The sequence below is a fragment of the Pinus tabuliformis genome, chromosome 5_1 (assembly GCF_031772625.1).
Source record: "Pinus tabuliformis cultivar Carrire ecotype Pingquan chromosome 5_1, CPIR1, whole genome shotgun sequence".
In the NCBI taxonomy this organism is placed as follows: Eukaryota; Viridiplantae; Streptophyta; class Pinopsida; order Pinales; family Pinaceae; genus Pinus; species Pinus tabuliformis.
In genome coordinates, this window is record NC_142305.1 from 481,614,569 (window position 1) to 481,902,926 (window position 288,358).

The 288,358-nt window shown below is 39.8% G+C and overlaps 1 pseudogene; it reads left to right on the forward strand.

Annotated features, from left to right (window-relative positions):
* The first annotated feature begins 18,804 nt into the window (after positions 1-18,804).
* LOC149165606 (alpha-amylase 1-like) lies at positions 18,805-199,373 on the forward strand (annotated as a pseudogene).
* The last annotated feature ends 88,985 nt before the right edge of the window (positions 199,374-288,358 follow it).

Consider the following 288,358-nt stretch of genomic DNA (forward strand, 5'->3'; position numbering starts at 1 on the left):
ATCAATTGGGACCAGCCCATATGAGTTGGTTTATGGATTAGAGGCCAAATTTCCTTCATCACTAGGAGTGCCTGTTATGAAAATTCTTCAAGAAAGCCAAGCTGAACCAAATGATATGCAAAGAAGAATCAATCAAATCATATGTTTACAGCAAACTAGAGACCAAGTTTTCAGCAGAGTTCAAGTTCTACAAGAAAAATTAAAGAAGGCTTTTGATAGAAGAACTAAGGCAGAAGATTTCAACATTGGTGACAAATTCCTCAAGTGGGATTCAAGAAGAGAGGATAAGGGAAAACATGGAAAATTTGATTACCTTTGGAGAGGACCATTTGTTGTCCAAGCAGTACAAGGAAACAATACTTATTTCCTTAAGAGTCTTAATGAAACTGATTTGGATGAAGGTCCTGTGAATGGCAGGATGCTTAAGCACTATTTTGAATATCACCCATAAATGCAGCCTGAGTTTTCCCTTGTACATATCCAGATGTATAGATTATTTTCTGTCAACATGTAAAAATGCAATTTCTCAAAGTTTTCTTAAACTGCCAGCACAAGGTGAATAGAATCAGAGGTCTACCAAGAAGAGAAGCACACAATTTTGGCATTTCAAAGCAGCAAACTTCAAGATTGGCAAGAGCAGTCAAGGAGCAAGGCAATCTGACCTGCTGTTCTTGGTCTTTCAAATGAAACACCATCCCCATGTGGAGCCACTGTTAGCTACCTATACCAATAGGTTTCATATTTCATGATTGGCACTGAAAAGGTCCAAATATGCTCTGCTTTGATGATGCAAAGATCACATATTTCCATGAGAATACAATCTGTGCTTATAGCTTGGTATGGACTCAAATTTTTATGGATGGTCCAACAGTCTAATCTGGATCATGTCATGTTTTAAATTTTCAGTTGTAGAATAGAGAAAGAAGTCTGTCCAAACTGTTTAATCTGGGCAGACAAGTAGTTCAGGTAGAGAAGAAAAGGCTCCCAACAGCTTAATCTGGGACCTTGGAAGAAATAAGGGTAGAAGTAGATAGAAAAACAAAAGAAAAAGCCAAAAAAAATAAAAGGCAAGTAAGGGTCTGCAAGCGTAAGTGCACCCCCCAAGAAGAAACAAAAAATGCTAGGCAAAGTAGCTGGGTAAGTAGATGGGGTTGCAGAAGTGGTATTTATTTCAGATCTAACCTTGATGGTCAAGGTGATAAAAGAAAAACAAAGAAGCATGTCTAAATTCCCAATTATCCCTTTTCCCCCTCATTCACATTTTCCCCCATATTAACTCTAACTCTATTATGTAAATCCCCTATGGCACCCTTTCCCTAGTATTATTAACACCATGGTGTATAAACCCCCAAGCACTCTATAAATATCCTCCTTTAGCATTATAGCTAAATATGTCTGTCTAAGGGAGACTTTAGTCCACCTGGGACTATGCTCAACCCTGTCAAGGGATTACTCTAACCCCTGGTTAAGAGCAATAACCTTTCCATAAGCTCAAACCTCACCTCTGCTAAAAACCCTCCATAAACCCTTTTTCACAAATTAACCCAAAAACCCCAAAAAACTCACGAAAACCCACAATCCTAAAGTTTTCCGCCGAAGGTATTTAATTGAATATTTAAATAAATCGGCGGGACCCCCCAACCTGCACGATCCGTCGGAAGGCCCGCCAGCCGTCAATCCTCTGCCACCCACGATCCAACGGTGGACGGGCATTTACAGATCTCGATCTGCCGCCCTTTAGCGTCCGGGGAACAGCGGTATTAGGGCCCGTACCCAAGACGCGTGTCAAGCACTGGGGTTGTTCGGAGCCCCCCTCCCCGATACCGCTTATCACCAAAGGCGGTGCGGGGAGACCGCTTACCGCCTCCCCGTTATCGCCCATCTGGTGCACGTCACCCTCACGCCATCCTGACGTCATATCCGCCTGCCACCTCGTCCAGGCACGCTGGCCTCTAGCTCAGCATCCACGTCACCCGTACCCGGGCCCTCCATGACGTCATGCTGACGTCATCGGCGGAAAGGCGCCAATTACTTATTTTTGCCAAATTGGTCGTTATAAACACCCAAAATAGCCGTTTTGTGTCATTTTCAAGCGAATTGCAAAGAACTCTTGTCGCTGCCTCACCACCAACTCGCTTCCGGACCTCCAAATTCGAAATTTCGACCGTGCCAACTCATCAAATCAACTACCACAAAGCCTTCACGATTCGGCCCGCAGGCTTGTCGAGTGTTTTATCCAGGTATTCACCATATTTCCCCATTTCGCCCATGCATTCCATTTCTCTGTAAATTCACCATTGAACACTTGTCAAAATCCTAAATTCAACTCTGTCTGCTACCTGAAAGTCAGCTAAAGTAACCTACATTGCCTCTGCATTATAATTCGGCATTGAAACAGTCGACCCACGCACCTAGAACCATAAAATTGTCCTCAAGGTGCTCGGCATTGTTCCCTTTTGCCGAGTACAGGCCAGCTGCAAATTAACCAAAATAAATCCTGCACACCCTCTGCAAATCATTCCTAACAATTCACAACCCCTGTGAATTTACTAAAACCTGCAGAAACAAGCCGGCCTCTTTCACTGTGAAGAAGAGTTCAAGCATTGTCAACATTAAGGCTATCACTGAACTCTGAGGAGCCTTGCAAACCACTGCAATTACATTATTCACAATCAGATTATACAATGGCTGCCCCTACACCCACAGCTCTCAATGTTACTCCTTTAAATGCACCAAACAAAGACCTGAAGGCCTTGCCTCTTGTTGACAGGGACTCCCTTATTGAAGACTTTGTGGGTAACAGGGACTTCATGCAGACCTTCAGGCAGTTGAGAGAAGACTATTTGAATGGCAAGGACACCTATGGGATATGGGAGTCAAACCTACCATACTACTGCCTCCCCTCTGTCAATGTTTTCCCTCAGATTGTGCGCCTATGTGCTGAAAACTATGATGTACAGCAGAGAGCCATTAAGTCTCCATTTGGGAGCATCCTCTTTCACATCAATCCTGAATCCATTAATAAAATGCTCCACTTTGACCAGACTGAGCTGCTATTTCCCTTTTCCATGAATTATCTGCTAGATGCTGCTGCCAAAATGACTAGTGAGGAGATTCAGAATGTCACCAGGACATTCATGAAACCTGAATGCCAGCCTGCAGGGCCACCTCCCTATCTGGATGTCTCCTTTACAGAAACAGGCAGACTACTACTAGATATGATCTCTTATGTGCTGGGGTACAGAACCAGTGAGCATGTGGATGGAACAATGCTGGTTTTGTTATCTGTTTATAGTCCAGGCCAGCCCCTGCCCGCAAGTTTAACTTTGCTAAGTTCATAGCTAACAAAATCCATGATCAGTTGAGCAAAGTGGACAGTCAGGGTGTCTTCAAGTACTCCTCTTACATCTACCATCTTTTCATGTATTATCAGTCCCAGGTTTTTTCATGCTACATCAAAAAGCTGGATTATAGAGGGGAAAGAAGATCTGTCATCTTCTGGACATCTGTCTATCACCTGGTCCAAAATTCACCCTATTCCTATTGTGAGTTTATTGACCGGTTTGTATACCCTGTCTCCTGCTTGTTGATGAGGGCTCCTCCTCCCAGAATATCAACTGAAATACAGAAAGCTTTGCAGCTTTCCAAGAAGTCCAAAATAGGTGATTGGCATCTATATGAGGATCATACAGTCATCAGAGTGTATGGCTGTGAGCTTTGTCCATTCAGGCTCCCAAAATATGTGCCTATGAGGATATTCGCCCTTGAGTATTATAGGCAGCTGATTCAGTCTGACCTTACCCACTTCCACAGCTCCAAAAAGAAAGCCCACCTCAAGTTCAAACATCAGCTGGGCCCTTTCATCATGAATAAAAAGGAAGGTTGGGAACAGGCTGACCAGATCCTCAAAGACAAATACCAGCTGTCATATAGTTTTCGGTGGGTCCATTATGACCCTGAAGGCTTCATTTCTACTAGGAGAGTCAAGTACAGGCTAGTAGGCATTAAGCATTGCAGTTATCCCCATATTGAAAAATATGCCAACCAGCAGGAATGGCTACAGGATTCTATATTTGACAAATTAACTGAAGAAGAAATGATGATAAAGAATGTCAAGGAATTAGAAAAGACTCTTGACCTAGACTCTGTGCAGCAGGTACCCTTCAAACGGCCTCATTCAGCAGGAGAAGGGACCTCGACCACAAGCACTGCACCAGCCACACAAGCATCTTCTACAGCAGCACCAGGCTTAGACAAAGGAAAAGGAATAATGGGTGCTGAAGAGGAAGCAGTGAAAGAGAAGGCTGCCCCTTCAACTGAGCAACAAACTGAACAGCAAAATGAGCTGCAGAGCAAACAGAATAGCAGCAAGAGAAAACTCCTCCTCCACAAACTGAGCCACTAATAGCACCAATTTTGCAAACCCCAGCACATGAGGAGAGGGGTACTAAAAGAGACAGAGAAGAGTCCACTCCTATTAGTGGATCCTCCCATCAGCCGGAGACCAAAAGGCAAAGGGCTGACTCCCCAGAAGTTGAAGACATCACTGAGGAATTCCTTGACAGTTCAAGGAAAGACAGGGAAGCAAGCCAGCACATAGGTACCAGCTCATTCCAACAGGAGCAAGGCTTGCAACTTGGTTTGGAGGTGTCATCCTCTTCTCAGCAAAGCAAGAAGCCTAAAAGCACTAAGGCTTCTTTTAAGAAAATCAAGGCAGAGAATGATTTGCTAAGAGTGGAGGTGTACAAACAATTTATGAATGCTACACCAGCCCAGCAAGAAAGATTAATGTCTGTATATGACATTAAAGAAGAAAAAATGATATTAAGTCATTTCAGGCCTACAGTACCGCAGCCGAGTTCAGCTGCAGATTTTGTGAAGACAAGGGTGGAGGTAAGGGCAAAGGACATCCACCCCATGGACCAAATTGAACTCCACAAACAGACTGGAGAAATGGTCTATGCGACCTTGGTGGAGAAGGCAACCATGGCCCATGAACTGAAGGAGTCACTCAAAAATACCAACACTCTGTTGGATTTTGAGAGAATGTCCTCCCTGGCCAAAGATAACAGAATAAAATCTTTGGAGGACATTATCATAGACCTAGGACATGATCCTAAGGATCCAAAGGGTGTAAGGGCCCTTATGAAGAAAAAGGAGGATGACCTCAATGCACTAAAGAAGAGGTTAAGACTGCTGCCCACAGAACACCCTCAGACAACAGAGCTACAAAAGGAAAAGCAGGTTGATGAACAACTGGACCTCATCATGCAGTTGAATCAGAAGGTCCTCAATCTGGAGAAAGAGCTAGAAGGAGAACTACAAGATAAACAGGGAGAATCCACATCCCAAGCTCCTTCAACAACTTCAACAACAACAACAACTACAGGGGCAGCAGTGGCCCCCACATCAGAAGCAGCAGGAACAACAACGGCCCCAGATGCCAGTGCAAGCATAGAAGAATTAACTAATGCCATCAAGGAAATGGAGCTCCAGGCAAATGAGATAAAGAAGGCCAAGGAAAAATTGGCAGAACTGGATGCCAAGTATGACAAATCAAAGGTAACTGTAGCAGAACAGGGCAGAGAAATAAAGGCCCTAAAGGACAAAATAAAGGCCCTGGAGAAGGAGATAAATCTGGAAAGTGCCATGGCCGACATAAAAAGAATTTAAGGGGTAAGATTGGCCAAACTATCACCAAACAATGGAAATCCATCAAAACAATCCATGAGCAAATGGATTTGATTGGCCAAGGACATACAGAAATCCAGAGGGCCAAAACAGTGCTGGGAAACAGACCTGAGCAGGCAAACAGACTGATAGATTTTTTGAACGGGCAAGACAAAGAGGAGCTGGCAGCCATTGGCATCAACAACAGAACAGAGGCCATCCTCACAGCTAAAAAGGTGCTAACTCTCAGAAATTATGTGCAAATTGTGGAGAGAAAATGCTATGAAATACAAGCTGAGGTGGAGGAGTATAAACTCAAAATGGGGATGATGCAAGCAAAGGGACTGCCCAGCCTACTAAGCAACACAGGAAGATTGATCACCAGAGACCAATTTACCAACAGGATGGCTACTTATATTGAAAATCAAATCACTGCATCTGGCAGTACTCCCTAGCAAACAGGGCCTCCAACAGGACAAAGCTTGTACACTAAACTTGAAGGCCTATTCTTCATTGAAAATGAGGCAAACCATCTGTTTGAAACTCCTCCTAACTTTTGGCGGTATACAGAGGCCGATGAGACCTTAATAAAAATTCGGAGACATCAAATGCCTAAGGAAGATTGGTGGCAGGCAATGCTCCAGATTTTGCCATGGTAGCTTCAGTCATTCGGCCAATGCCAACTCCAGGTCACTAGAAGACAAACAACAGAAAGGGTTAGCATTTAAAAGCAGCTAAAAAGTGACTCATCACATAGACAATGACAACTAGCCAAGTTTTGAACAGCGCATCTCCAACCGAATCTAACAGCCATAAAGTCCAAATATCTTCTGACTATTTTGACAGCTGAAGCATTAAGGAATTACTGCAGCATTCACTCCTTTAGCTACTGCATTCCGGAGATTAGCATATCATAAATGAGATATTAACTCATTCGTTGATATTTTTGATGTAAATTTTGTATATAAACTCCCCTGAGTAACTCATAAGGGGTTGGTAATTTTCTCTATGAGACAAATGTATCTGACACTTTCAGAATTATCTAAATACAAAGGGCTGGAAGAGCTCAGTGATTTCCTGAAACATCTGATGTCATATTGATGCCATGCGTACTGGTGCAGAATTCCTTTGTTGTCTGATGGAATAATAAGTCTTTCTCAAACTCTGTTTTGTCTTCTTATGTTTATCAATACACACTCATGTTTTACTGAACTAGCAGTATAGTAAAAGAATAGTACTGGACATGTTTTGATGACACCTAGTGCTCAATCTTTACTGTTGTATATGTTTTCTTCAGAATTAGCCATGAACATGAATTCTTAATTGCTCATGTTTCGCCGATTCCATAAATATGAATGTTATTTAGAAATTCTTTACTGCTTCTAGATTAACATTCTCACTGTTTTCTCCATGATCATTTAAGCGAAAGATTCTTAATTGCCTTTCCTTACCTGAAACACATCACATCTAATTACAGTATCACATCATTATTTCTCAAACACTAAACTGGCTCTGCAGCATTACCACTGTATCAAAGCAGCATATCAAAGAACTAAAGGACCACTGACTCCATTGCCCAATGGACTAGAACACCCTGGAAATTGCATAAGTATCTTGACTAAAATTATCATCCAACAAAGACCTTAAACAAACCTGAACTCATAGCTAGCCTAAAATTATTCCAAAACAGAGACAAATCATAAAGAGAGAGCCCTCTCTGATTACAGTTTGGCTAGAAACTGTGGTCCAAAGATTGGTTAGTGGTTACCCCGGCCGTATTCCCTTAGAGTCAAAGGGAACAACCTGGGTGTTAACATGTTGTATCTCTGAGATGATAATGGTTAGTTATCATGCCAAGGCATCTAAGATAATTGTTTTGGGGTTTTTTTTTTTAATTTGGAGGACCAATGTAGGAGACAGATTTAAAACAGTGAGACTTAACCTTTTGAATAATATTAATATCTAAACAGAGGGTTGCTATTAAAATTCACACAATGATTTTAGATTATAATATGGTGGTTAGAAGAAACAGAGAAATGATATGATTATCGCAGTCTTTAGATTGAAAATTAAATAATCATAAGTATGAAAACATTTAATCTATGTTTAGAAGCTTTAATAGAATATGCTTAAGCTTACAAAAGATGTTGATGATTTATTGATTTAGAGGGAATTAATTAAATAAACAGTTCATTAATTCATTCTCTTTACAGATTATCACTTCCAAAGATTATAGGAATATATTGAAACCCAATTATTCCTACCTAGTTATCTCTGTAAGACATAATAATTTGAAGAAAAACATAATAAATAATACTGGAAAGACTTACAGGAAACACAAAATTGTGTAAATCATAATTCATAATCCTTTGCTTTTATATTAATAATCCAGAAAATTGAAGTACATTTAAGGATTCAAAATGCTTCTTCGAGGTTGAAACCCTTAATATCTCGTAAAGAGAGTTATTTATACAACAGTGAACTAAGAAAATATCCTGAAATGTTTTTACAAAAATAGATTATTACAAAATCAAATACAAAAACTGCTAGTTGATTTGGCACTATTTTGGTGCTGAGGTGTTGATGATTGTCACTGGAAAAATTGAAAACTGTTGAAGCTAGCTGACTGTTCCTCCAAAAACTGAATGTTGTTAGATCACCCTTCAGTTAAGTAAATCTGTCAACTCTTCCCATCATTTATTTTCTGGGATATATATCTTAATTACTCTTCTATAGATTTCATCCATCTCTATATATTTAGTAAAAGTGGGTTTTACTAAAAATGTGTCTGATTTCATTCAAAATAAAGAAAGTATCCTTGAGCGTATTTACTATAAGTGTTGGTGTTGTTGAATCTCTGATGTTTGAAACTAAAGCTGCATGTTTCCCACCTCTGTCAGATTTTGAACATAATCCTCAATTGGCATCAATTTGTCATTGATCACAAGCATAGAGGGTAAACCCTTGTTGGTCAAGGGTTCTATCCCGCTGAAAAGCCTCTAAACTATGGTATTGACATTGCTGCACTTTTCCTGTAGCTGAAGGATGAGGTTTTTCTTGGTGATGATCTTCTTTACCTCCAATATAGTTGTTGTTCTGTCACTTACGCCTAATTCCTCAAGCTCATAGATATCTTTGGAATTTAGGAACCTGGTTATATCAGAGGTAATTTCTGGCATATCCTCAAGCTATTTGGTAATGGTTTCAACTGCTTCCTGGGCTTTCTCTAAGAGATCTTTCTGATCAAACATTATCTTGATATAGGGCCAAATATCCTTGATTGATTCTATAATTTCTTCCCACAGAATTTCCTTTTCTAAACCCAATTTGTTTCCAATGAAAGATTCATTGAGTTCCCTTTATAGTACTTCAATCTGACCTTTGACTCTGTTCAACTCAGTTGCATGTGAACTGTCTGTTATTGACCTCATAAGCCTTAACTCCTTGAGTTCATCCTTCAGTTTATTAATTTCTGCTGTTTGGATAGACAGGTTCTGAACAACTTCAGCAAGCTGTTCAGCTCCTTCTACTGCACCTGTAGTTGATGTTGTAGCTGAATTGGAAACTTTGGTGGTGGGAATTACTGTAAGGGGGACTATATCCATTGGAGTTTTAGCCTTGTTGATAGCTTCCTCTTTTTCCTTGACCAGTTTCTCCATCTGCTCCTCCATTTGTTTGATCTATAGATTTTTTTCTATGATGAGTTTCATCATATCAAACTTCTAAGTTTCTGTCTCCTCAATTTCTTTGACCATTGGGTCCTTCGAAGCTAGAAATTTTAGCTTCTTCTTTAATGCTACAAATTCAACATTCTTTTTCTTAATAAACTCTTCTACAACGTTTATGTTTGAGGGGTCATATCCCATTTTCAGCACTAGATTCTCCAAGGATTGAATCTTGGTATCCTTTGCCAATGAGGAGACTTTCTCGAACTTAAGCTATGACTAAGTGTTGGCCAAGGTAACTTGCATTTTTGACAAACTCATGGCAGTGTTTGTCAAAGTTGAAGAAATCATCTGCCTAGTTTGTTTATGCATCTCAATTTTATCAATTGGATGCACATCCTTCACATTGAACTCAAAAGAGGTTTGCTTTTGATATTGAGCAGCAGTCCTAGGCTATGGAACCTGAGTACGCATATAAGCCAACTGCATTTTAACCTTCTCAGAGTCAATTACTGAAAGAAGTCTGGCCTGAGAACTAGAGGAATGTTTCCAGAACTGTGTGTAGGTGTTCAAATTCAACTCTTCATTCTTCTTTTTGATCTCACTGAAAACATGAAAGATGTCTTCCTCCTTGTCCTTTGGAGTGCTTCCACTGGTCTGGGTTATCTGTTGTTCCTGAGAAGTAGTGGAATGAGTTGGGGACTATGTAGACTATGCACTCAACTGTGTATGGAGCATAGTCTCTCCATGTCCATCAAATGTGGTTTTCATAGACTCATGTGTTGCACATACAATCATAGAGATTCTATGTCTCTTCTTTCTATGCACAAACCTAAAACCCTGGCTTGATGCTTCAGTTGCGGGGTATGACTATTCTTCCCTCCCTCTCTTGGCTATCTTTTCTTGTGCAAGTGGAGTTCGCATGTTTGATGTAGAAATTGTCTGCTCTTCAGCCTCTTGGAGGGTGTTCTCTACCCATTCCAACTGATTTTTATATTGTTCTATCTCAGGCCTGGCTATGTGATGATATGTTGTAAATTTGTTCTCCATCCCGAACTTGGAAACTATTCCCATTGGGTCATAAGACCAAGTGAAGATCGGACCAAACTTCATATCCTTTAGTAATTTTTTTGCTTCCTCTCTTGCTGCCCTGGTATTACAGATGAATGGACCAACTTGGGCTTTCATCTTGAATTGTGATTTCTTCTGTGCAGCCACAAAGTGCACTTCATCTGCATTTAACCTTTGCCTTATATATTCCAGTGCAAAGATTTTGATAGGCGGGTACTTGGGTAATTTGTAGGGTGGAAGCTCACAACCATAAACCCTGATCTCTGTATAGTTTTGGATATAATACCAATCACCTGTTGCAGCTTGATCAACCAACTGTAATATTTTGATAATCTCCTCACTGATCCTTGGTACTAGAGTGCTACTCATAAGATTGATAGTTGGATGAATAAACAGTTGTATAAACTATTTATATGTAAATTCTTCTTTCTCCTTCATCCCCATTGAAGTCTAGAATATTAGCGATTTTTTATTTCCTTCCTCTTCTAGCTTCTGTAAAGAAAATGGGATTTTGTCTCCTTGAAAATATATAAAAAGGTAAACAAGTACTGAAGCATACTTGAATACTTCTTCAGTATTGAACTTGACAAATTGCTCATGTATTTCTTCAGCTAGGAATTGACTGAAATCATAAATGACAGTGGGTTTAGAATCAACAGAAAAGATTGATAAGAAACCAAGAATGGCTTCATTAACATTTTTATCAGAGTCGTAACCAAGCAAATAGGACAAAATAGAGGTGATTTTCTTAGTTCTATCAGGGAAAATGGATGAATCATAAGGAGGATTTCTTTTAGGTAGAGGACTATCAATAGATAGAAAGAGTTCAAGGGTCTGGGATATTTTAATAAAGTCTAGGTTTTGATAGGTTTCTATTAGGTTTTCATGGGAAAAAGGATGGGTTGGTGTAGTAGCAGGAGCCTGCAACATTTTTTCAATGGAATCAGAATTGATTAAGCAAAGGATTTCTCCTGTGGGTGGAATAATTGCTTTCTGACTCGAATCATAAGATTCATGGCATTTCCTCACAAATTCAGGTGCTCTATGTATCTGAGGAAAAATATAATGAGGGAGTTGGGAGTCCTAGAGCCCTATCTCATTTGTCTGGTCAATTAGCTAATCTTCCATCCAACAATAGATTTCATATATATCAAATTGAGAAGAAGTCTCAATGATTTTACAATCTATGTCAACTAATGGGGTATGATGGAAGTGGACCTGTGGATAAATTAGAGGATTTGGGACTTTTGCAAGTTCTCTTCCCATGGGAGGAATTTTGTCAAACAAATTGCATACTGAAGATGAGAGAAATAGGCCCGAAACAGAGTGATTACAATCAATATAGTATAACTGTAAAATGAGAAAGTGGGCCTGAATGTTAGTTTCCTGAACAGGAAAAATAATTGCTTAATGTCAAACAATGGTCGAGCTGTGGCGAAGAAACCTCCAATGATAAGCTTTGGTTACAAAAATGAATTGTGCAACCATTTTCATGAATTAATAGGGGTTATAATGGAAAAATTGGAGCATGGGTGGCAATGAATGTTTGAATTTTGCATTAATAACCCAACGAGATTAATTAACAGGTCTTTGAATCATAAATTCGTGGGAGCGACATTGAATGGATAATGGATAGGTAGTAATTGATTGGATGGTAGGCATGATGTGGAGTGTGGCGTGGAGTGTGATGTGGAGCAGCGGTAAACAATCACTTGATATACCGCGTTCGAGGGTAAGGTGAGGCGGTAAGTAGTTTCAGGATTTTAAGTCATGAAAAACTAAAAAACGGAAAAGGTTGTTTATGTCGGCAGTATTGGAAACTGCCCATTTCGAAGCCCCCCACCGATAAAGTTCGAATGATGAATGAGGGCTGAGGAGGGACGTGGGCCATAAAATATTGGGTGCATGCGAGATGAAAGGTGAGGTGGGGGGAATTTAACACATTAGCAGAAGTGATGGTGGGGTCATGATTTTGAGGGCAGATGTGATAGCTGCAGGTTATGGTGATAAATGGATGAATGGAAATATTTATGAAACAAAATTGCAAATTAAAACCCATCATCGAATGTATGTTTTTCCAATGTTATAGCTTAGGCTAAAAACATTTGATGCTCCAATTACATTTTACATGTCTACCTACCCCTTTTACTCCTAACATTTGCACTTATTTTTGAGAGTGCATTTAAGCTAGCAACTCAACATTTCCTTTTTATGCCTAATCTACCTCTATCCCTTATTTCCTCCATTGGCTCAGTTTAAACTATTGGGCCAATTTTATTTGCTACCTATTAACAAAAAATTAATACAAATCTAATCATGATTAAACTGTATAACTGGATTGTATAAACAAGTGTAGCATTTTAAACAAACTGCACACAAGTTTTATTTGCAGAAGTAAACTAGACTAAAATAGTGGCATTTAAACTTGCAACACTTTCAGAGTTTATTATTTTGGCTTTCCTTTCTAACCTAACATTTTATGTTTGCCTTCATTTTTTAGGGCATCTATTCTAACATTTTATTTGATATGGACCTATTTATCAAAATATTTCCTAACATTTTTTATTCAATATTCTTTTGTCCATATCCTAGCTTAACATCTTTTGAAGTATATTTTCATTTTTTGACTAATTGTTTCTAACTTACCAAAACCAAAAAATGCTACAACACCACCTACAGTAAACACATACCCTATGGTGCTCCTCTTGTTATCTCTATCACTCGCCATATCTACATAAACATACCCCTGTAGAGAAAAATTTGAACTACCAGAGCATAATGCTTGATTTGTGGTACCTCTGAAATACTTGAGAATCCACTTCACTACCATCCAATGTTCTTTTCCTAGATTGTTCATGTACCTTCTTACAACTCCCACTGCATGTGCAATATCAGGCCTTTTGCAGACCATTGCATACATTAAGCTTCCAATGGCTGATGCATATGGAACTTTAGATGTATAATCCATTTCTTCTTGAGTCTTGGGACACATTTCCTTACTTAGTTTGAAATGGCTAGCCAAAGGTATACTAACTAGTTTTTCATTCTGCATATTAAACCTTTTCAACACCTTTTGTATGTACTCACTCTGAGACAATGTTAATTTGTGATTCTTCATGTCTCTAGTTATTCTCATAACAAGGATTTGTTTTGCAGCACCCAAATCCTTCATTGCAAATGAGTTTGCCAATTTTATTTTGAGCACATATATTTCTTGCATGTTAGAACCTGCAACAAGCATGTCATCTACATACAATAACAATATAATATAGTTGCCATCATTTTACCTTTTGTGATAAACATAATGATCAGAGTGACATCTAGTATAACCTTGTTCAGACATAAACATGTCAAATTTTAGATACCACTATCTTGGAGCCTGTTCTAATCCATACAAGCTCTTCTTCAACCTGCACTCTAGTTTCTCCTTTCCTTTTACCTCATATCCTTGTGGTTGCTACATATATATCTCTTCCTCCAAATCCCCATGGAGAAAGTCTGCCTTTACATCTAACTGCTCAAGATGCAAATCTTCAGCTACTACTAGACTTAAAATAGTTTTGATTGAAGTCATTTTAAAAACAGGAGAAAATATCTCATCAAAGTCTATGCCATTTTCTGTGCAAACCCCTTCACCACAAGTCTAGCTTTATACCTTTCTTTACCTCCATATTCTTCCTTCAAACTGTAAACCCATTTATTCTGCAATGTTCTTTTACCTGCAAGCAACTTGACTAAGTCCCAAGTCTGGTTATGTGCTAAGGAGTCCATCTCTTCTTTCATGGCTTGCTCCCACTTCTTCCTAGTTTCTACCTGCACTGCTTCTTCATAACATTTTGGTTCACCAGAATCAGTCAACAATACATAATATAATGAAGGAGAGTATCATTCAGGGGGTCTACTTATCTTGGTAGATCTTCTAACACCACTTTCAGGCATTTGAGGTGCTTGTTGCTGTTGTTTTTCTGGTTGTTGATCATTATGATTTTTAGGCACCTTCCTTTTTTTTTCTTTTATCTCATCAAGAACTGTGTATTATTTGTTTTCTTTTTCCTGTTTTTTTCCTGCATCTGATCCTTATACAAAATCTTTTCATTGAATATGACATCTCTACTACTAATGATTTTGTGTTTTTCATAATCATAAAAGAGATAACCAAAATCATTAACAACATATCCAATAAAGTTAGATTTCTTTGATTTTGCCTCACGCTTTGTTCTATTTTATTTATTAATGTGGACAAAGGCTTCACAACCAAGAGTCTTTAAAAATGAGTAGTTTACTTTTTTACCTGTCCATGCCTCTTCTAGAATACCACCATCCAAGGAACTTGAACGTCCTCTATTCATTAGATAAACAACAGTATCTATAACATTTGCCCAAAATTGTAAAGGCAATCCTGCATGCAATCTCATGCACCTTGCATGCTCCATGATTGTCCTATTCATCCTCTCTGACACACCATTTTCTTGTGGTGTTCTTAGAACTATATTCTCTCTGTGAATTCCATTCTCTGAACAGTACCTATCAAACTCTTTGATCCAATATTCACCTCTATTGTCTAATCTGAGATACTTCAACCTTTTTCCTGTCTCATTTTCAGCCAAAGCTTTCCATTTCTTGAAAATATCAAATACATCAGATTAATTTCGAATACAATAAATCCAGGTTTTTATGGTTGCATCATCAATAAAAGTAACATAATAACGAGAGCCACCGAGAGATGATACTGAGAAGGTCCCCATACATATATATGCACAAACTCTAATTTTTTGCTCTTATTTTCTTTCCCAACTCTGAGGAATCTGACTCTATTCTATTTTCCATAAACACAATTCTCACAGAATTTTAAATCAACATGCTTCAAACTTGGCAAAAAATTTCTTGAGTGAAGAATCTACATCCCCTTCTCACTCATGTGCCCAAGCCTATGATGCCACAATGTCGTATCTTCTCCTGTAGAGGTTAAAGCATTAACAAAATTAGAAATACCATTTCATAAATACAATGTACCAACCTTTTCTCCTTTTGCTATTACCAGGGATCCTTTACCGACCTTCCAGGTTTTATCTGTAAAATTTGTTACACAACCTTCAGCTCCCAACTGCCCTATTGAAATCAGATTTTTCTTCAGATCTGGAACATGCCTTACCTCATTCAATAGCCATTGATTTCCATTCTGTTGTTTTATGAAAATTGCACCCATTTCAATGATTTTACAGGGTTTATCATCACCCAATCGAACCTATACAAAATCTCCTTGAACATAATCATGAAAATGTTTGCTATCAGGCGTGGTATGGAATGAGGCCCCTGAATCCACCACCCAAGAATCAATAATATTTTCTAATGAAAGAATCAAATCATCTTGCAACACATCACCTGTCACATTAGCTTCATGATTTTTTTCTTGCCGCGTGTCTCCTTCTTTTCCCTTCTGAGAATTGTATTCTTTCTTCAGTATCCTCTCTTCCCACATTTCCAGCACATTATCCTCGATCTGGACTTGGATCTACCTTTCCTTGACTTACTACGGTATCCTGGGCTCTTTCTTCTTTCCATTTTTCTTCCCCTAGTCTCTGTAATCAAAGCATTACCTGATGTCTCACTGGAGCTTTTCCGTTGCATTTCCTCGCTAAGGATTTGACTGATAACATCATCAAACTTTAAAGTACTAGATCTAGAGACATAGTTACTAATGGCCATAAATAAACCATTCCAACTTTCTGGAAATGAGCACAGAAATAATAGAGCCCTAACTTCATCATCAAAAGTTACCCCTAGAGAACTTAACTAACTAGTAACTGTATTAAATTCATTTAAATGATCAGAAGATCCACCTTATGACATCTTCATATTAAATAAATGCTTCATAAGAAATACCTTATTTGAGGCCACAGTTTTTCATATAGTTTGGCCAACGCCAACATTAAACCCTCTGTTGTCATTTCGTTTGAAATATTAAAGGCTACCGACACTGCTAGGAATAGACGTACTGTTCCAAGTGCTTTTCTGTCAAGAATATCCCATTTGTGTCTGTCATACTCGTCGACTTCGTTGTCTTTCCACTCAATGGTAGGTACATATCTTTCTAATACAGATAATATTCCTTCTACATTTTCCATAGTTGGTAGTTTTGGCCATTAAATTTTTCGACCCTAAACCTACCATCTTCCGCCATTGATCCCACTCGAACTAGGAACCATTCTCTCATGCGAGTTTATCAGCAAAATGGACCTTCAGATTTTATACTAGTTGTTAGCAACTTTTATATTACATAGCAATGGAACACATAAAATATTGCAGAAACGTAAACAAAAAACATGCATAAAACAAGAGAGACATAGATATACATGGTTCACCCAATTTGGGCTACATCCATGGAGAAATAGCCAATCCTTCCTTTTATATTATGTAGCAAATGAAGAGATACAACCTACATCAGATCCGCTGTAATTCCCTCTTCTCTCTCAATCTACTCTCTCTTCCTCGCTCAGAATACAGATCTACATAAATGCAATACAAATCCCTCATATATAGCGAGGGGTTGCCTTCTAAGGAAAAAATCCTAAATTAAACATAACTTCTATCGTCAAATCTCTGCCTAATGAACGACCCAGATTGACTATGAAATTACAACATTTTACAGGGAAATTTTACATCTATTTTTAGCTTCGAGGGCGCTACTCTCGATCCCCTGCTAGGGGGGTGGGCTCCCAAAGGTCATAGCTACCCTACCTGGAGCCCCCTTGCAGTGTGCTTTTTACGGGCGGCATTGCCACCACATTACAAACTGGGGTCCAATGTGGTGATACCTCTAAATAAAGAAGGTAATTGGGCTCCACACCCAACATCTCCAACGCTCATGAATATTATGAATGAATGATCAAATACCTTACTTGTATGGACACAATTTATGATTCCTTTTCTATTTTTATTGTGCCATTGTATGTATGCTTCACTAGCATCTCATGTTATATGGTTAATTGAGCAAGTTTTATCTTTCATTTTTCAAGTATAATTTTGTTGCATGAATAAGAACAGTTGTCAAACTAAAATCATTCAAATTTTGTTCATAATTCATGGTTTTTTTACTATTCTCATACTTATCCATGGCCCTTTTGAGAGTGAGTAGTGTCAAATGACTAGTCTTCGTTAAGGAACTTCCCTTCATTACTCAATGACCTAGCTTAGCTCAATCTTTAAGGATTCCCCCCTTGACAAGGATATCCTTTAGTGTAGTCTAAAGAGTGAGATAAGGCCACCAATATGACATTGGCTAGCTTGCTTGAGAGTTTCCTTCTAGGCATTCTGGGTGGGGTTAAGACATTTTTTTTCTATAAGAGTGTTTGAGTAGATACACAATTTAGAAAATTCTTACAAGAAAAATAGTTTCCCTTATTGCCATCACCTAAACTACCTCTAATAAAATCATGTGCTTTTAATAACATATAATTTTGATAATATTTAATTCAATAAAATTTAAAAAATAAGACTATTATTATTATAGTTATTTTTTTTAATCTGGAAGAATCGACAACTATATCGAGCTTGTACTTACGTGACATAGGATCGATTCTATCCACAACCAAATTCACCTCCAACTGTACCCACAATCCCTCACAAATGGCACACTCAGATAATTAGATAATAGACGAAAGAACGGAGGGTAAAAAAAAAGCTTGAGAGATTGAAAACCCTATTAGAGGGGGAAAAAGAATTAGAATAAACATTATTAAACAAACCTAAAGTCCAACAATTGACAAACTTATTATTATTGTTGCTGCTATTATTACTATTATTAATATTAAAAAGAGAACCATCATTTTTAATGTTCTTAGTATATTTATTATACCTCTTAATTCTATTATACTTATTAATAACTTGATTTTCATTATTAACCCCAATAATCCTATTATTCAAATAATAATAATAATAATAATAATAATAATAATAATAATATTATTAAAACTAATCATATTATTATTAAAACAAATCATATTAATATTATCAAGATTCTTATTACTATTATTACAACCCCTACATTGGGTTCTATGGTTAAACGATCCAACTAAAACCATACACGAATATGTAATAACAACTTTGGAGACAGCGCCAACAGAACCTTTGTCCACCTGAGGCCACGAGCAACAAAAATCTAATTCATCATTAGAAAACACAGACTGAGAAAGCACCAAAGAGGGGAGCATGCCTACCTGAGGGTTGACTGTCGAAGAGTCCAGCGGTGAGGCCCCCTACAGTGAATGAAGGTCGAAGCTGGACCTGGCCCTAGCATACCGAGGGGAAGGCGACATTAGGAACTTACAACTTCTTGAAATTATGAATGGAAGCATAAATTATGTGTCCATTTAGAGACTCGAAGAGCCCATAAAACATAATGGAAACATATGTAGATGAGAGTTTTGATGGAAATATGATAAAAGTTACAAATTCCAATCGAAATTTGTTTATGTTTTGTTGTGAATTAGGTTATTTTCTAGGGAAGATCTATGATTTAGACTCATCCAAGTATGGGAGCGAGAAACAGCTAAAGGATGTGGTAAATGCATTCCACCAAAAGGGAATTAGGACTATGGGCAACATCGTGATAAACCATCGGTGTGGGACGAAGCAGGATGATAACAAGTACTGGTGCATGTTCGAGGGTTGGAAGGGGGACGAGAGTATGGAATGGGGTGTTGGGCAGTCACTGTGAATTGCCAACCATATGTGTGTGGCTCTAGCTAGGCCCGTCAAGGACTTTGCAGGAGCATCAGACATGGACCACACCATTCCCAAGATAAAACAAGACTTATCAGAGTGTATGAACTGGATCAAGTCCAAGGTGGGGTTTGATAGGTGGAGGTTCGAATTTGTCAATGGCTATGTCAGAAATCTACTAAGCAGCTATATACAAAACATGACCCCTAATTTCGCAGTTGGGGAGATGTGGGACACTGATCGCCAAAAAGTAGTGGAATGGATGCACTCGACGGGTGACCAAGCCTCCGCCTTCTATTTCCCTACTAAAGGGATCCTACAGGACACACTCAATTCTAATGACCTCTCGTTTCTAAAATATTTCGTCGGCAAACCCACTGGCATGATCAACCTGTTGCCCCAAAAAGTGCCACCTTCATTGAGAATCACCACACTGATGAGCACCAGTATTGCAGCAAGGATGTTGCAACTCATGGGCTACCAACTTTACTTATCAACCCAGGGTTTATACAAGCTTGGAGGTGACAGTGCTATATGCGCAAGTAAAAGTGAAGGTCCTACCTGTTGTCACTGTTCATCTGGCGAGAGACCCCATGGGTTACAAGCTAGACTTCTATAGAGTTAGAAGAAGCTTGATTCTTTGATGGAAGAAGAGAAAATCTATTCTAAGAGAGCTACTCTAATGCAGTAATGAAGAAAACAACATGTAATGCTAAATCACACCATATCCTAATTAACCATTTAAACAGCTATGCTAAGAAGAATTGCTAAATCAACACTAACCTAATGCTGCTATCTAAGTTATAGAAGTAAAGAGCATCAAACCATACTAATGTGTAAGCAAGGAAACTAAACTAAATCTGTTTTCACTTTTTTGGTTTTTTTGGTAAAATCAAGCATGCAATTTAATTGTTCTTGTGGATGTGACAGGTGAATGGAAGGTGGTTGAGGATGGATAGAAGGTGTATGGAGTGTTTGGATGGTGCGGAAGGGTCCTAGGAGGCCTTTTGTGAAAGGAAAGACCACTGATATAGAAGATTATGCCGATAACGAACTCATTGTGTAAATATTTATTTATTAATACAAAAGTGCAATTTTTTAGTTTGTGTGGTGTGTATTGAGTAATTGAATTATGAACTGTGTGTGGATTAGAGTAATTCTGAAAAACATAAGTGTGCAGGGAATTAAAAAAGAATCTAAGAGAGAGGATAGTGCTTAGAGGAGTATTGTGATGATCGGACAGTGTTGGAGTATGATTGAGTAACCAAATCAAAGCTCAGGAGTGGCAGCGTTTATATAATACACAGAACAAAGTTCGGGAAGGAGTCAAGCGGAAGATAAATCGAATATCGAAATCATTGAAAGGAAGGAGTAATGAAGTAGTAGTGCACAGGAACCATTGGATCAGTTGGATCAACAAACAGGTTTAACAGAAGATGAGCGACAAAGATCTTATCATAGTAGATTAAGTTAATACATGGATGGATCGCATCAAGTCACGTGTCGATAGAAGGGTGGAAAATGTGCAGAATGATGGAGCGGTCTTTGTAGGTGGTAAGCAGTATCTCACGCGCCCTAAGAACTGTAAGCTGTATTCCTAAATTTCACACAATTGGCCTAAGTGGGTGACACATATCACGGGAAAACCACTTTTCTCGCGCACTCTCGATCATATATTGGTAGTGCAAGAATTCACACGAGATTGTGCGATAGCTATTGGATCAAGAAAGATAGATCGATGGTGGAGATCGACCCATCTAATTTGTGAGCGGGTGACACGATAGTCGTTGGATCAAGCGAGACAGATCACCAGTGGAGATTTGGAACGCCTAAAGTTAAATTTTGAAACAAATACATTAGCTATGTGACATGCGGTTGATGGCGATTGGTCAAGTTTGTCATGGATTGGATGGTAAGGAAATACATGGGTATAATCTGATTAAGATGTGATTTATTAGCTTCCGCTTAAGAATTTCAATGTGTCTATGGGAATTTCAATGAAAAAGGACAAAAAAAAACTAGTGAGGGTGAGGGTGGACCATGAGATGGTTGAGGTGGATGAGGTGAAAGATGGATGCTGGTTATGAAGTCTAGACCTCCTCTTGAAGTACCTACAATACTTAAAATGTGTGTGTCTTCCAAGAACTATGCAACAAGATACAAAAAGTATGAATTAGTTGCCCATATTATACATGAAGAAAGTGTTGAAGGAAATGAGAATATGAGTGAGATCTTATTACAGAAAGAGATTGATGGAAAAATACGACAATGAAATGAACCAAGTACTGAATCAAGACAACAAACTCCAAACCTCATGCAAGAACTAGAAATCTATGTTTTTTGGGTTGCTGAAGGGTCTCTTCCTCAATTCATGGTCCCAGAGGGAGGAGGTGAGGCCGAGACACCTACTGACAACCTTATGGTGATAGTTTTCTCCTTTCTAAGATGCTAATTGAAAGAAGGCACAAATGGAAGAAAACTAAAACAGAATCAATCTACTCTACACCGTTGTAATGGAAATGCAGCTACTTAAGCAAATGAACAGTTAAACCATGAATCTATGCTAGAATACATGTACAATAAGGAGGAGCCTTGGCTTCTAGGGTTGGGCTCTAACCCAAGAGCTTTAGCCCTCTGAGTTAACTCAGTGCTGGCTCACAACAAAACTCATTCTTATTATCAAAACCATGGATTACATCAAAAATATCACAAGTCTTGCAGCTCGAAAATAGAGTAGAGTTTTACAATAAAAAAACTAAATTTTACTGAGGTCCTAAGCCTCTATACTTATACATTTGAAGTCTCCAAAAACTTCCTTAAAATTAGGGAGGCTCGGCTCCCAAACTCGAGATAAACAGGTGCTTTGACTTTCACTTGTTAGACTGCCTTCTAGTCCTCATAATTTCGCTGTTTTCACTCCGAGCTGATGGAGGAATATTCGAATGGGGGGGTAGTAAATGAGGAGGATTTACCTCCTATAATTCCTCTCCATTGTCCCATTCGAGTTTTGACCAAGGTCTTTGCCAAAATTCCTTGCTTTTATCTTTTAATCCTACATTAAATGCACATTAGACCACAAAGCAAAATATCCAACTCTAACTCATCTCATAAAAAAAATATAATCAAAATTATGCAACAAGTTGTGAGAATAGTTGGTCTGACTAAGCTAGGAGGTGAATTAAGGCCCATATAATTACCCAATGATGAGGCTCATCATCACCCCCCTACTGAAAGTGTTGCTCATCCTTTGAGCAACTTAGTCAATATCCATGTCCTTCGTGGCTCTGGTAGCCTTTCTGACGTCCCATGCCTCTACTGTGATCTCTTCTTCTTGTTCATAGAATCTTGCTTTCCTTTCTACTTCTTCCCATTGCCTCTTTTCCTCTTCTTATTTTATCGCTTCTAGTATCCCTAGGAGTAGTGGTGGACTGAGTTTTAGGTCTATCCAATTGACCTTCAACCTTTACATTGATTTATTATACATAGGTGTCCTATTGAGTGCCTCTTTCAACCTTTGAGGGGAGTGATATTCTCTAATCTTCAAGCTATATGGCAGTGTGTTCCATCTCCTTAAGTAGGCTTCTATACTATCATCTCCTAGTAGCCTAAACATATCCTCAAAATGTGAAATTGCTTGCTCTTGGGCAGCAAGATATCTAGGTGCCAACTGAGGATCATTTGCAATTAGATTATGGGTGCTGATTAGGGCCATGGTATTTGATTGTTCAGCTCTGATGAAAAGAGGTTCATTTTTCTCTCTGGCCCAATATCCTTTTCATCTCTGCAGCCTGTTATGCCCCTATACCAATAGGTGTCATATGTCATGATTGACTTGGTTTAACTCTGAAATATGTTCATACCTTTGCTTGTTGCACATGTTTTCCATATTTGTGAAAAACTAAAAATTAAAAATTGTAAAGAGGGTATGCCCTAAAAGAAAAATCAAAGGGCAAAAAGAATAGAGACAAGCTCAAAAAAATGAAAGAAAATGAACCCCGACAAAAATAAAAAGACCATGAAAGTGTGCAAGCCCAAATGCCACTACTATTTAATTTATGTATAATAAAGATTGTGTGTAGCCTATAACCTATGCCACAATCCATGGCAACCAAACAATTTAATCTTGGTTATTCCATGTTTTCAATTTCATGTTTTAGAAATAGAGAATAAAGATTTGATCAAATAGTTTAATATTGACAGGTAAGTAGATAGGTAGAGTGAATAAAAGGAGCTCAACAGCTTAATTTGAGCCCTTGGATGTAATAAGGCTAGAATTAGATAGATATCTACATGTAAAATAAAAGAAAGTGTGATAAGGGTTTGCCAGTTTAAGTGCACCCTAATAAAGAAGTAAAAATGCTAGGATAAAATAGGTAGGGTAAGTAGATGATGGTTGTAGAATAAATGTGTGGTGAATGGTTAAGTTTAATGCCTAAACCTTTTGCTTTCATCACTTGGACAAAAGCGCAACTCGCATTGGAGACAACACATCAAAGAAACAAAGTCAAATTAATTAATTTCCCTATCCATTTTCCCCTTAAGTTTCACTTCCCATAAGTACTAAAGGCACTTACAAAGTTAGAGGGGCTCAGAGCATTTCTTTGACTTTTGGAAGGACCGGACCCTCAGCCCAATAATTTGGAATACCTAAAGTACTTAAATCCTCTTCCTCAACAATTACCCCTTCATAAAATCATGCATTCCCTTTATAAAGCTTTTCCTCAGTAAAATCCTATTTTACTTGGGAAAATTTAAAAAATTCTTTCTACATGAAACCCTCATATATTATTAGCCTAAGTAATGTTATATGATGAATTGCTTTCGGAAACATTTACTTAGCGCACTTCGTATTCCATAGTCATATTAACCACTAATGTTATTATTATGTAATTCCCAAATAAAACAACATTACCCACGCCCATATTATTATATTATACAAAACCCCAAATTTTTACATATCCCGCCCCGATGGTTAAATATAACTGTAAATCAAATAATAAATGGGATTAATTAGCTAATCTGTAGTTAATTAAGAACCCGACCTCCCTGCCATGCTAATGAGAATTAATTAAGTCATCAAGACTAATTAATAACTCAGCAACCAATCAAATCGCCCCCGATATGATTAAGTCTTTTAATTAATATCGGGCCCGCCCCTGTTATACATCAGTCATGTCATTGCCCTGACTACTGTCTGATCAGACCCTTTAGATCCGACGACCCTCGCTCATATCACACGGGCCTTTTGGTCGACCTTTAGTGCATGATGTGAATGGTTTTGTGAACAGTGCCGATGCTACGTGTCGAGCAACATATGGAATCGTGCGGCTCCCCCCAAATACCACTTACCCTCCATAAGTGGTGCGATGAAACCCACTTACCACCTCCTGCTAATGACAAAATGTCAAGTCACCCCCACTGACATAACCCATCCGTGTCACGAAACCTGCCAAGAACTTTAACTTTGCATGAAAACAAAGTTAACCCATTTTTCATCCTTATTATGAAAAACTCATGCATGTAACCAGTATGTAGAAAATGACCAACTCATACCCAAAACCATCAACCACCCTGAAAGTTGCTGCCCGATGCCGCTCTAGTCCACGGTGTGCTTCCAAGTCAACCAATACACCATTACTAGTCACTCCATAACAGGTAATCAAAAGACCGCGGCCTTGGATAAACAATCTTAATACTAGTCATAAGACCTGTTTACTCCGAAATTGTTATCAAATTTATTCAAATAGAGATGGAAGGTAAAAGGACATAGTAAAGAATAGTAAAAGTGTATCAAGGTTAAAGAGTATCAGATTGAAGACCAAGTCAAGTAAATCAGCGAGCATGAAGATAAACAACAGGGAAGACAATTACAAAACAGAGCATATAAATTCATGTCAAAGTGAAGATAGATGAAAAACAGAGTGGTAAAAGTAAAAAGTAAACAGTAAAAATAAACATGAAGACATTAAGGGTTAAAAAAATATGAAAACACTTTCACCAGATACAATTAAGTTTATCCAAAGTAAAAGTGCAAAAATTTGAAAGGAATTTAAGGTTAAAAGATGAAATCAGAGCAGAAATGGTACATTCTTAAGAAATTTCTTGTTTAAGTCATAGTGTTGTAGAAGCTATTGTGGCCAAGCCAAGAAGTATTTCGAACACTGGAGGAGGTTTTTGTTCCTAACAAGCTAATTTACAAAAACCTATCTCACTTTTTACACAAGTATTACCAAAAGGGAGATAAGTGCATGTCTTCACAGCCTATTTTTCAGTTTGTGCAAAGTCCTGTTTTTGACATCTTTTTGCAGAGAATACTGTGAATAGTTGGAGCTGAATTTTGGGAATTGAGAGAGGTTTATCTCAATAACATACTTATCTACAATAACCTCTTTCATGTTTTACATAACTATCTCGGATTGAGATATACAAGCGTATCATTGGACCCTATGTTTGCGGAATTTCTGGGGCAGAATGCACAAAGGAAGGATGCAGTTAGTGACTGTGATGCCTCATCATCAACTAAGAGTTGCTACCAAATTCAAATTTCTCTTCTTTGTCACCATAAATCCATAGAAATAGTGCCAAATAGATTCATTAGTTTTGAATGTCCTTTATTTAAGTTCTATTAATGTAAACAGTTAGAGATATTTGTAAACCAATATTGATATTTTTTCAAGATATTTCAGTTTACAATTAGTATAAATACTTCTTCATTTGAAGTATTTTGGGGTGGATTCTTAGACATTTCTATAGGCACTTTATTTTGGATTAGAAGAGCTATTGAACAACTATTGTATGGTTGGCTGGACAAGGTAATAAAGCAAAGGAATTTTACAGGATACTTGTGTCAAACAAGAAACAAATAAGTATTCTATATCTTATGTTTTTATAGTTTTCTTGTTTAAATATTCATATGTGTTTCATATCTGAATGATAAACGAAAAATTATATTTTAGAAAGAGATTTACTGCATTCTGTCTTTAAAATCGTTTATATTCTTAATGTTTTCTTCTAAGCTATCATAGGTAGGGAATTCTTAATTGCTCTTCCTCTCTTTCAAGACCATTTCACCCTTTTAAGCTATCATTTGTCTCTTGTTTAGCTATCTTGCCCTGTGAAGCCCTCCTTTGTTGAATCAACCTGATCCAGTTAAGCCATCCTCAGTTGACTCCATAGCCCAATGGCCTGAAATACCTTGTTCTATCCATCTGCTCTTGAATTCCACCAACAAACAAAATCAAAACCCCCCAAGCTTTCATAACTAGCCTAATATCTCACAAAACAAAGCTAAATCATAAAGAGAGAGCCCTCTCTGAGTACAGATTGGCTAGATTCTGTACTTAAAAGATTGGTTTGTGGTTACCTCGGAAATTTCTTTCTTTAACCTTGAGAAAATTCTGAGTGATAACATAGTGGCGACTCCACTAGGGAGAACTAACATTTTTTTTAGAATTGTTTTACAGGGTTAGATCTGATCTATGATGGTGGACAGTGATCAGACACACAAAGGTTAAAATCATCCACCTGGTGACTCCAAATCAATTTCACAATCAAGACTCCACTGGAGAAATGAACCTGAAAGAACTATGTGAAAAGATCAAGCTTTTAACTTGGATTGTTATCCAAGACATTATGTTCTTTCTCATTGATAAATTTTTTCAATGTATATTATATTTTAGAGAAGATTTTAGATTAAATTTTATTATTTCCCTTTGAAAAATGTAGATATAAAATCTCCTCACACATTTGAGCAACATTCTTCTAATCCTTATGAAGATCATTTTCCAATTGAGGAGAATAAAAAAATTAAGACTGATCATACAATCCCTGTGCATATTCTAGTACCTCATAAAGTTCCTGATAGATATAAACCACTCATGTTGCTACACTCCATGTTTTCCCTAATGATTATCCTAAGCACCTCCCTAGGTTTGATGGAGAGAATGGTATCACTGCCCAAAAACATATTCAAGCTTTTGAAGATTATCTTAACTTATTTGAAGTAGATGAAGAGGATGTCAGTATTAGGCTTTTTGCTCTTTCTTTGCAAGACAAAGTCAAGAGTTGGTTCAAAACCCTGCCTGAGGCAAGTATCTCAAATCTCGAGTAGTTTCTAAAACTCTTCCTTGATAGATGGATAATTAAAGTCAATCTTCTTGTGATCATAGAAGAATATAATCAGTTAAAAAGATATCCAGATGAAACAATACAACAATTTTCAGACATATTTAATCAAGACTATTATTCAATATTGTTAAATATAAGACCTCCCCCTGGTTTAGCTCTTTTGCATTACCCAAGAGAATTTGATTCAGAGATAGAATTTCATCTAAGAGAAAGAAACCCATGAACAATGGAACAGATGCAGAACATGGTAGTAGATGTAGAAGTTAATCTGCAAATTAGAAGAGAAAAGTTGAAAGCAGAGAAAGAGGAAAAACTCGACATTTTGATAAATAAAACAGAGGAAATGATGCAAAATATCACCATGAAAGTTGAATTTTTTGTTCAAAATCACCATGAAACATTTGTTTCACAAAAAGAAGAGGTTGACATCCATGAACAAATTCCTGTTAATTCCAACTACCATAAATTTGAAGATAGAGTTATAGAACCATATGTGGAGAGCTAATCTGTTGATCTAATATGTACATTTGGTGACATTAATTCTTATGATGATGTGCCTAAGCTTGATCACTATAATAATGATTATGTTTCTCAAATCCAAATTAACCTTGCAGAGGAATCAGAAGCTAATTTGAGGAATAAGGAAGTTTAGGTTCAGCAGCTTGAAAATAGTGATCAGCTTGTTCATTTCAGCTATGAGAATGAGGAGGAAAGTGCAGAAAATTTTTAAATCAGTGAAGGAACTTTACCATTTTGTTTTGCTTCATTTCAGTTTATTAGAGATAACTATCATGCAATTAGAAATCAAATGTCAACAAGTTTTGATATTAACTATCTAGAGGGCAATAAAATCCTTGTTCAAGACTTCTCATATCTAGATTTGCAGCCCAAAATTCCATTGAATGTCAGGTTGGAGAAGAAGACTTGGAAGACGGAACATATGATCAAATGATCCAAGATGATTCCCTACCTCTTTGTTTTGAGTCATTTCAATTTTTAAAGGAAATGTGGTATAAAATTTTAAAAGAAAAGGAGCAGCTTGTAGAAATCCATGAAGTTCCATTTGAACCTATATGTAGTAAGTTGCAACAATCCTTCCAGGTTATTTATGATCCAATAGTTGATAGGTTGGATGATGAATGCAATCATAATTTCTCTCCATTAACAAACTATAAGATTCAAAATCAAGATGATAATGGTTTCACTAGACAGACATTACAACCAGTAGAAATATCATCACAAAGATCAGTTGAAAACATGCAGGGTGATAAAGATAAAAGTGATATTTCAGTTTCATGGCATGCAGGCCATACACAACAGATGTGCATTTGTTTGAATCAGTTCAAGAAAAGCGTATATATTTTACAAGATCCTCTTGTACAGTTTCTAGATTCAACAAAGGATATTGGGAATTTCCTTATCTTCTCAAAGGTTAACAAAGCTATATTTGATTTTAAGATCTCAATTTTAACCACCAACAAGCACAAGCAACAAAAGTCACCAATGTATATGATGCTTGAGTGGTTGCATTGGTTGTTTCATTTTACCTAACCAGCAACCAGATAGCTGATTAGAGTAAGTAGGTAGTGTTATCGGGAAATATAGTGTCCATTCAGAGCTGCTAGTCCCACTAAGACGGGTAACTATCTTAGAAACAAACAAACTAAATTTACTTTCGTTTTCCTTTATGAGAAGTAGATGAGAGAGAAGTAAAGAGTACCAACCTCAGTCTTTCACTTGGCTCCTTTCTTGTTTCCTCTCTCCTCTGACAGATCTTTGCCACTTCTCCCTTGCTTACCCCACTTCAAAGAGCACCTGTAAAGTCAAAGCAGCATAATACCATCAAAGCACCGAGATCTACGATCATGAACAATATAGGACCAGATATATATTGACCACACAAATGCATATATCAACTCAAACATACAAGAATGTGGAGGAAAACTCAAATAGATTTATTGATAGAAAGAGTAGAAGAGAGGATTACAACCCATTGATCTGACCCAGCGTCATCCTCCCAGCATGAAAGCCCTTCTTCACCTCATGAAAAGCTTAGATCACCCAACACTATGATGTTCCACAAAGAAACCAACAACACTTCCTTACAAAATACAAGATTCCAGCCTCTAGATCTCTGGGATGAGGGATCCATATATAGATGTTTGCAGGTGGGTGAGTCAGCTTCTGGGATTGTGATTAGTGTCATTTCTCTAATAGTTCTCAATTCCACTTGGAGATTTCATGATCTCTTACTCATCCCTGGGTGAATTCAGAGAGGCAAGTGTCATAGGAGAAGTTTCTGGAAGATTCCATGATCATCCACCTTGCAAACTGTCTCTGCCATTTGTCTACTCTCGCTCATTGCACCCTACAGAAGGGCTTTCCAGTATGCATCACACTTTTTTCATGTGGCAGGTGAGATGCATTGCACCCTTAGCACTGAGCAGTCTGTATGGTCTAGTTTTGACCAGTTTTGAGCAATTTTTCATGGAGAACTTCTGGGAGATGATGTAATCAGCTGACCTTGCTCTTTTAGGGTATTGATGGCTTGGGTGCAGGCGTTAAAGACAATCTCCCTAATCTACCTGCAAGTTCTTCTATATCTTGATCAATTTCCCTTTCTTTAGTTCTTGGCGCATAAGTCATTAAACTGATATTTCATTTCTTTAAAAAAAACACCACGGTCATGTTTTATTTTCAAACAGTGTATTTCGGGAATTCTTAAAAGAAATATCCCTTTTTGTGGACTTACGAATACAACAAATATATATTCACGTTATATATTCCTCTTGCATCGGAAACGTTTATAGACAGAATTTTACCATGGGCAAAGGCTTGTGTATATGTATCACATCGGTGATAGTTATGTATCGCCGCCCTCTATGCTAGTTTCGCTGATTTATATATAAGTCGCAATCGCCAAAGCGATGGTCTTCTTCCCTTCGAATCAGCGGATCCGATGCACTAATACACGGCCTTTAATAAATCGGTGGTTCTGCTTTTCGGCAGTCGACTCACTTAACAACTCTTCTACCTCCGAGATAACGGACCTAGCGATACATATATGTTGCAATTTATATTAATTCGGCTCCAAATTCGGAACTCGGCCCTTTGTCACGCTATGGCTCCTTTCGGACCAGAAGGCTTTGTAAATCGGGCATTCAACTATCAGTTCCAACGAACCTCTTGACACCGATATGGTCTCAGATCAACGTGGGTAAGAAATTACAGTTATAAGATTTCAAATATACCACGGCCACTTAATGAAATTATGCAAGAGTTCTTGCTATAAGCAGAGACATATGCGCTATTATAAAATCGAGCCTGTATAAACCATAAAATGAAAAGGGAAATGATTCAATGATTAACATACGACATTTGCAGTGTGAGGAAATAAGAACCTTTCAACACCATCGCACTATCCAATAATCGACAAGTACATATTACTCTACACATGCATATCACAGAGTCGTTTAATAAGAGACACCGAGAGAACACATTTTTCCAAAATAATACTATGGCGCTCACCCCTCTCTTCTGTCTCATGAGAGCTTTGCTGCCTCTTTATTTATAACTAAGGATAGGCCCTCTTGGTCCTTATCCGATACAAAGAAAAGCATGCTTTACAGGATGATTTAAAGCTTGATAAGCTCTGTTACAAATAGCATGATTTATTGCTAGAATTTATTCTATTTTTAACTAAGAAAGCATAGAAATTGCAGGCTAAAGGACCCCACTCCCTTGCCTGTAGATTTTTTTGGATTTTTGGAATAATTTGGAAGATTTTTCCCCTCTGAGTCACATGCTCCCACATCAGACTCCTAAGGACAAAATTCTTCATGGGCTCTTGTCCATGAGCTCATCTACAGATTTGCCTAATGTCTGTAGAATGTCTTCTGTAACCCAAGTAGCTTCAGCGATCGGCTGTCCCTTCCATTTCACCAGATACTGGAAATATTCTTGTCTCCTTGTCTTTTTATACACTTTCTTATCCAGAATTCTTTCTGGTTGCAAATCCTTGGCTGTGGGTAACTGTTTTACCCAGTCAATCTCTGGAGTCTCTTGATCCTGTGCTGTATCATCTGCAGCTTCATCCTCATACTTGTACAAGTCTGCAATATTAAAAATTGGTGATATTCCCACACCAGGTGGTAATTCAATTTCATAAGCATTTGCAGAGAATTTCCTCAGTATCCTGCATGGTCCAATTTTCTTGGATTTTAACTTATTATACTTTCCCTTTGGAAATATCTCTTTTTTGAGGTGTGCTAAAACCAAGTCTCCAACTTCAAAGTTCATTTCTCTTCTCCTCATGTCTGATCTGGTTTTATATTGAATGTTGCTGTCCTGTAGCTGCTATTTCACCTGTTCATGTAGCGTTTGCATTCTTGAGGCAAATTCTTCACCTTCTGCACTTCTCATTTCTTCTTTTCCCAAATTCCTTAATTCAGATATTCCCCTTGGGTGCATTCCATAAACAATATAGAATGGGCTCTGTCCTGTGCTCCTGTTCGGTGGATCATTATATGCATATTCAACTTGTGGTAACACTTGATCCCATTGCTTTGGATGCTCTGCAGTAGAGCTCCTCAAAAGATTGCCTAAACTTCTATTCACAATTTCAGTTTTTCCATCGGTTTGTGGATGATAGGCAGAACTAAAACTTAATTTAGTTCCCAGCTTCTTCCATAGTGTTCTCCAGAAACGTCCAACGAACTTTGAATCCCTGTCTGAAACAATACTTTTGGGAAATCCATGTAATCTTACAATTTCTTTAAAAAACAAGTTAGCAATATGAGAAGCATCACTAGTTTTATAACATGGAATAAAGTGTGCCATTTTTGAAAATCTGTCCACTACCACAAAAATTGAATCATAGCCTCTTTGAGTCTTTGGCAATCCTAGCACAAAATCCATACTTACCATATCCCAAGGCCTATCTGGAATTGGCAATGGATTATACAACCGTGTTCTGGCTCCTTCCCTTTGCATACTGGCAGACTTTACAATTCCTTACATATTTCTCTACTTCAGATTTCATTTTCAGCCAGAAGTAAAATCTGTTGAGCTATTCAAAGGTCTTCTCTCTACCAAAATGTCCTGCAAGTCCTCCACTATGCTTCTCTTTGATTAAATTCTCTCTCATTGAACAGTTGGGTATGCATAGCTGATTTTTCTTAAATAACAGTCCATCTTGTATAAAATAATCCAACCACTTGCTCCTGTCCGCCAAAACAAGATTCTTACAAGCTTCAAATGCCTCCTTAAAATCTGAATCGGTCTCATATAATTCCTTAAGAAAATCAAAACCCAACACTTGGATTTGACTTTCTTGGAGCAATACACTTCTCCTACTTAAGGCATCTGCGACTTTGTTTGACTGTCCAGTTATATGCTTCAACACAAAATGAAAGCCTTGAAGATATTCTACCCATTTAGCATGTCTCTGGCTGAGTTTGGGCTGCTGCATTATAAACTGCAATGCATGGTTATCTGAATAAAGAATAAATTCTTTCGACATTAAATAATGCCTCCACTTCTTTAGTGCCTGCACAACTGCATAAAACTCCTTATCATAAGAAGAATACTTCCTTTTTGCATCATTTAGCTTTTCACTGAAATAAGCTATTGGTCTATCTTCTTGGCTTAAAACTCCTCCAATTGCTTCTGCGTTGGCATCACACTTAACTTGAAAAGTTTTGTTAAAATCAGGAAGAACCAAAACATGCTTTTCAGTTATTTTCCTCTTTAACAGCTGAAAATTTCTCTCTGCTTCAACAGTCCACTTAAATGGCTGTTTATCTTTCTTTATGGTCTCAAGAATAGGTGCATTAATCTTACTAAAATTCTTAATGAATTTTCTGTAAAAACTAGCAAGACGATGAAAACTCCTTACCTCAAAAATACTCTTGGGTGAAGGCCACTCCACAATTTCTTTGATCTTTTCTAGATCCATCTTCAATCCTTCAGTTGAGATAACAAATCCCAAGTACACCAGCTCCTCTTTCATAAATAAACACTTCTTCAGATTCAACAATAATCTTTCTTGCTGCAGCTTCTGTAGAACATAATTTAAATGCCTCAAGTGTTCCTCCTTGGATCTGCTATAAACTAATATGTTGTCCATATATACTATTACAAATTTACCAATGAATTCTTTAAGAACTTCATTCATAAACCTCATGAATGTACTTGGTGCATTGGAAAACTCAAAAGGCATCACTCTCCACTCATATAATCCTTCATTGGTCTTAAAAGCAGTTTTCCATTCATCCCCTTCTCTTACCCTTATCTGATGATAGCCACTTTTAAGATCTAACTTTGAAAAATATTTTGCGCCAGACAAGCAATCCATTAAATCTTCAATTCTGGGTAATGGAAATCTGTACCTGATTGTAATCTTATTGATGGCTCTTGAATCTGTACACATTCTCCAGCCTCCATCTTTCTTCAGGCTCAACACTGTTGGCACTGCATAAGGACTCAGGCTTTCTTTGATTAACCCCTTGTCAAGCAATTCTTGCACCTGTTTCTTAACTTCTTCATTTTCTGCAGGAGTCATTCTATACGCTGCTTTGTTAGGTAGACTTGCTCCAGGAATCAAGTCTATATGATGACTGATTTTTCGAATTGGCGGTAATTCATTAGGCAAATCATCAACAATAATATCATAATAATTCTCCAGCATTTCTTGAATTTCAATGGGTAATTCAGAAATTTTAGTAGAAGTCAATATTACCTTGGGCTTGCAAATTACGGCAAAATTTACCTCATTTTCTTCAATCTACTTCAAGTATTCCTTCCCTCCAAGTAACAGAGTTTTTGGATCAGTCTTCTGTCCCGGTACATCTTCTTCTTGCAAAGGCAACAATGTATGATTAACACCATCTTTTCCAAACTTGTAGGTGTTTCTCTTCCCATCATGTATGGCTCCTCTATCATATTGCCAAGGCCTCCCAAACAATATGTGACACACGTCCATAGGCATCACATCACAAACAATTTTATCTTTATATTTGCCCACTTGAAAATCCACTTCACACTGTTCACTTACCAACATTTGATGTCCCTTCTGTAACCATGACACCTTATAAGGTGTTGGGTGCTTCATTGTCTTCAGCTTCAATTTCTCCACTACTTCTGTAGAGACCAAATTATCAATGCTGCCACTATCAATGATCATCTGGCAACATTTTCCTTGGACTTTGCACATTGTCCTGAATAAAGTTTTTCTTTGTGGTGGTTCAGCAGCCACCTCCTTCATTGGCTTAAGTAAGACTTTATTAACCACCAGAGATTCTCCTCTTTCTGGCGTATTTTCTTCTTCTGCTACTGCTGCCGCTGGTGCTTCTTCTTCAGTTGGAGCAACAATTGCATTCCTCTGCTTTATGTATGCATTCTTTGGGCAATCAAAAGCTCTGTGTCCCAGCTTGTTACATCTGTAACATCTTATTTCTCTGCCTCTTCCTTTGCCTCCTCTTCCTCTGGAAAAACTCCCTCTGCCTCTTGCATCACCTTCTCTGGGTGCATGCTGGGTTGAGCTACTGCTAGCTCGATCTCTAGGTGCTGTAGATCTTCCTCTACCACCTTGACTTCCTTTTCCTCTGAAAGTCCCTCTCCCTTTGGCAGACTGCTTCCTTATGAGTTTTTCCTCAGCTTTCAGCGCTATCTAATAAGCTTCCTCTACTGTTTTAGGAGACAACAGACTTATCTCATCCTGAATTTCCATCCTGAGGCCATTCATATATCTAGCTACCTTCTCATCTGTGTCTTGGGCTTCTCCAACTCTTATGCTTACTTTATAAAACTCTTATGTATATTATTTTACTGTTAAAGCTCTCTGTCTAAGATTTTGCATTTGTCTAAATAATGTTTGCTGATAATTACTTGGCAAGAACTTACCTCTTAACTTTGCTACCATTCGGCTCCAGTTCTTGATAGGCTGTTTACCAAGTCTCTTCCTTTCTGCCTGCACACCATCCCACCAGAGTGCTGCATGGCCTTTTAACTTGGTGACAGCAAACTTTACTTTCTTCTCATCCTCTGTTTCCTCGTAATCGAAGAATTTCTCCATGCTGTTAATCCAGTCGATCAATTCTTCTGGATTCAGTCCTCCTTGATATATCGGTACTAATTGGTTCCATGGCCTGGCTGTGGATTTCAACACTGACTGAAAGAATCTCATCTCAGGAGTAACCTGTACAACTTCCTCCTCTTCAGCAGCTTCAATTTTGGGCTCACTGACATCTCCATCATCTATATTTCTATCCGAAGTTAATGCATCCACTCTAGCTCGCAGCTCTTCTACTGTTTCCATTAGTTCAGCATTTGCAGCAGGTCGTCCTCTTCCACCACATCCTCGTCCTCTTCCAACTCTGAAAGCCATCCTTCTTCTACTCCTGAGACTCAATTCAATGTCAGTTGTTGGCTCTGATACCACTAATGATGGATTGGGTGCAGGCGTTAAAGACAATCTCCCTAATCTACCTGCAAGTTCTTCTATATCTTGATCAATTTCCCTTTCTTCAGTTCTTGGCGCATCAGTCATTAAACTGATATTTCATTTCTTTTAAAAAAAACACCATGGTCATGTTTTATTATCAAACAGTGGCTTTCGGGAATTCTTAAAAGAAATATCCCTTTTTGTGGACTTACGAATACAACAAATATATATTCACATTATATATTCCTCTTGCATCGGCGACATTTATAGACAAAATTTTACCATGGGCAAAGGCTTGTGTATATGTATCGCATCGGTGATAGTTATGTATCTCCGCCCTCTATGCTAGTTTCGCCGATATATATATAAGTCGCAATTGCCAAAGCAATGGTCTTCTTCCTTTCCAATCAACGGATCCGATGCACTAATACATGGCCTTTAATAAATCGGTGGTTCCGCTTTTCGGCAGTCGACTCACTTAACAACTCTTCTACCTCCGAGATAACGGACCTAGCGATACATATATGTTGCAATTTATATTAATTCGGCTCCAAATTCAGAACTCGGCCCTTTGTCACGCTATGGCTCCTTTCGGACCAGAAGGCTTTGTAAATCGGGCATTCAACTATCAGTTCCAACGAACCTCTTGACACCGATATGGTCTCGGATCAACGTGGGTAAGAAATTACAGTTATAAGATTTCAAATATACCACGGCCACTTAATGAAATTATGCAAGAGTTCTTGCTATAAGCAGAGACATATGCGCTATTATAAAATCGATCCTGTATAAACCATAAAATGTAAAGGGAAACGATTCAATGATTAACATACAACATTTGCAGTGTGAGGAAATAGGAACCTTTCAACACCGTCGCACTATCCAATAATCGACAAGTACATATTACTCTACACATGCATATCACAGAGTCGTTTAATAAGAGACATCGAGAGAACAAATTTTTCCAAAATAATACTATGGCGCTCGCCCCTCTCTTCTGTCTCATGAGAGCTTTGCTGCCTCTTTATTTATAACTAAGGATAGGCCCTCTCGATCCTTATCCGATACAAAGAAAAGCATGCTTTACAAGATGATTTAAAGCTTGATAAGCTCTGTTACAAATAGCATGATTTATTGCTAGAATTTATTCTATTTTTAACTAAGAAAGCATAGAAATTGCAGGCTAAAGGACCCCACTCCCTTGCCTGTAGATTTTTTTGGATTTTTGGAATAATTTGGAAGATTTTTCCCCTCTGAGTCACATGCTCCCGCATCAGGTATGAAGAAACACTTTTAGAGACTTAGAAGCCCTTGGTTTATGGACATATGTGATTGGGGTTGCAGTGCCCAAATATGTCTATAACAGTTGCCCCCTAAACGAGGTCATAAATTTTTTTGATGTCGGGTGAAATGATTTATCTTGAGGATCCAAGGTTTTTCGAACTGGAAGGTGACCTGTAATAAAATACAATAAAATACATTATCTTCATAATATTTTCATGATTTAGTTGAGGTGAGCATTCCCATGCTCAGATTTCTAAATTCATTCTCATGTACATAGGACAGACAACCATCTATGTGGCAGACTGATGATTCTGGTAGAGCCATCATCTTTTGGCTTGGATGATTATCTGTGCAACAATGATGTACATTTGATGTCTTTATTTTCTTGAATATATCGCAGCTTGGATGGATGAAACTAGATCCAGGGTCTTCAAAATCGTTCAATCTTTGCTCGAAGTACAAGTCGATCCATGTGAAAAGATGTTCTGGAGTCGAATATAGAAAGACATCGCCTGATTACCAGCCAATGATGTAAGCTATTAACAGGTGCAAGAAGAATCATTGATAATGATGATGACCCTCAAGGTACGATAGTACAATTCACGTGGTGTGAAAATGGGACATGGCGTCGAACACTACGCAAAATCTTTCGGTTGAAGGCCATTGATGTAAACCAGTCGCCGGAAGTGAGAAACTTGCTATTGAGGCATGCAAGCTTCAAAGTACTGAAAGGGTTGTTCCTAGGTTGACTTCTTGGATAATGAGTTGATGCCGACAAGAAGTGAGCTATCATAGGAGGGCATTAATGAATCCCACATCTACGACATGGAACGAAGCAAATGATTTTGTGGAGGTGAAAACGATCTGATGGTACAAGGTTCAGGGTGGCGGTCATGAAAGAATGAAGCGTGAAGGTATTGCAGCGGATGAGACACAAGCTGGGTTGGTGAATTCTCTGAGCGACTTCTCTTGAACATATCAGTGACATTGAAATAGATTGGTTAGCGTTAACCCCAAAAATGGATGGTACGGTGGACCAATGGTGATATGACTGGTGAACGGAATAACCCAATCCAACTCAATCATAGTGATGGAGTGAAAGTGTCATGTTCAAGGGCGACTTTCTACCAATAAAGTTTCTTCAAGTTTTTTTCCCAATTTTTCCCCAGTCATTGCTGACTAGTACCTCTTTATTTTTGTCAAGCTTGGGGAGGATAACATATGCTTGTTCTATAATTTTCCCTTCAGGCAAACTTGTCGCTATGTTTTAACGAGCCTAGCGACAGTGAAACTCGTTCTTATCTGCATGGACAAGTTTGTCACTATTTGTTTTAACGAGTTTAATGACAAAAATAACTCGGTCTTTTTTCAATTTTAGAGAGTCTGAAAAGGGATGGAAAGGAAAATCCAGCAATCCTTTTTCGTCATATAATCCCTTAAGTCCGAAAAAGTATAAAATAATATGAAAGGGATGAATTTTCGGTAGTTTTAACGAGCCGAACAAGACAAGCGCTCGATCTTTTTGTGTAATGATTCCTCAGGTCCGAAAATATTAAAATTTAGAGGAGGGATAGCACTTCTGATAGCTTTAACGAGCTGGAGAGGCTAATTTCTCGGCAATCTTTTCATATTTTACGAGTTAGATGAAAAGAGCTTAATGGAGACTCATTTTTTGAGGAATGAGTGATATTTTCGGGTAGCAGCTGGTTCCAGGTGAGGTTTGGAACTTTCCAATCATGACAGTGCAAAGAATATGGCTAACAAAATCACTCGTCGCAACTGTTCCTCAAAAGGGGTAAACAATGAAATGGAGGTGTATGATTGGCTAAAACAGAGTGTAAGTGATGGTAATAACACGACCAAGGCTCAAAAGCTGATGATAATGGACTCGCAATGGTTATTTATCGGAGGTTAGTTCATTTTTTAATGAGCTTAAACTCTGATGGAACATATGCTCATTGCTTAGGTTTAATTTTTAACGAGCTTGAACTTTGCGTAAAACTGCTCGTGCCAGTCGTATAATAAGGACGTCTCATCGATAGGTTCATTTTTTAGGGAGCCTACCCCATTCGAAAATTTTCTCCATAGCCTTTTGCATGCAGGCTAGGGATGACCAACTACTATCCTAGGGGTTAATTAAATACTGGGGTTAGGTAGGAAAATTCTTCCTTTACTTTGCCAGTGCCATTTGGCTCCTGCAAAGGTGAATGGTCGATCAGGCCAATCACCTAACTTAAGCAGTTGGAGTCAGTAGAAATTATGGGGTTAGAGTTACGCTGGTCACTTTTCACTCGCGTACAAAAGGTTTGCATGCCCCCAGGTATAGCAAAGTAGAGTTTCCAGGTTACCATATGAAATTTCTCACATTTGCAAGATTGTTCCATCCGCGTCGCAGACAAAACACTTCCTTGGCAATGTTTATCGAAATAGACAAAGGTGAATGCCACAGTTGCCTCCACTCACGTAACTTTGACGAGGGAATCTTATTTTAGTCTAATCCCATTTTCCTAAATGGACAGGTGTGTCAGATTAGTCACATATCCTCTGCGGAAACCTACCCTATACCTAAAGTTTTCCTGCTGAAGCAGACTAGGGTGCATGCCCCCTGGGTTTCAGTCACAATCACCAAATCACTTGCGCTCATTAGGTGGATGGATTGGAGATTGATGAGACATTCCTTGCGTGAAAAGACCAGTTAGGGATGGTATTTGACTATTAGCTATGTTTCAGTCGGGGAATGAAAGCTGGTCTACGAGCTGGACCACTCTGCCTTCATGCTGAAAACACATCACTGGAAAGAGCGAGGAGACAATGGCTCCCATGCTATAAATGTAGTCACACCCAAGGAGTATATTGTAATCTAAAGGTCCTTGGACTTCCATTACATTCAGATAAATGGTTTTCCCTCTCAAAATTATAGGCAAATTTGGAAGGATCCCTAATGGTCGACTGGTTCCTTTTTCGAAGCCTGTCAGATTTCGCATATCAGGTAGAAGTGATGGCGAACCAAGCACTTTCCAAGTAGTTGAGGAAAGGATACTCACAGAAGCCCCTTCATCTATGATAGTACCAACCATGACCATTCTGTAAGCTTGTACTATGATTCAGAATGGTACATTAGATGGTAGGCGGGGTCTGCCTAGTAGATTCCAGTGGAAGGAAATGACTAGGTTGCTTGGAGGTGGGACTGAATAAATGGCTGGATATGTCTCCGACAAACTTCATTCCTGTGGTAAAGGAATGGGCAGGTTTCCCCCATGTTCATTGGAGTCTCTGTTTACGAAGAGAATTTGAACGGTGTCGTTCTCATTCTCCTTGATGACTGTATCATCTGAAGGTGGACCTTATGAAGACAAAACTATGTCGACTTCTGTCTCGACCTGTTGAATTTGGTCCAATGTGGACACAGAGGGTTTATCTTCAATGATAGATGCTTCGATCGACTACAAAGGTGTGTTAGTCAGATTTTCAACTAGCGATTGACTTAGCAAGAGTTTCTTGTATCTAGGAGGAAGCCGTAGTGGTGAAGCAGGACGGTTATCCAAGACTCTTTTAGCTTTGTCTAGGAAGGGACAATGGTGGATGGCATGATCACCTTCACACAGTCTACAAGGAATTTTAGATCTTCCTCTCAGTCCAGTGACTTATTTTCACTAGTTGATGGTGTACTCTCAACATGATTGTCAGAGGTTGATGACACCGGATTGTACAAGCGGGGAGACCAGTCCCTCAAGATCCATGGGATGCAAGGACAATCTCGATGATAGTGGTCCCCTTTGCAAATGACACATGGAGATTTAGGTTTGGATGGTGCAGTGTGTGGATTTTCACTAGACGATGTATGGTTGCCCCTTTTTGCCGTTGGCTTCTTCTTCTTCTTCTCCTTCCCTTTCTTCTTCTTCTCAGTTACTTGGTTTTTAGTTTTACCAACTTCACCAAGTGAAGAGGAAGGAGGAGAGGGAGAAACAAACGGAGTAGAAGGTTGGGGGGTAACTTTAGTATCATCTGGTTGCTAACTTGATTGCTCAGGAATCATGGTGCTTTGAACGACAAAGGTTGAGAAGAGCCATACTGGCAGGCCAATCGTCAGTCCTGGAAGGGACAATGTGGCCATGTGAGGTGCACCAACATCCCCCCAAGAGGAGAAAGGACTAGGATTTCCCTAAGGGGAAATCCTTGGTTGGCGGACTCCATTTTCTCAACCTAAGATCAACGAGGGAACAGTGATGTTATTATGATTAAAATAAATTTTATGACGCTTTGACACAACTTGCTTTTTCAATTTTTAAGAGTCGAGAAAAAGTTAAAGATGACTCTAGTCGTCTTCGATTTTTAATGAGCCTAAAGTGACAAGTGCTCAGATGGACCTTTTCTTTTAAGGAGTCTGAAAAGGAATGAAAGTGACTACTCTGGAAATCTAGAGAGAGAGATTACCAAACCAATCGCAAAACTGCAGAATACTTTTTACGGTACGGCAGTCAATCTTTCCGAATGTTGTGTTCAGTGCATTGCAATCAATAGGGTGGCAGACACGGCTTCCTAAGGATAAAGGATATAGCCTATTGTGGTCTCCCAATATATACTCGACGGTACATGGGAGAACAATTCCATACTGGAATTTGTCGTCTTAAAGAGGAGGAATCACCCAACCTACGACGAAAGTGATTGTTACTAGGCTTTATGACGCCGGAATACGTCTCTAGCCTAGACTTCTAAATGTTGTGCATTAGGTTCCAAAGCATTTTTATGTTCATTTAATTTATTTTACAGTTGATCTTTCTTAAGAACTTTTCCTTTAAGGTTCACCGCGTGATATAGATATACAATTCCTAAATATGCAATCTAAGATGATAAACAGTCGTTTACTCTTCTTTTTGCAATGAAAATCCTAGCTACTAAGGAAAGAGAAGTAAGATTCTTTCAACATAGAGCAAAGATCACACACAAGATGCACTGTCCTAAATCAAAATCAACAAGTAGTCTAAATGAAAATGCACATGCATGTATTTTCTTTTCGCATTCTTAATGTGTGAATGACAAAAAGAATGCTAAGTACAAATTTGAATTATCTCTTCTTTCAAAGCGACAGTCCTAACAATTTTCTCCTCAAAATATGAAAGGAAGACAAAGGTAACACTTTCAACTTCAATTTGAAAACTACTTTCGACACTTGAAATACTATCAATTCAAATTAAATACAAGAGTAATAGTGTAATCGACCATCAAACAGAGTAGGATTCTTTTCTTTGATTGAAAACGACACTTGCAACACTTCCAAATCAAAAGACGACAGTTCGATTAAGCTACTTTTTTGTAAATGAGAACTGTAAATGGTGAAAAATACATAAAAACATTCACAATTATTTGTACAATGGAGGCTGAATAATGCAAAGGAAGGGAGTTTCAACAGTGATATACTCCTGAATAAAGCTGAAGAGAGTGAAAAAAAACCAAAATATGAAGGCAGAAACAATCTTATCTAATCATCGCACCTGTAACACAGGGAAACAGGGATGCATATCACCTACTGCACACGGGAGGTGCAATGCATCCAGATTGCTTAAAGGAGATAGTGTGATGGTCCAGGGACGAGAATTTAACTTGGTTTTTGGTCACAATTTGCAGCTTAGTTCAGGGATTTAGGCTGAGCTAATGATAGTCAATAAATACAAATCATAGGGGCTGATCTAATGAAGTTACTTGAGCCACCACCAGGGCAATTAAGATGTTTGCAAATCAATTATTCAGTTTATAAACAAAACTTGGAGATGGACTGAAGTAGCATTGATATACTTTGCACTTGCATAGAAAATGCAGTTCGAAGGCTAGCTGGCTTAACTTCAGGCTTCGTCTGTAGTTTATAAAACAAACAAATATAAACAAGCAAACAAGTTATTTGCTCCCCAGCGGGGTCGCCATTTTGTTATGGGGAAATCTAGTGTCCATTTAGAGCTGCTAGTCCCACTAAGATGGGTAGCTATCTTAGAAACAAACAAACTAAAGTTACTTTCATTTTCCTTTATGAGAAGTAGATGAGAGAGAAACAGAGAGTACCAACCTCAGTCTTTTGCTTGGCTCCTTGCTTGTTTCCTCTCTCCTTTGACAGATCTTTGCCACTTCTCCCTTGCTTACCTCGCTTCAAAGAGCACTTGTAAAGTCAAAGTAGCATAATACCATCAAAGCACCGAGATCTACAATCATGAACAATATAGGACCATATATATATTGACCACACAAATGCATATATCAACTCAAACATACAAGAACGTGGAGGAAAACTCAAATAACTTTATTGATAGAAAGAGTAGAAGAGAGGATTACAACCCATTGATCTTACCCAGCGTCATCCTCCCAGCATGAAAGCCCTTATTCACCTCATGAAAAGCTTAGATCATCCAACATTATGATGTTCCACAAAGAAACCAACAACAATTCCTTACAAAATACAAGATTCCAGCCTCCGGATCTCTGGGATGAGGGATCCATATATAGATGTTTGCAGGTGGGTGAGTCAGCTTCTGGGATTGTGATTAGTGTCATTTCTCTGATAGTTCTCAATTCCACTTGGAGATTTCATAATCTCTGGGTGAATTCAAAGAGGCAAGTGTCACAGGAGAAGTTTCTAGAAGATTCCATGATCATCCACCTTGCAAACTGTCTCTGCCATTTGTCTACTCTCACTCATCGCACCCTACAGAAGGGCTTTCCAGTATGAATCGCACTTTTTGCATGTGGCAGGTGAGATGCATCACACTCTTAGCACTGAGTAGTTTGTATGGTCTAGTTTTGACAAGTTTTGAGCAGTTTTTCATGGAGAACTTCTGGGAGATGGTGTAATCAACTGAGGTTGCTCCTTTAGGGTATGAAGCAACACTTTTAGAGACTTAGAAGCCCTTGGTTTATGGACATATGTGATTGGGGTTGCAGTGCCCAAATATGTCTATAACAGGTAGGATTTTAGTTTGAATAAATTCAGTTTGACTCCTCATGGTTTATCCATGATGCCAAAGCCATTAATTGTAGATCTCCTAGCTCGGCATTAGGATCCCAAACATTCATGTCTGTGAGGGCCATGTTGTGCAAGTAAAACTTATCCATTTTGGCCCTATCCTCTAGTGTACTTTGGTTCCTGAAAGTAGAGCAGAAAATCTAGTGGTCTCTGGAGAGAAGACCATGCTGTGGCATCAAAAGCTTTGACATATTGGAGAGAAGGGCCTTCAAATACTTCATGGTAAAGGTATGAGTAATAGCCCTCTGGATTTTGATTTTTGTGAAAATTGTGTATACGGGAAGCAAAATCGGGTGTGTTTCCCCTATGGTGGTAAGAGGGCAAAACATATATTAGAACTTGTGCACAGTGATGTGTTTGGACCTGTGAAGGTTCTATCACTGGGTAAGTTTGTGTACAATGTATCATTTATAGATGACTTATCAAGGAATACATGGATATATTTCATTAAGAAGAAATTTGAAGTCTTTGACAAGTTTAAAGAATTTAAGGCTCTAGTGGAAAACCAGACAGAGAAGAAGATAAAGGTGTTGTGGACAGATAACAGTGGAGAGATTTGTAGTAAGGAATTTGAATAATTCTGTAAGAGTGTGGTATAGCACGGCAGAAGACTACTCCATACACACCTGAGCAAAATGGAGTTTCAGAAAGAATGAACAAGACGTTGATGGAAAGGGCAAGAAGCATGCTTAGTGGTGCTGGGTTAGGACAAGAATTCTGGGCAGAGATGATGGAGACAACATGTTACCTGGTAAACAGATCACCTTCATCAGTGTTGGAGGATAAGCCTCCATAAGAGGTATGGACTGGTAAGAAACCATCTCTTTCACATCTGAGGGTATTTGGATGTGATGCATATGTACATGTTCCAAAGGAGAAACAAACTAAGTTGGATAGTAAATCTGAAAAATGCATCTTTATTGGGTATAAGGATGGTTTAAAGGGTTATAAGCTTTGGAACCCAGTAAGAAGGAAGGTTGTGTACAACCGAGATGCGGTGTTCAGAGAGGTAAAAGATGTTATTAAACATGAAGTCCAACCAAGGGAACCAAGGGAACCAGAATCTACAACAAAGGAGGAATCAGAAGCTGAAGAGCCACAAACTCTGGGTGTGAGAAGATTAGTTCGAGAAAGAAGGTAGCCAGAAGGGTATAGTCCATCTTCTTTCTGTTCAATTTTTTTTATCTATTATTGACGATGATCCCAGAATTGTGAACGAAGTAGTAGATTTAGAGGATGGAAAACTCTGGAAAGAGGCCATGGTTGATGAAATGGCATCTTTGTATAAAAATGAGGTTTGGGATCTGGTGGAGTTGCCGGCTAGAAGGAAACCCATTCGCAGCACATGGGTGTTCAAGAAGAAGACAAATGCAGAAGGAAAGGTGTAGAAATACAATGCTCAGTTGGTAGCAAAAGGTTATTCCCAGGTGCTGGGAATTGATTTTGGTGATATTTTTTCTCCTATTGCCAAGGTAACTTCTATTAGATTACTTTTATTTGTTGCTGCTGCTTTTGATTTTGAGGTAGAACAGATGGATGTGAAGACAACATTTCTTCATGGGGATCTAGAAGAGGAAATGTACATGAAGCAACCTGAAGGCTTTGCAGTGAAGGGTAAGAAAGAACTGCTATACAAGTTAAATAAGTCTCTGTATGGGTTAAAATAGTCACCAAGGATGTGGTATCAGAAATTTGATACATTTATACAGGGACTTGGCTTCACCAGAAGCGAAGCAGATCACTGTGTGTATTTTAAATTAATTGGTGACCTTGTTATTTTTCTAGTCTTGTATGTGGATGATATGTTGTTGGTTGGAAATGACAAAGAAATTATCCAGGATTTGAAGACTCATTTGTCCTCCAAATTCGACATGAAAGATCTTGGTGTTGCAAACTATATTTTGGGCATGGAAATTAAAAGAGATTGGACAAAGAGGAAGCTCTGGTTAAACCAGAGGAACTATGTCGAGACAATATTGTAGAGGTTTAATATGCAGGATAGTAAACTGGTGAAGGTTCCTATTCCTGTAGGTGTAAATTTATCTGCTGAACAATGTCCCAAGACATAAGTAGAGGAAGAGGACATGTCCTGTGTTCCATATGCAAGTGAAGTCGGTAGCCTAATGTATGCGATGGTCTGTACTAGACCAGACATTGCACATGCAGTGGGAGTATTGAGCAGGTTTATGTCAAAACCAGGGAAGGAGCACTGGACAACAGTGAAGTGGGTTTTCAGGTATTTGCATGGCACTAGTCATTATGGTTTGTGCTACCAAGGAAGACCAGGATTGGATAGGGTGTTGGATATTTTGGATTTGTTGATGCAGACTGGGCTAGAGATCTGGATCAAAGAATATCTACAAGTGGGTATGTGTTTAACCTATTTGGAGGTGCAATCAATTGGATGAGTAAGAAACAATATGTAGTGGCACTATCAACTATAGAGGCAGAATACATGGCAGCCACTCATGCAAGCAAGGAATTAGTTTGGTTGCAGAGATTGTGTTCAAGTATGGGGTTAGTGCAAGGAGCTATAAGGATAGATTGTGATAACCAAAGTGTAATTTTCTTGGTAAACAACCCTGCATATCATTCAAAGACAAAGCACATTGATGTTCAATATCACTTTGTGAGGGATATGATAGAAGACAAAAAGGTGTTGCTGGTAAAGGTGGACACTTTGAAGAATACTGCAGATGCATTGACAAAATCTGTGAGCTTTGAGAAGTTCTCTTGGTGTAGAGAAACAATGGGCATTGCAGGGCTGGATAAATTACTAAGCTCTCTTGTGGCCCCCCGTGGAAAGAAAACAACAAGTGGGAGAATGTTAGGTTGTGCTATATTCTTTCCACAACTAGCTCACATAGTTAATTGGGGGGTTAGAAGGGTGGCGGAGGTCCCCCTTCGTTGCACCGATTATGTAGCAAGGGGGGAGGTCACAGGGGGTTTGAGGGGTGCAGGTAACCCCACTCTATGGGGTCTAGTGCAGCGTCCAGGGAAATTTTTATTTTTGGACTCTATATTAGGTTGGGCAGACCCACCTATGGTTTTGTGCATGATTTTTTGCACATGGTTTTCGACGCGATGGTTTTTGGTCCATGTTTTTGGACGCAATGGTTTTCGGTCCATGGTATTAGATGCCTTGGCATGTATAAATATGTATTGTAACATTGAAAGGAACATAATAAAAAATCAAGCTGGTAGTCCCGGTTTTGGGATCCAGCGGAAAATCTCTATGTATATATGTTTTATGTGTTATTCTCTCGCATTGTTTATTTTCTTTGTTTTAGAATTCGTATGCAGGTAATTTCTGTACGGGGTTAAAACCTACAACTGGGGTGCTCAGAGTAGTGAGGGAAGCTGTTGCCTCCCTCTCAAGGGCCTCTAGAGATGCCCTAGGTGACTCCTCCTTGTGTTCTTCCCCTTCTGTTTCAATGCCTTCTTCCTCTCTGTTTTTCTTATCTTCTTCCTCTTGTTGTTCTTTCTCATCTCCATTAGTTTCTTCCTTCATTTCCTCCTCTGTTTCAACATCATCCTCCTTCTCTTCTCTCCCTTCTTCTTCTTTATCATGTTTCTTTGTATCAGTTTCTTCTTCATCTATCTCATCCCCATCTAGCTTTGTATATTCTTCTTGTTTTGCCTCCTCCTCACTAATAGAAGGACTAACATCATAGGTGAGGGTTTTGATGTCATACTATGCTGGTAAGTCTCTAAAGACTGACCATGTTATAGGGATCCTGAGGTTTTGGAGGGCATCCTCAATGAGGATCTTGATCAACCGATGGTGAGCCAATCGTTGGGAATTCCCTTCCTTTACTTTGTTGCTGGAGTCTATGAGTGATTGCATCAAGAAATAGGGTATGTTGAGTCTTTGGTGAATTGGTGTTTCTACCCCAAATCTTAATTCTTCAAGCATCCTAAAATGGTAGCCATAAACAACACTATATCTACCCTCACATGAGATATATTTGATGAGTTGGTAACCTACCTCATTCCATGGGTATGGCATATTGTCCCTCCTTACTCCATTTTTATCCTTTGTGGGTTCTTCACCTTCTAAAAATAATTTCCTTTCTTCCACCTAACTGTCTACTTTGTCTTATTTTCTCCACGGAATTCCTAGGGGAAGTGTGGTGACCCTACTAATGAGATCTGGGGTGAGATATATAGTGAACCATCTAACTATAACTGTGGCATGGATTCTGCTATGTGGAGTGAGGGAATGAGAAAATTCTTGAGCCACCTCATCATCATACCCTATGAATTTTTTGAATAACCTCATCCATTGGTGTCTTATAAATATTTCAAGCAGTTGGGGGTGTTTTTGTATCCTCATAGTGTTTGTCGGTTCTCTCCTATTAAACCCTCCTATCGTCTTGCTTGTGAGGCTTGATGAGGAAATGAGAGGTTTGACACAAGAATTTTAAATACAGGAGAAAACAAAGTTTCCTGTGTATGTAATTCACCTCCCACAGTTGTTATATCCACTAGCTTTTAGAGCATTTCTAGTTCATTTGCTTGTAAATGGGGATGGATTTTTAGATCCTACCTCTATAGAATGGTGGAAATGAACAATTCTCTTGATATTCCCTCTTGAATCCCTCTCTGCATATCCTGTAGACTGCCTCTGTGTATCCTGTCGACTGCTCTTGTAGACTGTTCCTGTAGGAAATCCTGTGCATGCTCCTGTAGAAATTCTCTTGCAGAATGATGGATACTTGCTTCTGGTGGGTGGCCAAAGTTATGAGAGCGACTTGAGTGAGGGCGTTTCGAGGAGGTGGAATGCATGAATGCATGAAAACGATGTTTTGTTTCCCTTTATGGATTTTCAGGGTGAGTTGGTGTGCTGGCAGTAGAGGTATGTTGCCATTTCTGGACCGTTGATCCCCACTACCATCTCATCATTCCCACTCCTCGTAATCAGCTCCCATCTCATAGATCCATAGTTAACCACTTCTTGTCCTACTTCTCCTCTATCTTTGAGTTGACTACAACCTCGAATGAGAGGACACTTGGTTTTGTATGTGATGACTGAACGAAGATGGCCAAGTTAACTGGCCACCTTTTCACTTATAAACCAACTACCTTGTAACCCTTACAACTTTTGATCAAATGATGGATATGAGTGAGTGATCGGGATACCTGCTTGTGGTCTCGATGCCATGCTACAGTTGTCGAAGATCAGAGGTTCTCTGTTGTTTATTTGCTGCATGGTCATTCTTCTTCCCCCTCTGCTTCCTGCTGATGGTTTCTTGGCTTTTATAGGTGTCCGTGACTGAAGATCTGATGTTACTGCCACTGTGGAGCTCCTGGATCATCCTAGTGAAGACCTGTAGCTGATGATTGATATTCTGTGGGATAGGCTACTACAGGATTTCCTACAGCTGCATCTCCCTTAGAATCTCTTAATCATGTTGCTAGCTAGGGTTGTGAGGATGCTGCAATGAATGGACCGAGGGCGTAGGAGTGTGTGTGGAGCAAGGGACATTCAAGTAATGCTCTTACTCTCCTTTGTTTTTCATTCTTTTTACTTCTTTTCATAACTAACAGAAGCTTATCTCTTTTTGTTTTGAATGGTGAGTGCAGGGATGATGGTAATGGACGAGGTGAGGGGTTAGATCATGTCTAGAATGAATTTTGGGGACCTAACCATCCTACCATTCACCCTTGGATTGCTTCTTGTAGGTTTTCCGGGCCATTGTAATTCCTATAGGATCATCCTATACGTTTTCAGGGGATCTTGTAGGAATACAAGGGATCCTGTAGAAAACACAGTCTTTGCCTAAATTGAAGCAATGAAGTGAAAAAAACATTGGAATTGATGGAGGGATGAATGGTAAGGAGTGGAGGAGATGAATATATGTGAGGCAAGGTTCCCTTTCGATCTTTTCTTTGCTCCTTGATTGTCTTTCTCGCCCACCTGCAAATAACAATTATGTCTTTTTTTCTCTCTTTTTTTTTTGAAAACACCTAGTCTACCTTAGAGAGGTTTTCACCCTAGATGTTTTCCCTGGGCACCTCAAGGAAGGTTTTCACCCAGGGATCTTCTTATTCTTTTTTCCATTTTTTTAATCATTGCGCCACCTCACGAGGTTTTCAAACCAAACATGGGACTCAGGCGCCCCATGGAGGTTTTCACCCAAATCCTTATTCTTTTTTCTCTTTTTCAGTGACCTGATGAGGGAGGAGCTGGAACTTGCTCCACCATTATCATTGTCTTATTGATATTGTCAATGAACTTTTGTTTTGATAAAGGCCTCTTGTACATTTTCAATCAGTGTCCATTAACAAGAAATGGAATGGCTTCTTCATCTATAGTTCTGATTTGCACTGAACTATTATCATGGCATCTTTCCACCACATAAGGTCTGATCCATATTGTCCTTAGCTTTCCCTTGAAGTCTTTATACCTATAATCATATAACAATGCTCAATCGCCCTCTTGAAATTCCTTCTCCTTAATATGTTTATCATGCCAGATCTTCCTCTAAAGCTGAACTATCTCTGTATGTAGGAGGGCCTGCATTCTAAATTCATCCAAGCCATTCAAATGGAATAATATTTCTTTATGCACATGACTAAGATCCAAATTTATTTGGGTTGCCATCCTCAATGTGTTATATTCACACTCAATGGATAGAAAAGCCTTTTTCCCATAGCCCAACTCATAGGGTGTAAATGCAGTGGTGGTCTTCCATGTTGTATTATAGGCCCAGGTGGCCTCAACTAGTCTCTCTGCCAAATCCTTCCTGCTGCTGCTGACTACCTTGGTTAAGATGCTCTATAGTGCCCTGTTGGTCACCTCCACTTGCCGATTAGCTTGTGGATGATAAGGAGTGGAGGTCCAATGCTTGATTTTGTGATGGCTGAGCAGTTCTTTAATCATGTTGGAGGTAAACTGGTTGCCTTGGTCTATGACTATCTCTATAGGGTACCCAAATTTGTAGAATACATTCTCCCTTAGGAACTTAGCCACCTTCTCTCTGTTACTACCTTAATCACCTTGGTTTCATCCCACTTAGTCAAATAATTAGTGCACACAATAATGTACTATTTTTTCTTTTAAGGAGGGTTGATAGGCCCAATGAAGTCCATGCCCCACTTGTCAAATGGATCGAAATTCACTTGAGGTTGTAGGGTCATTTCATCTCTTGGAGTAGGTTTTCCCATCCTTTGGCACCGATCACACTAACTAATGTACTTTTTTACATCCCGATGAAGAGTGGGCCAATAATATCCTACTTGTAACACTTTGAATGTTGTCCTCTTTGCTGCAAAGTGACCTCCATAGGGCCCATCATGATAGGCTAGAAGGATGTCAAAAACTTCCTCTTCCCTTACACACCTTCTCAAGATTTGATCTGGGCCAAGTTTGAACAGATTTCCCCCAATCCAAGAGAAGGGGGTTCTTTTCCTGACTATCTTTCTATTTTCTTTGGAGGGCAAGTTTGGTGGGAACTATGCTAATACCAAATAGTTTGCTATATCAGCAAACCATGGGGAGAGAACTGAAATAGTAAACAAATGCTCGTCTAGCAACTGGTCATCCACCATTCTTTCTTCACCTACAGGCAGATTCATCCTAGATAGAAAGTCTGCAACAATAGTTAGATCAAACTGCTGTAATAAAAGCAACCATCTTATAATTCTAGCATTCACATATGGTTTTTTCATTAAATATTTGATTGCAGCGTGGTTAGTATGCACAAATGTTTGATAGCCTATATTGTAATGCCTAAATTTGTTTAGTGAATGTACAATAGCCAAGAGTTCCTTTTAGATCACAGTATAATTTAGCTTAACCTTTGACAGGTTCTTATTGATAAAATAGATGGCATAGGGAAATTTCTCATCTACCTGACCTAAGGCTACTCCTATGGATTTGTGTGAGGCATCAACATGAATATGAAAAGGGAGGGCTCAATTTGGGTCTCGAAGAATTGGTGCAGTCGTTAACTTACCCTTTAAAATGTCTAAGGCCTCTTGACATTTTTTTGACCATATAAACTCAGAATCATTGGCCAACAACCCAAATAAAGGAGAGGTCAACTTGCTGAAGTCCTTTATGAACCTTCGGTAGTATCCATCTAACCCCAAGAAATTCCTGACATCCGTTCGCTTTTGCGGAGCTGGGACCCTTTAGATGATTTCTATTTTGTTCGGGTCCACTTGCAGTCCTTGTTGAGATATTGAATGACCTAGCACGGTCCCTTCAGTCATTAAGAATTCACATTTTTCCAGACTGAGAGACATGTTCATTTCAATGCATTTGTGCAATACTTTGCCTATGTTAGTCAGGGCTTCTTGAAAATCATAGCCATAAGGTGTGAAATCATCCATATAAATTTCCACCGCATCATGTACTAATTCGGCGAAAATACTCAAGACTTCTCTTTGGAAAGTGGAAGGAGCATTGGATAGGCCAAAAGGAGGACCCTATAGGCAAAAGTACCCCAAGGACAGGTGAATGTGGTCTTATCCTAGTCTTCTAGGAAAATTTGGATTTGGTTGTACCCACTGAATCCATCTAGGAAAGAAAAAAACTTCTTCCCTGCCAGGCCATCCAGCACTTAGTCAATGAAGGGTAGGAGAAAATGATCCTTCTTTGTGGCTTTGTTCAACTCCCTATCATCGACACAAATTTTCCACTTACCATTTTTCTTGGGAACTAGCACTAAAGGAGAGATCCACTCGCTGTCGGAGATAGGGTAAATGAATCTTACATCTAGCAGTTTTTGCAGTTCTTCTTTGACTATATCTTTAAGAGTTGGATTCATCCTCCTTTCTGGTTGTTGGACCATCTTGCAACCTTCTTTGATGTATATGTGGTGAGTACACACTGAGGGTTTTACTCCATTCATTTCCTTGTAACTCCAAGCGAAGGCTTCTAGGTTTTCTCTCAACATGTTGCATAGATTTTCCTCTTCGGGAGCAGAAAGAGATGGATTAATTTTCAAGGTTTTCTCTGGGCCAAATTCTATGGTTTTGACACGAATTGTGTTGGAATCGGCTAAGAATAATTCAATTGGATGATTGTTATGGGTTTCCCTTACTTCTTCTTCTAATGGTAACAAACCAGGAGTTGGACTTTGGAGCAGGTGTTCAATTAAGTCATCCTCATCTTGCTGTCCTCCTCCTATGGTTGCTCCCAAAGCATAAAGTTGGGCAGAATAAACCTCATCTTCTTCCTGCTTCTTCAACCATAAAGGTAAATCATGCTCTAGAGAAGGTTGAGCAAGAGGGTATAGGATTAACTATTTGGACATATGCCCATTCTTGATGGTCATATTCTCAGCTCTACAGCTAATGTAAGCATTGGTTGTGGAAAACCATGGCATCCCAAGGATGAGAGGGTAACCAGTAAGCTTAGCCTTAGGATGGAGAACTAGAAAATCTCTAGGGTACTCCCAAGAGTCAATGGAGACAATTACATCCTCCAGGATTCTCTCAAGGGTGACTGTGGAATGGTTTGCAAGTTGCAGAACTGTTGTGGTCTTCCTCAATGACCCTTGGAGGTTGAGCTTGAGCATGGTGTCCTTGGTCATTACATTAATGTAAGTCCCAAGATCAATTAGAGTGTGTGGGATGATGGTGCCATTGATGTGCACATCTACAATTGGGCTTCTAGGGTCCAAATATTTTAGACATATTACCTGCCCCAACATTAAGTAAGACAACTTCCCAATGACATTAATGGTAGGGGCATCCCTTTTTCTTCTTCCTGGATGCTTGAAGCATTTCTCCTTAATCAATTTATTTTAAATGAGAACATATTTTATTGCCTGGAGAAGGGGGATCTTTACACACAGATTTTTCAATTCTCCCAGAAGTTTAGTTTATTTTGGGGTAGGCTAGAGTGGTTGGGCTAATCTCTCAGGAAAGAGTGGATTTACTTTAAGGTTTCTTTCCTCTCTTTCTTCCTCAACCTCCATATGTGGAGAGAGAGGTTGGTTATCTGGGAGAATTCTCCCAGATCTTAGGTTGATATCCGTGATTTCTACAACATAAGGTCTCTCCACTGTATACTTGTTGAGCTTGCCTATTGTTCAAGTTCGGATTTGGCTGGGCAAGATCCGGGGTTGCTTGGGTGGAGCAGAGTGTACGAGTTGTGGTTGGGTAGGTGGTGGAGGTAATAGAGTTGGAGCATTGTTGTATTGGGGCCTCCACCCCTGGAGTGGGGTATTCCACTGAGGTTGTGGCAGAACATAAGGTTGAAATGACTGGCTGGCTGGCTGGGAATGATACTGAGATGCATAGGACTAAGGAGGGGGTGTACACTAGGAAGGATGAGCAGGGAGTCTCTAAGAAGGTATAGTTGTGGTTTGGTTGGGGTTGTAATATGCATGGGATGATCCTTGCATACCCTGTTCGTATGGTCTAGGCCCAGGAGGTCTCCTTTGGTTGATGTAGCAAAGTTTCTCGGTGACCCCTTCAGCTCCTTGATATACAACTTTGAGTCTCGGTAAAGAAGGGAACTTGTCTGTGGAGTGGTTTTCTTCATAGATCGAGCAAATCTCAATGTAGTTCAATGGACATTCATTCCTAGGATGCCTCCTGGTGCATATAGGGCAAAAGATGGCCAAGGATCTCTCTGCTTTCTCTTGCTTTCTTTTGATGTTCATGGTGTCCAATTGCAAGGCAAGGGTTTTCAACATCTCACTTTTGAAATCTTCCAGCATATTTCCAATTTCACCCTTGATGGATGATTTGGAAGATGATGTATTGGCCATAGGTTGACTAATCCTACCCTTTTTCCTAGCTACCCTAGAATGGTTTCTAAAGATAGTCTTGATATCCTCATACGCTAATTGGTAGATATCTCCTCCTGCTAACAAATGTAAGGTATCCAAAATATCTTCCCTTACTCCTTTGAGTAGGACCAACTTTAGTGACTTGGGGTCAAGTGTGCACCTGGCCCTTTTGTAACTGAGATGGAATCTTTCTTCGTAGTCTTCTAAGGATTCATCCTAGCCCATGGTCATCCAGAAAATCTATTCTTTAGTATTCTTTGACCTACAGTAGTCCTGATATTTATTGTTAAAAGCCTGTTGCATATGAGCTAAAGTTGTGATGCTATCTCCAGGTAAACCCATGAACCAGCGCAATGCTGCATCCTTGAGGGTAGATGGAAACAATTTTAACTTTTTCTCATCATTTTTATAGTCATAGGTTTGGCATATAATGAAAAACTCAAATAGGAAAGTGTTGGGGTCCTCTATGGTTAGGCAATGGAAATGAGGTAGAGCAGAGGGGCTTATATTCTTCATCTTAGTGTCCCCGTTGGTTTCCCTGATGGGGAAGGCACCCTCAACTGTCTCTCTATTCCCTCTATCATTTCGATTTTCAGCCATTGGTTCAATAGGAATGGGTTCTTCTTATTCTTCTTCCCCCATAGGTTCTTTAAATATGTCAAGTTTCTCACCTAAAGGTTCCTCCAGTTCACAGACACTAAAGAAGAGAGAAGGTTGGCTGTTGGATGTAGTGGGGGAATTTGGCAAGAATTTCCCTAAATTGTCCCTAATCCTACGAGGCATGAAAGGAAATGTTTTTGGGTTGGATTTTGTAAGATCTTTTTGTTGGAAAGTACTTTGCAGAAATGAAATTTCTGATTGAATGAAAACTACTGATAGAAAGAAAAATTACTTGCCGAATTGAAATTCTACTTGCAGAATGGAAAAGAAAGAAGATAATGACAACTAAAGGAAAGGAAGATACTAGATTAGCTTTGTAGAAATAAACTAATGGTAGAAAATTTAAGACTAGAAATAGAGGAAAAGAAAGTAGTAATCACATTCTATTCAGACACCTCCCTGGCAACGACGCCAAAAAGTGATGAGCACCAGTATTGCAGCAAGGATGTTGCAACTCCTAGGCTACCATCTTTACTTATCAACTAGGGGTTCATACAAACTTGGAGGTGACAATGCTATATGCACAAGTAAAAGTGAAGGTCCTGCCTGTTGTCACTGTTCATCTGGCGAGAGACCCCAGGGGTTCCAAGCCAGACTTCTGTAGAGTCAGCAGAAGCTTGATTCTTTGATGGAAGAAGAGCAAATCTATTTTACGAGAGCTACTCTACTGCAGTAATGAAAAAAACAACATGTAATGCTAAATCACACCATATCCTAATTAACCATTTAAACAGCTATGCTAAGCATAATTTCTAAATCAACACTAGCCTAATGCTGCTATCTAAGTTACAAAAGTAAAGAGCATCAAACCATACTAATGTGTAAGCAAGGAAACTAAACTAAATCTGTTTTCACTTTTTTGGTTTTTTTGGTAAAATCAAGCATGCAATTTAATTGTTCTTGTGGATGTGAAAGGTGGATGGAAGGTGGTTGAGGATGCCTAGAATGTCTATGGAGTGTTTGGATGGTGTGGAAGGGTCCTAGGAGGCCTTTTGTGAAAGGAAAGGCCACTAATATAGAATATTAGGTCGAGAACGAACTCATTGTGTAAATATTTATTTATTAATATAGAAGTGTGGTTTCTGAGTTTGTGTGGTATGTATTGAGTAATTGAATTATGAACTGTGTGTGGATTAGAGTAATTCTACAAAACATAAGTGTGCAGGGAATTCAAAAAGAATCTGAGAGAGAGGACAGTTCTCAGAGGAGTATTGCAATGATCAGAAGGTGTTAGAGTCTAATTGAATAACCAAATCAAAGCTCAGGAGTGGCAGCATTTAAATAATACGCAGAACAAAGTTCGAGAAGGAGTCAAACGAAAGAGAAATCGAGGATCGAAATCAGTGAAAGGAAGGAGTAATGAAGCAATAGTGCATAGGAACCATTGGATCAGTCAGATCAACGAATAGGATTAATGGAAGATGAGTGGCATAGATCTTATCGTAGGAGATTAAGTAAATAGATGGATGGATCATATCAAGTCAAGTGTCGACAGAAGGGTGGCAAACATGCAGAATGATGAAGTGGTCTTTGTAGGTGGTACGCAGTATCTCGTGCGCCCTAAGAGCTGTAAGAAATATTCCTAAATTTCACGTGATTAGCCTAAGTGAGTGACACATAGCATGGGAAAACCACTTTTCTCATGTGCTCTCGATCGGATATCGGTCGTGCAAGAATTCATGTGAGATTGTGCAATAGCTGTTGGATCAAGTGAGACAGATCGATGGTGGAGATCGGCTAAGCTAGTTGGCGAGCGGGTGATGTGATAGTCATTGGATCAAGCGAGAAAGATCGACGGTGGATATTTAGAGTGCCTAAAGTCAAACGTTGAAATGAATACGTCAACTATGCGACACGCGGTTCATGGTGATTGATCAGGTTGGTCGTGGATCAAACGGTATGGAAATCCACAGGTATAATCTGATTAAGATGTGATTTATTACCTTCCACTTAAGCATTTCAATGTGTCTAGGGGAATTTCAATGAAAAAGGACCAGAAAAAACTAGTGAGGGTGAGGGTGGACCACGAGATGGTTGAGGTGGATGAGGTGAAAGATGGATGCTGGTGATGAAGTCTAGACCTCCTCCTGAAGTACCTGTAATACTTAAAACGTGTGTGTCTTTGAAGAACTATGCAACAAGATACAAAAAGCATGAATCAATTGCCTATATTATGCATGAATAAAGTGCTGAAGGAAATGAGAATATGAGTGAGGTCTTATTACAGAAAGAGAGTGATGGAAAAATATGACAATGAAATGAACAAAGTATTGAATCAAGACAACAAATTCTAAAGCTCATGCAAGAACTAGAAATATGTGTTTTTGGGGTTGCTGAATGGTCTCTTCCTCAAGTCATAGTCCCATAGGGAGGAGGTGAGGCCGAGACACCTCCTAACAACCTTATGGTGCTCTTTTCTCCTTGCTAACTTGCTAATTGAAAGAAGGCACAAATGGAAGCAAACTAAAACACAACCAATCTACTCTACACTGTTGTAATGGAAATGCAGCTACTTAAGAAAATGAACAATTAAACCGTGAATCTATGCTAGCATACATGTACAATAAAGAGGAGCCTTGGCTGCTAGGGTTGGGCTCTAACCTAAGATTTTCAGCCCTCTAAGTTAACGCAGTGCTGGCTCAAAGCAAAAATCATTCTTATTATCAAAACCATGGATTACATAAAAAATTGTCACAAGTCTTGCCGCTAGAAAATAGAGTAGAGTCTTACAATAAAAAATCCAAATCCTACTGAGGTCCTAGGCCTCTCTACTTATACATTTGAAGAATCTAACGAATTCCTTAAAATTAGGGAGGCTCGGCTCCCAAACTCGAGATAAACTAGTGCTTTGACTTGCACTTGCTCGGCTGCCTTCTAGTCCTCATGATTTGGTTGTTTTCACTCCGAGGTAATGGAGAAATATTCGAATGGGGGGGTAGTAAATGAGGAGGATTTACCTCCTATAACTCCTCTCCCTTGTCCCATTCGAGTTTTGACCAAGGTCTTTGCCAAAATTCATTGCTTTTATCCTTTAATCCCACATTAAATGCACATTAGACCACAAAGAAAAATATCCAACTCTAACTCATCCCATAAACAAAATATAATCAAAAGTATGCAATAAGTTGTGAGAATAGTTGGTTTGACTAAGCTAGGAGGTGAATTAAGGTCCATATAATTACCTAATGATGAGGCTCATCACACACCAGCTCCACCCAGAACCTTTGTCCCTTCCCCTCTGATAAACTGCTACAAGACTACACCTACATTCTGACTCACCATTGAATTCCCACCATCGTAATCATCTTATGTACACTTTCTTGCATTATTTGTGACTAATTAAGGTGGATATTTAGTTAATTGATAACGTTGTTTTTTAATGTGTAGTTTTATGATCAATTCATGGACTAAAATTTCAAGAATGAAATTAAAAACTTGGCTACTAATCTCAAGAGAAGTAACATAAATGATAACAAAAATTGAAAAATTATAACTATTGTTACGATATTCCGACACATAGGAAATAATTAAGTACAACTTGGTTGAGTGTATAGTTAGGTAACGTGTGTTTCTTTAGTATATACTTTTTGTAACTTACAATCCAATGGTCACGATATGTTCTAGACATGAAGTGATCCAACGATTCATTCTCTCCTTGGTATTACTAACACTTGATATGTGGCTTAACACCCAATGGGTCCGTTATCTCTATTTAAAGAGCATGGGGGGTCATTTGTTAGGTGATCATTGACAAGAGAAGCTTATGTAAATTTTCTTTCTTTTACATTAATAAATTTCTTGAAGTGGCCACATTGGCTTAGGCCATGGACTGTTTCTCTCTTTGAGGGTTTTAACCATGTCAAGAATACTGGTGTACTGATCTATGATTTGTTTGTGAGTGGTGTCCTTTGGTGTTCTATCTAAGGATAGAGCCTCTTCTTTACTGGCTCAAGCTTCAGAGAATTATGATCTTGAAACCTTTGCAGAAGCTTCAAGCCATCCAGATTGGGACGTAGCTATGAATGAAGAATATCGTTCACTATGGTAAAATGATACATGGGACCTTGTTCCTCTTCCAAACGGAAAAAAACTTGTTTAATTGCAAATGGGTTTATAGAAGCAAGTTTGGACCTGATGGAAAAGTTGATAAACATAAAGATCATCTTGTTGCTAATAGTTTTTCACAAGTTGAAGGCATTGACTATAATGAAACCTTCTCCCATATTGCCAAAATGAACTCTATCCTCCTTGTTCTTTTGCTTGTTGCCTCTTTCAAATGGGAAGTCTATCAGATGGATGTTAAATTTGCCTTCTTGCATGAATAAATCTATATGGAACAAACTCTTGGATTTATACGAATAGACTCTAGCCTTGTATGTCAGCTTAATAAATCCATTTATGGTCTCAAGCAAGCCCCTCGGGTTTGGTATGCCAAAAAGGATAGCTTCTTTTAGATACTGGCTTTTCTAAGTGTCATTCTAACAATAATGTCTACACTAAGAAAGTGGGTAAGTCTCTTATCATTCTTGTTCTTTATGTTGATGATCTTATCCTTAATGGTAGCGATCCCATCCTTATAAACCATGTGAAGTTCAACCTTAAAAAGTAGTTTGAAATGATAGACTTAGGACACTTGCATTTTTTTCTTGGTCTTCAAGTCTTGCAATCCAAAGAAGGTATTCACCTTTCCCACTCTAAGTATGTTTGTGATCTTCTACGCCACTTTCACATGGAAGACTGTAAGTCATCCCCTTATCCCTTTCAGTATGGAGCCAAACTTTCAGTCACTTGTACTTCCCCTCAAGTTGATGCTACCTTATACCGTTAGCTTGTTGGAAAACTTTTGTATCTAACCCATACCCGTCCTGACCTTTCCTTTGTTGTTGGCCTTGTTTATGCAAAACCCACATGAAAGTAATTGGAAAGAATCTAAAAGAATGCTTCATTATGTTTGAGGTACAATTCAGTTTCAGGTTCATTACAATGCCAAAGCATCTCCTCTATTGGTTGGTTTCACTGATTCTGATTGGGCTTGTGACCCTAATGATCGGAAGTATACTACAGGTTATGTCTTCACTCTTGGTTCTAGACCTATTAAACAACATTGTAAGAAACAAAGTGCCATTTCTCTTTCCTCAGAAGAATCGGAGTATTGTGTCACCATTGAAGCTAATAAGGAAGCCATGTGGCTTCGTTAGATCCTGACAGAGTTTGGTTTTCAGCAACAACATCCGACTACACTTTGGTGTGATAGTAAAAGTGTCATTCAACTATGCAAAGATCCAGTCCAACATCAACACATCAAACAAATTGAACTACACATGCACTTCATCAGAAAGCTCATTCATGACCATGTTCTTGAAGTGAAATATTGTTCAACAAATGATTAAGTTGCAGACATCTTTACAAAGGCTCTCTTAGAGGCGAAGTTTACTAAACTTTGATTTATGGTTGGATTTCAGCAAGTTCTCATTAAGGGAGGATAGGCTCTAATGCCTCCTTCCTTCTCCTATTGTGTCATCTTTGTACATCCTTCAATCCTATCCCAAGGTGTTCTTAAGGGGGATGTTAGGATATTCTGACACATAGGAAATAATTAAGTACAATTTGGTCTAGTGTATAGTTAGGTAAAGTGTGTTTATTTAGTATTTACTTTTTTGTAACTTAAAATCTGACGGCCACGATATGTTTTAGACATGAAGTGATATGACGGATCATTCTCTCCTCAGTATTACTGACACTTGATCTATATCTTAACACCTGATTGGTCAATGATCTCTATTTAAAGAGCATGGTGGGTCATTTGTTAGGTGACCGTTCATGAGAGAAGCTTATGTAAATTTTCTTTCTTCTACATTAATAAATTTCCTGAAGTGGCCATGTTGGCTTAGGCTGGGGATTGTTTCCCTCTTTGAGGGTTTTAACCACATCAAGAATACTGGTGTACTGATATGTGATCTATTTGTGAGCAGTGTCCTTTGGTGTTCTATCTAAGGAACTTACCTTCTAAATTCCTACAACTGCGGAGGGTGACTTGTACATGGTAGCTATTGATGAAAATATTGTGATGAAGATGGGGTGACATGGGGAGGATGGTTTCCTAAAAAGTATTATGAATGTAGACTATTGCTTCTCAAGAGATGTTGTCTTGGAAAGTATTACAAATGCAATGCAGTGACCGAATCTCATATGGCTTCGCACGGAGGCATGTGCCTACCCTCGCCTGGCTTCTTGGCCTCCATTGTCAAAGTTAAGAGTTTTAGAAGTGCTCGACGAGTGGGGTGGCTGGAGGATGCCATCATTGTGGCCACAAGAATTGCAGGTGAATAGATATTTGTTGAATTAAAGTATATATATATATATATATATATATATATATATATATATATATATATATATATATATATATATATATATATATATATATATATATATATATATATATATATATATATATATATATATATATATATATATATATATATCTATCTATCTATATACATAGGTTAAGGATAAATGAGATAACAAATTGATGTATGATATATTTTAGTGACTTTATAGAAGGAAAACATGTTAACCATTAGTCAACATAAGATCTCCAATAAATTCCAAAAGGAGGTTTTTATTTTTGTAAATACTTCGATTACTTAGGAATCTGATATAACGGTTTTGTAGATGACAATCATCTCTATCTTTAGAATAATTGAAACATGTCAACATTTTTGCAGGCCGCCTGTAGTCAACAAAGATCGAAGCTATCCCAAGCCCTGGCATACCGAGGGGAAGGCGGCATTGACTTGTAGAGACATGCCTATGTTTTTCTCTTGGAGTCCCTTCCTTTTGTTTGTCGCTAGACTAGGTCTCGTCGAAGGAGAAAAGAGACTCAGAAAATTGCTGCTAAATGGAAATTTAGAGTCACCAGAATGGTAATATCTCGATCCCCAATCACTAATGTGAGGATGGACTATAAAATGACTACCATCCTTAATTTGGAATTTTGTTCGGAACTGATGTACATAAAATCCCAACAACTATGTAAATGCACTTCATCCTCATTCCTTAGTTTGCACAACGAGCACAGGTAAAAATTGCTAGATTCAAGCAGATGATTCCTTAAAACTCTGGCATGTGCAATTCCCCATTTTACAATGAACTATGTAAATTCATCTCCAGTTCCCTCCCTCCTAGTCAAGTTTTCCTTTTTTTATTTTGTTGGTAAATGGCACTTCTACCTTTGGCTTAGATGGCCCAACTGGAGAGGCTATTGTGCCATATTTTCCCAGTATTTTCACTTGGCCTTGTATGTTGAGATGCTTGATATCTATTTCTTGTGAAGGATGCTAATACTTCCACCCATTCTCAGATGTGGTAGTTAACTTTTATGACCAAATCAACACAACTATGTCTTCAAGGGTTCTAACCTGGGTTTGAGCTGTTAAATTGCATTATTTTAACCACTTGTCTACAATTCACCTGGCACCTTGTAACCTGGTATAGGTAAATTGTTGCAATGACTTTGTTTTTGGAACAATTCTTATTTTGACTTTAAAATGGATAGAATTTATTATCTACACAGTTCAAAATGTGTATTGTTTGTGTGTGCATGCCTAGTTTAGAGTTAATTTAGAACTTGGTTTAGAGCTGTGTATGGAATTTAATATTAACATCTGTTGTCTTGAATCTGCACTTTGTCCTTGGTTTTATAGATATTCAAGGCATAGAATGTGAATTTGGACATCAATCTTGATAGTTTTTCCATATTTTTTTTTCTTGATAGAAGCTTGATGTTTTCCTCATTTATCTAAACATTTTGGGTTTTGCTAAATGAGTCTTATTAAGGTGAAATATCACAAGTCTAAAATAATTACGTTGATTATTTTGGTCTCCTAAAAGTCATTTTGATAATTTGGTATGCTGTGAATGTTGAATTTCAAATTAAGGATGTCTTAAAATCTAGAATTGGAGTGCAATTGGTCCAGGCCCAAGGGTCTATCTGGATTTGTATCAGAATTGGTTGATGGCTAGGTTTATGAATTGGTTCATTGAAAATCTGTGTTACTTGATATACCATATCCATGTGTAGGATTCATGGATCTAATTCCGATTTGTTATTATCCACCCATGATCTGACATGGAAGCAGATCTACAAGTGAAGGAAGCAAATATGTGAGTGAAGGAAATAAATCTTGAGCCTATGAAATAGATCTTGAAACTTCTAGTACCTTTTTTACCATTGATCCCCCAATTTTTTCTTTAATGGAAAAAACTTAACAGAAAAACCCTAGACCCCATAAATAATGAAGAAAATTTAAACATTTAAGATGACATTGATTAACAAATCAATCATGACAATAGCATACCATGTGGATTGGCTTTGACAAAGACTTCTATGTTTTTATTCAATGAAACTACTAGTCCCTTTCAAATTTCCACTTCAAAAACATTCTTCCTCATGACAGTATAATATCTATATGTTATTTAAAATCCTTCAGAGTATATGAATGTTATGCATTTCAATTTTCTTGTTGAAAAATGGCCATATCGTTGAGAAAATCACCAGGGCTATTTGCCCATACTTCCTTATGAATTTAAAAAAAATCATGTTTCAGAGTCCAGACACTGTTTTTCTAACTTTGTATACAACCAAACCAACATGGCAGTATTCTTGTTCTCCATAATGAAACCAACCATGTCTAGCTTGTCATACTTGCAATTAAATTTATGGGCATCAAACCAGTAAAAAAAATATATTTAGTTGTTGTTGAATGATTGCAAAGTATATACGTTCTAAATGCACATAATGATAAATTTCTTGTAATTGAAGTGATGGAAACATATAAAACTCCTGAATTTTAAATTACATTCTTACAGGTAATTGTGGAATGTCAAAATATGCTCTCAACGTCTGATCTATCAAGGTATGCTCTACTTACCTCTTCAGGAAATGGCCAAGGATCCATGAGTAGTTTTTTTATTGGCTTGTTTGTTGAGCAATAATTTTGATGTGAATGTGTCAATAATAGGTGCATTTATAGGTGACTGCTTGTGATTTTCTTAGATTAGTTGTCCAAATGTGTAGATTTATTTTATTTATTTATTTTTTATTTTATTTTATTTTCTTTTTTCTTTTTTATTTTTTTAAACTATGCAAGTAATTCATAAGATCAAATGAATGTTAATTTACTCCTTGTCAAGCATGAGGCAACAATTTTTGTCCTTGTTCAATTGTTTACAAGTTAATGTGTATTTTTATGTATAAATACTGCTTGGCTGATGATTTCATCCTTTAGATAGATGATTATTATTCTTAGTATGCCTTGAGCAGAAATGTTTGTTTATTGGTTGTCTAATGATTTCATTCTTCATACATAGATGATTATTATGCTTAATATGCCTTTAGCAGAAAGGTTTCTTGAACTTGCTGACTCTTGTGCTATAAATTATTTTGAAATTGCTTACAAGGGTGTGGTTTATACAAGTTGTTTTCAAGACTTTATGGAACTATAATTTGTTGATTGTGGTCCTACATGACATGTTTGGTCTTGTTTCTTTCATATGTTGTGGAAAAATTGCGCATTCAAAAGGGAAGTGGATGCTTTAGGGTTTGGCTTTGCATTTGGACTTGTAGAAAAATTTCCACTCGTTCCCTTGTTGAAGGAATATCTCGAGCATCAAAGGAAAGCATCGAAAGAAATAGAAAAAAAAGGAAGAGATCATGTTGGTTCACTGATATGTTTATTCCTATTGGTGTGGTTAATGCTCCCTTGTTAGTATAAACTATCAAAATATTAACTTGTCATTAGACATATTCTCTAAACACTTCCATGTATTATTGTAGAATTCAATAGCCTCATAATAAGTTAATTCATTGAACAATGTAATAAAGTTCATTAAAGTGAAAAAACTTGAATCATATATGCCTACTAAATATCTTGGAAAACTTGTGGCTCAGTTATAGAAAAAAAAATCCAAAGAAAAAATCGAACTTCTTATTAAGGCAATAAAAGTTACATAGTATATGCATTTAAGAATTCAATGAATTGTATGTTTTTCATCAAAACATAGAGGTGTTCTAAGATGGTAAGCAAAAAAATCTTACTCTTCCATATCAATGTGCAAGTGAGATTGTTGAGCCAGATCCTGGGCCTCCTCATAGAGGAAAATAGCCCAATCGGGAGTATGGTCAACATTTTGTCATCACTGATATAAAGCAAGAAATTTTTTTTGTTGAAACTGTCTAAAGGTGAAAAAAGACTCTGAACCAATTCCAAAATCTCCTCATAGAGGAAAACAACCCAAATAAGAGTATGGCCAGCAGCAAGACATCAAAACATAATAGCCCAATATCAAAACTGATTTTTATGTTTACAATTCCCGTGTTTACATAGAAATAGAGTTTGTATATCCAAAATGAAAGGCATATTTGTTGGAAATAATATTGAGAGGGGGGGGTGAATCAGTATTATCAAATTCTTTTCAATATGCCTTCCAAATTTATACTTTAATTTATTCTTCAGATATTGATCATTAATTTGTATGTCAGTACCATGAACAAGAACAAGAAAAATAGATAAGCAAACCAAAGAACACCAGATATAAGGTGGAAACTCAATGTGGGTGAAAACCACCTGCTGCAATATGTCTCTATCTTCTTTCAATTAGAAACTTCTTTTACAAGGATTTTGTACTAGTGCAGTCCTTTACCAGTATGTAGGCTGCAACCTGCAGAGAGCTACAACTCTCTCTCATTTTCCAGTCTCTCCTAGAAGGGAGCTACAACCCCCTTTGCTCTTCTACTTCTTTAAGGACCATGTTTCATTAATTTTCAGACTGGATCCAAGAAGATCAAATAATCATCAAGTACATGCAAATCACCCAATCTCCTTATACAATCAACCAATGAATCACCCAACTTCTCAGAATGCTGTAAACAGAAAAGTGATACCAGAAATATAAACCCAGAATTCTGCAGCAATAGATAAAAGACAGCCAACAAATGTTTCAAGATAGATTCGCAACTTCACCGATATAACCTTGCGGATATCCGAAGTATTTCTGTGCCTGAAATGCGCATATATGCACTGTATCCTTCTGCTGCTCTGTGTACCACCGCACCTTCCCCTTCTGCTGAACTGCATACCTCAACTCAGATATGCACTGCACTGTATGTCTGACCACGTACCTCCGCACTGTTCCTTCTGTGCCTCTGTGTATCTCCGCATTTTGCTTTCTTCTGCGCTGCGTACCTCGCATTGCGCCTTCTGATGCGCTACGTACCCCCACACTGTGTCTTCTCCTGCACTGTGTACCCCCGCACCTATGCTGTGGATCGCCTGCGAACCTCTGATTAGGGCCAAATTAATAGTCTTCCAATGTGCCATAGTCAGTCAGATCCATAGTTCTGATCATGGGCCCGAGAGTTCATGACTTATCAATAGAGTCGCCTTAAGATATCTCCTTGATTTAGATATAGCTTTGTAAAACCAAACACCCAAAATTTCAGATCTTAAGATATTCAATTTTCACAAGTGTCTAGCCAAGGGATCTCCTTCCCCTTTTTATAGTCAAACCCTTATCCACACCATGGGACAAAACCATCAAAAATCAATACAAGTGATCCAAACCGGGGTTCAATAAATTAGATCCTATACCACGGGCCAAAACCATAGGATCATAAAAGACGGGCTAAATACCAAGGGCCAAACATAGGATACCCCATGTGAGTGCGCTTCTCTGCATTGGAGTGAGTGAACTGGGGGACCACACCTTATGAACGGTGAACCTGTGGGTATGTCCGCACTCCCTGGACGGTGAACCTGCGGGTATGTCCGCACTCCCTGGACGGTGAACCTGCGGGTCCACACCTTTTGAACGATGCACCTGCGAACCTCTTATTTTCCATCATTTTAAGAGCCTGAAAAGAGTTTTGTCACTTGAGTGAGTTGCCATCAAGTACAACACCTGTACCATAGAGCCAAACCAAAATCATAATGCCAACAATCTCCCCCTTTGGACTTGATGGCAACAACAACCAACACTCTCCCCCTTTGACATCAAGGGAAAAGGGTATGCTCCCCCTGAGAACATGCTCCCCCTGACACTAAACCAGATCTGTAAAAGGAAAGAAAATTCTTCAAGAAGAACCATAATCCACCAAACACCATAATTGACCATGAAAGAGATAGAGACATATTGCAGCACTATTCAGATCAGCATCCATGATCTCCTTCTGTACTTCGTCCAAGATCTTCTACCATAATGCCAACAATGCATTATATGATCCCCTTGAACCTGTGCCATTCGATCTTCGACCAATCCGCAACCCAGCAAATGTACGCGTATACCCCATATGAAACTTGTGTACAACCAACAATCTCTGAAACAGATGAGATTCAACAACAAGATGATGCATCAACAACCCCCAGCTTTTGCCTGAGGTATTCAAAGGTCTCCCTGGGCAATGGTTTGGTGAGTATATTAGCAACTTGTTCCTTAGAAGGAACATACTCCAACTTGACCTTTTGTTCAAGCACTTGTTCCCTGAGAAAGTGATACTTGATCGGTATATGCTTGGTCTTTGAGTGCATGACTGGGTTCTTATAAATACTGATTGCACTTGTATTATCACATAAGATGGAGATAGGTGGAGTACAAGTGATTTGAAAATCCTGCAAGGTTTGCATCATCCAAAGGAGTTGAGTGCAACAAGATGCAGCAGCCACATATTCCGCTTCAGCTGTAGATAAAGCAATCGAACTCTGTTTCTTACTGAACCAAGATACTAATCTGGAACCCATAAAGAATGCACCACCACTTGTGCTCTTCCTGTCATCCATGCTTCCGGCCCAATCTGCATCTGTATAAGCATGAAGTGTGAGATCTGTATCTCTAGGATACCATAAGCCCTAGTTTTGAGTTCCTTGAAGGTACTTAAAAATTCTCTTCACTGCCTGAAGATGAGTTTCTTTTGGATTTTCCTAAAATCTTCCAACTATTCCCACTGCATGCATGATGTCTGGTCGGGTACCTGTTAAATAAAGTAGACTTCCAATCATAGATCTGTAGGTTGGTTGGTGCACTACTGCTGATTCATCATTTGCATTGAGGCTACATCCTGTGACCATGGGGGTACATACTGGTTTTGCATCTTCCATGCCATATTTCTTCAAAATCTGCTTGAGATACTTGGTTTGAGACAAGAAAATCCCGCCTTCATTTTGTTGGATTTGCAATCGAAGAAAATATGTCAGCTCTCCAAGCAATGACATTTCAAATTCTTTCTGCATCACCAAGGTAAAGCTTTGACTCATAGCTTCTTCATTGCTGCCAAAGATAATATCATCTACATACACAACAAGTATTAGTAATTTTTCATTTTCAATTTTTATGTAAAGATTGTTATCTGTTGATCCCTTTGAAAAACCTTGTTGATGAAGATATTTGTCCAAACGGTAGTACCAAGCTCTTGGAGCCTGTTTAAGACCATAGAGAGCCTTCTTTAGTCTGCATACGAGATTTGGATCATTCCCAAGGATGAAACCATCTGGTTGCTCAATGTACACTTCTTCTTCTAAGTCCCCATTCAGAAAGGCTGATTTCACGTCCATTTGAAAAACTTTAAACTTCTGAAAGCTTGAGAGAGCAAGGAACATTCGGATGGCCTAAAGTCTAGCAACGGGAGCAAAAGTTTCTTCAAAGTCTATTCCTTCTTGTTGAGCATACCCTTTACACACAAGTCTGGCCTTGTTTCTAATTACTTCTCCATTTTCATTCAACTTATTTTTGAAGATCCATTTTGTCCCTATGACATTCTTATCTTTTGGTCTAGGAACCAACTCCCAGGTGTTGTTCTTTTCGATCTGCTCAAGTTCTTCATCCATCGCCTTGACCCAACATTCATCTTTGCATGCCTCTCTTACATTTTGTGGTTCAGTGGAGGAGAGCAATGCCAAATAGCTTGAGGCTTCTGCAATTGTTCTTCTTGTTTGCACACCTACTTCTTTCTGCCCCAAAATCTGAGATTCTAGATGATTCTTTTGAACGTACCTAGATGGAGTCTTCTCTTCTATCCTTATTTGCTCCTCAGGTGCCTCTTGAGGTTCTTCTTCATCATTTGTCTGATTTGGAGAGTAGTCTTCATCCTCTTCGATATTTTCATGATTTACTTGCCTAGGGATGTATCCTTTTTCATCAACCACTACATCAATGCTGTCAACAATTCTTCCAAGTCTTTTATTGTAACACTTATATGCTTTGCTGTGGGGAGAATAACCAAGGAGAATGCCTTCATCTGCTCTAGGTTCAAGTTTGCCAAGCTGTTCATCAGTGTTCTTGATATAGCATTTGCTCCCAAAAATTTTGAAATGCTTTACCAAAGGAGTCTCACCATACCAGAGCTCATGAGGAGTTTGAGTGCTGTTCACTCGGACATTTGTTTTGTTGAGAATAACAACTGCAACAAATGCAGCTTCACCCCAGAAGGTTGCGGGAGTCCCAGACTCATCAAGCATAGCACGAGCCATTTTTTGGACCGTTCTGTTCATCCTTTCCACCACTCCATTTTGTTGAGGAGTCCTAGCTATAGAGAATTCCCTTCTTATTCCATGTTCTTCACAGAAATCGAAAAATTCATTTGAGGTAAACTCCCCACCTCTGTCAGACCTGAGGCACTTAATTTCGTGATCTGATTCATTTTCAGCCAAGGCTTTGAAAGATTTGAATTTTTCGAATGCTTCGTCCTTGCGTTTCATAAGTCCCAACCAAACCATCCTGGAGAAGTTGTCAATGAATAATATAAAGTATTCTTCTCCTCGAGGTGACCTTGTCCTAAATGGACCACATACATCTGTATGGACTAGTTCAAGAGGCCTGTTGGCTGATCCTTCCTTCTCAGGGAAGTTAGTTCTGGTTTTCTTACCAAACTGACATGATTTACATATGGTATTGTCTGGAATTTTGATATCTGGAAGACCACAAACTGCTTGGTATTTGCATGCTTTCCTTATTTGTGAAAAGCTTAGATGCCCCAACCTTCGGTGCCATAACCAATGTTCATCATCCTTGCTCAAATAGCATTGTTGTTGTCCTTCTTCAAATATGTATAGATTATTTGGAGTTCTTCTGCCTTTGATCACTGTTTTTCCTGTATCAAGATCACGAACGCTACATCCATTTGATCGAAATATTACCTCAGTTCCTTGATCGCACATCTGACTGACACTCAGTAGATTATGCTTCAAGCCATCAACATACAAAACATTTCTAGCTTTGACCTTTTCTTTCAAATGAGCAGTGCCTTTTCCTTTTATGGCTGCAGGGGTATCATTTCCAAAAGAGACTTTCTTACCCTTTTCTAAAGCAGTATATGATTCAAGTTTTTCTTTATCACCTGTCATATGCTTCAAACCTCCGTTGTCGATGTACCATAGATTTTCCTATCCTTCTGCATAAAAAGCTATCCCACATCTTTCTGGTTGTGGTTCCTTTATTCTCCATGTTTGGGTGCTTGAGGCTTGTTCCTTTGTCTGCCAAAACCTGCTCCTACATTCAGAATCTTCATGACCGAAGTTATTACAAATAGAACATTCAATTTCATTTTCAAGGGCCGAAAAGTTGTTATAGGTCCTTTTCGTAATCCCGGTCATACTTCTTTGTTTTTTAGCTTCTCTAGTCATGATTGTCTTATAGGTAACACATTGAGCTGCTTTGTGACCAAAGTTATGGCAAGAGAAACATTGGCCATTGAAGAAACTTCTGCGATTATCAAATCTACCAGCCAAATGATTGTAATTTCTACTGTCATCCATTCTTGAAGCAAATTGAGAAGTTTTTACCTGTGGCTAGTTGTAGCTTTTGTTCACCCTTAAGATGGATTGCCCCTGGTTTATCTGGTAGTATCTGTTTGTTCTTGATGTATTTCGTCCCTGATTTACCTGATGATCTCCATTGGGCTTTTTCTCATTCCTCCTTGCTGCATCAAGATAACTCTTTGAGGTGGATGCTTGAGATGTTTCTCCATTATAACCCAGACCTGTCTTAATTAGAGGAGAACACTATACATTGATAATCTCATCCAAAGTTTCAGATCCTTTAAAAAACTTAAGATTAAGAACCTTTGTTTTCTCAATTTCTTTTCTAAGGCCAAAAATTTCACATTCTAACTTTTCAAGAGATTTTTCTTTTTCATCAAGTTGATATTGAAGAGTATCAATGATCACATTTTTTTCTTCTAAACATGTCTTGAGTCTAGAAATCTCTTCATAAAAGTCATCCACATCTATAGCATCCATGTAATCATCATCTTCAAAAGCCATTAAAAGTTTATAATCATTACCTCGTTCATCTTCGTCACTATTTGATAGGCCATCACTGTCTTCATGAGTGTAGTAACTTTTCTTAGTTGCATTCTGTTTCTTGTTCCATCTAACAGGTTCCTTCCCTTTGTCAATCTTATCCTTGTGCGGACATTTGGCAGCATAGTGACCGACTCTTCCACAAGCAAAGCATTTGAAAGGTAACTTACCTCGGAACCGTCCAGTACCCCGTTGAAGATTTCCGACAAAATTTGATTCTTCTTCTTATTCTGACACATGTCCTGACTCGTAGTACTCGCCTTTGCCTGAAGTCTTGAAGGCAGCTTCTCTCTTGTCTGATGGACCTCCTTTCCTCATTTCATAAGCAGTTAGAATTCTGTGCAACTGTGACATTTTAAGGCTTTGTAGATTCTCTTTTTCTTCTATAGCAGAAACTTTAGATTCAAACCTAGGGGACAAAGATCTTAGAACTTTTTCAACCACAACAACCTCTTTTATTTCTTCACCCAATTTTTTCATACAATTAACAATCTCATCTACACGAAGAAAATAGTTAGCCACACTTTCATCATTATACATCCTGAGATTTTCATACTGAATCCTGAGGGTTTGAAGTTTTGCTCTTTTTACCTGATCATCTCCTTCATAGCTCAGAACAATCTTGTCCCATATCTCTTTTGCAAATTTAAACTGCATTACCTTGACAAATTCTGATTGAGATAGGCATCCTAATAGAGTATTGACCGCCTTTGCATTTGTTTCATATTTCTTCTTCTCAGCCGGATCTGTAGGAGTTGCTGAAGGAAAAGTATACCCTGTATCTATGATATCCCAGACTTTTGTACCAAGAGATTGAAGATAGGCAGTAACTCTTACCTTCCAATTAACGAAGTTTGTCCCATCAAAAATCGGTGGCCTGATTGATGCTTCCCTCTCGTAGTTGCTCATGATGCAGGATCTTTCTTCAAGTGATCAAGCTTCTTCTGAAGAACTTGGCTCCGATAACAATTGTTGGAAATAATACTGAGAGGGGGGGTGAATCAGTATTATCAAATTCTTTTCAATATGCCTTCCAAATTTATTCTTTAATTTATTCTTCAGATATTGATCATTAATTTGTATGTCAGTACCATGAACAAGAACAAGAAAAATAGATAAGCACACCAAAGAACACCAGATATAAGGTGGAAACCCAATGTGGGTGAAAACCACCTGCTGCAATATGTCTCTATCTTCTTTCAATTAGAAACTTCTTTTACAAGGATTTTGTACTGGTGCATTCCTTTACCAGTACACAGGCTGCAACCTGCAGAGAGCTACAACTCTCTCTCATTTTCCAGTCTCTCCTGGAAGGGAGCTACAACCCCCTTTTCTCTTCTACTTCTTTAAGGACCACGTTTCATTAATTTTCAGACTGGATCCAAGAATATCAAATAATCATCAAGTACATGCAAATCACCCAATCTCCTTATACAATCAACCAATGAATCACCCAACTTCTCAGAATGCTGTAAAGAGAAAAGTGATACCAGAAATCTAAACCTAGAATTCTGCAGCAATAGATAAAAGACAACCAACAAATGTTTCAAGACAGATCCCCAACTTCATCGGTATAACCTTGCGGATATCCACAGTCTTTCTGTGCCTGAACTGCGTAGATCTGCACTGTATCCTTCTGCTGCTCTATGTACCACCGCACCTTCCCCTTCTGCTGAATTGCGTACCTCAACTCAGATACGGACTGCATTGTGTGTCTGACCGCGTACCTCCGCACTGTTCCTTCTGTGCCTCTGCATATCTCTGCTCTTTGCTTTCTTCTGTGCTGCGTACCTCGTACTGCGCCTTCTGATGCGCTGCGTACCCCCGCACTGTGTCTTCTCCTGCACTGCGTACCCCCGCACCTACGCCGTGGATTGCCTGCGAACCTCTGATTAGGGCCAAATTAATAGTCTTCAATGTGCCACAGTCAGTCAGATCCACAGTTCTGATCATGCACCCGAGAGTTCATGACTTATCAATAGATTCGCCTTAAGATTTCTCCTTGATTTAGATCTAGCTTTGTAAAACCAAATACCCAAAATTTCAGATCTTAAGATATTCAATTTTCACAAGTGTCTAGCCAAGGGATCTCCTTCCCCTTTTTATAGTCAAACCCTTATACACACCATGGGACAAAACCATCAAAAATCAATACAAGGGATCCAAACCGGGGTTCAATAAATTAGATCCTATACCATGGGCCAAAACCATATGATTGTAAAAGATGGGCTAAATACCAAGGGCCAAACATAGGATACCCCATGTGACCGCGCTTCTCTGCATTGGAGTGAGTGAACTGGGGGACTGCACCTTATGATCGGTGAACCTGCGGGTATGTCCGCACTCCCTGGATGGCGAACTTGCGGGTTCGCACCTTTTGAACGATGCACCTACGAACCTCTTATTTTCCATCATTTTAAGAGCCTGAAAAGAGTTTTGCCACTTGAGTGAGTTGCCATCAAGTACAACACCTGTACCATAAAGCCAAACCAGAATCATAATGCCAACAATATTATTAAAAAGAAAATAAAACAAAAGTAAAAGTTGGACGAAACTTTCTTTCTGTCTTTGGTCTCAAAAAGGAGTCTGATCCGACATATGGATCTCTTCAAACTCAGATTCTTCTATCCTCCAACAATCCAGATCCTGTTGTACACCCACTTTAGAAATTTGGTCTGCTGCACTGTTCTGTTCCCTATAAATATGACATATTTTGATATCATTAAAAAATGTTTAAGATATTTAGTTTCTTTTAACAAAGGATATAGAATATAATTCTAACATCTTCTCTCGCCATTGAACCATTTGATAATATTCATAGATTCCCCAAAAATCTGAACCGAAGGAATGCCCAGGTGGGTGAGACAATAGAGTAGGATTTTTAACACTAGAGGTTCAACATAATTATTGGATCCTTTGCCGAGTCCTACTGAGGCTTTTAAGCTTCTATGATCATTCATGTGTATCACCATGCTTGCCCCACATCTATTATTTTGAGCTAATGCCCCATCAAAATAAGCCCAGGGGATGTTTTCTCTAAGCTGTCCCTCCCTTATTTCCCTTGGAAGTGCTTCCCGGGTTGGCTCAGGTATGCTTTCCTAGATTGCAGCACATTCGATAACAATGTACCCAGCTGAGGGAATCAAATACTTGAATATAATTTTGTTTTAGGCCAACCAGATACCCCAGGGTATAATAAGAGGGAGATTTCGCTAATTTCCTTTCGGAGAGTCCTTCCACCACTTTTGCCATACCTCTATTAGGACTTCCCCTTCCCATTTCTTACTATTTTGTAGTAGCCTCCCAGATTCCAACCAAACCACCCTAGTGAAAGGGAATTTTAGAAAGAGGTGTTGGATCAATTCTATATCATTTTTGCACAAGGCACACCTACCTAGACCCAACTTAAATCTCCTTTGTAAAATGCCCCAAGTTGGAACTTTGTTTCTTAGGATGCACCAAAAGAACATTCTTGCGTTTGCCGGGCATTTCAGCTTCCAAATGTGATTTACCCACCATTCCGGATTCCCCCATCACTTTTTTGACATAAGGAATTTGTATCCATATTTTGGGGAATAAATGCTTGAGGGGGCATATGCCCACACAAGCCAATCTGGTCGGCTTCTGAGCCTGACATTTGATCTTGACAATTACTTGGTGTAGTGATGCCACACCATCCATTGCTGATCAAGGTTGAGGTGTGTCCCAAATAACCATGCTTGGCCCCATATAGTGGAATGGCCAATTTTTTCAATCTAGTTTAGATGGTGTATGCCTCTTGATTCGAGCTGATTAATAATACTCAGGGATAGTGAATAGCCTTTGTTGCATCCCACCCATGGATCCTTCCCTATCTTTACTTGATCTCCATTCCCAATCTGTTAGGAAAGTCCTTGCTCTATTATGTTGATAGCGTCCAACGTTTCTTTCCATACTACTAAAGAATTCCCATTCTTCTTGTTTGGATTCCTGATCCACTCATCCATGGGAGTGGGATCGATGTATTTTCATTTGACCACTATGGTCCACAGATTTTCCACCATTAGTAGTCTCCATCCCAATTTTGTTGCTAAAGATGGGCCAAAAGATGAAAGGGATTTTATACCCCATCCTCCCCATTCCTTAGGTCTAGCCACTTTATCCCAAGCCACCTATGATAAGACCATGTTGGTATTATGATACATGTGTTGTACTTGATGGAAACCCATTTGTAGCAGAACAACTGACTTGTGTATGGTAACTAGATGAATCTATATGAGAGATATCAGATGTGACAGAATGCATGGTAGTTGTGTTTACCTATGTGACAAAATGCAGGGAAATTCAAAGGAATCATTTCAGAAGTAATATGGAAAATTGCATTATAATATGTCTATTTAGAGGAAACAAAGTAATGGTATAAAAGAATAGGATGAAGGAACAAAGGACTATAGATTAGAATCATGAAATTGAAGAAAGAGAATGGTTTTGTAGGAATTTACAGGGTAAGTTCCTCAGAAAGAATACCAAAAGGACACCGCTCACAACCAGATCTCAAATCAATACACCAGTATTTTTGACGTGGTTAAAACCCTCAGAGTGCAAGGAGGGAAACAGTCCACGGCCTGTCCCAACGTGGGTACAGACAATTTATTAATCAAAGAATGAAAATTTACATAAGCTTCTCTCATGCACGGATTACCCGAACAATGACCCTCCATGCGCTTTAAATAGAACTCATGGACCAATCGGGTGTCAAGCCACGGATCAAGTGTCGGTAATACCGAGGTGAGAGTGAACCGTCGGATCACTACATATCGTGACCGTCGGATTGTAAGTTACAAAATGTACAACGGTAAAGAAACACACTTTACCTAACTCTAACCTAACTCTATACTAGACCAAGTTGAACTTAACTATATCCTATGTGTCGGAATATCCTAACATCCCCCCTTAAGAACAACTTGGGATAGGATTGAAGGATTTACAAATATGACACAATAGGAGAAGGAAGGAGGCACTAGAGCCTATCCCCCCTTAGTGACAACTTCCTGAACTCCAAGCATATATCGAAGTTTAGTGAACTTCGCCTCTGTGAGAGCCTTTGTGAAGATGTCTGCAACCTGATCATCTGTTGGACAATATTGCACTTCAAGAACATGGTCATGAATGAGCTTTCTGATGAAGTGCATGTGTAGTTCAATGTGTTTGCTGCGCTGATGCTGGACTGGATCTTTGCATAGCTGAATGGCACTTTGATTATCACACCAAAGTGTGGTTGGATGCTGCTGCTCAAAGCCAAACTCTGATAGGATCTGACGAAGCCACAAGGCTTCCTTACTAGCTTCCACGGCACCACGATACTCTGCTTCTGCTGACGAAAGAGAAATGGCAGCCTGTTTCTTACAAGCCCATGTAATAGGTCCTGAACCAAGAGTGAAGACATAACCGGCAGTAGACTTCCGATCATCAAGGTCACCAGCCCAATCAGAATCAGTGAAACCAACTAATAGAGGAGCTGCTTTGGCACTGTAATGAATCCCAAACTGTACTGTACCTCGAACATAACGAAGTATTCTTTTAGCTGCTTTCCAATGACTTTCACGGGGGTTTTGCATAAAACGAGCAACAAGGCCAACAGCAAAGGAAAGATCAGGACGAGTATGGGTTAAATACAAGAGTTTTCCGACAAGTTGACGGTATAAGGTAGCATCAACTTCAGGAGAAGTACAAGAGACTGAAAGTTTGACTCCAGACTGAAAGGGAGAAGGGGCTGGCTTACAGTCTTCCATGTGAAAATGACGAAGAATATCACAAGCATACTTGGACTGGGAAAGGAAAATACCTTCTTGGGATTGCAAGACTTGAAGACCGAGAAAATAGTGTAAGTGTCCTAAGTCTGTCATTTCAAATTTCTTTTTAAGGCTGGACTTCACATGGTTTATAAGGTTGGGATCACTACCAGTAAGAATAAGATCATCAACATAAAGAACAAGGATGATAAGAGAGTTGCCCACTTTCTTGGTGTAGACAGTATTGTCAGAATGACACCTAGAAAAGCCAGATTCTAAAAGAAAGCTATCCATTTTGGCATACCAAGCCCGAGGAGCTTGCTTGAGGCCATAAAGGGATTTCTTAAGTCGACAAACGAGGCTGGAGTCTGTTTGTATGAAGCCAATGGGTTGTTCCATATAGATTTCTTCCTGCAAGTCCCCATGCAAGAAGGCAGATTTAACATCCATTTGATGGACTTCCCATTTTAAAGAGGCAGCAAGGGAAAGAACAAGGCGGATAGAGTTCATTTTGGCAACTGGAGAGAAGGTTTCAGTGTAGTCAATGCCTTCAACCTGTGAAAAGCCCTTAGCAACTAGACGAGCTTTATGTTTATCAACTTTCCCATCTGGTCCATACTTGGTTCTGTAAACCCATTTGCATCTAACAAGTTTGCGTCCCTTTGGTAGAGGAACAAGATCCCATGTATCATTTGTCATCAATGAATGATATTCTTCATTCATAGCTGCTTCCCAATGTGGATGGCCTGAAGCTTCTGCAAAAGTGTCAGGATCATGATTTACTGGAGCTTGAGCCAGTAAAGAAGAGGCTCTTTCAAACTGAGAACGTGTACGTCGCTGATCTGTAGGATCACCGGCAAGATCACCTGCTGCATCCCGAGTAGCACGGACCCATCTTGGAAGTTGAGGATCCTGAGAAGGTGGGGGAGGATTATCATCCTCGCTTTCATCATCAGAAGAAGAAATGTTTTCAAAGATAGAAGAGATAGGAAGAGGTGGCACATCCGCCGGACTAGGCTCGCAGGCCGATTTATTTTCATCAAATTTTACATCTCTTCTAATGATAACATTTTTGGACTTAAATGGAATAAGTCTATAACCTTTTACATCTTCAGAATATCCAACAAAAGTACATTTCTCACTCTTAGGTTCTAAAGCTTTATGCTTTTCATCTGGAATATGGGCCCATGCTTCACTTCCAAACACACGAAAGTGACTTACATCTGGTTTAATGGAACTCCAAGCTTCTTCTGGAGTGATATTCTCTAGAACCTTAGTAGGAGTGCGATTGATTATATAATTTGCACAATTAATTGCTTCGGCCCAAAAACTAAGACTGAGTCCTTTAGATTGCAGCATACAATTAGCCATTTCCTTTAAGGTGCGATTTTTCCTTTCAGCTACACCATTTTGTTGTGGAGTGTATGGAACAGTATGTTGCATTTGAATTCCATTTTCGGTGCAAAAGTTGATGAATGCGTTTTTAACATATTCTCCACCATTATCAGTTCTTAGCTTAAGAATTTGATGTCCAGATTGTTTTTCAACAAATGCTTTGAAGGCCAAAAAAGTGTTAAATACTTCGCTCTTGAGTTTTAAGAAGTATACCCAAGTGCGTCTAGAGAAATCATCAATGAAAGTTAAGAAGTACTTGCAGCCAGAGAATGAAGCAACAGGAAGAGGACCACATAAATCACTGTGCACAAGCTGTAAAGGGGCTGAGGCGTGCCAAGAGGCACGTTTGTCAAAACTGTCCCGATGATGTTTTCCGAGTACACATCCGGAACAAACACCATCTTTGCAAGATACCATAGGAAGACCTGTCACCATATTTTCTTTACATAGATGCTGAAGGGAGCGATAGTTTAAGTGACCAAACCGCTCATGCCAAAGTTTGCTCACTTCATCATTATGAGCAACAAATACTGAGGGAAGATGGGATGACCCAAAGTTGTGAAACTTATACAACCTTTTGGAATCATCAGCAAGACCAGTAGCTAGAATCTGTTTAGGATCTTTTAGATCCTTGATTACAACATCATGAGGTGAAAATTCAACAATTTTACCTTCACCTGAATGAGTTATCTGATAGACAGATAGAAGGTTGCAGGATAAGTTTGGAACACATAATACATCATTGAACTGACCATTGTCTAGATGAACAGTTCCAGTCCCTACAACATTAAGAGATCTATCATCACCAACATATATATTTTTGGTGTTACAATCATTTAAAGAAGAAAACATGGCTTGGTTTTTGGCCATGTGACAAGAGGCTCCAGAATCAATGAGCCACTCATGAGAATGAGAAGAAGAAGAAGATACATTTAATGCATAACCAGACTGAGATGATTGACGATGACATGCAGAAAGTGCCGTTCCGGAAGTTGAAGTTGAAGTAGGCTCCAGATGGATGTTATGTTTCTTCATTGCGGCTTCCAAGGCTTCCATCTTCTTAAAGCATTTAGATTCTAAGTGGCCATCTCGATTACAAAAGTTACAATGTCTGTCAGTCTTCTTCCATTTGTTTTTATTGGTCTTGTCATTTTGCTGAAATGATCTTTCATCTTGAGGCTGAGTTGGTTTAGGACCATTCCTTTGAGGATAAGACTTCTTAGGATTCTTTGAATTTGGTTGCTGCTGGGCGGCTAACGCTTTCGAGGAAGAGTTTCCAAGATTAAGAAGACCAAGGTGTAAGAGTTTTTCTTGTTCTCTTATTAAGGAATCACAAAAGGAGTCAAAGGAAGGGGGTTTGTAGTCTTTGCCTTGACAAATGAAAGCTTCCCTTGTAGAATGGAAAGTGGAAACAAATACAGAGTAGGCTGGTCCCAACTTAGTAAGGATGGAATAAATAAGGTTACCATCTTCTTTCTTAACTTTAACACCTTCCAAGAGATATCTAAGGGTCTTGAATTTGGACAAGAAATCTTCAATGCAAGAAAAATTATTAGGATCCAAAGTAAGCAACTCATTTTCAAGTTGATGGGCTCTAATTTCATTTTTAATCCCAAAAACTTTAGCAAGTTTTTCTAATGCTTCATGAGGAGTTTCAATTTCTGCAATGTGGAATCTAAGATCAGGAGAAACAGACATTCCTATCAAACCACGTGCTTGATCTTGTCTATTTTCCCATTTTTCGGCCTTGTCTTCATCTTTGGGTTTCTTCTCTTGGTCTGTGGCTATTCTGAAGAGACCTTTACTTCTAAGTAAATCTCCCATGTAGGCTACCCATTGGAAGTAGTTAGTGCTGTCAAGAATGACTTGGCATGGACTTTCCATTTTTTGAAAAAAAAACTGAAGCTGAAGATGCTGAAAGTAAGTGGTCCAATGGATAGATCTCGAAAAAATAGGCGGTTTTAAAAAAAACGGCTCTGAAAAAGGCTTCCGGATGAAGAAGTTATGGCTTTTTGAAAAAAAATTGTTGACGTTGCCGGCAAAGTGCGCGAATGTGCGGGAATGAAAAAATCCGCCCCCACAAAATGGAGACTTGAACCCAAGACCTCTACTCTCTTAAAAAGTCTTTGAACCAATTGATCTATACAAAATATTTGAGAGAGAGAGAGAGAGAGAGAGAGAGGGGGGGGGCCTCGATTTGCGTGCTTGCCTTGGGAAGGCTCTTTTCCCCTACAAAACACAAAACACAAAACCCAACACGAATATGCAAAGAAAAACGAACCTTATGGCTCAAAGTTAGCTTTAGCCAAAAAACTAGAATTTTAAAAAAAAAATCTCAAAGTTAGCTTTTAACCGAAAAACTAAATATTTTTCTCAATGTTTCTGATTTTCCAAGATCACACTAAGGTGCAGGGAAAAGAGCATACGCATGAGAAAAATCCTTTCTTTCTGTTTCTGATTTGCCCAGATCGCACAGAGTCGCAGGGCAAAGAGCATACGCAGAAATGAAAGGTATAGATCCGGGAAAAAAAAGGCTAAATAAACCGAAACCGAAATAAGCAGAGAGAAAATGACAGTAAACTGCAAAAAAAAACACTGTATACCTCCCGATCTGAAAAATGACGCAGCTAGGGCTACCGGAAACCTTTTCGCGTGAAACGAAAGGGGTTCCTCACTGAAACAGATGCTCCGAACGCAACAGAGCAGTCCTCTCGGCCCGAAAGCAGTCAGAAACAGCAGATCTAGGAAACGACAGCCGCATGCAGTTCTACCGGCTTCAGATTTGGATCACCAACGGACGCGGCCCTCAAATAGCTCTGATACCATGTAGGAATTTACAGGGTAAGTTCCTCAGAAAGAATACCAAAAGGACACCGCTCACAACCAGATCTCAAATCAATACACCAGTATTTTTGACGTGGTTAAAACCCTCAGAGTGCAAGGAGGGAAACAGTCCACGGCCTGTCCCAACGTGGGTACAGACAATTTATTAATCAAAGAATGAAAATTTACATAAGCTTCTCTCATGCACGGATTACCCGAACAATGACCCTCCATGCGCTTTAAATAGAACTCATGGACCAATCGGGTGTCAAGCCACGGATCAAGTGTCGGTAATACCGAGGTGAGAGTGAACCGTCGGATCACTACATATCGTGACCGTCGGATTGTAAGTTACAAAATGTACAATGGTAAAGAAACACACTTTACCTAACTCTAACCTAACTCTATGCTAGACCAAGTTGAACTTAACTATATCCTATGTGTCGGAATATCCTAACAGGTTTAAGAAGTATACGTTGGTTAACCTTGTCCAAGTAGCGTATACAGGCAGGTTGACAGAACAAAAAGAGCATATACGTATGCACACACTTTCATTAAAAAAAGTGCATATAGGTTGGAAAATCAAGGAATTTCAAGAGTAGCGAATACCTGGGGTCAATACCATGGTATTAGCCCACAATATTGAGTGAAGCAACAAATATTTGGTCTCGTCCAAGAATACCAAAGATCATAAGTGTGGTTTTAGTTTGAGGTATTGTTCCAAGGATTTTGGTTCAAGGTATTGGTCCGAGGTTTTGGTCCAAGGCTTTTGGTCCAAGGTATTGGTCCGAGGTTTTTAGTCCGAGGTTTTGGTCCAAGGTTTTGGTTTGAGGTTTTTAGTCTGAGGTATTGGTCCAAGGTTTTGGTCTGAGGTATTGACAAAAGATCTAATTATATAAGGAGGAGAAGATCAAAAGGCTAAGTGCACAAGTAATGAATATCCTATGAAGTGTTAGATCAAAAGCAAAATATGCATGTTATGGGTTTCTGATGCTTTGCTTGATCTGAATTAAGTATGCACCTGAGTGTTTGATGATGGATGAGATCTAATGATGGATTAGGATCATAATTAATCCATGTGGATATTTGTGTCCACCCGCCAATTCCACTTGGACCCCCACCATTGCTTCTTTCAGTTTTTCCAGTTTCCTTAATTGTAGCACAATTTACTATTTTTAGCTGTTTTTCGGGTCCTAAACTTCTGGAGCCACTTTGAGGCCCTAAACAACATTTTTTTTGGAAATCTACCGTCAGTGAATTTTTGTTTAAAATTGTCTTTTCCATCATAGTCCTTAGAGAGATCTTTCCAATGGGTTATCATGCGCATCAAACAGAGATAATATGACCAAGTCACGACGCTGGGAAGTTGGCTGTCCAACTCACCCCAACGGGGCCCATAAACTCTTGGTGTTACATCTCCTCAGGTTATGGTTTTGGTTGTTTAGGGTTTTCTCTTATTGTTCAATAATAAAAAGGCCCTTGAGCCTCATTGTAAGGCAGTTTAGAGGCATGTAGACGCCACATCTCTTCTTATAGATAAGCTACCATTGCCCTAGCTGGTTTATTTCCATTTTTGTTTGTAAGCATCTTTCAATATTTTACATTAATGAAATGAAGTATTATTTCCGCTGCATCTATGTGTTTATGGTTATCTCTATAATTTGTTATGTTCCTATTTAAATTCGAATTAGAGGTATCAGAGCTGTTTTCTTTTTTTTTCTTTGATTTTCTTTGCATGTCCCCAATGAGGTCAACATATAAGGAGTTAGGGCTTGAACTGGTCGAACCTTTGCAAGACGAGTGTCGCAAATCCCAATGGCCTCCCATGGCGGATGAAAAGAAAGACGAGGGGGAAGGAGATCCTATCAAAATATTGCTTGAAGAAGCCCTTGAATGACAAAGGAACACGATGATGGACAAATTTTCCCAAATCCTTCAGCAACTACCTAGGGGCGACGCATCGGCTTCCAACAACTACTCTGGAAATGCCACACCATTTAAGGTACAAGTTAATTTTGAAATCCCCATATTTGAGGGTCAGATAGATGTAGATGCTGTCGATAAATGGTTAAATCTGCTAGAGAGTTATTTTTCCGTTCATGATTTTTCCAGTCGGGAAAAGATTATTTTCGCTCTTCTCAAAGCAGCCCCCCACATCAAGGACTGGTGGGAAACCTACTACAAGCAGAAGGATGAAAGTACAGGCACACTATTTACAGCCGCACCCACTTGGAATTCATTTTGGGATGCCATCAAGGAGCAGTACTACCCTGTCGGAAACTATGAGGATTAATAAATAAAGTGGACCACGCTGTGGTAGGGAAGGGACCAAGACATGCCATAGTTTACCAATATTTTCCATACCCTTCGCACAAAGTTGGGTATCAAGGATTAGGAGTAGCATTTGGTATTCAAACACTGTGGCTGCTCGCATAAGTACATTCACGAAGAAACAGAATTCCTGAACATCTCTTCGCTCCGCATGACATACTGATATGCTGTCAAGGTAGATCAAAAATTTAAACAGAAGAAGCGAGACTTTAGATCTGCAAATCCGAAGTAAGGGAAAGGTGCCCCAAAACCACAGAACAAAGGAAAAAGCCAAGACGGGGTGGCCCAAGGCAACCTGCCAAAGCTGCAAGCAAAGAACAACACTGCGAAGCTGAAAAAGGACATGGGAAAGTAGTGTGAGTTCTGTAAGAGCTCCACTCACAACACAAGTGAGTGTCGGGCCAAGCAGTCACTAGTGGCCGAGCTAAAGGTTTTAGAATCAGATGCATGTTCCAACTTTGAGTCAGAACCCAACAAGGGGAATGACAAAGGGAAGCAGATTATCGATGCAGAGCCCAACGCCACCATTGCCACTTGTTGGATTGATGGGGCCTGACCCAGGTTCAGAGCTTTTTAGCCAAACACATCCCGAAACTACCGGCCCTTTCAGCAATAGTTCGCGGAGCGTGGACTAAAGTCTCACCTGAGGTAGTATGGGAGGGTGCTAGAACCAGGTTTCCGCACCCTAGGGATGTCTTGATGAGGTCTGTAAGGTTTGTGGATCGATCCCTTGTGCTGCACTACTACTGCTCAGCCGTCTGTTCAGAGAAACTACCTTCTCGTGGCTTGAAGGACAAGCACGAATGCTCTTTACCCTTTCTGTGCTTATTATTATTATAGATCTTGAATTATTTTAAGTAGGCACAATAGTTTCAGTTACCAGTTAACATAACTAGATATGTGCGCAATCATAAACGGTAAACAGATGCATAAACAGAAACAGAGAAATAGATATGTAATATTCCAAAACCAGCTTATATTTATTAATGCTTTTTCCAGTTACAATCCACTTTCTACCTTGTGCACTCAGCTGCAGGAGTCTGTGCACACAACCGTAGACTCTACTAGGCCTCTGCACACACAACTGCAGAGCCTCTTGCTACTACGACCCTTGACTCTGACTTATAGACTAAGACCAACTATTACTTTTAGAAACCCATATACATCTGATCTCTACATCCAAAAGCTTCTTTCTACTCTTAGAGCCTTGCTCTATTTATACATTCCCATGGTCCGTGGACCATGGGTAGGCTGACACATTCTAGATTAATTTACAATATTTTAGGGCGAACTACCCTTAGACTTGACCCCTTACAATTCGCGCTCTGCGCACTTCATGGAGCTTTTACAATACCAATACCCAAACATGTGGGCTTTAAACCTCAAAACCATTACGCAAGGGATCCGCTGCCCAACAAGCCCCCAACACAATCATTGTGACTTGTCTTGATTCACTCGTTGGTGCGGTGAGACGTGCTACCAAGGCTTTGCAGTCCACCATCCCTTGAGTGATGTACTATGCTTCGTTGATTCATCCTTGCCTCCTGAAACACTTCTTAAAGCTCCTGACCCATTTCCCCTGATAATTCGTGTAACCAATGATGCTCATTCTGCTCTGATCGGTTAACACAAAGTAGCCCCTCATAGGATTTTAGCTCTAGCTGATATGCCAAAACCGTGAACTCTTTGTGAAAGCGCAACAAGATTGCGATCTCTAGTCGCATATACTCAATGTCTGCTGAAGATTGTGTTGCATTTTTGCAAGAGAGATGTTGCTGTCTATGAGGTCCCAATATTCAAGTTTCGTCATGGCCCCACGGCCCAGAGATGCACTTTTCAACATAATTCTGTCTTTTATCCCAAGAATCACCATCTCACCCTTATCTTTGATAGATTGCTTACCAGACCACAAGTTCCGCAGTGACATTCAGACTGGTCCTACTATCTGTCTAGGAATTTGCGATATATCTCCCACCACTAGCGTTGGGCTTGGCATGGCGACCTCGGCTATTGGCATTACGCTATCTTGAAGGTCTTGGGTTTATTCTCAAAGTATCAAAGTTGGACAGATCCATAGCTCAATAACTTAGGTCTCACAATGCCATGGGTTGTTTGGTATATGACCAGCTGTGATTTATAGGTCGGTCGATATTCAAATTCAATCGTTCCCTCCTTTCCTAGTTCATTAATGTGATACTAAGGGGAGATCGGTTTAAATCCAGTTCTGACTCCATGTCTTAAATTCCCATCGTCTGCTCCCCCTTGTCTCAAATTGACCATCTTATCATGAACAGTGACCTCAATGGTCACTTTCTCACCTTTTTAGCAGCAGCCCAACCCAATATGTGTGACTGCGATTCCTGTAATAAACACACCTTACATGGAACCCTGTTTCCATATAGCTTTCCTGCATACTCGTTTATAGTCCCGCGCCTTCTTTCAACTGATTGGAGCGCTGAGACTGTAATTCGGTCAGTTAATCAGACAGCCGACCCACTCATGTAGAGCTTCAGGTGACTGCCATTTACTCTTCCTGGGAAGGGTTCTCCATTAAGCTTGCCGAGCTAGACCGCGCCTCCATTTGTGACCTCTTTGACTACATATGGTCCCAACCAATGCATTCAGAGTTTCCAGGGAATTTCTCGAACTTGTTGTCATACATCAATACTAAATAATTTACTTTTAATGTGCGCAACTTGATATGGCGATCATGCCAAGCTTTCTCGTGCTGTTTCTGTTCCTGCTGATGGAATTCTACCAGAAGCCATTCTTCCTCTAGTTCTTCCAGTTGCACAAGCCTCTCTTCCAAGGCTGCACTGTCTGCCATGCCGGTCATCACTGCTATCCGCAAACTGGGTACAATGTATTCCATTGGCATGACGACTTCCGTGCCATAGACTAACCTGAACGGTGTCTGCCCCGTCAATTTCTTGTATGTGGTTTTGTATGCCCATAGCACGACATGATCCGGACTTAAACAGGAATGCAACAAATTACAGAGATAACCATAAACACAAATATGCAGCGGAAATAATACTTCATTTCATTAATGGAAAATATTGAAATATGCTTACAACCAGAAAAATGGAAATAGACAGCTAGGGCGACGGTAGCTTATCTCTGAGAAGAGATGTGGTGGCTACATGCCTCTGAACTGTGTTACAATGAGGCTTGAAGGCCTATTTATTGTTGAGAAACAAGGGAGAACCTTTCACATCCCAAAGCCTAACCCTAGAAGATGAAACGCAAAATTGTGGGCCCTGTTTGGATAAATTGGTACATCAGTTTCCCAGGGTCGTAACTTTGGCATACGATCCTTGCCCCAGATTTCCCAAAAAACGTCGTTTAGGGTCTCAAAACAACTTCGGAAGTTCAGGACTCGAAAAACTGCTAAAAATAGTAAACTGTGCTACAATTTAGGAAACTGAAAAAGCTGAAAGGGACAGTTGTGGGGGTCCAAATGGGATAGGTGGGTGGCCACCAACATCCACCTGGATCATTCCTCCCCCCTTAGGAAGCAATGGTCCCCATTGCATTGAGTTCCTCCCTGAGATGAGGAAGCTTCTGCTGAGCTGGGTCTCTGGTGAGTTGTTCTGCAATCTCTGATGTGTCCAGAAATGGTGGGAAGCATGGTTGACGACGGTCCACATTGAACACTCGATGCAAGCCAAGGAATGGAGGAATGTTGTGCTTCAAAGAATTTTTGCCCGTAGCCTTGGTACTGGTGTAAGGACCATGTCGGAGTCGCTTGAGTTTCTGATGGGTTCTGGTAAGGCGTTCTCTCTGTAGATGTAACCAAACTTTGTCGCCCAACTGAAACTTGTGTGGAACCCCTATGGGTGAGGAGAAGTTGTTCCTGTGTCTTGTCATGACTGTATCCCTTTGTTGTTGCTGCTGCATGGAGGAACCCTTCGCGGGGGTCATGGATGTGACAACAATCTTCCCCTTACTTTGGGAGTGAACTAGATAGATGAATTTCCTGGTCTGGGAGATGAGCTTGCTGCCTTTCTTAGCAGTGATCAAAGATGTGGCGGTAGGTGGGGCTACCTCCGGTATCCTGTATAATGAATTATTCAAAGAAATAATGACAGCACGAGGCCTTGACTCATACACAACATGTCGCCTCCACAAGTATGGTTGGCCTAGTAATACATCACAAACATCCAGAGGTGTAACATCACACAATACCTCATTTGTGAAGGGCTTGATGCTGTAGGGAAGGCGACACTGCTGGCGAACTTTTAGATTTCGTCCTTCATGAAGCCATCCGATACTGTATGGCTGGGGTTGTGGTGTAAACGATAGGCCCAACCACTTCACGACCTCAACTGAAATAAGATTCTTTTGGCTGCCACTGTCGACAATGAATTGCAGCGACGAACCCTTCACCCACATCTGTGAGTGGAAAAGACGCTCCCCCTCCTCTGGGTCTTCAGGCTCATTCTTCTGGATCTTAGCAGTGGAAACACTGGTGCTGGGATCCACATCAATGATATGCTTCCCTTTGCCATTCCCCTTGTCGGGTTCTAGCTGAGGGTCGGAACATGTATCTGATTCTGAAGCCTTCAACTCGGCCACCAACGACTGCTTGGTTCGACACTCACTTGTGTTATGAGTGGGACTCCTGTGGAACTCACACCACTTTCCTGTGTCCTTCTTTGGCTTTGTGGTGTTGGTCTTTTCTTGTGGCTTTGACGGGTTGTCTTGGCTCACTCTGCCTTGGCTTTGTCCTTTGGGCTTCGGATTTTCAAATCCAAAGTCTCGCTTCTTCTGTTTGAACTTTTGCTCGATTTTGACAGCATATCAGTATGCTGTGCCGAGTGAGGAGATGTTCAAGAACTCCATCTCTTCCTGGATGTATCTGTGTAGGCAGCCGTGGTATTTGAGTACTAGATGCAGCTCAGAATCTTTGATACCCAACTATGTGCGAAGGGTATGAAAAATGTTTGTGAACTCCGGCACATCTTGGTCTCGTCCTTGTCGCAGTGTCGTCCATTTGATGTATTTGTCCTCGTATCTTTTGACATGGTAGTAGTGCTCCTTGATAGCATCCAAAAATGAATCCCAAGTGGGTGTGGCTGAAAATAGTGAGCCTGTGCTTTCATCCTTTTGCTCACAGTAGGTTTCCCACTAGTGCTTGACGTGGGGGGCTGCTTTGAGAAGAGTGAAAACAATCTTTTCCCGACTCGAAAATTCATGAACAGAAAAATAACCTTCTAGCAGATTTAACCATTTATCTATGGCATTTGCGTCTATTTGACCCTCAAATATGGGGATTTCAAAATTAACTTGTACCTTAAAGGGCGTGGCGTTTCCAGAGTAGCTGCTGGAAGCCGATGCGTCGCTTTTGGGTAGCTGCTGAAGGATCTGGGCAAAGTTTTCCATCATCGCATTCTGTTGTCGCTCGAGGGCTTCTTCGAGCAAGATTTTGATAGGATCTCCTGCCCCCTCGTCTTTCTTCTCATTCTCCATGGTAGGCCATCGAGATTTGCGAGGATGGTCTTGCAAAGGTTCAACCAGTTCAAGCCCTAACTCCTTATATCCCGACCTCGTTGGAGACATGCAAAGAAAAACAGAGAAAAAGCAGACCGTTCTGATACCATTGATCCGGCCTTAAACATGAATGAAACAAATTACAGAGATAACCATAAACACAGATATGCAGCGGAAATAATACTTCATTTCATTAATGGAAAATATTGAAATATGCTTACAACCAGAAAAATGGAAATAAACAGCTAGGGCGATGGTAGCTTATCTCTGAGAAGAGATGTGGTGGCTACATGCCTCTGAACTGTGTTACAATGAGGCTCGAAGGCCTATTTATTGTTGAGAAATAAGGGAAAACCTTTCACATCCAAAAACCTAACCCTAGAAGATGAAACGCCAAATTGTTGGCTCCGTTTGGGTAAATTGGTACATCAATTTCCCAGGGTCGTAACTTTGGCATACGATCTTCGTTTGACGCGTATAATAGCTTGTTAGAAAGATCGATTCGAGCACTACCACTTTGGGAGGACCCATGTTGCCCCAGATTTCCCAAAAAACATTGTTTAGGGCCTCAAAATGGCTCCGGAAGTTCAGGACCCGAAAAACTGCTAAAAATAGTAAACTGTGCTACAATTTAGGAAACTGAAAAAGCTGAAAGAGACAGTTGTGAGGGTCCAAATGGGATAGGTGGGTGGCCACCAACATCCACCTGGATCACGGAAGGTATACATAAATCCCAATTAGTTCACTGTGCATTACATACTTTGGTCAACGCAGTTTCTAGAATCTTGTTGAATGCTTCTACGGCCTCGTTCGCTTGTGGATGGTACGGCGTGATTTGTTGATGATACACCTAGAATTCCTCAATAAGTGTGCTGATATTTTCATTTAGGAAGTGTGTTCTGCGGTCACTTATTAAAATTTTTAGGCATCCAGACCGTGTCAAGACATTGTCGAATAAAAATTTCACAGCTGTAGCGGTTGTGCAATCCTTAACCGGCAGTGCTTCCGCCCATCTAGTCAAGTACTCTGTTGCAGTGATGATGTAACGCATACCCGTCTTCCCTTGAGGTGTGATAGGCCCTACAAAGTCAATTTCCCATTTTTCGAATGTTTGCAGCGTCATCTATGGATTGAGTGGCATCTCATCCTTTCGCGATAGTTTCCCAGTCCATTGACAGACGTCATAGGCCCGACAGTACACTTTCGAGTCTTGATGTAGGTTTGGCCACCATAGTCTGGTGCGAAGAATCTTATGTGTTGTCACCCATCCCGCATGATGTGCTCCTCCAGCCCCCCCATGTGCTTCTGCGAGGATCTATCCTCGCTCAAATTCAGGTACGTGTCTTCGTAATATTTCGTCATTCCCCATTTTGTAGAGGTGCCCTACGATAACAGTAAAATACATCGCGCGTACCACCAATTCTTTTCTCTGCAGAACTGAATATCCCTGCAGCACGGTCCCTGTGGTTAAGAAGTGGATTATATCCTCGAAGTGGCCGTCTGCGATGCACACTACATAGAGTTGTGCATCAGGTAGTCCTTCCTGCAAATTCATTGGCTCCTCACCATTCTCAATTCGTTACAGGTGATCTAGGCCTACGTTTAGGCATCCCAGCTTTACGATGACCTCGAAGTCATATTCTTGAAATAATAACAACCATCTACAAATGCACCCCCCCAACACAGGCTTGTTCACCAGGTATTTCAATGCGGAATGATCAGTATACATCTTGAAGTGTCCCCCGAGTAGATAGTGGTGGTATTTCTGGAGCGCATATACCATCACCAATCCCTCATGCTCAATAGTAGAGTAGTTCTTTTCAGCTTTAGACACTCGTCAACTTGTGAACGCGATCGGATGATCAATGCCTTCTGCTCCTTCCTGCGTGAGTACAATGCCCAGCGCAATACACAACGTGTCAACATGTACATGAAATTCGATGTCCCATTTTGGGAAAACCAAAATGGGGGTGGATGCCATCTTTTCCTTGAGAATCTCTAGGATTTTCTTACAATCATCATTCGAACAATATGTAGCATCCTTTTTCAACAACAGTTCCATTGGGGCCGTGATTTGTGCATAGCCCTTAAAAAACTTCCAATAGTAGCCAGTGTGCCCCAACGTGGTGCGGAGTTGTTTGACACTTCGCGGCACTTGAAGATTGAGTATGACAACAATATTCACAGGATCCACCATTAGGCCTTGTCTGCAGACCACATGGCCAAGCAAATTTCCAAAGGGGACAAGGAAGGTGCACTGTTTTAAGATTCAGCACGATCTGGTGTCGTCACAAGTATCCAGCATCAACTGTAAGCTTGCTACATGTTTCTTGACTAGCCAAATACAATCCAATCGTCAAAATAAACCTCCAAAAACTTATGGATGAATTCCTTGAATGTGGCCACTACTACGAGCGAAAATATCACTTGCGCATTCTTCAACCCAAAGGGCATAATAGTGTACTGAAAACATCCCCATTCGGTCACGAAGGTTGTCTTGCTTCTATCTTCTGGTGTGATCTTGATCTGATGGTACCCTGAGAACCCATTCGTGAATGAGTACGCTTCCTATCCGCCAACACTCTCCAGGACTTCATCTGTAAATGGTGTCAGGGAATGGATCGTGAACATAGGCATCATTCAATTTTCGGAGGTCCACGCAGATTCAAATTTCACCCTTCTATTTTTTCTCTTGCACTATCATAGGACTCACCCAGTCAGACTCTTCCACTAGTTTAATAATTCTTGATGCAAGAATTTTGTCCAATTCTTCTCGGACCTTTTCCTTATACTTCAGATTCAAACAGTAAGGACATTGCTTAACTGGTTTCATGGCTAGTTTCAGAGTTATCTTCATCATTCCTAGGTCACCAAGGATCCCTTTTAACTCCATGATTTTGGTTGGAAATAAGTCTTGACATTCACGAAGTAACTCAACGACCTTATCCACCATGGCATCATCCCAATAGTCCCCCAGTGTCGCGTACTTCAGCTCCTCATCTCTACCAATGTTTACCTGTTTTGTTTTTAGTGGCGCAGTGATGTTGGGGTCCTCGAACTTCGCGACTCCCTTCAGTTTCTAGAATATTAATATTTCGGGGGTCCTCATCCTCATCCTCCACTTGGATGTTGTAACATTCTAGGGCCTGGTTTAACTGATGTGATCATGCAGGTTGAATGATTTCTCATGGTTCCTGCGGTATTTTGAAAATGGCGGCTTTCACAACTTGCAGTGCATCATCAATGACATCCGCCCATTGGTCTTCAAATAAGAACATTAACAAAAATCCCTCGTGCAAGATATCCCATTCACCCATACCATGTCGGAGTTCCGTCTCAGTATACCAGTTTCTTAGGACAACATCCAGGGTATGATAAATAAGTGTACCCATTCAAGTTGGGGCTCATCGCCATAGGCTTTGGTCCATTTTGTGAGGTGCATGCGTGGGTCATCATGTCCATCGTACTTCTTGGTTATTCATAGTTCTAGCATTCCAAACCTTAGCTGCATCATCCTTTTGCAGTTGTGCTAGTTTTCAAAATTTCCTTCATGTGTTCCCCACCAACGCGCAGGTGTTGCGCAACATCCACTTTAATGCATCGAACCTCTAGTGCTCTAGTATTGCATTCTCAAACTTGTTCAAGAATTCATCCACCACTGTCAATCCATCATATGTTGGTAGATCTCGAGCCTAGGTGGTTACGCAACTTAGTGATTTGGTCATCATATTACAATTTAGCATCGTCACTTCACTCAGCCGATTGTGCCATCGTTCATCTTCTTCTTCTGAATCCAAAAGGCAGGATTCTGTGTGTTCCCATGAGACCCTTCCATCTGTAGGTGGATTTAGCTAATCCTGGTTTCACGCAGTTATTTTGTAGATACAGTCCAGCTCCTCCTCGCCTCCATCATTGTGCATGGGTTCGTATAGCGTTCTCCTTCAACAGGATCCAGTGGTACTATCACGCGTAGGGATTTTTTCTCAAATATCATCTTCCAGTTTTTTATTTTGATGACTCCATTCATTTCCATAGCCCAGTCTATCCCTAACAATGCGGGGTAAGGGTTACTATCATCCACAATCTCTATTACCTCAAAGTCAGTTTGCGTGCTCATACCTTCGATATCCACTATTACCCCTTGCAATCTCCCCATGGGCAAGATCTTTTATTGATTCACCATCCGTAATTGAAGAGGAGACCATTGTAACACGGGCCTACCCATGCGTTCCTAAGTCTGCTTTGGTAACACGTTCACGTCCGAACCCAGGTCTAAGATTATCTGATCCATATCATATTCGCCAATTTGTGCTATCAACCGCATTTCCGTCCCGATGCGCAGAGCATGCCTCCCTAATTTTCAGACTACGTGTGGTTCACCTGGTCCTGCGCACCTAGTGATCAGATCTTGTAGTCCCTTAACTGCCTTATTGTTGCGTAGCAGCTTCACGCATGTCTCTAAAAATTTAGTAAGCATAGAAGGATCCATTCCCATCTCTGGTTGATCCTTACTACCTGAAGTAGAGGCCTCCGCAAAGCTCTTTTTAGCTTCCATAAACGTTTCTCTTGTGCACAACAAGTAAAACTCAAGTTCCTTTGTAGGAGCCTTGTGTACCCATGTATCTTCTTCAGGCTACTTCCCCTTATCTTCCCCTCTGGTCGCACCACTTCTAAGCACCATCATCACGTGGTTTAGACCTCATCATTTGGATATTTTGAGTTGGAGTAGGCTGCAGTACCCCTTTCTCGCGCATCTGCGCGATCAACGTCGGACAATCTACCATTTCATGATCAAACTGCTCACAGTATGGACAAGGTATTCTCATCGGGTTGGTACAATCGTGAGCATAGTGCCTTGGTCCTCCACAATTGAAACAGATTAGCTATCCGTGCCCTCGTCTAGGTCCCATTCCTCCTCGTCCTCGACCTTGCCCTTGAAATCCACCCCGTGCTATCGCTGCGGCTGGATTGAATCCTCGCGTTTTTGTCTGCATTCGATAAGTTTGGGTCCTATCCATCAGCAACTCATAGCTCTGACATGTCTGCTCATCGTGGCCCACTGACCTATAGAGATTACAATACAGTTGTTGCGGAGTCTATGTGTACTTCTACAATAGGTGACAGTTGTCTATCGCATGCTTTCCTCCCACTTGACAAATCGCGCACCAGAGCATGGGTGTTGCACTTGGCCTTGCTTGTGCCTCTAGTCTCAACGGCATTGGTCCTCCTTCTGTTAAATAGTTCGCGAATACAGGACAGTGATCCTTGTCATGACCCTGGCCTTTACACTTTATACACCACACTTATTCGCGTGACTCTGGCTGGGGCGCCCTATCCTACTTCAAAATTTTCATCTCTAAGCATAGGTTTTGTAGTTGCACATGGATTTGTTTGACTCCCAACCATGGATCCTGTATTAGTTTTTCATGCAACCTCATCGCCATTTCCAATGCCTCTGGCTGGCTTGAGAGCTTTTGTTGTGACAATGTCATCCTCAGGTGTGGTGTTAAAGATGCCACAAACCACGCATGGTGCTGCGCATATGTTAGTGTCAATTAGACTCACGGATCGTACTTTTCAGCCTCTGATCCAAATCCTAGGGGGTTTTTCCTGGAAGCATTGTGATCTCCTTGAGTCCGATGATTGACTGCATCTTTGATTTTGGCTGGCTAAATTCTCTGTTCAATGCAATCTATATCTTTGCTATTCCGGCATTCGGGTGATCATTCGAGTGCTTGATATACCATTTCAATGTGCAATCCTGCAACACACTTACTAATGTGGCCTTCTTAATGTTATCATTCGTAACTCTGTGCGCTTCCCATACTACTCTTACTACAAACCAAAACTGATCTGGATATTCATTTCCTACTCCTTTGAATACAGGCAACTTGATCGCTTGAACTCAGATCTCTGAAATGTTTCATTTCATAGTTGATATACATGGTTCTCTTCCGAATAAAGTGATATTTGTTCACTTGATTGTTAGTTAGATTAGATTAGCTAGGACTTTGATTACTTGCAAAAATTTGTTGATTTAGTTGAATGTATACGGTGCAGGGCATCTCTACCACTCTTTCATCCACCTAAGCTTCATCAGAGCCATCTGCTCCACCTCCTAGCTAGGTTCCTCATCTCACATCTGTCCTCTTGCCCAGGTAACCCTACCTTTTTGTGCAATCATTGTTTCAGCCTTCTTTGAGCCAATTTATCCATCTACACCTTCTCACCACTCCATCCACCAGTCCCTGGGCCACTTCAGACCCCTATCCTACCTCCATATCCATTCATGCATCTTCCCTCACTCACCCATCCTCCAAAATCCAATTTTTAAACATCCTGTAGAAATTCCTGAACATCCTGTAGAACCCCTGCAGACTTCCTATAGAAGCTCACAAATGGGGTTTCTTGATAGCCAAACTTTGTGAAACTCTCTGGAAGGGTGTTAGGGACTCCTTAGACCCTCTCTGAACCTTCCCGACCTCTTCCAAGCATTTATCCTCCTTGATCCACCCCTGCACAGTCAAAGAACAGTGAAAGCATATGCATGGTGAAATTGGCGACTTAATCAAAAATACAAAAAAGATGTTTTCTTCAGATAGAGTTAGTCTAGACACATGTATTTTACCTTCATAGAAGTAATGGCATCTCTTTCAGTAGTTTGCATTCTCTCCTTTGCATCAGTAGGACTAGCTGGTAGAATTAGGGTTTGCTAGGGTTTGCGTTTTCCTTCAGTTTTTCAATCTCTTTTCGCAAATAGATTAGCTTCCTTCGAGTTAGATTTCATCCATCAATTAAAAAGCTTCTTCTAAGAGCTCAAGTGACAACTCCTAGCGGACTTGTACCAGCTGACCAAGTGACAGCTATGGCAAGAGCTAGTACTTGTGCATACAGCACCGTCGCTTCCAAATTTGTTACGAACTACGGGGTTGATAAAATTAAAGAAGGGAGTTCCAGGAGTTAGAGTTGAAGAACCTCAAGGGAAGAAGAAGAAGAAAACATTCCTATGGAGCAAAAGGCTACAAGAAGAAATGTTGGGAGCAATACCTTATCCAAAAATGAATTTGAAAATTAGATGGAAGATTTCAAGAGCGAGGTAAGGTAGTTTCTTGCCATGCAACTGGATACCTTGCGGATCCAAAAGAAGCAAGAAGAAGCCAAGAGGGCTTTGGCCATTTTTTGTCCTAGGTGCACTAGAAAGCATCCTAGGAATGAACGTCTAATGCACTCTCTAGAAGTGTGTTTCGTCTATGAAGAATACCATCCTACAAATCAGTGCCCTTCCTTACCTGGACTTAAAGCTGCATACCAGAGAGCCAAAGGAGCCACTGAATCACTCTATTATATGAACCAAAGGAGGCCACATGGACCCATAGCCTACCAGCAGGGAATGCAAGGTACATCCCAGACCTATTATGACCCCTATCAAACCACTTCCATACCTTCTTGGGGTCCCCTTTCTCACCCTTCCTGGTTCACACCTCCTCCTTGTTCCTTCATAGATCCATATTATGCCCAACCAGCTGATCATTCGTTTCACTCTTATGCTCAGCCACAACCTCAGTGGAATGCACCTCATCAGTGGTGGAGGCCCCAATACAACACTCCTCCCGCTTCTTTTCCTCCACCACCTGCTCATCCACAACCATCGCCTCCTGCTCCACCAAGTCAACCCCAAATGCCTGCCCAACCACAACCCCATCCATATCCATCTCGAATATACACCCCCACTCAACTATCTATACCACCATTTCCACACCTGCCCGTTGCAATAGCTCAACCCAATTGCAAAGCTGAGGCACAACATGTCCAAATGACTCCTCTTGAGCTCGATGATATTCACCATAGCTCAGGAAGAGTGTTGCAAAATAGAGATTATATTGACAACATTGAAGGACCAAAGGCAAAAGAAGATTTAAAAGAAAAGATCAAAGAACCATGGGCTGCACTTGATGAAGAGAAGGCATCAAAATCCGAGATCGAGAGAGTTCCCTCATGGTTACCATCAAATCTTCCATGTATTCAAGAGAAAGATCAACAAAAAGAGGAAGATGAGAATGTTATGGTAGAAGGTGACATGAAACATGATCCAGATCAGCAAAAGGACCAACGATATCATAGCTATATTGAGATATGGTTTCAAACGGTCACTAAGTTGCAACGATACTCTCTTCCTCAGCTATGTTTGATCCCTTCAAAGTCAGATCATTTGGTCTCTGAAATCCGGATTGTTGTAGGGAAAAGTATCCGATTCGGATGACCCTATCCCACTCTAAGGGTGATAGTACCTCAGCAACAACTGTAAAGAAAACTACTTAAGGTTTACTTCTTTATGAAAGCAAGAGAGAATGAGGAAATGCACTAACCGTTGCCTTGCGCTTAATGTCGAATCCAAACTCTTCTCTTCGCTGCTTGCTCCCAGCTCCTTGCTCTTTTGCTGGCCCAGCTACAATGAGATCCTGCAAAATAACAAAGAAGGAAACTACAAGAAGCATGCAATCATAACTGATTCAAGGATTAGCATAAATAAAATATACAATTATCACAACACATCATTGAAACAAGTGCATATAGAAGAACCTCAATAGCTTTTATTAATGAAGAAGTAAAGTTCTGAGAGAGTTACAACCATTGAAGGCCCCAATCCAGCAACACCTCCCAGCAGAAAGAATTTCTCCTCTTCACCTCCTTCAAGCAATCACCCAATAGCTCTATAGTGAAACCAACAACATATCATTACTTTGCACAAAATTCCAGCCTCCTGAGCTCATAGGAGAGAGCTCAATATATAGATGAATTGAGAAAGGATGAGTCAGCTTGCAACTGATGTGTAGCTGCCTTGTGTCCTCTCTCTCTTCAGTTGATCTTCAGTTCTTGAGTCCACTTGGAGAACCTTGCTTCCACTTGGAGAAACAGAGCCTCTGACTCATCACAAGGCGAAATTCCTAATCCAAGTGTCATTTTTGGAAGATTCCAGAGCAATGACTCAGTGTGCCACTTGTCCCATCTCGCTCAGCGCAGGTGGCCTTTGTTCCACTTGCTTTGCAACGCAGGTACACCATGGAGGAGTTGAGTTTCAGCGCATAAGCCTAGTGGAGCACCTGCTTTGATTTCAGGATTGCTTGTTTTTGAGTGTTTTCAGGTGGAGAACTGATCTGAGAGCTGTTGGTTTGCTGACCTTGTTCCTCTAGGGGTAGGAACATCATGTTTAGGGACTTTGGATCCCTTGGATTATTGACAATTCATGCCTGATGCTGCAAGGCACAAAATTGTCTATAACAGATGCCCCCTAAAGTATGAGGTCGTTTATCGGGTGAAATTCTTTATTAGGAGGATCCGAAGTTCATTCAATCTGTTGAGAAGTGTCCTGTAATAAGATACAATACAATACATTATTTTTCATACTTTTTCATGATCTAGCTGAGGCGGGCATTCCCATGCTCAGCTTTACAAATACATTTTGGTACATAGAACAGACGATTGTCTGATGATAGACTGATAATTCTCTGCTGAAATTATCATCCTTTGAGAAGGATGATCATCTGCTGCAATGATGTACATATCAAATGTCTTTATATCCTGAATATATATCGCAGCCCGGATGGATGAAACTAGATCCGGGGTCTTCAATCTCTTCCGATCTTCACTCGATGTACAAGTCGATCCATGTGAGAATTTCTTGAAGTCGAACATGGAAAGACATCGCTTGATTACCGGTCAATGATGTAAACCGTTAACAAGCGCGAGAGGAATCACCGATAAGGATGATGACCCTCAAGGTACGGCAGTACAATTCACATGGTGGGAATAAAGGACTTGGCGTCGACCACCATGCAAAATCTTTTGGTCGAAGGTCATTGATGTATACCTGTCGCCGGAAGTGAGAAACTTGCCATTGAGGCATGCAAGCTTCAAAGTACTGAAGGGGTTGTTCCTAGATCAACTCCTTGGATAATGAGCTGATGTCGACAAGGAGCGATCCGTCAAAGGAGGGCCTTAATGAATCCCACATCAGTGACACGGAACGGAGCTAGTGATTGTGATGAGGTGAAAACAAACTGTGATGTATGATTCAGGGTGGCGGTCATGAAATGGATGAAGGACAATGTATGGCAGTGGATGGGACACGGTTGACTCTTTGCAGAACAACATCTCTTGAACATATAACAACACTGATGTGATGGATTGGTAGCATTACCCCAAATGTGGATGGTGTGGCGAGGACCATGGTGATGAGACCGGTGAATGAAACAACCCAACCCGATGTGATACGGAGGACAAAGTGTCATGTTCAAGAGCGACTTGCTACCATTAAAGCGGTGAGGTTCTCCCAATTTTTCCCCAGTCATTGCTGACCAGTACCTCTTTATTTTTATCAAGCTTGAGGAGGATAACATATGCTTGTTCTATAACCTGCCCTTCGGGCAAGCCCATCGCTATGTTTTAACGAGCCTAGCGATAGGGAAACTCGTTCTCGTCTAAAGACAAGTTTGTCGCTATTTAATGAATTTAACGAGTCTAACGACAAGGATAACTCGGTCCTTTTCATTTTTAGAGAGTCTGAAAAGGTACATAAAGTCAACTCCAAAATTCCTTTTTCGTCATCTAATCCCTTAAGTCCGAAAAAGTATAAAACAATACAGAAGGGATGAATTTTCGATTGCTTTAACGAGCCGAACAAAACAAGCGCTCGATCTTTTTGTGCAATAATCCCTCAGGTCCAAAAAGATTAAAATCTAGAGGAGGGATAGCTCTTCCGGTCGTTTAACGAGCTGGAAGGCCAAAACTCGGCAAACTTTTCATATTTTTCGAGTCAAGAGAAAAGAGCTCAAAGAAGACTCGTCTTTTGAGGAACGAGTGATGAACAGGGATAGCAGCAGATTCCAGGTACATGTTGGAATTTTCCAATCACGGCAGTGTCACAAGGATGGCTAAGTGAAATCACTCTTCGCAGCTGTTCCTCAAAATGGGTAAACAAACATATGGAGATGAACGATTGGCCAAATGAACGGATGGAGGTGAGACTGCAAGAACACGACCAAGGGCTTTAATATGGCTGTCAAAGGTTACATTTACCAAGGTTATTTACCGGTTCATTTTTTCTGGGTGAGCTTGAACTCTAGGGGAAGATTGCTCACAACTTATGTTTATTTTTTAACGAGCATGAACTATGTGCTAAAACTGCTCGAATCTTGCGTTTATTTTTTAACGAGCATGAACATTGCTAAAACTGCTCGATTATACCAGTCATAATACAAGAAATGCCTCAGGTGAGATAGCTATTTTTTAAGGAGCTTTATCTCACGAAGCTATGCTCCTATTTGGCAAGTTTTGACTTTTGCCCCACATCCTTTCTTTATGCAAGCTGGAAACGGCTAATCCTACGAGTTTAACGGGTTAGACCTACAGGTTTAAAGGGAGGACCTAAAAATTTAAAAAATAAATAGTCGTCCCGTGCTTGCATTCCAAAAGGTTCGCATGCCCCCAGGTATAAAGTATAATTTCTAGGTTCGTCCTCTTACTTATTATCCGAAAAATGGTTTTGTTCGCTGCCACAAACTAAACTCTTTTTTCCGGCGATGTCTATTACTAGGTTGCTAAGGATGGTGACTACTTGTTGCAGCAACTTCATCTCTTTCTTTGGAGGCTGCCCCTACTTATCCTTTAAAACATATGTTTTAATGGGTGAGGCTTGAACTCTAAAGATGGTGGCTACTTGCCGCCACAAATGGATCTCCTTCCTCAGGAGAGCCTAATTTCTAGACAAAGGGAGCCGATTATTTTGCTCACATAACTTTGACAAAAGAATTTTATCCTAGAACAACCCTCTCTTCCTTCCTTCGGACGGGGTACGGACTAGTCATATTCTTCTGCGGAAATTAACTTTATACCCAAGGTTTCCTCTGCCCAAGGCAGGCCAGGGTGCATGCCCCCTGGGTCCCAGTTCTTTCTTCCGAATCACTCGCATTCATCGGGAAGTAGAACCGGGGGTGGAGGCATTCCTTGAGTGAATAAACCGTTAAGGGATGGTATTTGACTATTTGCGATGCGTGATCCTGGAAATGAAAGTTGGTCTACGAGCTTGACCATTCTTCCTTCGTGCGGAAAACACATAACTCTAAAGAGTGAGGACACTATCGCCTCCATGCAATATATATAGTCTCGTCCAAGGAGTAAGTTATAAACCAAGGGTCCTTGGACGACCATGACGTTCATATGAACTGTCTTCCCCTTCAATGTAACTGGAACATTGGGGAGAATCCCTAACGGGCGACTGGTTCCTTTATCAAAACCTGATAGATTTCTCATCTCAGGTAAAAGCGCCGGGGAACCCAGTGCTTTCCAAGCAATAGAGGAAAGGATACTCACAGATGCCCCTTCATCAATGATAGTTCCAGCCATCACCATTCTGTAGATTTGGACGATGATTCTGAATGGGATACTGGCTGGTAACCGGGGTCTGCCTAGTTGATTCCAATCAAAGGATACAACTAGGTTGCTTGGTGGTGGGACCGAATACACGGCCGGATACGACCCTGACGATGTTCCTTCCTGCGATAAAGGAATGGGCGCATTGCCCTGATGCTCATCAGAGTCTGTGTTGATGAAAAGAATATGGACGGTGTCATCCTTATCCTCTTCAGTGAGGGTGTCATTTGAAGATGGGTCTTCAATGACGGAGTCATTTGAGGATGAAACCTCTGAAGGAAGAGCCGGGTCAACTGCCGTTTCGACCTTTAGACTTTCGTCTGGTCTGGATTCAGCAGGTTCATTCTCAATGACTGACACTTCAGCTGACCACTTGAACGGGCCAGCTGGATTTTCAACTATCGAGGGATTAGGCATGAGTTTTTGGTATCCAGGAGGAAGTCGTAACGGTGATACCGGACGATCTTCCAAAACTCTCTTCGCCTCATCTAAGAATGGACATCGGTGGATGGCGTGATCGCCTTCACACAACATACAGGGTGATCTTGGTCTCCCTTTCCGTCCTTCACTCTCGTTAGTTGACGGACTGCAATCAACATGACTACCAGAGGTTGATGCTACCGGATTGTGCAACCTGGGGGACCAGTCCCTTAGTATCTGGGGAATACAAGGACAGTCACGGTGGAAGTGGGTCCCTTTGCAAATGACACATGGCGATTTAGGCCCGGTCGGTGCAGTGTGTGGATTTTTGTCAGATGTCTTTTGCTTGCCCCCAGTCGCCTTCGCCATAGGCCCCTTCTGCTTCTTTTCTCTCTTCTTCTTTTCCTTCTTCTCCATGGGAGGCTGACTTTTGCCGGCTCTACCTCGCGAAGATGAAGGATCAGAGGAAGAATTGTAAGAAGTGGAAGGCTGGTGGGTAGCTCTAGACTGGTCTGACTGTTGATTCGACTGCTCAGGATTAGTGGTGATTTGAACTACATTAGTTGAAAAGAGCCATACAGGTAGGCCAATTGTCAATCCTGGAAGTGACAATGTGGCCATATGAGGCGCACCAACATCTCCCCAAGAGGAGAAGGGATTGGGACTTCCGCCAAGGTGACTTCCTTGGTTGGTGGGCTCCATACTTTTCAACTGAAAGATCAACGTGGGAATAACAGGTGATTATGTTCCGATTAAAATAAATTTTATTAACGACGCTTTAGACACAACTTTGCTTTTTCATGTTTTAAGAGTCGAGAAAAAGCTAAAGATGACTCTAGTCCCCTTCGATGTTTTAACGAGCCCGAAGTGACAAATGCTCGAATGGACTTTTTCAGTTATAGAGTTTGAAAAAGGCCAAAAGAAACTTCTCTGGAGTACTAGGCAGAGGGTGTGCCAAACTTTTCGCGAAACCACAGAATACGTTTTACGGTACGGGTGGTCGATCTTCGTGAATGCTGTGTTCACTGCATCGCGATCAGTAGGGCGGCCGACACGGCTTCCTATGGATAAAGGCTTTGTTCCTATAGGGGTCTCCCAATATATACGCGACGGTACGTGGGAGCACAAGTCCGTATTAGTGCCACCGACTCTCAGGAGGAATCACCCACCTTCGTAGAGATCGACAGTCACTATGTTTAACGACGCCAGAACACGTCTCTACCTAGACCTCTATGTGTTTGCGTTATGTTTCAAAGCGTTGTTATGTAAATTGAATTTATTTTAATGTTGATCTTGCTTAGTAGTTTGCCTTTAAGGATCACCACGAGATGTATGTAACAAATTCCTGAATGCAGTCTAAGATGAGAAGCAAACTTTTCAATCTTTCAACTTTGAAAATCTTAACTACTGAGGAGAAGAAAGGCAAATCTTTTCACACAGATCATAGAGCACACACTAATGCAAAATTTCCTAAATCGTCATGCAAACAGTCAAATGCAAAATGCACAATGCATGTATTTTCTTTTCCCTTTCTTAATGTTGATGTATTACAAAAAGAAAGTTGTTATATAACTTTGATTTCGATTTAAAGCGAAAGTAAACAAGCTAGTCCAAAATCAAAAGACACCTTGAGATTTACTTGTTTAATCACTGGAAATACATGAAATCAAACCATAATGACGAAAGTAAAAAGACTAATCAGCTATGGACAGCAAACAAGCTAACTCTTTAGACCAGCAAAATCCCTAACACAGGTTCAGATCTAAGAGGCCAAGGCAAGACTAGTTCACTTTCGTTATGGGAAATTGTAAATGATGTAAGAAATACAAAAGAACAAGTACAATTTCGTTATATAACAGAGGCGGAATGATGGCAAGTAAGGTTGGTTTCAGAATAGGCACAAGACTGGTAACTGGCAGCCAAATCTATAGTGAAAACAGGCAAGAAAAAGGGAGGAAACCTCAAATGCACAAGGCAAAATTGGGCCAACGCAGGTGCTGCACAGCCAATCTGGCTCTCAGTGCAGGTAGCCCCTTCGGGACCTGCGTTGCAAAGCAGGTAGCCTGTGTACTACCTGCTTTGGAAAACGAAAGTTGCGTTTTCTCAGTTTCCGGGTCACAATTTTCTCAAAAATGCACAGTTTTTGCTCAAATCAGAAGCATTCAGTCAAGCACACACTAAGGGATGATTAGGAGGATGAAAAGCTATCACTAAGAGCTTACAAGGATCCTTGTATATCAGCTCTTTAAATCATGAACATGCTCAGAAATGAGCTAGAGTAGCTGCCCTCTACTTCGCTTTTGATATAGTCAAAAGCTTTTCGATTTGGTACTCTTTTGTTCAGGAAATGAATAGCAAAATACTACAAACAATCAAACAGATACGATCCCCAGCGGAGTCGCCAGTTTGTTGTAGGGAAAAGTATCCGATTCGGATGACCCTATCCCACTCTAAGGGTGATAGTACCTCAGCAACAACTGTAAAGAAAACTACTTAAGGTTTACTTCTTTATGAAAGCAAGAGAGAATGAGGAAATGCACTAACCGTTGCCTTGCGCTTAATGTCGAATCCAAACTCTTCTCTTCGCTGCTTGCTCCCAGCTCCTTGCTCTTTTGCTGGCCCAGCTACAATGAGATCCTGCAAAATAACAAAGAAGGAAACTACAAGAAGCATGCAATCATAACTGATTCAAGGATTAGCATAAATCAAATATACAATTATCACAACACATCATTGAAACAAGTGCATATAGAAGAACCTCAATAGCTTTTATTAATGAAGAAGTAAAGTTCTGAGAGAGTTACAACCATTGAAGGCCCCAATCCAGCAACACCTCCCAGCAGAAAGAATTTCTCCTCTTCACCTCCTTCAAGCAATCACCCAATAGCTCTATAGTGAAACCAACAGCATATCATTACTTTGCACAAAATTCCAGCCTCCTGAGCTCATAGGAGAGAGCTCAATATATAGATGAATTGAGAAAGGATGAGTCAGCTTGCAACTGATGTGTAGCTGCCTTGTGTCCTCTCTCTCTTCAGTTGATCTTCAGTTCTTGAGTCCACTTGGAGAACCTTGCTTCCACTTGGAGAAACAGAGCCTCTGACTCATCACAAGGCGAAATCCCTGATCCAAGTGTCATTTTTGGAAGATTCCAGAGCAATGACTCAGTGTGCCACTTGTCCCATCTCGCTCAGCGCAGGTAGCCTTTGTTCCACTTGCTTTGCAACGCAGGTACACCATGGAGGAGTTGAGTTTCAGCGCAGAAGCCTAGTGGAGCACTTGCTTTGATTTCAGGATTGCTTGTTTTTGAGTGTTTTCAGGTGGAGAACTGATCTGAGAGCTGTTGGTTTGCTGACCTTGTTCCTCTAGGGGTAGGAACATCATGTTTAGGGACTTTGGATCCCTTGGATTATTGACAATTCATGCCTGATGCTGCAAGGCACAAAATTGTCTATAACACGGATAGCTATTGAAGCATGCATTTCGAGCCTCCACATCATTTTGTCTCTAATCTCGATGTGCACCTGGCTCCATTGGAAGTATTCTTACACTTGAAAATGATTTTGTTTTTCAAGTAGGGTAGGGTAGAAAAAAAAGAAAAAAAGAGAAAAAAAAGAGAAAGAAAATGAAAATAAGAATAAAATAAAAATCTAAGGTGAAAACCTCCTCAGAGGCGCCTTAGATTGGCTCATTGATTGAAAACCTCCATGAGGCGGTCAATGGGTTGGAAAGAAGAGGAAATAAAAAAGGGAATAAGATCCCTGGGTGAAAACCTCCCTTGGAGGCGCCCAGGGCAGGCAATTAGGGTGAAAACCTCCATGAGGCGCCCTAGTTGTTTTGCAAAAAAAAAGAAGAAAAAGAAAAAGAAAAATAAACATAATTTCCATTGAATAATTTCAGGTTGTAGCAAGGACAATGTAGGTCAAAAGGATCGCTCAAAACAAAGACAGAGGAAGTTCTGTGTTTACAGGAAGTTCTGTGTTTTCTACAGGAAGTTCTGTGTCTTCTACAGGAGCCTACAAACAAGCCAAAATTGATCTCTGAAGAGGACCCGAATGCCGAGAATTTGTCCATGAGGCCTGCAAGCATCCATGTTTCCATACCTCACCCTTCTCCATCATTTTTTCCATCTCATTTTGCTTCTTTCCTCAAAACCGTGTGTTCTACAGGAAGTTCCTGTAGAAATTACAGGATTTCTACAGGAAGCTAGAAATGGATTTGAAAAAGGTAGTTTTGCGAACATGATAGCTTCCTCAAGGATTTAGAAGTCCTCCTGTAATCTTCAAACTCCTCCTCCATCATCTCCATGCCTGCATCACAGCCCAAGCTCAGTTTTTCTTTCCATGCAACAACTTGCAGAATGCTTTGAAGAAAAAATACATAGAACATAATTTGTTTTTCCCCTAGCTTGAAAACCATGCATCCATTTGCAAAACTGTTACAGGGGGGGTTGTATAGGGACGATGGCAACATGCCCGAGCAATTTCATCCAATTCCAGTGCATGGTTCCCAAGAAATCCACCTCCATCACCGTCAGCCAATTTTGCATTTTCTCCATATCGTGCATCCATTTCAAAACCTGTTTCATGGGGAGATGCATATGGGTGATAGTAGCCTACCCAAGTAGTTTTAGCCAATTCCGATGCATGGTTTCCAAGAAATTGATCTCTGAAATCTTCAGCCATTTTCCATTTTTCTCGATATCTGTGCATCCATTGATCGCAATTTTGCTATGGGAGGTGCATAATGATGATAGGAACATGCTCAACAAGTTTCAGATCGATCTGATCTATCGTTCGGGAGCAATGGCGAAAACAAGTTTTGGTCCTGTGAAAATTCAGCAGCAGCAGCTTGAGGGTGCAGATCTGAACGTAAAGCCAGCTCCTACAGCACGGATCCGGCCAGAGGATACCTGCACAAGAAAAAATAGCCATGAATCAGCCACCAAGCCCTCATGCAACCACAGAAGCCAATGCATGCAGCAAATGAAAGGCCACAGCACCTCACGGCAGCCACATTCGACTTCCAGGTATGTGACTAAAACTCATTCCTCTAATTGCATGAATGTAATTTGGAAACTGCATGAGCAATGAGATGGTTGGGATTAATAAAATTGGTGGACAGTTACCAGTTCTCCAACGCTCAAGCAAAAATCACGCAGCATACGTGTATGGTCGGTCACGTGAAATTTGAAAAAACACAGGTAGTGGTAGACATTTTCAACTCCAGCGCACAGGACGTCAAATGATTAATAGATAGAAGAGAACATACAGTCCATAACATCACTGTAGTTCGAATAAAGACAACACACGTTTTTTCCACCTCACCACAAATCACGCAGCAATTAAAGAAGGCTTGGTTGAAACTCACAAACTGCTATTCATCTGCACTTGCCACATCCTCAACTGAAGTATGCACAAAATGATTAACTAGTCATCCTCCACCAATTTCTCTACCTGTCTTCAAGATTCTGCTACGTATCAGGCTCGCTCAGAGGCGCAGGGGCGCTCTATAGGCATTTCTACAGGAAGTCTTCTACAGGAAACACAGAAAACAACCATGCAGAAAGAAAGCCTGGGATTTTTGGCGAATTTCAAGCTCCAAACGAGGTAGGATCGGGGAAAATTCGTTGTGCATGATTTGTTGGTGTAAAATGGTGAATTGAACATGGCATTAAATTGAAAAAATGAGAGTAACAGTCTACCTGTGTATTCAACAAAATATGAAAGATTGCCTGCATATTCCACTGTATTTGCCCAAGTTCTTTCTCTGCACTCTGAAATCTCCTCATCATCTTTAAAAGTAAAGAAGATATATGCTGCAGTAGAGGCCACCCTGTGTGCATGGAAACCTGAATTTACATATGTATCTGTGTGTTGAGAAGAGAATTTGTGCCCTTATGCTCAGTTCTGCAAAAACAACATTGTCCTTTCAATAAACCGACAGTCGAATTCTGGGTGACAGAAACAAGGGAATTATTGCTATCTGGTATTGTGAGGAACACAAGAGAAACTCCTCCCTGGGTTCAGAAAACACCAAATTCAGTTGTCCTCTATTTTAGTGATTGACCGTTGTTTTCCTGAGCATTTCCTTTTCTGATTAAAACATAAAAAGAGCACTCCCACCATGCCATGAGGATTCATAATGGGAGAACACATTGAAGAAGGTGAGAAAACCAATGGTGAAGGAACACAGAACATTCAAGCACAGAAAGAATAGAAAGAAAAAGGGGAAATGGGCAGATTGTTGAGCCTAAAATAGAGGAAGAAACAACAGCAAAAACAGGTCCAAGGGAAACAATTGCATAGTAGAGCAGAGGGGACTGAAAAAGTCCAAGCAGATGAGGGCACACCCAAGGCAACCACAACACAAGTCAAAGAGAAGGCACCCCAAACCAAGCAAGCCAAATCAGGGAAAAATGGTTCTACAGGAAGCCAGCAGACTATTTCTACAGGAAGCCAGAAAATGGCCACTACAGGACTTTCTACAGGAAGTTTGGGGAAAGGGCAGTAGAAGGAGAAATTGCCTGATATTTTAGCTAGGGAGGTAGCAGCTGTGCTGGCCACCCTAAACACATCTCCCAAGCAGAAGGAGAAGCAAAAGAGGGAGCCCTCACTATATTTTAAGACAAGAAGGAACGTGAGGGTAAAGACTGACAGACCGCAACCACCGTCCAAAGTACCAATCACCATTTTCGACACCCCTATCACACCAAGGGAAAGGTCCCCCTCAAAGGCATCCATCACCTATGAATAGGGAAGCCCAAAGACATCCACTTGGAGAGAAAGAATGGAAATGTTGGACACAAAGGCCTCTCTACGGGATGTTGAGACAATTCTATAGGAAGCTGAGAATTCTCTAGGAAAAGGAGCACAGGTAGTGGGAAGAAACAGAGAGAAAGGCATGTTTCATGACCAAGAAGAGGACATCACTTTAGAAGCTTGGCATGACAGGGAGGCCACTAGGGCCATCAAAGATGAGGAGATAGATCAGTTGCTCAGAGGATGAGCAACACTTTTAGTAGGGGGGAGATGATGAGCCCCAAAAATGGATAATTATATGGGCTCATTCAACCTCCTAATTTGACTTAATCCACCATTCTCATTAGTTTATTGCATGTTTTTGATTATATTTATGCTAATAGAGTGAATTGGGTTAGTCATTATGCCAACAAGTCTAATGTGTGTTGTGTGTAGTATTTTTGGTCAATTTGGAGACAAAATCAAAGGTTTAAATGAGCACTTGGCAGCCAAATTCGTGGAGAGGATTTTTAGGAAGGTTTCCCCTTCATTTATGGGCCCTTACCTCGAATTCTCCACCATCAGCTCAGAGTTCAAGGGCCACCAAATCGATTATCACAAGGGCAGCCAAACAAGTTAAGTAGGACTGCTGTTAACTACAAGTTTTGGGCAGCCGAGTCCCTAAAGTTTAGGAGGACTGTTAGGGTCCTCAATTTGTATAAATAAGAAGGCTTAGGGCCTCATTTTGGTTAGCCAGTAATTAGTCACTTTGTAGGCAGAAGGTAGCTAGTTTGTAGTTCGATTTTAGTCAGTAGATTAGCTTTGGATTTCAGCGCATTTTCAAGCTCTCCCTTGTGGACAGTTTTTGATGTAACTCTTATTTTCTTGCTTAATAAAGATGAATCCAGCTTTGCACCAGCTCTAAATCTCTCTTAGGAGGCTGTAGCTCTTGTGGTTGGGCCCATCTCAAGTGCCCAGTATCTCCTTTGTTTACTTTCATGTGTCTTTGCTGCATTCTTAGAATAAAATTTGCTATTTAGATTTAAATCTTGCTTTGTTATTTAGATTGCTTTTGATGGTTAAAGTAACTTCTTATGTTCAGAATAGATTGGCAGGATAATAACAGGAAAAAGGCTCCAAAAAAGGGTCAACAAACACTTTTGGTTTCACCTCTTCCTTATTGGATCAGGGGCTGGAATTGAAGTAACCATCCTGTCCCAAACAAAAACACTAGTTTGCTTTACCATGCAATCCTTAGTGTACTATTTTCATTTTCAGAAGTTGGTTATGAGTTCAGATCTTTGAAATGTTTCATTTTATAGTTGATATACATGGTTCTCTTACGAATAAAGTGATATTTGTTCACTTGATTGTTAGTTAGATTAGATTAGCTAGGACTTTGATTACTTGCAAAACTTTGTTGATTCAGTTGAATGTATACGGTGTAGGGCATCTCTACCACTCTTTCATCCACTTAAGCTTCGTCAGAGCCATCTGCTCCACCTCCTAGCTAGGTTCCTTGTCTCACATCTGTCCTCTTGCCCACGTAACCCTACCTTTTTGTGCAATCATTGTTTCAGCCTTCTTTGAGCCAATTTAGCCATCTACAACTTCTCACCACTCCATCCACCAGTCCCTGGGCCACTTCAGACCCCTATCCTACCTCCATATCCATTCATGCATCTTCCCTCACTCACCCATCCTCCAAAATCCAATTTTTAAACATCCTGTAGAAATTTCTGAACATCCTGTAGAAATTCTTGAACATCCTGTAGAACCCCTGCAGACTTCCTGTAGAAGCTCACAAATGAGGTTTCTTGATAGCAAAACTTTGTGAAACTCTCTGGAAGGGTGTTAGGGACTCCTTAGACCCTCTCTGAACCTTCCCGACCTCTTCCAAGCATTTCTCCTCCTTGATCCACCCCTGCATAGTCAAAGAACAGTGAAAGCATATGCATGATGAAACTAGCGACTTAATCAAAAATACAAAAAAGATGTTTTCTTCAGATAGAGGTAGTCTAGTGTATTTTACCTTCATAGAATTAATGGAATCCCTTTCAGTAGTTTTCATTCTCTCCTTTGCATCAGTAGGACTAGCTGGTAGAATTAGGGTTTGCTAGGGTTTGCGTTTTCCTTCAGTTTTTCAATCTCTTTTCGCAAATAAATTAGCTTCCTTCGAGTTATCTTTCATCCATCAATTAAAAAGCTTCTTCTAAGAGCTCATAGAAGTTGGCTTAAGCTCCTAGCAGACTTGTGCCAGCTGACCAAGTGACAGCTGTGGTAAGAGCTAGTACTTGTGCATACAACACTGTCGCTTCCATGTTTGTAACGAACTACCGGGTTGATAAAATTAAAGAAGGGAGTTCTAGGAGTTGCAGCATTATTGCTGCAATACTGGGGCCCACCAATAAGCTCATTTCCAAAACTAGGAATTTTTTTTCCTGGTGATACACCCTCAAGGAAGGAAGAAGACAATGGCCACAATATCTAGACAGGGTCCCTCCGCACGACAACTACAGATGGACAAGGTTGTGGAGGAGTATGAGGACATCTTCACCTCCCCCGCAGGGGTTTCTCTGCACTGTCAGGTCAAACACTCCATCGATCTGACCCTAGGTGTGTTGCTGCTGAATGGACCAATCTATCGGCACTCCGTTCTGGAGAACGATGAAATCAAGAGGCAGATTTAGGAGTTGCTACAGAAAGGTCACATCTGTCCGAGTTCATCGCCCTGTGGGAGCCCGGTCGTGTTGGTATATAAGAAGGATGAGACTTGGAGACTCTGTATTGACTATCACGCACTGAACAAGATCATTTTCTGTAATAGGTACCCAATCCCATGGATCAATGACCTCCTAGACCAACTTAAGGGGGCATAATATTTCAGCAAGATCGATTTGAAGTTAGGATATCACTAGGTACCAATCGAACCCTCCGATGTGTGGAAGACTGCCTTCAAAGCCAAGGAAGGCCTTTTCGAATGGTTGGTTATGCCTTTCGAATTGACAAATGCTCCTACAGCCTTCATGAGGTTAATGGATGGCATCTTGTGGCTATTCACCAACTCATTTGTAGTGGTATACTTGGACGACATCTCTATCTTCAACCAGAGTTGGGAAGAGCACCTCCACCACATCCGACAGGTCCTCCAAACACTGCGAAAACACAAGTTATGTGCCAATTTGGAGAAATTCACTTTTGGCATGACCCAGGTTTAGTATTTGGGATACATCATTGATGAATATGGGTGCATGTTGATCCAGCCAAGATCCAAGTCATTCCAGATTGGCCATCTCCAACCACTCTAACAGAGCTCCATAGCTTTCTAGGTCTTGCCAACTTCTACGGTAGGTTCGTGTTGGAATTTTCTCATATCACTTAGCCCTTGCGTAAGGTCACCAAGGGAGGAGTGAAAGAAAAATTCTTTTGGTCTGAATCTCAACAGAAGGCATTCACAGAGTTGAAATATCACCTCTACTTGGCACCAGTGCTCGCATTACAAGTCTTGCAACAACCATTTGAGGTCGAGACCGATGCCTCTGACTACGTTATTGAGGCGGTCCTTACTCGACATGGGCATCCAATGGCATATCACAGTGAGGAACTTTCAGACACAGTTTGGAAGTATTCCACTTATGACAAAGAGATCTATTCCATTATGCAGGCCCACTGACAATGAAAGCATTACATTTTAGGGAAGGAAACAATCATCCACATAGACCACCGACCCTTGCAGTTCATACAGACCCAAGGGAAATTGCAAAATGATTGCCATCAGAAGTGGTCCAAAAACCTGCAACATTTCCATTTGAATATTAAGTATAAGAAGTGCAGTATCAATAATGTTGTAGATTGCCTCAGTGAACCACCGATCATGGTGTTAACCACCGTGCTCAACTCTTGTGGGCATGAGACTTCTGGTTGGCCACTTCTCTACAAAAGAGACCCAAAATTAAGCCACACATACCAAAAACTCTTGGAGGGTTAGCATGTTCTAGATTTTCACCTCCAGGATGCCCTATTATTCCATTTGGGTCACCTTTGTGTTCCTTCAAGCGAGCGTTCCAAGATGATTTGGGAAGCACACTGTAGTCGGACTGCTGGGCATTTCAGGGTCGAGAAAATGGTGGCAGTACTACAGAAGTATTTCTATTGGGTGAATCTTCGACAGTGTTATCAAAAAACCCAACCTTGATAGGCTGCTAATCAGGAAGACTTTGAGTAACTATTTCAAACCAACTTTTGGCTGAGGCTTAGCCTCCCCAACCTGAGAGGGCTCTCTCACTATGGTTAAAGATTTTAGTAAAAGATTAGATTTCTAACTCTATAAAACAAATGAAGGAGTGTGAATGGTTGAAACACAGTCAATAAACATCCATTGGGCTTGTGGAGTTAGAAAATGTTTAATATGACAAGAATATTAGCTTAACATGGAAGTTAGGGCATCAAGAGTTCAATATATCAGTTAACACATAAGAACATGTAGGAAACACAGTCTACAAATGTATGAAGGAAGTTAGAGCATTGCCAACGAGTTCTAAGTAACATACATTCATACTACTGCAAATGAGGAAATGAGGGTAATCATAAAAATAAGCAAGCATTGAACTCTTTCTGAATCCTGAGAAGTGAAGCCAAACTCTGTATTTCATAAAAACATAGTCTTCGACAATGACACAATATGAGTGTTTTTTCACAAAAATTTCGAACCCTTAGTGCATTACATCTCTTGTAATATATAGAGTTTCATTAAAAGTTTGGATTACTTCCTCTAGCAAGAGGGGAATTCGAATTTCTCTAGACCTGACACCTACTAATCTTTAAGCAAACTATTAATTACAATTGACTGTAAACTAACAGTCTTCGAGACCTAATTTGACTAGGAGTGTAACTCCTTATCTATGCTGGCAACAACCTTAACTATGAAAATAAACTCATTCTTTGACATCTGTCCCTCTTCTTCTTTGGCTTAAATGATGACTTTAAACTGCATGTTGGCCTTTGATTGCTTGTTCTTTAACTGTCCCTGGATACTAGGAAAATTGCCCCTGTATTTTCTGTTTGGTCTCCAAATTGGTTCCTTGAATTCTACTAACCATTTTATCCCCTTTAATAACATGTGAGTTGTTGAATTTATCCAAAGGTCCTACTCATATACTCATGCTAAGACAAACCCCTTAGATGCTGCTTGAAGCATGACAATCTGTCTGAGCTATGAAATGACTGCTGTTTTCGTAGCACAGAGTTTGGAGTTACTATATGCTTCTCATTCTTTGAATTTTCCTTTGCTTAATATTCAAAACTTCTGAGGTGGCCCTTTTGTGTCTTCTACAACAAAATTCTTTCATAATGGTTCCCCTTTTCATTTCAAAATTGATTCAAAAACCAGAACTGGCAGCTTCAGTAGTTTCGTAGCGCACTATAAAACTGCTCTGCATTATATGTCATCTTTAGCAGTTTCGTAGCACGCTACGAAACCGCTGTGTGAGTCAAAAAAATAGTTTTTGTCATTCTTGGGATTTTTAATGGCTTTTTCATATGCAAATGGGCCAAACAAAACTGACATTGTCCATCCAAAAAAAATCTTCAATCTTCAAAAAGTAAGTTTCACATCAAAATTGTGTCAAAATTCTTCACTTACTATCAGGTTCATTTATGCTGAGACTGTTCTTCTGGTTCATTCAGTTGAATCTTCAAATCTTCAATCTGCATTTTCATCATTCGGATTTTAGTTATTAATTTTTCATTGAACCTTCTAACATACCTTTCCTCTTTTATTGTAGGGATGGTCCAAGTGAAATATTGGTCATGACTGCACACTGCTTCATATCTTGGAACTTTTCCATCTTCCCAACTGGCTATCACTCTTTTGAAATTTTCTTTTTCAACTACATGTTTCCTTTCCCTTTCCTTAAGTTGGGCAATCTCAAGATTGGCAGATCTAATTTCTTTTTGATCTCATCAAAACTATCTTCCTCATGAGTGATAACTGCCTTGCCTTTGTCTTCTTTGTGCACTAGTGATGATTGTACTAATGGAACCACAGGCTCTTCAAGGAAATCTGCTACCTCCCCTATCTCACTTGCTTCTTGCTCTGCCTCTTGTATTCTTCTTAAATGTCTAGTCACAAGTCTTCTTGGCTTGAACACAAACTCTGATACTTGGTCATAAAATTGAAGCTTTTTAGAAGATTTAACTCTTTTTGTTTTGTTCTTGCTTGCTTCAAGTAAATCTGATTGGACCAAAGGAGTCTCTTCTATGTCAATAGCCTGGAGGAGGTCATTCAAACTTCCTTTTGAAGCTGGGCTTTCATCAGCAATCACAGTATTCCCCTTTTCCTTGGCTAATTGACTTCTTGTTACTCTTATTTGGACAGTTTTATCAACAGACTGCTCTTGTACCACCTCATTGACCTGAACCTTCTTCCTCTGTTACCGCTGAGGGGTGTCTTGAACTACTAATGGTGTCATAGGCTCCTTAGCCTACTTTCTGGCTTTAAATTTCACAAATCTACTTGATCTTGTTTCCTCCTGATGACTTACTACTGGTGAAGGAATTTCCTTAGCCTTAGGGCTAAGTCTTGTTTCAGTTTTAAAGCATGTCATAAACAAGAAATCAAACCATTCTCTTCCAATATTTTGAAGCTCATGTAAAACAATCAATTTGATCAACCCATGATGGAACAAGGTCTCACAAGATTCTTTCTTCAATTGAACCTTATCAGACATTTTGCCTAAGCTGTGAAACAGATAAAAAGGTAAATCAAGAGATATTTTTCCAGTGAAATGTAAGAGGAGCTTAAAATGGTAAGAGTACACCTTATGGTATCTACCCTCATAGGTAAAATATCTTTGGATGCATGTCAGCAAGTTGGCATATGAATATTTTACATAGCTTCTGGGCACTGATTTGGTTAAGTTCGAGCCTATGAATTCTAGCTTCAAAAATTCTTGGCAGGGTGCCATTTCAATTTAAAATTCTTGAACCATCTTTCCTGGCCTTTGGGTATCTCCGTGACTGTAGATATAACCTCAAGAGAAATTGGTATTTCTAGCACTCCAACTCTTGAATTCAAACCAGTGAAAATTAAGGAAAAGTCCTTGGTTACTTGAATGTTACCACCCTAAAGTTTTTCGCAGAATCTCCAACAGCCCACCTGTTTGAAAGCATGTTCAACCTCTATGTTTCTCATGAGCACATCTAAGCCTTCAGGCTTAGCTCTAAGACACCGACCTGATCTATCATTTTTCCATTACTTAGACATGTCTATGAATCCCTTGCAAGGAAACTTGAAGATAAACATGCACTGTGTTGGTTTGAACACTGCCTCGCTTGAATTTGAAATGGAGAACTGCCTCGCTTGAGATTTCAAAAAGTTCTGGTGAATGCCATCCCTAAGCTTGCCAATTGTCTTTTTATGCATGAAAGGAACACGAGAAAGACCAAGACTAACTCACCTCACCTTACTTTTTTGAAATTTGAAAAGAGTGCAAACAAGACCCCTAATGAGTCTAATGATGAGAATGAATGGCTGCATGTGATAAGCATGGTTCATGAACTGACACATGGTGATGAAACATTAATGGATTTTGATGGATTAGACAACTAGACAAGATCTGGCACGAATCCCTGATTTCGTAGCGCAGCCAGTGAAAATTCTGGGTTTTGTGCTATGAAATATCCCAATTATGAATCCATGTTTTCGTAGTGCACATTGTGTATTTTTATGAGCTTGCGCTACGAAATCTCCTAGTTGATTTCATAGCGCATGCCAACTTTAAAACATTCTTGACACATGACACCTATGAACCTGTTATCACTAAACAAATTTCAAAGAAAAGGGGTAATGTAAGGAAGAATTGCTCTTGGTCACTTTCGTGTTCCTTTCATGCATAAGAAGCACTTGGCAAAGCTTAGGGTCAGCATACATCAAAGTTTTCCATTTCAACTCAAGTAAGGCAGTTAGCACTCAAGAAGAAGAATGTAGCTTTGAGGAAGTCAAAAAAGAAACTGATGTCTACCAACTTTGAGATTGCCCAATTCAAGGAAAGGGATTACTTACAAGGTATAAGCATCAAGAGAGGGAAAAACAAGGACAGGAAGGACATCCATGAACTCTAACTCTATGTTATGAAAATGGTCATTATCTCATAGGTAGTATTGATTCATAATGCTCTGGGCACCATTAAAGAGTTTTGTCTTAGAACAAGTATTTGAGTAGGGTATATGGTTGATTTAATGCATTTCATGTGATTAAAGAGACAACATGGTCAGCAGAAGGATTTGAAGACAAGCATAAGAATGAAACTCTAAAAAGAGGAACTTTGTCTCCTTATTTTTACTAGTCAACTTCTAGAAGAGTTTATGAACATTTGAAAACTCATCTCTGAAAAGTGCAAGAGGTTTTCATTCCTAAGATACTGAAGTACAAAAACCTCTTCCACTTTCTTCAAATCCATTATGATCCGGTAGAAATGAAGGACCAACGTTGCACTAGGAAACTGTTGTAGGTGCAGTTTTTCACAAGCATATTTTTACACCTGTTTTTCAAAGACTCATTTTGGGCGGTAGGAAAGATGTTTCAAAAAACAAAGAGAGGTTTTTGTTCATCATGGATTGGTTCAAAAAAGCCTCCTTCAGTTTTTCCAAATATAGTTTTTATGAGAAGATATGAACTCTGTCCCAAGACCTATTTTTCAGCCAGAACAGAGCAAGAAACAGTCTCCTAGTTTCTAGGAACATTTAAGGATAAGTTCCAAATTTTGATGATTTACCATGTTCAATTTTGGATAGCTTCAGGGCAGTTGAAAAGGACATGTCAATACAAAGAAACAAATTGAAGATTTAAAGATACAGTTGAGCCAACAGAAAGAATTTCCTTAAGGCAGTCACACATCAAGTAAGGTTATGTTTCAAATTTTGATGGTTTTCCTTGTTATAATCCTTCTTGAAGAATCATACCTTTCCATTCAGTTTTGAAAATATTTGGAGAAATTGAAAAGGATATTTAAATATCAAGAGGCTCAAAATAGAAAAATTTTGGTTGACACTGTGTTTTTTGGAATTACACAGCATACTGAAGATGATGACTAACGCACAGCAGTGTCGTAGCGCGCTACAAAACTGATAAAGCCACACAATCTAATCTTAGTCAACCGGTTTTGAAATACAAGCGGGAATTTTGAAAAGGGAATATCTACAAGGGATAATCTGAAGCTATCAACTTTCAACAAGGTAAAGATAGGTGGAGGAAACATGTATTCGAATCCAACTCTAAATTTTTTGTCATAAAGTGAGCACATTTACCACAGTTCAGGATATGTCAAACAGCTTGGAAGAACTTTTGCCTTCACACATGAAAAAGGTGGACAGCACATCAAGGATGTGGCAATCTGTTATATTTGGGATAATCAAAGATAAAGGGCATGCTTCTTTGGATTCAAACATTTTGAGGCAAACCAAAGACCGATAAACAGGGGTAGTTTCCTATGTTTCAGGGCAATGGAAAAGATGTGACATTGAAGACCAACATGGAGCCTTGAACATCCACCACAGCCAAACTAAAAAAGGACCAGATGTCAAAGAACGAGAATGATTGTAATCAAAGCTATTATTAGCATAATATGGAGTTAGAGTCCTACTTGATTTAGATCTCTAGAAAGTCTAGTTGCAATTTGTTACATTTAATAGGCAGTTAAAAGTTAAACAAGTGTCATTAGAATTAGATTTCGAGTTCCCCTAATGTTTAAGGAGGAATCTCAGTCAGGTAGAAGAACTCTATATATAGGAGAAAAGGAAATGTAATAGGGGTTGGAAGTTTATGTAAAAAAGCTCTGTTGTTAAGCTTATGTAAAGACTCTGTTTCTTTTGGTAATACAGTATTGGCTTCTGCTGCTCAAGAATCATAGAGACTTCAATGTATGAATTCCTCTTGTTGTCTTTTCATGTTGTCTACAGTATTATGAGTATTTGATTACTTAGAAATCACTTGCAGTGTTCTAATTTCCTTCATATACTCATAGACTGTCCTTTTGTGTTTGGTGTACTCTGTTTATATTGAAATCTGAATGCCTTGATTTTATTGCAAAGCCAATTCTACTGTTAATGCTAAATGACATATGACTCCATAAGCCCAATGGATGCTTGTTAATTTTGATTTCACCAGCCTCATTCCTATTTGTTTCACAAAGAGTTAGCCATCTTAATCATAATCACAAAACCTTTAATCCTTTGAGAGAGCCCTCTCAAGCTAAGGAGGCTAAGCCTTAGCTAAAATATTGGTTTGAAACAGTTACTTGAAGTCTTCCTGGTCTGCAGCCTTCCAGGGCCTGATTTTGAGATAACAGAACCAATGTGGGACTAATGATATTTAAAACAATATTGTTGACCTTATTTGACAATGGCAACAAGACTCTACTCTATGTTTTAGACTGCTTAAACAAAAACAATAGAAATGACTTGACCAAGACTGACTTACAACTTTGGAACCATACAAGCTGTCCAAATTTATTTATTTATTTATTATTATTTTTATTTTATTTTATTTTTTATTTTTTATTTTATAGTGATAATAGTGGCTCCACTTGGGATAGTGTGCCCTTGTGGTACACTAAGAACCTGTAGTTCCAGTGCTTCATCCACTTATGATAAACATAAATTTATTTGACAAGCATCCCCTTTAAGCTTCTTGGGCCTTCACCTCGGGCTTAAGCCTTCTGTTTCAGCTTGTCATTATTAGCAAAAAACTAATAAAACACATATATACAATGTTATGAGAAATTGGTAGTACTTCAACAATGATAATGCTTTAGGAATCTGCCATTAACAGGTCCTCTAGCATATGATCCTCCATCAATTTCTTGTAGAATGTAAGTGTTGTTTCCATGGAAAGCAGCAATTTGATAACGACCTTTCCACAAATTCTCAAACTTACCATGCTTGCCTTTTTCTTCAATTCTGGCCTCCCATTTCAGCACTTTATCTTGGATCTGAAAGCTATCTTCTTTGATCTTTTTATCAAATGTACTCTTAATTCTGTTCTGACCATGTTGATGAATGTCATAGACTTCATTCCTCTTCTCCTGCAGGGCTATCAGCTAATTGATTCTTCTCTGAATGGCATTTGGTTCTTCTTCAAGTCCTTGAATTAGTTTCATTACCAGTAGTCCAACTGATGCTGGAAATATGGCTTAAGCACCGTAAACTAATTCATATGGCGAAGTCCCAATTAATCTCTTTGTACAAATCCTATTAGCCCACAAGGCATACTTCAATTTTAAATACCAAGCTTTCTTGTTTCCTACAACACCTTTTTAATGATCCTTACAATGCTTTTGTTTGATGATTCAGCAAGACCATTCCCTTGTAGATAGTAAGTAGTAGTGTCCACGAGTAATGTGATATTGGTGACAAAAGTTAATCATTTTCTTGGACTTAAAAGCTTGAGAATTATCAGTTATAATCTTCATTGGGCAGCAAAATCTAGACAATATGTTATTTTATAGAAAAGAGATAATTATTGAATCATTAGCTTGCCTGGTTGGAATCGCCTCTATCCATTTGGTGAAGTAATTCGTTGCTGTGAGAATCTAGCAATGATGCCCTGATGAAGGAGGATGAATTTCTCCAATAAAATCAAATCTCCATTTCCAGAAAGGCACCTCCACATATATAGGAACCAAAGGCAAAGGCACAAGCTTTCTTCTTCCTTCAAATATTTGACATTCATGACATGCAGCCCCTTTTGTAAATGTATCTAAACATAGTTGGACAAAAATATCCAGCTCTTAAGATCTTATTTGCAGTAGCTTTCCAATAATGGTGTCCACAATCTCCTTTATGAAATTCTTCAATAACTTTATCAGCTTCTTCTTCAAGGAGACAATTCAACAAAATCCCTCCTGCATCTTTCCAAAACAAATTTTGGTCATATATAAAATACCTTAACGATTTCAGCTTGACAAACCTTGCTTTGGAATTTGTTAGATAGGCAGGAGCTTTATTATGTTGTAGAACAAAAGCCACATCCTTTTACCATTCTGAAACCAAGAATTTCTCATTGATTTGGACCAATTCTTCCTCGCTTTTAGAAATTTATGAGATTTCCGCATTCAGATTTATGTCAAGACAGTCCAGATTTGACTGAGTCATTAGCTTTTCCAAACCTTGACCCTTCACCAATTTGGTAGGTTTGATGTCAATATCATATTCTAACAATTTGGCTATCCATTTTCCCCTTTTAGCATTTGGATCTGCTTGTGTTAGAATGTCTTTTATTACAACACTTGGGACATATGCCACAATATGAGAATGTAGAACATAGATTCTAAAATCTTTTATAGCTTTCACCAAGGCATAAGCTTACTTTTCCAGAATATTGTACTTCAGTTTAGCATTTGCTAATGTCTTACTAAAGAAAGAAATAGGTTGTTCAGTACCTTGTTTTCCTTTTTGTAGCAGAACTCCAGCAATTGTATTCTCGGAAGCAAATGTAAAAATAAGAAATTCCTTTGTAAAATCTGGGTTGATGAGTACCGGTGCTCATGTAAGTGCCTTCTTGATTTCTTCAAAAGATTTATTTGCTTTAGCTGTCCACTTAAAGTCTACACCTTTCTTTAACATCCTTGTTATATCCTTGACAATCTTAGCAACATTAGGAATGAAGCGCCTAAAAAAATTCACCTTTTCGAGAAAAGATTGGATCTCCTTCCTACTTCTTGGCAAATCTACCTTTTGAATTGCACTAACTCTACTAGGATCAATCTTAATTCCTTCTTCATAAATAATATGACCAAGTAGCTTGCCTGATGTTAAAGCAAAGATACTTTTGGTGGGATTAAGAGAAATACCAAACCTTCTACATTTTAGCAGAATTCTTTCAAGGTTCTTCAAATGATCTTCCTCTTTCTTTGAAAACACTATGATGTCATCAAGATAAACAACCACTGATTTATCCTTTTCTTCCGCAAAAGCAATATCCATCGCTCTTTGAAATGTGGCCCCTACATTCATGAGACCAAAAGGCATCTTGGCGTAGATGAATGTACCCCATGGTGTTGTGAAGGTTGTCTTCTCTTGATCATCCGGATGCACAAGAATCTGGTTTTACACTGAGAAACCATCAAGCATAGATATTCTTTGTGAACCAACAATATTTTGCAGAATTGAATCCATCTTGGGAAGAGGATAGTTGTCTTTCAATGAAGGCTTATTCAAATTTCTGAAATCAATACAAATTCTGATTTCTCCACTCTTCTTTCTAACTGGAACCAAATTTGCAAGCCAATTTGAGAATCTGATTGGGACAATGATTTTGGCATCAAAGAGTTTCTTAATCTCCTTTTCAATTAATGGCATGAGAAGAGGATTAATTCTTCTTAACTTTTGTTTGAAAGGCTTCTCATTCTCTTTAATAGGAATAGTATGCTGAATTATGGAGGGGTCATACTATTTTAAATCAGCATAACTCCAAGAAAAAACATCAACAAACCTTTTCATCATCTTAACATATTTGGCTTCCATATCAGCTAGAAGAAACTTTAAAATTTTGATCACCTTAGGTACAACTGAAGTCCCTAAATTGCAGCTCTCTACTTCCTCCTCCTCATCTTGTATCTTTGGGGATTTAAACACATCATTTTGATTGAACAAATTCTCAAGAGGGATTAGACCTTTTGGTATTGAATTGCTTTTTAATTGTAAGACTTCAGAGTTTTCTTTTGACTGAACAAACATGTTTTGTTGATCCACTTGAGTGCTTTCAAATTCTTATTTTAATTCAATGAAATTCTTTACCTGTTGATCATCTTCAAAGACTTGTCAATTGGTGATGTTATTTGGTATGGCTAGTCTATGACGAACTTCCACATCATACTTTTCAGAAGAATGAATAGGAATGACAAACAAACTTGCTGAAATAGCAAAGAGAATCAGCAGTGGAGTTTTGGTCTCTAGTTTTGATAGTGAAAGAATATGCTTGAAAATTTTCCAACATATCTAAACTAGATCTATGTATGCTCTCATTCTTACATCATTTGTTTGATAGACACCCTCCACTTGTCTAATAACCAATTTAGAATCTCCAAAAACAGAAATATTTTGAGCCTTCATCTTCAACAAGACTTCTAAGCCCAAAATCAGAGATTCATATTCAGCCATATTATTTGTGCAATCAAAGTTTAGTTTGTAACAGTGAAACTTACTTTCATCACTTGGACTTATGATCCAAATTCCAGCTCCTGCCCCTTCCTTTCCTGTTGATCCATCAAAGTTCAAATACCACCATCTCTTCATCCCTTTCTTATCTTCTTGCTGATTTTCTAAGTGCTGATTTTCTGCTTTCATCTCTTCTAGTCCACCATTAACTGACTCATTGAAAAGAATGGCCGATCCAAGTTTAGTATTAAAAGAATAAATAGGAAAAATTTGAGTTTTGTCTTTGCTACTTACCATATAGGCCATTCTGGTCTCCCGATACAATCTCCTTTGCTCACCAAAAACATGGATGGTAGCATAGGTAAGGTCCATCTACATTGTGCCTTTGATTTTTGCTGCCCATGATCTTGATAGTAGCATCCCAAACTTTGGCGGAATGTTAGCCACAACAATGTCCATGACAATTGTCTTTGCTGGGATTTGTGTTAGACCAACAACAACATCTTTAATTAAAACAATGCATTGGACTCCTTTTGAATCAAAAGAGAATAAATCTTTATATGGTCTTGTTACCTGTAATCCTAACCTCTCCATGATTACCATGGGAATAAGATTATGAGAAGCCCTCGAATCCAACATAGCATTATGTAAGGTCATATCATGAATACTAATGCTTACATAGAAAGAAGGAAATTCTTCATTCTGATCATCTTCTATCCTTGGACACAAGTATATAGTAGGATTATCTTCTTGCACATTTAAGATATCAGTAGCTCCTGGTTCTGAATTTAACATCTCTACAATCTTGCTTCTGTATTTGTTTACCATGAGAATTTTACTAAAAGGGACTGATATTTTGATTTTGCAATTTCATTCTCAAGGTTTAAAACAGAAACAATTTTTTCAACTTCTTTGATAGGAGATGGAGGTTGAATGTCCATTTTACCAAGTGAAGAATCATTTTTACCTTCAGCAGCCTTTGGGTTATCCATTTTGGCTTCAACAGCCTTTGAAACATCCTTCTTGGGCTGTGTTTTGATTACAATAATTGGTACATTTCTATTTCTGAGATTGTACTATTTTTTCATTTCAAAGATAGCATGTTGATACCCTTTTAAATAATCTGAAGGCTCCTCCCCTTGCTTGGTCAAACTGGACTCATCATGCTCTTCCTTAGTCAAGAAAATTCCTAACATTTCTTCATCAAGAAAATGGATAGATTCTTTAGGAATTTCAAGCTCATCTTCTTCATCAACCAAATTCTACTGAAAAGGAGGTCTCACTGGAGGATCAGGCTGATGATTCCTATTTTCTCTTGTTCTTTGTTTATTTTGAGGTCTCCTAAATTGAGGATTTCTAAATTGGGGTTCCTGCTACACAAGAGGATCAGAGGTGTTTCCAAGAGCTAACCTATCCATCAACTTCTCCATGGTCTTCATCATTGAATCTATCTTGTCTTCAGGAGTTGAAGTGGAAGGTTTCTCTTCTTCTTTCAATTTAGCTTTTCCCTTTTTTGATTTTTTGGTAGAAACCATGTTCACTTCTACTTTTATTGCATCATTATGCATATTAGCAAGTGTAGCAAACTCTCTCTCTAAGCAAAAGAGAAAAATCAGAATCAAAAGCTTCAACATATCTCACTTGTGCTAAGGCTTCTGGAGGTTTCAAGTGAGCTAGGATTGAGTTAAACACTTTTTTAAACCTCTTTGAGAAATTTTGAATGGTTTCATCAGGTGCCATTCTAAGATTGTTGTACTGAGTAAGTGCTTGGACCGGATTGGTTTTATTTCCCCATTTCCTTAGAAAGGTATCTTCAAATTCTACCCAATTATGAATGCTTCCTACTGTGAGGGCTTTAAACCATTTTCTAACTTCACCAATAAAGGTCTGTGAAAATAATCTTAGCTTCACATCCTCATCATAAACTTCCTCTCTGTCAGTAAAATCATTAAATTTGTCTACATGTTCTTCTGTTGTGATTTCTTCATCACCACCCCATGTTGGAATTCTTGCAGCATATTTGCTAGGGAGATCATGCAGAACAACAGGGAGTGCGAGTGGGGCACACCTAGCAGGTACAACCATGATTAAAGGAGGAATAGTAGTGACAAGGATAAAAGGGATAGAGGAGGAAGAACTGATATGAGGAGGGCTGCTTGTTTTCTGAAAGCCACTAGGAATAGCAAAAACAGAAGATGAGGAACTGATACGAAGAGGACTACTTGGGCTTTGCAAACTAGTGACAAATTTACTCCAATTTGGAAGAGGTAAACCAGCTTTAGATCTTAACAAGACTTCAAAAGGATCAAGTTCTTTCAGTTTATCTAAGGTTTCCCTTTCTAATAATAAATCAGAAGTAACTACTTCCCAAAATTCCTCTTTATCTTCTTGTGATACTAAAGCTGAGGTGTGAATTCCTCTCTTTTGAAAATATACGATAATACCAATGAGTTCTTCTTCATTTTTTGATCTAAACAACACCTGATGAATTTTATCATCAACTATTTTGTCTTCAGGACTTCTTGAGAATTCAAAGAGCAAAGATTTTGAATAATATGGAGTACCTGGTGTTTACGTAAATCTTTGTCTACTTCTTGAAAGAATGTTGGGATTGTCCAGAGGAGTAGGTGGATTTGGGTCAGGATTGCTTCGTGTATATCTCCCTCTCGAAGCCACCTTTAAAACTTTGAAAATTTATGGAGTCACCAGGGTAGATTGTAGCCTTGAAAGTTTTTCTAAGCTCCTGCTACCTTCAGAAGTTCAGCTTCTTGATTTCGGGAATGAGTAATCTTCAGGCCCCCGGCAGACGCACCAAAATGTTATCATAAATCTAACCCTGATAGGCTTCTAATCAGGAAGACTTTGAGTAACTATTTCAAACCAACTTTTGGCTGAGGCTTAGCCTCCCCAACCTGAGAGGGCTCTCTCACTATGGTTAAAAATTTTAGTAAAATATTAGACGACTAACTCTATAAAACAAATGAAGGAGTGTGAATGGTTGAAACACAGTCAGTAAACATCCATTGGGTTTGTGGAGTCAAAAAATGTTTAATATGACAAGAATATTATCTTAACATGGAAGTCAAGGCATCAAGAGTTCGTATACCAGTTAACACATAAGAACATGTAGGAAACACAGTCTACAAATGTATGAAGGAAGTTAAAGCATTGCCAATGAGTTCTAAGTAACATACATTCATACTACTACAAATGAGGAAATGAGGGTAATCATAAAAACAAGCAAGCATTGAACTCTTTCTGAATCCTGAGAAGTGAAGCCAAACTCTATATTTCATAAAAACATAGTCATCTACAATGACACAATATGAGTTTTTTTTCACAAAAATTTCCAACCCTTAGTGCATTACATCTCTTGTCATATATAGATTTTCATTAAAAGTTTGGATTCCTTCCTCCAGCAAGAGGGGAATTCGAATTTCTCTAGACCTGACACCTACTGATCTTTAAACAAACTATTAATTACAACTGCTTGTAAACTAACAGTCTTAGAGACCTAATTTGACTAGGAGTGTAACTCCTTATCTATGCTAGCAACAACCTTAACTATAAAAATAAACTTGTTCTTTGACATCTATCCCTCTTCATATTTGGCTTAAGTGATGACTTTAAACTGCATGCTGGCCTTTGATTGCTTGTCCTTTAACTATCGCTGGATACTAGGAAAACTGCCCTTGTATTTTCTGTTTGGTCTCCAAATTGGTTCCTCGAATTATGCTAACCATTTTGTCCCCATTAATAACATGTGATGCCTTGAATTTATCCAAAGGTCCTGCTCATATACTCGTGCTAAGACAAACACCTTAGATGCTGCCTGAAGCATGACAATTCGTCTGAGCTATGAAATGACTGTTGTTTTCGTAGCGCATAGTTTGGAGTTACTATATGCTTCTCATTCTTTGAATTTTCCTTTGATTAATATTCAAAACTTCTGAGGTGGCCCTTTTGTGTCTTATGCAGCAACATTCTTTCACAATGGTTCCCCTTTTCATCTTTAGCAGTTTCGTAGTGCGCTACGAAAATTCTGTGTGAGTCAAAAACACAGTTTTTGTCATTCTTGGGATTTTTAATGGCATTTCGATATGCAAATGGGCCAAACAAAACTGAAATTATCCATCCAAAAATAATCTTCAATATTCAAAAAGTAAGTTTCGCATCAAAATTATGTCAAAATTTCTTCACTTACTGTTAGGTTCATTTATGCTGAGACTGTTCTTCTGGTTCATTCAGTTGAATCTTCAAATCTTCAATCTGTCTTTTCATCATTCGGATTTTAGTTCTTAATTTTTCATTGACCCTTCTGACATATCTTGCCTCTTTTATTGCAGGGACAGTCCAAGTGAAATATTGGTCATGACTGCACACGACATCATATCTTGGAACTTTTCCATCTTCCCAACTGGCTATCACTCTTTTGAAATTTTCTTTTTCAACTACATGTTTCCTTGCCCTTTCCTTGAGTTGGGCAATCTCAAGATTGGCAAACACCAATTTCTTTTTGATCTCCTCAAAGCTATCTTCCTCATGAGTGATAATTGCCTTGCCTCTGTCATCTTTTTGCACTAGTGATGATTGTACTAATGGAACCACAGGCTCTTCATGGAATTCTGCTACCTCCCCTGTCTCACTTGCTTCTTGCTCTACCTCCTGTATTCTTCTTAAATGTCTAGTCACAGGACTTCTTGGCTTGAACATAAACTCTGATACATGGTCATCAAATTGAAGCTTTTTAGAAGATTTAACTCTTTTTGTTTTTTTCTTACCTGCTTCAAGTAAATCTGCTTGGACCAGAGGATTCTCTTCTATGTCAATATCCTAGAGGAGATTGTTCAAACTTCCCTTTGAAGCTAGGCTTTCATCATCAATCACAATCTTCCATTTTTCCTTGGCTAATTGACTTCTTGTTACTCTTCTTTGGACATTTTTATCAACAGACTACTCTTGTACCACCTCATTGATCTGAAATTCTTCCTCTGTGACTATTGACGGGTGTCTTGAACTACTAATGGTGTCAGAGGCTCCTTCACTTGCTTTTTGGCTCTCAATTTCACAAATCTACTTGATCTTGTTTCCTCTTGATGACTTACTGTTATAGACATATTTGGGCACTGCAACCCCAATCTTATATGTCCATAAACCAAGGGATTCTAAGTCCCTAAAAGTTTTGTTTCATACCCTAAAGGAACAAGGTCAACTGATTACATAATCTCCTAGAAGTTCTCCATGAAAAACTGCTCAGAACTGGTCAAAACTGGACCATCTCACCTGCTCCATGGTCAAAGTGCGATGCATCCCACCTAATGAACTCGGGGGGTGTGATGCATACTGAAAAGCCCTTCTATGGGGTGCAATGGGCAAGAGTAGACAAATGGCAGAGACAGTTTGCAAGGTGGGTGATCATGGAATCTTCCAGAAACTTCTCTTGTGACACTTGCGTCTCTAAATTCACCCAGGGATGAGTAAGAGATCATGAAATCTCCAAGTGGAATTGAGAACTATCAGAGAAATGACACTAATCAAAACCCCAGAAGTTGACTCACCCACCTGCAAACATCTATATACGGTTCCCTCATCCTAGAGATCCAAGGGCTGGAATCTTGTATTTTCTAAGGAAGTGTTGTTGGTTTCTTTGTGGAACATCATAGTGTTGGGTGATCTAGCTTTTCATGAGGTGAAGAAGGGCTTTCATGCTGGGAGGATGGCGCTCGGTCAGATCAATGGGTTGTAATCCTCTCTTCTACTCTTTCTATCGATAAAGCTATTTGAGTCTTCCTCCATATTCTTGTATGTATGAGTTGATATATGAATTTGTGTGGTCAATATATATCTGATCCTACATTGTTTATGATTGTAGATCCCTATGCTTTGATGGTAGTATGTTGCTTTGACTCTACAGGCGTTCTTTGAAGTGGGACAAGTGAGGAAGGAGCGGCAAAGATCTGTCAAAGGGGAGAGGAAACAAGCAAGGAGCCAAGCGAAAGACTGAGGTTGGTACTCTCTGCTTCTCTCTCATCTACTTCTCATAAAGGAAAACGCAAGTAACTTTAGTTAGTTTGTTTCTAATATAGCTACCCGTCTTAGTGGGACTAGTAGCTCTGAATGGACACTAGATTTCCCAATAACAAAATGGCGATTCCGCTGGGGAGCGAATAGCTTGTTTGCTTGTTTATATTTGTTTGCTTTATAAACTACAGAGGGAGCCTAAAGTTAAGCCAACTAGCCTTCGAACTACATTTTCTATGCAAGTGCAAAGTAGATCAATGCTACTTCAGTCCATCTCTGGGCTTTGTTTATAAAATGAACAATTGATTTGCAAACGTCCTAATTTCCCTGGTGGTGGCTCAAGTAACCTCATTAGATCAACCCCTACACTTTGTATTTACTGACTATCATTAGCTCAGCCTAAATCCCTGAACTAAGCTGCAAATTGTGACCAAAAACCAAGTTAAAGTCTCGTCCTTGGCCCATTGCACTGTCTCCTTTTGACAGTCTAGATGCATCGCACCTCCCATGTGTAATAGGTGAGATGCATCCCTGTTTCCCTATGCTATAGGTGTGATGATTAGATAAGACTGTTTCTGCCTCCAGATTTTATTTTTTTCTTCACTCTTTTTAGCTTTATTCAGGACTTTTGCTGTCTAAGATGAGTATTCCACTATTGAAACTCCCTTCTTTTGCATTATTCAGCCTCCATTGTACAAAGAACTGTGAATGTTTTTATGTATTTTTCACCATTTACAGTTCTCCTTTACAAAAAAGTCGCTTAATCGAACTGTCTTCTTTTGATTTGGAAGCGTCGCAAGTGTCATTTTTAGTGAAAGAAAAGAATTCTACTCTTTTTGATGGTCGATTACACTGTTACTCTTGTATTTGATCTGAATTAATAGTATTTCAAAGTGTCGAAAGAATTTTTCAAATTAAAGTTGAAAGTGTTGCTCTTAGCCTTCCTTTCGTTTTTTAAATTTGAAATCGCAAAGTGTCGTCTTAGCCTTCCTTTCGTTTTTTGAATTCAAAATCACAAAGTAGGCTTCCTTTCGTTTTTTGAATTCGAAATCGCAAAGTATTGTCTTAGTCTTCCTTTTTTTTTTTGAATTTGAAATCACAAAGTGTCGTCTTCATCTTCCTTTCGTCTTTTGAAGAGAAAATTGTTAGTAATGTTGCTTTGAGAGAAAAGATAGTTCAGATTTGTACTTAGCATTATTTTTGTCATTCAAACATTAAGAAAGTAGAAAACAAATACATGCATGTGCATTTGCATTTAGACTGCTTGTTGATTTTGATTTAGGACAATGCATCTAATGTGTGCTCTCTGCTCTATTTTGAAAGGATTTCGTTTCTCTTTCCTTGGTAACTAGGATTTTCATTGCAAAAAGAAGAGTAAACGACTGTTTATCATCTTAGATTGCATATTTAGGAATTGTATATCTACATCATGCGGTGAACCTTAAAGGAAAGCTTCTTAAGAAAGATCAACTGTAAAATAAATTCAATGAACATAAAAATGCTTTGGAACCTAACACACAACATTTAGAAGTCTAGGCTAGAGACATATTTTGGCGTTGTAAAGCCTGATAACTATCACTTTCATTGTAGGTTGGGTGATTCCTCCTCTTTGAGACGACAAGTGCCAGTATGGACTTCTGCTCCGACGTACTGTCGAGTATATATTGGGAGACCACAATAGGCTATATCCTTTATCCTTAGGAAGCCGTGTCTACCGCCCTATCAATCACAATGCATTGAACACAACATTCGGGAAGATTGACTGCCGTACCGTAAAAAGTATTCTGCAATTTTGCGATTGGTTTGGTAAGCCCTCTGTCTAGATTTCCAGAGTATTCTGTTTTGTTCCTTTTCAGACTCCTTAAAAGAAAAGGTCCATCTGAGCACTTGTCACTTCAGGCTCATTAAAAATCAAAGGTGACTAGAGTCATCTTTAGCTTTTTCTCAACTCTTAAAAATTGAAAAAGCAAGTTGTGTCAAAGCGTCATAAAATTTATTTTGATCGGAATAACATTACTATTCCCTTGTTGATCTTAGGTTAAGAAAATGGAGTCCACCAACCAAGGATTTCCCCTTGGGGGAAATCCTAGTCCTTTCTCCTCTTGGGGAGATGTTGGTGCACCTCATATGGTCACATTGTCCCTTCCAGGACTGACAATTGGCCTGCCAGTATGGCTCTTCTCGACCTATGTCGTTCAAAGCACCATGATTCCTGAGCAATCAAATAAGCAACCAGATGATACTAAAGTTACCCCCAACCTTCTACTTCATTTGTTTCTCCCTCTCCTTCTTCCTCTTCGCTTGGTGAAGCTAGTAAAACTAAAAACCAAGTAACTGAGAAGAAGAAGAAAGGGAAGGAGAAGAAGAAGAAGGAGCCAATGGCAAAAAGGGGCAACTATACATCGTCTAGCAAAAATCCACACACTGCACCATCCAAACCTAAATCTCCATGTGTCATCTATAAAGGGGACCACTATCATCGAGATTGTCCTTACATCCCGCGGATCTTAAGGGACTGGTCTCCTCATTTGCACAATCCGGTGTCGTCAACCTTTGACGATCATGTTGAGAGTACACCGTCAACTAGTGGAAACGAAGTCAATGGAAAAAAAGGAAGATATAAATTTCCTTTTATATTGTGTGAAGGAAATCATGACATCCGCCATTTTCCCTTCCTAGACAAAGCTAAAAGAGTCTTGGATAACCGTCCTGCTTCACTGCTACGGCTTCCTCCTAGATACAAGAAACTCTTGCCGAGTCCATCGCTAGTTGAAAATACGACTAAAACACCTTTGTGGTTGGTTGAAGCATATATCATTGAAGATAAACCCTCTGAGTCCACACCAGACCAAAGTCAATAGGTTGAGACAAAAGTCGACCCAGTATTGTCTTCAGAAGGTCCACCTTCAGTTGATACAGTCGCCAAGGAGAATGAGAACGCCACTATTCAAATTCTCTTCGTAAACACAGACTCCGATGAACATGGGAGAAATCTACCCATTCCTTTACCGTAGGAAGGAAGTTCATAGGAGACATATCTGGCCGTTTATTCGGTCCCACCTCCAAGCAACCTAGTCATTTTCTTCAATTGGAATCTACTAGGCAGACCTCATCTACTGTCTAATGTACCATTCCGAATCATAGTACAAGCTTACAGAATGGTCATGGTCGGTACTATCATAGATGAAGGGGCTTCTGTGAGTATCCTTTCCTCAACTACTTGGAAAGTGCTTGGTTCGCCATTGCTTCTGCCTGAGATGTGAAATCTGACAGGCTTCGACAAAGGAACTAGTCGACTGTTAGGGATCCTTCCAAATTTGCCTATAACTTTGAGAAGGAAAACTGTTTATCTGAATGTAATGGTAGTCCAAGGACCTTTAGATTACAATCTACTCCTTAGGCGTGACTACATTTATAGCATGGGAGCTATTGTTTCCTCACTCTTTCGAGTGATGTTTTTTCTGCATGAAGGAAGAGTGGTCTAGCTCGTAGACCAACTTTCATTCCCCGGTTCACACGTAGCTAATAGTCAAGTGCCATCCCTAACTGGTATTTTTGCGCAAGGAATGTCTCATCAATCTCCAATAAATCCACCTAATGAATGCGAGTGATTCGATGAATGTGACTAAATATAGGGGATATGCACCCTAGTCTGCTTCAGCAGAAAAACTTTAGGTGTAGGGTAGGTTCTGTGGAGGATATATGACTAGTCTAACACACCCGTCCATTTTGGAAAATGGGTTTAGACCGGAATAAGGTTCCCTCGTCAAGGTTAGGTGATTGGAGTTAGAATCACCTTCGTCCATTTCGATGGACTAAGCTGAGGAAGTGTTTCTATCTGCTGCGTGGATGGAACCATCTTGTGGATGCAAGAACTTCTGTATGGTAGCCTGGAAACTCTACTTCGCTATACCTGGGGGCATGCAAACCTGTTTGCATGCAAATGAAAAGTGACCATTTATTTTCTTAGTTTGTAGGTTCTTAATCCTTTAAGCTCATAGGAATGGTTGTTCCTAGCTTGCATAATGAAAGGATTCAGAGCAAAGTTTCGAAAGGGGAAAGCTCCCTAAAAAATGAACCTATCGATGAGACATCCTTATTATACGACTGGCATGAGCAGTTTTATGTGAAGTTCAAGCTCATTAAAAAATAAACCTAGCAATGAGCATATGTTCCACCAGTGTTTAAGCTCATTAAAAAATGAACCCACCTTCGGTAAATAACCATTGCGATCACATTATCATCAGCTTTTGAGCCTTGGTCGTGTTCTTACCATCACCTCCACTCTATTTTAGCCAATCATATGCCTCCATTTGATTGTTTACCCCTTTTGAGGAACAACTGCGACGAGTGATTCTGTTAGCCATCTTCTTTACACTATCGTGATTGGAAAGTTCCAAACCTTACTTGGAATCAACTGCTACCTGAAAATATCACTTGTTCCTAAAAAAAGAGTCTCCTTTAAGCCCTTTTGATATGACTCGTAAAATATGAAAATATTGCGGAGCAATTGGCCTCTCCAACTCGTTAAAGCGATCAGAAGTGCTATCCCTCCTTTATATTTTAATCTTTTTGGACCTGGGATCATTACACAAAAAGATCGAGTGCTTGTCTTGTTCGGCTCGTTAAAACTATCGAAAATTCATCCCTTTCGTATTATTTTACACTTTTTTGGACTTAAGGGATTACATTACGAAAAAGGAATGCCGGAGTTTCCTTTCCATCTCTTTTCAGACTCTCTAAAATGTTGAGATTGCAACAAGATGATGGAGCTTAGTGAAAAGAGTCGCCTTCACTAAGTGGGCCCACAGACAAATTATGGCACAAGTTCTATTTTTTGATCCCAGCAGGGATGATCACAATATGGGTGATCACAGTATGAGTGATCATAGTATGGGTGATCACAGTATGGGTGATAACAGTATGGGTGACCACAGTATGAGTGATCACAGTATGAGTGATAAAAGTCTATTTTTAGACTGGCTGTCAAAAATAGAAAAGTCAAATATTATTGTCTCATAATAATATTTGGACTATAAACTATATCTTATTCTCTTGGAGCACTTCAAGATGAGCTACGGATGTGGTACATGCAGATCCCAGAAGGAAATACGTGGTTACATATGGGATGCCTAATATTTACATGCAGGACTTCAGTTAGAACTCAAGTGAGTTGAGTTTAGTGGACTCGAGGTGCAGTTGATGGAGTTGTGTTCAATTTAGCTTTGTTAAACTAGTTGTATTTAGTATAACTGGTAAATAGACTAGAGATGAGTTGGGTGAATTAGTTATTAATTAATTCACAAGTTATTAACTCATAATGCAACTATAGGATACATCAATTAACTCAGTTGCATGTCAGTGCATGTTCAGTTTAGCAGGGACAGGTGTTAGAGGATCAGATTGCTATCAGTTGTGACTATAGCTGTGCATGATGATTTGCACAATCAGAGGGATTGAGTATGCCAATGAATTGGCCAATACCAAGAATTATAGATTGTGCTCACGTCCAACACAGTGTGAGTGATTCTTTGCAGGTGAAATATGAGTTTGGTAAACCATTCTCATCAGTTCTTGAGTAGGTATTGAGCTGGAGAGGCAGGAAAGCAGTGGAATAGATTTGGAGATTAGATCTGAGCTGTATTGTGTGTAACAGGTGGAGCTAGTACTAGATTGCTTGTGATAAGAATTGTACTTTGTAATGTTACATGTTCTATACAGATAGTGTGGGGTTTTTAGCGAGATGCTTTTCTCGGGTTACATACTGTGTTAATGTGTGAATGCTCTTGATGTTTTATTGTTATTGATGCTGCTATATTGATGATCAACGTAGAGGAGCTTATGTATTGTGTATGTATTCCGCAATAATACATGATCAGGATAATGTCTGTTGAATATGTGTTAAATTATTCAAAATTTCTATATGGTACCAGAGTTGTTGATCATCAAATCTACTATTCAGGAAGTGTTTACATTCTATTTCTTCAGGTAGAGTCTGTAATCGGGCCAGGTAGCCTCTAGATTCATCCTTCCTTTGGAAGGTGAGATATCTGGTGAATGCCCATACAGTCAATCTCTATACGAGAAATATTATGTTCTCACGAATTTTAGATTGGAAGCGGTTGAGTTTGAGCTGGTGGAAATCGAATTTGCAGCAGTGTTGTTGAAATGTCTTTCAACGGATTGCAAATGTTATTCCAAAGTAAGAGTGACCTGGCACTCAAGGATAAACTCAGAAACAATAAAGGTGAGAATGGATCTTCATCAAAGGTATCTGATGAAGAGAATTGCACTTTGGATGCCAAAGCAAAGAAAGGGAAGAGGAAGAAAGCTTCTCAGTCTGGTGTGAAAGGCAAGAAGTAGGATATGTCCAAGGTGAAGTGTTTTCGCTGTCACCAGCATGGACACTATGCCACTAATTGTCCACAGAAGAAGAAGAACAAGCAGGCTGCTGGATCTTCAGCAGGAGAGGCTCTAGCCTCACAGTTTGAGCTTGATTTTTCATTGATCGCATGCTTGGTTTCAAGTGTGATGGGATTGGTGTGGTTCTTGGACAGTGGTGCGTATTTTCACATGACGGGAGATAGAGATTTGTTCTTTGATCTGGAGGACAAAGATCTTGGAGTGCACATCGAGATGGGCGATGATGGTAGATACAGTGCGACTGGTATCGGTACCATTTCCTTTGAGAGGGAGTCTGGTAAACTCTTCGTATTGAAGGAAGTCATGCATGTTCCAGGATTGAAGAAGAATCTTATCTCAGCGGCGATGTTAGAAGACAAGGGGTATGATGTTGTTTTCAACGAGGGAAAGGCTGTCCTGCGTAGCAAGACAACTGGTGAGACCCAGAAGATAGGGTTTCGAGTGAGGAACCTTTATCAGTTGCATGTAGATGGATGCGCAGCAATGGCGAGCGAGGCAAAAGGATTGGTGAGCCGGGATAATGGCGAGTTGTGGCATAGGAGATTGGGTCACCTTCACCATGGAGCCTTGAAGATATTGCAACATATCACTACAGGGCTTCCTAAAGGCACACTTGCGCAGTCAGACCAGTGCAAGGGGTGTACTTTGGGGAAGTTTTTGAAAGCCACCTTTCACGAGAAGGATAGTCGCGCCACGACGATCCTTGAGAGAATTCACACAGACGTGTGTGGACCTTTCTCAGTTGCTTCGATAGCAAAACACGGGTATTATGTGATTTTTGTTGATGATTTCTCTCGTAAGTGCTAGATCTTCTTCATGTAGAAGAAGAGTGAGACATATTCAAAGTTCTGTGAATTCAAAGCACTGGTCGAGAAGGAGTCGGGGAAGAAGGTGAAGGCTCTTAGGAGAGATAATGGTGGTGAATACATCTCGGACGAGTTCAAGGATTTCTGCAAGGTAGAAGGGATTCTTAGAGAGCTCATAGCTCCCCATAACCCAAAACAGAACGGGGTAGCTGAGCGGAAGAACAAAATGATTGTGGGTGCTGCACGGGTAATGTTGTATGATCAGGGCCTACCCCTTCACTTGTGGGTGGAAGCATGCAATACAATAGTTTATGTGCATAACCGTTGTCCTCATAGGATACTTGGCATGAGTACACCTGAGGAGGCTTATTCTGGTAAGAAGCCTGATCTTTCTCATTTGAGGATTTTTGGTGCTAACGTTTACATTCATGTGACGAAGGATGCCAGTAAGAAGTTGGAGCTGACTGCAGAGGTTGGGATATTTGTGGGGTACACTGATACACCCCACAACTATCGTGTGTATTTTCCAGACAGTGGTAAAACTGTCGTGCGACGGGATATAAAATTTCAGGAGGAGAAAGCCATGAAGTGTTCGCTTGAGAGGGAGCTACACTTGCATGCATATGAGGAGCTATTAGTTCCTAAGGATGAGCTTCAAGACATGGATCAGCCACAGGACGAGGTTCATGGAGTGGAAGAGACCACTCATGCAGCGCTAACCATCAGAGGGCGAAAGCGCTTGACAGAAGCTGAGTGACTGGCTCAAGATGCAGAGAAAGTTGTAGGACCACCTACAGCCCAACGCAGGCAGAGACAGTCACCTGATCGGTACACTGGATACATGTCTCTTATGAGCAAGTGTGTTGTGACTGATCCATCCTCTTTCGAGGAAGCTGTGGAGGATCCTGCATGGGTATATGCCATGGTGGAAGAGTATGATTCTATTGTCAGAAACAGTGCATGGGAGATTGTTCCTAGACCAGAAGGGAAATTAGTGGTGGGTTCGAGATGGATCTACAAAGTTAAGCTGGCAGCTGACGGGAGTGTGGAGAAGTGCAAGGCAAGATTTGTTGCCCGAGGCTTTTCACAGATAGAGGGGATCGATTATGAGGAGACCTTTGCACCTGTCGCAAGTTATTCTTCCATACGGATGATTCTTACTCTCTCAGCGCAGATGGGATGGCACATTCATCAGATGGATGTGAAGACAGTGTTCCTCAATGGAGTAATTGAGGAGGAGGTGTACATTGAGCAACCTGAAGGCTTTGAGGTCTTCAGCAGCGAGTCGCATGTGTGCAGGCTCAAGAGAGCGTTGTATGGGTTGAAGCAAGCACCACGTGCTTGGTACACACGGATAGACAACTATTTCACAGGACTTGGATTCTCCAAGAGCAAGGCGGATCCTAACCTATACCAGATTGTGGTGGAGGGTAAGTTGCTTATCATTGTACTGTATGTTGATGATTTGATTCTAAAGGGTGATGAGCTGTTGATACTGTCATGCAAGAAGGATCTTGCTACAGAGTTTGAGATGAAGGACTTGGGCCTCCTTCACTATTTCCTAGGATTGGAAATATGGCAGCATAGTGGTGGACTGTTTGTTTCTCAGGGCAAGTATGCTCGGGAGATACTGGAGAAGTTCAACATGCATGGCTGCAAGCCTGTTGATACTCCTCTTCCTGGAGGTTGGAGGAAGGAGGATGCCACTTCGGGAGAAGAAGTGGATGCCACTGTTTATCGACAGATGGTGGGGTCGTTGATGTATTTGGTCAATACACGACCTGATATATGCTATGCAGTTAACCAGCTTTCACAAGCTATGGTTAAGCCTACCAAGCTCTTCTAGAAGGCGGGCAAGCATGTATTGTGTTATTTGAGAGGCACATCGGGATATGGTTTGTGGTACAGACAGGAGGATGAGGTGAAGCTATGTGGCTTCATGGATGCATATTGGGCAGGGAGCCCAACAGATAGAAAGAGCACATCAGGAGGGGTCTTCAGTATTGGATCGATAGCAGTTTCTTGGTACAGCAGGAAGCAGAGATCCGTGGCACTCAGTGCAGCGGAGGCCGAGTATATGGCAGCAAGTTTGGCTACATGCGAGGCTATATGGATGAGGAAGATCCTGGTTGGTTTGTTCGGTTCTCATTTGGATCCTACTGTGATTTACTGTGATAATCAGAGTTGCATTAAACTCTCGGCTAATCCTATATTTCATGATAGATCTAAGCATATTGACATCAGGTACCATCATATCAGAGATTGTGTGTAGCGAAGGATCATGTTGCTTTCATACATTCCAATGGAGGATCAGGATGTTGATATTCTGACGAAGGCTCTCACCAGAAGCAAATTCGAGTACCACTGAGATAGGATAGGGGTTGCTGATAATCCATATCTTGTCGAGAGGGAGTGTTGAGATTGCAACAAGATGATGGAGCTTAGTGAAAAGAGTCGCCTTCACTAAGTGGGCCTGCAGGAAAATTATGGCACACGTTCTATTTTTTGATCCCAGCAGGGATGATCACAGTATGGGTGATCATAGTATGAGTGATCACAGTATGGGTGATCACAGTATGGGTGATCATAGTATGGGTGACCACAGTATGAGTGATCACAGTATGAGTGATCAAAGTCTATTTTTAGACTGGCTGTCAAAAATAGAAAAGTCAAATATTATTGTCTCATAATAATATTTGGACTATAAACTTGATCTTATTCTCTTGGAGCACTTCAGGATGAGCTACGGATGTGATACATGCAGATCCCAGAAGGAAATACGTGGTTACCTATGGGATGACTAATATTTGCATGCAGGACTTCAGTTAGAACTCAAGTGAGTTGAGTTTAGTGGACTGGAGGTGCAGTTGATGGAGTTGTGTTCAGTTTAGCTTTGTTAAACTGGTTGTATTTAGTATACCTAGCAAATAGACTAGAGATGAGTTGGGTGAATTAGTTATTAATTAATTCAAAAGTTATTAACTCATAATGCAACTATAGAATACATCAGTTAACTCAGTTGCATGTTAGTGCATGTTCAGTTCAGCAGGGACAGGTGTTAGAGGATCAGATTGCTATCAGTTGTGACTATAGCTGTGCATGATGATTTGCACAATCAGAGGGATTGAGTATGCCAATGAATTGGCCAATACCAAGAATTGTAACCTGTGCTCACGTCCAACACAGTGTGAGTGATTCTTTGTAGGTGAAATACGAGTTTGGTAAACCATTCTCATCAGTTCTTGAGCAGGTATTGAGCTGGAGAGGCAGGCAAGCAGTGGAATAGATTTGGAGATCAGATCTGAGCTGTATTGTGTGTAACAGGTGGAGCTAGTACTGGATTTCTTGTGATAAGCATTGTACTTTGTAATGTTACATGTTCTCAATCATTAATATACAGATAGTGTGGGGTTTTTAGCGAGATGCTTTCCTCGGGTTACATACTGTGTTAATGTGTGAATGCTCTTGATGTTTTATTGCTATTGATGCTGCTATATTGATGATCAATGTAGAGGAGCTTATGTATTGTGTATGTATTCTGCAATAGTACATGATCAGGATAATCTCTTTTGAATATGTGTTAAAGTATTCAAAATTTCTACATAAAATTGAAAAGGACCGAGTTATCTTTGTCGTTAAACTCGTTAAAACAATAGCGACAAACTTTTCCATGCAGACAAGAACGAGTTTTACTGTCACTAGACTCGTTAAAACATAGCGATGGGTTTTACTGAAGGGAAAATTAAAGAACAAGCATATGTTATCCTCCTCAAGCTTGACAAAAATAAAGAGGCACTGGTTAGAAATGACTGGGGAAAAATTGGGAAGAAAACTTGAAGAAACTTTATTGGTAGCAAGTCGCTCTTGAACATGAAACTTTCACTCTATTAGGTTCCTATAGCAATAGGTGTCATTTTTCATGATTGACTATGGAAGTGCCAAATATGATCATCCTTTCCATGCTGCAAAGGTTCCATATTTTGTAAACAAATAAAGAAAATTAAAAAATGTAAAGAGGGTATGCCCTAAAAGAAAAATCAAAGGGCAAGAAGAATGAATTGGTCAACAAAAGATAAAGAAAATGAACCCCAAAGAAAGACCAGGAAAGTGGCCAGTCAAAATGCCACTACTGTCCTATTTGTGCAAAGCAAGTTCACAATGTGCAAACACTGTTTCTTATCACACTTGATGGATGGCCCAATAGCTCAATCTGGGCCAGTCCATATTTAAATTTCCTGTTGTAGAATAGAGAATGAAGGTCTGTCCAAATATTTCAAGCTTGGCAGATCACTAGATAGATAGAGAAATAAAGGGCACAACTACTTAATTTGAGCCCTTGGAAGAAATAAGGATAGATTTAGATACGAGGGCAGCCAAAAGAAAAGAGGAAAATCAGGGTTTGCTAGTTCAAGTGCACCCAATCAAAATGAAGAAAAAATGTTAGGAATTGTAGAATGGGTAAGTAGATTGAAGTTGCAGAAACAGGTGTATCAGCAGTGTCATCTTTTTGAATATGATCTATTTCATGGATATCTCAAGTGCCATGGCAAAGGTGTGATGACAGATCAGATGTTGCATGTCTAACTCACCCTCTCTCCCCTCACAATAATCATTCACTAACATCCCTCAAAGAGATTGGGATGCTCAAACTCTTAACTTCACTTCATTTCCATAAAAACTTAAGTGAAACTTCAGGTTTATTTAAAAGCTCAAAGCCACATTTCTTGTGTAAAATTTTATTTCTCCCCACACCCCCAAGTCTAGGTGATTCAATTTCATGCCCCTAGCACTTCCCCTCATATTCATATTAACATGTTAACTCTATTATATAACTCCCACTTATATTTCCCCTCCCCTATTATACATAAAAATACATAAAAAACCGAAAACATTATAAATATCCCGCCCCGACCTAATATGGCTATGTTTTAATTTTCTCGGGAGTCATTGGTCCACCTAGGGCCAATAACAACCCACCACGTGTTCCGCTGGGATTTGTTTGACCTTTTGTTAAACAAATAACCATAGTTTGCCACGCAATAGTAGAGGGATTTAATTAACATTCGGCTAATTAAATAACCATATCCATTAAACCCATAATCAAAGGTTTTAAACCTCGACAAACATTATTTAATGCCAAAATATTAACGCGGGTCCCGTAGCATAAACTTCCGCTATCTATGCCTCCCGTCAACCGTTGGATCGCGCCCTCCAGATCCAATGGCTCTCGTTGATATCGGAGCCGCTCCCACGTCCATTTGTTAGCTCCCAATGGAAAGAGGTTTTCTCGCCGTACCTCGAGACGCGTGTCACCTTTCTATTGCATCGGGACCATTCTGACACAAACCGCCCCCGTACAAAAATCGGTCCGATGGAAACCACAAACCGCCTCCTGTGCCTGTTGCTCACATCATCCACCATGTCTGCACCCATGTCAGCGCCTGCGTTACTATTTCGTCCGCTGTGTCTGCCATGTCATCCGTCCATGTTAGTGACCACGTCATCTGCCACGTCACCTTCCGTACCCCGCTACAGGACAAAGTTACGTCATGATGACATCATCCCAAAAAGCGCCAAAAATCCCGAAAAAACCCAAAATTTTGTTAAAAGGTCGCGAAAGCGATAGTTTTGTTTATTTCTTCTTGTTGATTTACGAAGACTGTGCATGAAAAACACGACCAATTCGCCACCATAGCTCCAGTCTGCCACCCAGAGGAGTTCAGTCCACAAACTCGGCCCCTCACCTCACTCCTCAACCCGCATTTAGCACCTGGTGCCCATAGAACAGGTATTTACCAAAAAACTCACTGATAAGCCCTGTTTTTCGACTTTCTCTGCTAAAATCACCCGAACAGTTAGAATTCCAGTTGAATTACGCTGTGGCCTGTGCATCTTTATATTGCAAATCACTCTGTTTGCCCATTTTTCAAAGAAGTCTTGTGAATTCTGCTCCTCTGCAAATTAACCATTAAAACTGAAACTCAAACCCATTTCCACTTGTAAATCACCGAAAGAGCCCAAATACTGAGCGAATTCTGCCCAAAGACACCTGTAAAAAGAGCGCCCTTTCCCTTGCTTTTATCTAGCTTCCTGATCAAATTATGCAAACTCTATTTTTACTGTGAATTTCACCCAAAGCAACAATTTCTAGAAACATAACTCAGTCTGTGATTTCCTGAGGAAAACCAAAACCCGTGTTCTATTGTCTGTTGCTCCAAAAGCTCTAACTTCAAGTTAAAAGGTCACTTAACAAACTGAAAATGGAGGCTCTAGTGGCCCTGAATATTGCACCCTTGAATGCACCACATAAGGAGTTGGAGTGGCTACCTCTTGCTGATAGAGATTTCCAGATTGATGACATGGAGGGTGACAAACCTCACCTTCAAGCTTTTTGTGAAATAAGGAATAGCTACAGGAATAAAGCTGACATATTTAGAATCTGGGAGTCTAATATGCCTATATACTACCTGCCTTCAATGAATGTCTTCCCTGACCTCATCCATCAATGTTGTGCTAATTATGAGCCTTCTCAAAGGGCAGTGATGGACCCTTCTAGAAATGTCCTCTTTCATATCACCCCTCAGTCTATAAATGAGATGCTGCACTTCAAGCCAACTCAGCCTTTGGTCCCTCTCTCCATGAAACATTTGCTGGATCAAGCCTCCAAGTTGTCCTTTGCAGAAGTTGACCGAATTTCCAAGTTGTTCATGCCACCAGATTTCTACTCTAGATACACACTTCCCTATCACCATACCTGGTTTGATGAGCCTGGAAGAATGGTCATAGACATGATTTCCTACATCCTGGGATTCAGAACAAGTGAAATTGTGGATGAGACTGTCTTAGCTTTGATGTCCATGTTTGCTCCAGGACAGCCCCCTGCTGTCAAGTATGATTATGCTACCTTCATAGCTAACAAAATTCACGAGCAATTCATGAATTTAGACAGAGAGAGAGTGCTTAGGTACACTTCATATATATATCATTTGTTGCTGTACTATCAACTTGATAGTTTCCCAGTTTCCCTAAAAAAATTGGATGCTAAGGGGGAGCGAAGGTCTGTAATGTTTTGGTCCTCAGTATTCCATCAAGTTCATAGATCCCCATATACATATTGTGAGTTTATTGACCTTTTCATAGATCCAGCCACTTGTTTGTTGTCAACAACTCCTCTTGCCAGGCTCTCTGCTGAAATGCAGAAAATCCTACATCTCTCAAAGGAATACAGTATTGGTGACTGGTATTTTTACCAAAACCACACAGTAATCAAGATTTATGGCTGTGAATTAGCTCCCTACAGACTACCAAAATATGTCCCTATGAGATTCTTTGCCTTGGAGTACTACCGGCAATTTAACAGTTCAGATTTGTCTCATTTCTATGGTGCTAGGAAAAAAGCATAGCTCAAGATAAGACATCAATTGGGCCCTTTTATCTTTAATAAAAGGGAAGAAGCATGGAAGGAAGCTGACAATATTCTAAGAGAGAAACTTAAGCTGAAACAAAGTTTTCATTGGTCACCATATGACCCTGAACATTTCATAAGTTTTAGGAGAGTAAAAAACAAGCTTACAGGATATGTGCACCACAAAATCCCTGAAATTGAAAAATATTCTAATCAACAAGAATGGATAGAGGGCACACTAGTTGAAGAGCTTACTGAAGAAGAGAAAACAGAAAAAGCAATCAAAGACCTTGAAAAAACACTTGACCTGGATTCTTTTGGACAGGTGCCTTTCACATTGCCTCAACAACTTGGAGCGGGCACATCATCTACCACAACTTCACAACAACCTGCCCAAGAAAGTGCTCCATCTACAGGGACATCCAAAGGCAAGGAAGTACAACATTATGAGCAGCAAGATACAATGACAGACCGGCCAGATACAACAAAAAAGAAAAGTCAAGGGCAAGGTCCTTCAACACAAGAAAAGGTAACTAAAATCCCTGTGTTACAAACTCCTCTCAATGAGGAAAGAGCCAAGAAAAGGGATAGGCAGGAACAGACACCTACTGGTGGATCGACAGAACAGCAAGGGGAAAAGAGGAAAAGGTTAAACCCTTACTCTAAGGAAGAATTGACAGAGGAGACAACATGCAACCTAAGGGGTGAGGAAACAACCGAACAACGGATTCCTCCAATTCTGGAAACGTCAACTAGCTCCTTTCAACAAGAGAAAGAGAGGCAACATGGTGTGGAGGTTACATCCACCAGGCAAGAGAGCAAGCAAGGCTCTGACATTAAGAAGGCATTCACTGAAATCAAGGCCAAAAATGAGCCAGTAAGGTTCCATCTCTATAACCAATTGCTAAGAATGTCTCCCACCAATCAACAAAGGCTAATGGCAGCCTATGATATCCAAGAAGGGAAAATGACCCTTAGTCACTTCAGGCCTATAGTACAACAGCCCCAGTCAGCTGCTGATTATATCAGAACCAATCTGGAAGTCCTTTCTAAAGACATCCACCCAATGGACCAGATTGAACTACATAAGCAAACCGGAGAAATGGTGTACTCGACCTTGGTAGATAAAGCAATATTGATCCACAGATTGCAAAATTCACTTCATAATACTTCTGCCCAATTGGACTTGGAGAAGGCCTCCTCATTAGCCAAGGATAACAGAATTAAATCTTTGGAGGAAATTATCATTGAGCTGGGACATGATCCTAAGGATCCCAAGGGCATACAGGCCTCAATAAAAAAGAAAGAGGAAGACATAGCAGCCCTCAGAAAACAACTCAGGCTGCAAATTACAATTCACCCTCAGACCACAGAAGTTTCACAACAAAAAGAAGAGGAGGATGTGGTAAGTTTTCTAATGAGGATGAATGAAAGGCTAGAAGAAACAGAGAATGCCTTGGAGGTGGCACTGCAAGGAAAACAGGGAGAGTTGGCCTCTCAGTCAGCTCAAACAACTCCAATTCTTACAACTACTATTCCTACAGTCACCACAGCAGTCCCTCCCATTGTCACAGAATCAATAGCAGGTACCTCAGCTCCAACAACAACTTCAGCAATAGTTACGACAACAACTACAACAGTACTAGAGGCCAGCCTGAGTATGGAAGAGATGATGAAGGAAATAAAAGCTCTGGAACTCCAAATGGCAGAATTAAAAGAAGCCAAAGAAAAAATGGCCAAGATTGAGGTGAATTATGACAAATCAAAAATGGCTATGGCTGAGAAGACAAGAGAAGTAAAGGCCCTAGAAAATAAGATAAAAGCCTTGGAGAAGGACCTTACTCTTGACAAAACTCTGGCAGAAATCAAAACAATTTTGTGGACTAAAATTGGCCATTCCATCACTGATCGATGGACATCAATCCAGACTATTCATGACCAGATTGAATTGATAGGGATAGCTCAATTTGAGACTCAAAAAGCCAGATCATTATTGGCAAACAAGCCCGAACAGGCCAACCAGCTGATTCATTTTTTGAATACTCATACCAAAGCAGCTCTAGATATCAGGAACAGAACATACACCATTTTGATACTGAAAAAGGTGCTGACCATGAGGAATTTTGTGCAGACTTTGGAAATAAAGTGCCAAGAGATGCAAACAGAAATAAATTCCTTCAGACAAAAGTTTGCAGTGTTGCAGAGCAAGGGGTTACCCAGTTTATTGACCAGCAATGGAAGACTGTTAACACATGAACAATATGCTCACAAGGTAAATACCTATGTTACCAATCAAATCACAACATCATCAAGCAACACAGAAGAGACAATACCTCCCTCTGGACAGAGTTTATATGACAAATTAGAAAATTTGTTCTATATTGAACATGAAATAAATCATCTTTTTGAAGTCTAGCCCAATTACTACACATACACTGAAGCTGATGAGACGTTAATTAAACTACAGAGACACCAGCTGCCAACAGATCAATGGTGGGAGGGCATGCTTGAGGTTTTACCAAGGTATTTTTCATTCTCTCCTTTGATCAGCTACACATTAACAAATTTAAATACAAGAGCCACCTATCAGAAAATCAAATTGACAAAGGAGGGAATTCACGCTAAAAGCATTAAGGCAAACTCAGGCACAAGTGGCAAGTGATAGCACATCAGGAACAAAAATCATAGAAGTAGCTATCAGCTGACTAGTTGAGCCGAAAAGTCAACAATAGTGGAACACCTAAGGCGGCCAATACAACATAGTTACTCCTTCATTCGTTCTGTGCGGTTTTCCATATCATTTATTGGCTTGCCAAAGTAGATGGATGAATTTATTACTTGATACTTTTCTCTACGGGATATTTTGTAAACTCTTTTATAAATACTTCCCCAAGATATACATTGTTGTTTGCTGGTGAATATCATTCTGGACCTGCACTGTATGTTTTGAGAACTCTTCTGAAATAAAGATTGCTAGAATACTTTGCTGGTGAATTTGCTGGTTATGGAATCAATGGCAGAAGGATATATTGCAGAATTATCGTGTTAATACATGGATCAATAAGTCTTCTTTACTCTTGTGTTACTGTATCTGTGTTTTATTTACCATCTAAATATCATGCTCTAAGTTACAGGAAAAAAGGATAACCCAGAATTTACTTTGTTGTACTCTATGTTCAATTCCTGTAATTTTTTATGTTTTCTACAGGACTAGCATAGGCAAGAATTCTTCACTGCTCTTGTCTCCCTGGTTCTTTCACTCTAAATATCATCAAGGAATTCTTAACTGCTCCTTGATAATGTTTATACAATTTCCCTCTGTTAGCATAATGAAAGATTCTTGATTGCCTTTCATTCCCTGACTTCATTTCATCTTATTCCAGCTTGAAAATTGTTCTGTGTTTAATTATCTTGCTCTGTAGTTTTCCTATTGCCAAAGAAACCATACCCAGATGTTTATTTCTATTAGACTCCATCAACCCAATGGTCTGAACTTCTCTCACATTACAGCCCTGCTCTACTAAATGTCATCTTCCAAACACCAAACAAAACTTGTGCTTCATAACTAGCCTAACATATAACAAACAAATCTAAATCATAAAGAGAGAGCCCTCTCTGGTTGCAGATTGGCTAGAATCTGCAGCTAAAAGACTGGTTAGTGGTTACCTCGGCCGTATTCCCTTTTGGAGGCAAGGAACAACCTGAGTGATAACACACTCCATCACCATGATTGAGTCGGGTTGGGTTATTCCGTTCACCGGTCATATTACCATTGGTCCACCATGCCATCCATTTTTGGGGTTAACACTACCAATCCATTTTAGTGTCACCGATATGTTCAAGAGAAGTCGCTCAGAGAATTCACCAACCCAGCTTGTGTCTCATCCGCTACAATACCTTCACGCTTCGTTCTTTCATGACCGCCACCCTGAACCTTGTATCATCAGATTGTTTTCACCTCCACAAAATCATTTGCTCCATTCTGTGTCGTAGATGTGGGATTCATTAATGCCCTCCTATGATGGGTCACTTCTTTTCGGCATCAGCTCATTATCCAAGAAGTCGACCTAGGAATAACCCTTTCAGTACTTTGAAGCTTGCATGCCTCAATGGCAAGTTTCTCACTTCCGGCGACAGGTTTACATCAATGGCCTTTGACCGAAAGATTTTGCATGGTGTTCGACGCCAAGTCCCATTTTCACACCATTTGAATTGTACTGTCGTACCTTGAGGGTCATCATCATTATCGGTGATTCCTCTCGTGCCTATTAACAACTTACATCATTGGCTGGTAATCAGGCGATGTTGTTCCATGTTCGACTCCAGAAAATATTTTCACATGGATCGACTTTTACTTCAGGCGAAGATTGAACGAGTTTTGAAGACCCCAGATTTAGTTTCATCCATCTGGGCTGTGATATGTTCAGGAAAATAAAGACATCAAATGTACATCATTTCTACACAGATAATCATCTAAGCCAAAGGATGATGGCTCTACCAGAATCATCAGTCTGCCACACAAACAGTTGTCTGTCCTATGTACATGAAAATGAATTTATAAAGCTAAGCATGGGAATGCCTGCCTCAGCTAGATCATGAAAATATTATGAAGATAATGTATTATATTGTATCTTATTACAGGTAGCCTTCCAGTTCGAAAAAACCACGGATCCTCATGATAAAGCATTTCACCCGACATCAAAAAGATTTATGACTTCATGCTTTAGGGGGCAACTGTTAAAGGCATATTTGGGCATTGCGACCCCAATCTTATATGTCCATAAAACAAGGGCTTCTAAGTCCCTAAAAGTGTTGTTTCATACCCTAAAGGAACAAGGTCAGTTGATTACATCATCTCCTAGAAGTTCTCCATGAAAAACTGCTCATAACTGGTCAAAACTGGACCATCTCACCTGCTCCATAGTCAAAGTACGATGCATCCCACCTAATGCACATGGGGGGTGCGATGGGTGAGAGTAGACAAATGGCAGAGACAATTTGCAAGGTGTATGATCATGGAATCTTCCAGAAACTTCTCCTGTGACACTTGCCTCTCTGAATTCACCCAGGGATGAGTAAGAGATCATGAAATCTCCAAGTGGAATTGAGAACTATCAGAGAAATGACAATAATAAAAAACCCAGAAGCTGACTCACCCACCTACAAACATCTATATATGGATCCCTCATCCTAGAGATCCAAGGGCTGGAATCTTGTATTTTGTAAGGAAGTGTTGTTGGTTTCTTTGTGGAACATCATAGTGTTCGGTGATCTAGCTTTTCATGAGGTGAAGAAGGATTTCATGCTGGGAGGATGGCACTGGCTCAGATCAATGGTTGTAATTTTCTCTTCTACTCTTTCTGTCAATAAAGATATTTGAGTTTTCCTCCATATTCTTGTATGTTTGAGTTGATATATGCATTTGTGTGGTCAATATATATTTGATCCTATATTGTTTATGATTGTAGATCGTTATGCTTTGATGGTATTATGTTGCTTTGACTCTACAAGTGTTCTTTGAAGCGGGACAAGCGAGGAAGGAGCGGCAAAGATCTATCAAAGGGGAGAGGAAACAAGCAAGGAGCCAAGCAAAATACTGAGGTTGGTACTCTCTGCTTTTCTCTCATCTACTTCTCATAAAGGAAAATGAAAGTAACTTTAGTTTGTTTGTTTCTAAGATAGCTACCCGTCTTAATGGGACTAGCAGCTCTGAATGGACACTAGATTGCCCGATAACACTTACTGCTAGTGAAGGAATCTCCTTAGCCTTAGGGCTAAGTCCTGTTTCAGTTTTAAAGCCTGTCATAAACAAGAAAGCAGACCATTCTCTTCCAATCTTTTGAAGCTCATGTAAAACAATCAACTTGATCAACCCTAAGCTGCAAAACAGATAAAAAGGTAAATCAAGAGATATTTTTCCAGTGAAATGTAAGAGGAGCTTAAAATGGTAAGAGTACACCTTATGATATCTCCCCTCATAGGTAAAATATCTTTGGATGCATGTCAGCAAGTTGGCATATGAATATTTTACATAGCTTCTGGGCACTGATTTGGTTAAGTCCGAGCCTATGAATTCTAGCTTCAAAAATTCTTGGCAGGGTGTCATTTAAAATTTAAAATTCTTGAATCATATTTCCCAGCCTCTGGGTATATCCGTGGCTATATATATAACCTCAGGAGAAATTGGTATTTCTAGCACTCCGACTCTTGAATTCAAACCAGTGAAATTGAAGGCAAAGTCCTTGGTTACTTGAACGTGACCACCTTGAAGTTTTTGCAGAATCTCCAATAGCCTACCTGTTTGAAAGAATTTTCAACCTCTTTGTTTCTCATGAGCACATCTAAACCTTCAGGCTCAACTCTAAGACACAGGCCTGATCTATGATTTTTCCTTTCCTTAGACATGTCTATGAAAACCTTGCAAGGAAACTTGAAGATAAACCTGCACTATGTTGGTTTGAACACTGCCTCGCTTGAATTTAAAATGAAGAACTGCCTCACTTGAGCTTTCAAAAATTTTTGGTGAATGTTGTCCCTAAGCTTGCCAATTGTCTTTTTATGCATGAAAGGAACACGGGAAAGACCAAGACTAACTCACCTCACCTTACTTTTTTGAAATTTGAAAAGAGTGCGAACAAGACCCTTAACGAATCTAATGATGAGAATGAATGGCTGCATGTGATAAGCATGGTGTAGTGTCCTATCTAGGGTGCTAGATTAAGCTATATTTATTATCGACCAGGATGCGTAGACATAGAGGCATGCATCTAGAATATATAGACATAAAGGATTATTAGCTAAGTGGTTATGATGGTAGGTTACAGGACTTCTTTACGGAAGATTGAGGTGTGTTACCTATCACCCAAACACTTAGGTCACTCAGTTCATCTACCTAATTAAAACACTGTCATTCAATTCATCTACCAAATTAAAACACTGTGTATCACTTTAAACCAAGATTTCAATCTCCTTATGGAGACACTGTGCATAAAACCCCTGTTCAGCAAATACTCAGCATTCAACTAATATTCATGAAAGATAAAGACATACTGAAATCATAAGCATACTTTAAAATGATAACAGAGTTCATGACATTGCTTTAAAAGACAACAAAGGATCGAATCCCTTACAGGATACGATTCACGATCTCAGTGATGAATTGTTCAAGCACTATCATAAACATCACTCATACGCATTCTAGTGAAATCAAAAACCAATTCTAATTGTTGTGCATATCATTTAATACCCTAAGTTGTGAATAAAAAGAAATGACAGTATACCAGTTCAACATAGGGCCCGTCTGCGTTTTCAAAGGTATACTGGACTGTGATCAACCAATTATAGAATCAATATGAAATCGTGACTGCAACTGGGTTTTTCGTATTACGTTTCAACCAAAGCTCTGTTTCGATAACGATACATTTTTTTTTTAGAAAAACAATAACCACTGTGTTTACATATGTCTTGCTAAAAACTAACACCGCATACATTTGGAATGTACATTCATTAAGCGGCTATTTCCGCTTTTATCATGTCATGACTTTTTAAAATGTTTCTATTCTGAACTGATTTCAAAAAGGAACAAAACTAAATCAGTTTAGAATGCTATGCTGTTGCTGCCTTTGTCGCCAACATGTTGTGGTTTGACCATCGTTGACCGCGCATGCAGGAGGGTCGGTTCTGCTGTAGGATAGGTATTCGTCCATGCTTGGACATTCTACTTTTCATCCCTACCCTTCGCTCTAGCCTAGCTATCATGCCATATGTCAAACAATAAACCAATTACAGGATGTTGTAACTTCCTGTAGTCATTTTATCAAAAATTCCTAATTCTTTAACATAAAACTCCTAAATCAATTTTAATGCATTTTAATAACTATAGTACTATTAACTAATCAATTTCAAGGGATCGAAGAGATGTATGACGGAAAGAGGTAAGCAAATGATATGTTTTAGGAGGAAAAGGAGGTCATGGGATGGTACCAACATCTCTCCCCGACGTAATGAATTAGCATGACCTCATGCTAACCTCGAAGTGCTTCCCTTGAACTCTGTCCCTGCCTGTACCTTTGCTGCCTTCAGCAATGTATCCACATTCTTTTTCACCTGGGCATCTTTCTGACCATGGAGCTCCTGCTTTAATCTTTTGTATTTTTCTTTGAGGGTCTTCTTCTAGTTGTACCACTTAGTGGCCCATTTACAGATATCTGTTTGCTCAGCCTCAAGTTCATTGATTCGCTCACTTAACTTTTCATTCTTCTGTTGAGTCTCTTTACTCTGTGCTCAGAGCATTTCATTTTCTTTCTTGATAAATTTTTCCAGCATATTGGCCTCCATGAGTTCTTCCTTTAATTTCTCAATTTGTTTCTCCAGTTTCTTCTGTTTCTTAATGGGAGGTGGTGAACCTTTTTCTTGCCTGTTATTGCTTTCAACCTCTATATCAGCTCCTGGTCCTGGTTGTGAGTGGGCACTACTCTCAATATCCATCGGTATAGGTGCATTGGATTCAAGCTGGTCTTCTTGTAACTGGGCTTTTGATGCTCTCCTCGTTCTTCTTGAATAGGTGGTGAAAATTTTATCTTGCTCTGCTTTCTGAGCATCCTCTTTTCTCATTTTCCTAGTCCTTATGCTGCTCACAGGTGGAGGTACCTTGCTTGCTTTGGGTACTAGGATCTCTTCGTCAATATCCTTCATGAATCCTAAGTTCTCCTGCAGTTATTCTTTGTCTTCTTCATCTTTAATTTGGTTGGCGGCCAAGAATTCCTTCCACGTTTTCCCTCTTCTCTGTAACTCATGCTCAACAAGAATTTTAACTAGCCCAAAGTGATATAAGCTCTTGTCTTCATTTCCCTTCTGCTTTTGGATGGTCTTCGACATCTTGGTTAGGCTTTGCAATAGGAAGTATGGTAGACTGATAACACATTGCCCTTTCAAGTGTAGCAGTAGTTTAATATGGTACAGATAAACAATACTGTAACGGCCTTCACAAGTTACGAATTTTTGGAGGATAGAGACCATCTCGTCCCAGGGATGCACCAGCCAACTCCTTGGGACAGATTTCTTCCAATTAACTAATGAGACTTTGGATCTGGACATAAATTGAGTCCATGACTTCTCTTTAAATTGCTTTGTCTTGAAGTACTTCTCCCCTTCTGGGCTATGGTGTCTTCCGAAACCCTGAATGAAAAATTACCTATCAGGGCTTTTTCTCCGTTGAATGTGAAAGCAAATTGTTTGGTAACCTCTTCATTACTTCCACGAAATTTCTCTAAAAAGGGCAGCCACTGTATCGCTTTGAGAATTGAAATGCAATCTTCGTGATACTGGGAACTGTCGAACATGCTCGGCTCGACCCTATTGGTCATTTTGGAAGAGAGTTGTGCTCTAACTCTTCTCTGTTTATGTTTTGCAATTTCAACAAAGAAGTTTCAATTTGTTACCTTTTTTTCTTTCGCCCCAACACTGATGACCTGGTGGTGTCGCTCCCTTAGTAACCCATATGATGCTCGGTTGACTGTCTTGTGATTATGGTGGAAGTCGAACCCGAATGGCTATATTTCCCTTTTGTGGCGCTCACTGCTTTCAATCCTTACTGTGGAAGTCACTGGAGTCGAATACCAACGTGAAATAACTGAGAATGATGGTGAAATAACCAACTACACTTACTTCATAGCGTATTCATCTTTTGGAACAGAGGAATGGCTGTACTGCTTGTATGGATGCCATCATAGAAGCGCTGGAAGCGTATATGCAGTACTGGGGTATGATTTCAGGGAGTCCTCTGTATCATTTGGCTACGTCGGGTGGTGGAATCATAATTTGGCCATGTGGGATACAATGAATAAGCCCGCTTAACATTTGTTTCTTTCTTTTTTAAAGAACAATTCACCACGTGTCCTGCTTCTATTGGTACTCGGCCAAATGGAAGATGTTGGTATGGCTGTAAGATCCGATTGACATAACAAAGTTGATATGAAAAGGGGGTAACGAATTTAGAGGTATGAAATAGGTTGGAGTATGAAAGATGATAAGAATTAACAGTAAGATAAGGGATGATGGAAAATGTAGTGTCTTTGAAATTGATCATAACAGTCACAGTTATTAAATTCAACATTAAAAATTAATCTAAGAAATTAAATGTTAAGAATAAGGAATACATTACACTTTTGTTGGTTGTTCAAGCATTGCATTGGCATGCTGAGTAGGACTAGTCTCTTTTGACTATTCTTTGTTGTTCATAACAGGTCCCCTGAGATAGATTCGAATGCAACAGGTCCCTCTGAGATCTTGAAGATGTTCATGCAGCTCCTTTGAAATCCAGAGAAAGAATTATATGTATATAGGTTCCTTGATCTTTGGTATTTGATGAAGTCTTGGTGCCCAGAAACCTGTGGATCCTTGTAGAAACTTGATGAAGCTTTGTTGAAGTAATCCTGAAGTAACAGTCTCTTAACAGGTCCCTTTTATGTGTCTTAAACAGGTCCCATTACCGCTGGTGTTGGTAACATGGTCTTCTGGACAGAATAGGCCCCCCTGCATAATGTTTATAACCAGGTCCCTCTGAGATAAAACAATGACAAAACAACTTCTTTATTGAAATCTGGAATGCTGAAACAAACTGCTTTGGAAATTTACAGTGAGGAGATGAGATAAGAAAGCTTTAAGAATTTACAATGGAGAGATAAAAGAACAAAATGCTGATGCTTCTCTCCCCCACTAAAGTTTTGACTTGTCCTCAAGTCATTATTCAGTTGATAAATCAAACAGGGAACAAAAGAAAAGGAATTCTTACCCGCCAACGAATTGGTTTTCAAGTAAGAATTCGGGGTTAGAGTGTGCCAGAGTCTGGTTTTCACATCTAACCCATTGTTATTATTTTTTTTGTTGTGTTTGTTTTTTTTTAGATTTTGTTTTGTTTTTTTTTTTTTTGAATTTCTAAATTGAAATGAAATGAACTAAGGCAGGGATACTGCAGCTGAAGGCTGCAGTATCTCAACCTCTCTTTGTTGAGATACTGTTTGGAGAAAATTTTGCTTGCTGATGGGCTTAGTGTATAGTTTCAGGTGATGACCATTGACAGTAAAGGAATGACCTTCTCCATCAATAGTTTTGAGCTTGACTGAACCATTGTCGTAAGCCTGAATAATTTGGTATGGGCCCATCCAATGGGTGGTAAACTTGGCTTTATGATCTCTGAATTTAGAGTCAAAAAGTAAAGCCCAGTCACCTTCCTTGAACTGCTTCTTCTTGATATGTGCATCATGCCACTGCTTCCTTTGTTTTTGCATGAGGATTGTGGTTTCCTCTGCTTGCTGCCTCATTTCATCCAGCTGGTTCAACTGCTGAATTCTTTCTTGTTGTGCTTGGTCCAGGTCAATTTGCAAATCTGCAGCCAGTTTAAAAGTATGTATTTGAAACTTAATAGGAAGCATTACCTCTTTGCCATACACCAACTGATATGGTGTAAATCTTGTAGTATTCTTCCACATAATTCTGTAAGCCCAGAGTGCATCTTTGAGCTTCTCTTCCCAATTCTTCCTGTTCATTGCCACAATTTTAGTAATGATCCCTTCCAAAGTTTTGTTTGTGGATTCCACCTGCCCATTGGCCTGTGGATGGTAAGGTGTACTTCTCTATGCTTGATTTGGTATTTGTCTGTGATGTCCTTCACTAACTTTGAAGTGAATTGAGTACCTTGATCAGTCACTATCTCCCTTGGTACTCCATACCTTACAAAAATCTCTTCAAAAAGGAAGTTTACCACTGTTTGTTCGGTGGCTCTAACCAGTGGTTTTGCTTCAGCCCATTTTGTTACGTAATCAGTACATACTAAGATGTACTTCTTACCATTGGAGGTTGGGTTAATGGGTCCTATAAAGTCTAGAGCCCATTTTTCAAATGGCTCTAGGTGAACTTGGGGCTAAAGTGGCATCTCGTCTGTAGCTGTTGGCCTGCCCATTCTTTGGCAGCTATCACAACTCTTGACATACTTCTTGGAATCCTTAAAAATGGATGGCCAGTAGTATCCAAGACTAAGAACTTTGAATGCTGTTCTCTTAGCTGCAAAATGCCCACCACACGGTTCATCATGGCAAGATTTTAAAATATCAATTATCTCATCATTTCTTACACATCTTCTAATAATCATATCATAACCAGTGTAAAATAAATATCCATTAAGCCATCTAGCACTTTGTTTGACTAGTCTCTTCTTTTCCTTTGCAGTAAAGTGTGGAGGTGTCCTTCCTATAGACAAATAATTGGCCAAATCAACATACCAAGGATTCACTATGGAAATTGCAAATAAATTTTCATCTGGAAAAGAATCTTCAACCGGAACAACCTCACCTGGATTTTGCAGTCTAGAAAGAAAATCTGCCACTTGATTCTCTTTACCTGGTCTATCTAACATTGTGATGTTAAATTCCTGCAACAATAATAACCATCTGGTAACTCTGCCACTAGTTATTGGTTTATTCATTAAATGTCTAATGGCAGAATGATCAGTATGTACAAAGACTTCATAACCAGTTATATAATGTCAGAATTTATTCACGGCATATATGATGGCAAGTGTTTCCTTTTCTGCGACTGTGTAGTTTGACTCTGCAGGTGTTAGATTTTTGCTAATGAAATAAATGGCATAATTACAAGATTCCTCTTTTTGGCCTAATGAGGCACCCACTGCAGTGTCAGATGCATCTGTAAAGATATGAAATGGTAGGCTCCAATTAGGCCCTCTTAAGACTGGTGCGGTTGATAACTTCTTTTTGAGTGCTTCAAATGCTTGCTGGCAGTTCTCATTCCAGTTGAAAAGTACATCTTTTGTTAGAAGTTTAAACAAAGGTAAAGCTATTTTACTAAAATGTTCAATAAATCTTCTGTAATAGCTTGCATACCCAAGTAAACTTCTTACCTCTCTTTGATTCTTTGGAATTGGCAAATCAACAATGATCTGGATTTTTGCTGGGTCAACTTTGATGCCTTGAAAAGAAATATAGTGGCCTAATACTATCCCTTCGTTTAACATCATAAAGCACTTTTCATTGCTCAGGGATAGATTAGCTTCAATACATATTTTCAAAACTCTTTCAAGGTTCTCTAATGCATGTTCAAATGAATTTCCATACACTGAAAAATCATCCATGTAAACTTCAACACAATCATGAACTAAATCAGCGAAAATAGCTAATACAGCTCTCTGAAATGTAGCTGGAGCATTGAAAAGTCCAAATCGCAAAACATTATAAGTATAAGTGCCCCAAGGACAGGTGAATGTGGTTTTGTCCTGGTCTTTTGAGGCTATCCTGATCTGGTTGTAGCCACTGAAACCATCAAGAAAAGAAAATGACGATTTCCCAGCTAAGGTGTCTAACACTTGGTCAATAAATGGTAGTGGAAAATAATCTTTGAGCGTTGCTTTGTTCAATTGTCTGTAATCAACACAAATGCGCCACTTACCATTTTTCTTGGGCACTATAACCAATGGGGATACCCACTGACTGTCAGAAATAGGATATATAAAATTAACTCTCAACAGTTTTTGCAATTCTTCTCTGACAATATCCTGGAGCATGGGGTTTATTCTTCTCTGCGGTTGCCTCACTGGTTTGATAGTACTATCTGTATAAATATGGTGAGTGCATGTGTCGGGGTGAATCCCATGCATATCGGTGTAGTCCCAAGCAAATGCTTTCTGGTATTTTCTCAATAGTCGAATCAATTTCTCTTGCTGAGATGAGTCTAGGTGATTGCCTATGTTCAAAGTTTTCCCTGGACTAATCTCTATGATCTGACTCTGTGTGTTTGTGATGGATTGAACTGGAAAAATATCGTGAAATGTGGTTTGCAAAGATTGAATGGTGCATGTTTACTGAAAATTTTGGGCTAAAAGTACATCTGCAGCATGATATTGGTCTTTTCTCAAATTTTCAGAAATATCAGGTTGAGAAAGGAACAATTCTACCAAATCATTATTATTTTGTTCTTGGAAATCATAGATTTGGTCAATGCTAAAAACATATTTTACTTCTTCTTTATCATTGTATTTATCATCAAGCCACAAATTGTGTGTTACTGCTGGTGATTGTGCTGATGGATAAAGAGTGAGTTGTTTTCTTTCGGTCCCTCTTGAAATGATCATGTTGCCTGATCGACATCCTATGAATGCATTAGCAGTCGCTAACCATGGTCTACCAAGGATGATAGGGTGCCCTCCTAAATTGGTTTTGGGTTGAAGAACTAAGAAATCCACTGGATACTCCCAAGAGTCCAGTGAGACAATTATGTCCTCCAAAATCCCTTCAGGAATCACTTTAGACCTATCAGCTAGTTCTAGAACAATCGTTGTGTGTTGCAAATTTATGAGTTGGAGTGTTCTCATGGTTTCAAGAGTCATGACATTTATTGCAGCCCAAAGATCTATCAAAGTGTTTGGAATATGTATGTTGTTAATGATGGTGGTCACTTTGGGAATGCCAGGATCAACATACTTTTCCATGGAGATGGTATTGGTCATAAGGCCAGCTAAATGTCCTATAACATGAATGGTTTGAGGATCAATCCTTTTCCTAGTAGGCTTCTTGAGGCACATGTCTTTGATGGCTTTAGTATATATGGGGATGTCTTTTATAGCTTGCAGCAGCAGAATTTTTATATAGACATTCTTGAGTTCATCTAAAACATCAAACTATGGTATAGACATTAGTAGTTTCATCTGGACCAATCTGTCTGGAAAAGGTGGATGCAATGGTTGCATTTGCTTATCTTTGGTACCATTGTCTAGTTTTCTTTGATTTGTCATTTCATTTTCATTTTCTGTGTTTTCTTCTTGTTTATCTGTTATTGGAGAATCTTTGTGGAGTACCCTACCAGACCTCAAGTTGATATTTTGCAAGGGTAGTGTGGGATATGAGGTTCCCTTTTCTACATTGTAGGCTGGCATCTCTGCTCTGTTATTTGGATTTGGGACAGTTTGAGCAGGAATTTGAGTAGGTCTGGGAGGTTGTGAGTTAGATGGAAATTGCAGTTGTGGTGGATTTATTGGTGGAGGAGCAGGCAGTGCTTGTTGAGTAGGTTGAGGTTGGTAAACAACTTGCTGCTGAGGATACTGCTGATATGGTTGAGGATGTGATGAGTATGGCTGATGATATTGTTGATATGGCTGTGAATATGGTTGGTATTGTTAGCCTCCTATACCAATAGGGTTTCATATTTCATGATTGACAGTGGAAGTGCTAAAAATGTTCATCTTTGGTGATATAAAGATTCTATTTTCTGTGGACAAAGTAGAAAGTTAAAAAATGTAAAGAGGGTATGCCTTAAAAGAATAATCAAAAGGAAAGAAAATGAACTGGTCAAAAGAAAAAATAATTGAAATGAATCCCAAAGAAAGACCAGGAAAGTGGCCAATCAAAATGCCACTGCTATCTTGATGTATGGCTCAACAGTTCAAGCTGTGCCATGCCATGTTTTAAATTGCTTGTTTTAGAGTAGGTAATGAGTACTTGTTCAAACAGTTCAAGCTTGACAGATGACTAGTTGGATAGAGAAAGGAAGGAGCCCACTAGCTTAATCTGGGCCCTTGGAAGATATAAGGGTAGTTTTAGATAGGAGGGCAGCAAAAAGAAAAGAGCATATGAGGGTTTGCAAGTCTAAGTGCACCCTCCCTGAAGTAACAAAAAATGCTAGGTACTAGGTTGGGTAGGTAGCCAGAAGTTGCAGAATCCTGATCCTATTCAGTTTTGGCCTTGATCAAGAAGGCATATGTTAGCAGTTGCAAAGGTATCTATGCAGCATTTTGAAGGCAAAGTATAGAAGCATGACTAACTCCCCCTGTTTTCCCCCAAAGACTCTCTTTCTAACATCCCATGGAGGACTTCAGGACTTTCCTAAATAATCCTCCTTGTATTTCTTCTTGGAAATTTCATGACAAGTTTTCACCTTCTTCTCCGAAAAGAAGCCACATTTCTTGTGTAAAATAATTCCCCATCTACTTCTAAAAATCTAAGTTTAATCACTAAACTTAGTTCTCTATTCTTCACTTTCAATCTTTCACATCCCCAATTCACACTGACTTCTAACCCTATTATCTAAATCCCTAAGTGCCCCTTTTCCCCTACTACTATAGCACTATTATGAAAAAAGCCCCAAAAAAAGTATGTAAATACCCCCCCCTTTTGGCATTATAGCCATATTTTAAAAGCTTGGAGAATCCTACAGAATCAAAGGGTTCTGATATTTGGGTTACTTTAAAAGATTGGGGATTGGATTAACATTTGGTTAATTTAATAACCCGTTCCTACCTGTTATCACTCAGGTTGTTCCCTTTGACTCCCAAGGGAATACGGCCGAGGTAACCACTAACCAATCTTTGGGTCACAGGTTCTAGCCTACCTATGACCAGAGAGGGCTCTCTCTTTATGATTTAACTTTGTTTGTATAATATTTTAGGCTAGTTATGATGCTCAAGATTTTGTTTTGAAATTTGTTGGATGATGATTTCAGTCAAGATATATATATGATTACCAGGGTGTTCTAGGCCATTGGGCATGGAGTCAGTGATGCTTAACTTGCTTGATATGTCTGTGCTGATACAATAGTGATGCTGCAGAGCCAGATAAGTGTCTAAGGAACAATTCTTTAAATCTGTGATTGGGGTGATGTGATCAGGGCATGAAAGGCAATTAAGGATCTTTCAACAAACTGATATGGAGAACAGTGGGAATATTATTTAGAAGCAGTGAAGAATTTCTATATAACATTCATATTTATAGAATTAATGAAAACATGAGCAATTAAGAATTCATGTTCATGATCAATTATGAAGAAAACATTTTCAGCAATAGAGATTGAGCACAAGGTGTAACAAAACATTTCCTGTACTATTCCTTTTCTCTACTGTTAGATTAGTGAAACATGTGTATGATTCAAACAAACATAAGAAGACAAAACATAGATTGAGAAAACTTATTGTTCCATTAGACAGCACAGGAATTTTTCAACAGCACGCATAGCATCACCAAGACGTCAAACATTCAGGAAATCACTGAGTTTTTCCAGCCTCTTTGCATTAGATTATCTGAAAATATACAATACATTTGCCTCAGAATGAAAATCACCAACCCCTCATACGTTGCCAGGGGAAGGTATATATACAAAATTTACATCAGAAAATATCTAACAAATGAGTTAATGGCTCATTAATATCGTGCCAACTCCTGGAGCATTGTAGCTGAGAAAGTAAATGCTGTAGTAACTCCCAGATGTGTTAGCTGTCAAAAATGGTCAGAGAATGTTGACTTTGTGACCGTTGGAGTCGGCTGAAGATGTGCTGCCCAAAATTTGCACATTTCTTATCTTTTGGCTTGCTGTCGCTGTCTTTTGCTGAGTCACCTTTTCGGCTACCTTGTATGCTGTCTTTACTCTGCTTTTGCCTTTTGCTGAGTTGGAGCTGACTAGGATTGATCACTTGAGATTACTGAGGCAGAATTTGCAGCATTGCCTGCCACCAATCCTCTTTGGGCAGCTGGTGTCTTCGAATTTTCACCAAGGTTTCATCTGCCTCTGTATACCAATAAAAATTGGGAGGAACCTCAAATAGGTGGTGGATTTCATTTTCGATAAAAAACAGATTTTCAATTTTGTCAAAAAGGCCCTGCCCTGTTGGAGGCCCTGCTTCCTCAGAAGTACTGGCAGACGCAGTGATGTGATTTTCAATAAAAGTTGACATCCTGGTAGCATATTGCTCACGAGGGAGCAGTTTTCCTGTGCTAGTTAGTAGGCTGGGTAATCCCTTTCCTTGCAGTGCTCCCATTTTGAGCTTGTATTCATCCACCTCAGCCTGTATTTCATGGCATTTCCTCTCTACAGTTTGTACAAAATTCCTGAGAGTCAGCACCTTTTTAGCTGTAAGGACAACCTCTGTTCTGTTGACAATGTTGATGGCTACAAGTTCCTCCTTAGTCTGATTGTTCAGGAAATTTATCATTCTATTAGCCTGCTCAGGCCTGTTTCCCAGTACTGTTCTGGCCTTCTGAATCTCAATTTGTGCTTGGCCAATCAAATCCATTTGTTCGTGCATAGTCTTGATTGACTTCCATTGTCTAGTAATGGATTGGTCAATCCGGGCCCACAAAATTCTCTTTATTTCTGCCAGAGCACTTTCTAGCTTGAGCTCCTTTTCTAAGGCCTTTATTTTGTCTTTGAGGGCCTTAATTTCTCTAGACTGCTCTGCTACAGTCATCTTGGACTTGTCATATTTGGCCTCTAGTTCTGCCAATTTTTCCTTGGCCTGCTTAATCTCAGTAGCCTGGAGCTCCATCTCTTTGATAGCCTTTGTCAAATCTTCCATGTTTAAGCTGGACTCTGGAGCTGTTGTTGTTGTTGCTGCTTCTGTTGTTGCTGTAGTTGTTACAGGGGCTACTGCTGCCTCTGTAGTTGTTGCAGTGGTTGAAGTAGTTGGAGGAGCTTGGGATGTAGATTCTCCCTGCTTGTCTTGCAGTGCCCCTTCTAGCTCTTTTTCCAAATCAAGGACCTTCTGATTGAGCTGCATTATTAGATCAAGTTGCTCATCAGCCTACTTTTCCTTCTGTAATTCTACTGTTTGGGGGTGCTCGGTGGGCAACAGTTTCAGCCTTTTCTTCAATGCATTAAGATCATCTTCTTTTTTCTTCATGAGGGCCCTCACGCCCTTTGGGTCCTTGGGATCATGTCCCAGGTCTATAATGATGTCCTCTAGTGATTTAATCCTGTTGTCCTTGGCCATGGAGGACATTCTCTCAAAATCCAACTGAATGTTGGTATTCTTCAATGATTCTTTCAATTCATGGGCCATTGTGGCCCTGTCTACCAATGTGGCATAGACCATTTCTCCCGTTTGTTTGTGCAATTCAATTTGGTCCATGGGATGAATGTCTTTTTCCATGACTTCCACCCTTTTTCTTACAAAAATCTGCAGCTAACTGAGGCTACGGCACCTTAGGTTTGAAGTGGCTGAGGATCATTTTCTCCTCTTGTATGTCATACACTGACATCAACCTTTCTTGCTTGGCTGGTGTTGCTTTGAGAAACTGCTTGTATACTTCTATTCTCAGCAAGTCATTCTGTGCCTTTATTTGTTTGAAGGAAGCCTTGGTGCTTGAAGGCTTCTTGCTCTGCTGAGAGGAGGAGGACACCTCCAAGCCAAGCTGTAATCCCTGCTCCTGCTGAAAGGAGCTTGTACCCATTTGCTGGCTGTCTCCCCCTTCTTTCCTTGGACTGTCAAGGACTTCTTCACTTATTTCTTCTATTACTAGGGAGTCAACCTTTTGCCTCTTGGCCTCAGGTTGCTGGGAGGATCCACTAGCAGGAGTGGACTCTTCTCTGTCTCTTTTCTTACCCCTCTCCTCATGTGCTGGTGTCTGCAAAATAGGTGCTGTAGGTCGTTCTGTTTGTGGCGGAGGGGTCTGCTCTTGTTGCTGCCCAAGTGAGGAGGCAGGCTGTTCTTTTACTGTCTCTTGTTCAACACCCATTATTCCTTTACCTTTATCTGTGCCTGATGCTGCTGTAGAGGGTGCCTGGATGGCTGGTGCAGTTGTTGCAGCTGAAGTCCCTTCTCCCACTGGATGTGGTTGCTTGAAGATTACCTGCTGCACAGAATCCAAGTCAAGAGTTTTTTCCAAAACCTTGACATTCTTTTGCATTATCTCTTCTTCAGTTAGTTTTTCAATTAAAGTATCTTGCAGCCATTCTTGCTAATTGGCATACTGTTCAATATGTGGAAATTTACAATGCTCATAGCCTAGCAGCCTGTACTTGACCCTCCTATCACAGATGAAGCCTTCAGGGTCATAAGGGACCCATCGGAAGCTCTTTGATAGCTTGTACTTGTCTTTGAGGATTTGCTCAGCATCTTGCCATCCCTCTTTTTTATTCATGATGAAGGGGCCCAGGTGGTGCTTAAACTTGAGATGGGCTTTCTTTTTAGCACTGTGGAAGTGGGTGAGGTCAGAGTGAATGAGTTGCCTATAGTACTCCAAGGCAAACAGTCTCATTGGCACATATTTTGGGAGCCTGTATGGACAGAGCTCACAGCCATAAATTCTGATGACTGTATGATCTTGATATAGGTACCAATCACCTATTTTGTAGTTTTTAGACAGCTGCAGAGTTTTCTGGATTTCAAATGAGACTCTGGGAGGATGGGACCTCATCAACAAGCAAGAGACTGGGTAGACAAACTCATCGATAAATTCATAGTATGAGTATGGTGAATCTTGGACTTGGTGATAAACTGATGTCCAGAAGATGACAGACCTTCTTTCCCCCTTAGAATCCAGCTTTTTGATGGAGCATTGAAAGGCCTCGGATTGGTAATACATGTACAAATGGTAGATGTATGATGAGTATTTGAAAATGCCCTCCCTGTCTACTTTGAACAACTGGTCATGTATCTTGTTGGCAATGAATTTAGCAAAGTTATATTTGTAGGCAGGAGGTTGGCCTAGGCTATAAGCAGCTAAAAACACCAGCATTGTCTCATCAACATACTCACTGGTTTTGTAGCCCAACACATAAGCAATCATGTTGAGCAGAAGTTTGCCTACATCAGTAAAATAGACATACAAGAAGGGAGGTGGCCCTGTTGGCTGGCAGTCAGGCCTCATAAATGTCTAGGTGATCTTCTGAATGTCAGCAGTGGACATCTTGGCACCTGTATCCAGCAGATAGTTCATGGAGAAAGGAAACAACAGCTGAGTTTGTTTGAAGTTGAGCATCTGGTTAATGGACTCAGCATTAATGTGGAAGAGGATGCTCCCAGATGGAGTCTTGACAGCTCTGTGATTTGCATCATAATTCTCAGCACATAGGCGGATAATCTCTGGAAAAATGTTGACAGATGGGAGGAAGTAATATGGCAGATTTGATTCCCATATCCCATATGTATCCTTGTTGTTCAAATAGTCATCTCTCAATTCCCTGAAGGTCTGCAAATGGTTCCTATCACCCACAAAGTCTTGGATGGGGTAATCCCTGTCAGCAAGAGGCAGGGACTCCAGCTCTTCATTTGGTGGATTCATGGGGGCAACACTGAGAGCTGTGGGTGCAAGAGCAGCCATTATGTAGTTTCTGAGTGGAACAAGGTAAGTGCAATACGTTGCAAGGCTTTTCTAGAAGTCAATTGGCAGATTGAATGCAAGTGCTAGATATGTTCTTCAAAGAGGAATAGGTAGGCTAGGCAGGCTTGCCTCTGCTCTGCTTTGGAAAATTCACAGGAATTGTGAATAATGAAGATGAATTGCAGATGAGGGGGTATAATTATAGTTTGGTAAAATTTGGTCCTTCAAGTATGTACCCGGCAAAAGGGAACAATGCTGGGCGATTTGGGAGTCAATTTGCGATTTTGAGACCGCGGATTATTGTTGTAACATCGATTTTTAGAGCAGGGGGCAATGCAAGTTACTTTGGTCCAGAATTGACTAAGAGACAATCTTTAATTTGGGAATTAGCAGGTGTTTATGGACAATTTGCAGAGAAATGGCATAAATATGGGTGAAACAGGTGAATTCCGGCAAATACCTGGATAAACATTGCCGAGAGCCTTCAGGTTGAACAGTGGGTGAATAATGCAGCTAAATTGGTGAGTTGCGGCGTCTGCAGCTTTGAATTTGGCGGCTTGGAGGCAAATTTTTCTATGAACGCATAGAACAACGACTCTGTCTTTTTTGAGTGAAAATGACACAAAACGGCTCTTTTGCGCGTTTTTAACGACCATTTTGGAAAATATGGGTTATTGGCGCTTTTCCGCCGATGACGTCAGCATGACGTCATGGCGGGCCCGGGTACGGAAGGTGACGTGGGTGCTGAGCTGGAGGCCAGCATGGAAGGACACGGTGGCGGATGGTGTGGTGGCAAGGTTACGTGGAGGGCCACGAGGCACGGGGGCGGGGGTCGGTGACGTGACGTAATGATGACGTGAGCTGACGTGACATAAGAGGGGCGGTAAGCGGGAAGGTGGTAAGCGGTCTCCCCGCACCGCTTTTGGGAGAAGGCGGTATCGGGGAGGGGGGCTCCGAACACCTCCGCCGGCTGCCACGTGTCCAGTGTACGGGGGCCAAAACCACCCGCTCCCCGGACGTTAAAGCGCGACGGGTTCAGATCTGAAAAAGATTGCCCACCGTTGGATCAAGGGGGGTGGGAGATCAAGGGCTGGCGGGCGCCCCAACCCATCGTGCAAGTTTGGGTGTGGACCCGCCAGCGAATATAATATTCGTTAAAACATTTCGGGTTTTAAACTTTGGGTTAGGGGGTTTTTTGTGGGTTTGGGGTATGCGGGTTAGACTGTGAGGTTTAGAAAACATATGAATATTAGGTTTGAGAGGGGGAGAAGGGGTTTTTATGAAATTTTTCGGGAAAAAGGGGAAATGAGGGTTTAGCATAGGTTATTACTCTGACCAGAGGTTAGAGTAATCCCAAAGCAGAGTTGACTATAGTCCCTGGTGGACTAATGTCTCCCTTAGAAGTGTTATTTAGCTATAATGCTAAAGGGGGGATATTTATACATTGTTTGGGGTTTATACACCATGGTGTTATAGTAGTAGGGGAAAGGGGAACATAGGGGATTTAGTGTAGATACAGTTAGTAGTTAGTATTGGAGGGAAATGTGAATGGGAAGTGAAAGATACTAAGCTTTTTAGGAAATAAACTTAGTTAGGGAGTAGATCAAAATGAAAAGAATTTTTACACAAGAAATGTGGCTGCTCTTCAAAGAGAGAAGTCATTTCTGACATGAAATTTTTACAAATGGGGAGTATAAGGAGGACTGATCAGGCAGATCCTGCAGTGCTCATGGGGAGGTTAGTAAGAAACCTTTGAAGGGGATGAGGGAAGTTAGTGATGGTTATGCCAAATAGGCCATTGCTCTTTCCTTTCTCCTGCTGGTGATATCATTGTGATTTTTCCCATGTCATATGCTTGGATCTTACTTTCTGCAACCTTCAACTGCCTACCCTGTCTAATATGCCTAACATTTTTTTTCCTTTGGATGGGTGCACTTGGCCTTGCAAACCGTGATAATTCTCTTTTCTTTTTGCTGCCCTCCTATCTAAGTCTACCCTTATGACTTCCAAGGGCCCAGATTAAGCAGTTGGGCTCCTTTATTTCTCTATCCACCTAGTCATCTGTCAAGCTTGAACTGTTTGAACAGGTACTTCCTCTCTAGTCTACAACATGCAATTCAAAACATGGTGAGGCCCAACTTGAGCTATTGGACCACCCATCAAAGTAGTAGTGGCCATTTGGACTAGCCACTTTCATGGTCTTTGTTTGGGGTTCATTTCTTTATTTTTCTTTGACCAAATCATTTTCTTGCCCTTTGATTTTTCTTTTAAGGCATACCCTCTTTACATTTTTTAATTGTCTGCTTCTTTCACAAAAATGGAACCTTAGCAGCATGGAAGGTGAACATTTTTGGCACTTCCACTGTCAATCATGAGAGATGAACACCTATTGGTATAGGAGGCTAACATTGGCTCCACTTGGGGATGGCTTTTCCAGGTGAAAAGCCAAGATCAGCAGGTCAGATTGCCTGAGTTTCTGCTTTCTTGCTGTAGGCTGAATTTCTCTGTTTGTTGGAGACCATTGGCTAGGATCCTAGATAGTTGCAGGCAGCACCCAGTGAGCTGATTTGCTGTGAATTTGCAGATCTGTTTTACCTGTTTCTCAGACTTTCTCCTCATGACTTGATAGTTACCCTGTGTTTTTCTTTGCTTTCCAAATGCCAGGATCATATATATTCAAAAAGGGAAAAATGCAGCACCCTGGTCTTCTCAAAATATGCTGCACTCGGTGCTTTATTTATCTGCTGTAACTGAAAATACTGGAAATACAAATATTTATGTACAATATATGCCTGTTCAGTGTTTGATCAAAGGGAGTCAAAATAATGCTTGAGCATTCTCCCATTAACTGGGCCTTCCTCAGTGTTTGAGCCATCCAAACTTCTTAGAAAATAGGTGTTGTTTCCTTGTATAGCATAGATGACATAGGGTCCCTTCCATAAAAAATCAAACTTGCCATGTTTGCCTTTGTCCTCCCTTCTGGAATCCCATCTTAACACTTTATTTCCTATAAAGAAATCTTCAGCTTTGGTTCTTTTGTGAAATATTCTTTTGAGCTTTTCTTGTAGAACTTGGGTTCTTTGATAAAATTCTTCTCTTGTTTGCTGTAAATCAATTGTCTGATTAATCCTTCTCTGGATGCCATTGGGCTCAGCTTGTATTTCTTGCAGCAACTTGATCACAGGAATTCCTAGAGATGTAGGAAACTTTGCTTCTAGCCCATAAACCAGTTCATATGGACTCATGCCAATTGATCTCTTGGTGGTCAGTCAGTCTGCCCACAATGCATTTACCAACTTCTTATGCCAATTCTTTTTGTTTTCTTTCAAAACTTTTTTAATGATGTTGATGAGACTTTTATTGGAAGACTCGGCTAGGCCATTACCTTGAGGATAATAGGCAGTGGAATGACCTAGGGTCATGTGATACTTGTGAAAAAAGTTGATCATTTTCTTCGACTTGAAAGCAGCAGCATTGTTTGTAATAATTTTGTCTGGACAACCAAACCTGGACAAGATGTTGGTTTCTAGGAATTGTATCATAATGGAGTCATTGGCCTGCCTGCAAGGGATGGCCTCTATCCATTTGGTGAAATAGTATGTGGCAGTGAGAATCCACCTATGCTGGCTAGAGGATGAAGGGTGAATTTCACCAATGAAGTCTAAACCCCATTGCTGGAATGGTCTTTCAGTTGAAACTGGTTTGAGTGGTAAAGGTAGTAGCTTCCTCTTGCCCTCAAAAATTTGGCATTTGTGGCAAGACATCACAAATTTCTTTACATCAGCAAACAAGGAGGGCCAATAAAATCTAGCCCTTAGGATTTTATCAGCTGTGGACTTCCAGTATAAATGTCCTCCACAATCACCTGCATGAAATTCTTTGAGGACATTGTTAGTTTCTTCTATTGTTAAGCAGTTGAGTAATATCCCTTCATGATTTCTCCAAAATAAAACATTGTCAATAATACAAAACTTTGATGCTTTCATTTTCAAGAATCTTTTCTTGGTTCTGGACAACCCTGGAGGAGCTTGCAGGTTTAATAATAGAAAACATATATCAGCATACCATGGAGATTGCATAAAGGCTTGATTGATCTGCGGAGTCGCCATCTCCTGTTCGTCGTCCAGTTCATTAATGTCAAGGGCTTGAAAATTAGTTTCAGTCATTAGTTTGGCTAGGCCTTGTCCTTTTATCAGTTTGGTAGGCTTAATCTCAATGTCATATTCTAAGATATTGGCAATCCATTTGCCCCTCTTGCCCTCAATTCCTTCTTGGGTTAAAATGTGTTTGACCACTGCATTAGGAACGTAGGCAATTATATGAGAGTAAAGGATATAGATTCTGAATTCCTTGATGGCTTTTACCAACGCATAGGCTTGTTTTTCCATGATCTGATATTTCAGAGGAGCATCCCCAAGGGCTCTGCTAAAAAATGCAATAGGTTTTTCACAGCCTTGGTCATCTTTTTGTAATAGGACAACAACAATTGTATGTTTAGATGCAAAAGAAAAAATGATAAAATCTTGATCAAATCTAGGGCTTGTTAGGACTGGTGTGTTTGTCAATGCTCTTTTGATATCCTCAAAGGCTTGTCTAGCTTCCATGGTCCATTTGATCTTGGAATCCTTTTTCAGCATATTATTTAACATTCTTATGAGTTCAGCCAGATTGGGAATGAACCTCCTCAAGAAGTTGATCTTTCCTAGAAAGCTTTGTAGTTCTTTGATGTTTCTTGGATGTGGTATTTGTAGGATAGCTTGAATTCTGTCTGGATCAATCCTAATTCCATCTTTTGAGATTATATGCCCCAAGAGTTTACCTTCTTCCAGCCCAAATAGTGACTTTTTTGGGTTCAATGATATACCATACTTTCTACAAATTGTGAAAACCTACCTCAAGTGTTCTAAGTGTTCTTGATCTGATTTTGAAAAGGCAGTGAGATCATCAAGATAGATAACTAGGAAGTCATGAATTTCCTTGGCAAAGGCAATATCCATTGCTCTTTGGAATGTGGCCCCTGCATTTTTAAGTCCAAAAGGCATTTTGACATATTTGAATGTTCCCCAAGGTGTTGTAAAGGTTGTTTTGTCTTGATCATCCGGGTGTACTAGAATCTGATTGAATCCTGAGAAACCATCTAGTAAAGAGATCCTAGCAGCTCCCACTACCCTTTGCAAGATATGATCCATTTTTGGTAAGGGGTAATGGTCTTTGAGAGATACTTTGTTCAGATTTCTAAGGTCAACACACAGTCTGATTTCCCCTGTCTTTTTCCTAGTAGGCACAAGGTTTGAGATCCACTCTGAGAATCTAATTGGGGCAATGATCCCAGCTTCATACATACGTTTGACCTCTTTTTCAATAAGGGGGAGGAGGACTGGATTGACTCTCCTGAGCTTCTGTTTAAAAGGCTTTTGATTTTCTTTTAGAGGGATAGTGTGCTGGATAACTGTTGTATCATAAGATTTAAGGTCCTCATAGCTCCAGGCAAAGACATCTTGAAACTCTTTGAATAACTCAATGTATTTTAGTTTCTGCTCCGGTGGTAATGCTTCGGATAGCTTAACCATTTTGGGATTTTCAGGGGTCCCAATGTTACAATCTTCTATTTCAGCATTCAATGGTTGCATTTTTGGTTTTCTTGAGATGTCATTTGAATCGAACAGATCCTCCAAAGGGGTTACACCTATGGGCAGAAAATTATCCTTTAGCTCAATCACCTCCTCTTCTGTTTCAGCCATTTCCTCTTCATCTGATTGTTTCAACTCCCGTATAGTTTCATTGTCAAAGGTGGTAGGATGTAAAACCAGATCAGCTGTTTCAGCTGATATTTTCTGTGTAACTGTGCATATTTGTGGTTGATCATCTCTAGTACTAGTGTCAATGTTCATGCCCGAAAATTCTTCCTTTAAAGTGAGAAAGTTTTTTATCTAAGTGTTACTCTCGAAGACTTGCCAATTCTTGATGTTATCCGGAATTGAAGGTCTGTGTTTGATTTCAATAGTAAATGTATGATTGGTTTTGAAAGGCAACTTACAAGTGCTGGCAAAAATTGCCAAGCTGTGAGCATGTAGATTGAGTTCTCTGGAAATTTTAGTCAACTGTGATTGTGAGAAGCTCTCAAGTATTTGAATAGCTACCCCCTTGTATGCTCTCAACCTCATATCATTTGTGGTGAAATTTCCCTTCATCTGTTGTATGACCAGATCTGAATCTCCTAAGATTGAGATTTTGGTTGCACCTAGATTTTTTATGAGTTTCAGACCTAACAGGAGGGCTTCATATTCAGCCATGTTGTTTGTGCATCGAAAGTTTAGTCTGTATGCATGGCCCTCAGCTTGGTCATTGTGCATATTGTGGATCCAGACTCCTGCCCCAGCTCCGAGCTTGTTTACAGAGCCATCAAATTCTAGATACCATAAAGTTTCATGATCAAGATTTGGATTGGGATCACTAGAAAGTTGGATCATGGGTAGGTTGGTTTCTTGCAAGTTACTTGGCACATCATTTTCTTTTGTCTTCTTATCAGCTATCCCCATGGCCCCTTGGTCTTTGCAAACAGATTTCTCATCTAACTCGGTCTCTACTGTCATTAATAGTTCAGAATAAGCTTTCTGACAGATGTCAGCATTGTAGAGAATGAAGGAATCCATGTCTGAGTGTATTGAGTAGATTGGAAAGTTTTGGGGCTTCTCTTGACTGCTTACCACATATTTCATCAGAGTCTCCCGATACAATCTCTTTGGCTGCCCAAAGACTGAGATAGTTGCATAGGACATATCTAATTGCAGAGATCCTTGAAGTTTGGCTCCCCAGGATCTGGACAAGAGCATGCCATACTTAGGGGGTATGTCAGCTACCACTACATCCATCAAGATAGTTTTGGTTGGGTATTGAACCAGGGAGACACATAAGTCTTTAATCAGGACTAAACACCTGACTTGGCTTGAATCAAATGAGAACAGATCTTTGTAAGGTCTTGTGATGTCCAAGTCAAGTTTTTCCATTACAGATTTGGGCATTAAGTTGTGTGAGGCCCCAGAATCGAACATTGCATTATGTAGGACCTTATCATGAATGTTTAGACTGACATAAAAGGGTGGTACCCCTCCATTTTCTGTTTTTCCATTAACCTCATGCCCAAACAACAACTCTGGTTGGTCATCTAGGACATTCACCGCATCTTTATTGTCTGATACTTGGAGTGATTTATTGATCTGCTATCTGTATATGTCATGTTTGGCTAATTCCGAAAGAGGAACTGATATCTTTAGCTTACTTATTTCTGTTTCCAGGTTGAAAGGTTTTTCCATTTGAATTTTGGCATTCAGTGCAACAGATTTTTCCTTTTCAGCTGAGTTATCTAGTGTCTTTTGCTCATAGTTAGGTCCATTTTGAGTAAAACTGGTGCCATGTTTGTTTCCCAGGGGAGTATTTTCCTTCATCCTTAATGGATGGGGTGTACCTGGCTGATTTTGAGAGGACTGTTGTTCTGAAATGTCCTCCACAGTCACTTCTGTGGCAGGTGGGTTTGAGCTGCTAGCTGATTTGGGAAGGGTAGTATTTTCATTGATCCTTTTTGGCTGCTTAATGTCCTTTGGTTTGAGGGGTGTAGGTACATCTATCATTCTACTCCTTAGTTTGTACTGTTTGTGTACCTCATACACAGCTGCATCATATCCTTCTTTAAAATCAAATGATTCTCCTGACTTAGTGTGGAATTGATTGTCATTGTAAACCTCTTGGTCTTCTTGTGTCAGAAAGACTTGATTTTCACTGTCCAAACCCATTAGATTGATGTGAGGGTCCTCACTAGGTTCACTAGATGTTGAAGCCTCAGCATAATTCTCTTGGAAAGGGGGTCTGACATGCTGGTTAGGATCAGTCCTACCAACATTAGGATTTTGATTCTTTCTGAAGTTTGGGTTTCTAATATTGCTTGTTTGACCTTCCCATGATGATTTTCTTTCTATGGTTTCCACCTTGCCTCCAAGTCTATCCATCCCTTTGATGATTGCATCTAGCTTTTACTCAAATGATGAGGGTTCTTCTTTGAAAGTAGTTCTCCTTTCAGTTCTCGCCCGGTTTCTTTTGGCAATTAGATTTGCCTCTACACTAACAGCTATGTTTTGCATGTCTGCTAGAGTTGCAGGGGCTCTTTCTCTTAGTTGATATGCCATGTCAGCATCGAATCCATCAGGGAATTTAATCATTGCTAAATCAGGTGGAGGTCTAAGATTTTTAGGAATGGCATTATAAATAGTGTTGAATCTAGTGCAATAGTCCAAGACAGCTTCTTGTGGGCCTCTTTTTATGGTATCATATTCAGATAAAATGTGCAGAGGGTCCTTTTTCTTTTCCCATATGTTGAGGAAGGACTGATAAAGGGCACCTGAATCAGCTATAGAATGTGCAGCCAGTGCCCTGAACCAGGTTCTTACTTCACCTGTTAAACTTTGGACAAAGATTTTCATCCTTACATCATTATCATCTATCTCATAATTTTCAAAGTAGTCTTGCATTTTCTTAGTATGCTGTAAGGCAGTGTATGCACTGGTTCCATCAAAATAAGTAATTTTTCCTTGGTAGTCCTGAGGCATGGCCCCAGGATTGCCAGGCAACTGAAGGGGTGCATAACGATTAGCCATATTTGGTGGGATAAGTGGGACAACTGGAACAACAGGGACAGCAACAGCAGTTTGTGTGTTGGTTGTAGACAATATGTTTTGTGAAGTGGATGATGAAGAGGGGGAAGAATGAGTTGTATGGAGGTGAACGGCTGGCTTAGAAGGGGTTGGAATAAAACTTTGCTGAACTGCCTCAGGGCTAGTTTCAGGGGATTGCTCGGGTTCCTTCTGGTTCCTAAGAGTTCTACGGATCAAATTTGGATTTTTGAAAACAGGTGGGGGATTTGGGTCATGATTTGACCTGCTATGCCTAGTTCTCTTCTTAGGAGCCAGCTTCTGAACTTGTTTTTGGTATTTTTGAGGATATTTTTTAGAACTATTTTAAAGGACTGATCGGGCTTTTGGAACTACTGTCTAAAAGCAAACAGCAGCTGAAAAATTCGCTCTGTCCCCAGTGGAGTCGCCAATTATGTTATCACTCAGGTTGTTCCCTTTGACTCCCAAGGGAATACAGCCGAGGTAACCACTAACCAATCTTTGGGTCACAGGTTCTAGCCTACCTATGACCAGAGAGGGCTCTCTCTTTATGATTTAACTTTGTTTGTATAATATTTTAGGCTAGTTATGATGCTCAAGATTTTGTTTTGAAATTTGCTGGATGATGACTTCAGTCAAGATATATATATGATTACCAGGGTGTTCTAGGCCATTGGGCATGGAGTCAGTGATGCTTAACTTGCTTGATATGTCTGTGCTGATACAATAGTGATGCTGCAGAGCCAGATAAGTGTCTAAGGAACAATTCTTTAAATCTGTGATTGGGGTGATGTGATCAGGGCATGAAAGGAAATTAAGGATCTTTCAACAAAATGATATGGAGAACAGTGGGAATATTATTTAGAAGAAGTGAAGAATTTCTATATAACATTCATATTTATAGAATTAATGAAAACATGAGCAATTAAGAATTCATGTTCATGATCAATTATGAAGAAAACATTTTCAGCAATAGAGATTGAGCACAAGGTGTAACAAAACATTTCCTGTACTATTCCTTTTCTCTACTGTTAGATTAGTGAAACATGTGTATGATTCAAACAAACATAAGAAGACAAAACATAGATTGAGAAAATTTATTGTTCCATTAGACAGCACAGGAATTCTGCAACAGCATGCATAGCATCACCAAGACGTCAAACATTCAGGAAATCACTGAGTTTTTCCAGCCTCTTTGCATTAGATTATCTGAAAATATACAATACATTTGCCTCAGAATGAAAATCACCAACCCCTCATACGTTGCCAGGGGAAGGTATATATACAAAATTTACATCAGAAAATATCTAACAAATGAGTTAATGGCTCATTAATATCGTGCCAACTCCTGGAGCATTGTAGCTGAGAAACTAAATGTTGTAGTAACTCCCAGATGTGTTAGCTGTCAAAAATGGTCAGAGAATGTTGACTTTGTGACCGTTGGAGTCGGCTGAAGATGTGCTGCCCAAAATTTGCACATTTCTTATCTTTTGGCTTGCTGTCGCTGTCTTTTGCTGAGTCACCTTTTCGGCTACCTTGTATGCTGTCTTTATTCTGCTTTTACCTTTCGCTGAGTTGGAGCTGACTAGGATTGATCACTTGAGATTACTGAGGCAGAATTTGCAGCATTGCCTGCCACCAATCCTCTTTGGGCAGCTGGTGTCTTCGAATTTTCACCAAGGTTTCATCTCCCTCTGTATACCTATAAAAATTGGGAGGAACCTCAAATAGGTGGTGGATTTCATTTTCGATAAAAAACAGATTTTCAAGTTTGTAAAAAAGGCCCTGCCCTGTTGGAGGCCCTGCTTCCTCAGAAGTACTGGCAGACGTAGTGATGTGATTTTCAATAAAAGTTGACATCCTGACAGCATATTGCTCACGAGGGAGCAGTTTTCCTGTGCTAGTTAGTAGGCTGGGTAATCCATTTCCTTGCAGTGCTCCCATTTTGAGCTTGTATTCATCCACCTCAGCCTGTATTTCATGGCATTTCCTCTCTACAGTTTGTACAAAATTCCTGAGAGTCAGCACCTTTTTAGCTGTAAGGACAGCCTCTGTTCTGTTGACAATGTTGATGGCTGCAAGTTCCTCCTTAGTCTGATTGTTCAGGAAATTTATCATTCTATTAGCCTGCTCAGGCCTGTTTCCCAGTACTGTTCTGGCCTTCTGAATCTCAATTTGTGCCTGGCCAATCAAATCCATTTGTTCGTGCATAGTCTTGATTGATTTCCATTGTCTAGTAATGGATTGGTCAATCCGGGCCCACAAAATTCTCTTTATTTCTGCCAGAGCACTTTCTAGCTTGAGCTCCTTTTCTAAGGCCTTTATTTTGTCTTTGAGGGCCTTAATTTCTATAGACTGCTCTGCTACAGTCATCTTGGACTTGTCATATTTGGCCTCTAGTTCTGCCAATTTTTCCTTGGCCTGCTTAATCTCAGTAGCCTGGAGCTCCATCTCTTTGATAGCCTTTGTCAAATCTTCCATGTTTAAGCTGGACTGTGGAGCTGTTTTTGTTGCTGCTGCTTCTGTTGTTGTTGTAGTTGTTACAGGGGCTACTGCTGCCTCTGTAGTTGTTGCAGTGGTTGAAGTAGTTGGAGGAGCTTGGGATGTAGATTCTCCCTGCTTGTCTTGCAGTGCCCCTTCTAGCTCCTTTTCCAAATCAAGGACCTTCTGATTGAGCTGCATTATTAGATCAAGTTGCTCATCAGCCTCCTTTTCCTTCTGTAATTCTGCTGTTTGGGGGTGCTCGGTGGGCAACAGTTTCAGCCTTTTCTTCAATGCATTAAGATCATCTTCTTTTTTCTTCATGAGGGCCCTCATGCCCTTTGGGTCCTTGGGATCATGTCCCAGGTCTATAATGATGTCCTCTAGTGATTTAATCCTGTTGTCCTTGGCCATGGAGGACATTATCTCAAAATCCAACTGAATGTTGGTATTCTTCAATGATTCTTTCAATTCATGGGCCATTGTGGCCCTGTCTACCAATGTGGCATAGACCATTTCTCCCGTTTGTTTGTGCAGTTCAATTTGGTCCATGGGATGAATGTCTTTTGCCATGACTTCCACCCTTGTTCTTACAAAATCTGTAGCTAACTAAGGCTGCGGCACCTTAGGTTTGAAGTGGCTGAGGATCATTTTCTCCTCTTGTATGCCATACATTGACATCAACCTTTCTTGCTTGGCTGGTGTTGCTTTGAGAAACTACTTGTATACTTCTATTCTCAGCAAGTCATTCTATGCCTTTATTTGTTTGAAGGAAGCCTTGGTGCTTGAAGGCTTCTTGCTCTGCTGAGAGGAGGAGGAAACCTCCAAGCCAAGCTGTAATCCCTGCTCCTGCTGAAAGGAGCTTGTACCATTTTGCTGGCTGTCTCCCCCTTCTTTCCTTGGACTGTCAAGGACTTCTTCACTTATTTCTTCTATTACTGGGGAGTCAACCTTTTGCCTCTTGGCCTCAGGTAGCTGGGAGGATCCACTAGCAGGAGTGGACTCTTCTCTGTCTCTTTTCTTACCCCTCTCCTCATGTGCTGGTGTCTGCAAAATAGGTGCTATAGGTGGTTCTGTTTGTGGCGGAGGGGTCTGCTCTTGTTGCTGCCCAAGTGAGGCGGCAGGCTGTTCTTTTGCTGTCTCTTGTTCAGCACCCATTATTCCTTTACCTTTATCTGTGCCTGATGCTACTGTAGAGGGCGCCTGGATGGCTGGTGCAGTTGTTGCAGCTGAAGTCCCTTCTCCCACTGGATGTGGTTGCTTGAAGATTACCTGCTGCACAGAATCCAAGTCAAGAGTTTTTTCCAAATCCTTGACATTCTTTTGCATTATCTCTTCTTCAGTTAGTTTTTCAATTAAAGTATCTTGCAGCCATTCTTGCTGATTGGCATACTGTTCAATATGTGGAAATTTACAGTGCTCATAGCCTAGCAGCCTGTACTTGACCCTCCTAGCACAGATGAAGCCTTCAGGGTCATAAGGGACCCATCGGAAGCTCTTTGATAGCTTGTACTTGTCTTTGAGGATTTGCTCAGCATCTTGCCATCCCTCTTTTTTATTCATGATGAAGGGGCCCAGGTGGTGCTTAAACTTGAGATGGGCTTTCTTTTTAGCATTGTGGAAGTGGGTGAGGTCAGAGTGAATGAGCTGCCTATAGTACTCCAAGGCAAACAGTCTCATTGGCACATATTTTGGGAGCTTGTATGGACAGAGTTCACAGCCATAAATTCTGATGACTGTATGATCTTGATATAGGTACCAATCACCTATTTTGTAGTTTTTAGACAGCTGCAGAGTTTTCTGGATTTCAAATGAGACTCTGGGAGGAGGGGACCTCATCAACAAGCAAGAGACTGGGTAGACAAACTCATCGATAAATTCACAGTATGAGTATGGTGAATCTTGGACTTGGTGATAAACTGATGTCCAGAAGATGACAGACCTTCTTTCCCCCTTAGAATCCAGCTTTTTGATGGATCATTGGAAGGCCTCGGATTGGTAATACATGAACAAATGGTAGATGTATGATGAGTATTTGAAAATGCCCTCCCTGTCTACTTTGAACAACTGGTCATGTATCTTGTTGGCTATGAATTTAGCAAAGTTATATTTGTAGGCAGGAGGTTGGCCTGGGCTATAAGCAGCTAAAAACACCAGCATTGTCTCATCAACATACTCACTGGTTTTGTAGCCCAACACATAAGCAATCATGTCCAGCAGAAGTTTTCCTACATCAGTAAAATAGACATACAAGAAGGGAGGTGGCCCTGTGGGCTGGCAGTCAGGCCTCATAAATGTCTGGGTGATCTTCTGAATGTCAGCAGTGGACATCTTGGCACCTGTATCCAGCAGATAGTTCATGGAGAAAGGAAACAACAGCTGAGTTTGTTTGAAGTTGAGCATCGGGTTAATGGACTCAGCATTAATGTGGAAGAGGATGCTCCCAGATGGAGTCTTGACAGCTCTGTGATTTGCATCATAATTCTCAGCACATAGGCGGATAATCTCTGGAAAAATGTTGACAGATGGGAGGAAGTAATATGGCAGATTTGATTCCCATATCACATATGTATCCTTGTTGTTCAAATAGTCATCTCTCAAGACCCTGAAGGTCTGCAAATGGTTCCTATCACCCACAAAGTCTTGGATGAGGTAATCCCTGTCAGCAAGAGGCAGGGACTCCAGCTCTTTATTTGTTGGATTCATGGGGGCAACACTGAGAGCTGTGGGTGCAGGAGAAACCATTATGTAGTTTCTGAATGGAACAAGGTAAGTGCAATAGGTTGCAAGGCTTTTCTAGAAGTCAATTGGCAGATTGAATGCAGGTGCTAGATATGTTCTTCAAAGAGGAATAGGTAGGCTAGGCAGGCTTGCCTCTGCTCTGCTTTGGAAAATTCACAGGAATTGTGAATAATGAAGATGAATTGCAGATGAGGGGGTATAATTATAGTTTGGTAAAATTTGGTCCTTCAAGTATGTACCTGGCAAAAGGGAACAATGCTGGGAGATTTGGGAGTCAATTTGCGATTTTGAGACCGCGGATTATTGTTGTAACATCGATTTTTAGAGCAGGGGGCAATGCAAGTTACTTTGGTCCAGAATTGACTAAGAGACAATCTTTAATTTGGGAATTAGCAGGTGTTTATGGACCATTTGCAGAGAAATGGCATAAATATGGGTGAAACAGGTGAATTCCGGCAAATACCTGGATAAACGTTGCCAAGAGCCTCCGGGTTGAACAATGGGTGAATAATGCAGCTAAATTGGTGAGTTGCGGCGTCTGCAGCTTTGAATTTGGCGGCTTGGAGGCAAATTTTGCTATGAACGCATAGAACAACGACTCTTTCTTTTTCGAGTGAAAATGACACAAAACGGCTCTTTTGCGCGTTTTTAACGACCATTTTGGAAAATATGGGTTATTGGCGCTTTTCCGCCGATGACATCAGCATGACGTCATGGCGGGCCCGGGTACGGAAGGTGACGTGGGTGCTGAGCTGGAGGCCAGCATGGAAGGACACGGTGGCGGATGGTGTGGGGTGGCAAGGTTACGTGGAGGGCCACGAGGCACGGGGGCGGGGATCGGTGACTTGACGTAATGATGACGTGGGCTGACGTGACATAAGAGGGGCGGTAAGCGGAAAGGTGGTAAGCGGTCTCCCCGCACCGCTTTTGGGAGAAGGCGGTATCGGGGAGGGGGGCTCCGAACACCTCCGCCGGTTGCCACACGTCCAGTGTACGGGGGCCAAAACCACCCGCTCCCCGGACGTTAAAGCGCAGTGGGTTCAGATCTGAAAAAGACCGCCCACCGTTGGATCAAGGGGGGCGGGAGATCAAGGGCTGGCGGGCGCCTCGACCCATCGTGCAAGTTTGGGTGGGGACCCGCCAGCGAATATAATATTCGTTAAAACATTTCGGGTTTCAAACTTTGGGTTAGGGGGTTTTTTGTGGGTTTGGTTTATGCGGGTTAGACTGTCGGGTTTAGAAAACATATGAATATTAGGTTTGAGAGGGGGAGAAGGGGTTTTTATGAAATTTTTCGGGAAAAAGGGGAAATGAGGGTTTAGCATAGGTTATTACTCTGACCAGAGGTTAGAGTAATCCCAAAGCAGAGTTGACTATAGTCCCTGGTGGACTAATGTCTCCCTTAGAAGTGTTATTTAGCTATAATGCTAAAGGGGGGATATTTATACATTGTTTGGGGTTTATACACCATGGTGTTATAGTAGTAGGGGAAAGGGGAACATAGGGGATTTAGTGTAGATACAGTTAGTAGTTAGTATTGGAGGGAAATGTGAATGGGAAGTGAAAGATACTAAGCTTTTTAGGAAATAAACTTAGTTAGGGAGTAGATCAAAATGAAAAGAATTTTTACACAAGAAATGTGGCTGCTCTTCAAAGAGAGAAGTCATTTCTGACATGAAATTTTTACAAATGGGGAGTATAAGGAGGACTGATCAGGCAGATCCTGCAGTGCTCATGGGGAGGTTAGTAAGAAACCTTTGAAGGGGATGAGGGAAGTTAGTGATGGTTTAGTAGTATGCCAAATAGGCCATTGCTCTTGCCTTTCTCCTGCTGGTGATATCATTGTGATTTTTCCCATGTCATATGCTTGGATCTTACTTTCTGCAACCTTCAACTGCCTACCCTATCTAATATGCCTAACATTTTTTTTTCCTTTGGATGGGTGCACTTGGCCTTGCAAACCCTGATAATTCTCTTTTCTTTTTGCTGCCCTCCTATCTAAGTCTACCCTTATGACTTCCAAGGGCCCAGATTAAGCAGTTGGGCTCCTTTATTTCTCTATCCACCTAGTCATCTGTCAAGCTTGAACTGTTTGAACAGGTACTTCCTCTCTAGTCTACAACATGCAATTCAAAACATGGTGAGGCCCAACTTGAGCTGTTGGACCACCCATCAAAGTAGTAGTGGCCATTTGGACTAGCCACTTTCATGGTCTTTGTTTGGGGTTCATTTCTTTATTTTTCTTTGACCAAATCATTTTCTTGCCCTTTGATTTTTCTTTTAAGGCATACCCTCTTTACATTTTTTAATTGTCTGCTTCTTTCACAAAAATGGAACCTTAGTAGCATGGAAGGTGAACATTTTTGGCACTTCCACTGTCAATCATGAGAGATGAACACCTATTGGTATAGGAGGCTAACACTACCCTTGTCTGCTTTGCAAACCTACAACATTGCATTATTCCCGCCATGGTATAAATCTTGCAAAAACCCACTTTTGTTCGATTTTCCAAAGTATATATTCTAGTGTGCCGCACTGCAAAAAACAAAAAATATTATTAAAATCCCCGCCGGGACCCGCTGTATCACCTTTGTAGCTCTACGCCCCGTCGACCGTCAGATCCGAGCCCTCCCATCCGACGGCCCACAACGATATCGGACCACCCCCGATGCCTGGATGTTAGCGCCCGAAATTGTCAGAAGGGTGACGTCAGGGCTCGGACGTGTGTTGCTCATGGGTTTCGTCGGGCAGCCTCCTGCCAAAACCATACCCGTACCATGAGCGGTCCGATATTACCGCTTACCGCCCTCCTATTACCGCCATACGTCACTCCCACGTCACCCCCACGTCATTGCCGCTTCAGCATCACATTAGCGCCCCATCCGCCATTGCTCCGAGCTATCTGCCCTGTCATCTGTCCACGTAGAGCCGCTCACCGGCCGCCACATCATCATTCCGTACCCGTCCCCACCTATGACGTCATGCTGACGTCATCCGACTAAAAGGCGCCAAATACCAAATTTTTTATATAAGGGCGCTAAAGTCATTTTTCCCCTTTTTTCGCCGAAATACTTACTGTACTCCTGCATGAGCGGTTACGTTGCTTGTCCGCCAGCTCCGAAGATTGCTCCCTCGCTGCTGGCGCCGTGAATTCACCTGTCTATCAACACCATTGTCATACTCTACCCAGGTATTTATCAGTTTCCCTCTGCGTGCCTTGGTTTTTTGCATAATTCATTGAAACAAGCGAGAAAAGAGGGAAAACACAGAAATCGCTAGGAATCCTCAATAACTAGAGTTTCTTTTCCACACTGTAATCCCAAGTTCACCTACAGAGGTCCCCCATTGTGCCAAATTATCACAAATTCACAACTAATGGCGCATTTGAAAACTAAACCATTGCTAGACAAACCCACTGAAAAAACATTTCTTAGTACCAGCATTTGCTCGTTGAATTTCTCCCAGGAGCATTTCATCTCAGTTTCACCCCAATTTGCCTTGTCCCCTCTGCAAATTGCCCTGCTCATTGAAATTCATTGCTCTATATTGCTGAGCCCAGAAAATCAAGTTCAAACACAACTTCAAGTATCAGTTGACAATGGAAACCCCTGTGGCATTAAACATTGCACCATTAAATGCCCCACACAAGAACCTAGAATGGTTGTCCCTTGCTGACAGAGATTATCAGATGAGAGAAACTATAGAGCGGTGCATCACATACCACATAGAAATAGTTTGTGAGTTGAGAAAGAAGCACAGAGATGGTACAGACCTCCTGGGAATCTGGAAATCCAATTTGCCAATCTACTATCTCCCTCAGGTCAATGAGTTCCCTGACTTGATTCACCAGTGCTGCACAAACTATGACCACAATCAAAGGGTTGTTCTGAGTCCTTCAGGCTCTGTCTTATTCCATATTACTCCTGAAGCCATCAACCAAATGCTACAATTTCAACCTAGAAAGCCAATGGTTCCTCTTACTATGCAGCTTTTATTAGAGCAGGGTGCCAAGCTCTCCGACTCACAAATTACAAGAATTGGCCAATTATTTATGCGTCTAGATTACCAGCCCCGACAACCTCCCCCTTATCTGAATGACTGGTTCAATGACATAGGGAGACTGCTAATAGATATAATATCCTCCATCCTAGGGTTCAAGACCAGTGATATTGTGGATGAGACAACATTGGTAGTGCTATCCATTTTTACCCCAGGACAGCCCCCTGCTGTCCAGTATGACTATGCTACATTTATAGCCAACAAAATTCATGAACAGTTCATGAACTTGGAGAGAGAGAGGGTATTCAAATACACCTCCTTTATATATCATCTGCTATTGTACAATCAGCCTGACAGCTTCCCTGTCTTCCTCAAGAAATTAGATGCAAAGGGAAACCAAAGATCTGTAATGTTTTGGACATCAGTCTGTCATCATATTCATTATTCACCATACACCTACTGTGAGTTTATTGACCTCTTCATTCATCCAGCCTTGTCACTACTGCAGAGTTCCCCTCCTCCTAGACTCACTGATGATATGCAAAAAATCCTCCAGCTGTCCAAGAACTATAGCATTGGGGATTGGTACTTTTACCAAGACCACACAGTGATCAGGATATATGGCTGTGAGTTAGCACCATACAGGCTACCAAAGTATGTTCCCATGAGACTCTTTGCACTAGAATACTTCAGGCAGTTCGACAATGCAGATATGATTCACTTCCATAGCAGAAACAAGAAGGCACATCTGAAAATAAGCATCAATTGGGTCCATTCATCTTCAATAAGAGGGAAGAAGCTTGGGATGAGGCAGACCAAATGCTAAAAGCCCTCCACCTCAAGACAAGCTTCTTTTGGGCACCCTATGACCCTAACCATTTCATAAGCCTCAGAAGAATCAAGCATAGGCTTGCTACATATGACCACATTAGCATTCCAGAAGTTGAAAAATATGCTAACTAATTAGAGTGGAAAGAAGGCACATTAGTGGAAGATTATTCTGAAGAAGAATTAGCAGAAAGAGCCATTAAAACTTTAGAAAAGGTAGTTGACTTGGAATATTTTGGACAGGGTTGGTCTTCAGGCCCTTAGCATCATGGAGAAGCTGCCTCTTCATCCACTGTTCCCCAGCAGCCTGCCAAAACAACTGATCAAGCAGCAGACATGGCTAAAGGCAAAACAGTGCAGCAAGAAGAGTCACCTCCAAAAGTGGAACAACAAGTAGAGTAGCAGGAAGGTACAGCCAAGGAACCTGCCTCCACAGAACAACAAGTAGAGCAGCAGGAAGGTACAGCCAAGGAACCTGCCTCCACAGAACAACAAGTAGAGCAGCAGGAAGGTACAGCCAAGGAACCTGCCTCCACAGAACAGCAAACACAAGAGCAAATCCCTCCAAGGCAGGAGGTAACAGTTGAATCATCGGTTTTACAAACACCTGCTAATGAGGAAAGAACAAGGAAAAGGGATAGGCAAGAGGACACTCCTCTTACTACTTCAACGGACCAGCAAGGTGAAAAAAGACAGAGGCTAAATCCCTTTTCAGAGGAGGAATTACCAGAGAGACCAATTGATAATATGCCCCCTCCTAGGATTGAAACATCGGCCAGTTCCTTACAGTAAGGACAGGACATGCCACATGGGGCAGAGGTGAGCTCTTCAAGGCAGCGATCTAAGGCGGACTCTAGCATCAAGCAGCAGTTCATAGATATCAAGAAAAGGAATGAGCCCCTCAAACACCAAATCTACAACCAACTCTTGAAAATGGCACCAACTAATCAACAGAGATTAATGTCTGCTTATGACATTCAAGAACAAAAAATGACTCTTAGTCATTTCAGGCCTACTATGCAGCAACCTCAAACAGCTGCCGATTATATCAGAACTAATCTGGAAATTTTTGCCAAAGATATCCACCCCTTGGATCAGATTGAGCTACACAGGCAAACCAGGGAAATGATATATTCCACATTAGCTGATAATACCCTACTGGCACACCAATTACAAAATTCTTTACACAATACTGCTGCCCAGCTTGAATTAGAAAAGGCATCATGTCAAGCCAAGGACAACAGAATCAAGTCCTTGGAAGAGATCATTATAGAGTTGGGTCATGATCCAAAGGACCCCAGCGGTGTGCAACCATTATTAAAGAAAAGAGATGAAGACATAGCAGCTATGAGAAAGCATATCAAGCTGCCAGCTACCCTTCACCCTCAAACTGGAGAGGTGGCAGAGCAAAAGAAGGATCAGGATGTAGTTGTTTTACTCCTGAGTTTATACAAGAGATTGATGGAAACAGAGAGTGCATTAGAGGTAGCACTAAAAACAAGACAAGGTGAGGCACCAATGCAGCCAGCACAGACATCTGCATCCACTGAAGGTGTGCCACTTTCTACTACTGCAGCAGCTCCGCCCACCGGACAAATATCAGAGGCAGACCTTTCAGCATCAGCACCAACTACAAGAGTATCAGCGTCAACAACAACACCAGAACAGGAACCCAGCCTAAGCATGCAGAACATGATGAAGGAGCTTGAAGCTTTAGAAGCACAGATGGCTGAACTACAAGAGACCAAGGATAAATTGGCTACCATTGAAGAAAAGTATGATAAATCAAAGCAGAGTGTAGCTGAAAAAACAAGAGAGGTAAGGGCTCTTGAGAAGAGAATAAAGGAACTGGAGAAAGAGCTCTCTCTTGACAAGGTTGTAGTTGAAATCAAGAAAATCTTGTGGGTCAATATCGGTCAATCTATCACAGACCAGTGGCAATATATTGAAACTATCCACGAACATATGGATCTCATAAGCAGGGCCCAAAAAGAAAGTCAAAGAGCAAGGGCATCTCTAGGCAATATGCCTGAAATAGCCAATAGGATGATCAATGTCCTTAACAATCACACTGGCCCCCAGCTGGCAGCAATGGGTATCACTAACAGAACTGATACCATTTTACTAATAAAGAGAGTGCTTACTTTGAGAAATCATGTACAGACATTGGACAGAAGGTGTCAAGAAATGCAGACAGAGGTGAAAAAATTCATTGATAAAATTACAACATTACATAACAGAGGTCTTCCCAGCTTGGTAACCAGTGCGGGAAGGTTACTATCTCATGAAAACTATGCTAAAAGAGTCAATACATATGCCACAAACCAGATCACTGCATCAGCAAGTGCCCCAGAGGAAACAGGGTCTCCATCTGGGCAGAGTCTCTATGACAAACTAGAGAATTTATTTTTCATTATGAATGAGATCAGACATCTTTTTGAAGTGCCTCCAAACTATTACAAATATACTGAGGCAGATGAGACTTTTGGCATAATCCTAAGACACCAACTGCCTACACAAGAATCGTGGACGGGATGATACAAACACTGCTGTGAGGAAACAGGTTTTTCACCAAATTTTTGTATATCGATCATAAGTCATCATTTTCAAAAAATTGATATATTTGCTCTGACTGGAAAAGGAGTGGACATAGCCAACTCAGCAATCAAATTTGGCCACCAAAGCAGGACCGACAGATGCAGATGACAAGGTTGAGATAGCCGCACCACGACAAAGCAGTAAAGGGCGTAGTACTCAGAATCAATACGAAGCATCCAACCGACCCGGTTGCCTCCAAAAGTCAAAGAATTTCTGACAGAACTGAACAGTGATTCATTGTCCATTTAAAGTAGCAATAACTATTGTATCTGCTATTTTTGAAAGTTGGTAAAGACAGTTATTGAGCAAATGACTCATCGTTAAGATATTTTGTAAAACGATTGTATATATATCCCCACGCATAAACTTATTGGGGTTGTTGATTTTTCTTCTGAAGAAGCTATGCTGTAATTTCAAACTTTTAATACAAGAAGCTAATGGAATTTCTGAAGTTCTGAGTTGTTTGAAGTGTTGTGGTGTGCTTGCTTGCTGCTACAGGATTCTTGCGCTATTTCATGTCACAATAAGTTTTCTGAACCATGTTATTATGTATTTCGTTCTTTCATAATCCACTTATGCTGTATGTTTCATATGTTTAGCATTAGAGAAAAAGAATAGTCCAGGATTTGTTCATTAAACACCCTTGACTCAGTCTCTACTGTTATGAATGTTCTTCTTCAGAATCAGTTATAAATGTGAAATTCTTAATTGCTCGCATTTACACTGAATCTTTCATGGTAAATACTGTTCAGGAATTCTGATCTGCTCCTGAGTGATATTTCCTTTCTCCATATCACCAGCTTAGTGAAAGATTCTTAGTTGCCTTCTCACTGGCTGGAAATAGTCCATATTCCACAATTTGAAGATTGTTTCATGAGTACCCATATGGCCCTGCAGTTTCATCACTCTCACTCAATACCTCAAACAACACATAATCATAGACTCCATTGCCCAATGGACTGAAACTCCTGAATATTACATTTTAGCTGTTAGAAGACATCATTCAACCAAAACTTTAAAAAAAATTCAGTGCATCATAACTAGCCTAGACATTATTAAAACAAAGCTAAATCCTAAAGAGAGAGCCCTCTCTGATTGCAGGTAGGCTAGGACCTGTGATCCAAAGATTGGTCTGTGGTTACCTCGGCCGTATTCCCTTAGGAGTCAAAGTGAACAACCCGAGTGATAACATAACTAGCGACTCCACTGGGGACAGAACTAATGTTTCAACTGCTATCTGCTCTAGATAGTGGTTCCAAAATTTAAGCAATCCTTTGACCATTCTAAAAATATTCTCAAAAATACCAAAAACAAGTTCAGAAGCTGGCTCCTAAAAAGAGAACTAGGCATACTAGGTCAAATCCTGACCCAAATCCTCCACCTATTTTCAATAACCCTAATTTGATTCCCAGGACTCTCAGGAACCAAAAGGAACCAGAAGAATCTGCTGAGTCCAGCCCTGAGGTAGTTCAGCAAAGTTATATCCCAACCCCTGCCAAACCATAAGTTCACCTTCATATAACCCATTCTTCCCCCTCTTCCTCATCCACTTCCCAAAACATACTGTCCACACCCCCACCCAATACACAAACTGCTATTGTTGTTCCTGTTGTTCCAGTTGTTCCCCTTCTACCTGTTGTCCCACTTATCCCTCCAAATATGGCTAATCGTTATGCTCCCCTTCAGCTACCTGGTAATCCGGGGGCTATGCCTCAGGACTACCAAAGTAAGATCACTTATTTTGATGGAACCAGTACATACACTGCCTTACAACATACCAAGAAAATGCAAGATTACTTTGAAAACTATGAAATAGATTATGATAATGTAAGGATGAAAATTTTTGTCCAAAGCTTAACAGGTGAAGTAAGAACTTGGTTCAGAGCACTTGCTGCAAATTCCATAGCTAACTCAGGCGCTCTTTATCAATCCTTCCTGAACAGATGGGAAAAGAAAAAGGACCCTCTACACATTTTATCTGAGTATGACTCCATAAGGAGAGGCCCTCAAGAAACTGTACTAGATTATTGTACCAGATTCAACACTGTTTATGATGCCATTCCTCAAAATCTTAGGCCTCCACCTGATTTGGCATTAATTAAGTTCCCTGATGGGTTTGATGCTGATATGGCATATCAACTAAGGGAAAGAGCCCCTGCAACTTTGGCAGACATGCAAAACATAGCTGTCAGCGTAGAGGCAAATCTGATTGCTAAAAGAAACCGGGCAAGAACTGAAAGAAGAACCACTTTTAAGGAAGAACCCTCATCATTTGAGCAAAATCTAGATGCAATCATCAAAGGTATGGATAGACTTGGGGACAGGGTGGAAACCATAGAAAGAAAATCATCATGGGAAGGTCAACCAAGCAATATTAGAAACCCAAACTTTAGAAAGAATCAAAATCCTAATGTTGGAAGGACTGATCCAGACCAGCATGTCAGACCTCCTTTCCAAGAAAATTATGCTGAGGCTTCAACATCTAATGAACCAACTGAGGAACCTCACATCAATCTAATGGGTTTGGACAGTGAACATCAAGTCTTCTTAACACAAGAAGATCAATACATTTATAATAACAATCAATTCCACACTAAGTCAGGAGAATCATTTGATTTCAGAGAAGGTTATGATGCAGCTATTTATGAGGTACACAAACAGTATAAACTAAGGACTAGAACCATAGATGTACCTGAACCTCTTAAACCAAGGGACAATAAGCAGCCAAAAAAGACAAATGACAAGACTGCTCTTCCACAATCAGCTGGCAATTCAAACTCACTCACCACAGAAGTCACAGTGGAGGATGTTTTAGAACAACAGACCCCTGAAAACCAGCCATCCCCACTCCATCTCGCAAAGGCAAAGGCAGATACCACCCCGGGAAACAAACAGGGTACCAGTTTCATTCAAAATCATGCCAACCATGAACAAAAGACTATTGACAACCCAGCTGAAAAAGAAAAACCTGCTGCACTTAATGCCAAGATGCAAATAGAAAAGCCCTTTAACTTGGAAACAGAAATAAGTAAGCTAAAGATATCAATTCCTCTTTCGGAATTGGCCAAACATGAAGTATACATACAGCAAATTAACAAGTCACTCCAAGTATCAGACAATAAAGATGTTGTGAATGTCCTAGATGATCAACCAGAGTTGCTGTTTGGCCCCGAGGTTAATGGAAAAACAGAAAATGGTGGGGTTCCACCCTTCTATGTCAGTTTAAACATTCATGATAAGGTTCTACACAATGCAATGTTTGATTCTGGGGCCTCACACAACTTAATGCCCAAATCTGTAATGGAAAAACTCGACTTAGACATCACAAGACCTTATAAAGATCTATTCTCATTTGATTCAAGCCAATTCAGGTGCTTAGGATTGATTAAAGATTTATGTGTCTCCCTGGTCCAATACCCAACCAAAACAATCTTGATGGATGTAGTGGTAGCTGACATACCTCCTAAGTATGGTATGCTCTTGTCCAGATCCTGGGGGGCCAAACTCCAAGGATCTTTGCAATTAGATATGTCCTATGCAACCATTTCAGTCTTTGGGCAGCCAAAGAGATTATACCGTGAAACATTAATGAAATATGTGGTAAGCAGTCAAGAGAAGCCCCAAAACTTCCCAATCTATTCAATACACTCTGACATGGATTCATTTATTCTCTACAATGCTGACATCTGCAGCAAGGCTTATTCTGAACTATTAATAGCAGCAGAAGCAGAGAAATTAAATGAACAATGTGCCCCCAAGACCAAAGGACTTTAGGCATAACTGAGGTAACAACAGAACACAATGTATCAACCAACTTGCAAGAAACCAATCTGCCCATGATCCAACTTACTAAAAATCTCAATCCAAGTCTTGATCATGAAACCTTATGGTACTTAGAATTTGATGGCTCTGTAAACAAGTTAGGAGCTGGGGCAGGAGTCTGGATCCATAATATGCGCAATGACCAGGCTGAGGGTCATGCATACAGGTTAAACTTCCGGTGTACAAACAATATGGATGAGTATGAGGCCCTTTTGTTAGGTCTCAAGCTCATAAAAAATTTGGGTGCAACCAAAGTTTCAATCTTAGGAGATTCAGATCTAATCATACAACAAATCAAAGGAAACTTTACCACGAATGATCTAAGGTTGAGAGCATATAAGGCAGTAGCTATTCAGGTACTTGATACCTTCTCACAATCACAGTTGACTAAAATTTCTAGAGAACTCAATCTACATGCTCACAGCTTGGCAACCTTTGCCAGCACTTGCAAGCTGCCTTTCAAACCCAATCATACTTTCACTGCTGAAATCAAACATAGACCTGCAGTTCCGGACAACATAAAAAATTGGTAGGTCTTTGAGAGTGACACTCAGATAAACAATTTCCTCACTCTAAAAGAGGAATTCTCTGGCATTAACATTGACTCAATCACTGGATATGATCAACAACCCACACACACTATTACACAAAATATATCAGCTGAAACAGCTAATCTGGTTTTGCACCCTACCACTTTTAACAACGAAAGTATGCAAAATTTGAGGCAAATAGATGAAGATGAACTGGCCGAAACAGAAGCAGAGGTAATTGAGCTAAAAGATAATTTTCTGCCCACAGGTTTAACCCCTTTGGAGGACCTGTTTGATTTAAATGATATCTCAAGAAAACCAAAAATGCAACCACTGAATGCTGAAATTGAAGATTGTAACATTGGAACTACACAAAATCCCAAAATGATAAAGTTATCTAAAGCATTACCACCTAAGCAGAAATTGAAGTACATTGAGTTATTTAAAGAGTTCCAAGATGTCTTTGCCTGGAGCTATGAGGACCTCAAATACTATGATACCTCAGTCATCCAGCACACCATACCTTTAAAGGAAAACCAAAAGCCTTTCAAACAAAAACTTAGAAGAGTCAACCCTGTGCTCCTCCCCCTCATTGAAAAAGAAGTGAAACGTATGTATGAAGCAGGAATCATTGCCCCAATCAGGTTCTCAGAATGGATTTCAAACCTAGTGCCTACTAGGAAAAAGACAGGAGAAATCAGACTGTGTGTTGACCTAAGAAATTTAAACAAAGTCTCTCTCAAAGACCATTACCCCTTACCAAAAATGGATCATATCCTGCAAAGGGTAGTGGGAGCCTCTAGGATCTCAATATTAGATGGTTTCTCAGGATTCAATCAGATCCTAGTACACCCGGATGATCAAGACAAAACTGCCTTCACAACACCTTGGGGAACTTTCAAATATGTCAAAATGCCTTTTGGGCTTAAGAATGCAGGGGCCACCTTCCAAAGAGCAATGGATATAGCCTTCGCCAAGGAAATTCATGATTTTCTAGTGGTCTACCTAGATGATCTTACTGCCTTCTCAAAATCAGACCAAGAACACTTAGAACACTTGAGGCAGGTTTTCACAATTTGTAGAAAATATGGCATATCTTTAAATCCAAAAAAATCACTGTTTGGGCTAGAGGAAGGTAAACTCCTAGGACATATAATCTCAAAAGATGGTATTAGGATCGATCCAGATAGAATTCAAGCCATCCTACAAGTACCACATCCAAGAAACATCAAAGAACTACAAAGCTTTCTAGGAAAAATCAACTTCTTGAGAAGGTTCATTCCTAATTTGGCTGAGCTCACAAGACTCTTAAACAACATGCTGAAAAAGGACTCCAAGGTCAAATGGACCATGGAAGCTAGACAAGCCTTTGAGGATATTAAAAGAGCATTGACAAACACACCAGTCCTAACAAGCCTTAGGTTTGATAGAGATTTCATCATTTTTTCTTTTGCTTCTGAGCATACAATTGCTGCTGTTCTGCTACAAAACGATGACCAAGGTTGTGAAAAACCTATTGCATTTTTTAGCAGAGCCCTTAGGGATGCCCCCTTGAAATATCAGATTATGGAAAAACAAGCCTATGCACTGGTAAAAGCAATCAAAGACTTTAGAATCTATATCCTGTACTCCCACACCATTTCCTATGTCCCAAATGCAGTAGTGAAGGACATTTTGACCCAAGAAGGAATTGAAGGTAGGAGGGGCAAATGGATTGCCAAAATCTTAGAATACGACATGGAAATCAAGCCTACCAAACTGATAAAAGGACAAGGTTTAGCCAAGCTGATGGCTGAAACCAATTTCCAAGCCCTTGACATTAATGAATTGGACAACTAACAGGAGATGGCGACTCCACAGATCAACCAAGCCTTTATGCAATCCCCCTGGTATACTGATATATGTTTTGTATTGTTAAACCTACAAGCTCCTCCAGGGTTGTCCAAAACTAAAAAGAGGTTCTTGAAAATGAAAGCATCAAAATTTTGTATTATTGACAACGTTTTGTTTTGGAGAAATCATGAAGGAATCTTACTTTATTGCTTAACATTGGATGAAACTGACAATGTCCTCAAAGAATTTCATGCAGGTGACTGTGGAGGACACTTATACTGGAAATCCACAGCTGATAAAATCCTAAGGGCTGGTTTTTATTGGCCCTCCTTGTTTACTGATGTAAGAAAATTTGTAATGTCTTGTCACAAATGTCAAATCTTTGAAGGGAAGAGAAAGCTGTTGCCTTTACCACTCAAACCTGTTTCAACTGAGAGACCATTCCAGCAATGGGGTTTAGACTTTATTGGTGAAATTCACCCCCCATCCTCTGGCCAACATAGGTGGATTCTGACTGCTACAGACTATTTCACCAAATGGATAGAAGCTGTCCCCTGTAGGCAGGCCAATGACTCCATTATCATACAATTTCTAGAAACCAACATCTTGTCCAGGTTTGGCTGTCCAGGCAAAATTATCACAGACAATGCTGCCGCTTTCAAGTCCAAAAAAGTGATCAATTTCTGTCACAAGTATCATATGACCTTAGGTCATTCCACAGCTTATTATCCTTAAGGCAATGGCCTAGCTGAGTCTTCCAATAAAAGCCTCATCAATATCATCAAAAAAGTTTTGGAGGAAAACAAAAAGAATTGGCATAAGAAGTTAGTGAATGCTCTATGGGCAGATAGACTGACCACCAAAAGATCCATTGGTACAAGCCCATATGAACTGGTTTATGGAATGGAAGCAAGGTTTCCTTCATCTTTAGGTGTTCCTGTAATCAAGTTACTGCAAGAAATACAAGCTGAGCCCAATGACATTCAAAGAAGGATCAATCAGACAATTCATCTACAGCAAACAAGAGAAGAAGTTTATGAAAGAACCCAAGTACTGCAAGAAAAACTCAAAATAATATTTGACAAAAGAACCAAGGCTGAAGACTTCTTTATAGGAAACAAAGTGCTGAGATGGGATTCCAGAAGGGAGGACAAAGGAAAACATGGGAAGTTTGACTTCTTGTGGAAAGGGCCTTATGTAATTTATGTTGTACAAGGTAATAACACCTATTTTCTAAAAAGTTTGGATGGCTCAAACACTGAGGAAGGCCTAGTCAATGGGAGGATGCTTAAGCATTACTTTGATCCCCTCTGATCAAGCACTGCTCAATTGTATATTGTACATAAATTTGTATTTTTAGTATGTTTATTTTTAGCGGATAGATAAAGGTCCAAATGAAGCAGATTTTGAGAAAAACTAAGGTGCTGCACTATGTTGATGAATATTATTCACCTTGTCATGGGAAAATAAGAGAAGGTACTTGGGAACTATCTAGGAGACAAGAAACAATCAGAGAAGCAAGGCAAAAACAGGGCTGTAATTCCACAGCAGATCAACTTAAGGAGTATTACATACAGGTTTCTTGCATTCAGATGGATAGTCTTTGACAAATGGGAAGTTTCAGACTACAAAAAGAGTGAGAACAGAAGGCAATCTGACCTGCTGATCTTGACTTTTCATCTGGAAAAGTCATCCCCAAGTGGAGCCACTGTTAGCCTCCTATACCAATAGGGTTTCATATTTCATGATTGACAGTGGAAGTGCTAAAAATGTTCATCTTTGGTGATATAAAGATTCCATTTTCTGTGGACAAATCAAAAAGTTAAAAAATGTAAAGAGGGTATGCCTTAAAAGAATAATCAAAAGGCAAGAAAATGAACTGGTCAAAAGAAAAAATAATTGAAATGAACCCCAAAGAAAGACCAGGAAAGTGGCCAATCAAAATGCCACTGCTATCTTGATGTATGGATCAATAGTTCAAGCTGTGCCATGCCATGTTTTAAATTGCTTGTTTTAGAGTAGTTAATGAGTACCTGTTCAAACAGTTCAAGCTTGACAGATGACTAGCTGGATAGAGAAAGGAAGGAGCCCACTAGCCTAATCTGGGCCCTTGGAAGATATAAGCGTAGTTTTAGATAGGAGGGAAGCAAAAAGAAAAGAGCATATGAGGGTTTGCAAGTCTAAGTGCACGCTCCCTGAAGTAACAAAAAATGCTAGGTACTAGGTTGGGTAGGTAGCCAGAAGTTGCAGAATCCTGATCCTATTCAGTTTTGGCCTTGATCAAGAAGGCATATGTTAGCAGTTGCAAAGGTATCTATGCAACATTTTGAAGGCAAAGTATAGAAGCATGACTAACTCCCCCTGTTTTCCCCCAAAGACTCTCTTTCTAACATCCCATGGAGGACTTCAGGACTTTCCTAAATAATCCTCCTTGTATTTCTTCTTGGAAATTTCATGACAAGTTTTCACCTTCTTCTCCGAAAAGAAGCCACATTTCTTGTGTAAAATCATTCCCCATCTACTTCTAAAAATCTAAGTTTAATCACTAAACTTAGTTCTCTATTCTTCACTTTCAATCTTTCACATCCCCAATTCACACTGACTTCTAACCCTATTATCTAAATCCCTAAGTGCCCCTTTTCCCCTACTACTATAGCACTATTATGAAAAAAGCCCAAAAAAAAGTATGTAAATACCCCCCCCTTTTGGCATTATAGCCATATTTTCAAAGCTTGGAGAATCCTACAGAATCAAAGGGTTCTGATATTTGGGTTACTTTAAAAGATTGGGGATTGGATTAACATTTGGTTAATTTAATAACCCGTTCCTACCCTTGTCCGCTTTGCAAACCTACAACATTGCATTATTCCCGCCATGGTATAAATCTTGCAAAAACCCACTTTTGTTCAATTTTCCAAAGTATATATTCCGGCGCACCGCACCGCAAAAAACAAAAAATATTATTAAAATCCCCGCCGGGACCCACCGTATCACCTTTGCAGCTCTGCGCCCTGTCGACCGTCGGATCCGGGCCCTCCCATCCGACAGCCCACAACGATAGCAGACCACCCCCGATGCCTGGACGTTAGTGCCCGAAATTGTCAGAAGGGTGACGTCAGGGCTCGGACGCGTGTTGCTCATGGGTTTCGTCGGGCGGCCTCCTGCCAAAACCATACCCGTACCATGAGCGGTCTGATATTACCACTTACCGCCCTCCTATTACCACCATACATCACTCCCACGTCACCCCCACGTCATTGCTGCTTCAACATCACATTAGCGCCCCATCCGCCATTGCTCCGAGCTATCTGCCCTGTCATCTCTCCACGTAGAGTCGCTCATCGGCTGCCACATCATCATTCCGTACCCGACCCCACTTATGACGTCATGCTAACGTCATCCAAAAAAAAGGCGCCAAATACCAAATTTTTTATATAAGGGCGCTAAAGTCGTTTTTTCCCCTTTTTTCGTCGAAATACTTACTGTACTCCTGCATCAGCGGTTACGTTGCTTGTCCGCCAACTCCGAAGATTGCTCCCTCGCTGCTGGCGCCGTGAATTCACCTGTCTATCAACACCATTTTCATACTCTACCCAGGTATTTATCAGTTTCCCTCTGCGTGCCTTGGTTTTTTGCATAATTCACTGAAACAAGCGAGAAAAGAGGGAAAACACAGAAATCGCTAGGAATCCTCAGTAACTGGAGTTTCTTTTCCACACTGTAATCCCAAGTTCACCTACAGAGGTCCCCCATTGTGCCAAATTATCACAAATTCACAGCTTATGGCGCATTTGCGAAACTAAACCATTTCCAGACAAACCCACCGAAAAAACATTTCTTAGTACCAGCATTTGCTCGTTGAATTTCTCCCAGGAGCATTTCATCTCAGTTTCACCCCAATTTGCCTTGTCCCATCTGCAAATTGCCCTGCTCATTGAAATTCACTGCTCTATATTGCTGAGCCCAGAAAATCAAGTTCAAACACAACTTCAAGTATCAGTTGACAATGGAAACCCCTGTGGCATTAAACATTGCACCATTAAATGCCCCACACAAGAACCTGGAATGGTTGGCCCTTGCTGACAGAGATTATCAGATGAGAGAAACTGTAGAGCGGTGCATCACATACCACATAGAAATAGTTTGTGAGTTGAGAAAGAAGCACAGAGATGGTACAAACCTCCTGGGAATCTGGAAATCCAATTTGCCAATCTTCTATCTCCCTCAGGTCAATGAGTTCCCTGACTTGATTCACCAGTGCTGCACAAACTATGACCCCAATCAAAGGGTTGTTCTGAGTCCTTCAGGCTCTGTCTTATTCCATATTACTCCTGAAGCCATCAACCAAATGCTACAGTTTCAACCTACAAAGCCACTGGTTCCTCTTACTATGCAGCTTTTATTAGAGCAGGGTGCCAAGCTCTTCGACTCACAAATTACAAGAATTGGCCAATTATTTATGCGTCCAGATTACCAACCCCAGCAACCTCCACCTTATCTGCATGACTGGTTCAATGACATAGGGAGACTGCTAGTAGATATAATATCCTCCATCCTAGGGTTCAAGACCAGTGAGTTTGGGGATGAGATAACATTGGTAGTGCTATCCATTTTTACCCCACGACAGCCCCCTGCTGTCCAGTATGACTATGCTACATTTATAGCCAGCAAAATTCACGAACAGTTCATGAACTTGGAGAGAGAGAGGGTATTCAAATACACCTCCTTTATATATCATCTGCTATTGTACAATTAGCCTGACAACTTCCCTCTCTTCCTCAAGAAGTTAGATGCAAAGGGAAACCGAAGATCTGTAATGTTCTGGACATCAGTCTGTCATCATATTCATTATTCACCATACACCTACTGTGAGTTTATTGACCTCTTCATTCATCCAGCCTTGTCACTACTGCAGAGTTCCCCTCCTCCTAGACTCACTGATGATATGCAAAAAATCCTCCAGCTGTCCAAGAACTATAGCATTGGGGATTGGTACTTTTACCAAGACCACATAGTGATCAGGATATATGGCTGTGAGTTAGCACCATATAGGCTACCAAAGTATGTTCCCATGAGACTCTTTGCACTAGAATACTTCAGGCAGTTCGGCAATGCAGATATGATTCACTTCCATAGAAGAAACAAGAAGGCACAGCTGAAAATTAAGCATCAATTGGGTCCATTCATCTTCAATAAGAGGGAAGAAGCTTGGGATGAGGCAAACCAAATGCTAAAAGCCCTCCACCTCAAGACAAGCTTCTATTGGGCACCCTATGACCCTAACCATTTCATAAGCCTTAGAATAATCAGGCATAGGCTTGCTACATATGACCACATTAGCATTCCAGAAGTTGAAAAATATGCTAACCAATTAGAGTGGAAATAAGGCAGATTAGTGGAAGATTATTCTAAAGAAGAATTAGCAGAAAGAGCCATTAAAACTTTAGAAAAGGCAGTTGACTTGGAATATTTTGGACAGGTTTGGTCTTCAGGCCCTCAGCATCGTGGAGAAGCTGCCTCTTCATCCACCATTCCCCAGCAACCTGCCAAAACAACTGATCAAGCAGCAAACATGGCTAAAGGCAAAACAGTGCAGCAAGAAGAGTCACCTCCAAATGTGGAACAACAAGTAGAGCAGCAGGAAGGTACAGCCAAGGAACCTGCCTCCAAAAAACAGCAAACACAAGAGCAAATCCATCCAAGGCAGGAGGTAACAGTTGAATCATCGGTTTTACAAACACCAACTAATGAGGAAAGAACAAGGAAAAGGGATAGGCAAGAGGACACTCCTCTTACTACTTCAACGGACCAGCAAGGTGAAAAAAGACAGAGGCTAAATCCCTTTTCAGAGGAGGAATTACCAGAGAGACCAATTGATAATATGCCCCCTCCTAGCATTGAAACATCGGCCAGTTCCTTACAGCAAGGACAGGACATGCCACATGGGGCAGAGGTGAGCTCTTCAAGGCAGTGATCTAAGGCGGACTCTAGCATCAAGCAGCAGTTCATAGATATCAAGAAAAGGAATGAGCCCCTTAAACACCAAATCTACAACCATATCTTGAAAATGGCACCAACTAATCAGCAGAGATTAATGTCTGCTTATGACATTCAAGAACAAAAAATGACTCTTAGTCATTTCAGGCCTACTATGCAGCAACCTCAAACAGCTGCCGATTATATCAGAACTAATCTGGAAATTTTTGCCAAAGATATCCACCCCTTGGATCAGATTGAGCTACACAGGCAAACCGGGGAAATGATATATTCCACATTAGCTGATAAGACCCTACTGGCACACCAATTACAAAATTCTTTACACAATACTGCTGCTCAGCTTGAATTAGAAAATGCATCATCTCAAGCCAAGGACAACAGAATCAAGTCCTTGGAAGAGATCATTATAGAGTTGGGTCATGATCCAAAGGACCCTAGGGGTGTGCAAGCATTATTAAAGAAAAGAGATGAAGACATAGCAGCTATGAGAAAGCATATCAAGCTGCCAGCTACCCTTCACCCTCAAACTGGAGAGGTGGCAGAGCAAAAGAAGGATCAGGATGTAGTTTCTTTACTCCTGAGTTTATACAAGAGATTGATGGAAACAAAGAGTGCATTAGAGGTAGCACTAAAAACAAGACAAGGTGAGGCACCAATGCAGCCAGCATAGACATCTGCATCCACTGAAGGTGTGCCACTTTCTACTACTGCAGCAGCTCCGCCCATCGGACAAACATCAGAGGCAGGCCCTTCAGCATCAGCACCAGCTACAGGAGTATCAGCGCCAGCAACAACACCAGAACAGGGACCCAGCCTAAGCATGTAGAACATGATGAAGGAGCTTGAATATTTAGAAGCACAGATGGCTGAACGACAAGAGACCAAGGATAAATTGGCTGCCATTGAAGAAAAGTATGATAAATCAAAGCAGAGTGTAGCTGAAAAAACAAGAGAGGTAAGGGCTCTTGAGAAGAGAATAAAGGAACTGGAGAAAGAGCTCTCTCTTGACAAGGTTGTAGTTGAAATCAAGAAAATCCTATGGGCCAATATCGGTCAATCTATCACAGACCAGTGGCAATATATTGAAACTATCCACGAACATATGGATCTCATAAGCAGGGCCCAAAAAGAAAGTCAAAGAGCAAGGGCATCTCTAGGGAATATGCCTGAAATAGCCAATAGGATGATCAATGTCCTTAACAATCGCACTGGCCCCCAGCTGGCAGCAATGGGTATCACTAACAGAACTGATACCATTTTACTAATAAAGAGAGTGCTTACTTTGAGAAATCATGTATAGACATTGGACAGAAGGTGTCAAGAAATGCAGACATAGGTGAACAAATTCATTGATAAAATTACAGCATTACATAACAGAGGTCTTCCCAGCTTGGTAACCAGTGCAGGAAGGTTACTATCTCATGAAAACTATGCTAAAAGAGTCAATACATATGCCACAAACCAGATCACTGCATCAGCAAGTGCCCAGAGGAAACATGGCCTCCATCTGGGCAGAGTCTCTATGACAAACTAGAGAATTTATTTTTCATTATGAATGAGATCAAACATCTTTTTGAAGTGCCTCCAAACTATTACAAATATACTGAGGCTGATGAGAATTTTGGCATAATCCTAAGACACCAACTGCCTACACAAGAACGGTGGACGGGATGATACAAACACTGCTGTGAGGAAACAAGTTTTTCACCAAATTTTTGTATATCGATCATAAGTCATCATTTTCAGAAAATTGATATATTTGCTCTGACTGGAAAAGGAGTGGACAGAGCCAACTCAGCAATCAAATTTGGCCACCAAAGCAGGACCGACAGATGCAGATGACGAGGCTGAGATAGCCGCACCACGACAAAGCAGTAAAGGGCGTATTACTCAGAATCAATACGAAGCATCCAACCGACCCGGTTGCCTCCAAAAGTCAAAGAATTTCTGACAGAACTGAACAATCATTCATTGTCCATTTAAAGTAGCAATAACTATTGTATCTGCTATTTTTGAAAGTTGGTAAAGACAGTTATTGAGCAAATGACTCATCGTTAAGATATTTTGTAAAACGATTGTATATATATCCCCACGCATAAACTTATTGGGGTTGTTGATTTTTCTTCTGAAGAAGCTATGCTGTAATTTCAGACTTTTAATACAAGAAGCTAATGGAATTTCTGAAGTTCTGAGTTGTTTGAAGTGTTGTGGTGTGCTTGCTTGCTGCTACAGGATTCCTGCGCTATTTCATGTCACAATAAGTTTTCTGAACCATGTTATTATGTATTTCGTTCTTTCATAATCCACTTATGCTGTATGTTTCATATGTTTAGCATTAGAGAAAAAGAATAGTCCAGGATTTGTTCATTAAACACCCTTGACTCAGTCTCTGTTGTTATGAATGTTCTTCTTCAGAATCAGTTATAAATGTGAAATTCTTAATTGCTCGCATTTACACTGAATCTTTCATGGTAAATACTGTTCAGGAATTCTGATCTGCTCCTGAGTGATATTTCCTTTCTCCATATCACCAGCTTAGTGAAATATTCTTAGTTGCCTTCTCACTGGCTGGAAATAGTCCATATTCCACAATTTGAAGATTGTTTCATGAGTACCCATATGGCCCTGCAGTTTCATCACTCTCACTCAATACCTCAAACAACACATAATCACAGACTCCATTGCCCAATGGACTAAAACTCCTGAATATTACATTTTAGCTGTTAGAAGACATCATTCAACCAAAACTTTAAAAAAAATTCAGTGCATCATAACTAGCCTAGAGATTATTAAAACAAAGCTAAATCCTAAAGAGAGAGCCCTCTCTGGTTGCAGGTAGGCTAGGACCTGTTATCCAAAGATTGGTCTGTGGTTACCTCGACCGTATTCCCTTAGGAGTCAAAGGGAACAACCTGAGTGATAACAGGTATGATTGAGGATATGTATGATAGGATTGAGAGTATTGTTGAGATGGTCTCCACTGTTGCTGTGGGTGATTTTGGTGCTGCCATGGCATGGGTACATTCCATGAATTCTGAGCATACATTTGAACATTTATAGGAAATTGCAAATTTTGATTTGGAAACATACCTTGAGGTGTTGGCCTTGGCTGCCATGGTCTCTTTGTGCCCATGTAATACACGTTTTCCATCTCTGCATTAGTTGCCATATTACAGTTCTGCAAAACCTTAAATTTAGGACAATTAAATATATCATGATGTTCAGTACAGAAATCACAAACTTGGATGTTTTCTAATGGGCAGTCTTTTAAGGCATGTTTCTTCCGACATTTTGGGCAGAAGATAGCCATTATCTGATCTTCATCTTCTTGTTTCTTCTTAGCTTTTAGAGTGTCAATTTGGTTCCCTAGGGTGCTTAACAGATCTGTTTTAAATTCTTCTAACAGATTCCCTATTTCAGCCCTTGTGACACTTGCTGAAGCAAATTTTGTGACTTTGGATGATAGGGTTCTTTTTCCAATTTTAGCTTTGCTCCTTGAATACTTTTTGCATAACTCAGCGATTTCTTCAAAGGGTAAGGCAGAAATGTCACCTTTGCCCATCAAGTTAAGATCATCCATGTATTCCTCTCGGATGCCTTTCAAGAATATTATGCAGATCAAATCAAGAGGCATAGTTCGGTGTTTGGATTTTTGTAAATTGTAGACAAACCGTTCTAAGTATTCCTCCAAGGTTTCATCCTCTTGTTGGCTCATTCTAAAGATATCGTCTTTGGAATCTTTGGATCTACAACAAGGTTGATATTTCCTTAGAAATATTCTTCTCATGCCATCCCAATCAATTATCGCATGCTCACCAAGCCTCATGAACCATCTTAAGGCTGATGCCTTTAATGTCGCTGGGAAGAGTCTAAGCCTACGGGCATCATCTGTGTAGCCATATGTTCGACATACAATGTCAAACTCGAACAAGAATGAATCTGGGTCTTCGGAGGCCATACCATAAAAGTTTGGTAGCATGGATGGAGGTATGTTTTTCATTTTGATCTCATCATCTTCTTGTGGTTCATGTATAGGAAACTTAAAGGTTGACTCTTCTTCATTTGGTGCTGATCCATATCCTTCCTCAGCCATTTCAATAGGTTCCTCTGTGTCAGTGTCACTTGTTTGAAAGAGGAGATTAAAGAAAGATTGTGCGGTCACTGTGCTACTTTCTCCTTGTGTGGAGGATCTAGGAAAGTGCTTCTTCTGTGATTTATGTGCTAATAAAGTTTGCCTTTCGATGAGAGTAAGCCTTTGTCCTGACTTTTGTTTATCCTCTAATGCTTGTATGGTGACTTCCTCAGCTGGTGTTGTATTTCCTAAAGAGTCTACTCCTGATGATAGGTTAGTTTTTGGATGGGGGGTTCTTATGAATCTACCTTGATTGTCTCTAAATCTAGGCATAAATTAACATGATTTCTAAATCTATGTTTTTGCTCGTTTTTGTTTATTGAATTTTTTTTTTTTTAATCCTTTAAGTACGCCTCCCCGGCAACGGTGCCAAAATGTAGTGTCTTATCTAGGGTGCTAGATTAAGCTATATTTATTATCGACCAGGATGCGTAGACTTAGAGGCATGCGTCTACAATATATAGACATAAAGGATTATTAGCTAAGTGGTTATGATGGTAGGTTACAGGACTTCTTTATGGAAGATTGAGGTGTGTTACCTATCACCCAAACACTTAGGTCACTCAGTTCATCTACCTAATTAAAACACTGTCATTCAATTCATCTACCAAATTAAAACACTGTGTATCACTTTAAACCAAGATTTCAATCTCCTTACGGAGACACTGTGCATAAAACCCCTGTTCAGCAAATACTCAGCATTCAACTAATATTCATGAAAGATAAAGACATACTGAAATCATAAGCATACTTTAAAATGATAACAGAGTTCATGACATTGCTTTAAAAGACAACAAAGGATCGAATCCCTTACAGGATACGATTCACGATCTCAGTGATGAACTGTTCAAGCACTATCATAAACATCACTCATACGCATTCTAGTGAAATCAAAAACCAATTCTAATTGTTGTGCATATCATTTAATACCCTAAGTTGCGAATAAAAAGAAATGACAGTATACCAGTTCAACGCAGGGCCCGTCCGTGTTTTCAAAGGTATACTAGACTGTGATCAACCAATTATAGAATCAATATGAAATCGTGACTGAAACTGGGTTTTTCGTATTACGTTTCAACCAAAGCTCTGTTTCGATAACGATACATTTTTTTCTTTTAGAAAAACAATAACCACTGTGTTTACATATGTCTTGCTAAAAACTAACACCGCATACATTTGGAATGTACATTCATTAAGCGGCTGTTGCCGCTTTTATCATGTCACGACTTTTTAAAATGTTTCTATTTTGAACTGATTTCAAAAAGGAACAAAACTAAATCAGTTTAGAATGCTATGCTGTTGATGCCTTTGTCGCCAACATGTTGTGCTTTGACCATCATTGACCGCACATGCAGGAGGGTCGGTTCTGCTGTAGGATAGGTATTTGTCCATGCTTGGAAATTCTACTTTTCATCCCTACCCTTCGCTCTAGCCTAGCTGTCATGCCATATGTCAAACAATAAACCAATTACAGGATGTTGTAACTTCCTGTAGTCATTTTATAAAAAATTCCTAATTCTTTAACATAAAACTCCTAAATCAATTTTAATGCATTTTAATAACTATAGTACTATTAACTAATCAATTTCAAGGGATCTAAGAGATGTATGATGGAAAGAGGTAAGCAAATGATATGTTTTAGGAGGAAAAGGAGGTCATGGGATGGTACCAACACATGGTTCATGAACTGACACATGGTGATGAAACATTAACGGATTTTGATGGATTAGACAACTAGACAAGATCTGGCACGAATCCCCGATTTCGTAGCGCAACCAGTGAAAATTCTAGGTTTTGTGCTATGAAATCTCCTAATTACAAATCCCTTTTTTCGTAGTGCACATTGTGTATTTTTATGAGTTTGTGCTACGAAAACTCCTAGTTGATTTCGTAGTGCATGCCAACTTTAAAACAGTCTTGACACATGACACCTATGAACCAATGTGGGACTAATGATAGTTAAAACAAGATTGTTGACCTTATTTGTCAATGGGAACAAGACTCTACTCTATGTTTTAGACTCCTTAAAAAAACAATAGAAATGACTTTACCAAGACTGACTTACAACTTTGGAATTATACAAGTTGTCGATTTTTTTTTATTTTTTTTTAGTGATAACAGACAGGATCTTAGGAAGTACATTAGATCATGCACTATTTGCGCCATTGCCAAACCGACCATCGAGAAGTAAGGCGTCTATACCCCGCTTCCTACCCCTAGTCAACCTTGGGAATTCATCTCCATGGATTACATGTCAGGCCTTCCTTCCACTAATCATGGAGATGACTGTCTTTTTGTGGTTGTCGACAAGTTCTCGAAGATGGCTATTATGTCGGCCTGCAAGAAGAATATCACAACCAAAGCCACTACTAAACTCTTCTTTGAACAACTGTGGGTACACTTTGGGATCCCACAGTCTATCATCTCAGATTAGGATAGAAGGTTCCTCATCTCATGGAGGAACTCAATGAAATGGGTACCATTTCTTCCCAGGGGGGAAGAATGATCCAGGTGGATATTGGTGGCCACCCATCAATTCCACATGGACCCCCACCATTGCTTCTTTCAGTTTTTTCAGTTTCCTTAATTGTAGCACAATTTACTATTTTTAGCAGTTTTTTGGGTCCTAAACTTCCGGAGTCATCTTGAGGCTCTAAACAACGTTTTTTTGGAAATCTACTGCCATCATTTTTCTGTCCAAAACCATCTTTTCCGTTGTAGTCCTTGGAGAGATCTTTCCAATGAGTTATCATCAGTATCAAATAGAGATAATATTACCAAGTCATGACCCCGGGAAGTTGGTTGTCCAACTCACCCCAATGGGGCCCATAAACTCTTGGTGTTACATCTCCTCGGGTTAGGGTTTTGGTTTTTTACTGTTTGCTCTTATTGTTCAATAATAAAAAGGCCCTTGAGACTCATTGTAAGGCAGTTCAGAGGCATGTAGCCGCCACATCTCTTCTCAGAGATAAGCTACCATCGCCCTAGCTGGTTTAATTCCATTTCTATTTGTAAGCATATTTCAGTATTTTACATTAATGAAATGAAGTATTATTTCCACCGCATCTCTGTATTTATGGTTATCTCTATAATTTGTGGCATTCCTATTTAAATTTAGATCAATAATTACTTATCGTTATGTGATATGATAATGGATAAGCTAGATCTAATTGCTAATGCACATTTTATCCTTTATATGTGATGATCTCGGTATGTTTGAAGTCTGGAATTGCAACGAAGTTATAAGTAAGTATTTGCAGATCTATACTCTTGTTTGCTTTGGAGAAGGTGCGTATACACACTGGTTCAACTCTTCTAAGTAGCATATGCAAAAGAAAAGCTTGATGTTCAAACATGACTGATCTATCAAATCAGTGCTGCTGTTTTACTCTTGTCTGTCAGTGAAGTCTTCTTAGATCTGAAAGTAAAACTGAATGCATAAAGATTTTGTGTCTATTGATTAATTGATTGAGTAAGAAGGGTGATCCTTGCTGCTATCTATTTAGAAATCTGTAAATTGACAGTAGATCTTCAGAATGTCATTGATTGGTACAGTTTGTGGTTCAAAGGTTTTATGATTCAGTATCTTTATAGGCATACGCAAGTTGGGCTAAGGTAAGTTTTGTATAAACGTGAGTTGGATTCATTGAAGGAGTGTATACATTATGACACATGATTTTGAGGTTACAGTTGGTTCTCGTTGTTGATGCAGTGTTCTGGGTTCAGATTTGTTTACTAGTTACAATGATATGTTTGTTCCAGTTGATTGGTTGAATATAATTAAGTTTGAATGAATGGTTGATACAGTTGTGTCAGAGGTTCAATGATTCAATGATTGTTTGATTTAGTATGTCATAGGTTTCATTGATTGATTGTTGCAGATGTATTTGATGGTTGTATTGCAGTGGTGATTGATTTTGAGCTTCAATGTTACTAATGGGTCCAGTGTGAAGATTTGATGAAACGTGGCCTTCATATTGTAGTATTGTGTACCAAGAGTATCCAGTGTGAAAATTTATGAAACGTGGTCCCCGAAGGATATTAAGGGTTGGAGCCTTTAGTGAGGAATTCAAATCTTTCTGCTAGTAGTGGCTGGTGATTTGATCAAGGGGTTGGTGCTCTCTTCAAGAAGTAGTTGGAAAATGAGTGAAGGTTGTAGCCTTCTGTATATCAGAGCCTACGTACTAGTAAATATATCGGCTAGTACAAGAACTACGGGGTTGTAACTCCCTTCTAGTAGTTGCTGGAGAATGAGAGAAGGTTATAGCCTTTTGCAGGTGGGTGCCTGCATACTAGTATGAGTCTACACTACTACAAGATTGTAAACAAATTTTCTTATTATTAAAAGAAGACAGAGACGACAGAAGCAGGTGGTTTTCACCCACATTAGGTTTCCACCTTAAATCTTGGTGTTCATCTGTGCTTCTTATGTGTGATGGTTTATTTTGTTATTACTGCACATGGCTACTGTTTAATGTTTAATAAAGTACTGATGCACTGATAAAATATCAACATATGATGAATTAACTGAATCATAAGTTCACTAGATATACATCGGTTTCCTTAAGAACAATTGTGTGCACATGTGAGTTTCCTTCACTGAAGTAGTGTATATAAATTTGATTATGGAAATGAAAAAGTTATTGATTTGTAAATACTAATTTACCCCCCTTCTCAGTATCATTTCCAACAATTGGAATCAGAGTAGGTCCTTTGGCAAAAGCTTGATTTCTTGAAGGAGATCCGTAGTAACAATGGGAAAGAAGCTAATGAAGAAAGCACCTCAAAATAAGAAGACATCTCAAAGGAATTGTGGCAGTGGGAGAGACGATTGGACTTTATTTGGAAGCAACTCTTTAGATCCAGAATCACCTTAGAATTAAGATGAACAAGCAAAAGAAATATGAGGTATGAATTTGTTGTCCTCCGATGATACATTTCTCCGTTCATTTGAAGATAATGAAAGTGATAGCGAAACAACTAAATTTTCTCCTATGGATGAAAGAGGAAATAAAATAGAGGAAAATTTTAAAAATCTCATAGACACAATTAGAGATCAAAAGGATCTAATTGATAAAATGAAATGTGCCTACAAAGAAGAAGTTACCAGATTAATGAGGAAGGAAACAAAGTAAGGAAGCAATACACGAAAAAGGAAGATCAATGTCAAAGGATGCAGGATGAAGTGACATCATTGAGAAATGAAGTAAATGAAAATGAAACAAAAACCAAGTAACTTATAGAAAGAACTAGCTACTGTGAAGGTCTTGAAGCCATAAACACTTCTCTAAAAGAAGATCTCAAAAATTCAAATAAGCAGAATGAAGAACTACTCCAAGCATTTGAAGAACAAGAAAATGAAGTTCTCGAATTAAGGCAACAAGTGAAAGAAGGAAGAAATCATGAAGAAGCAGTGTCTTGAAAAGGAAGAGAAATATCAGGTTAAGGTAAAAATTCTAAAAGGTAAATTAGAAGAAAAGGATAAAATTTTACAATTTCAAGATAGTACTAAGATTTTGGATGATATTCTTAGTAGTCAAAGGTCTCCTGCAATCAAATCTATTCTTGGTTTTCATGAAACTGTTAAAGGTGAATATATCTCACAAACTGAAGCAAGGAACTCTAATGCAAAATCTGAAATGTTCAACAAGGAGATAAGAGTTCAACCCCATCAACAACCAAGGAAAGAAAGACCTCAAAGGAAATCATTTACTCCTAACTATGGAAGTAATAATCATTTATTTCCTATGATGAATAATTTTGAATGTTTTATATGTCATAATTTTGGACATGTTGCAGACAAATGCAGAAGTAGAATGGTTCAAGCTAATAACCGTCACATAGAAAGATCATTAGCTTCCAAGTACTTTAAGGGATATAGTTTTTCTTTCAATATGTTTGGTCACAAAGGCATTAACTGTTATAGAGGGGATATGAAACATATAATATTTTATGCTTGTAACAAGTTTTGGCATATAGCAAAAGAATGCAGGAGAAAATTTCGACCATCACTTCAAAAGGAGAAAACATCAGTAAATTCCAAGGTATGGAAGAAGAAGGAAGTACAACCAGAAATATGTGGCATATCTCAGTATATAGACATAATAGTCTTAGGAGAAACTGAGAGTATGAAATTTCTATGTTCTAATTCTCATACGCAGTTACAATGAAGACAAGTCACATATATATGTGAGTTCGAAGCTGCACAATCACGTATATGTTGGTTTGATGAAGAAGCAGTGAGACAAACTTAGAAAAATGACCTGATTATCTTTTTTGTCCCGATGATTGATGACTATAGTCTGTGGATTTTATTTAGAAGTGATTTTCATCCTCATAAGTTGTTGATGACTTTATGTATATCTGATTGATGATGATACCTTGATATTTCTTACTGATATATACAATGATCAAATCTGACAGTGAACAAGTGACACAAGTTCAGGGGGAGAATATGCTATGCTTCTAATATTGCATTTTTATAATTATGTTTAGAAGTATTTGGTACCTAATGATTCTTATCAATGGTGATGATGCTTATGTGGCTAAATTTTTTAAATGATACATCATGCTATGTTGCGGTTATGAGATTCCTATGATGATGATACTTGTATTGCTTGGGGTTACATAGTTGTTATTTATATCAGATTTATGGGTGATTGTGGATGACTTTTGATGATGCATATAGTACATATTTTTTTCTTACATGGTGATCTTCATAAGGACAAGGAGAAGGACAAAGCTTGAGTACACAACTTCATTAATTGATGAAGAACCACTCATTTCTATTATGTTGTTTTCATCATGCCTTCAAATATGCATAAAGTTCATATGGTGCAGTTATGATGCAGGGTTACTATAGTTCTTGGCTCTCACATAGTTGAGGATTGTTTTTGTTGATGGTATCAAGAAATCTTGACAAATGATCATGAGCTCATAGTTTGCAAGATACATATTTATATCTCTTTGATGGATACACATTATGCTGGATACATGGATGATTACTTAAGTTGCATATTGATAAATATTGTTGGTTGGCCAAGAGAATGGTGTTATTGCAGGTCTCATGAAGACATAGCTATTTGAAGACATGGATATTCAGAGACATGGCTCACATAGTCACATAATGATGATGACTTATTACTTTATGATGATAGGTTTTGATACTCACATATGTTGATTTTCATTTTTGATTCTTATCAGATGTGGGATGTTCCCTAATAATGATACATGGTTGATATATTGAGGGTTCTTGTGGAATGATCATGATGTTATGATCATAGATGAGGACTATGGTGTTTTCACATGCATATGATATGATGTGAATGATTTCATGGATATGACATATGCTTAGTTGATTCAGGGTAGGTCATGATAAGGTTCTTTCTACTAAGGAAAAGGAGCAAGTTGATCTTGATGAGATCAAGAGGATGAGTTGATGTCTATATGTGGCATAATTTGATGATACTTACATTGTCATATCATGGGAACTGATGATGGACATATACAGGTTGTTGGTCTAGATGTTTCTAACAGATGCTTATGGTGCAAATCATATATGGTGTATGATAGTTGCTGATAACTATCATGGTCTTGTTTAGATATTTGGTCTCTGTTCTAAATGTCATGTATATCATTCAATGTAAAGGCACACGATGTAATAATATGTCTTTGTCTGCCATAGTCTTTTAATGAGTCCTTTTTGGTCATATAATGTAATTTGTACCCCTACTATGCATAGGAAGGATGATATAATAATTGTTATATTTTAGTCATGTATAAACAATTGGTATATCCCCACTTGGTTGGGTAGATGAGTCAAATTTGGTATATCCCCACTTGGTTGGGAGATTGATGTATGTATGAGTCATTGGTGATAGGAAGTTCATACTCACATAGTTTAGTTGTAGAGTCATGTTATTCTTTTGGAAAATATTTTTTGTAGAATCTGCATGTGCTCAGGGGGAGCATGGACGGTATAGTGCATCTCAAAATATACAAAAGGGGAGTTTGATCAGATAATTTAGCATGTGCCTAGGGGAGCATGATCAAATATTCAGATGTTCAGATATGAAAGTCTTAATTTTGGTCAGCCCTTTGCCCTTGATATCAAAGGGGGAGAATATCTTAGTCTGCCCTTTTCCCTTCATGTCAGAGGGGGTGAGTATTTTGGTGTTTCTTGTTATCTCTAATAGTTTCGATAGCTTGCAGTAATCAACACCAACATGGTTGCCATCAAGTCCAAAGGGGGAGATTGTTGACATTATGATACATGTGTTGTACTTGATGGTAACTCACTTGTAGCAGAACAACTGACTTGTATATGGTAACTAGATGAGTCTACATAACTAGATGAATCTACAGGAGAGATATCAGATGTGAAATAATGCATGGTAGTTGTGTTTACAGATGTGACAAAATGTAGGGTAGTTCAAAGGAATCATTTCAGAAGTAATATGGAAAATCACATTATAACAGGTCTATTCAAAGAGAACAAAGTAATGGTACAAAAGAATAGGATGAAGGAACAAAGGACTACAGATCAGAATCAAGAAATTGAAGAAAGAGAATGATTTAAGAAGTATACGCTAGTTAACCTTGTCCAAGTAGTGTATACATGCGGGTTCACAGAACAAAAAAAGCATATATGTATGCATGCACATTCACAAAAAAGGCGCATATAGGTTGGAAAATCAAGGAATTTCAAGAGTAGAGAGTACCAGTGATCAATACCATGGTATTAGCCCAGAGTATTTAGTGGAGTAACGACTATTTGATCCCGTCCAAGAATACCATAGATCCTAAGTGTGGTTTTAGTATGAGGTATTGGTCCAAGATTTTTGGTCCAAGGTTTTGGTTTGAGGTTTTTGGTCCAAGGTATTGGTCCAAGGTTTTTGGTAGGAGGTATTGGTCCGAGGCTTTTAGTCCAAGGTATTGGTCTGAGGTTTTGTTCCAAGGTATTGAAAAAGGATCTACGCATATAAGGAGGAGAAGATAAAAGGGCTATGTGCACAAGTAATGAATATCTTATGAAGTGTTAGATCAAAAGAAAATATGCATGTTATGGGTTTCTGATGCTCTGCTTGATCTGAATTAAGTATGCACCTAAATGTTTGATGATGGATGAGATCTAATGATGGATCAGGATCATAATGACTTATCACTATGTGATCTGATAATGGATAGGCTAGATCTAATTGTTAACACACATTTTATCCTTTATATGTGATGATCTAGTTATGTCCGAAGTCTGGAATTACAATGAAATTATAAGCAAGTATTTGCTACTATCTATTTATAACTTTGTAAATTGATAGTAGATCTTCATAATGTCACTGATTGGTACAGTTTGTGGTTCAGAGGTTTTATGATTTAGTATATTTAGAGGTATACACAGTTGGGCTAAGGGAAGTTGCATATACATGCAGGTTGGATTCATTGAAGGAGTGTATACATTCTAACACATGATTTTGAGGTTACAGTTGGTTCTGGTTGTTGATGTAGTGTCCTAGGTTAAGATTTGTGTAATGGTTACATTGATCTGTTTGTTCCAGTTGATTCGTTGAATTTGATTAAGTTTGAATGAATGGTTGATTCAGTTGTATTAGAGGTTCAACGATTCAATGATTGTTTGATTCAGTATGTTACAGGTTTTAGTGATTGATTGATGCAGATGTATTTGATGGTTTGTTACAGGGAAAAGTATCTACACAGAACTGCTTACCCCACTAAGGTGTGATAGCTACCTTAGAAACAAACAAAGTAAAGCTACTTTCGTTTTTCCTTTATGAAGTATAGATGAGAGAAGAACAAAGAAGACCAACCTCTGTCTTGCACTAATCTCCTAGTTCGATTCCTCTCTCTTGATAGTCTTTCGCTACTTGTTCCCTTGCGCGTCCAGCTTCACAGAATACTTGTAAGATCGCAGTAGCATAGCACTATACAAGAACATGGATCTATAATCATAAACAATCTAGGATCTGATGTAAATTGACCATACAAATGTAGCAAACATAAATGATACAAGAGTATGGAGGAAAACTTGAATAGCTTTTATTGATAAACAAGAAAGAGCCAAGGGGAGTTACAACCAGTTGTTCTGACCCAGCATCATCCTCTCCGCAAGGAAGCCCCTCTTCACCTCATACAAAGCTTAGATCACCCAACAATCTGATGTTGTCTCAAGAAACCAACAACAATTCCTTACAATATGAAAAATTCCAGCCTCTGGATCTTTAGGATGAGGGATCCATATATAGATATCTGTAAGGGAGATGAGTCAGCTTGTGATTTGATTAGTTTCTTCCCTCTGATAGTTCTTGCTTCCACTTGGAGATTTATGATCTCTTACTCATCCTTGGTCGAATTCAGAGAGGCAAGTGTCACAGGAGAAGTTTCTGGAAGTTTCCATGCCTCTCCACCTCGCGGAATCACACTGCCATTTGTCACTTCTCACCCATCGCACCCCATAGAAGGGCTTTTTGAAATGAAACGCACCCACACAGTGTTTTTAGGTGAGATGCAACGCACTTTTCCTATGGAGCAGCTGAAATGATCCCGTTTTGACCAGTTCTGAGCAATTTTTCATGGAGAACTTCTGGGAGAAGCTGTAATCAGTTGACCTTGTTCCTTTAGGGGTTAGAACAACACTTTTAGGGACTTAGGAGCCCTTGGTTTATGGACATTTCATGCTTGGGGTTGTAGTGCCCAAAAATATCTATAACAGTTGCCCCCTAAAGCATGAGGTCGTTAATCTTTTGATGTCGGGTGAAATTCTTTATTATGAGGATCCGAAGTTCTTTCAAGCTAGGAGGAGACCTGTAATAAGATACAATACAATACATTATCTTCATAATAGTTTCATGATCTAGCTGAGGCGGGCATTCCCATGCTCAGCTTTATAAATTCATTTTCATGTACATAGGACAGACAATCGTTGAGTGTAGAATGATGATTCTGGTAGAGTCATCATCCCTTTGATTGGATGATTATCTGTGCAGCAACAATGTACATTTGATGTCTTTATTTCCCTGAATATATATCGCAGCCCGGATGGATGAAACTAGATTCGGGGTCTTCAATCTTGTTCGATCTTCACTCGAAGTACAAGTCTATCCATGTGAGAGACGTTCTGGAGTCGAACATGGAAAGACATCGCCTGATTACCAGCCAATGATGTAAGCTGTTAACAGGCACGAGAGGAATCACAGATAATGATAATGACCCTCAAGGTACTGCAGTACAATTCACGTGGTGTGAATAAAGGACTTGGTGTCGAACACCACACAAAATCTTTTGGTCGAAGGCCATTGATGTAAACCTGTCGCCGGAAGTGAGAAACTTGCCATTGAGGCATGCAAGCTTCAAAGTACTGAACGGGGTGTTCCTAGATCGACTTCTTGGATAATGAGCTAATGTCGACAAGAAGCGATCTGTCACAGGAGGGCCTTAATGAATCCCACATCAATTACATGGAACGGAGCAAATGATTTTAATGGAGGTGAAAACGATCTGATGACATACGGTTCACGATGGCGGTCATGAAAGAATGGAGTATGAATGTATTGTAGCGGGTGAGAAATAGGTGAATTCTTTGAATGACTTCTCTTGAACATATCAGTGACACTGACATGATGGATTGGTAGCATTACCCCAAATGTGGATGGTGTGATGGGACCATGGTGATGTGACCGGTGAATGAAACAACCCAACCTGACTTGGATGCAGAGTGAAAGAGTCATGTTCAAGAGCGACTTGCTACCAACAAAGTTTCTTCAAGTTTTCTTCCCAATTTTCCCCAGTCATTGTTGACCAGTACCTCTTTATTTTTGTCAAGCTTGAGGAGGATAACATATGCTTGTTCTATAATTTTCCCTTCAGGCAAACCCATCCCTATGTTTTAACGAGCCTAGAGATAGTGAAACTCATTCTTGTCTGCTATGGACAAGTTTGTCTCTATTAAGTTTTAACGAGTTTAACGACAAAGATAACTCGGTCCTTTTCAATTTTAGAGAGTCTGAAAAGGAACGTAAAGGAAACTCCAAAATTCCTTTTTCGTCATCTAATCCCTTAAGTCCGAAAAAGTATAAAACAATACAGAAGGGATGAATTTTCGACACGTTTAACGAGCTAAACAAAACAAGCGCTCAATCTTTTTGTGTAATAATCCCTCAGGTCCAAAAAGATTAAAATTTAGAGGAGGGATAACACTTCCGGTCCCTTTAACGAGCTGGAGAGGCCAATGGCTCGGCAATCTTTTCATATTTTACGAGTAAGTTGAAAAGAGCTTAAAGGAGACTTGTCTTTTGAGGAACGAGTGATAAAATTGGGTAGCAGCTGATTCTAGGTAAGGTTTGGAATGTTCCAATCACGGCAGTGTTACAAGGATGGCTAGTGAGATCACTCTTCGCAGCTGTTCCTCAAAAAGGGGTAAACAATCAAATGGAGGTGAATGATCGGCCAATACAGAGTGGAGGTGACGATGAGAACACGACCAAGGCTTTTAAAGGCTGAAGTACTACATTCACGATGGTTATTTACCGGGAAATAGTTCATCTTTTAATGAGCTTAAACGCAGGGGGAAACATTTTCTCATGGCTTATGTTTATTTTTTAACGAGCTTGAACTATGCACTAAAACTGCTCGATACAATGGTCACTTTTTGACTTTACCATAAATAGCTTTTTTCTTTCAAAGATTGTACTGCATTTTCAATTGATTCATCAAACTAGTCAGAAATGAACAATATATGTTTGAAAAATGAGTTAGAACACTAATATTTTACTTCGAACTACGTAAAAGTAATGTAGAAGTGCTTTTACTTCTCATTTTACCATTTCATTTGAACTTTGGTTTGTTGGAGCTTTGGAGGTGCTTTCCCCCCCTGATTTTCATCAGCTGATTTTGGGAGATTCTGTGGATGATTCGCGGCACCGTTTGGACCAGGTAGGAGCTAAACTTGAGCTCTTTCATTTCATGCTTTCCATTTTGCATTCTGAGCTTGATTCCTGGTTTTTCTGAGCCTCTGGGGTTTGAAAAACTCGCCCTGGCTTCAGCGCACCCTTTGTGTATCGAAAGGTGTGTTGGATGTTGGCCTGTCTACTAGCCATCTGACATGCAACGCACCCAGAGCACTACTGTAGGTGCGATGGGCGCAAGGAAGGAATTTTATGCACAGTTTTTGATGGAAATTTTGCCTGTTTCTTACCAAAATCAGGATCTAACTCTTCTCTTGTTTGTTTTTAGAGATCTTTGGAGCAAGATGACTATTACATGGTGAGAACGTGAGCATGAAGAAGAGGACATGCTTGCTTTACGTGATCCGGTTACAGTAAAAGCACTGTGGAACTATGGCTTGCTGAAGTTTTTCCGCATTTCTAGCATGAGACAACAGATCAACTTGCTGCAGTATTTGCTCGATGCTTGGGATCCTACCAACCAGGTGTTCCAGATTAGGGGCAAATCCATCCCTTTGACTATAGTGGACATCTATTTCTTGACTGGCTTGTCAAGGCGGGGTGCCCCCATCTCTTTATCAAGTTCGGCCCGAGGAGGTGAATCTGTGAGAGATTATGTTCGCCGGTATTGCAGAGAGGGATCTCAGCCGAGTAAGGACGGCAAGATCATCATCCGTGATGTCACTGACAGGTCTCTCAGGACTATTTTTTTCACTTTTGGTAGGATGGCTGGTGGTGCGGCTCTTCATGTAGCCAACCGATCTTATATGCAGTATGCCTTGGAATGTCTCCAACTGAAGGTGTTCAACTGGTGTGACGTAGTACTTCTTGTGATGAAAGAACAGTTGACCAAGGTGAAGAGTGGGAGGTTGAAGAACTTTGGTTATGGTTCTATCTTGACCGCCTTTGCCTTGGAAAAGATACCACTGATGCAGCCGCAGTATATTGCACTCGATTTACCTTCACCAACTGAACCACGTATGCAGAGATGGGTCGACCATATGTCTAGGCATGCTGGTCAGTCTCAGATTTCCTTTTCTGATACCTTCTTCGAGTGGTTTGATCGTCAGGAGATGGTTTATTCCGAGTATCCATATGCCAGTATGGACTTCCGGGGTGATCCAGATTTAGTACTGCCGGCTGACGAACAGTGGGGTGCTATTGGTAAATTCTTTGCCCATATCCCTGTTTATCGTTTTTCTTTTATAATGTCCTTGTGCTTTATTCTGTCAAGACTTAACCAAACTCATGTGTTCATGTAGATGTTGGTCCCGTTTGGCCAGTAGTACACTTGAGAGTGCCAGCTGCCGCCCCAGCAGGAGAGGCTGTTAGAAGGGCTATCCTTCGTGACCTCGATGTGGCCGAGACTCTCAAAGCATTACAGGAACAGGTTGAGGGCCTCACTCTTGGTATTCCAGATGTGAGGACTGACGAGCTGCCCTTGAGGTTGCAGCGGCATACTACTGGTGTGCCAAGACGATGGACTCGACTCTTACGCATGATCACATAGGCTGTGACTTGCTATCATGAGCATCATTAGACTAGGGTGCCCCCTAGCGTTTTGCATTTTTGGTCATTTGACCAATTTTGTCTTGGTTACAGAACATTATGTGTAAACCATAAATAGTTATATATATATTTTTTATTTTCGAAGCTTTATTTTGGTTAAGTTACATGATCCAAATGCAAATATTGATGGTATGCTTCTTTTTATAAATGTTGCAAATGTCTATCTAACACATAATTTGCCAATGAGTCAGTTAATGTGTTTAAGGTTCTGGGAATATGCTGATATTGAATAAAATCAAATTGTCTTTCCAAAATCTTAACCCTTAGGAACATGCGATAAATAGCTGGATTTCGGACAGAGTAGATACCAGTGAGTTGTAGTATGACGAGTTGTGAGTCTAGCCTGACAATCAGTCGGTGTATACCATGTGTGATGGCATAAGAGAGAAGTTCTATCAATGCGCTATATTCATCGATGTTATTCGTTGATCGACCAATACATACCCCTCTGAAACTCACTAACTCGCCGCTTGGATCAAAAATGGCCCAGGCCGCGGAAGATAGGTTCCGCGAACTACGACTCGCTCTGTCGGCATATCCAACACATGACTCCAATAGTTTTGACATCTACAATATATGTAAAAAGTGGATTACTTGAACAAAACAAACACTTTAGCGAAAACAAAAACATAACAAAAGCATACAGGTTACTATACTGAATCACGCATAGTAACGCTTGAGGTACAACCCGTTATGAGGTTGTGCCAGTGGAATCCCATCATAATCCATTAACTCGTAGGCTCCTTTTGCTAACACTCGCTTAACAATATAGGGGCCCATCCATAAAGACTTGAATTTACCTGCCCCCAATTTATCGGATTCTTGGTCATAAAGCAAGACCAAGTCACCTTCTGAGAAGACACATGGTTTGACATTCTTGTCGAACTGCGCTTTGACTCGTTTCTTATGGGCTTCGTTAGCCAAAGCGGCATCATGACGGGTTTCATCCAATTGGATTAGTTCCAATAAACGAGCCTCCTCTTCTGATGTTCTGGGGAGAAGGTCAATTGCGAGTTTGAGGGACGAGATTTCACACTGGACTGGTAAGACTGCTTCTAGGCCATATACCAGTTGGAAAGGTGTAAACCTAGTCGCATTCCTTACCGATGTTCGGTAATCCCACAAGGCTGAGTACAGGATTAGGTGCCAACTTCTTTTGTGAACTCCAATCATCCTTTGCAGCATGCACTTCAGGACCTTGTTGATTGCTTCAACTTGTCCGTTGGCTTGCGGGTAATATGGAGTAGAGTTGTCGTGAGACAACCCTAGTTTGGCAGCTAATTCAACCATCATGTGATTGCGAAAATGTGATCCATGATCTGTGACTATAGCTTGTGGGACGCCGAATCTGGCGACTACATGATTGAAAAAGAAGAGGGCAGCTGTTTCACTAGTATTATCTAATGTAGGCATCGCCTCGGCCCATTTGGTAAAATAGTTAACTGCGACTATGATATACCCATGCCCCCCGGTCGAGGTGGGGTTACATGTCATGAAATTGATGCCCCATTTGGCAAATGGCCCAACAACAACTATTGGCTGCAGAGGTGCGGGTGGTATTCTGGTTTTGCTATCGAAAATTTGACAAGCATGGCATCTTCTGACTGCGGTTATGCAATCTTTGAACATTGTTGGCTAGAAGTATCCTGCTCGTAAAATTTTTGCGCTTTGATGCCCCCCACACGCGCCTGAATGGCAATCATTCAGGACTTTTTCGGCCTCCTCAAGGGTGTGGCACCTTCTCAGAACCGTATCGATACCATGACGGTAAAGTGTATCACCGATGATCATGTAGTCTTTTGCTTGGTATCGAATACGTTTTTGTTCAGAGCGAGAGGTATTTGGCCTATATTTTTGGGTTTGGAGATAAATGATTATATTCCATATCAGAGATTGCTTGAAGATATCAGAAACAAATTTTCCTCCACGATTGTTTCTTCGGATGTTTCATCGTTGGACGACGATGGGAGATCGCATAATAATTCCGCGAAAACCAGAGCTTTTTTTGACTTGGATTTTACAAAATCCAGATCAAACTCTTGTAGAATTGCTATCCATTTTGAATATTTGCCCCCCAGCAACTTTCGCGACAATATATAAGTCATGGGGTTGCAATCTGACAAAATGGTAGTTTTTCGAAAGAGGACATAGTGTCGAAATCTCTATATCACTTGAACAACTACGAGCGCTAACTTTTCAACATAAGAATATCTACTTTCTATATCATTTAAGTTCTTACTTAAATAATATATAGGATGTTCAATTCTGTTGTATTCTTGAACTAAAACCATTGCAAAGGTTGTATCTGTTGCAGCCAGATACAGGTTAAAGTCTTTTTGATAATCAGGAGCGTTTAATGATGCTATCATTAGGGATTCTTTTAAAGCATCAACGGAAGCTTGCACACCCTGATCCCAGACAAAGGGTACTTCCTTTTTCAAAAGACGCGTATAACCTTTAGCAAGTTCGGCGTAATTTGGAATGAACCTCCTCAGAAAGTTTGCTTTCCCTTGGAGTTTCTGAATCTGAAGCAAATTTGAAGGTGGAGGCAAATTTATGATTGCCTGAACCTTACATGGGTCGAGACGAATCCCGTCTTTCGAGACTACAAAGCCAAGTAAACAACCAGAATTGACACAAAATACACATTTGTGTGGATTGACTCGTATTTTGTAGTGTCGATAACGTAGAAATATCGCTCTTAAATGCAGCGGATGATCAGTCCACTTTCGCAAATGAGCCGGAAGGTCGTCGAGGTATGGTTGAACGATGTTTTTGATGTCATGGAAGGCATAATTCATTGCCCTATGAAATTTTTCCCCGGCATTCTTTAAACGAAAGGGTAATTTTCGATATGCGAACGTGCCCCATGGACAGATAAATGCAGTCTTTGACTGGTCCTGTGGGCGGATATTTATTTGATTATACCCGGAGAATCCATCCATGAATGAAAAGATTTCACATCCGGCGCATTCATCAATTATCTGGTCGATGAAGGGTGTAGGGTAGTTGTCTTTTGGACAAGCTTGATTTACATCCCTATAATCGACGCACACTCTAATTGTTCCTTGTTTTTTCATTATAGGGAGAATATTCGATACCCAATCGATCAGAGGAACCGGGTAAATGAAACCAGCATGGAGAAGTTTTTCAACTTCTGCCTTAATGGCAGCGGCTTTCTTGGGGTGCACCTGCCGTAGCCGTTGTCGTACTGGTTTGACATCTGGATACATCTTGATTTCGTGTTCAACAATACTCGAGTCAATGCCTGGCATTTCACTATATGACCAAGCAAAGACATCTCTGAATTCGCGAAAAAGAGTGTTATATATTTCCAGTTCTGAAGGAGAACAACATTTGCCAACATAAATATTCTCTACAACATCTATTTTGGTTGAGATATTTATGGCGATAGTCTCTTCAATGTTGGACAAGTTTCGCTCGGAATCCACCGTGTTTACAGTATTTGATAGGAAATCAAAAACTGAAGGATGATAAAGGTCATCAGGAGTATTTTCTTCACAATCCGGAAGAAGGGAACGATGGTGGTAATCATCCCATGGTGCCCCTTCAATTACCATTGATTGAACAATTCCTTCGTCAGTGACATGCACTCGCGACCAAGGATCTGAAGGGGTACCATATTCCTTAGACCTATCTATCCAAATGCTTGATGAGCGTTGATTTGGGTTTGCCTCCCATGCTAGGAACATTGATTGCTACAATATTTCTGTTGGGCTTGGAGGCAAAACTTGTGCATGATCCATGTCGATATCATTTTCTGAGATCTTTTTAGAAGATATCATGTTGCAGGTTCCTACCGACGCTACTTCCGCCAAATTGATTGGAGGTGGAAGGGCGAAAGTTCCCATTAATATAGGATCTTTTAGGAGGCCTACTCCGATATTTTGAAGCGAATGGGGGCTTCCATGGATCATTGGAATGCTTCCCGTAACTTGAGAACCATTGGGGAGGAAGTTTTGTTGATCGATGATTGTAATCCCTCCTTGCCAGGGAAATGCAATCTTCCTAAAATAGGTCGACGCAACAGCAGCCATGGCATATATCCATGGTCTTCCCTGAAGGATGTTGTAATCGAGATTTCTGTCGATTACCTCAACATTTATTTCTACTGTTTTCCCTCCTAGTTCAACCTTCAAGTTACTTAGAATACCATATGGGGTATATGTTCGTCCGTCAAATGCTTTTAATGTCGTCGAAGATCGCGACAAGGTTGGAGATCCTAAAGTTTTCCAGCAACTCATCGACATAATACATGTAGATGCCCCCTCATGAATAATTGTTCGATGAACAGTTTTGTTGAGGGGTTTCACTTGAATGAGGAAAGCTAGTTGAGCTGGTAACTGAGGATCGTATCCTTTATGATCGAAGGATACAAGATTGGAATCCTTTGGGTCTATCCCACCAATGGCTGATAATAAAGCCTACTTTTGGGATGGGCAATTTTGTAGTACCTCAAGAGTCGACATAGCGGATGGCGATTGGGCCAAATGTTCCACTATATTATAATGTTGTGCCGCTCTAGCGCGGGGATTAAACATCAACTTGTGTACTACTCCCTTTGGTGGTTTTATTTTCAACTCAGGAATGATGCGTGGCACAACTTCTGTCGAAGTTGTTGTCGAACTACCAAGTTGATCTTTATCCTTGTTGTTTGACAGCTGTGGATTCCCATAATCTTTGTTTCTTGTCGATATCAAAGCATCATTTTGCTGTTTGGAAACTGACAACATTAGAACTTGACACTGGGAAGCATCTTCATTGTCAACCAGATTTGTTCCTGGATTTGGAAACGGATCAGTTAATACTTCTGAGGTCTTTGTATTCTTGAAGAATTTTTTTAATCTCAATTCTGTGTGGACAATCTGCGGTCTGATGATCCTCATCGCATATAAAGCATGGATTTTTTGGTTTCCTATTTCCAGGAGGGTTTGCAAAAGATTTTTCAGGTGATGATTCTTCCTGTTTTTTCTTCTTCCCTTTGCCTTTCTTCTTGCCCCCTGGTTGCTTGGTTTCTTTGCCTTTATATGTCGATACGGCATTTACTTCCGAGGCAAGAAGTTCCTCTTTTACATTTTGACCGGAAATCTTACGGGCCTTTTTAGATGTAGCCTTTGTCGATTTCGTGTCTGTTGCACCAATCGTGCCATTGCCAGCATGAGAGTCATTGTTTGATTTAGGAGGAGGAGGAACTGAGAATTCTGGTCTAGGAGCGTCAGGTATTTTATCGTAGAGTGTGTCGGACTGAGTGTAAATCAAGTCCAAATATTGCGCACGAGCGATAACCTGCTCTTCGGTGACGACTCCCCCTTTTGCCACATCTTCCGTGATGGAAGGTAGTAATGACTTGATAAACCATTCAGTTAAGAGCTGATCGGGAACATACATTTTCACCATTTACGACGACGTCGCCACTCATGTATATGATCAGATATGTGAGTGGTTGTCGTTTGTTTGAAGTTGGTAAGAAGTTCCGTTCCCGTTTCGTACCTTATCGATAATTGAAAATGGGTTAAAAAGGTTGTGGCTAGGGTACTGAAGTTGTCGAATGAAGCTCTAGGCAATTCGATATACCATTTTGCTGCCGGACCAGTTAACATCCTCTGAAAAAGGCGAAGCCTAATTGAATCATCGTTTAGGGTGTTTGATGAACACCACAGATGAAAGGTCATCACATGATTCGACGGATCTTCACCTGAATTTCCATTAAATTTAGGAATATCTGATGGAAGTTTATGTGGAATCGCTGGCCACCAAGGGGCGTAAGCGATTGGATTGTTTGTTAACCGATTTAAATCAGGTAACTCTAAAGTTGCCACGAAGGGTAATTTTTGATTCAGGTTAGGTGAAGCATACCCAGGATAAGATGGGATTTCCTGAGCAGTTGGTCTTTGCATACCAGAATAATGCATTTGATGCTGGTAACTTTGGTAAGGTTGGTGGGCATGACCATTGTAAAATGGTTGATTTTGACCGTTTTGAATATACGGTTGCCCACTATTCGCAAATATTTGTTGCTCAGAACCTTGGTGTACTTGTTGGAACTGCGGTTGTTGGTATTGCACTAGCCATGGTTGTGAAGGCATGTGTTGTTGCCCGATACTAACTGTTTGACCAAGATGAGGGGTAATTGTAGCCGTTTGAACTTGTGTCATTCCACCAATCGTTGATTGTGGTTGAGTTGCAGGGTCAAGGGGCTGTTGCATTACAACCTGAGAAACCTGAGGTTGGCGTACAACAGGCAGCGCTTGAACTTGTGACACCGTCACAGTAGCTGGCGTAGTTGGTATACTTGACATAGGTAAGCATTGTTGCATCAAATATACAACTCTTGGTTGTTGAGGTAGTATCGGTACCCAACCGCTTGAAGTAATTCCAGCATAACCCGAGTTTTGTTGTGAACTCCCGTATGGTTGTCCTCCCGGAGGGGATAATGAAAGGGCATACTGCCCCCCATACGGTGGTAATCTGGTACTTAAGGGAATGGTTTTCCCTTGAGGGCCAGACTGCCCAAATTGACCTCCAAATGGATCAATTCGTTGAGACTCAACATAAGAGTTTCCGGATGAACAAACAGGAACAGACCATACCGTCGAAATGGCCCCTGAGTGGGCTCCTTCTAGTGATTGAGAGCTAGTTGGGACAGATGGTATACCGGTGAACATTGTTGGAGTGATAGCAAGGAGTTCTGCCGTCGCTGTGTCAGACGACACAGTCCTAGATGTTGACGGTTGTTCGGACATTTCTAGTCTATCCAAAGGATTACCTAGCATTTCTACAGGAGCTTCCGCTGGCGGTAGACTAACTTCTAATGAAGAAGGACACAGAGTGATCCCGACTCCAAATTGCGATGGAGTATTACATGGAGGATATTCTACAATATCTTCTATAGCAATCAGACCAGGTGGAAGGGGTATACCGTTAGGTCCGTAGAATATTTGTAGTGCCGAAGAAGGTATGGAATCCGCAACGACAGATGTTTGGGGAGCAACACTCTCCGAACCGGTTGTAGATGGAACTGGTTCAGTGATACAAGTGTTTACCCTCAGACTAGGATCAGTACCACTTTCCTTCTGTGGCTGCTGAAATTCTTCTGTAAAGGCAGGGATACCAGAAATGTTTGGAGTAACCGGAATCTCTGATGTTGCTGGAACACTTGTTCTAACTTTAATAAGAGATTTGGAACCGGTTAAACGAGTTCGCTTTGTCCGTACTAGCTTCGATTCCGGAGACAAAGACGGTTGACTCGTAAGCCTCCACGAACGATGGGGTTTCAATTGACTTTCTTCCACGATTGCGGATTACTCGATCAACTAAAAATAAAGGGGAAGTATGTTTCCGAATTAGATGAATTTTATATGCTTTGACACAACTTGATTTTTCAATTTTTAAGAGTCGAGAAAAAACGAAAGATGACTCTAGTCACCTTCGATTTTTAATGAGCTTGAAGTGACAAGTGCTCAAATGGACCTTTTCCATTAAGAAGTCTGAAAAGGAACGAAAGGGACTGCTCTGGAAATCTAGGTAGAGGGATTACCAAACCAATCGCAAAACTGCAAAATAATTTTTACAGTATGGCAGTCAATCTTCCTGAATGTTGTGTTCAGTGCATTGCGATCGATAGGGCGGTAGACACAACTTCCTATGGATAAAGGATTAAGCCTATTGTGGTATCCCAAAATATACTCGACGGTACGTGGAAGCACAAGTCCGTACTGGCACTTATCGTCTCAAAGTGAATTAATCACCCAACCATCAGTGAGAACAACAGTTATCAGGCTTTACGATGCCAGAATACATCTCTAGCCTAGACTTATAAATGTTGTGTGTTAGGTTCCAAAGCGTTGTTAGATTCATTGAAGTTATTTTATAGTTGATCTTGTTTATGAAGTTTGCCTTTCAGGTTCACCGCGAGATGTAGATGTGTAATTCCTAAAATGCAATCTAATATGATAAACAGTCTTTTATCTTCTTTGTGCAATGAAAATCCTAGATACTAAGGAAAGAGAGACAATATTCTTTCACAAAGAGCAAAGAGCACACTCTAGATGCACTTTCCTAAATAAAACCAATCAAACAGTCTAAATGCAAATGCACATGCATGTATTTTTTTCGTCTTTCTTAGTATGTGAATGGAGAAAAGAAAGCTAATGCACAAATCTGAATTACTTTTCAAGCGACAATTACCAACAAGTTTCTTTTTGAAATAAAAAATGAAAACAATCACAACACTTTACGATTTGGAAATGAATATTTTCTTTCGACACTAGAAAAATTATAAATTTAGACCAAATACAATAGTAACAGGATAATCGACTACCTACAGCAACTAAACTCTTTCCTATGACTGAAAACGACACTTGTGACGCTTTCAAATCAAAGGACGACAGTACAATTACGTTACTTTTGCGAAGGAGAACTGAAAATGACTCAACAAATACACAAAAACATTTACAGTTCTTTTGTACAAAGGAGACGGAATAACAGCAAGGAAAAGGGTTTCAAACAGAGATATATTGATCACAGGCAGCAAAATTCATGAATAGAACTGGAAAGAATGAATCACAGAAACCAAAACTGAACAATGCCTAGTCTGATCAGCGCACCTGTAACACAGGGAATTTGAAATTCAGTGCACCTACTACACTCGGGAAGTGTGCTGAATTTCAGATTCACAGAACAGTACCTGTGCTGGGCCAGAGATGAGACTTTGCTTGGGTTCCGAGTCACAGTTTTCAGTTCAGTTCATGGGTTTTGGCTGAGCAAATGGTGATCAGTAATGCAACAATCAGGGGTAGATCTAGGGAGGATCTAAGAGCTATCACAAGGGGCAATCAGAGAGTTTGTAAATCAGTTGTTTAATTTATAAACAAATCCCGGAGATTGACTGAAGCGACATTTATATACTTTGCATTTGCATAGAAAATGCAGTTCGAAAGCTACCTGGCTCGACTTCAGGCTCCGTCTGTAAGTTTATAAAATAGACAACAAGGAAGATAAACAAACAAACTAATTCGTCCCTAGTGGAGTCGCCATTTTGTTACAGGGAAAAGTGTCTACACATAACTGCTTATCCCACTAAGGTGTGATAGCTACCTTAGAAACAAACAAAGTAAAGCTACTTTCGTTTTTCCTTTATGAAGTATAGATGAGAGAAGAACAAAGAAGACTGACCTCTGTCTTGCGCTAATCTCCTAGTTCGATTCCTCTCTCTCTTGATAGTCTTTCGCTACTTGTTCCCTTGCACATCCAACTTCACAGAATACCTGTAAGATCACAGTAGCATAGCACTATACATGAACATGGATCTATAATCATAAACAATCTAGGATCAGAGGTAAATTGACCATACAAATGCAGCAAACATAAACGATACAAGAGTATGGAGGAAAACTTGAATAACTTTTATTGATAAACAAGAAAGAGCCAAGGGGAGTTACAACCAGTTGTTATGACCCAGCATCATCCTCTCAGCAAGGAAGCCCCTCTTCACCTCATACATAGCTTAGATCACCCAACAATCTGATGTTGTCTCAAGAAACCAATAGTAATTCCTTACAATATGCAAAATTCCAGCCTCTGGATCTCTGGGATGAGGGATCCATATATAGATATCTGTAAGGGAGATGAGTCATCTTGTGATTTGATTAGTGTCTTCCCTATGATAGTTCTTGCTTCCACTTGGAGATTGATGATATCTTACTCATCCTTGGTCGAATTCAGAGAGGCAAGTGTCACAGGAGAAGTTTCTGGAAGTTTCCATGCCTCTCCACCTCGCGGAATGACACTGCCATTTGTCACTTCTCACCCATCACACCCCATAGAAGGGCTTTTTTAAATGCAACACACCCACACAGTGTGTTTAGGTGAGATGCAACGCACTTTGCCTATGGAGTAGCTGAAATGATCCTGTTTTAACCAGTTCTGAGCAGTTTTTCATGGAGAACTTCTGGGAGAAGCTGTAATCAGTTGACCTTGTTCCTTTAGGTGTTAGAACAACACTTTTAGGACTTAGGAGCCCTTGGTTTATGGAAATTTCATGCTTGGGGTTGTAGTGCCCAAAAATGTCTATAACATGGTTGTATTGCAGTGGTTTGATTTTGAGCTTCAATGTTACTAATGGGTCCATTGTGAAAATTTGATTAAATGTGGCTTTCATATTGTAGTATTGTGTACCAAGAGTATCCAGTGTGAAAATTTATGAAACATGGTCCCTGGAGGATACTGAGGGTTGGAGCCTTTAGTGAGGAAGTCGAAGCTTCCTGCCAGTAGTGGCAGGTGATTCGATTAGGGGGTTGGAACTCCCTTCTAGTAGCAGTTGGAGAACGAGTGAAGGTTGTAGCCTTCTGTAGGTTGGAGCCTACGTACTAGTAAACATATCGGGTAGTACAAGAACTAGGGGGTTGTAGCTCCCTTCTAGTAGAAGCTGGAGAACTAGAGAAGGTTGTAGCCTTCTGTAGCTGGGTGCCTGTGTACTATTATGAGTCTGCATCAGTACAAGATTGTAAACATATTTTCTTATTATTGAAAGAAGACAGAGATGACAACAACAAGTGGTTTTCACCCACATTGGGCTTCCACCTTATATCTTGGTGTTCATGTGTGTTGTTTATGTGTGATGGTTTATTCTATTATTCTACACATCGTTACTATTCAATGTTTAATAAAGTATTGATGCACTAATCAAAGATCAACATATGATTAATTAACTAAAAGATAAGTTCACTGGATATACACTGGTTTCCTTAAGAACAATTGTGTGCACACGTGAGTTCCATTCACTGAAGTAGCGTATATAAATCTGATTATGGAAATGAAAATGTCATTGATTTGTAAATATGGATTCACCCCCCCCCCCCTCAGTATTATTTCCAACTCACCAAATCCTCCTTAGAGCCAGCCCATAGGAATCTACTGCACACTCGTCTTACCCTTTCCAAGATTCCTATCGAAACCCAAGTAAGTGCCACCCAGTATACAGGGATTGTCATTAATACAGATTTTATGAGTACTAATCTATGTGCTATGGATAGCCATTTGAAGCTCTAATGGTTGATCCTGGATTTGATTTTTTCCACCAGTCAATACCAATCATGTTTCCTATACGAGTGTGGCTTTAGAAAGAAACCAAGATATTTGAAGCTGTCTGTGAACTTTCGGTCTTCAAAGGGAAAATCCACTGCTATATTTCTAATCTCCATTCTATTGAATCCTTCCAGGATTAATGAATATTTTTCCTTATTGACATTCATGCCCATGGCTTTGAGGAATAGGTCCAAAATTTGTTTTAAGGTCTTAGTTTCACTCCTTTTCCAATTACTGAAAGGAATAATATCGTCCATGAATAGAAAGTGGGTTATATATAGATTAACTGCCATTTCTACTCCATGTATGTCTCCCCTTCTCCTTGCTTCCATTAACAATTAACTAAGTCCTTCTGCTGCTAGGAGGAAGAGGAGAGGGGATAGTGGACATCCTTGTGTCAATCCTCTTTGACTCTAGAAAAAAGTAGATGTCACCCTGTTGATCATGATAGAAAAACTAACATTGTTCAAACTACCCATAATCTAGTTTATAAACCCAACTTGAAATCCTAAGTGAGTCAACAATATTCGGAGATACATCCAACCGATTTGATTGTAGGCTTTTGAGAGGTCGATTTTCACTACTGCACCTTTGGTTTTACCTTTTTTTATGCTATGGATGGTTTCGTGAGCCACTCCTACTGCTTCATGTATCAGTCTGACATCCAGGAATCCAAATTGTTCTTTTGAAATATTCCGTGATAGTATCGGTTTCAATTTGATAGCTATAACTTTTGCAATTATATTTAGATGCAATTGTAAAGATATATCAGCCTAAAGTCCTCAAAAGAAGAGGGGTCCTCCTTTTCGGGGATTAGGGCTATGAAGGTGGCATGAAAGGTTCATAAATCAACCCTTTTCTCCTGGATTCTTCAACCACTTCAGTTAATTCACTCCCTATTATCTCATAAAAGTATTGAAAGAGCTCCACTATCCAGCCATCTGGACCAGGGCTCTTGTCCTTTGGAATTTATTTTATTTTTCCTTCAACCTCCCCTCTAGTGACTTCTCCCCTGATATCTTCAATTTCCTCTTCTTCCACATACCTAGGGAAAGCCTGTGCTATCCTAACCACCTCTACTATTGACACTTCTGTGCAAGCTTTGAAACGTTTTTTGAAACAACTTCTTCCCATTGATGAAATTTCTTCAAAAGAGTTGGCCTACCTTCCATCCTCCGATTTTAGGGACCATATGGTATTTGAGTTTTTCCTTCCTTTTGCATAATATTGGAATAATTTTGTGTTTTCGTCCCCAGCCCTCAGCCAAATAGCCCTTATTTTCAATCACCATTGTTCTTCTCTTATTAATAGAATTTTCTTGCATTGTGTCTATAGTATCTTGATCCTATCTCTTTTGTCTACTGCTTCATATCCATCTTCTTATGGAAATTCTAGTTTATCAAGTTCCATCCCAATCTACTTTAGTTCTTTTTCTTCTTTTACTTTCTTCTCCTTGACCAATTCAACCATTTCCTTCTTTAATCATTTTAGATTTTCCATAAATAAGAAATATTTTCCTCCATTCTTGTTTGGGTCCACTGGTCTCCAAGTTTTTTTGAAGAGAGTGTTATAAGATTCCTCCAAAAGCCAGGCTAGATTGAATTTGAAAGGCACAACAGGCTTTCTATGAGGCCCTTTCATTTCAAGAAGCATAGGTAAGTGGTCGGAGTTGCCTCCCTCTCCTACCCAATGTCTAAGCACTGGAATATTAACCACTACCTCTTCTCTCAATAGAAACCTATCCAACCTCTTGGCCACCCGCTCTTTCCTTGTTCTCCTGTTCCTCCAGGTAGGTCTAGGTTTCAACAAGTTCATATCCATCAACTTCCTTTCTTTAATTTTATTTGAGAAGAAATCAGAGAGAGGGTCAACATGTGCCAATGGTCCCCAGGTTTTAGAAATTCCCAAAGAAAAATTTAAGTCACCCCCAATCACCAGATTCAGATTATCCATGAACGACTTAGAGCAAAGGTTATTCCAGAAAGAGACTTTATCTTGAAAGGTCCGTAGATATTAAGGATCAATAGATTTGTGCATAGCTCCAAGGAATATACTTCTACTTCTAAGACCTAGTCCAAACTCAAAGAATTTGTAACCTTAAGTCTACCTTCCTTCACTCCCGATGCCAAAACCCCTGATTGACCTTTTTCATCCAATTCCTGGAAATGCCATCCAGGCATAATTTTTGACAAGGCTTTTGTTATCTCTACCCCAGCTCCGAGAATTTCTCACAAGAGCAGAATATCAGGGTTGTAATCATTGATCAAAGCTTTCAAAGCAAGGTTTTTAGGCCCACTTTCTAAACCTATACATTTTAAGGACAAAATGATCATTGAGGAACCATGTGGGGGGTAATGCGCTGCTCTAAGAACCCCAGAAATGGATAGTTGTTTACCATCCACAATGTACATTTTGGATCTCTGTTGAGCCTTGGAAAGATTTTATTTCCTGCATCTAGTCTTTTGGGCCCCCTCTTGATATGGCTACATACCTAAACTGCTCACTGCCTCCCAAGAAGGGGTTTTTTTTCACGGGGTCTAATATTGTAATGAGGTTTTACTGAAAAAGTTTCTTCTAATCCATTGGCTTCTTCACCCATCCCAGGCCTTTGGTTTAGACGTAATTTGGGGATTGAGGTGATTATATTATCCAATTGCTCACATACAATGTTAATATGAGAATTATCATAGTTCTTTGGCCTGGAAGGACTAGGCTCTAATATTGAAATAATCAAAGATTGAACAGGAGAAAGGGTGGAAGGCTTAGGTTCCGAACCATACCCTTTGTTTGATGAGTGGGGCTCCTGCCATCCACTTCTATTGGCTCTAGTTTGTTCACCCTCTCCTATTGCTGATGTGAGATGATATGATCTTCTTCCTCCTATACTTCCATATTCTCTGTTGGGTCCTCCTGAATCTTGTCAATTTCCATCTGATCCTTCCTCAAGCCCAGATTCATCTTGTTCCATTTGTTCTCCTCATCTACTCCTTTCCCTTCCCCTTCCTCTCTCTTCCTCTGTCTTCACCTAAATCCCAAGGGACATTCCTTTACCAGGTGTCCATATTTATGACACCTGTGACATCTAAAGGGAAGGTGTTCATAATCTAGCATCTGAGTGTTTAAACTTACCAGTATTCTAGCCATTCCTTCATCTCTAGTTTGCAAGAATGATATATAATCTTCCATGAATATGCCAAGATGGTTCCAAATTGCCCTAAAAACATAATGAAACCACATAAATGATGGTAGTCCAGGCATTGATACCCACATAGGAGATTCATCCACCTTTTCTCGATGTGCATCAAACAAGGGATTCCATTTTTTGAAGTATATCAGGTATCTCCCAAAGCTCCAATTCCTTCCTAGAACCCATTCCACAATTTCAATCTTCTTGAATTTGATCATAAACCATCCTTTTTCCAGAGATGAGAGCACAAAATACTTATCCAGTGCCTCCTACTAGTTTTTTTTTGTCCATTCTTGGATGTAGTTGGTTGAGTATTTCTTCCCTCTTACTTGGCCAACCAGGGTTAGTTCTGAGACCTCCATGGCCTCATTGATTTATACATCCGTCCCAAGGACTATATTTGCAACTTTCTCTATCCTCTTTATTATCTTGTGCTTTTTCCTTTTTTTCCCTAGCCTATCGATGCCGAACCCTTGGCCCCCTGTCCTATGTGGTTTCTTCCGCATTGAATGCTTCTTCTAGGACCATTCCAGAACGCCCCTCCTTCCTGAAAATTATGATTCCTTCGAATAATATTCCTTCCTCTTGGGTTGTCGCCCCAACACCTAGATGTTGAGAAATGGAAACAGGAAATTCTAGTTTAATTTTTCCTTGAATTAAACTGTGAATTAAAATATAATTCTTTTCTCATAGCAATTTGAAAATAACTAATTAAGTTTAATTAATTCAGGAAATTCGAATTGGAAGTCTTTTAGAAGACATATATATGTTCTCCCTAACTTATAGGATTTGAGGATGAGTTATGAATGAGTTGTAATTAGTTAACTTAATTTATTGAGTTAAGTCTAGTTAAATTAGTTCCAATCAGTTTCAGGAACTAATAGTGAGTAAACAATCAGTTGGGACACTAGTGACCTAATTAGTGCTACTCTAGTTAACTGAATATTCCACCATCAGAAAATCGTGCATGTTGATTCTAAGAAAGACCTAGTTGAGACTAGAGTGTAGGGATAGTGTACTATTTGTTTTATCTTTTTCTAAGTTGCGCTGATAGTGCATGCAATCAAGAACTGATCCTAGAGGGATTGCGCTATTTTTAGAGGCTTTATTTCCCTTTATATACAAGTTATTCTTCATAGGAATTACACATTGGAATAGAGACTTAGAGAGCTTGTGAATTGGCTAAGCTTTGGCGTTGATATTTCTTATAAGTTGGAGATTGAATTTTCTAAGTTCTAGGATTGTTCTTGAGAGAACAAGCATTGTAATTTCATCTTGATTTTCCAAATTAATACAAAATAGATAGTGGGGTTTTGAGCTATGGGTTTTCTCAAATATTTATTGTGTTATGTTCCTTTGATTCTCGTCCTCTATTTATTATTGTTTTCTCAATGTTTATGGGCTTCTGATGTAAAGAGTATAAGTAGATTCTTGTCTCTTGTTTTAGTAGATTACATGAGCTTGTGAATCTACAGGTTTTTCTACATGGTATTGGAGCAAGATTGTTTTTTGGGACGAAAGTTTGCAGATAATTTATGAGAATTTCTGTGCAAAAGTTTCAGAAACAAATTGTAGATTTTGATTCCTTTGGAAAAGATACCCAAATTCAAAAAAAATATCAGCCAATTCAGATTTCGGATGAGGGAGATATTGCTGATTTAGAATCAGCTCTCTAGAGGAGATTTTGAAGTTTTGAGTTTCTAGGTTATAGGTGAAATTCAAATTTGTATACATAGTTCAGGATTGGTAGATGGAATTCCATGGGTTGAGAATTGAGTATGCCTTGGAAGGAAGCTCAAATTTTATAGCCTAGGGGGACATGATGGAGGTTGTCCTAGAAGACAATGGCTTGAAGGAATTCATTGATCAAGAAGTCCCCAAGTGAGTAGCTACGGATGCACAAAACTTGGCCGAATGGAAGAAGTGTGTGAGGTATTTCGAGACCACATTGTCTTGAGTCTCCATGGCAAGGAAAATCTGCATGCTATGTGGAAAAATTGACGGACTTGTATCAGAATAGTAGTGATCAAAGGAAGTTGGCACTGAAGGATAAACTTTGTAAAATCAATATGGAGGAAGGCGAGACAATTCCAAAGTACTTGACCAAGTTCACTCAATGTTGTATGAAATCGGAAGTGTTGGAATCATACTTTCAGAGGAGGGTATGGTGAGCCTTTCTCTTTTTGGACTCCCAAAGAGTTGGCATAGTTATCAGGACTCTGTCAATGGTCGGGAGAACCTGCCAGATTGGGAACAACTATGGTCAAATTTGATGAAGGATGAGATCATGAGGAACACCAAGGATGGCTCTTCATCAAAGATTGATGATGAATAGATCTATGCCTTAGTGATTAAGGCAAGGAACGAGAAAGCTAAAATTTCTCGTTCCAAATCAGATTCTTATCATAGAGGTAAGAAGAAGGACACAACAAAAGTTAAATGCGTTCATTGTCACAAGATGGGTCACTTTGCTACAAATTGTCCATTGAATAAGTCTAAGGAGAAGTCCTCAAGAGGAGCGGTAGGCGAGGCTTTGGCCTCCCAATTCAAATTGGACTTTTCCCTCATTGCATGGTGTCTTCAATGATGGGAAGTGTCTGGTACTTAGACAATGGAGTTTCTTTCCACATGATTGGAGACAAAGAGTGATTTAGCGAATTGGAGGAGAAAGATCTCAAGGTGCATATCGAGATGGGTGATGATGGTAAGAATAGTGTTATTGGTGTGGGCATTATGACTTTTCAAAGGGAGCACGTGGCTCCACTCACTTTGAAGAATGTTATGCATGTACCCGGACTCACGAAAAAACTTGGTATCCATTGTCATGCTTGAGGATAGAGGCTATGATGTGATCTTTTCGAAAGGAAAGGCGTTCCTTAGACATATAGCCATGGGTCAAGTAAACAAAATAAGGATTCGAGTTCATAATATCTATAAGATAGAGGTAGAGAATTGTGCTACTTTGAGTTCAAAATCATAAAAGATGGTGAGCCGAGACGTTGGCAAGTTGTGGCATAAGCGATTGGGCCACTTGTATCATAGGGCTTTGAAGATATTGCAGCAAATCTCTACTGTTGTTCCCAAAGGTACGCTTGAGCAAGTTGATACATGCAAAGGTTGTACTTTAGAAAAATACACCAAGTCTTCCTTTGGAGATAGAGATAGTCGAGAAGAGTCTATTATAGAGAGAGTCCGTTTAGATGTGTGGACCATTCTCGACAGTATCCACTACCAAACACAGTTATTATGTTATATTTGTAGATGAATATTCTTGTAAATGCTGGATATTTTTCATACAAAGAAAGGATCTGACATTCACAAAGTTTTGTGAATTCAAAGCATTGGTCGAGAAAGAGTCAGGTAAGAAGGTTAAAGCTCTACGGAGTGATAACGATGGAGAATATGTCTCCAATGAGTTTAAGAACTTATGTGCAGCAGAAGGGACTAAGTGAGAGTTGAGGGAACCTCATAACCCTAAATAGAATGGGGTTGACGAGAGGAAGAACAAGAGCATAGTAGGGGTAGAAAGGGCGATGTTGCATGATCAGGGCCTACCACTACACTTGTGGGCTAAGGCATGCAATAAAGAGGTTTATGTTCAGAACCGTATCCCACATCGGATACTTGAGAGTAAAACACCATAGGAAGCTTGTTCCGGTAAGAGGCCAAATGTTGGTCACTTTAGGATTTTTGGGTCATCAGTTTATTGCCATGTGATCAAAGATGCACAAAATAAGATTGAGCCAACAACAAAGTTGGGGACTTTTGTGGGGTACACGGTTTTCAAGTTTGCACGGATTTCAAGTTTGATGAGGAGAAGGCCATGCGAATATCTCTTAAGAGTGAGCTTGAGCTACATGTGGAGGAGGAAATTTTAGGTCCTAAGGTTGAGGAGCCTTAGATTGATGTGGAGTAGCCACATGCAGAGGTTTTGGGAGTGGAGACATCCACTCAAGAAGAGTCTTCCAGAGTGGGAAGAAAGTGCACTAGAGAGGCTGACAGATTGTTGGATGATGCATGGGAGAATGTGGGAGCACCCTCTTCTCAGTGTAGACAGAGGAGGTCACTAGAGAGGTACACTGGATACATGGAACTTATGGGTGAATGTGTTGTGACAGAGCCATCTTCCTTTCAAGAAACAGTGCAGTAGCTAGTTTGGGTTGATGCGATGGTGGAGGAGTATGACTCCATAGTTCGAAATAGTGTTTGGGATGTGGTCCCTAGATCGGAGGACACGTCAGTTGTGAGATCCCGTTGGCTTTACAAGGTAAAGAAAATTGCAGATGGTAGTGTTGAGAATTATAAGGCTAGATTTGTGGCCCTCGCATTTCACAGATAAAGGGGATTGACTATGATGAGACCTTTGCTCCTGTTACAATGTACTCATTAATCAAATCTATTTTCACACTCTCAGCACATATGGATTGGAAGATCCATCCGATGTATGTGAAGATTGCCTTCCTCAATGGCATGATTGAGGAAGAGGTGTACATAAAGAAGCTCGAAGGTTTTGAAACCTTGGATCGTGAGTCACATATGTGCCGACTCAAGAGATCGTTGTATGGGCTAAAGCAAGCACCCCGTGCTTGGTACACTATAGGATAGATAGCTACTTCACTAGGTTGGGATTCTCGAAGAGTGAAGTAGGTGCGAACTTGTATCACATAGTGGTGGAAGGTAATATTTTCATCATTATAATTTATGTATATGATCTCATACTGACAAGTGATGAGAAGCTCATAAATTCTTGCAAGGAGGACCTTGCAAGAGAGTTTTAAATGAAGGACATGGGGCTCATGCATTACTTTCTTGGCATTGAGGTATTGCGGGGAGATGGGGAGTTGTTTTTTTCTCAAGGCAAGTATGCCAATGAGATACTCAGGAGATTCCGCATGAAGAGTAGTAAACCCATGGAGACTCCTCTAGTTGGTAACTAGAGGAAGGAGGATGTTACTTTAGGAGAAGTAGTGGAAGCTATTGTTTATAGGCAACTTGTGGGTTCACTCATGTATTTGGTGAACACATGATTAGATATGTGCTATGCAGTTAAACAACTTAGTGAAGCGATGGTTAGGCCTACCAAGATGTATTGGAAGGTAAAAAAGCATGTATTGAGATACCTTAGAGGCACTACTCAGTTTGGGTTGTGGTACAAACAAACAGAGGGAGTGAAGCTTCAAGGCTTCATCGATGTAGATTGGATGGGGAGTCCATATGACAGGAATAGCACACCAGGAGGGATATTTAATATTGTGTTAACTGCAGTTTATTGGTATAATAAGAAACATAGATCAGTTGCAGTTAGTTTGGCATAGGCAGAGTACATGGCTGCAAGTCAAGAAACATGTGAGGCTATCTGGATGAGGAAGATCCTATTTGGTTTGTTTGGTCAATAGATGGATACGGCAGTGATTTATTGTGATAATCAGATTTGTATCAAAGCCTTTGAAAATCCAGTTTTTCATGATCGGTCCAAGAATATATATATCTGGTATCATCATCTCAGATATTGTGTATTGAGGCAGATCATGTTATTATATTACATTCCCATGGAGGATCAAGATGTTGTCATCTTGACAAAAGCATTGCCAAGATGTAAATTCAAGTTTCACAGAGATAGGATCAGGGTAGTGGATAATCCCTTTCTTGTTGAGAGGGAGTGTTGAGAAATGGAAACAATAAATTCTAGTTTAATTTATCCTTGAATTAAACTGTGAATTAAAATAGAATTATTTTCTCATAGAAATTTGAAAATAATTAATTAAGTTTAATTAATTTAGGAAATTCGAATTGGAAGTCTTCTAGAAGACATGTATATGTTCTCCCTAACTTATAGGAGTTAAGGATGAGTTATGAATGAGTTTTAATTAGTTAACTCAGTTTATTGAGTTAAGTACGGTTAAATTAGTTCCAATCATTTTCAGGAACTAATAGTGAGTAAACAGTTAGTTGGGACACTAGTGACCTAATTAGTGCTACTCTAGTTAACTGAAGATTCCACCATCAGAAACTCATGCATGTTGATTCTGAGAAAGACCCAGTTGAGACTAGAGTGTAGGGACAATGTATGATTTGTTTTATATTTTTTTGAGTTGCATTGACAGTGCCTACAATTAGGAACTAATCCTTGAGGGATTGCGTTATTTTTATAGGTTTTATTTCCCTTTAAATACAAGCTATTCTTTATAGGAATTACACATTGGAATAGAGACTTGGAGAGCTTGTGAATTGGCCAAGCTTCAGCCTTGAGCTTTCTTATGAGTTGGAGATTGAATTTTCTGAGTGCTAGGATTGTTCTTGAGAGAACAAGCATTGTAATTTGATCTTGATTTTCTAGATTAATACAAAATAGAGAGTGAGGTTTTGAGCTGTGGCTTCCCCATATATTTATTGTGTTATGTGCCTTTGATTCTCTTCCTCTATTGATTATTTTTTTCTTGATGTTTATGGGCTTCCACTGTAAAGAGTATAAGTATATTCTTGTCTCTTGTTTTAGTAGATTACATGAGCTTGTGAATCTACAGGTTTTTTTACACTATAATGGTCTTCCTTTCTCCTATTTTCCCTTTGCTTGTGGGTAGCCCTGTCTTCCTTCCTCAGTCATCTTTTCATCCCCTCCACCTACCTTCCCATGCACCTCCTTCCCTACTTCAACCACCTTCCAAACTCCTGTCTATTCCTTGTCCTAGCATCCCTCCCATACCCACCCCAACATATGAATCATGCCAAGAAATTTCTCTGCTTCCCACATTTTGAGGCTTCTGCATGAACAGATATTGTTTAGTCGAACCCATTTCCCTCCCTCTTATGGCTCCAAATATTCCATTAGGAAATAATGCAGGCCTTCTTGGCCCTTAAATCCACAACTAATGACTATGTCCTCTAAACCCCCGGAGTAAACTTCTTTTGGCGAGTGAGGTACAATGTTACCTACTTGAAAACCCATTTTTCTCACCACACAGTCCTTAGAAGGTGAAGATGTCTGCCTCCCTTGCAACTCTTGCCCCTCCTAGTTCTCCAGATAGGTTATCCCTAGGCTTTCCTTCAGAAGTCCTACAAATTTGCTCTATTTCCGAAGCACACCCAAGCCATATTTCTTCCTTCCTGGTTGTCCAACTGGACGAATATACCTCTATATGTTTTGATCCATTACCTCCAGCCCCAACACCGATAGAATTTCCTCCGGCTCGGGGTCCTAATCAACTGCTTCACTCTTTTTGACATATTCCACTCTACAGATTGTTGTTAACATGTTACCATAGAAACCGGCTTCCAACCACAAGTGCATGCTGAAGGATGGAGACGACAACACAGCGTAATACCAAAATAATCTCTGTTACACCATTCACCATCCTCTGGTATCCCCTAAGTCCTATTGGCATGGCTCCCGAGACATCAGTCTCTCTGCATGGTGGCCTCCACCTACCTTCCCATTCCTGACAAGAATGTACCTCTCTATGATAGATGTGACCACCCATACCTCCACTCCTATCATTTTCTTGGCCTTGTAGATCCACCCACCATAGTTAGGGTTTCCCGCCTGGTTCTTAAAACCCTAGTCCACTTTCCTCCTCTATTAAAATATAAAATTACTTGATGATAATGGTTATCGATTAGTTATAGAAATACATGGAAGAGAGGAAAATATTTTCTTAGGACTGAGACTAAATGGACTTGTCTTAACAATGATAATGGTCATGGTGGTGTTGGTAGTCCTGGTGCTATTGATGGTTAACTATTCCTTAAACCTTCCCCCACCCCATAAGACAAGTTCCTTTTCCATTCCCAATTCTTCTTCTCTACTCCCTAAAACTACCCCTCCTAGTCATTTATCCCTTTCCAATTCTTCTTTGTTTCTCCCTAATAAACCTACCCATCCTAGTGCCTTTGCCCCTTCCAATTTTTTTTACTTACAACATCCTACTCTAGTGGCCAGTATCCCATCCTAGAATTTACCTAGTTAGGATGTATATGAAAGGGGAAGCAAAGACATATCTTGTATCCCATCTTACAATTTACATGGTAAGGGTGTATATGACAGGGGAATTTAAGACATATATCGATCGGCCTATGATGTTGGAAACAACCAATTATATTTTTATAAATCTCATTTATGTCCATCAGAAACTCTAAAATCATCTTTCTATGGGATTTTCTGCTATCATGGATCAACCAATTATGGAAGTTATAATATTGGCAGTGGTGTGCCTCCAACAACTTCTTACCAGTCTTCATATTTACGTTAGGCCTTTTTATTTGGTATTTTGGAAGACATGTCTTGAGATGTTGATGCAAACTGAACTACTTGCTAAATGAACTTTGAAGTAATCACTTTTCTGTTACAGGTCTAGGAAGCATAACATTTTCAACAAATTCAAATGTAATTTTTTATTTTGGTCATGGGATCAGCTAAATAGTTTTGCTAAACTATCTACAAGTTACTCTTCTTAGCTTTATTTGTATCCAACGATTTGACTTTGAAAACATACTTGCCTGATTTTCTGTAATTAATAAATATGCTTTGAATTTCTTTTAAAATATTTCACTAAATTTTCATAAGAGGTCAGATGATATAGTTACAAATCGACATTTCGATTATGGAAATAAATGAATAGGGGGCTCATATGAAACAAACGAAGGCTTCAAGTTGGCTTGATTGCAAGACATGCATGTGAGATCAATATGTGTCTCCCATTTTCATAATTTTGCTAGCCATTCTTCGGCCATCTTCCCATGCATGTATTGAACTTCTATTTTTTCACTTCAAATTGTTGTGATTTGTAGCTATTTTTCACTCTCGTTGTTTTTCTCTTTTTCGTAATTCAATTTTCTTGCTTTATTTTTGAGTTCTTCCTCTACTTTTATTTTCTCATCATAATTTCATCTCTCACTGAGAAGGTTTTTCCACCATGGTATAACTGTGTGGATTGGAATTAGGTCGATTACCAGGGGAAAAATGATTAAACCGTAGAGTCAATAAATTTGGGGTTTTGGATGCTTTGGTGGTAAACCCTAGGGGTTATAGATCATAGATCCTTCCTTGATAATTGGCATTGTTTTACAACTTGGCACTATTTCTATGATGGTAGCACCGATCCAGATCTCTATGGATGGGATGGATTTTCAGTGGATCTACATGTTTGATGCCCCTGAAATCATGACATCTCAATCACCTGAGTGATTTTGGGTTCTATCGATGCCTATAATGGAAATTGAACTAGTAATTTTCTTATTCTTGACCATACAATTTTCTTATTCATCTCATGGTGGTTCTTGCCATGCATTTCACAGTCGAAGAGACTGTATCTTTCATATTTGTGTGTGGGAATCATTTATCCCACCCTAGATGTATCATTGTGGTTCCCCGTTACACAAATATGAACTTTGCCATGTCAGAGTGGAAATAATTCATTTGTTACATGGCCTATTTCCCGCATCTATTATACAAAATGATGCAATCAGAACGTAAAATCCCACTATGGGTAATGTGGATATTTCTTCTTCCCCACTCACTATCTCTTCTTTTTAAAGTTAGATTCAGACACTTCTCCTTTGCACGTCAGTCTGCACATATCTTCGTTTTTCTTTGTTCACTAGTTTAATTTACTTCTCATCCACTACTTTATTATTTGTTTCAAAAATAATGTTTCTTATTTCATGGATAAAATTAAATTTTGCAGAAAATCGAATAGGATACTGTGCATTTTCCATTAACAATTTTCTTATTCCTGACAATTTTCTTGTACCAATTATAGGGTTTCCCTTTCTTTAGTGGAGATCCTGGAACTTCCTTGAATAAATTTGATTAGAAACAACTAGAACTCATGACACATGGCTGGATAGAGGGGTGGAGGGATAAATGTTCTAGTAGCCCAGAGAGTTGGTGGGGTTGGGGCTTTCCCTTTAGAGATATTTCGTTTCACTGCCAGATTGTTATGGCCTTGGGGAGATCGATTCTTGTTGGGAGATCAGAGATAAAGTCTCATTTGGATGGATGGAATATGGGATGGAGAAATGAATGGATGGAGGGATGGATATGACAATAGAGAAGAATGAAATGAGATTCTCTCAGTCAGCCACTTTCCTAATGACAAATGCATGACATATACCCTTTGAGGAATTCATACTCGAACCATGCCAACCATGCCTTTGATAGCTCTCAAATCACATTTAAGGCACTTTTCCTAATTATACTTCCAACCAACATGGTCTCAATTTCTTGATCAGACAAGAGAGGGGGGTAAGCAAGCTTTGGAATTATCCTTCCCACACTATTACAAAGTACTTCATTTCTTTACATAAAGAAACAAGTGAATAGATCAAGGCAAGATTTGGAATTGTACACTATCTAATGTGTAAAGGTCCTTTCATGGAAGAGGATATTATACAAATGTTTACGTTATGGTTAGTATGTTGGTTTATAGGAAGTAATTGTGAGTGACTTAGTGAGGAATTTTTTTATATGAAGTTTGAAATATTAAAGTGATTGATTCATGTTTGAGATTTTATAAATGTATAAGGTTTTGGGTAAAAAATAATGTATTTATGTAAACTTTTTAAATTTCAATTTGTATTATTTTTACTTATTTTTATCTTTAATTTTTTAAATTTTAAAACATGTCGTATAAATTACATAGTTACATTGTTTTGTTTTTTCTCTTTAAATTTTAAAATATGTTGTAAAAATTACATACTTCACATTGATTATGTCTTCAAATTTTTATGCATGCTTCATAAATTGTATCTTTCAATTAGATTATAGTTGTCATTTAAATCCATAATATACATGCCCTCATTTGAGGCTAATGAGTGATGGTTGTAATTGACAACTTTGAAGGTTATGATTTTAATTTTAAAATTGGGTCATTATATAAGGAGAATTATTTTTGTGATGTAAGATGTGAGGCTAGTCATATTGATTATAGTTGATGATATTAGGATCTTAAATTGGAAATTTACCATTGAAACATGGTAATATATTTATTTAATCATGGGATATGGTGAGAAATTCCTTAAAATGAATTATGTAAGATGGACCTTAATATTTGACTATAGGAGTTATGGTTAAATTTTAATCTCTATTTGAATTTATAACATCAAGCTCTTTATGATGACCAATGCAAGAAATAGGTACCAAGAATGAGAATGAGAAATCCTAGGTACCAAGAACATTGTTCTAGGCAAAAAATGTTAGCCAAGAATGAGAAATCCTAATGTCATTGCCAAAGAGCCCTGAAACAAATCAATTTCTCAAATCTCCAGGAAAACAATGTTAGCCAAGAACGAGAAATCCCAATGTCATTTCCACGCTCACTAGTTTGACCATGAATATGAACCTGCATGCATGCCTGCAGAAGCTCGATTCTCAATGCACTTGAGCTCTGGGATTGAGGGTCATGTCTAGTAAGAGGGGAGCATATATGCAGGATTTCATGGAATAAGGAAATGCATGTACCAATGAGGAGCATATGTTGATACATGGCATCCTTCCGACTATTGTGGCCAAATAAAATTTTGTGGCAGGAAACAATGTTCCATTATTCTTTTTTATCATCTCCTGTTTCTGAGTTAGCATGCTTCTATTGTACTAGTTCATTATGCCTATGTCATGTACATATCGAGTTGAGTGGGTTTTACATTTGATTTCCACTATAGTCAACAATTGAATATATATGTTTTCCCTATGTAGGTTGGATGATGGGACAACACACTTAGAAATAGGGGCAATGTAAAAACAACACTCCCAAGAGCAAGAGGCTAAAAATAACATTTTCTTATTTTAATTCAATGGTTGGAGCTATAGGTAACTTTGTTACCCAATATTTTGAATGCATGTTGAAAGAGTCTGTGGGAAAGAAGTATGGAAATTTTCAAAAGGATCTTAAATCATACTTAGGTTCATATTTTGTCCTCCTTTAAGTTATTAAAAACAATCTTCTTATTGGTAACATATTGTTTGTTCAATGGTATCAATGTCTATATGCATTTCACTCTTAATTTTTCTGTTTGTTTGTTGAAACTATATCCGATTTTTCATTTAAAGAGTGTAATATGTTGTTGAATTTTACCAAAGACAAGTGGCATATAACAAATAGCCCTGAAAGAGGTATACAAACTTATTCTAATCTCTAATACAGATACTGAGAGAGTTTTTGCCACTAAGTATTTCTTTGTAAGTTGTTTGAGATCAGTGTTATATCTTGTTTCAATTAATTTTTAAGTGACAAAATAAAAAAATATTTGAGCATGGGTTGTCCATCGATGTTTTTAATATTGTGATTCTTTCACATCATGGTTATTTTGGGCAAGAAAATATTTTAAGAATGCTGACAAGACATTGATGGACATGTAATTTTTTTTTTGTAATTGCAATGTCCATTCAATGATATCCTCTCTTTATTGTTTGATTATATTTTGAATGTTTCTTTTCATTTTTATTTGTATTTTAAATATGAAATTGAATGTACTTGGTATCATGTCCATTTAAGAAACAACCAAAGCTTGAAGATGAAATTAGTATTACACGATATTGATTGAAATCCTTTTATCTATTTTGTGTTGAAATATTTTCATGACTATTAGAAAAGTTTACTTTCATGTTGTTTATATACAAGACCAAGTTCATGCATTAGAGAATGAAATTTTTTTGTGAATAAAACGATAAGGATTAGACATCACACCTCAGATTATTTGTTTTCACAAGTTATTTACAGCTTGAGATTTTTAGCATGTAACTTAGTTGGCATGATTGTGCCTAAGATTTTCCTAAAGGTTGAATACTAAGTTACTAAGGTGTTCTTTTCTATGGCGAAATTTTATTTTCTTTGTTAATTATATAATTCGTCTGGCCACACAGTGGTCACTATCATTCAAATGAAGAAAACTTGTTTGAGTTTCTTGCTTTTATGTAGAAAATGGCTTTAACATTGTTGATGTTGAGGTATATGTCATAGACATTCTTTATAGTATGCTTTAGTTTATATTCTAGTGTTCATCATCTTGCATGTCTTACACTTTGCATTGTATCTTATTTTTTTTCAGAAAAGGAACTTAGTATTAATGGTAAGTAACAAGATTTGACGAAAGAGAAGAACAATAACATTAGAGAAAGAAATGCAAAAATAGAGAGAAGATAATCCATTAGTCAAGTTTTTAGAGTTGGTGAATTCACCTGCAATGCGTTGGGAACACAATGATAATTTTTTTTAGTGATGAAACAACATTTCATGTGTAAATTGTAGTGCAACCAATATTAAGTTGGAAAATCATATTGTAATAGTTGACATTTCATATAATATAATTTATGTGGTTGAAATTATTGATAGTTGCACTTTATATTGTTTAGTATTGTAAATAACATATGCAACTTTACATTTTCATATTAGATGATTAACCAATACACATTGTATGACATTTTTTTTAATTTAGTTCCAAAATCATACTAAATAATTAATGTTGATTAATAATGAACACATAAAATCGGTTTGAAACTACTAAATTAGTAGTTCATATTGATTAATGATGAACACTAATAAAATAAATATATGATTAAATTAGTCGTTTATAATGATCATTAATGAAAATAAATTAAATGAATATAAAATACTAAATTAGTCATTTATATAATTAATTTTAAACTACCAAAAAAGATAAATGACTACTGCAAATGATAATTTTGTGACAAATGAAAACTAAATTTTGCATATATACAACTATTAGTAGCTAATTTATAGTATCTTATAACATGACCAAAATAGAATCATATTTCTTTGGTCATTAATTGGTTTCAAACGATGACTAAAATTTGCATATATATGAGTATTAGTAGCTAATTTATAGTGTCTTATAACACGACCAATATTTCGGTCATATTTATTTGGTCATTAATTGGTTTGTCAGATGATCATATAGTAATATATTTTGTTGTATATTTGGTCATTAATTGTGGCAATTAATGACTAAATCAATGAATAAATTAATGACCAAATTAATGACTAGATATACTACTAGACGATAAAATTAAGACAACCAATTAATGACTAAGCTAAAAATGACTAAAATTTGGTCACATTATAAGATACTGTGAATTAGCTACTACTGGTCACTGACTAAAAATGGTCGTTTATAAGAAAATTTTAGTCGTTGTTTTAGTAACTAATTAGCCATTTCGTATTAGTGTTGTGACTACTTTTAGAGGAAATTAGAACTTCTTTGATAATTCTATGATGTAGTTCATAAGTTTATGATCAGGTATGCATTCACGACTTGTAACTTATATGTTTACTATTGGGACTAGGTCCCCTGGGTCAAATTTTGTTAAGTTTTGTTAAACATTGTAAAGTATTTGCATTTGTAGGAGCGGAGCATGAGTAGCACAGGTCGATAGGAGTCAAAGGGGCTTTAGGAAGGTCAAATCCCCTTTGTTTGTTAGAGTCAAGAGACCCGCCCATGGTTCGCGTACCATGGTATTGTAATGAAGAAGGATATAAAAATAATTCATAGAAGAGTCATCAAAAAGCCAGGTGAAGTAAGAATAGTTCATGATTTGGGTCTGATTTTACCTATTTTGTACTTGGGCAAAGATGATGGCTCTTGCATCTATGTGCACGAAGACCTTGGTAAGTCCGTAGTTGAGTGTGTGGGCCCCTGCAGCTATGTGTGCAGGATTTGGAAGAGATGTAATTGAAGATCTTAAGCATAATAAAGACCTGTTTTGAAGAACTGTTTGTGTATTTATGTATCACTGTTTTATCTTTGAATTTATTGTATTTATGAGCTATTGAATGTAATTAAACAAGAAAAGGAATTAAAGGATTTGCGAAGACATAGATCTATTTGTTTATATGATTCTATGAATGTTTAACGCAGTCGGAGAAGGACATAAGTCTGTTTACTGTCATTTACTATAAGTTCTAGGTTTTAAGGGTTAGGGTTCACGAAGGTTAAGATAAAGCCCTAAGTTTGGAAAAAACACATCACATAGTCCTTTGGATGCGGAAACCTAGTTCTAACATCCCCCAATGCTGCCTCGGGTGAGATTGCAACCTATGCTACATAGGTTATTTTTGAAAAGGTAGGTAGTGTAGGGTTTTATTGGTTAGCGCAGCTAACTCCAAACCTAGGTCCAACACCCTCATTAATAATCAAAAACCCGTGTTTCTCTTGGACATGGAGCTCATCTGAAACTCTTTGGTGCATCTCCTGCAAGGTCTAGATAGGAAGTTCTCCCAGGTTGATGCTTATATTCTTCCATTACTTTGCGCACTCCTAGTCTTCAGTGGTGTCAAATTGGAGAGAGCCCCCTCATAGTGGTACTACTCGAAGCTTGGATGTGATTTCAATGGAGCTAAATTTCAACACGCTCACTTGATCTGTGCTCTCTTGTCCCATGCTTGCCTGGATCACCCTTGTTTGGACTTGCAATTCCTTCAGGCCCTATTGTACTTTGTCCAATACCTGGTGGTACTGGTCCTTGATGTGTCCCCATATGGTTTCAGTGGTGGAGTAGACAACATCACCTATCTCATTAAGTTCCCCCTCCGCGAGGACTAATGGTGTCGTACCTGCAGACTTATCAGACTTCTATTACTTGCAAGGTCCTGTCAAACTTTGCTTCTGTCACTTTTGACCTTGAAGGGGGACTCTAAGTCCTCCGATCTGAGATAGGGGTTTGCACCTCCTTCCTCTTCATCTATGGTTTCAACCTCTACATCAGTGTGCTCTGTCTCAGGTTCTTCGAGGTCAATGGTGACCTATGATGTAGCCTTTTCCTTTTGCGCTTGCTTCTCTTTCATAGAAGAATTTTCCTTCTGCGCTTCCTTCTATTTGGTAGAATCCTTTTGTTCTTCTCTCTCTTTCTTAGAAGCCTTTTGTGCTTCTTTCTCTTTGTCTTTCTTGACTGCTGTGGTCACTGCTGTTTTCCTGATTTCTCCTTCAACGGCCTTACTTGTTCTTGTAGCTTTTCCAAATGGGGTAAGCCAATCACTTGACCAGTTGTTGATGACCCCCATAATATCATCCTCCGTGACCAAAGATGGCAACTTGTGCCATATTCCTATGACATCCTTCTTCGCACATATGGACAGATTGTGAAAATCTACCTTAACATTTGCGAAATTTTTCTACTGCATATATAGGCTGGGTGACAACCGTGGCTGTTGGATGATAACCATATACAACTCTAACTCGAACAATAGCTAGAACATATTTTTTTCAATGATGTAGTCAGGATCCTTCATCGCCCACAGCGAGGAAAATTTCATAGCCTCGCACAACTCTAGATCTTGTTTTGGGAACTGGCTATCCTTAAGCATCCTCTAGGCTACCAATGCGATCAGAAGCAGTAACCATGCATAGTGGAACACCTTTCCATCCTCTTGGGATTCATGGAAATCCTCCAGGAACTACAGAGGTACTTAGCCCAATTGAATTTGACCCCTTGGCTGCAGTGCACAGCTAAAGATACCACTAGTTCCGACATCTTAGCAACACGACACTTCCACATTATTTTTCCTACCAAAATCTGTGCAACAAACTACATAGCTCCATCCAATATGGAGCTAATGGCATAGCCACGTGAATGTTTCAGCAACCCGAAGTTGCTCTTCATCTGATCCACAAGCTTCTTCTCTTGTGACTTTCCCACAAAAGTGTCTGTAGGGTTTGCTCCCTGATAAGGTAACAAGGTGATTTGTGGACAAACATACCATCAATTGGAATGGGCCCTCACAACTAGAGGCACCCATCGTGAACCAACACGAATAATTGAGGCACATAGATAGTATTAATTATATTGTGACTAAAGTGTGGGACGCACAACATATTGACCAATCTTACGCACTCAATTTCGGTTGCCCACTTCATTGGTTCAAGCCTTGTGAAACCTGCCTCCTCGTAGTAGACTGATTTCAAGTATTTATTGGATTCTAACTGCAAAAACTTCTCATGGTTTCCTAGATCCCAGTCCTCCATATTAAAAAATGGTACTCGGGCCAACAAGCTTCCCTCAACATGTACTTCCTCTGGTAGCAATGGTGTGAATACATTATACTTCAGTGAGTCAGGGTCCTTAATGACCTTGGCAGTGGATTTTCTAGGGGGTACATAAGGTAGTAGCTGATTAATTGGCACTGCAACCTCTTCGTCGATATTCAACCCCGAAAGTCAATTTTTCTTCATCCAGGTCAAGGGGTTTCGTCAGTTGGTTGATTTTATCCATCCGACCCTTCTTTCTAATCTCAGTTGGATTTTTGCATGACGATTGCTGAACTGGAGCTTATTGTGGACTCTTTTGCTTCTTCTCTCTTGTCACGGAGGCAATATGTTTTAGCCTCAAAAACTTAGGCGATGTGGTAGGAACTAGTGGTGTTACAGTCATTTTGTCAATTCTCTCCAAAAATAGTATCTTTTGTCACTCACACAAATCTATCTCAAACCCAAGCCCCTACCGTGAAACCTCCTTATCTACCTCTTTCTATTCTAATATAGACATGCAACAATCATCTCAGCTCAAACTTAAGCGCAAAATCTAAAGGCAATCTCTCTAGTGGTAAAGTGTTCGAATGTTGCGTGGGATGCTATATTTATAGCCATTTTTGAATTCAAATCCATTGATTCCCTCCAGATATCCGTCATTGATTCTCTTTTGGTGGAAAATTTCCAAAGATATGCTCCTTAAATTCTTTCCCCTCACTCCCTTTAACAGAAAAATAGCCATCCAATCATCTACAGTGCTTTTAATGGTCACTTTCTAGCCAAGCTCTGTGGGACCCATCATGCTAGTGCAACTCCCATCGGCACCTTCCTTTTAACCATCGTGAAGCCCATTCATTTCGCCAAACTGTCCTTTTGGCAGTGTAGTTTATAGTCCTGCACTTCTTTGCAACTGCTTGAAGTACTAAGACTATCCTACATCCACATAGTTATTGCGCAAGGGTGGGATCACCCCTATATAGCTTCAACCAAATCCCCTTGATTCTTCCTAGAAATAGCTCCCCATTCAGCTTCACGAGATAAATTGCACCCCCATCCGTAATCTCCTTGATGATGTATGGTCCTAGCCAATGCATCTGAAAATTTCCTGGAAACTTAGTAAACTTGCTATCATACATCAACACTAAATCTCCATTTTTAAAGGTGCACTGCTTAATGTGGTGATCATGCCATGCCTTTTCTCGAGCCTTCTGCACTTGCTGATGGAAGCCTATCAAGAAGTGATCTTCTTCTAACTCGCACAAGGCATTCTTCCTTTATATCCCTATCTTCCATCTCTGTGAATGCAACAATCCTCAAATTGGGCACTATGTACTCCATTGGAATCACTGCTTCTTGTCCATAAACCAGCCTAAATTGTCTTTTTCTATTCAACTTCTTACAGGTAGTTCTATATGCCCAAAGAAAAGTTGGTATGCACACATCCCAATTGTTCGTATTCGCATTAAAGATCTTCATCAAAGCATTCTCTAGGATCGTATTGAAGGCTTCAACTGTTCCATTTGCTTGAGGATGGTATGGTGTGCTTTTTTTATGATACATATGGAATTCTTCAAGCAAAGCAACAATCATTTCATTCAGGAAATGTGAACCCTCGTCGCCCATCAAAATCCTAGGACAACCAAACCTACATAGAATGTACTCAAATATAAAATTTATATATGTAGTGGTGTTGTAATCCTTCACGGGTTGTCCTCAGCCCACTTGGTCAAGTATTATGTCACCATAATGATGTAGCATGCTCCTGTCTTCTTTCTTGGTGGCTAAATAGGTCCCACAAAATCTATTGTCCATTTTTCGAATGCCTGTAATGAGACTTGCAGGTTTAGAGGCAATTCATCACTTCTGATGACTTCCTGGTCCTTTGATAGACATCGCATGCCCTACAATACTCCTTGGATTTTTTTGCACATTTTGCCACCACAACCCAACGCGTAGGATCTTCTATGTAGTCTCTCTTCGAGCATAATGTCCTCTAGCAACTCCTCCATGTGCTTCAATGAGGATACTTTGTCTTTCATTATCTAGTACGTGCCTACACAAAACATCATATGAGCCCATTTTATACAAGTGCCCTGCAATTACGAAGAAATTTGTGGCCTTGATGACCAATTCTTTCTTTTGTTGCATCCTATATCCTTTAGGGGCTACGCTTGTAGACAGGATTTGGATGATATCCACAAAATTTTCATCTGCAACGTGCACAACAAAGAGTTGCGCATCAGGAAATCCTTCATCAAGACTTGTAGGTTCTTTTCTAGTCTCAATCCGCAAAAGGTGATCGGGTCCAACATTTAATATTTCTGGCTTCACAATTAATTCGAAGTCATACTCTTGAAATAGTGGTAAGCACCTACAAATTCCCCCCCGCCCACAACATAAGCTTGTTGACTAGGTACTTCAAAGATGAATGGTCTATATACATTTTGAAGTCCACACCCAACAAATAATGTTTGAACTTTTGGAGCACATATACTATTTCCAATCCTTTGCATTCTATGGTTGAATAATTCTTCTTTGCCTTAGACAATTTTCTACTTGCAAATGCAATCGGATGGTTGATAATCCCTGCACCAGGTTGGGTTAAACCTGCTCCTAGCACTATGCAGGATGCATCTACATGTAAATGGAATCCTTTCTTCCAATCGGGGAATAGAAGAATAGGTGTTGTAACCATATTTTCCTTTAAAACATCTAATCTTTTCTAGAAATCATCATCCCAAAAAAATGTCGCATCTTTCTTCAATAATTTCTCCATGGGCATAATGATCTGCACATGTTCTTTTATGAAATTTCTACAGTATTTTGTATGGCCCAATGTTGCACCCAACTATTTTACATTCCTCAGAGGCTCAAAATTGATAATCACTGCAATTTTAGCAAGGTCCACCATCAACCCTTTCTTACAAACTACGTGGCACAAAAGTATTCCATATGGTACACAAAATATACAATTCTTCAAATTTAGGGAGATCTGGTACTTCCTACAAGTATCCATTATTACGCGAAGACTTGAAACATGTTTTTTAACTAATCCAAAGACCATCCAATCATCAAAGTATACCTCCAAAAATTTGCTAACAAATTCCTAAAATACTACAACTACCACCTATTGATAGTGCTCGACCTACCAACATGTGAGGGGATCTCCACGGTAAGAAATCCCAATTAGACCTCAGACTCTTTGGTTTAGGAGTCCCAACAGTGGATCGTACGGTAATACTTTAACTGCACTTTCACACATAGGCAATTAAGATGTCTCTATTGGTAGTAAGGGTGTGACATTTGTAGTAAGCCAAGGAAGGGGCATGAACGGTTCTAACACACGAAGGGTGAGGTGAGTGAGCCCTTTGGAAACTTGTGATAGAACGAGGTTAAGAAGGGAACACGTGATCAAATATGCATCACAACATGGAAGGCAAGTTAGCTAGCAATCCAAAGTGATGGTTAAACCAAAAGCACATTTCAGAAAGATACACACATACATACATAGAAAGCTACACATGCATGCGTAAGAAAACATATACATATATCAATTAGAGTACTCAAGATAGCTGGAATTCAATACAACATATGCATGAAACATGCTGGCTCTTGTTATATTAAGAAGTGTAAGTTCCAGTCATGCAAAACATCCATGTCCATCCACTAGTTCCAACAGCGGAACATTACAGCCACAACTGCCTGCTCCTCCAAAGAGATATACTAGCTCTTCGTAGTGGAGAAGCCAAGGAGCTTTAGAATACTGTCCAAGGTCTCTCTAAGATAGTCTTATCAGAAGATTGACTGACCAAAAGCCTATACATTGAGTTATGAGGGATTATTTATAGCAAAGTGTGGGGTGGCCCTTGACATTCCCTTTTGTGACAGTTCATCTACCCTCATGACTCTTCATCTACTCTATGACTGTTACATCCAACTATCGCCACTTGAACTTACACTTGACAAGACATTACATTACAATGAAAATGTACCCATGTGAGACAAAATGGCTTGAGCAAGCCATGCAAGACATCACTATGACTCAGACAACTGTTGGAAGGCCAACTCTTTGACATCCTCACGATGGTCTATAGTAGCGAACTGATGCCAAGATCGGTAGTCTGCGATGGTGTCTGTGTAATTTAAGGTGACATCTTTCTGGAACCTAACTCTTGCCTTCATAGCATCTGGGTACACTGATCGACCTCCTCTGTCCAACTCGACTGATAGCATGTGCATCTTTTTCTTGAGTGTGGACGGGCCAACAACATACTTGTGCATGGTGTCTACACTGATGGACAAGTCTGGGTTCATGGCTATGCGCATCGACTCATCAAAGTAGGAGTCAAGCTCTATTCAGACCTGTGCCTTGGTATTCACCAGGGTGAGTGTCCCAATAGATGGGATTGCATGTGGGTGCACAACAACATCCGTACTCTTCAATACATGTGCATGGGAAGCCTGTGGACTAGTGATGAGCTGTGGGAGCTCTTCATAGTTCTAGATCTAACTCCAGATGTGTGCCTTCAGTACACCCACTTTGGGCTTCATCATCTTAGGAAAGTGAAGTGGGGGTCCCTTGTATCTCATCGTCCATGTTTTCATGTAATCAACAACGACATGCACGTTTGGAAAGATGAATGCTCTTCTAGCACATCGATGCTGCCATTTGTTGAGATGGACGACTGCCTTATGCATGGTAGCAAGCTTGGAATACAATGCCCACATGACTGTGTCAAGGGACAATACCTCATCCACTATTGCCTTCTTCAATTCTACTTGGGCGGATGCTGTAACAAATTCTCCTCCCTGCTTGGCCATCTGTAGCTCCTTAGCCATTTGCTCGTTCTCAGCTATCAAGAAGCGAAAACTTGAGCTAGTGGCTTCGGCATATTCTCTTGTAGCATTAGCCAATGCTGCTAGATGTTTTCACATGTCAAACATGATCACTTGTTCCTCATGCTACGCAGAAGATGTATGATCCTCCGAAGTTGACAATTTGCGAGATTTCACAACTCTATGTTGAGACTCATAGAATGAGATGTTGTGAATCTCTCCTTATGGTTGATCTCCAAGGATCTCTGTGTCTCCTTGGTCACTTGGTACTTGCTCCTCTTCTGGATGTGGTGAAGCTGGTGGGTTGACCTCTTGGGGATGAGGCATGAGGTCAATGTATTTCTATAACTCCTATTGCTCCATATCCGTATCCATCTATTCAAGTGTTTGATCTATCTCCCAAGCGAAGTCCTGCTACTACGATGGCTCTCCCTATCTACCTGATGCTAGCTGTTCTGATGAGTCTACTACCTGTATGAGCACAGTTTCATCTGTCTGTACAAGTTTCACCCCCTACTATACCTATTCCTATTGTTCTTCCTTCTCCTGTTTGCGCAAATTTTGTTCCTTCCAAAGTTGCTCCTTCAACTCATGCAACTCGTTCTCTATTTTATCCATTCTCCATTTCTCTCTTTTCCTTTGCACATTTCTCTTGTCGCGTTGTTGCCTCTTTGCCTATATGGCCAAAGTTTCTTTCTGCACAAGTGGGTCTCCTCAGAATTTTCATCTTTGCTCTTCCTCCATGTGATTGACAATCTTCCTCTTGCCCTTGTCACGCACTGGTATGTTTAGCTATGTTATTGTTGCTACTTCTCATGCTCTCGAGGATGCTATTTCACGCTGCTTCGCTATCCATTCCACAGCAAGGCTGACTTGTTCATTGAGTCTAGAGGAGTTGTAGCAATATCTCCATGGGTCTTCCTCTACCCAAAATGTCTTGTAGATCCAATAGAACTATACTCTCTTACAGTGATCTTTCACAACACAATGTGGGTCATACAAATTGTAACTTCGGAGGTTGAATGGTTACTTCTTCATCTTCTCTGCTTCGACATCTGCATGCTTGAAACATTGTATCTCATATAACTCAATCCGCATTGGAAGAGCGGTTAAAGGTGCCTTATTATTCTGATGTACTCTAGCTATCAATCCTACGGAGATGTGGTATGATACTTCCTGCATGATGAGTTTTCCGAAGGTAAACTTCAATAGAACATGCGGAGGCTTCTCCGCTATACATTTGTATGAAGGTGTCAAACGGTGATGCATATGAATCAGCTGTGTCAATCGATGTCTCCATTTTTGCCTTCGACATGCAAGGTGGATCCTGTTCAAATATTGTGTTGTAAACTGGGGTAACAAAATGATCGGACAGCTATGTGATAACTCCTCTAAAGCTACATTCAGACAACATCTTACAATGAGTGTTCACAACAGTCTCCGTCAGTGTCCATGCCCACTTCAAGCTCGGGAACTCCTGACGGGCACAAATTGCATCCAAGATGTAAGAGGACATGTATATTTCTCCTTGCAAGCCTTTGGGCAGCTGTCGAGCCCTTATTACTTATTCCTTCAGCTAGTGTGCCAACATGTCAAACTAGTTGCATGCTTTGCCTTCTCTGGCAAGTTGGTCCAACACGATCACCCAACTCTATGGGAAGGTTTCCGTGCTTTCTTGGCCATACAATCGACATGAAAATATGACCACGTATTGATACACCTTCCGCACTATCTTCTTCTTGTAGACATGGTTGGGTGTCAATTTGAATTTAGCCGGCTCCTTCACCTAGTTCTTCAAAATGTCTTTGTAATTGGCATTATTGTTGGGTATGCTGAAAGGTTTCTCCATGATGGTCATGGGCTTCGACATCTGATACATCTCATCATAATCTTGTGCCCTGAAGGTAGCAATCTTCATCCCGCTGACACTGCTCAATGTCATCATCTCAGGATAAGTGTGTGAGATGATCCAATGTATCATGTCTACGCATGGGAGCACGGGATACTTGCATGCAATCCAGTACAAGCCGGACTTGTGGATGTTCACATAGACTTGGTGGTCTTTGAGGTCTTCCCCAAATGTGCCTGCAAATTCATCATTGACCTCTTTCCATTTAATATTGATGTCCTTGTCTACAATCAGCTTGGTGTCTTCATAGATAGGTGGACTTGTAGACACTCATTGGATTGCTGCTCCAGTTGCACTTCCGTTAGTGTCCTTTGATCCTGCTCTCTTAGGGGCCATTGATCCTAAATTGCTAAGAGGCGAACAAACACCTAGTAGATATGGAGACAAAGTGATATGCATGGCAAGAAATTTGTTAGCGAAAACCAAAGAAAATTTGAGGAATGACATGCAACATACCTAGGGATTGACTGGCAAGGATTGCACAATTTTTCTGGGAGGCTGGGAGACTTGCTTGTAAAACTATGCCAAATGTAGTCTGCACTATCTAGGGAGGCTGGCTGGCTATTGGAATTGTGCAATGTGCAATCTAGGCTAGCCTGTAGGCTGTTGGAACTATGCAATTGAGGCTGGCCTGCTAGCTATTGGAACTGCCGAATGCGCAATTTCAGCTGGCAATGGTTGTAGGCCCAGTGACTTCATTGCGCAATTTTCTGGGCCAATAGTCACTATTCCTCATAATTTCACAATGCAATACTAGAGGACATTCAATGGGAAGAAATGTGAATTTCTTTAGGAGAAGAAATAGCCTACCTTCTTAGGATTGCGCAATGTTGTCTTGGTGAGGCAAAGTCCGTGCCAAGGCTGCCCAGACTCGCTGATGGGAAAATGAAAGAAAATGCGAATGTGATTTCATGGTGATACTGAGTGTAAGCAGGAGTGAATGATCATAAATGAAAATAGTGAATGAAATATTCAAAAAATGGAACAACATGCATGTGGGTGAAGCTAGTCGCCGAATCGACAACCAGTTTGTGCAAAGCAGTTTCATGCATACGACAACAGTGAGATACTAACGAAAATGGAAACGGTGCTAATACAAGCTAGTATGCATGTAAAAGACAACAATAATTTCGAGAAATCAAGCAAACAACACTCACATAAGCGAAAATAGAAAAAGCGACAAAAATGTTGCAAAAGGAAAGTTAAGGCGACTTACCCGTGAATAGTTGAGCTAGATGTGTCAAAGACTCATGGATGTGTTGTGGGATGTCATAGATCCAAGATTAATGTGAATAAGTGAGCTCTAAAGTTTCGAATAAATAATTTTGAGGCTCATGATGCACATGCCACAAATCTAGGAAAAAGAGACACTTGGAGGAAATATTCTAAAATGATCTTTGCATGTAACCTCTAGCTACTAAAAATAACTCCCTAAAATCTAGGGATGATTTTTGGCATGTTTCTTTTTGTTATTCCAGGAAAAATCATCCCATGCATGCAAGTAAATTTTTCTTGGTCCTGGATGGAATCAGTCAACCCAACTTCACATGCAACATTTTGTTGAGTTGGGAGGAAAAAATGCACATTTTTGTGAGGGAGCTGAGCTGGCTGCCCAGAGGGATTGTGCAATATTTGGGCATAGCAATTGACTACTGCCCAGAATTACACAATTTCTGGGTTGGATGACCCTGCTTGGAGGAATTGCCCATTCTCTCAGTGAATCTTGACTGGAATATTTGTGCAATTCTGGAGCCTAGCAGGCTGCCAGACAGAATTGCACAATTTCTGGAGGCAAGGTTGGTTGCCCTCTAGAATTGCACAATTTTTTGAGGGAGCTGCTCAGCTTGTAGCTGGACCAAGTCCAAAGAAACATCTTGTGAGGGGGATGCAGCAAGATTTGATGAATAGTCTGTCATTCTGCAAGAAAATCACTTAAGATTTTGTACTTGACAAGGCAAGACATGCTATTGTGAAAGGTTTCTAGGGAGGCTCCAAAACAAAGCTAAGGAAAAATTTTGGAGGGTGGTTGTAGCCGCTACAACACTTGGAAACACACTGGTAGAACTCCAACTCTATGAATGGACCTTGTTCATGAAAAGAAAGTCTAACACCTCCAGAAGTATTGTTCAGTTCTCAATTCATATTGGTTTCCACACTTGCTTGATTATAAGATGTAGCATCTGTCAAACTCTCAGTCTATTGATACACATTCCAAGCCATGTCAACATAGTTGTTTCGATTGGATTTGAGGGGTATATTAGTGCACAAGTAGTATGGTCATCAGAGTCTTAGTTTCATCTCTAGTGTTGCTCCGCTGCCAGTAGGCCTAGATAGTACCCCGGTGGAGTCACGCAGGAACACAAGCATCACTCCACTGCCAGCGAGCCTGGTGAGTACCCCAGCAAAGTTACTTGCATCACCTCTCTGTGCATGAAGCCTTTCTCTTCATTCACCTTATTCATTTTTCATTTTTTGAAATTTTTCACTTTTCATTTTTAAAAATTTTCACTTTCATAACTGTACATAGAACTTATTCATTTCATAGGCGGAAGAGGGATCCCGACTTATTGAAAGTAGAATAGGTTGTTCCTTTAGAGAAGTAGTTTATTATATACCTCTGATGTGCTTGTTAAGGTTTTCCCCCTTTACTCTACTTGACTAAGCTGACAAGGATTAACCCAAAAACAACTGACTAGAGTAGGTGATACTAGTTAGAACGTAAGCATTGTGTTTTCACCAAGGTTCACTTCGAATAGTACTTATTTCCATCGACGTATAATGGACCAAAAGTAACAAGTTCTTCATATAGAGGCAGGATGATAGATAACCAAGTAGTGATAGCTACACAAGGCCTCTTGTACTTTTACCCAGCATGTTTCAAGAGTTATGCTTGGTTTCATGCGAAACTAACCTACGAACAAACAACAAAGAAAACAAACAACAAAGTAAAGATGAAGCAGAAGTAAATGTAAAGTGTGTAAGAAAACAAGCAAGCAAAAGAACAAACAATAAAAGAAAGTAAGAAAACAATCATGCAAGCAAAAAAACTAAAAGCAAGCACTACTCCTACTCCTAAGTTAATGGTGCATGGGCCTGATCACATGAAGTGATATTTCCAATGTAGCCACCAGCGCATTGGTTGACCCATGTTGGTGAAGGCTTGGTCTGCGAGCAACCCGGTTGTGAGAACCAACAAACAAGAAAGATATAACAATGAAGACAAACACACTTCATGTTTAAAAGTGTCCACGAGATATATGTGAGTGCAAGTACATAGCATGTGGTCCATGGACTTGTCATGATGTTGTGCAACACTGCATGCAGCTCTGAAGCATACACATACTCTTGATTATGACATGCAAGAAAAGGAAAGAAATAAAGACAACTTGCATCATCCACGTGTGCTTGCAATGTAAGATTCCTCCAATGCATGCTCAATGGGTGTGGTGAAGTAAAATTCTAAGTGCGAACACAAACAATTCCTCTAGCCCGATAGCAGGCCTAGCCACAAACAAGACATTATATGGAATATTTCCTTAGGTTAGAACCAATTAAGAGGGCATACCTCTTAGTACGCTTATCCCGTTCGATGATGACCTTGCTTGCTCACTCCAACTATCTCCCATTTCCTTCTTCTAAGACTTGAAACAAGTAAACAACAACAATGATAATAGAAAAATTGTATTCAACCTACTTAACAAGTCAAGAAACATTAAGCCATAAACATGTGAGATGAAATACTATGTAGGAAATCAATCGATAGTTGCATATATATTAAATCAAGAAGATATTACAACCATTGTCTTGACGTTGTTGTTCTCCTATGACAAATCCGAGTTCCCGCACACTTCCGTTAGCATTCCATGATGGCCTCAACAATGGTAGTTTTAAGGCTCTTCCCTTTAGTTTGTACACTAAACCAAATTCACACTTATCCCTCACACACAATTAGAGAGTTACAACTATGAATAACTTTCTAATTACTATTCAACCAGAGCCTAATTAGAACTAGCACACCAACACTAGCTTGTTCTTGTGAAAAAGGGAGGTTTATATAGCATGGATGGAAGGGAGATGGTTCCTCTTCTCGAGAAGGTCTTATCTCTTGAGGTAGTTCAATCCTAATAGGGGAAAGGAGCCCAAAATGACATCCTCAACTTCATCCAGCCCAACCATTTACCAGACTTCCATTACGAAGCTTCAGTTCCTTATTTAAAAAAATTTCCAAAAGAGGATTGGCATGACTGGAACAAGGCTCAGTCACTCCGGTTGGTGCTAGGGACAATTTTAATCCCTGCATATCGGTGCGAGGAGGACATGGGTCATTAGCGTCGGTCTTGTAAACTGGGAAAAACGAAAGATTTTTGGGAAATGATGAAAAAGGGAATTGTTTTGCTCATGAAGAGGGACATAATGGGAGTTCCTTCATGAAGGGAAAGCATGTAGGGTTCACTGTAGAGGTCCTCCAGGATCAAGGAATGGGGAGTACGGGGACAGTGACAAAATTTTGTGTAACAGATGCCCCCCTAAAGCGTGAAGGCCGAACTAGAGTGAGGGGTGAAATTATTTATGAATCAGTGCAAGGAATCGAAGTTTTTCATCGAAAAACCTGCAAGAAAGTATAGATACATATACATAATTGAATAATATGTCAAATGATACATGAATCATGGTATGGATGCAACCATCTAGAGAAATATCATGCAAATGGATCCAAGCATGGGCACAACCATCTAATAAAGAGGATCGCATCGAAACCAAGGTATGGTCGCAACCATCCAATAATAAGAAGGATCACATATGACAACTCATGGTATGGTTGCAACCACCCATTGGAAAGAGACATGCATGTTAGCACAATCATGTCACACTGCCTTGAAACCTAGACTTTTGGAATCTGAGCCCAGGGTTTTGCGATCCAACACGACCCGATCAAAGTACAAATTCTAACATGTGAATAGATGTGTTAACATTGAACATGCTAGAAAATCACTTGAGTACTAGCCAATGTTGTAAACTATTAACAAGCGTGAGAGAAACCACCAATAATGACAGTGGTTCTCAAGGTACTGTCAGCAAAATTCACAGAATGTGAAGAAAGGAATTGTAGTCAAACACCCATGAAATCACCCAATTGAAATCCAATGATGTGAACTTGTCATCGAGTGCGAAGAACTTGCCATTAAGGCATGTAAGCTCTAAGGTATTGGAAGGGAGTCTATCGGTCAACTTCCTAGATAATGAGCTGAGGTTGACAGGAAGTGACCGTGTCGAAGGAGGGCCATAATGTATCCCACATCATCGACACAAGACAAAGGGATGAAAAATGATTTTGGACAACTCTTGAACATATCGGCAACATGACTGGAAGTTTGGTAGCTTTTGGATCCATAGGATCAGTGGTAATGATGACATGGCAGAGATCAAATGGAAGGAAAAAATATTCGGCCCAACCCAAGAAGGTCAACAATAAAAAGGAGGATATCCCAACCCGAGATGAAGTAGAAAATGTCATGTTCGAGAGTGAGCTACCGACACAACTGATTGAATTTCCAAATTTTCCCCCACCATTCCTGGCAGGTACCCCAATTATTTTTTAATCATAAGCTTGAAGGGGATAGCATATTCTTTCACTGTAAGTTTATCCTTCGGATGAATCCAACCTAGTAAATTTAACAAGCTCTAGGAAGGAGAATCTCATGTTCGTCATGGTGACGAATCTGATGTCATTGTACGTTTTAACAAGTCCAACAAAGGTGCAACTCGGTATCTTTTTCATGTTTAGATAGTTTGAAAAAGGCATGGAAAAGAAAACTCCACATGGTCCCTTTTCATACATTAGTGTCTCTTGAGCCCAAAATAGTAGGAAACAATGCTTGAGAGAACCCCTTGACTATTTTTTTTTTGTCAAATAATAGTGGATCTATCTATTAACCGAAATAGTTACATTACCTATTTTACAAGGTAAACCAAACTTCCTTGCGTTTACATAAAAATGGCCCACATGACCTAACTGAAGCAGAATTAGCTTGAACCTTTAACACTTGGAACCAACCCCACTACCTAAAAGTTTGGAATTCAAAATAATTACATTCATGACCATAAAAAGGCGGGTCCACATACTCAATGCATCTAACCCTCCGCCATTGATCATCCCTTCATGGATCCAACAGTCTACATATATTTAGGGTGGACATTTAGTTCGAGGAATACCCACTTGAAAAGAGGTATCATCTTCCTACCCAATGCTACGTGTTTCTTGCCGAGTGGAATCGAAAGCCATCCTCTAAATACCAGTTCCCGCTTATGCCCCTTTCGAAATACCACTTGTGGTATAAGAAACCACTTCCTTGTGAAAGGAATTTCGTGCTTTACCATCGAGCGATGACCGTCGATCCCCCCTTCGGACACTTCCTACTCCTTGGATGGATTTACAATGGATTTATGCTTAAACCCTATTTTCTCTACTTTTTTCTGAATCACCGTGTATCCATTGATCCATTGAATCACTACGATGAGCCTGCCACACTTCCAGGATCTGTTCTTACGCCCTTGCTTCCTTTGTTTTTCTCCTTCGATCTCGACCTTTCCCATTGTTCCATATCTTTGGCAGCCTGACCTAGACAGTCCTCTAACAATTTGCCTAGGGGTATCAGCTCCTAGACGTACCTGGTGTCCCTTTCCTTTTTAATCACACCTTCATTCGCCAAATGATCTGCTACCATGTTAGCTTTTCTTGTCACATGGACAAAGCTTACAATTTTTAGGATCTATAGGTGGGAGTAGATATGGTGAAATATTTGCGAGAGCCTCTAGTGTTTCAACACTTTATCCAGTGATGTACCATTACATATTTTCTTTGTTGCTCTCATAATCAGTTCTGAATCTGCTTCAATGATGACATTATGAGAATCTGAATCCACCAATATTTCCAAGCATTGCTCTAGGGCCATGAGTTCCGCCATGTAATTAGTTTCCTTTCCCAATTGGCCATGAAATATTTTCTTAATTTGACCCTGTTCATATCTTATAACACCCCCAAAAATAGCTAACCTTGGGTTGCCCTTAGATTATCCATCTAGACTATTTCAGTCAAGGAGTAATTTTTTCGTAAATAGTGCATCCTAGCCTGAAAAAGGGGTAAATGTATATTGGGCACACATCGTTTCACATCCGTTAACTAGTTCGAAACAACAAGAGCTCGAAAATCTTTTCATTTTTAAAGGGTGGGAAAAAAGTTTGAAAGGGGAACCCCCATTTTATTCTCTTTTACGAGTCAAAAGGGAAAAATACTCGGCAATCTTTTCATTTGAGTTTTACGAGTTGAGAAAATAGTTGAAACGTGACTCAATACCGTCGTTGAACATCCATCACCTGTTGCTACACAAAAGGTAAAATGCATTATCTAATTATTGAGGCAAAATAAGTCAAAAATACCTAAAAACCCCTAATACTTCATGAAAAACTGAATAAAAGGAGGAAAAAGTAAATATTTTTTACCATTTACCATTTTACCTTGTTGTGAAAAACATTTTACCCACTTTTGCCCTAATTTTTCCGGAGCAGATTACAGGAGATCCGAGAGGTCATTCACTGAGCCGCCAGTTGCAGGTAAGAGCCAAGTCCTTAAGCTCCATATCCATACTACTTATTCCTTTTTTTATCCATTTTTTGGATTTCTGAGGGAGGTTTTGGCAAAAAAAAACCGCCCTCGGTCGGCGTGATTTCCGGGCACAGAATCGCACCAGTCAAGGGTTACTAAAATGAACAACTGCACCATCGATGCAACTATTTTTAAAACAGGTGCATCGGTGCCATGAACAAAGAAAAAACCCATATTTTCTCTTAAATCCACCGTTTGAATCCAAATTTTAGTTGCCAAAAATGATTATTGACTTGAATACATGGTTTTTGCAGGAAAGAATTGTCGAAAATGGTAGTCTGGAAAGAATGTGAGCATGAAGATGTGGACAACCAAGCAATGAATGATCCAGACTACTTAGATGCCTTGAGGAACTGTGGGCTCCTCATCTTCTTTCTCACACCAGGGATGTGGGCTCAACATGAGCTACTTCAATACTTGATTAGTCTCCGGGACATAAATCGGGAAATATTTATCATTGGCAACCAGGAGCTGGAGTTTGAAACTTCAAACATCTATTTCATCTTAAGACTATCCTAGAGAGGGGAACTAGTCCACCTATATCGGTCATGGCTGATTAGGGCAAGCATATCCATGCTACTTTCTGAACATTGCCGAGAAGCCCTCAAATCCAAGAGTGGCAAGATTGAGATTGCCATTGTGCAAGATCTTACATTGAGAGTGCTATTGTTGACTATCAACATAGTGGTTTGGTCCCAAGAAGAGCACGAAACTAACAAGTCAAAATTTCTATATGCTATCAATTGTACAACACCTACGATCTCCAATTGGGCAGAAGTAATGAAGATCAACATGAAACGCTAGTTGTCAAAATATAAGGCGGGGAATCTGAAGCAATTTTGCTTTGGATTTGTACTAGTGACCTTCTTCCTGGAGCAGGTTCCGCTGTTTTGGTACCAATTGATTGAGGTAGATCCTATGATGCCACAAGACCCATGGATGGTCCGTTGGATTCGTTCGATGCCTAGGATCACTGGGGGCTAGCATATGTCCTATAAGCCCACCTTCTTCTCATGGCTACGATGAAAATTGATCATAGTGGAGGATTGGTCGTACAAAAGTATTGACTTCCACAGAGATCCGGATATGCCACTTCCAAATGGGGAGGATTTCAACGATGAAGGTAAAAAATCAATTTTTAATTTTTTGATTTTTCAATTGTTTTATATATATATGTGTTTATAACATTTTTTTAATCAATGCAGATGTTGGACTAGAACATATTGTCAGGATGTCCCCGATAGCTAGGCGCATCGCTCGTCAATTTTATGTCGCTCCTTATCAGGATGGAAGTGATAATGAGGAGGAGATTGCAAGGAACCTTGAGGGGTTAACTCGTGGTATCCCAAAGTATGCTTGGGTGGGAGACATCCCATGCCAGTACCAGAGGAATATGATGGGGGTATCAGATCGGATCCGCCGATTGATAACTCCTGTAGCATGAGAAGTTTCATGTTACCATGATCACCATGCTGATTATCCCCTAGGTGTAGCATTTACATTTTTAGGCCTACGTGCCACGATTTTATTTGAACACATATTATTTTTTGGGGTTTTGATTTATCAAACATTATTGCCATATATATATATATATATATATATATATATATATATATATATATATGTTGTATTTTCTTTCTTACTATGGTACAAGTGATTTGTTTTGGTTTTTCACATGTTTCACAAATGTATATCCAACACATAATTAGCTAATGCGTTTGTCAATGTATTCATTCATCTGGGAATATGATGATATGTAATGTAATCAAAATTTCTTTCCAATAAACAAATACGTAGATAAATTCTAAATACTTGAGGGTTTCTGATGGAATATTGCTCGTTGAGTTGAAGGACAACAAGTTGTGAATCCAGGTTGACAACCAATTCCTAAATGTCAAGAGCAATGTCCTCTAACAAAAATTCGATAACTGCGTTATATTCAACAATGTTATTAGTTGTGTGACCTAAACAAATACCTTGAAGATCAATCAACCCACCATGAGGGTCATAAATGGCCCATTCATGGAGGATAGATTCTGGGTACCATGGCAATCACTATCAGTGAAACTGATGCGAGGAGTCACAGACATCTACAAAGTAGGGAAAAACATAGTAAACAGGAAAGTTGTTTGAGAACTAACACACCAAACCACACTGCACAAAAATGAATGACACACTAATGTACACAAGTAACCATGCAATATGACCTAAGCATAGTACTTTTTGAGATAAAGCCCATTTCAAGGCTTGTTTAGAGGATTGCCTTCATAATCAATTAGCTCATAGGCCACTTTTTGCAACACTCGTTTAACAATGTAGGGCCCATGCCACATGGGTTCAGACTTGCCTTCCACCAGCTTATCATTAGCTTGATCATATAGTAAAACCAAATCACCCATAGAGAATGCGTGAGAGGAGACCGACTGATCAAAATGGGACTTGACTCGCTTCTTTTGTGCTTCGATGACCAATGCAGTGAGACAACGAGTCTCATCCAGCCATTCTAAATACAAGAGGCACTCTTCTTGAGGTGAGGTTTTGGGGAGAAGTTCGAAAGTTAGCTTGAGTGAAGGAATTTCACACTCAATCGGTAACATTGCTTCTAGATAGTAGACTAACTGGATTGATGTGAAACCAGTTGCGTTCTTGGTCGAGGTTTGGTAAGCCCACAGAGCTGAAAAGAGCATGAGATTCCAATTGGACTTATGCATCCCAATAGTACGTTGAAGCATTGTAACCAAAAATTTGTTCACATCTTCAACTTGACCATTGGCCTGAGGGTAATACGGGGTTGAGCCATTGTGGCACAAACCCAACGTAGAGGTTAGTTCAGCCATCATGTAATCCTAGAAATTAGAGCCATGGTTCGTGACAATGGCTTGAGGTATGTCGACCCTAGAAATAATGTGATTGAATAGAAATTGAGCCATTGTTTTACCATTTGTAGAGTATGTAGGCATCGTTTCTGCCCATTTGGTGAAATAATTCACAAAAACGATAATATAACTATGCCCCTGTTATAGACATTTTTGTGCCTTACAGCATGAAGCATGAAATGTCCATAATAAGGGATCCAAAGTCCCCAAACATGTTGTTCCTACCCCTAGAGGAACAAGGCCAGCAAACCACAGCACTCAACAAAAGTTCTCCACCTGAAAACACTCAAAAACAAGGCAATTCTGGATCATGTCAACTGCTCCACTGAGCATCTGCGCTGAATGTCAACTGCTCCACTGTCTACCTGCATTGAATGTCAACTGCAAAGAAGGCTACCTGCGTTGGGCGAGTTTGGACATGTGGCAGAGTCATTCCTCAAGGTGTCAATGCCCAGGAAGCTTCCAAAATGACACTTGGATCAGGGAATTCGACTGGTGATGAGTAAGAGGTTCCAAATCTCCAAGTGGAAGCAAGAACCTCCAAGTGGACTTAAGAACTGAAGTGGGAGAGGACACTAGTCAGCTTCATGCCAGCCTCAAGCTGACTCATCCTTTCTCCAAAACTCCTATATATAGATCTCTCTCATGAGGTCTAAGGAGGCTGGAATCTTGTGAATGTAAAGAATTGCTGTTGGTTTGAGTTTAGATCTATTGGGTGATTTGCTTTGAAGGAGGTGAAGAGGAGATTTCTTTCTGCTGGGAAGGTGATGCTGAATTGGGCCTCTTATGGTTGTATCACTTCCTGAACCTTACTTCTTCCATTAATAAAACATTTGAGGTTCTTCTATATACATGTGTCTCAATGATGTATTGTTATACTTGTGTATTTGATTTATTCTAATCCTTGAATCAATTATGAATGTATGCTTCTTGTAGTTTCCCTCTCTTGCCATTTTGCAGGATCTTGGTGTAGCTGGGCCAGTGAAAGAGCAAGGAGCTGGGGGCAAGCAGAAAGGAGAGAAGATTGGATCAACCATTAGCGAAAGACATCGGTTAGTGGATCTCTTTCTCCCCTCTTTTACATCTCATAAAGAAGTAATCTTAGATAGCTTTGCTTTGATTGTTGCTAAGGAACTATCACCCTTAGAGTGGGATAGGGTCATTCCGTATTGGATACTTTTCCCAACAACAAATTGGTGACTCTGCTGGGGATCATATCTTGTTGGTTGTTTGTGTTTTTGCTATTCATTTCCTAAACACAGGGAGTACCGAATCGAACTGCATTTGGATCTTTCAAATGCAAAGTAGAGGGCAGCTACTCTAGCTCAGTTTCTGGGCATGTTTATGATTTGAAGAGCTGATCCACAAGGACTCTGAACAGCTCTTAGTGATAGCTTTTCATCCTCCTTTGAATCATCCTTTAGTGTGTACTTGATTGGTAGCTTTGATTTGGCCAAAAACTGTTGATTTTTGAGCAATCTGTGACCCAGAACCAAGAGAAACGAGAGTTTCTCCTTCATTGCAGGCACTGTGAAGGCAGTCTGCATTTCAACACAGATCCCGAAGGGGCTACCTGCGCTGAATGTCAAACTGACAGTGTTCTACCTGCGCTGAACCAGTTAGGCCTTGTGCAACTGGGGTTCTCTGCTTTCTGTTGCCCTGTTTTCATCCCTGTTTTTGCAGCCTGTTATCAGTCAATGTACCTATCTGAAACCTACGCTGAAGTTAGGGTGCTCTGGCAAAACCCCTGAGGCTCAGAAAGACTGGAAAATAGGCACAAAACTGAAAAAAGGAAACCATGAAAAGAAAGAGCTAGGGTTTAGCTCCTACCTGGTCCAGACGGCGCTGAAAATCGTCCGCAGAATCTCCCGGAATCAGCTGGTGAAAATCAAGGGGGAAGAGGCACCTCCAGAGCTCCAACAAACCAAATTCAAATGAAATGGTAAAATGAGAGGTAAAAACACCTTTTAATGGCTTTTTACGTAGTTCAAAGCGAAATATTAGGGTTATAATCTCATTTTCATGCAAATATTATGCATTTCTAACGAAGTTTGTTGCAACAATTGAGAATGCAGTACTATCCTTGAAAAGAGAAAAGCTATTTATGGTAAAAATCAAAATTTGACTATATAATATCGAGCAGTTTTAGCATAAAGTTCATGCTCGTTAAAAAATAAACGCAAGATCCGAGCAGTTTTAACGCAGTCTTCATGCTCGTTAAAAAATAAATATAAGCAGTGAGCAATGTTTCCTCCAGAGTTTAAGCTCATTTTTAAATAAAAAATGAACCTATCCCGGTAAATAACCACTGTGATCGTAAATTTATCAGCCATAAAAGCCTTGGTCGTATTTGCACCTGCCACCTCCACTTTCATTTGGCCGATCGTTCACCTCCATATGATTGTTTACCCATTTTGAGGAACAGCTGCGAAGAGTGATTTCACCTAGCCATCCTTGTGACACTGCCGTGATTGGAAAATTCCAACCTGTACCTGGAATCAGTTGCTATCCCTGTTTATCACTCGTTCCTCAAAAGACGAGTCTTCTTTAAGCTCTTTTCAACTGACTCGTAAAATATGAAAAGATTGCCGAGTTTTGGCCTTCTAGCTCGTTAAAGGACCGGAAGAGCTATCCCTCCTCTAGATTTTAATCTTTTTGGACCTGAGGGATTATTGCACAAAAAGATCGAGCGCTTGTTTTGTTCGGCTCATTAAAGATATCGAAAACTCATCCCTTTTGTATTGTTTTATACTTTTTCAGACTTAAGGGATTAGATGACGAAAAAGGAATTTTGGAGTTGACTTTATGTACCTTTTCAGACTCTCTAAAAATGAAAAGGACCGAGTTTTCCTTGTCGTTAGACTCGTTAAAATGATTAAATAGCGACAAACTTGTCTTTAGACGAGAACGAGTTTCCCTATCGCTAGGCTCGTTAAAACATAGCGATAGGCTTGCCCGAAGGGCAGGTTATAGAACAAGCATATGTTATCCTCCTCAAGCTTGACAAAAATAAAGAGGTACTGGTCAGAAATGACTGGGGAAAAATTGGGAGAACCTCAAATCTTTAATGGTAGCAAGTCGCTCTTGAACATGACACTTTTCCTCCGTACCACATCGGGTTGGGTTGTTTCATTCACCGGTCTCATCACCATGGTCTCGCCAAACCATCCACATTTGGGGTAATGCTACCGATCCATCGCATCAGTGTTGTTATATGTTCAAGAGATGTTGTTCAGAAAGAGTCAACCGTGTCCCATCCACTACCATACATCATCTTTCATCCTTTCATGACCGCCACCCTGAATCATATTTCACAGATCGTTTTCACCTTCATCACAATCATTAGCTCCGTTCCGTGTCACTGATGTGGGATTCATTAAGGCCCTCCTTTGACGGATCGCTTCTTGTCGACTTCAGCTCATTATCCAAGAAGTTGATCTAGGAACAACCCCCTCAGTACTTTGAAGCTTGCATGCCTCAATGGCAAGTTTCTCACTTCCGGCGACAGGTATACATCAATGACCTTCGAACAAAAGATTTTGCGTGGTGTTCGACGCCAAGTCCTTTATTCACACCACGTGAATTGTACTGCCGTACCTTGAGGGTCATCATCATTATCGGTGATTCCTCTCGCGCTTGTTAACAGTTTACATCATTGACTGGTAATCAAGCGATTTCTTTCCATGTTCGACTCCAAGAAATTCTCACATGGATCGACTTGTACTTAGAGTGAAGATCGGACAAGTTTGAAGACCCCGAATCTAGTTTCATCCATCTGGGCTGCGATATATATTCAGGAAATAAAGACATTGACATGTGCAGCAGATGATCATCCTACTCAAAGGATGATAATTTCAACAGAGAATTATCGGTCTACCATCAGACGATTGTCTGTTCTATGTACAGAAAAATGTATTTATAAAGCTGAGCATGGGAATGCCCTCCTCAGCTAGATCATGAAAGCAGTATGAAAAATAATGTATTGTATTGTATCTTATTACAGGTCACCTCTCAGCAATTGAATGAACTTCGGATCCTCCTAATAAAGCATTTCACCCGATAAACGACCTCATACTTTAGGGGGCAACTGTTATAGACATTTTTGTGCCTTACAACATGAAGCATGAAATGTCCATAATCTAAGGGATCCAAAGTCCCCAAACATGTTGTTCCTACCCCTAGAGGAACAAGGCCAGCAAACCACAACACTCAACAAAAGTTCTCCACCTGAAAACACTCAAAAACAAGGCAATTCTGGATCATGTCAATTGCTCCACTGAGCATCTGCGCTGAATGTCAACTGCTCCACTGTCTACTTGCGTTGAATGTCAACTGCAAAGAAGGCTACCTGCGTTGGGCGAGTTTGGACATGTGGCAGAGTCATTCCTCAAGGTGTCAATGCCCAGGAAGCTTCCAAAATGACACTTGGATCAGGGAATTCGATTGGTGATGAGTAAGAGGTTCCAAATCTCCAAGTGGAAGCAAGAACCTCCAAGTGGACTTAAGAACTGAAGTGGGAGAGGACACTAGTCAGCTTCATGCCAGCCTCAAGCTGACTCATCCTTTCTCCAAAACTCCTATATATAGATCTCTCTCATGAGGTCTAAGGAGGCTGGAATCTTGTGAATGTAAAGAATTGCTGTTGGTTTGAGTTTAGATCTATTGGGTGATTTGCTTTGAAGGAGGTGAAGAGGAGATTTCTTTCTGCTGGGAAGGTGATGCTGGATTGGGCCTCTTATGGTTGTATCACTTCCTGAACCTTACTTCTTCCATTAATAAAGCATTTGAGGTTCTTCTATATACATGTGTCTCAATGATGTATTGTTATACTTGTGTATTTGATTTATTCTAATCCTTGAATCAATTATGAATATATGCTTCTTGTAGTTTCCCTCTCTTGCCATTTTGCAGGATCTTGGTGTAGCTGGGCCAGTGAAAGAGCAAGGAGCTGGGGGCAAGCAGCAAGGAGAGAAGATTGGATCAACCATTAGCGAAAGACATCGGTTAGTGGATCTCTTTCTCCCCTCTTTTACATCTCATAAAGAAGTAATCTTAGATAGCTTTGCTTTGATTGTTGCTAAGGAACTATCACCCTTAGAGTGGGATAGGGTCATTCCGTATTGGATACTTTTCCCAACAACAGCCCCCCGGCCGAACAAGGGTTACATCTCATATAGTCAATGCCCCATTTGGAAAAAGGACCAATGGTAAGGACGAAGTGTAGGTGAGTAGGCGGGCCACACATCTTGCACTGGTAAATTTGGCATGCATGACACTTGCGAACAACAAGGATGCAATCCCTAAAGATGGATGGCTAGAAATAACCAGTGCGAAGGATTTTTTGAGCGGTAGCATAGCCAGACATATGACTACCGCATGCCACAGAATGGCAGTCATTGCAAATTCTCTCAACCTCCTCGAGAGTAAGACATCGGCGAAGAACTAAATCGACACCAACATGGTATAAAGTATCTCCAATAATATGGTAGGGTTGGGAGTGATGTCAAATACGTCGGCGATCATCCTTAGTCAACACATACCAGAACATGGATGTCTGGAGATACACAATTATATCACCATACCATGGGTCAAGGGTGCTTATCAGGAAAAGAGTCTCATCCGGGAGCTGCTCATCTGCATCAACGAGGAGAGACGTAGAAGGAAGGGAGCATATCAACTCAGAAAAACCCAGTGATTTCTTAGATTTGGCAGTAGTAAACAACAAATCAAATTCTTGCAGGATAACAATCCATTTAGAATACTTTCCCCCCAGTAACTAATGAGTTAGGATGTAGGTCATGGGGTTGCATTCATAAATCACAGTAGTAGTGTGTACGAGAATGTAGTGCTGAAAGCACTGAACAACCTGTACAGTAGCCAAACCCAACTTCTCTACATGGGAAAAACGTGTTTCAGTGTCGAGGAGATTGAAACTGAGGTAGTAGATAACATGTTCATGGCCTTCATCATCGTCTTGTACCAACACCATAGAAATGGTGCCAGAGGCTACAACTAGATAAAGGAAGTAATTGCGATGATAATCCGGGGGATGCAAAAAAGGAGCATTTATGAGGACAGCCCTAAGGTCATCGAAACACTTTTGGGAAATCTCATCCCAAACAAATGGAATTCCTTGCTTGAGAAATCGGATAAATCTTGAAGCTAGCCCAACATAATTGGGTACGAAACGATGGAGGAAATTTGCTTTCCCCTGCACGCTCTATAGTTGGTGCAACGAAGATGGGGGGGTAAATTAACAATGGCCGTGACTTTAAGCGGATCAAGTCGAATATCTTAGAAACAATAAAGCTGAGGAGTCGTTCGGATTCGACATAGAAAACACATTTATGTGGGTTGAACGAATGTTGTAGTGTCTACAACAAAGAAAAAATTGCTGAAGATGGTCAAGGTGATTTTGGTGCTGAGGGAAAATTTTAAGAACCACCCTAAATTTATATGTATAATAAATGGGCTAATCCCCATGATACATAGGAAAAATGGGAGGCGATTTTATCAAAAATATAATATGTATATATAATTATTTTGGAAAATCTCTCACTAGATTATATTATTTCACTGAAGTATAAAATCTTGTAAGATCTTGGCAAATCTTTTACTGAATAATAAAACATTGTGAAGTCTTAGCGAATGTTTTGTTAAAGTATGAAACCATATATGATAATAAGAAAACATATTCATTAAATTGTAATATACTAACATACATGTTTGGAAAAAAGAAACATAATTTTCTCTTCCTACAAACAATGTTCCAAGTTTCAGTGGTCGTGTTTGTCAAGGTTCATACAATACACTCTTTCATATCCTTCTATTAGTTTTGATAATATTCCACAACAAAGTTCTTGTAGTTGTTGATATTAACCACGAGTTCTGTCAAGGTAGGAGAGATTAATCTTTTCTCTACAACTTTTGTCAAGCTACCACTTTTCTCAAGTTATCAAATTTCTTTCTTATTCCATAGACTCCAACTACGACATAAAAAAACACATCCAGTTTGTTAACCCCAACGCGCCAACAAGTAACAAGCCCCAACTATATTATATAAGAAAGTATTAAGTATCCCAAAGGCTTGAAGGGGATCTAATTGAAAGAAGTGACCATTGTGAGAAGCCTTCCAATCAATATATGAATATACAATTGTAGGTTTATTATTATTTTAATTGTAAATCTTCAATTAAATAATAAAATTTAATTACGTCTCTCCCAATCTAAATTACTTACTAGCATAATTCACTACCCTCACACGTCTCGCATTATTAACAACGTTGTAACATGTAGATTAATTTCCTTTTTGGTGAATAATATCCACCTTTTAGGAAAATATGGTGCAGTGGCTCCAACCCCTATAGATCATTAGGACAAACTAAGAATAGCACAAAAGATGAAAGGTTGTACAAACCAACTTATTTTTCAAACAACTAATCCAACATCAGTACCTAAACTTTTTCATGAAGATATCATATTGAGAATGTTTGAAAAATGGTGGGAAATATTCTACGAGGGTGATGTGGAAAGAGTGATAAGGTTTCACTATTTTGAATTTTTTTTGTTAAATCAGAAAAACCAATATTAATGGAGATATTGGTATTTTTTACTAAGTTTTGTGAAGTGACTAAATGTAGCTTTAACCATTCACCTTAAGATGTTTTTACAATATAATTTCCTAAGTCTATTTAATATCTTCATTATTATAAAAACCAACCTATATCCATCTTAACTCCACATCTACCACTTTTAGAGGGATGAAATCTATTTATCCCTCTGAGCACTTGGTAAACCTAGAATTAAGATGGATCTAAGATGATAGAATTTTCCCTTTAATAGTCTATGCTCACATGAATACCATGGTATTACCATGGGTTATCATAAACCTGGAGCTTAAAAATTACTATTAGTAATTTATAAAAATTAATAATTGATTTTTATTTTATTTTTTATTTTAACCAAGTTACAATGTTTAACATACATTAAATTACAACATCCATTTTTACTCTTGATCCATCAAGCCCTGAGAGGGATCAAATATTTTTTCACTCTATGCTAGTTTGCATATCATGATATTTGATCCCTCTCGAGGCTTAGTAGATCCATAGTAAGATGGATCTATGCTGGTTTAGTAGATCCAGAGTAAAGATGGATCTATGCTGGTTTAATTCCCCCTTTAAATAGGCTACATTCCACGTGAATACCATGTGCCATTTTTATTTTTATTAATACTAATATTAGGGTTAATAATGTTTTTTTGCATGGTATTAATAATAATCTAGCCCATGGTATTTGGCCCATAGGATTCACTTAAATAAAACCTCTTTTTTGAGCCTTCATAAATAGAGAGACGGTTATGGACTAAATATAAAAAGAGGTTTTATTTATTTACCATACCTCTAGTTTATTTATATTTTTATTTATTTACCATACCTCTGATTTATTTATATTTTTATTAATTTACCATACCTCTTTTATAAATATGGTATTTGGCCCATAGGATCCACTTAACTAAAACCTATTCTTGAAAATTAGGGCGAATGGAAGGTTGTAACTCCTAATTTGAAGGGCTAAATTTACCTTTTTTACCCTCTCACTTAAAATAAGGTGAGCTAACCTCCATACCTAATTTTTTTATAAAATAAATTTGAGGCAATTTGTAAAAATGTACTATGATACAAAATATTTGCCCACTAAAAATTTAAAACCCCTTAATTTGGCCTAAGGGAAAAAACTCACTCCTAAAATTTTCCATGTTGGTGCTTACGAGAATGAGCTGGAAGTTCATCCAAGTAAGCCTGAATGATGTTCTGAATGTCGTGAAACACATAGGACATCGCCCTCTGAAATGTAGCCCCTGCATTGTTTAGACTAAAAGGGAGATTTTTGTACACGAAAGTACCCCATGGACAGATAAAATATGTCTTTTTTTGATCGGTCAGCGCAATGTTAATATGGTTATAACCAGAAAAACCGCCCATAAAGGAGAAAATTTCACTCCTAGCACATTCATCAATGATCTGAACAATGAAGGGAGTGGGATAGTTATCATTAGGACATGCACGATTGAGATCATGCTAATCGACGCAAACATAGATCGTGCTTTGTTTCTTTACCACCGGTACAATATTAGACACCCAATTTGTAAGAGGGATCGGTAAATGAATCCAGCTTTGAGAAGTTTTTCAACTTCACCCTTGATAGTTGTTGCTTTCCTAGAGTGCAATGGGCGGAGAAATTGCTTTCCTAGGGTGCAATGGGCGGAACCGTTAGCGAACAAGATTCACATGAGGATAACTTGGTATTTTGTGCATGACAATGCTAGGATCATTTCTAGGCATTTCCTCATATTACCACACAAACACATCATAGAATTCTTGAAACAAACGAGTATAGATCTTGATATGGACATTTTCAATGACACTAGGCTTGACAGAAATATCAATTGGCATCATTTGGGTAATGTTACCCACCTTTACTTTAGACCATACTTCATGAGGCATGATTGGTGCCTGAAGCAGAAGGGAGGGAAAATGAGAATAGAACTCTTCGAGACAAGTAGACACGACCGTCGGGCTAGAAAAGAACAAGGAACGATGATGAGTATCATTCCAAGGTGGTCCCTCCAGAGACATTACTTCCATGATACTCTCATCAGCAAGAAAAGTCTCAGCTAAGGGATCAGGAGATTCTGAAGCACCAAGCCATGGGGATTAAGAATACGTATTAAGAGAAGTCCTCAAAACAAGAAAATCAGAGGATACAAAACTTGAGGCCGAAACAATTTCCACATAATTGATCTCGGTTGGACTAAGTGGCATAACCTCACCCCGAGAGTCAACAAGATCCAGTGAAGGTATGACCCAAGGATCAGATTTGACTGAGATCATGTTGACAGAGGAAACATGAGGAGGTGGGAGTGGAAAAATTCCCATAAAGGCAGAATCTTTAAAAAGTCCTCCCCCCCACACTCTCGTAAGGAGTACCAGTGTGCTTGACATATGGAAAATTGCCATGCGAGGAGGAAGAGGCAAAGAAAGACAATTGGTCGACTGTGATGATCTTCCCTTGATGGGGAAAATGCATCACACAGAATAGGGAGGAGGCTACAACATGCATGGAATGGGTCTAGCTCCGTCTGAGTGGAAGATTATAATTGAGATTAGATTCAACAATCTCCACCTCAACGTGTAATATTTTTCCATCCAAAGTAATGGCAAGGTTGGGTAAGACACTGAATGGTCATGAATTGTGCCCGTCAAAAGCTTCCAAAGTGTTAGGGGATTGGTTCAAAGTAGGAGAACCAATTTCCTTCCAGCAAGCATCTTACATGATGTAGGTAGAAGCATCTTCATCGATGACAGTCCTATGAATGGTTTTCTCACTGATGATTACTTGAATGAGAAAGGAAATTTGATGAGGCAGTCGTGGAACGTGGTTCTCTAGATCAAAACATATCAAATTAGAATCAGTAGAATCAATACCCCCAATAGTCGACAATAATGATTTTTGCTAAGACGGACAGCTTTGGAGTACCTTGAGAGTAGACATAGCTGATGGCGCCTGAGCCAAATCCTCAACAATATTATAGTGTTGAGCATCTTGAGGGTTGGGATTGTACGAGGACTTCCTTGGCACACCTTGAGAAGGTGGTCGAATGGCGGAATCAGCGTTAGGGCACTCGATATGAAGAGGGCCAGAACATGGGGCAGAAGAAGAAGGGGTGGCCTCTTTCTCTTTCCTGGATATCAGAGCAGGAGTTTGATAATATTTTGATATAGTAGCCACATTAATAGGCATACTCATCATGAACACTTGAGATCCTGAGGAAGTAAATGATTGAGGTTGGTCTACCATTTGAGTCTTATCATATGGAAACAACTCTTTCAGGATAGTTGGGGTCCCTTTGAGCAAACAAATAACTTTGGACCATCAAGGACAATCCTTAGTGTAGTGATCCTCCTCACAAATGAGGCACAGATACTTAGGCTTTCATTGTGAATAATCACCAACAGACGACTTAGGAGGACCATGTTTTGGGGCATCGACTTTACCCTTGCCTTTGCCTTTCTCCTTACATTTCAAGGATTTGTCCGTTGTGGTAGACTTGACAGTGTGGACCTCTGCGGTCTTACTAGGGCCAGGTGGATTTTGGGAGGAACTATTGGACGCAGTGTTCGAGACTGACTTCTGTTTGGAAGAAGGTTTTGCAGGGGTCTAGGACACTGAACCAATTATTCCATCAACATGAGGTGTAGTGTGTGACTTTGATGTCATTGGATCAGATGATGGTCGTGGAGCATCAGGTAATAACTCATACAAAGTGCTATACTGAGAATAAACGAGGTCTAAGTATTGGGCATGAGCAATGGCTTGTTCTTCAGTAACGCATCCATCTATAGCTATATCGCGAGCAATTGGAGCGACGAATGACTTGCTAAACCATCCGGTTAGAAACTGATCAACAATCTCAAATTTGATAGGCGATGTCTATGTCTGCATTCATGGATGTGATCGGAGATGTGTGTCACAGTATCTTGCTTGAGAAATGTAAGCAAATAGGTGCCACTTTCATAGTGAACCGGCAACTAGAAATGCGTGAGGAAAGCCATGGATTAAGAGTTGAAGTCATGGTAAGTACTTCGAGGGAGCTCAATGTACCACTTGGCTGCAACACCTGTAAGGGTTCATTGGAAAAGACAGAGACAAATAGATTCATCAACGTAGGAATTTGAAGAGCACCAGAGGTGATATGTCATCACATGGGCTTAAGGATATTCTTTTGATTTCCCATCGAACTTGGGACAATCGCTTGGGATCTTGGACAAAACTAGAGGCTAGTATGGAAAATGAAGAATTGGATCATTCGCGAGTCGAGACACATTTGGTAGCTCTAGTGTAGCCAAGAACGACAATTGAGTATTGAAAGGTAGTGGAGGTCAATAAACAGGTCCAATTGGAGGAGCCCATCCCTGTTGGTAAGGATTTTGTCCCCATAGTGGAGGGTTTTGGCCATATGACATATGCTTTTTTCCCCCACTGTAGGTTAGCTTGCCCGTAGGGAGGATTTTGACCTTGAACACCTTGGAATTGTCCTGCCATAGGTTGTTGATAAGCAACATACGAGTTAAAAGTCTGTTGAGCCTGTTGACCTTGGACATATGGATATTGCACCTGTTGTCCCTAAGAATATGGGTTTTCAACCTGTTGCCCCTGAACAAGAGGATTTTGGACCTACCGTCCTTAGACATAAGGATTTTGCACTTGCTGTCCTTGGACATAGGGATTTTGGACATGTTGCCCTTGGACAAAAGGATTTAGGACCTGTTGCCCTTAGACATTAGGATTTTGGGCCTACTGCTATAGGATTTGACCCTGACCTTGTCCTTGCAAGGGTTGACCCTATTGAGATGTATATAAGGGTTGTTGCTACATGGGTTGGCTCTACTACTGCAAGGATTGACCTTACAGTTGCAAAGGCTATCGCTGCGGCTGTAGAGGTTGGCCTTGCAAAGACATAGGCTGGGAGGTTTGCGAAGCATACTACATGGTTTGGTGCAACTATTGCGAGGGTTTCCCGTGCAGTTGTTGCATTTTCCCTTGTTGTGGCATCATCTGCCCTTGCTGCTACACTGACGACACTTGTTGCAACAAAGGTTGCCATTATTGTTGCAGAGGATGTCCTTGCTATTGTAGAGGTACTTGAATACTTCTTGGAAAATTTCTGAACTGTATCTGGCCATAGCCACCAGGAAACGTGGATGGACCAGGCTAAACATACTGTCTAGACTGAAGGACGTAAGGCAGATTGACCATTCCCTGAGAACTATATGGAACATAAGGAGCTTGGTACTGAACCTCAGCCTCATAAGGCTGCTGATATTGGAATTTGGTTGACCCAGATGGACCAATGGGATTTTGGACTTGTTGGTACTGGACATTGCTCTATCCAGCTGGACTAGTAGGTTTTTGGATAACACCAGAAGAAGGCTAGTTCATCCCAACCATGTGAGGTTGTGAGCTACTCACATTGGTTATGCCTAACATCACAGAAACACTCAGCTTCTTCCCCCCAAGTGGTGGTACAGCCGGGCCACTTACTAGAGGGGTCGAAGAACTGACAGCAACATGCTTCGAGACCGTCGATTGAATCGAATGAGTGACTTGGACGAACGATACAAGAGGGTTCATAGCAGTAGGTTGCACCAGGACTGAGGTAACGGCAGAAAGCATCGCTTGTTGGGAGGTTGGGTTCTAAATGAATGTGCTTGTAGTAGGCATGGCGCTAGACGCCCAAACAAGGTTGTGATAAAGTGATGAGGCACAAGGTGTACCTGGGACCAATTGTGCTAAAGTCACATAATTAGGTGGAAAATATCAATACACACTAATGAGAATGCTCCATGTGTAGGGGAAACCTTTAGGAGGAAATTAATGTTCTTCCTCTTCGATAATGTGTGGAGTAGAAATTTTTGATTGATTCAGAGAGGTAACTGGAGCTTCGCCGTTGGGTTCCATAGCTGGGAACAAACAATGATGAACGACTGAAGATGTACGACGGATAATTCCAAAGGAACACTTGGCTGATCGTACATACTGTGTTGATGCTGCGGTGATACCACAATAGGGTCGAACAAAGGATTCAGAGGATATATAACTAGTCCAAGCTGACCTTCAGTAGTCAGAGAACTCTTAGGAGTCTGGACAGGATTGTTCGGAGATTTCGGGCCAATATCAGAAGATGACCCAGTATCTGAAGTAGGTGGAGGACGAGATGACAAAGGTTGACTACTCAGAACGATTCTGAGTTCAACACCTTGGTCCTTGAGTGACACCGGTAATTCAGGAAAAGGCTCCTTAGACAATCTTTTAGATGGAGGAGAGGAAGAGGAACTAGGTGAACCAGATCATTCAACCACAATGGCCTCATCTTAGTTAACAAGAAAAGAGAGATAAATTTTAAGGCTTTTGATGAGCACCAGTATTGTAGCAAGGATGTTGAAACTCCTAGGCTATCAGCTTTACTTATCAACTCGGGGTTCGTACAAACTTGGAGGTGACAGTGTTATATGCACAATTAGAAGTGAAGGTCCTGCCTATTGTCACTTGTTCATCTAGTGAGAAACCCCAGGGGTTCCAAGCCAAACTTCTATAGAGTCATAAGAAGCTTGATTATTTGATGGAAGAAGAGAAAATCTATTCTAAGAGAGCTACTCCATTGCAATAATGAAGAAAACAACATGTAATGCTAAATCACACCATATCCTAATTAACCATTTAAAAAACTAAACTAAGCAGAATTTCTAAATCAACACTAACCTAATGCTGTTATCTAAGTTACAGAAGTGAAGAGCATCAAACCAAACTAATTTGTAAGCAAGGAAACTAAACTATGTCTAATTTCGCATTTTTGGTGTTTTGATAAAATAAACCATGCAAGGATTCAAGCGGAAGATTATGTGAATATAGAAATCAGTGAAAGGAGGACGTAAGGAAGCAGAAGTGCATAGGAACAATTGGATTGATCAACGAACAGTAAAAATGGAAGATGAGTGGTGGAGATCTTATTGCAGGAGAATATGTGAATAGATGGACAAATAGGACTAATTGGAAAATGAATGGTAGAGATCTTATCGCGAGTGGTTTAGTCAATAGATGGATGGATAAGGCTAATGGGAGATGAATGGTGGAGATCTTATCATGGGAGGTTAATTCAAGAGATGGACGAACATGACTAATTAGAAGATGAATGGCGGAGATATTATCACGAGAGGTTTATTCAGTAGATGGACGAACAAGACTAATGGGAGATAAATGGCAGAGATCTTATCATGAAGATGAAGTGAATAGATGGATGGATTAGATCAAGTCACGTGGTGACATAAGGGTAAAAGAAAACATGCGGAATGATGGAGCAGGTTTTTGTAGGTAGTAAGAAATTTTTCACGTGCCCTCAAAGTTGTAAGCTGTACTTCTAAATTTTACACAATTAGCCTAATTGGGTGACACGTAGCACGAGAAAACCACTTTTCTTGCATGCTCTAGGGTGGATATCGCTTGTGCAAGAATCCACGCAATATTGCGGGATAGCTATTGGATCAAGCTAGACAGATTGACAGTGGAGATTTGGAGCGCATAAAGTATTGAGACGACGCGATAGTCATTGGATCAAGCTAGATAGATCGACGGTGGAGATTTGGGAGCACATAAAGTATTGAGACTACGTGATAGTCATTGGATCAAGCTAGAAATATCAACGGTGGAGATTTGTAGCACATAAATTCAAATGCTGAAATGAATATGAAGAAGTTATGTGATACGCAGTTGACGATGTTTGGTCAGGGTTGTTGTGAAAGGAAATCTACGGGTATAATCCTTGCTGACTTGCTAACTAAAGAAAAAGGCACAAACACAATCAAAATAAAACACAACAAATCTATGCTACACTGTTGTAATGGAAATGCAACTACTTGAGCAAATGAATGATTAAACCATGAATTGATGTGCTACCCTGCTGTAACCGAAATGCAGCTACTTAAGAAAGTGAAAAATTAAACCATGAATCTATGCTAACATACATGTATAGTAAAGAAGATCCTTAGCTACTAGGGATGGGCCCTAACCCAAGAGCTTTAGCCCTCTGAGTTAACTCCGTGCTAGCTCGAAACAAAACTCATTATTATTATCAAAACAATGGATTACATAAAAAATTGTCCCAAGTCTTGCAGCTCGAAAATAAAGTAGAGTTTTACAATCAAAAGTCTGAATCCTACTGAGGTCCTAGGACTCTTTACTTATACAACTGAATTCTCCAAAGACTTCCTTAAAATTAGGGAGGCTCAGCTCCTAAACTTGAGATAATTGGTGCTTTGGCTTTCACTTGCTCGGCTTCCTTCTAGTCCTCATGATTTGGCTAGTTACACTCTGAGTTGATGAAGGAATATTTGAATGGAGGGGTAGTAAATGAGGAGGATTTACCTCCTATAATTCCTCTCCCTTGTCCCATTCAAGTTTTGACCAAGGTCTTTGCTAAAATTCCTTGCTTTTATCCTTTAATCTTGCGTTACATGCACATTAGACCACAAAGAAAAATATCCAACTCTAACTCATCTCATAAACACAATATAATCAAAAGTATGTAATAATTTGTGAGAATAGTTGGTTTGACTAAGCTAGGACCTGAATTAAGGCACATCTAATTACCCAATGATGAGGCTCATCATCACCCCCCTACTGAAAGTGTTGCTCATCCTCTGGGCAACTTAGTCAATGTCCATGTCCTTCATGGCTCTGGTAGCCTCTCTGACATCCCATGCCTCTGCTGTGGTCTCTTCGTCTTTTTCATAGAAGCCTGTTTTCTTTTCTACTTCTTCCCACTGCCTATTTTCCTCTTCTTCTTTTCTCCCTTCTAGCATCCCTTGGAGTAGTGGTGGACTGCATTTTAGGCCTATCCAATTGATATTCACCCTTTGAATTGATTTCTTATACATTGGTGTCCTATTAAGTGCCTCTCTCAACCTTTGAGGGGAGTGATATTCTATGATCTTCAAGCTGTGTGATAGTGTGTTCCATCTCCTTAAGCAGGCATGTATACTATATTCTCCTAGCAGCCTAAACATATCCTCAAAATGTGAAATTGTTTACTGTTGGGAAACAAGATATTTAGGTGCCAACTGAGGATCATTTTTAATTAGATTATGGGTGCTGATTAGAGCCACGGGGTTTTATTGTTCAGCTCTGATGAAATGAGGTTCATTTTTCTCTCTGGATAATATTCTTTTCATCTTTGTAGCCCTTGACTCCTCATGGTTCATCCATGATGCCAAAGCCATTAATTGTAGATCACCTAGCTCTGCATTGGGATCCCAAACATTCATGTCTGTGAGGGCCATGTTGTGCAAGTAAAACTCAGCCATTTTGGCCATATCCTCTAGTGTACTTTGGTCACAAAGATCAATAAACTTCATATAGTCCTGAAATGGTATGGTGCCCCTTTATGCTAGTGTTTTAATCTGAAATTGCATCCATTGTTCGCTGAGGTAAAGAGCATAGGATTTAGCTGGAATCCTACACTGGATGGCCTCCAAGGAGAGGCTGGCCATACATGCTAGTTGGTTTTCCCTTTCCTGCAGCTGTCCTCTCAGCCATGCATCTTCTAGCTCAAGTTGATCTCTCATTATGGCTTCTCTGTCCCTTAAGCCACTTAGCTCTCTACCCATTTCCTTGAGCTTCTTTTCCATGTGCCTAGTGTCTCTTGGTGTAGGGGAATCTTCAATCTCAATAGGGATTTTTGTTGATATTTGTGGCTTCCCTTGTTTGATTCTTGTGCTCTTTCTTGTTCTAAAATATAGAGGGGTTTTCCTCCTTATTTTCCTTTTTTTCTTGACTGGGGTGCTGAGAGTAGTGAAGGTAGTTGCTGCCTCCCTCTCAGGGGCCTCCAAAGACACCCTAGGTGACTCCTCCTTATGTTCTTCCCCTTCTGTTTGGTTGAAGGGAAAGTACCCCTAGGGTCCTTTGGGCTAAGACTCTACCAGACTGAAAATTGCTTATTCAAAGAAACACACACACAGCCATTATCTTTACTTTAAGCAAATTCTAATGTTAAGGGTATGTACCTAAGGTCCTACGTTCGAGAAGGCCTTTAGGGTCCAAACCCTTCTTGGAGTTCCCTTCTTCTTCCTTTGACGTGTAAAACAAACAAATCAAAGAACACAACAGTACATGGACAAATACTTATATGAAAACCATCTTCATGCTATAAAGTTAGTTATAAAAATCTTTAAGTAACTACTTGCATAAGAAATCAAGACAAGAATCTCATAAGCATAAAGAAAGATTGTTTCGGGAACCAAGACGTGTTTCTTTTATATAAAGGAAAATAAAGTACATATAACGGAAAGATATCACCTGAAACACCTTCAGCAGGCTCCAAGCAAAGCTTCCTCCCGGATTCATTCCAGCCTCAAGCCTCCAACAAGAGCTCCTTCCAAGTCTTACTCAATGATGACATAAAGGATGAATGATCACCAATACACATGGAAACAAGGGTTTCCTATGCAAAATGGGGGAAGTGCAGAAAGCACCAAGGACTTAAGACCTGGTCTAAGGGGAAAAATCTCAGCATAATAATCTTTCTCTCTTTTTCTCTCTCCCTTAGGCCTTCCCTTTGATGTCTTTTTATACCATCTCCAAAGTAGTTTTTTAGTTAGGATTTGGTTGGGAACAGTTGGGCCACGGGCACTAACAGGTGATCAGCAGGTAAAACCCGCGATCTCCGCCCGAAAATAAGGAATTATTTATTTTTTTAAGTGTTTTAATACATACACGTGGGTTGGGTATACACAGACCCGCGTGTACACGCGTTTAACTCAGGGAAATGTTGCGTATAGGGAATAAAACACTGTTTTTTAAATTTTTGGACCAGGTCTGGAAGGAGGGGTTTCCCTAGGCCATGAGTGCAGCATCACAAACCATAAGAGTGAGATTTGGAGCTATAACACTGTTTCAATGCCTTCTTCCTCTTATTATTCTTTCTTATCTCCATCAGCTTCTTTCTTTGTTTCCTCCTTTGTTTCAGCATCATCCTCCTTCTTTTCTGCTTCATCATGTTCCTCTATATTATTTCCTTTTTGCCACCTTCTAAAAAGAATTTCCTTTTTGCCACTTGATTGTCTGCTTTGTCTTCTTTTCTCCATGGAATTCCAAGGGGGAGTGTGGTGACCCTACTGATGAGCTCTGGGGTGAGATCTATAGTGAGCCCTCTAACTATAATAGTGGCATGGATTCTGCTCTGTGGAGTGAGGGAATGAGAAAATTCTTGAGCCACCTCATCATCATACCCTGTGAATTTTCTGAAAAACCCCATCCATTGGTGTCTTATAAATATTTCAAGCAATTGGGAGTGTTGTTGTATCCTCACAATGTTTGTGGATTCTCTCCTATTAAACCCTCCTGTCATCTTACTTGTGAGGCTTGAGGAGGAAATGAGAGGTTTGACACAAGAATTTTAAATTCAGGAGAAAATAGAGTTTCCTGTGTATGTAATATACATCCCATAGTTGTTATATCCACTAGTTTTTAGAGCATTTATAGTCCATTTGCTTGTAAATGGGGATGGATTTTTAGGTCCTACCTCTTTAGAATGGTGGCAATAGAAAATTATTGTGATATTCCCTCTTGAACCCCTCTCTACCTATCCTGTAGACTGCCTCTGTGTATCCTGTAGACTATTCCTGTGCATGCTCCTGTAGAAATTCTCTTGCAAAACAATGGATCCTTGCTTCTAGTGGGTGGCCAGAGTTATAAGACTGACTTGAGTGATGGAGTTTTAAGGAGGTGGAATGCATGAATGCATGAAAATGATGTTTTGTTTCCCACTCCTTGTAATCAGCTCCCACCTTGTAGATCTGTAGTTAATCACTTCTTGTCCTACTCCTCCTTTATCTTTGAGTTGATTGGGCCATGTGTGAGAGGAAACGCAGTTTTGTATGTGATGACTGAACGAAGGTGGCCAAGTTAACTGACCACCTTTTCACTTAGAAACCAACTACCTCATAACCCTTACAACTTTTGATCAAATTATTTATATGAGTGAGTGAGCGGATACTTACCTGTGGTCTCGATCATGCTGCAGTTGTCAAATATCAGATGTGCTATGTTGTTTATTTGCTGCATGGTCATTCTTCTTCCTCTTCTGTTGGCTATTCTCTGTTCTTTGCTATCTTCTATCTGGATCATCTTAGTGAAGACTTGTAGCTAATGATTGATATTCTATGGGATAAGCTGCTATAGGACCTAACCAAACTACCATTCACCATTGGATTACTTCCTATAGGTTTTCAGGGTATCCTATAGGAATACAGGGGATCTTGTAGAAAACACAGTCTTCGACTGAATTGAAACAATGAAGTGAAAAAAACAATGGAATTGATGGAGGGACGCATGGTAAGGAGTGGAGGAGATGAATATATGTGAGGTAGGGTTCCCTTTGGATCTTCTCTTTGCTCCTTGATTGTCTTTCTCGCCTACCCGCAAATGGAAATTATGTCTTTTTTCTCTTTTCTTTTTTTCTCTTTTTTGAAAAACACCTAGGATTCCTCAGATAGGTTTTCACCCTAGATGTTTTCCCTGGGTGCCTCAAGGAAGGTTTTCACCCAGGGATCTTCTTATTATTTTTCATTTTTTTCATCATTGGGCCGCCTCACGAGGTTTTCAATGGAAACATGGGACTCAAGTGCCTCATGGAGGTTTTCACCTGAATCCTTATTCTTTTTTCTTTTTTTAGTGACTCGATGAAGGACGAGCTGGAAATTGCTCTTCCATAATCACTGTCTTATTGATATTGTCAATTAACTCTTGTTTTGATAAAGGCCTCTTCTACATTTTCAATCGATGTTTATTAACAAGCAATGGAATGGATTCTTCATCTATAGTTCTGATTTACACTAAACCACTATCATTGAATCTTTCCACCACATAAGGTTCGAGCCATCTTGTCCTTAGCTTGCCCTTGAAGTGTTTATACCTAAATCATATAACAATGCCCAATCGCCCTCTTGAAATTTCTTCTCTTTAATATGTCTATCATGTCAAATCTTCCTCTTGTTATCACTCAGGTTGTTCCCTGCCTCCTGAAGGAAATACGACCAAGGTAACCACTAACCAATCTTTTAGCTGCAGGTTCTAGCCTACCTACAACCAGAGAGGGCTCTCTCTTTGTAATTTAGCTTTGTTTTTAAGTATTTTAGGCCAGTTATGATGCACAAGGTTGTTTTGAATTTGTTGCGTGGTGATTTCAGACTGAGCTGGGATGCGAGTCCAAAATAGTCTATTCCATTGGGCTATGGAGTCAATAATGGTGTACTGCTGAAAGTGTTTCTTGGGTAAATGGTAATGCTACAGAGCGAGATAGGCAGTTTTGAAACAATTTTCAAATTTGAAATTGATGGAGTGAAGTCAGGGAATGAAAGGCAATCAAGAATCTTTCATTATGCTGGCTAGGGGAGAGTGCATGGATATTATCAAGGAGCAATGAAGAATTCCTGGGTAATATTCAAAGTGAAAGAATCAGTGCAAACATGAGCATCTAAGAATTCATATTTATGACTAATTCTGAAGAAAACATAGTTGATAGCAGAGATTGAACACAGGGTGCTTTTAAACAAATCCTGGGCTTTTCTTCTTCTCTATTACCAAGATTATGGAACAAATATGGAATTTGCAAACACAGAAAACATAAAACATAGTTTAGAATAACTTATTGATCCATAGAATGACATAGGAATTCTGTAGCAAGTTCCAGAACATCAAACCAAAATCCAGACGGTCAGCAACAATGAACTTCAATAACTATTGTATTAAAATAGTCTCAGAATTTACAACGCAGTATAGAGAGAGAATCACCAACCCCAAATACATATTATGGGGAGGTATATATACAAACAGGGAGTTTCAAAATATCATGAAGATAAGTTCTGAAGTCATAACTTCCTTTCCCAACTCTTTGAGAAGGAGTAAATGAGGTAAATAAATGCTGCAGTAAATGTGAATGTGCTGGATGTCCAAATTGTCAGAGATATTTGACCTTTTGGACTGAGTGAGTCGGTTGGTTTCTGTGCATTTACTCTGCGTTTGCTGTCTTGATGTTGCTATGTTGCTGTGCCGCTGTCTTGGCCTTGTCATCAATGCTCGGTTTTCATCAACGAGCTGTAGTCACCATTTATTTTCTGCTTTTTTGTTGTTCTTCACCCTTTGACAGGTGGACCGTGCCTCTGTAATTGTTGACCTGTAGCTGACCAAAAGAAAAAGGAAAATAGAAACAAAGTTACCTGAGCAATATCTCCATCATTCCTTTCCACCAATCCTCTGTAGGCAACTGATGTCTTTGTATCTTTATCAGTGTTTCATCAGCTTCAGTGTATCTATAAAAGTTGGGCTGGACTTCGAAAAGGTGGTTTATCTCATGTTCAATGTAGAACATATTTTCCAGTTTTTCATAGAGATTCTGTCCAGATGGGGGCCCTGTTTCTTCTGAGGTGCTTGAAGATGCAGTGATTTGATTTGAGGCATAGTTGTTTACCCTGTGGGCATATTGCTCATGTGATAGTAGTCTCCCAGCACTGGTTAATAAATTGGGCAGCCCTTTGCTCTGCAATATTGCAAACTTTATTTTGAAATCATTTATCTCTGCCTGCATTTCTTGGCATTTTCTTTCCAGAGTATGCACAAAATTCCTTAGGGTCAGCACCCTTTTCACTAGTAAGATGGTATCTGTCCTATTCCTGATACCTGTTGCTACCAACTGCTCTTTGGTATGAGTGTTAAGAAATTGAATCATTCTATTGGCTTGCTCAGGCATATTCCCTAGTGATGCTCTAGCCTTTTGAGTTTCGAATTGAGCTAAGCCTATCAATTCCATTTGCTCATGTATAGTTTCAATTGATTGCCATTGGTCAGTAATGGATTGGCCAATTTTGGCCCACAAAATTTTCTTGACTTCAGCTAGAGTCTTATCAAGGGTAAGCTCCTTTTCCAATTCCTTTATTCTTTTCTCCAAGGCCTTTACTTCCCTTATTTTCTCTGCTACATCCATC